At 42.4% G+C, this 288,358-nt stretch overlaps 7 protein-coding genes, 3 non-coding genes and 2 pseudogenes across 17 annotated transcripts; 5 read left to right on the plus strand and 7 right to left on the minus strand.

Moving 5' to 3' along the window:
- Positions 1-1,528: 1,528 nt before the first annotated feature.
- On the plus strand, positions 1,529-16,321 carry COL9A2 (collagen type IX alpha 2 chain). The gene is made up of 32 exons (XM_055342075.1): positions 1,529-1,617; positions 2,480-2,554; positions 3,812-3,847; positions 3,932-3,994; positions 4,990-5,043; positions 5,161-5,196; positions 5,296-5,319; positions 5,656-5,709; positions 5,940-5,993; positions 6,099-6,146; positions 6,330-6,386; positions 6,469-6,522; positions 6,771-6,824; positions 7,221-7,274; positions 7,356-7,409; positions 7,511-7,564; positions 9,420-9,473; positions 9,888-9,941; positions 10,169-10,222; positions 11,117-11,161; positions 11,544-11,597; positions 12,172-12,225; positions 12,505-12,558; positions 12,643-12,714; positions 12,924-12,959; positions 13,250-13,294; positions 13,386-13,418; positions 13,540-13,686; positions 13,797-13,851; positions 14,102-14,290; positions 15,211-15,288; positions 15,537-16,321. Exons 1-32 carry the CDS (start codon positions 1,555-1,557, stop codon positions 15,734-15,736), a joined length of 2,058 nt encoding a protein of 685 aa, XP_055198050.1. The 5' UTR covers positions 1,529-1,554; the 3' UTR covers positions 15,737-16,321.
- A 7,614-nt stretch (positions 16,322-23,935) lies between these two features.
- On the minus strand, positions 23,936-63,243 carry ZMPSTE24 (zinc metallopeptidase STE24). Its single transcript, XM_055341926.1, has 10 exons — positions 63,005-63,243; positions 60,361-60,507; positions 55,310-55,396; positions 53,227-53,343; positions 52,450-52,602; positions 51,060-51,201; positions 45,082-45,266; positions 32,883-32,987; positions 29,543-29,686; positions 23,936-25,666 (listed from the first exon to the last, which is right to left on the minus strand). Exons 1-10 carry the CDS (start codon positions 63,119-63,121, stop codon positions 25,442-25,444), a joined length of 1,422 nt encoding a protein of 473 aa, XP_055197901.1. The 5' UTR covers positions 63,122-63,243; the 3' UTR covers positions 23,936-25,441.
- Positions 31,947-32,050, plus strand: LOC129520983 (small nucleolar RNA U13). The gene has a single exon (XR_008666742.1). It is a non-coding gene; the product is annotated as a small nucleolar RNA U13 (small nucleolar RNA).
- Positions 63,244-63,286: 43 nt separating the features above from the next.
- On the minus strand, positions 63,287-69,571 carry LOC129520464 (basic salivary proline-rich protein 4-like). The gene is made up of 2 exons (XM_055341469.1): positions 69,488-69,571; positions 63,287-63,808 (listed from the first exon to the last, which is right to left on the minus strand). The coding sequence occupies exons 1-2, from the start codon at positions 69,569-69,571 to the stop codon at positions 63,287-63,289; spliced, it is 606 nt and encodes a 201-aa protein (XP_055197444.1).
- A 189-nt stretch (positions 69,572-69,760) lies between these two features.
- Positions 69,761-72,381, minus strand: TMCO2 (transmembrane and coiled-coil domains 2). Its single transcript, XM_055341470.1, has 2 exons — positions 72,136-72,381; positions 69,761-70,075 (listed from the first exon to the last, which is right to left on the minus strand). The coding sequence occupies exons 1-2, from the start codon at positions 72,379-72,381 to the stop codon at positions 69,761-69,763; spliced, it is 561 nt and encodes a 186-aa protein (XP_055197445.1).
- A 5,845-nt stretch (positions 72,382-78,226) lies between these two features.
- RLF (RLF zinc finger) lies at positions 78,227-170,713 on the minus strand. 2 transcript variants are annotated; one of them, XM_055342016.1, is made up of 8 exons: positions 170,477-170,713; positions 138,233-138,387; positions 137,083-137,164; positions 133,173-133,305; positions 125,038-125,240; positions 100,171-100,307; positions 88,064-88,205; positions 78,227-83,352 (listed from the first exon to the last, which is right to left on the minus strand). In XM_055342016.1, exons 1-8 carry the CDS (start codon positions 170,711-170,713, stop codon positions 78,706-78,708), a joined length of 5,736 nt encoding a protein of 1,911 aa, XP_055197991.1. In that variant the 3' UTR covers positions 78,227-78,705. The 2 variants fall into 2 exon arrangements, with proteins under 2 accessions (XP_055197991.1, XP_055197992.1); XM_055342017.1 differs by lacking the exons at positions 133,173-133,305; positions 138,233-138,387; positions 170,477-170,713 and having other exon boundaries at positions 137,083-137,155.
- A 6,955-nt stretch (positions 170,714-177,668) lies between these two features.
- On the minus strand, positions 177,669-177,805 carry LOC129520947 (U4 spliceosomal RNA). The gene has a single exon (XR_008666714.1). It is a non-coding gene; the product is annotated as a U4 spliceosomal RNA (small nuclear RNA).
- A 29,114-nt stretch (positions 177,806-206,919) lies between these two features.
- LOC129520960 (U6 spliceosomal RNA) lies at positions 206,920-207,025 on the plus strand. The gene has a single exon (XR_008666723.1). It is a non-coding gene; the product is annotated as a U6 spliceosomal RNA (small nuclear RNA).
- Positions 207,026-216,888: 9,863 nt separating this feature from the next.
- LOC129520971 (U6 spliceosomal RNA) lies at positions 216,889-216,986 on the plus strand (annotated as a pseudogene).
- Positions 216,987-218,799: 1,813 nt separating this feature from the next.
- Positions 218,800-247,594, plus strand: PPT1 (palmitoyl-protein thioesterase 1). Of its 2 annotated transcripts, XM_055341557.1 has the most exons (9): positions 218,800-218,936; positions 223,312-223,421; positions 223,859-223,986; positions 224,512-224,582; positions 226,875-226,977; positions 241,708-241,798; positions 242,991-243,089; positions 244,552-244,623; positions 246,073-247,594. In XM_055341557.1, exons 1-9 carry the CDS (start codon positions 218,813-218,815, stop codon positions 246,193-246,195), a joined length of 921 nt encoding a protein of 306 aa, XP_055197532.1. In that variant the 5' UTR covers positions 218,800-218,812; the 3' UTR covers positions 246,196-247,594. The 2 variants fall into 2 exon arrangements, with proteins under 2 accessions (XP_055197532.1, XP_055197533.1); XM_055341558.1 differs by lacking the exon at positions 242,991-243,089.
- On the minus strand, positions 236,684-239,302 carry LOC129520527 (grpE protein homolog 1, mitochondrial-like; annotated as a pseudogene).
- Positions 247,595-247,781: 187 nt separating the features above from the next.
- CAP1 (cyclase associated actin cytoskeleton regulatory protein 1) lies at positions 247,782-275,150 on the minus strand. 6 transcript variants are annotated; one of them, XM_055341548.1, is made up of 13 exons: positions 275,013-275,150; positions 260,264-260,388; positions 259,559-259,662; positions 257,635-257,712; positions 255,767-255,910; positions 255,574-255,659; positions 253,551-253,656; positions 252,202-252,379; positions 250,581-250,765; positions 250,278-250,401; positions 249,950-250,032; positions 249,485-249,628; positions 247,782-248,947 (listed from the first exon to the last, which is right to left on the minus strand). In XM_055341548.1, the coding sequence occupies exons 2-13, from the start codon at positions 260,373-260,375 to the stop codon at positions 248,864-248,866; spliced, it is 1,428 nt and encodes a 475-aa protein (XP_055197523.1). In that variant the 5' UTR covers positions 260,376-260,388; positions 275,013-275,150; the 3' UTR covers positions 247,782-248,863. The 6 variants fall into 6 exon arrangements, with proteins under 6 accessions (XP_055197523.1, XP_055197524.1, XP_055197526.1 ...); XM_055341549.1 differs by having other exon boundaries at positions 260,264-260,385; positions 275,013-275,133; XM_055341551.1 differs by having other exon boundaries at positions 259,559-259,659; positions 274,995-275,092.
- Between the last annotated feature and the right edge of the window lie 13,208 nt (positions 275,151-288,358).

Consider the following 288,358-nt stretch of genomic DNA (forward strand, 5'->3'; position numbering starts at 1 on the left):
ACAGATTCCAAAGCACTTCACCAACATTGCTTAAGGGAAGGAAAAGGGAGCTAAGAGACTGGGAGAGGGGTGATGCTGGACAAACAGGGGGGAGGGGGGGTGCTTCATGGAGGAGATCACCCCGAGGGATACAGGAGGCCCACACCTAGAGACTCTGGTGCTTCAAGAAGCTGCAGTGAAGAAAAGGCAACGGGAGGAGAAGGGGGAGGAGGAGGAGGAGGAAGAGGAGGAGGTGGTGGAGGAGGAGGAGGACCCTGGACGGCGGGGCCTGGGCAGGGAGGCTTCAAGGAGAGCATGGCCAAGGGCGGCTCCAGGAGCAACAGGAGCTTCAGTGCTTCCGGGGGCACTGAGAGGGCCTGGGGCTCGCTGGTGGCCTCCAAGAGCCTGACCTCCTAGCTGCGGCGGGAGCAGGGAGGTGAGAGGGAGATGAGGGGGTCTGGAGGTGGGGCGCGGGGTGCATGGGGGGGGTCCTGGGACCGCCGACCCAGAAGGCCTGTGGTAGGCTTTCCTTCGGAAGAGGCCTGCCAGTCTGTGCCGCTAAGCCAGGTGGGTGGGGGCCTCTGTGACCGGGGGTGCAGGACCCGGTCGGGTGGGGGCCTCTGCTACCAGGGGTGCAGGACCCGGGCGGTGGGGGCCTCTGTGACCAGGGGTGCAGGACCCGGGCGGGTGGGGGTCTCTGCTACCAGGGGTAGCAGGACCCGGGAGGTGGGGGCCTCTGCTACCAGGGGTGCAGGACCCGGGAGGTGGGGGCCTCTGCGACCAGGGGTGCAGGACTCGGGCGGGTGGGGGTCTCTGCTACCAGGGGTGCAGGACCCGGGCGGTGGGGGCCTCTGTGACCAGGGGTGCAGGACCCGGGCGGGTGGGGGTCTCTGCTACCAGGGGTAGCAGGACCCGGGAGGTGGGGGCCTCTGCTACCAGGGGTGCAGGACCGGGAGGTGGGGCCTCTGCGACCAGGGGTGCAGGACTCGGGCGGGTGGGGGTCTCTGCTACCAGGGGTGCAGGACCCGGGCGGTGGGGGCCTCTGTGACCAGGGGTGCAGGACCCGGGCGGGTGGGGGTCTCTGCTACCAGGGGTAGCAGGACCCGGGAGGTGGGGGCCTCTGCTACCAGGGGTGCAGGACTCGGGCGGGTGGGGGTCTCTGTGACCAGGGGTAGCAGGACCCGGGAGGTGGGGGTCTCTGCGACCAGGGGTGCAGGACCCGGGCGGTGGGGGCCTCTGCTACCTGGGGTGCAGGACCCACGGCTCGCTCTCGGCCTGCGCCCTGGAGGAGAGGAGCGACGGGCCAGGGCTCGGCCCGGGGTCAGGCTGCAGGGGCCCCCCCGACGGCCGGCGCCTCCCCTCGGGGGCAGAGGGTGGGCGCTGGCTGCGGCGCCGGGCGGGGCGGAGCTGCGCGCGGGCTTCGGCCCCTCGGCCGCCCTCTCGGGTGACGGGCCCGCGGCCCCCGCCCCGCCCCGCCGCATATTCAGGCGCCCGCCCGCCCCGTCCGAGAGCAGCCCGCGCCGCCCGCCCGAGCCTCCGCCGCCCGCCGCCCGCCGCCCGCCGCCCGCCGCCCGCATGGCCGCCGCCCGCCGCCTCCTGCTGCTGCTCCAGGGGCTCGCGCTCGCCCTGGCGCAGGTCGTAAGTGCCGCGGCCGCCGCGCGGGGGCCGGGGTGCGGGGTGCGGGGGGCGGGGGCGGGGCCGGTCGGGGTGCGGGCCTCGGCGCTTCCCCTCGGCGGGGCGCACAGCGGGCGCGTCCGGGCGCCGCGGAGGGAGGCGGAGGGGCCCGGGGAGCCAGGGGGACCCTGTCCGGAGGCGCGCGGCCCGGCCCGGGACAGGCGGCGTGGCCGGGAGCCCCGAGAGCCCAGGTGAAGGGCGAGACAATGGTGCCCATTCACGGGGCTCCGGTGCCCCGGCGCCGCCTCCCCCCGGGGGGCTCCAGCCAGACGCCGCGCGGCCCCGCTGCCGGGGGCCACCGGGGCGCGGGGACCCACCGGGACCGGCCCGGGCGCCAGCCTGGCACCTCGCTGCGCGGAGGGCGCGGGGCCCTGCCGGGGGGGGGGGGCTGCCCCGCGGAGGGCAAGCCAACGGGAAACGGAGGGGCTCCGGGGAGGGGCTCCCCCGCGCCCCCGCATGCTCCTTTCGGGTTACGCGCGCCAGGCGCAGAGGGCAGGGCACCCGCTCTCCGTCTGTACCTGTCGTGCGAGCGAGCGGCCCCGGAGCCGCTGTCGCCTGCCCGCTGGGACCCGCGGCGCCCGGCGTCTCCCCCCCGTCCCCCGCCCTCCGCGGGTCAGCGCACCGGGCTGCGCTCCGCGCTCGCTCTCCGAGAGCCGGGTCCCCCCGCGGCTAACCCGGGGCCCCGCCTCCGGTCCTGAGCGCCGGGAGGGGCACCCAGGGCGCCGCACAGTCGGTTCCCGTGAGCGCGCCGCGCCCCCGGGGGGCTCTCCGCAGGGACCCCCGCCCCCTGCACCGTCTGAGGGCCTCCCCCTGTGTGTGTTTTCAGAGAGGTCCGCCCGGAGAACCGGGGCCCCCGGGCCCCCCGGGGCCGCCGGGAGTGCCTGGATCCGACGGCATCGACGTGAGTCTCTAACCTGGGACGGGCGGGGGTGGGGGTGGGGGGGAGGGAGCTGCGGACAAAGGGGGACTTTGTGAGCCTCGGGAGGCGGGGGGTGGGGGTGGGGGTGGGGTGCAGCGCCCCCTGCGGTCAGTAGGCGGCGCCGGCCTCCCCACAAGGAGCCCGTTTGTTCCTGGAAAACCCCGAAGCAGCCGGAGAGCCGAGCGGGTGGCCGCCGCCCGCCGACAAGGGGCCGCTGTCCCGTGGCCGCCGAGCTCACAGCCGCAGCCCCCACCCCCGATCCTTCCCTACGGGGCGGGAGCCGCCCTAACCTCCGGCCCTGCCCCCGGCACGTCTGGATGCTTCTTGGGGTGGCTCGAAGCCTCGGTCAGACCAGCCCGCTGCCCCGCCGAGGCCAGACCCCCGCTCCTCCTTTGCCTCCTCCTCCCCGATTTAGAAGCACAGAAGCACGGGGCTGTCGCCGCCCTCCTAGCTCCCTAGCGGGCGGAGGGGTAAATGCCCCATTCAGGAGGCCCCCCCAGGAGGTCAGCTCCGTGTTTACCCATCTGGACAGACTTCTATTCAACCTGGTGCCCCCCCCAACCCCGGGCCGCTGGGTCCCTGCCAGGCTCCCTGGCTGCCGCAGGCCCTGAGCTGCCTGAAGGCCGCTCTGGGGCTAAATATGACTCCACTGGCCCTGTCTGTTCTTTGTCACTATGAGTCCTTTGTCATGGGGGGGGGGGGGTTCCTGCCTTGGGAACGGATTGGATCGGAGCCCTTCGTAGTCCCTCTTGGCCCTTGTCCTTGTCCCAGTCTCTTCTCTTCCTGACCCCAATCCAAAAATAGCTGCTGCCCACCCAGTTCATGTCCCCTTTCATGTGTTTCTGAAAGTCCCACGTTTCTGCCACACTTGCCCAAATCCAAGAGGCGCCCACGCTCAGGTAACTTGGAACCCACAACCCTCTCTGTGGGTCCTGTAACTGGCACCTTAGCAACAGCGGTGTGTCTATAGCCTGCTTGCGTGTTGACAGCACCCTCTCCAGCCTGGCTGGGGTTGATCACAATCCACCCATGATTTTTTTTTGGGGGGGGGGGAGGGAGCTATTTTCATAAAAAATAAAAAATTAATAAAAATATAAAAATGCCAGGCTGAGGGGAACCCAGAGCAGAAGAGAAGAAAGTGAGGAGAGGGCATGTGGGACCAGCCAGCCAGGGCCTGTGTGTGGCCATTTGGGGTAGCGTGAGCCACAGGGTGCTATTTGACGGACTTGTATCTTGCAGGGTGACAAGGGGCCCCCTGGGAAAGCTGGCCCTCCGGTGAGTGCTTTTTCCACTTTGACCTTTGCCCTTTCTGGGTCTTGCCCTCCTCTGGCTAATATTTGCCCCACCTCTGTTTTTAAGGGACCGAAGGGAGAGCCTGGCAAACCCGGGCCAGATGGGCCTGATGGGAAGCCTGGGATTGATGTGAGTACCTGAGTGTCAGCTAAAGCAGGTTAGGGCTGTACTCCCTGACTTTCAGAGCCCAGTTCTGGCATCTTCCCTGCTTTTCTGTTCAGAGCAGGGCAGCAGGATGGAGACTGTACAGCCATGAGTTCCCTTCACCTTCATGTGGCTCATGACCTCACAGCCACCCGGAAGCATGGATCGCAGGCACATGGGGTCCCAAAGAGGGGTTCTGTTCCTCTGCAGCAGCTAATGGGTTTACTCTCACGTTTCTGGCCTCCGAGTACAGATCGAATGCTGTGGATGGAGCTGTCCCTTCCTTCCCTGCCGTACCCTACCCCTTTGCAGCCCCAGGAGAACTCAGGAGAGGAATATTATTGACTGATACACAAAATTCCCAGGGACGCCAGGGTCACAGGCTCCTGGACACAGCCAGGACTACTGGGACAATCATCTGATTGGGGAATACACTTGGGTTAATCACTAAAGATGGAGGACAAAGAGGTCCCATGAGTTGTCTTTGTCCTGCTGGCTCAAGAGGTGTCATCAGAGCTATGAGCGGCCCCCAGGGCCCCTCCAAAATTTTCCACACCCTGCAAAGATTAAAAATCACATGCCTTCCACTAGCGCTTTGGTTCTCACATCTATGCAGAGAGCTGAACGTGATTAACCCATTTTCCAGATGTGAACACTAAGGATCAGAAGAAGTTGCTAAGGGCAGGCCTACCTCTAGGTCTCCCAGGCTCCTAACCTGGCAGGTGTGAGGCCTGTGCAGACAAATCCTTGGGCCTTGGTTTCTCATCTTTCAAAAGAGGGGAATCACTCTGCCTGCTTGCCTCCCACGGTTGCTGTGGGAACTGGGGGAAGAGAAAGCAAGGTGCTGAGGCCCCTTGGCCTTCCTGGAGCGGGTAAAGGGCAGCTTGGGCCCACCCAGGAGAGACCTCAGGCCCTGGCTTGTCTCATGGTTCAGGGAACAGGTTTGCCCTTCCCTGATCTACCTTCTCATTCTTCCCCAGGGTCTAACTGGAGCCAAGGGGGAGCCTGGCCCCATGGGGATCCCTGGAGTCAAGGTAAGTGGCCTGCTGAGGACTCAGCTTGGGTATTCCAGGGGTGAGGGTGGGCTGTAGTAGACAGGAGCAGGGACATAGGAGACCCCAACCTCTGAACCTGTCCCATTGCTCCTTCAGGGCCAGCCTGGGCTCCCTGGTCCCCCTGGCCTGCCGGTGAGTGACATCTGGGCTCCAAGGGATGCTTTTATGGGGGGGCGGGGGAGGAACTTGGAGAAGGAGCCATGAACCCGAACTCCTTTCCTTCTGTTCCAGGGCCCTGGCTTTGCTGGACCTCCTGTAAGTCTTCCCAGATGGAACAGGGTCCCTGAGACTCTTGGGGAAGGAGGACACAGAAGGGCTTCCAGGGGACTGGCCATGAAGGGGAGGGGCCAGCACACTGGGATGGTATCAAGCACAGGCACACTTGCTGGGAGGACTCTGGGCCAGCTCACGCTGGGCCTGTCTGCCGGCTCTGGGATTCTCCGGCCCCTAAAACCCTAAGCTTCCAGTGTCCCTGGGCTTGGCTGCAAAGTAAAAGTGGGGAAGGGGCCTCTGGGTAGCAGAGTCCCTACCTTTGTGTCAGGGTGAGCTAACCCTCCGAGGCATCCTGGCCAGTGACGGCTCTGCTCCTAGGGACCACCTGGACCTGTTGGCCTCCCCGGTGAGATTGGAATCACAGGCCCCAAGGTGAGCCCCAGCCCCGCCTCCGCACTCTCTGCCTCCTGCCCTTTACCTCCAAGCTAGCCTACTTCTGGGTCTGAGGCAGAAACCCCTCCTGCTGAGCCCACCCTGCCGTAGAACTTTCAGGCAAAAAGAAGCCGACTTGGAGGACGGAGTGGGCAGGGCAGTAGCAGGAGGGGGGCAGAGTGACCCTGGCAGTGCCAGGCAGAATAAACTTTGGCCCCTTTTGCTTCCAGGGGGATCCCGGACCAGATGGGCCATCGGGGCCCCCGGGGCCACCTGGCAAACCGGTAAGTGTCCTCGGACCTCCCACATGGGTCAGGATGAGGGCCTCTGGCACAAGCCTGGGGTGGGAAAGGTTGGGGTCGGGCTCCTTCTTCATACATCTCCCTCAGGGCCGACCTGGAACCATCCAGGGCCTGGAAGGCAGCGCGGATTTCTTGGTGAGATGCGGGCCTGGGGCAGATGGGCTCTGGAGGTGGAGTCAGTCACGGGGAGGGGGAGAGGCTGCGGCTTCAACCTAGAGGGGTGAGAGGAGGGTTCGGGAGTTGGCAAGATGGGGAGCATGGCCCTGCTGGCCTGAGGCAAGCCAGTGACCCCAGAACCCGGCGGGATTTTCTTTTCAGTGTCCGACCAACTGTCCGGCGGGGGTGAAAGGCCCCCCAGGGCTGCAGGGGGTGAAGGTAAGCCACTGGCGCAAGGCTTTGGGGGGCAGAGCAGGTGTTTGGGGGTGGACCTCACACCGAGCTCCCTCCTTCCCTTCAGGGGCATCCTGGCAAACGCGGGATTCTGGGCGATTCTGGCCGCCAGGGGAAGCCGGTGAGTGTGAGGGCAGAGGCCTGGCAGGTGGTAGGAAGAGGGCTCACAGGGGCCTCCCCTCCTCATCCCCCCTCCTTCCCCTGTGGGTCTCTGGGGCCCGAGCCTTGAGCTGAGAAGCAGGAGGCCCAGTGTGTCCCTGGGCAAGTCCCTTCTCCTCCTGGGTGTCCATTTCTCCTCTGTCTGTCACACATGGGACTGTCTGGGCTCTAGGGTCCTGCCTGTCTGATCACTCATTCCTGCCCCCCTAGGGTCCCAAGGGAGATGTGGGTGCCTCTGGAGAGCAAGGCATCCCTGGACCACCGGTAAGGAACACTCGGCGCCCCCCACCCCAGGGCCCTCCCCTCCTCATCCTAGGGCATCTTAGTGGAGCCACCCCCTGGGTCTGGCCTCCAACCTGAAAAAGAAACAGCCGCGTGCAGGTGGCATGTCTCTGGGTGGGGGAGGGAGTCCGAGGCGGTCAGAAATCGGGGGACAGGAGCCAAGGCTGTCAGCCAGCAGACCCAACCGAGGCCCAGGTTTGGCAGTGTCCCCCGAGTGACCCTGGTGAGTCCCTCCCGGTCCCTGAGCCTCCTTGTCCCCTCTCTGAGGTCGGGACTATGCCCCCTGCCTCAGAGGGGCGTGGTGAACAGCAGGGGTGGGGGTCAGAGAAGCTGCAATGAAGTGGAATTGCCATTGCTGTCATTCTTCTGTCTTGACAGGGTCCCCAGGGCATCAGGGGCTACCCGGGCATGGAGGGACCCAAAGGAGAGATGGTAAGTCATGCAAGAGTTGTCATGACCCGCCCTCTGGCCTCTGCGCTCTGGCAGCACTGACTGTCCCTCTCCTGTCCCCAGGGTCCTCGTGGATACAAAGGCATGGTGGGCTCCATTGGCGCTGCCGGGACACCCGTAAGTGTCCTCTTGCTCCCGCTGGAGCTCCTGGGGCTACAAGGGGAGGTTGGCTCCCCCCGAGCCCGGTGACCTGGATTCCCCTTTGTTCTTCTTGCCAGGGTGAGGAAGGTCCACGGGGGCCACCGGGCCGAGTGGGGGAGAAGGGCGATGTGGTGAGTCCTCAGCCACCGCATGTCGGGTCGGGGCCCCTGGACAGCACTGGGCGGGACTCAGCTCCCCCTGGGGCTCAAGTGTGAGCGGGTGTGTGTGTGCTCTGGGTGTCTGCGCAGGTGAGTGTGTGTGCGCAAGTGTGTGTTACTCTGTGTCTGTGCGGATGCATGGAGGGGTGTGCGGACTCCGTGCTGTGCTGTGCAGGTGTGCACACACATGGGTCACTCTGTGCGTCTGCACGTGCGTGTGTGCATGCGTGTGCGTTACTCTGTGTCAGTGCGCGTGAGCGACTGGTGTGGGGCAGGAGCCTTTGTGCTGGGAGCCCCGCACCCCAGCAGCCCCACTCCTGCAAGCCCAGCCTGCGCTGAGCAAATTCAGTTTGAGAGAAGCCGCAGGATCTGGTCCCAGGCCCGCAGCGGCCAGACAATGACATTCCAGCGGATCAGCCACGGGGCTAATGGGATTTGGGCCACGTCCCAAACCTCTGAACCTCCTTTTTGTTTTTTGTTTTTAATTAATTGACTTCATTTTTGAGCAGTTTTGAGTTTAGAGAGAAGTTGAGCAGAAAGTAAACGTTTTTTGGCCGTGCCAGTCTTTAAACGTACCTAAAAGTAGAGAGAATTCTAGAACGACCTCCATATACCTGTCTCCCCAAGGTGACATTCTGTCGCAGTCAATCCACCACTTTGTGGCTCATTTTTCCAAGCAAATCTCCTCATATGTCATTTCACCCCTAAATACTTCTTTTTTAAAGATTTTATTTATTTATTCGTGAGAGACACACACACACAGAGAGAGAGGCAGAGACACAGGCAGAGGGAGAAGCAGGCTCCGTGCAGGGAGCCTGACCTGGGACTCGATCCCGGGAACCCAGGGTCACGCCCTGGGCTGAAGGCAGATGCTCAACCGCTGAGCCACCCGGGCATCCCACCCTTAAATACTTCTGCATGTCTCTACATACAAGGAGTTTTACAAGGAAAAATAAGGACTTTTCCTCCCCCAAATCACACTATCCTTCATTATCATACCAACAAAATGATCAATTATTCCTTAATGTCCGCAAAATAACCAGTCTGTGTTCCGTGTTTCCTAATTATCTCAATAATGTCTCTTCAGAGGGCACCTGGGTGGCTCGGTTGGTACGTGGCTGCCTTGGGCTCACGTCATGATCCCAGGGTCCTGGGATGGAGACCACCCCCTGCCCCCCACCCCCGCATCTGGGCTCCCTGCTCATTGGGGAGCCTGCTTTTCCTCCAACTCCCTGGCTCTGTCGCCATCTCTGTCTTTCTCTCAAATAAATAAATGCAATCTTAAAAAAAAAAAGTGGGAACCCTGGGTGGCTCAGCGGTTTAGCACCTGCCTTTGGCCCAGGGTGTGATCCTCAAGTCCCGGGATCGAGTCCCACATCGGGCTCCCTGCATGGAGCCTGCTTCTCCCTCTGCCTGTGTCTCTGCCTCTCTCTCTCTCTCTCTCTCTATGTCTATCGTGAATAAATAAATAAAATCTTTAAAAAAAAAAAAGTCCCTTCAAGGTTCTTGTTCAAATCAAGACCCAAAGTCCACACATTGTATTGAGTTGTTGTGTTTCTTCAGTAAGTGGAGCTCAGAGCCCAGGTGGGGGAGGTCCCGGTGAGTACCAGCTCCTTCCCCTGGACGTGCCCCGTCCAGTCCCATCGGTGCGGGGCTGACTTCTGCTCCCGCCCCCCCCCCCCCAGTTCCCAGGCCCCCTCCCTCAGCTTCTGCTCGGTGTTCCTGTGCCAAGAGGGATCCTGGGCCCCACACCTTCTCATCACCTCTCTGAACAGCCAGGTGGGGGTTCGGCACCCTGAAGGTGACCTCATTTCTGTCTACTTTGCAGGGCGGCCAAGGTCTCCGAGGACCTCAGGGCATAACAGGCCCGAAGGGAGCAACCGTAAGTGGCCCAGGGCTACCCCGACAGAGAGCGGGTCAGTCTGTCCCAGCTCCTAGAGGACCAGGAGCCTGGGATTTTAGGAGGACAGAGGGCGGGCTGCTCTGTGACCTGGGAAAAGCCCTCTTGCTGGGCTGCAGTTCCTTCACCTGCAAATAGGGTGATGGTGGAGCAGAGGGTGGGGGGATCTTGCGGCAATCTGGGACACTTGTCCCCCACTCAGAGGAAGGACTGCGGTCTGTCCCCCCAGACCCTTCTCCCATTTCTGCTCCCCTCCCAGTTGGCTGGTGGGGGTTCTCGAGATAACCAGACCCACTTCCCACCCGCACGCTGCGGCGGTCACACAGGGACGTGTGGGTGGCCTGACCCCAGGCGTCTCCCCACTGTGAGTCTCCCTTCAACTTTCCTTCTGAGCAGGGGCCCCCAGGCATCGACGGCAAGGACGGGACCCCAGGCACGCCAGGCATGAAGGTAGGAGTGGGGACTGCCGGTGGGTTTGGGAGGGTCGGGGTCCCTCCTGTCTCAGGCCAGTCTCATCACACTGATCCCGGAGGCCTAGGAGCCTGGGATCTTCAGGTGTGTCACGGACACAGCCCTGCTTGCCTCTGGGCCTCAGTTTCCCTACTGGCACTTGGGTGGAAGCCATGGATCCTCTTGCTGGGGCTTTCACTTGTGCCTCTGTTCTCCGTGTCTCCCAGGGCAGCGCGGGACAGGCAGGGCGGCCGGGAAACCAAGGCCACCAAGGCCTAGCGGTGAGTGGGGGGGGGGGGTCCCAGGGGCTGCCCCACGGGCACACTGCTTCTCCTCCTCAGGGCTGCCCACTCCCTCATGGCGGCATGGGTGGCTGATGAGGCTGGGTGTGAACACACACCCAGGGTTCTCGCTCTAGTCCTTGTCCCCACGCAGCCCAGGCCCCATCACCATCTCTGTGGCCACTCAGATTCCCCGTGTTGGCTCCTCCCCACTGAAGTGCTCTCCGTGGCCCCCGTTGCTTCCAGGAAAGCCATTCCATCCAGTGCTCCAAGACAGACAGAGTCCCCGGGGCACACTGAGTGGCAGGGAGAGTTGTGAACAGGACAGCCACAGTGCTTGTCCTCACAGCCCACCCTAATCTGACACCACCCTACCCTTCCATCCTCATCAGCCACTGCCCCCGGGTCCTCTCCTTTCTCGGCTGTTGGCTGTTCTAACCCCACACCTTCAGGCCCTTGCAGGTGCTGCTGCTTGGACCGCCCTTCCCCATCTCTCTGGGCCTTGTCACCGTTCAGGGCCACCTCCATCCCACGCCTTCTGGGAGCCCAGTCCATGGGTGCCTCGCCTCCCTCCCTGCTGGGGGGTACTGAGGCCAAAGCCTGATAACACGCCCAGGTGCAGAGCACTTTCCTACATGCGTTCACGTGTGCCTGTGAGCGCAGGGCCTCCTCTCCTCCCTGCAGGCTGCAGGCCCCTGTGGCCACCCCTCTACACACTCCCACACACACCCCCACACCCCCACTCCCACCAGGGCTCAGGGCTCAGTCGGGTTTGTGAGGCCAGGACTGGGCCTCCCAAAGGAGGGGCTCTGGATTGGGGATGGGAGGTAAAGCCGGAGATGCCTGGGGTTCCCCAAAGCCAGGGTAGAAACTGATACCAACTTCTTTCTACAGGGCGTGCCGGGCCAGCCTGGGACAAAAGGAGGCCCGGGAGACAAGGTATGGTGACTCCAGGCTGGGGACAGAACTGGCTTCATCTGAGCAAGGGAGCCTGCGGGCAGGGTCCAGGGGCATGGCTCAAAGACTGCAAGGCCAGGCCTCACCCCAGGCTCAAGGACATGGCCTGGACACAAGTCCCCTTGGGCCTCACCACCTCCTGCTTGCCCCCTCTCCCTGCCGTCCCTGGGGACAAGAGACACGGCTCCCAATCCAGAGGAGGAAACAAACACGGGAAAATCTGTGGACTCCAGAAGACCTGACCAAAAACACCGTATCCCCAATTCATGTGGTTCTAGATTCTGTTTAGGGTTCACCAGGCTCCCCAAGGTCAAGGGCTCACCTGGGCCCCCCAGACTCACCTTAAAACTGTGTTTTCCTACAGGGTGAACCAGGCCAGCAGGGCCTCCCTGGATTCTCTGGTCCCCCTGGGAAGGAGGTAAGTGCTCTCCCCAGAACACAGGGCTCTTGCACCAGCCCCCCTCCCAGGCCTGAAGACCCTGCACCCAGCATATGCGGCCTGGGTGAGGTGTGGGGTGAAGCCCTAGTGTGGGGGGTGCCCTGGATCCCAGTCTGGGCTGCCACTGACCCCACTGACCCAGGGGTGCTCCCTTTTCCTCTCTGGGTGGTCGTTTCTCTATGTACAATGCAGTGATGGTGGGGATCGGTTCTGTCCTGTATGGGTGTCCCCTCCTCCGATGGCCACACTGACCCGAGCTAAGAATCCAGCAGACAGTCATTCATTCATTCAATCATTCATTCCATAAACATTCACCAAATCCCTGTAGCTGTGTTGGACGAGACAGTCTCTCACTCAGAGCTAAAGTGTAGTGGAAAAGGCGGATCTTGAACCTACGATCACAGGATAGTAACTACAGCTGTGGGTCCTATTGGAGGAGGAGTACAGGGACCCGAAGGACAGAGCACAAGGAAAGGCTTCCCTGATGAAGTGACTCAGCTGAGGCCCAGGGCGGCCAGGGGCCAACGGCTCACTCCCAATTTCTGTCCCCCAGGGAGAGCCAGGACCTCAAGGAGAAATCGGACCCCGAGGTATCATGGGGCAGAAGGTGAGGGCCTGGCACAGCGGTTTCTGCCACCTGCCCGCTCCCCGGGCACTCGGGGACCCAGATGTGGGTCCTACCAAGGCTCCAGCACCCGCCTAGTCCTGCCCAGGCTGCGTGGGGCCTTCCCAGCAAGGGCCCGATCGCTGGTGTGTGACGCGGAGCAAGGGGCTCCAAGCTGGGACAGCAGGGGAGGGCACCCTGACCAGCAGGATCAGGTCGGAGAGGGGGCTGGGGGGGTGCCCCTGCTGACCCCGTGCTCCTCATCCTCTCTTTCTGTTTCAGGGTGACCAGGGTGAGAGGGGGCCGGTGGGGCAGCCAGGCCCTCAGGGACGGCAGGTAAGTGGAGGCAGCTGGGAGGGGCAGTGGGGAGCAGCCTGGGTGCCCCCTGCCATTTACTGCACTGGATTCTTGTCTCCTCAGGGCCCCAAGGGGGAGCAGGGCCCCCCCGGAATTCCAGGGCCCCAAGGCTTGCCAGGCATCAAGGGAGACAAGGTACCGAAGGGGCGGGAAAATACCTGGGAGCAAGGCCCCAAGACCTGCGGGGTGCGGGGGATGGAGCGGGCTGGAGGGGCGAGGCGGGCTGCAGGGGGGTGTGGCCAGAACGCGGGGTGTGTGGCCAGAGGGGGCGGGGGCGGGGGGGGCGTGACCCCACTGGGACGGAGAGGGGACCTCACCAAGCCCTGCCTCCCTGCTTGCTGCAGGGCTCCCCGGGGAAGACTGGCCCCCGCGGCAGCGTGGTGAGTAGCAGCGTCCTGGGCAGCGGCGGGGTGGGGGTGATGGGTGATAGGGGGTGGAGGTGGGGGTGATGGGGGGTGGAGGTGTGGGTGATGGGTGATGGGGTGGAGGTGGGGGTGATGGGTCGGGGTGATGTGGGTGGAGGTGGGGCTGATGAGTGGGGTGATGGGGGGTGGAGGTGGGGGTGACGGGGGGTGGAGGTGGGGGTGATGGGGGGTGGAGGTGGGGGTGACGGGGGGTGGAGGTGGCTGGGCGGCCGCCGCTGCTCTGACCCGCGGTGCTTAACCTGCAGGGCGACCCGGGGGTGGCCGGCCTCCGGGGAGAGAAAGGCGAGAAGGTGAGCGGGCGGGGGCGGCGCGGGGCGGCGCGGGGGCGCGCGGGGCGGGCGGGGCTTCAGCGCCCGGTGACCGAGCTGCCTGTACCTGCAGGGCGAGTCCGGCGAGCCGGGGCCCAAGGGACAGGTGAGTCCAGCCGCTGCGACGCCGCCTTCCCCCTACCCGGGGCGCTGCCCCCCTCCCCCCTCCCCTCCTCCCCCCGTCTCCCCGGCACGTGCGAAGTCTCACCCGCGCTCCGCCCCGGCAGCAAGGAGTCCGCGGAGAAGCCGGCTACCCGGGCCCCAGCGGGGATGCGGGCGCCCCGGGGGTGCAGGGCTACCCCGGGCCCCCCGGCCCTCGAGGACTGGCGGGAGACCGAGGCGTGCCCGGACTGCCCGGGAGACAGGGCGTGGCGGTGAGTCTGCCGGGCCGGGGCGGGGGCCGGGGCGGGGGCCGGAGGGGCGGGCGGGCCGCGGCGGGGCCGGAGGGGCGGGGCTTCTCCCTGGAGGCCTCCTCTGCCCGCAGGGCCGGGACGCCAGCGACCAGCACATCGTGACCGTGATGATGAAGATGATGCAAGGTGAGGGCGGGCGGCCCCTCCTCCCCCAGCTCTGCTCCCGCAGGGCCCGCGGCTGCCCCGCCTCCGCCCTCGCTGGTCTTCGGTTTCCGCGAAGGCAGAGGAGGAGGAGGGGGCAGGACGCTAGTGGCTCACGCGTCTCCACACCTGGGGGCCTTCACACCTGGGGCCCCGGGCCCTGCGCCCGCGCCGCCTTCCGGGCTGGACTGAGCTGACCCCCATCTCACTGACCGACCTCCCTCCCTCCCTCCAGAGCAACTGGCAGAGGTCGCTGTGAGTGCGAAGCGGGAGGCCCTGGGTGCCGTGGGGATGGTGGGTCCGCCAGGACCCCCCGGGCCTCCCGGGTACCCAGGCAAGCAGGGACCCCATGGGCACCCTGGCCCTCGGGGCGTTCCTGGCATCGTGGGAGCCGTGGGTCAGATTGGCAACACCGGCCCCAAGGGTGAGTGCTGATCTGGGTGCAGGTGGGGTCATGGGCTCTGGGCTGATGGCTCAGCCTCTTGGTTTCCCTGCTCAGCCTCTTGGTTTCCCTCCTCATCCCCCCTCAGGATCCCCTGATCCCTCCGCCAAGGGTTCATATGTGACTCCTGGGCTTTCTCAGTAGCAAATTGATGGAAATGAATGTACTATTTTATAACTTGGGGTTTGGGGGAGGAGGGGTTGTTGTAAATTTGCTTAGTGGTGCCCCGTAAACATCTGTGTCTCTGGAAGCCGCGTAGCAAAGTCGTAAAGCACGCAAACTCGAGTCACAAGCCAGGTGTCTGTCCAGACTCTGCTACTTTCCCCTTGTGGACCTGGACAAGTTCCCTGATAATCTCCCTGGGCCCTAGATTTCTCATCTGTAAACGGGGGGTTAGTAGGCACCGTCTCATACAGTCCTGAGGATTACACGTGGAGGTAATTTCGGTAGCGTCGGCACATGGTAAGGGCTGGCTGGATGCTCATTAGACGCTCTCCGTAATGAACCTGACCGGCTGTACCTTCCATGCTGCCTGGACTTTCCTTTATTTAGTTTTCAAAGATTTTATTTATTCATGAGACACACACACACACACACACACACAGAGGCAGAGACACAGGCAGAGGGAGAAGCAGGCTCCATGCAGGGAGCCCGACGTGGGACTCATCCCAGGTCCCCAGGATCACACCCTGGGCTGAAGGCGGCGCTAAACCGCCGAGCCACCTGCCCTGGACTCTCCTCTGTGTAACCAGTTCTACCGACATTTCCAACTTCTTTTTAGTATAAAACTAGCACAAAACAGGAATAACAGCTGCGTGGGAAATAGACATGAAATAGCAACCAAAGTCGCAAACTTTGAATTTCCAGTTCTGCAAAACGACAGCTCCTTTCTTTATCCGCAGGAAAACGTGGAGAGAAGGGTGACCGGGGAGAGATGGGACGCGGGCACCCCGGGATGCCTGGGCCCCCCGGGATCCCAGGTAAGACCTTGGCCCTGCCCCTGGGGCCCTGGGACTCATGACCCGCGGACACCGGGTCTCTGCCGTGGAGGCCTCTCCTGCTCGCCCGCGCCCCATTCCTCCAGCTTCGGCGTCCCTCTGGAGCACCCAGGAGCACTGGGTGGGCTCCGTCCTGCCCCCCGCCCCGCCACCTCCTGAAAAACAGCACTTGCCCCCCTGGCGCTGGGACAGGCGGTGCCCCTGACGGCGGGGTCTTCTCCCTTCCGCAGGGCTCCCCGGCCGGCCCGGGCAGGCAATCAACGGCAAGGACGGGGCCCGCGGCGCCCCAGGGGCCCCAGGGGAAGCAGGCCGACCAGGTCCGCCGGGCCCCGTGGGGCTGCCCGGCTTCTGCGAGCCCGCGGCCTGCCTGGCAGCTTCGGCCTACGCCTCTGCGCGCCTCACGGAGCCCGGATCCATCAAAGGGCCATGAGCAGGAGGCCAGGACAGAGCCTGGCGGGCATCCTGGGGGGGGGTGGGTGGGACTAGATTCCCGCGGGGTGGACACGCATCCCATCCCTTAGACCAGGAAGCCAGCTTTCCAGGCCCTTCCATCCGGGACCCTGGAGTCCTAAGGAAAAGGAAATTCTAAGATTCGGGGGAAGCGATGGGAGGGCATTGGGATGAAAAGGTGAGGCCAACAGACGGCAAGGGTCCCTGGAGAGTCCCAGCTCCAAAGAGGTGGCTTTCCTCCCAGAGCACGACTCACAAGGTACCAAAGCAAAGGTCTCCGTAATCTGTGCTGTCCTCCAGCGGCCACCTCTTTGGGGCAGGTGGACTGAGGTCTCTGCCGGTCCCTGAGCCCACCTTCCTTCCCTGGACTTGCTGGGTGACTGCTGGTGGGTGACCCACCCCAAGGTGGCTGTCTGAAGCGGCCCCACTACTTCCTCCCTGCGTCCCTCCCATCTGAGTATTTAAGCACCCCTCCCCCTTCTCTTCCTGGCCTTACCCCCACCCACCCTGAGATCCACCCCAGCCTTTCTGTAAATAAAACCCCCCCGACTTGGGTACAAACTAGGATGGGAGTTGGAGTTCATTTCTGGTGGAATGGGGGTGGGAGGTTGTTGCCCATCACCCCCCCACCCCCTGTCTGGGCAGGAGGGTCAGGGGCCCTGGAGGGGCGGCATGCGCTTTCCTCGGGGCACCCTGAATGTGAGCATGAGGACACAGGGGACATTCGGGGAACATCTGTGGGAAGGACCTGGGGCGGAGTTGGGACGGTGACCTGCTGTGTAACTTTGGGCAAATCCCTTCACAGCCTCTGTACGGCTGTAGCAGGGACCCAGCCAAGTCCCAGGAGGACACACCCAGCGTCTTGCCGGGCCCAGCGCACGGAAGGTCCTCTGGAGACCCACTGTGCTGGCCCTGGTGCGGGAGCTCATAGGGAAAGACCCAAAGACTTGGTTCTTGCCTTCAGGGGTTCCCAGATCTGTGGCACCGGATGAGAGCAGAAGGGACATTCATGCCACTTTCCCTCGAGAGATGTCCAGGGGAGACTGGCTCACATCTGATCTGTGCCCCTGGGCACTTCCAGCCTTAGAGCTATGTAGGCCAGGAAGGCTGCTCCGGGCAGCAGGGGCAGCAAAGTGGGGGTGGGGGTGTGTGTGGGGTGGTGGTGGTGGGGGGGTCATGACAGGTACCTTGGACCCTGCAAGGATGAGAGATTTTAGGGTACTTGGGTGACTCACTGGTTTAGCGTCTGCCTTCAGCCCAGGGTATGATCCCAGGGTCCTGGGATCGAGTCCCTGCATCAGGCCCCCCACAGGAAGCCTGCTTCTCCCTCTGCCTTTGTTTCTGCTTCTGTCTCATGAATAAATAAAAATCTTAAAAAAAAAAAAAGGATGGAAGCTTTTGCTATCCAGGGAGTGACCATCCCCATGCTCCATTACTGATTTGGGCATTTGTTCCCAAACGAAGCATTCTGCTGTCCTCAGCCCCCCGTGAAGGCATAGGCCTCCAGTGTGAGACCCAAGCATTTGCTGAAGTCTGGGTCCTCCTACACCTCACCCTAATGTTGGCACTAGGTCCCCAACCAAGCCGGGGCTCCCTTCCCCTCCGACCAGCAGGGCAGAGAACTCTCACTAATGCACTCCCAGGCCTCCCTCCCCTGCCCCATCACACACACACACCAGTGAGGTCTGTCTCCTTACCCCAGGTAAGGGACAAAAGGAAAGATAAGGTGACATAGCCCCTAGCTCCAAGGGCCACAGAGGTGGCTTCACCCTCAATGCTTTGACAAATCCTGTATCACAGCATCCCAGCCCCCCACCCCTCTCCCCCAGGAGGCCCCACTTCTGCTGCAGCTGCTGGAGCAGGCTGGGGGGGGGTAGGGGAGGAGGGTGGGAGCAGCAGGTGGGGAGGGGGGGCTCCCTTTCCCTAGTCACAGTGCTTGTCCTAGCGTGTGAAGACATGGCTTCGCCAGGGTGCACCTTGAGGTTTCCCCGTGTGCTCTGGGCTCTCTCCGTGGCCCTCTCTGCAACTTTTCAGAGACCATGTCCACTGGGGGATTGTTGCCACGGGAGGAGGGGTTTGAATCCTAAAGTTACACCTCTTTCCTTCTGACTCCGGCATCTGAAAGGGCTGGAGGGGAGCTGTGGATTCCTCAGCACCGGTGCCCCAAGACTTCCCGGAGGCTGAATCTCACTAAGGAAAACCCCATCTACGAGACTCTCCTAAGCGTCTCTGACCTCATGTCTCCACTGGGACCCTGGTACATCCCACTCCAGCCATGCCAGCCCCTGTGCTGCTCCTCAAACATGCTGTGCCACACATGTGTCGGCCCCCTGTTGGGAGTGCTCTTCCCCAAAATACCATCACTGCCAGTGCCCTCACTTCGGGTCTTTACTCCAAAGTGGCCTTCACATCCCCACCTAATATTCCAGATTCCCCTCACATGCTTTATGTCTTTGCACTTGTCACTATTCGACAATATCCTATAAACTCTGCAGGGCAGCAACTTTGGTCTCTCGTTTGCTGCTCCATTCTGGAACCTGCACATAGAACAGTGCCCGGTGTCAGGATCTAATAACATGGTGACTGCAGTTGGGAACAGCATACTGTATAATTAAAACTTGCTAAGAACAGAACTTAAGTGTCCACACACACACACACACACACACACACACACACGAAAAAAGCATTTGAAAAGAGAAAAAGTCTCAAAACCAGAAACATGCCTGGCACATAGCAAGTGCTCCATAAGTAGTTATTAAGTAGATGAGTATGTTCGGGATGCTGAAAGGAAGACCCCACCAAGCCTCACACCGGGAAGGAAGGGATTTGGTCTCCGCTTGTGTGGGGCTGAGGCGTGTTCCAAGAGGGCCCACAGCGTCCAGGCTCCTGCCTTCACCAGCAAGAATGAACCTCCCCCAACTGAACCAAGAGACAAAAGTCTTAGTGTAACAGAAACAAAGTAGGAACTCAACTCTCCTGTTAGTAATTAGGAAAAGGGGGATTCGGGTGGCCTAACGGAGCACTGCATCAAGTGGGCCCGGCTCCTTCATGGAGGAGGAACCTCCTTCCCGAAGGCTCAGCAGCTTCTCCTCCATCACGTAGCCTGTGAGGACTCAGGGTCCCAAACCTGCCCCTGGCAGAGGTCCCGGAGTCTGGATGATGGGCTTTTGTTGCAAGTAATTTAGTAAGTCACTAATCTTCCAGCCCAGATGGCCAGCGTCCAAGCCACGCTGCTAAAGTCAACAGTGACAGGGCTTTCGGCCAGAGCTCGGGCGTCTTACTGACAATTAGGATCTCTAGTTGACTGCCAGGTATTTTGGCAATTTTCGGAGTGGGCGTCGCTATGGTGGCACTAGGTGGGCACAGAAGCTGACGAGGTCCTCTGCCAGGTGAGCACTGCCCACAAACAAGCAGTCCAGAGGCTGCTGTAAAGGAGCCGGGGAAGGGCAGAAAAAGTCTCAGGATAAATGGGGAGCCTGTCCTTATCCCCAGAACAAGGCTTTGACTGGTGGTAGGACCCACTGCCAGTTGCTTTGGTTACTGGGCCTGTCATGCTGCTATGAGGTCACAGTCAACCGAAGTCTAGTGGCTCTAGCTCTAGGTGGGTGAGGAGCACTGTGTCCTCTGCCCCTTTGCCTATCCTGCCCCCAAACTGCTTCTTCAGCACTGATACCTTATCTCAGTGACCAGTTACACCACCTACCAGGGGCCCAGGCCTGAAACCTGCACCATCTTTTAACTCCTTTGGCTTTCACCCCCATCGCTAATTCGTCTCCAACCCTGTCGATCTCTCCTTTTCACTCATTCGTTCAGCAAATATTCATTCATTCCGCTACGTAAGCTCCATGAAGGAAGGGGACTTTACCTGTTTTGTTCCCTGCTGTGTCCTCCGAGTTTTCAACAATACCTAGTACTTAGCAGGAGCTTTGTACATACTGGCCAAATGAATATTACTTGGGGGTAATATCCACAGGCGTTATTATGGCACACAAGTCCTTGGGCCTGACCCTTCTTCCTCTTCAGTCATTTGTCACTCCTAACTTCTTGCAATTCCTAAAATGCCCCATGTACTGGGCACCTGGGTGGCTCAGTGGGTTAAGCGTCTCTGCCTTTGGCTGAGGTCGAGATCCCAGCAGCCTGGGATCGAGCTCACCTCGGGCTCCCTGCTCAGTGGAGGGCTTGCTTCTCTCTCCCACTCTGCTGCTCTCCCAGCTTGTGCTCTTTCTCCCTCTGTCAAATAAATAAAATATGTGAAAAAAAAAAAAAGCCCCATGTTCTGATGTTTTTGTACCTGCTGTTCCCTGGAATACCACTCTCACCCTTCCTTAGCTGATTCCTATTCCTCGTTCAAAACTTGATCCTGTCCTCTGGTCTCCAGTGATCCTCTCCTCCCCGCAGCTGCCAGCTGGGTTAGGCACTTGTCTCTCGTGCTTATTTATATCATAGCAATTATTGTAAATTATTAACTATTATTGCTATTTTTTTTAAAGATTTTATTCATTTATTCATGACAGAGAGAGAGAGAGAGAGAGAGAGAGAGAGAGAGAGAGAGAGAGGCAGAGACACAGGCAGGAGAAGTAGGCTTCCTGCAGGGAGCCCGACACGGGACTCGATCCCGGGACTCCAGAATCACATCCCGGGCTGCAGGCAGTGCTAAACCACTGGGCCATCAGGGCTGCCCCTATTATTGCTATTAACCAGTTACTGAGCTTTTATTATCAGATACCATGCTAAGCACCCTACAAACACGATCTTATTCTACCCTTACAGCAACCCTGACACAGGTATTATCCCTATTCATCCTGTTAAATATAATAACCCTCCTGACTTGACTTCTACCTACTGCTACCATCCCATAGTTTTGCTCCCCTTTATGGGAATAGAACGTTGCCTGATTTGGCTTCCAGCTCACCACACGGTCCTTCTCAGACTCCGCTGCTGACTTCTCATCTCCCAGTACATAAAGGTCATGAAGGTCGGAGTGCCACGTGACTTGTCCTTGGAGCATTTGTTCTCTCACTCCTCTTGCAACCTCCCTTGGTTTCATGGCTTTAAATTCCATCCCCACATCCCTAACCCAGGCTTCTCCCCTTAAATCAATCCATTTCTCCAACTGCCTCAACATCTTCACTAAGAAGTCTGGTGGGCATCTCAAGTTTAGGCTGCCCACTGTGCAAGTCCCAACCTGCCCCTCTGGAATGCCCTTTTCCTTCCTCCTTCCCCATCTCAGTTACTGGCAACTCCATGCTTTCAGTATACACTGGAATCATCCTCTACTCCTTTTCTCATACCTCAAATCTTCTCCATCAGCAAATCCTGTTCTTCCAGTCTTGAAAATACATCTAGAATCCAATCACTTCTCACCACCTTCTTGACCACCACCCAGGCACCATTTTTAGTTCTTGCCAGAAGTATTGTGATCAACTAATCCACTCAACTAGTCCACTGATGGCACCCCTGTTCCTCAATTGAGCAAGCAGAGTGATTCTGCTAAAACTGAGATTAGATCATGTCTCTTTTTGGCCCAAAACCCTCTGATGGCTTCCTCTGTACTCTAGGAAAAGCCTGAATTCTTCAACAGCCTACAAGACTCTGTAAAAGCTATCTTATCCCTACCTTTCTGACTGTACCTCCCACTATTTCCTTTTGGTATATCCCATCCCAGACACTCTAGCCTTATGGGGTTTCTCAAATACACTACTCACTCCCACATCAAGGTCTTCATACTTGTGGTTCTCTTCTCCTGCAACATTCTTCCCCAGAACACCCACTTCCCACAAATCACCTACTCACTTCCATCAGGTTTTTGTGTGGACATTACCTCTAGCAACACCTTATGATCACCGTATGTTAAATTCCACCTCCTGGTGCACCTGGGTGGCTCAGCTGTCAAGCATCCCACTCTTAATTTCAGCTCAGGGTTCTGAGATCAAATTCCACATTGGGCTCTACAGTTAGCATGGAATCTGCCTGAGATTCTCTCTCTCCCTCTGTCCCTCCCCATTTGCGTGCATGCAAAAACTTTCTCTAATAAATAAAAATAAATAACTCTTGGGGCACCTGGGTGGCTCAATCAGTTAAACATCTGCCTTTTGCTCAGGTCATGGTCTTGGAGTCCTAAGATGGAACCCCACGTCTGGCTCCCTGCTCAGTGGGGAGTCTGCTTCTCCCTCTCCCTCTGCTCCTCCCCCAGATCATGCACTTTCACTCTCTCACTTGTTCTCTAAAAAAATAAATAAAATCTTTAAAAATAAGTCTTTAAAAAAAAACTTTAAAATATAAATCTTTAAAAAAATAATAAATTGCAACTCCCACTCCCCATACACATATATACAGCTCTCCTTTTTCACCAAGACATGTATCACTGCTTAATATCTATTATATGTATTTTTTTTTAATTTTTATTTATTTACGATAGTCATAGAGAGAGAGAGAGAGAGAGAGAGAGAGAGGCAGAGACACAGGCAGAGGGAGAAGCAGGATCCATACACCGGGAGCCCGATATGGGATTCTATCCCGGGTCTCCAGGATCGCGCCCTGAGCCAAAGGCAGGCGCCAAACCGCTGTGCCACCCAGGGATCCCCTATATGTATTTTTATTGTCTACCTCCCTCCACACTAGAATGTGAACTCCATGAGGGGGTGATTTTTCTATCACCTATTTACTAACATATCTCCCAGAGCCTGGAGCACAGTTTGGTAGAGTGAGGACTTGGTATTTCCTAAGTAACAGATGGAGAAATGAAGGCTCAGTCATGTTTCTTACCCAAAATTTTCCTAGTAAGTGGTATATGGTACACTGGATTCTAGAACCCTGGATCTTAACCCTGAAGTTACACCCTTCCTGTTTATCACCATCCTCCAGAGAGCCAGAGAAGAGCTCTGATCTGAAGGTGCAGGCTGGTATCTGAGATGCTGGCTTCATCCTGCTACTGGGTGTAGGAAATTCTGGTTTCACAGATTTTTAGAAAACATGGGGGTGTGTGTCATCCTATCTGTCTCTGGTCAAATTGTTTGGAAAATCCTCCTTCCTGGAATCCATCCTGGATGAGAAGACCCAGAGTTTTTCCTATCCATAGTCTGAACAGGACTATATCATCCCACTACGGGTTATTTCTGCCTCCCACCAAACTATATGTATAGCTCCATATACAAGTTACTTGCTCACTCATTGAGGTCTTGAAACAAGTTTTTGAATATAAGTTCCCTGTAATTTTCTTTGTATAAAGCAACTAGAACAGAACTTAGAGCCCTCAGGTAGTACTTAGTAAACTTTCTGCTAATGATGATAAAACACTCAAAACAGTCAAAGCAACACAGAGCATATATGTGCAGAAGAATCCAAAGGACTGATGAAGAAGACCAAACAGAAGAATGCTTCCTCAGGGAGGGGAATACCACACAAGGGATTAAGGATGACAGTGAGAATATAAAGACCAAGGGCAAGCTGGCACCATCAATGGAACTAAAATTACTGAATTAATCCTAGGAACCCTGCTCCTATCCTAAACAGAGACAAAATTTACTAGTAGCTCTCAGGCTTCCACAAAGGGCTATGTTAGATAAAGGCAGTGTATACTCTACATTCATGGAGACTCTACCTTAGATTTAGAGATCAATACTGCTGAGGTCATGCCATTTTACCTGAGGCCCGGATCTGCTTCATCCTGCCCCCTGCATATCCCCCGAGTATTAGGGTCCAGAGTGCCACCTCTTTCCTTGGCTGGCCTCTCTATTCCAGCCCCTGATTGGTCAATACCTTGAGAACCTACTGGTACGGTCCAGCCATCCCTATGCCTCTGCCATCAATAAACTGGAGGACTAGGTCAAAACAATTACATATTAAAAAGCAAGTTACTGCTGCCACAGGTAAAGGAGCCCAAAGAGGCAGCTGGAGCAGACCAGACAGGCCCAAGACCATCGGAGCGGATGGAAGTGGAAGAGTGGTTCCAAATGAAGCTTCTGATGAAACATCAAGAACCAGTGGCGTTCTGGAGTGGAACAGGAGGGAGGCACGGAAGAGGACCGTGTGGGTCAGGCACAGCGCAGCATTGACATCAGTCAACGGTAAGGCTGCTTCTTTCTACTCTTCATGACTAGCCCCCAAGTCCTCTTAGGAAATAAACATACCTCTAGGTAACAAATGACACACAATTTTGTCAAATCAAAGACAAAGTCCATTAATCTGCATTGGCAATTTTTAATGTTTCACTTGTGCAGAAATGAAATTTGTATTGAAAGGCACAGAAGGAAGGAAAGGCAGTTATCACAGCGTGAATTCACAGATAAAGGATGCTGGATAAAAGCAAAAGACTGCTCCTCTTTAGCCTTAGGAAAATAAATAATGCAGTACTAAACTAGATCTTTATTTTTGTTATACTTCCATGTAAAGACATTACCCAAATATGAGCTGAGTAAAAGACTTTCTGGCCAGATACCAAAGGTACACAGTTGATTCCACTTTGGAATAAATGCCCAGAAGGGAAACATTACCAGAGGGTGGGAGCTCTAGGCACAAAGTAAGTTCTCGTTCAGAAAATGGACAGAGATCTGAAGCAGTCAAACACACAGCTTTGAAAACCGGAAATCTTTCATGACATCTGTTTTGAAAATAAAAATTAGCTGCACATCAAGAATTGTAATTTTCAAAAATGGAAACCAGGCCTGATTGAGTAGTACTTATGACTTCCTGATAAAAATTACAAAAATAAAAACTGAGACTCTTCTGTCCTTGAAAGAGATATAAAACTATATTTTTTCCTGAAACACCATAAGAGAATCATCGTTTCACCCTTACATCTCTTAACACTTCCTTTCTCCTTCTTTCCACATTCTGCCACTTTAAAAATAGCAAAACCTGTTCAATAGGGCAATTTCTGCTAAGTGAAGGATGCACTATTTACTGAATAAAAGAGTATAAATGAGGAAAAAGCTGAGTGTTCTGAAATATACTAGTTTACCTCTAATGGAGTCGTATCCATCAGGTAGAAAGAAAGGTAAAGACTGATATTTTCCTAAAAACAAAAACAAAACCCAGTGATTTAAAACATTCTAAACATAATTTCAAATTTCAGAGCACTATTAGAGGCTCCTGATCAGTGTGAAGCAAGACGGGCAACAGAGAAATTTGGTAGAACAGTAGAACATATCTCTAACTGCTTTCATTTAAATAACATTAGCCTTACTGATTATTTTCTTCCTTACTTAAAACAATGATTGGCCAGGTTAGGTCACAATAGCATGAAAATAACAACAAATCTCAATTTAGGTATGAGCACAATGATTTGGGACCATTGTCTCTGCCTCACAGAAAGGACTCTGAGGTGGTGTTCCTCTATTAAATATATGCCCCCAAACACATTATATGCAGATTCGATATAAGTGTGTGAATACACCAAGTTTTGTATTTCTCAAATAATTTTAAAAGATGATGGTAAATTAGATGTGAAAGATAAAACCATGCCTTTAAAAACATTAAGCCTCAAAATGTGTTTTGAGTGTTTTTTTTTTTAAGAAATGGATTATTAAAATCATTTCTGACATGAGATATTAAGTGTATTTAAATCTGGGTTTTCTGTACTTAATAATTTCCCTTTAAAAAAAAAAGTTTAAAAACATCAAGAGCTGGAACATGCTGCCAGGACAAAAATAATCAGAAATGTCTTGAGTCGCAGACCCTGGGCACATCAGTCTTGTTTTGAGCTTTCCAAAGCTTGAAGCCTCTCCAGTAGTGGAGGGTGAGAATAATGCCACATTGAAAACAGCCAGTCCGAAACAGGGAATCCCAAGTTATCTTTGTTTAGTTTGATTAAAGCAGAATATAAGTCTTTAGCTTTCCCAAGTTTCTTGGCAAATGCATCAGCTTGAAACTCAAATCTGCGGCTTAGGACTGTTAGGCAGAAAGAGAGAACCTGAAAAAGTAAACAGAAGAGTTTTAACCACTACCCCCTCTTTGCTGCCACTGCCAGCTGCATGAGCAAGGCCTACAGGGGAAGTTCAGCTCAGGATAAGAAACAGCAGGGATCCCTGGGTGGCGCAGCGGTTTGGCGCCTGCCTTTGGCCCAGGGCACGATCCTGGAGACCCAGGATCGAATCCCACATCGGGCTCCCAGTGCATGGAGCCTGCTTCTCCCTCTGCCTATGTCTCTGCCTCTCTCTCTCTCTCTCTCTGTGTGTGTGTAACTATCATAAATAAATAAATAAATAAATAAATAAATAAATAAATAAATAAATAAATAAATAAATAAAATTTAAAAAAAAAGGAATACTACCTGGCTATAAGTTATATAAGTTACAAATATTAAAAAAAAAAAAAAGGATAAGAAACAGCAGACACAAAGAAAGACCACTAGTATTTAGGGAACCTAGGTGGGAAATTATAATTGAGCTTTTTTCTTCCCCAAGCAAACAGACCAGAAAAAGATATATATCCAAATCTATATGTTATTCTGACCAAAAAAATACTAATTTTTAAGAATCTGCCATGTGCCAGCCACTGAGGGAGGCACTGTACGTATTCCCCAACAATCCTAACAATTACCATGGTAGTTACTCTTACTGCTGTTTCACAGGTGAGGAAGGTGATGTTCAGAAAGCTGAAATAACTAGGTGGAAGTCACACAGCTAGAAGGTGGTGGCACTGAGAGTCTCGGTGCCTCCACAGATCACGCACACCACCTTCCTCAGGATCAGAGGTTAAGTTGTCATTTCTGCTCAGACTCTTTCTCTTGTTCACTAATTACACATAAGAGGCTATGGCCTCTAATGAAAACCTCAAAATTGAATTTTCTAAAGTGTTCTGAGCTACGGCAGCATTGCCAAAATAAATATCCAGTTACTGATGATGACCATTACAAAGGAGTCCAATTTCATTTGAAAATTTACATTTCGGGATCCCTGGGTGGCGCAGCGGTTTAGCACCTGCCTTTGGCCCGGGGCGCGATCCTGGAGAACCGGGATCGAATCCCACGTTGGGCTCCCGGTGCATGGAGCCTGCTTCTCCCTCTGCCTAGGTCTCTGTCTCTCTCTCTCTCTCTGTGTGTGACTATCATAAATAAATAAAAATTAAAAAAAAAAAAGAAAATATACATTTCAAGGGGAAAACAATTTCTTTGCACACTGGAGTACTTCAGATTGAATGGCACAAATTCTAGTTCTTACCTTAAAGTACTTCAGCATCAAAACAAAAAATAATTTTTTAAAAAATTTATTTATTTATGATAGTGACAGAGAGAGAGAGAGAGAGGCAGAGACACAGGCAGAGGGAGAAGCAGGCTCCATGCACCGGGAGCCCGATATGGGATTCGATCCCGGGTCTCCAGGATCGCGCCCTGGGCCAAAGGCAGGCGCCAAACCGCTGCGCCACCCAGGGATCCCCCAAAACAAAAAATAAGTTTTAAAAAGGCTCTCATTTGTACCTCTCACTGTTACTAGCAAATAAGAGAGTTGCAAAATAACGCCTGGGAGTTCCTAATACCTTCTTAGACATATTCAAAGCTACCACCTGAATGAATTCTGCCAGAAATTTCTTTCTACATCTTTAATATACTTTTCAGGATAGAATCATTAAGTGGGGGCGCCTGGGTGCCTCAGTTGGTTAAGCCCCTGCCTTCAGCTCAGGCCATGATCCCAGTGTTCTGGGATACAGTAAGGCTCCCTGCTCAGCGGGGCATCTGCTTCTTCTTCTCCCTCTGCTCCTCCCCCCACTCATGCTCCCTCTCTTTCTCTCTAATAAATAAATAAAATCCTTAAAAAAAAATGGTTAGTCTCTATCAACCTATCTGATTTTAAGTGTTCTTTGAATCTCATATTAAACATATAAGTAAAAACATAAGCAGATACTAACCTGCACCTGCCTGCTCTGCTGTAGGTTTCCAAACTCTTCTTAAGGGGGAATTTTCCCAACTTTCCGAGGAAAATAGCTCTTTTTTATCATGCCTTCTCAAACACTGACACTAAGCATAAATTTTTTTGTTTAAATATCTAGTCCTTTTGAAACAAATCTGGGTTCTCCAAGATTTTTTAAACAGTTGCTAGTATCTCTGCAGATTAATCACACTTCAAATTACTCTAATACCCCTCATTTATTTAGGTGGTTTTTGAACTGAACTCAACCACTCAATAAAAGGAAGCAAATAAGCAAAACAAAAACTCTCTGAGCAGCCAAATTAACTGCCACAAAGGAGAACACTATTAAATACTGTGTATGCTTGTACTTAGAATGGGACCCTTCAAATCAGAATCTGGTAACTGCTACTTAATGAGTTTGATGATCTAATTTCCCCATCTAGGGTAGGTTAAGGATGAAAACTAGAAAGGGGGCAGCCTGGGTGACTCAGCAGTTTAGCGCGGCCTGCAGCCCAAGGTGTGGTCCTGGAGACCCGGTATCGAGTCCCATGTGGGGCTCCCTGCACAGAGCCTACTTCTCCCTCTGCCTGTGTCCCTGCCTCTCTCCCTCTCTCTCTCTCTCTGTGTCTCTCATGAATAAATAAATAAAATCTTAAAAAAAAAAAAAAACTAGAAAGGGATAACGATGTAAGTGAGTCACACTGACTATAGTAAGCATTATCAGCTTGACAGGAAAAGACCCCCAAAAATTAGTTAAATAAGTAGGATAACTGCTTAAAAAGCAGTGGAGGTCATTTAGTATACATAGCTCACTGTCCTTAAAGGCATGGCTGAACTGCGACAGAAGACAGAAATGGCAAAATCATTAAAAAGTGTTCCCTATGGGCACCTGGTTGGCTCAGTCGGTGGTGCATGAGACTCTTGATCTCAGGGTTGTGAGTTCAAGCCCCATGTTGGGTGTAGAAGTTACTTAAAAATAAAATCTTAAAAACAAAAGGTGTCTCTAATCTATTTAACCAGTAACAAAATGCATAAGGCATTTTAGAAAATACTTTCAGTTAAAAAAAAAAAAAGAATGTAAAGGTAGTAATTAAATCTCAGTGCTTTGGGAAACTTTTAGTTTATATGGACAATGCTATGTAAATATGATCTATTCTTTTCTATTTTTCTTTTCCAACCCTTTCCCCCTTTGTAATGGAGAAACAGGATTCATTTAGTTTATCTTAAAATCTTTACAACCTGTCTCCAGGAAAGAATCTTTCTGTATGGAGAGACATCTCAAAATCCCCAATATTATTTCTTGGCTTAATTTGACTTAATTTAGACATGTTTCCATCATCAGATTTGTTAATATACAGTCTCATTAACTCATGCCTTACCACCTGCACGGAGTCCCGCTACTGAGCAATCTGAACAGCGGTTCTTAGACTTCACTTACCGTAACACACCAAAAGGGCCTGAGGTGGGACCCTTAAGGCTATTCAGAAGTGGGTAGTCAGAACACAATCAGAGGAACAGTGTCATACTGTCTCCCATATTTAGCCATACATATACTCAATTATCATTGTTTCATTCCCTCACATACACAAAATTTTCAGCCAAGCACTGGGGAATATGTGATCTAGAACATAGCATTCCAATAGTTAACTTCCATCTACCAAGTCTCTGAGGTACAGGTTAGATCAAGGTTTCCATCACTAAAGTCTAGTCCTCTACTCACCCCCCCCACCCCCACCCCCGCTGGCAGCATGCAAGCATTTGTTCATTTGGGCTTGGGTTTTCTGCTACTTTCTTAGACTGGCCAGCAAATCAAAGGATTAAAAAACTTTGTTTCATCTACTTGTTAAAAATATAGTTTTATTTCTTTTTTCACTATCCTAAAGGTTCTAGATTTGAAATGCAAGGGCATATGTGAGATAACTTTAACGATTATACATTACCTCATTGTAAGGTGAAAAAATAAACTGGAAGATGATCAATAATCCAATTAGAGTGGGTTGGCTGTTATAAAAACCAAACGCAGCAAAAAGTTCCTTTTGACCAATTAATACAGCAAACAAGAAGAAACACAGGAAAGAATTCATCTAGAAAGAAAGACACAAAATTCCTAAGTTATTACTAAGGTGATTTCACAATGGGATCAGAAGCACCAAAAAACTAGAATCAGACACCACGGTGTGATTCTAACTACGAATAGTTTTAGTGTAATCATAGAAAAAGTTATTTGGATAATTTTACAGTTTTATTCTAGAAAGAAAAATAAAATTTCCCCAAATGTCTAAACTGTAGGTTTCTATATGGATAGGCAAGCTTAAGTGGAGCCTATGACTGAGAGTCTGAAGAGGCCAATAGCAATGGAGTATTTTCTTTCTGTAAAAAGTTAAAAGGCTAAAAAAAGTTAAAAGTTAAAGTTAAATGGATTCTGGCTCTGTTTGCACTAAATTGTAATCAGACACAAGGCCTTCCACTCACCTTGATGTGGAAGCTCCAAAAAAACAAGACTCCCTACTTTTTAGAACCACTGGAGCTGTACTGAGTACTAAGGTCCAAGAAAAAAGTAGATGTACCTTTAACAATAAATGAGGGGAGGGAAAATAAAAAAATCAAAAATCTGTACCAAAATATGAGTAAAAGGGGTACTGGGTGGTCAGGATCTTGGAGGCCAGAGGTACCCTATTCAAATGTACTGCTCTAAACCATTTGCCAGATGACTCAAAAGCTACCAGCCTAGAGTGGGGCTCAGCATAAGGTTCGCCAGCTGGCCTGGGTTGAAGCACAACCAGCTCTATCATTTAGTCCTTATAATTCAGTAGATTCAACATGACAAGCTCCAACAGGAAACTTCACTCACAGTGAAGGCTCCTAGAGTTAAAATAAGCTATGCATGCCATTTTTGTCAAGTAACTACTTGCCTTTTGAAAAACAACTTTTAGTTTGCTATTGGGCCCTACCAGAGACTGATTCCTGATTGTGGGACACTACAAACCTGCAATCTGAGCTGCCCTTCCTAAACTGACTGCTATGTTGATCCACCTAGCCAGAAAACTGGTAGGCCCTGAAGCACTCCAAATTAGGTATAAGCGGCACATATGCAAGTGGGAATGAAGGATGTCATGGAGAAGGGAGAAGTACATTAAATGAGCAAGTGGATCATACTCCTAGTATGTCAACTCCTGCCACGCTACCACCCCTCAATCAACCCTTACTCATGGGGAGCTCCCTATAATCATTTAATTGAGGAGGAAAAATGTGAACCTGTTTTACAATTAACTTAGTACAACTATGCTGGCACTGGCTCAAAGTAGACTGTTGTGGCATTACAGAACCACTCGGGGCTGTTCTTGGAAGACAACAGTAAAGGAAATACTCTAAGTGAGGGAAACTTTAGGTAGTATATTTCATTGCTCACTCAGCTTGGAAGGACAGAAGGCCTGAGCTAAGAATATATAATCACTGGCAGTGGGCAAATAATGGTTTGGCTGGATGATCAGGGCCTTGGAATGAACTTAAGAATGGCTAACAAGATGTGGAAAATAGGGTATGTGGAAAAGTTTCCAAAATTAGCCCAGAGTATGATAATATTTTAGTCCAATGTGAATGTTCACTAAAAGAGGCCACAGCAAAGGAAGCTGTCAGTAAGGTGAAGATACCTACTCTGCGGATGTTAGCTTCTCTCCCCAGCTATTCTAGGACTTGGTCAAGGGGCTCTTTTTTTTTTTTTTAATTTTTATTTATTTATGATAGTCACACGCACAGAGAGAGAAAGAGAGAGAGGCAGAGACATAGGCAGAGGGAGAAGCAGGCTCCATGCACCGGGAGCCCGACGTGGGATTCGATCCCAGGTCTCCAGGATCGTGCCCTGGGCCAAAGGCAGGCGCTAAACCGCTGCGCCACCCAGGGATCCCGGTCAAGGGGCTCTTGAACAAAGTGGCCAAGGTGCCAGGGATGGAGTCAGTGCATTAACCAACAACCCAGATATTCCCCCCCCACTGGCTTTTGCTGAGCACACAGTCTATTAGAAGGGGCAGTCAATCCCACCATCAATCAGGTACCACACCACAGGGACTAGCCCACTACCTCGTGGTAGCCTGATTCCACTGCACGCCTGCTTCCTTCACGAAAGCAGCAGTGAGTTTCCTCTTTAGACTAAATACTTTGAACTTGGATTTGGACTTCTTTATTGTCTTACTCACTGCCATCTATCCAAATAACTTCAAGCCAAGAAATTCATTTTTTACTGAAAGATGCAAAGCAGGAAGGACCCCCAGAGGCTCACAAGTCTTCCCTTGTAGGCCATCATCCAGAACCAGTGGGCCTTTAGAAAGGCACAAAGACCCACTTCAGATCCTTTTATAGTTCATAAGTATGATGACTGGGTGTTTACACCATTGTAGGACATGTGCCTCCCTCAAACCTTGTTATGACCTTAGCACATTACCCATCTGACATGAAAACAAAACAAAACAAAACACCCACTTCAGACTCAGCTAAGGCCACATCTGCTCAGAATCAGTCAACAGAATATAGTGCTATTTCACGTGGAGCCTAACAACTGTGGTAACTGTTGGTTTAGAGAGCTGATTTAGACCCAGAGGAGGAATGTTACAGGAATTGTTATTTTCTTGTTTAGTTACTACAGTCCTCTTCAATAGATGTATAATGACTTGTAAATGAGAAAAAAAAGTTTAAAAAGAAAGCATTTTAGGGGCGCCTGATTGGCTCACTCATTAAGCGTCTGCCTTAGGCTCAGGTCATGATCCCAGGGTCCTGGGATTGAGGCCTGCGTTGGGCTTCCCTCCTCTGCAGGGAGTCTGTTTCTCCCTCTGCTCTGCGTGCTCTTGTTCTCTCTCTCTCTCAAATAAAATCTTAAAAAAAGAAAAAAGAAAGCATTTTAATGTCTAGCTTATCAAGGCTCATGCCTTTTGATTTTCACAGTTCCTATAACTGAGGGACACTGGAGCTGGCCACAATGGTGGTAATAGCAATAAACACTGTCACGGTACTTATTGATTCCACATACTACTCCAAACTCTACATGCATTAACTCATTTATTCTTACATCAGTCCTAGGGGGTAATATCATTCAACAAGGGATGGAGGCAGAGAGAGCTTAAGGAACTTACCTAAAGCCACAGATATTAAGTCAGGGAGCCGTGAGGTGAAGCCAGGTAGCCCAGCTACAGTCTGTCTTAGCCTCTCTAACTAGACTACTTCTCCTGCCTGCTGTACTTCTCCTTTGACTACCATGCCATACAAAGAGAACTGTCACTTCCAACTTACCTGGCTGATAATGATATTTTTGACTGTGTGTCCCAACTTCCAGTGCCCCAGTTCATGGCCTAGTACAGCAAGCACCTCCTCATTTTTACATCCTTGTTTCTTATTCTAAATCAAAGAACACATTGAAAATAAATTATTAACAACCTTCAGAAACTTTATGCCTTTTAACTCAGTAAGAGTCCTTCTTAGATTCTAACTAATTTAAGAAAACAATCAGTCTTTTGTGCAAAATTTCTCATCTACCTAACAAAATATTCTCTGATATCATTCCATGGTAGACATTGGGTTAAGCATTGGAGAAAGAATCATGAACAAGACATTCTCTAACTTCATGAAGCTCAGTCTAATTTGGATTAGGAAAAAAATATATATTAAAAATATAAATCTTTATCAATAGAACAATATTTAAATAAATCACGACAAAGCTGTATGACAGCCATATTGTAAACCCGTTAGAAATGTTTCCAAAGTTATGCTCTGACATGGGAAAATGGCTTATTAGGTGAAAAAAGCATGATACAAAAGTAAAAGTAATGATTCCGATTATGAAAAAATATGAATGTGTATTATAAAAACACACAAATACAGAAAACAAACTAGATGTATATCAAATGTTAATTACAGTTTTCTCTATGATACAATTATAGTAATGTTTAACCGTCTTCTATTTTTTCTATTTTTCAAATTATCTACAAATAAGCACATATCACTTATGATCCCCCCCCAATACACTATCAATTGCCATTTAAAAAATCGAGACTTGCAAGGTAAGATGGCAAAAAGAACATTCACAATGCACAACTAATGTTACTCCTTCCAAAATCCCCCAAAAAACTATAGTCCAAGGGACTTTAAAAAAAAAAAAAGATAGAAACCCACAAGGATAGGGAAAACAGAAGAGGTGACAATAGTAACATCTGGGAAGCAGGAAAGCAGATGGGCAAATGAACAGGCTTAGTAGACTAGAGAAAGCTGACTCACAAGCCAGCAGTGGAGCAAACAGAACAAGCCGGATTTAACACAGTCTTCAAAGGGCTTGGGAACAACACTAGGAACTTTTGGAACTGGGAGAGAAGGGGAAGTCACTAGAGTAAGAAATGGGTAAGAGTGGTTTCAGGAGTAGTTAAGGCTCCAGATTCCTTCTCCAACGCTACACCAAAAGGCAACTAACTGCTCTTCCCTCACTGCAGCAGGAGCCTGAACGGTTGTTCTCTCTGGATAGGGCAAAAGAAGAGAACGTTTCAAAGGAGGGCTCCACAAAGCGGAGGGTAGAGTACACCAGCAGCAGACTACGTACCTGGTTAGCTGCTGGGAAGGGATGCTGAATACTGAGGACTCTTTCCTGACCGAGCCCTACCCATACCCAGCTCCTAGAACACTACCCTCCAGGCAGAAGATCAAAAGAGTACTTGCCTGGGAACTCTCACCACTCCAGGAAAGACTGGAGGATACTAACACCAGGTGTTCTGTGGCAAGAAGACTACACGGGGTACAGGGAACCTATAGGAAACCTACAGTGAACACCTCTTATCAATAGGCTCAGAGATTCCAATCAAGTTTTTAGTCCCATTCTCTTGCTAAGGAGTAGACAACCAAGAATTACCAAATATATGAAAGAAGCTGTTAAGATGGAAGACTAGATGCAGGAAAGTAAAGCAGTATGGAAGAAATAGACATTATATAAGGAGAAAATTTTAATTTTTTCCCCTTCAACACACATAAAGACTGGGCCAGGAAAGATGAAAAAATAACCACAGAAATTGCTAATGTTTATTAAACAATAACTACAAACATAGGCCCTCTGTGCTAAATACTTAACTATCTCATTTATACATCATTATCACCATAGGATATATTTTATAATTACCACTTTACAGATGAGAAAATCTAGGCACAGAGAAGTTCACTAATTTTCCTTTGGCCACACAGCCAAAGTCTGGCATTTGAAGCCAAGTAGTAGTCTGATGCCAGAGACCTGTGCTTTCACCTTTTACACAATTATGAATGTAAAAGCTTCATCAATCAAATAAAATAATTTTAGTTAAAACATGTGTAACCCTTTGCATATTATTACAGTACTGCCAAATAATTAAACATAAATGCCAGGTGGTCATATCAATGATGAAATATGTTTACTAAGCCAAATAGAATTGTTTATAAACTTCCCAGATTCAATGTAAATAGTGCCAAGACACAATGAACAATTTAATCTTAATACACACACACATGTGCACATACATATTCATTCACCAATAAAAACACACATACACACCCGCCACCAGACACCTTCTTCTGGCAATGTTAATTACTAGATAGTCTAAAAAAATCCCAGACATCTAAAAATGCTTAAGAAGTTATAAATATCCTTTTAGACATACAATTTATAGGGAAAAGCCAAAGGTGGGGAGTTGAAATTGATATCCCTTGCACAAGCTTAGAAAAAAAATACAGTGGCAAAATTACCCAATTGTGTCAAGTCTTACCTAAAGTGGAAAAAAAAGTCTCTGATTAAAATTCAAAATCATTATCTGTATGGTCCAGAAAAATCCCAACCTGACAGGTTAAAGTACTTCTGGTTTGGTAGCACTGGGGACAGATAACAGGAGCAAATGCAAATCCTCTAATTGAGAATTGTACCTTAAACCCAGACCCCTCAGGATTCCTAAAGATTAAAATCAGGGACGCATTATAAGCTCACAATAAAAATTGCCAAAGACTTCAGAAGATGATGGAATAATAAGTAAGAGCAGAAAAAATAAAGAGCATGATTAGCTCCGTAAGACTTTAGACAATGGAAATGTTAGATACAAAATATTTTAAAAGCGGGATCCCTGGGTGGCGCAGCGGTTTAGCGCCTGCCTTTGGCCCAGGGCATGATCCTGGAGACCCCGGATCGAATCCCACATCGGGCTCCCGGTGCATGGAGCCTGCTTCTCCCTCTGCCTGTGTCTCTGCCTCTCTCTCTCTCTCTCTGTGTGACTATCATAAATAAATAAAAATTAAAAAAAAAAAAAAACACGAAAAAAAAAAAAACAAAATATTTTAAAAGCAAGCTTTATACAAAGAAGAGATCTAAGAACATGGAAGAAGGAAGAGGAGACCCCTAGAAACAACTAAACGGATTTGAAAAAGAAACAAATAGAGCTTTAAAAGTAAAACACAATGGCCTACTTAAAGAATAGAGTAAATATATCTAGAAAGAGAATCAGTGAACTGGAACACAGAGACAAAGAGACAGAAAATATCAAAGGGTGATTATCACTTGTGAAAGGCAGAATGCGATAGTGTAACATTCATCTAGTTGGAATTCCCGAAAGATAGACTGGAGAGAATGGGAGAGAGGCAACACTCAGAGATACCAATGACTAAGATTCTCAAAACTTCAGGAAAGATCTAAGTTATTAGATTTAGGAACAATGCTATATCTCAAGTAGGACTGAGATAAAGTCCATACTGTTGAACATAAAAATCAAAAAGAAATCTTAAGAACAACCAGAGAGAACTATAAAGAAGTGACAATAAGCTGAGAGTAGACTTTTTCATAGGAACAAGGTAAGCTACAACACAATGGAATGGCATCTTTTTTTTTTCTTAAATATTTTATTTGAGAGAGAGACAGAGCACAAGCGGGGGAAGGGAAAAGGGAGAAGCAGAGCACGAGCAGGGAGCCAGATTTGGGACATGGGGCTCGATCCCAGGACTCAGGGATGATGACCTGAGCTGAAGGCAGACATTTAACCGACTAAGCCACCCAGGTACCCCAGAATAGCGTCTTTAAAGTGCTAAGAAAAACAGTTCAAAAAAAGAAAAAAGAAAAAGAAAAACAGTTCAATAAGATAATCAGTCTTGAGCTGACATCCAAGAATGAGAATGAAATAAAAACAAAACCCAGAAATTTTCCAAAGAAGGTGCTAAAACATATACTTCTGGAAGAAAGAAAGTTATGTCTGAAAGGAAGGTGTAAAATGAATAAGGAATGGTAAGCAAAGAAACAGGTAAGTACAGGAATAAATCTAAATAATGACTGTATAAAATAATAATAATGCTAATTTGGGGGGGTAAAAATTAAACAAAGCTAAAACACAAGATGAAAGGAGTGATTGGATTAAAGTGTGTATGGTCCCTGGATTGCTCAGCAGTGGAGATACTGCATTTTAAGAATTTTTTTAAAGATTTTATTTATTTATGAGAGACACAGGGAGAGAGGTAGAGACACAGGCAGAGGGAGAAGCAGGCTCCACGCAGGAAGCCTGATGCGGATCTCGATCCCAGGTCCCTAAGATCATGCCCTGAGCCGGAGGCAAACGCTCAACCACTGAACCACCAAGGCGCCCCATATTTTAAGATTTTAAATTATATGGGCAAGCTTAATTTTTAACAGTGGTCTCTGAGAGAATACTCATACAAGAACCTTCCAAACTGAACAGCAACTCAAATAGAATTTTTTTTTAAAGATTATATATTTATTTATTCATGAGAGGCACAGAGAGAGAGAGAGGTAGAGACATAGGCAGAGGGAGAAGCAGACTCCATGCAGGAAGCCTGATGTGGGACTTGATCCCAGGACTCCAGGATCACACCCTGGGTCAAGGCAGGCGCTAAACCACTGAGCCACCCAGGGGTCCTCCTCAAATAGAATTTTTAAAAAGCCCTCCAAAAAAAAAAAGAAAGAAAGGTGTGCATATATATGTTTTGGGGTACAGTGCATGTATGGAAAGGACAGAAGAGGGCATAAAATAATATGGTAGAAATAATTCCAAATATATCCATAATCAAAACAGACTTAATAAAAAAATTTAAAAAAAGATAGTGACTCTCAATTTGGACTTAAAAACAACAATAGGGCACCTGGGTGACTTAGTCGGTTAAGCATCTGACTTGGGCTCTAGTCATGATCTTGAGGTCCTAGTATCAAACCTGCTTGCCACTTTCTCTCTGCCCTGCCTGTGCTTTCTCTGTCTCTCTCTTTCAAATAAATAAAATTTAAGAACTAGGGATGCCTGGGTGGCTCAGCGGTTGAGTGTCTGCCCTTGGCTCAGGGCGTCTCACATCAGGCTCCCCACAGGAAGTCTGCTGCTCCCTCTGCCTGTGTCTGCCTTTCTCTGTGTGTCTCTCCTCAATAAATAAAGAAAATCTTAAAAAAAATTTTTTAAGAAATAAATAACAAAACAATCGTTAACAACAAAACCTATCTACATACTCTGTATACAGCATTTAAGACAGAGGATGGTAAGGTGGGAAGCAAAAGGATGAATGAGACAGTAGTAGCTGGGGGGTAACTCAGTGGTTGAGCCTCTGCCTTTGGCTCAGGGCATGATCCCAGGGGCCAGAGGTCGAGTCCCACACTGGGCTCCCCACAGGGATCCTGCTTCTCCCTCTGCCTATGTTTCTGCCTCTCTCTCTAGGTCTCTCATGAATAAATAAATAAAATCTTTAAAAAAAAAAGAGAGAGATAGTGGTGGCTGGTTGCACATGATGAATATACTAAAAATCACTGAATTGTACACTTAAAAATGGTTGAAATGGTGAGTTTTAGCTCAATAATTATTTTAAAAAGTAAATGGATCACATCTAGCATATATTAACTGAAGAAAATTGGTGTAGCTATATTAAGATCAAACAAAATCAACTTAAGGGCAACTCAAGGGAAACCTGGCTGGCTCTGTTGGTGAAGCATGGGACTCTTTTTCTTTTTCTTTTTTTTTTTTTTAAGATTTTATTTATTTATTAAGAGACACAGAGAGAGGCAGAGACACAGGCAGAGGGAGAAGCAGGCTCCATGCAGGAAGCACGATGTGGGACTCGATCCCAGGACTCCAGGCCCATGCCCTGGGCCAAAGGCAGGCGCTAAACCACTGATCCATCCAGGGATCCCCGAGCATGGGACTCTTGATGGAGCCCCACGTTGGGCATAGAGATTACTTAAAGATAAAATCTTAAAAAAAAAAAAAAAAAGAGAGAGAAGATGACTTAACAGCGTTAAAGAAGGTCACTACAGAATGTTCAAAGGTTCAAATTACCAGGAGGATGCATTAATTCTTGAATTTACATGTACCTAATACTATTCCCTTGGAATATATCAATTCTGACAAATCTATCATAATAGAGGATATTAACATACCTCTCTCAATAACTGAAACATCAAGCAAACAAAGTATCAAAGACATACAGAAATCTGAACCAAAGAATAAACAAGCTTGATCCGCTGACACACACAGTATCCTGCAACAGTTAGAGAATATATATCCTAGAAAGTGAAGGCTAAGGGTTTTGAAATAAACTGCAGCTACTTAAAAGGATGAAGTACAAACAAAACAAATGAATGTGGAATTGATTTTGTTGTACGCAGGTTAGAAAAATGCAACCTAATGGGAACACAAACAGCCAGATTTATTAGAATCTAGATATTGTACCACTTTTCCCCTCCTTCCCCAATTCCTCTGGGTAGATATGTAAGAAAGAAGATAAAGAGATTTTGCAAGATAGTATTGACATATATTATCTCTTTTCCTTTCAAATATTAGAATTCAGGTCAGAGCACATTTGGTAGGGGAAGAAAAGAATGAGAAAACTGACCTAGTTCTTTAAAAGGCAGAGAGACACGTGTGCACCTATACCTTGAGGGCCATTAAGGAAGAGTAACAATTTAAAGCACCAATTAATAGACATCTATTCTAAGCGGGAAATGAAGAGTAAAGATCCACATATGAAGATATATTCACTGCAAGAATATTTTTAACAGCAAAAAACTGGAAACAATCCATGTATGTACTAGGAGAATGATGAAAAAAATGATGGTTTATAAAGATCAGAAATACATTATGGTAAGATATTTATGGTCAGCTGGATTATTCATGTATTCTAACTTTTCTATTGCTTCCAAAATAAGCAAAAATATGGCTTTTGTGTTTAATACTTAGAATAATGGTAACAGCCTCTCACAGTAACAGCCTATGCAGCAGCCACCAAATATATTACACCAACTTACACACAGTCTGCTACTCTCCACTGCTATAAAGTAACACGATCCTCAGGCTTCTGTTTTCACTAGTCGCCAGCTTCCTGATATGAACTATGAATTCTTTCATAGAACAACCAGCTGTCTACTGAACAGCACAGGCACTGTTGTCTGGCGTGTGGCTGGGTTTACAACACTATTTGGAAGCACATAGAGTCACATTCAAAGATTTGGAATGATCAGAGCTTAAATGAGGGTCACTTTCCACACAAAGGCGGCTTGCTTCTTGTGATAGATTCTTGAACAAAACTGGATTTCCTTTACTTCTCACACTCACTTCACATAAAGGAAGATAGAGAAGTACCACACATCTTTTACTTTTCTATAGCACTTACTTTTCTTTTTCCAGATTTTATTTATTCATGAAAGACACAGAGAAAAAGGCAGAGACACAGGCAGAGGGAGAGGCAGGCTCCCTATGGAGAGCCCAATGCAGAAACTTGATCCTAGGACCCCGAGATCACACCCCGAGGTGAAGGTAGACGGTTAACCACTGACCCACCAAGGCATCCCAGCATGTTCTTTTTCATGGGATTCATCTACTGACTTGTTTGATCCCAAGACTACCAAACTAGGCAGGAGGGGAGTATTATCTTCATTTTAGAAATGAAGAAAAGGAAGCTGAGAAATTAAAAATGCCTTTCTTCAGATTGTCTTGTTAGTGAGTAGTAGGTAAACCCTGAACCCAAATCTCTGGAGCCTGTGCCCTATTACTCTTATTAACTGGGAAGACTTACACACAACCCTAGCACTTGCAGGGACATATTTACTTTCTTCTGTAAAGGGACAGCTTTTCTATAGTTTTACTTTTCCTTTTAATTAAACTACTTTCAAGACAAGTTGTTCCAAATATTGTTTGTCTCCAGAAGGGTAAAATCCCAGAATTAATTTTCCTTGACACCTTTTAAAATGTTAATAACTAGTACTGAGCCATGCACCAAAATGTTACTAGTTCTCTCTGAGAGGAAGGATTTCTGATCACTTAGTTTTCTTCTGTAAACTTCTTTAAAAATTAAATGCTTTGGGGAACCTGGGTGGTTCAGTTAGCTGTCTGTTTGGCTCAGATCATGATCCCAGAGAGTCCTGGGACTGAGCCCTGCATTGGGGTCCCTGCTCAGCAGGGAGCCTGCTTCTCCCTCTCCTGCTCCTCCTGCTTGTGCTCTCTGTCAAATAAATAAACAAAATATTTTTTTTAAAATGAAATGCTTCATTTTCTCTACCTCAGATTGACAACCATTTTCGTAACCCTCACTGCTTTATATACAGGTGTTCAGTAGCAAGTGAATAAACCTGTTTCCTAAACTTCTGCTGTATATCTGTGTACTCTGTGTGATTATTTACTCAATAGCTTTTTCTAAACCAATTCACTTTTAAAAACTTAGGTTTGTCATAAATGGCAATATTCATGAAGTCACTGTATGCTAGTTCTATCTTTGTTCTAATATACCTTAATTAATATAAATATATAGCTATTCAAATTTTTAATTATTTATTTATTGGTATTCCAATTTAAAATAATGATATGCTACCTAAAATAGTATGGCACATGCACTGGAAGGCACTACATTTAATGAGTGTTTAGTCAATCTGTTATTTTTTTTATTAACTTTTTAATCATAATTACAATATAGTGAACATACTGTGTTATATTAGGTTCAGGTGCTCAATATAGTGATTCAACACATCCATACAACACTCAGTACTCATCACAAGCACCCTCCTTAACCCCCATCACCTATTTCCCCCCTGCCCACCGCCCCTCCGGCAACCATCAGTTTGTTCTCTATAGTTAAGAGTCTGTTTCTTGGTTTGCCTCTCTTATTTTTTCCCCCCTTCTTGTTTGTTTTGTTTGTTAAATGCCACATATGAGATCGTATGGTATCTGTCTTCCTCTGTGTTGGCTGAGTCAATCTTTGACTTCCTTCACTTCCCACAATAGCAATCACTGGGTACTTTAAATCATTTTTTACTGTGACTCTTGAACATACTGACTTTCAGTCTAGTGCAGACCCTCACTGTCTTGGTTATCTTGATGCAACAGGCCTCTAGAAGTGTCCTTGCCTCCAGTCAGCTTCATCCTATATGCTGCCCCCGAACTGTAATTTTCCTAAAGCAAGCTCTGGCTTCTACCCAAATCAATCTAAATCTTCCAGGCCACTGGAAACAACCACTTGATGTTTTCAGGAAGAACTTTACAAACTGGCCCCAGCCTACCTTTCTATCCTCATAGAATAAGAATCCACATAATCGTTAGTCTTAGAATAGCTAGCATGTAGTTTTTTTTATCTCTATAGCTTTATTCATTCCATAACTTCAATCTGAAAAGCCCAATTCCCCAGTCATAATTCTTAGTTCAAGTATCTTTTTTTAAACATTTATTTATTCATTCATTCATTCATGAAGGACACACAGAAAGAGAGGCAGAAAGAGAGGCAGAAAGACAGGTAGAGAGGGAGAAGCAGGCTCCATGCCAGGAGCCCGATGTGGGACTCGATCCTGGGTCTCCAGGATCACGCCCTGAAAGGCAGGTGCTAAACCGCTGAGCCACCCAGCGATCAATACCTTCTCTTTTAAGAAAACTATTAGAATTCTCAATTAATTTCTTAATTTCTACAAGTCAAACTATCCCAGCCACTATTCACTGCACTCCACTTTAATTTATGGGCTATGTGTAAACATGGCTAGTCTCCTCTACTATAGGTTCTTCAGGGCAAGACTATGTCTAGTGTACCTTCATCATATAGTCTATACATAGATGCTAAAATATTTGTAGTTGTCAATGAATTTAAGTGGGCTCTTCAAGAAGTCAGCAAAAATAACTCAAACTCCACTCAACACACTTCTAAAGACTAATCTTTTGTATGATTTAAGCCAAAGAATACTGTTCTCCTAGATACTAAAGGTCAGTAATTTCATTACTGTTTGAAATCAATAGACCACTATCTAACACCATGATTTGGCTATGATTTTGTCCACCCCCACCCACATCCCCCTCTATGTGGATACCTCTTTTTTTTAATATATATAATTTTTTTTATTTAAATTTTTTTTAATTTATTTATTTATGATAGTCACAGAGAGAGAGAGAGGCAGAGACATAGGCAGAGGGAGAAGCAGGCTCCATGCACTGGGAGCCCGATATGGGATTCGATCCCAGGTCTCCAGGATCGCGCCCTGGGCCAAAGGCAGGCGCCAAACCGCTGCACCACCCAGGGATCCCCTATGTGGATACCTCTTAAGCAGGCTGACTTGCTGAATGTGCATGATTCCCCAGTGCCATTCCTGGGTTACCCTTTCTGGACTTCAGTATTCCTACTGATGATTTTTTTTAAAGATTTTATTTATTTATTCATGAGAGACACAGAGACAGAGAGGCAGAGACATAGGCAGAGGGAGAAGCAGGCTCCACGTACGGAGACCAACGTGGGACCTGAGCCACCCAGGCACCTCTGATAAGATGATCTTAGAACCTCTTCCTAGCTTAAAATCCTGACATTTGATCAGACCAAAGTGATTTTTATGCCAATAACCTAACTGGAAGGATAACCCTACTTCAAAAATAAGCAGAATCAAAGCAGTTAGCCCTTTCCCAATGCTACTTAATCCCTTCACAGAATCTTGCTCCATGTACACATTTATAACGGGCTAGGCACATTACTCGGCTATCCTTTTAGGATCAAAATGGATGTTCAAAAGATAATATTTTCTGGTAGTTAGAATGTATAAAATGGAGTATAAGGTATTCCCCCTGTATTATTTTATTTAATCCTTCCAACCCTGGTGCTCAGTCAGTCAAGTGTCTGCCTTCGGCTCGGGTCATGATCCCAGGGTGCTGGGATCAAGCCCTACGTTGGACTCCCTGTTCGGCAGGGAGCCTGCTTCTCCCTCTCCCTCTGCCACTGCCATTTCCCCTTGCTTGTGTTCTCTGGTTCTCTCTCTCTCTGTCAAATAAATAAATAAATAAAATCTTAAAAAAAAAAAATCCTCCCAACCCTAAAAGGCAGGCATCTTTAGCCCAGTGTTTCCCAATCAGAAATGATTTTGCCTTGCCCCCCAGGGCTGTCTGGTAATGTCTGGAGATATTTTCAGTTGTAACAGTTGTTAGGGATAGGGGAGGTTGATACTGGCATGTAGTGGGGAAAGGCCAGGGATACTGCTAAACAAGATACCCTCCCACAACAAGAACTACCTGGCCCCAAATGTCAATAGTGCCAAGTTGAGAAACCCTGCTAGCATCATCTTTTAGCTAAGAAATCTATGATATAGAGAACTTACTTGCCCAGAGTTACACAGATCCAAAATGAAACCAAAGCCAATAGCACATTCCCATACATATACAAATACTGGCAGCTGTTTCTGATTAAATTTGTTTTGTTTCTTATCATTGTCCCTTCTCCCCCTTTTAGTTTTCAGTACTTGAGATCTTGCTAATCAGCCTCAGTTGATCTCATCCAGGAAAGAATTCAGAAAAAGCTTGAGACTCAAGTCAGATTTAAGAAATGTCTTCTCTTGTGCTCCCCACTGTATCCAGTACATATAACTTCACTGTTGTAATTATCATATTGTACTGTGCTTCGATGACTTTTTCCCCTTAGACCATAAACTGCTTGAGAGCAAAATTTCCCTTTTATTTTTGCATTTCTAGTGCCAGGCAAAGTATCTCAGCACAGAATATATGTTTCATAAATACGTGTCAAACAAACAAAAGAAAACAAAACTGACCACACTGTATAGTGTACACACAGCTACTAAATGACAGAACCAGGATTCAAATCCAAGTCTCTCCATTGTCAAAGCCTATCATTACTGTGTCTCAATGAGCTAAAAATCAGATGTTTATCTTCTCTTTATCCTGCTGTGGGAATTCTCTGAACATAAACATATAGGGAATATATACAACACCCCTGTTTTAAAGATAGCTTATAATCATAAGAATTTTCCTATCTTACGCCTCCAATTTTCATGTGTACATTCTATAAAAGCTCGTGAGGCAGTTAGCATGTAATAATAGTGATAATCTCTCCCAAATACCAGAATTATAAAGGGGCCATGGGGTTCTTATTTGATGGCCTCCTTGAATTTACCACTCACTCACTACATAGAAACTGATGTTATTTTGAGTTGTCATAGGAACTGTTTATAAAAACTAAGCCAGAGTCTCTTAGGAAAAGAAGAACTCACTTTAACTTTAGCTTTTATTTCTTCACTGTCCCCTTCTCCATCTTTGCGGGGTTCCATGCCAGACTCCTCCAGGATGTCTTTGTTTAGTACAGAATACTCTTCTAGTAGAGTGTCAAACAAAACTATTCGCTTGTTCTTGAAGAAGCCATAAAAATAAGCATTGCTGTGGGAAGAGCGTTTAGATCCTAAGGAAAAGACAGTTCAAAGCATGGAAAATAATTAAAAAGTTTTGGGTCCTCTGGAGAGACTCCTAGAAATTGCATTACTGGAAAGGACATTAACATTTTCAAACTGTTTAATACCTGAAGAAAACTGTATCAACATAAATGACCACCTGCAGTGGAGAGTGTCTACTTTCCTACAGGCTTGACAACAAATGTTTGTGCTCATCGCAGCTTTATAGCAATTAGAAAACAAGTAAAGTCTAAATACCTAACAGTAGTGGAATGATTAAAGTATGACAGCGCTGTGAAATGGAATTTTAAACAGCCAGAAAAAAAGCAATATTTTTCGAAGAACCTTAACAAGATAGGAAAAAGCTCACCAATATACTGTAAAGGATATAAAACTTCATGTATATAAGGTTCCATTATTGTCATGAAAAAAAGTACATGTAAATAGAAAAGCATAACACAAGCCTATGAAGACATATTTCAAAACACTGAGGTGTTTACCACTGGCTTCTAGGACTATGGATTTTAGTTCCCTCCTGTATACTTTTCCAGGCTTTTTAAAATAAGTATACTTACTTCTATAATGAGAAAAAAGTTAAAGCTATTTTTAAAAAGACTGGGGGAAAAAAAAACATACCTATGGTTTGTGGCTAACAGGAGCTCAACTATGGTTGATTTTTTATTTGCTTCTTTATATTTTTCTTTATTTTCTAAATGTTCTACCTGTGTGGTTAAGAACAGACTTGGGGTTTAAATCTTGGCTCTGCCATGTAGTAGTTGGGTAAATGTAAAAAACTTCCTTAATTTCTTTAAGATTTACCTGTTTATCACATGAAGCTAATGTCCACTTCACTGAGCTGGATTAAGGATTACATGAGAAATTCTAAGCAAATAAATTCATATACTGCCTGACCCATAAACTTACTACTATAACTTATAAACCTTTTTTAAAAGAAAGGACAAAACATGTTTCACTTGAGAAGTTGAGATACAAATACAAAATGTAATAGCATGTTATTAGCATGTAACCACTCATACTTCTAATATGAAGTATGTTCAGCAATATATTTAGGATGCAGTATATTCTGCATATAGAGTAGTATGTGTGGCAGTACGTTTAGAATGTAGGAAGACTTTGATAAATAGTAGCTTATTTATTGTTTTTTCCTTTCTTTGATTTCATGACCTAGAAATGCCAAACATGTGGTCCAATTCTGTCAGTCGTATAATATAGGACCTCAGCATCTGGAAAGCTATGTATCATTTGGAGGTCTCATACTTCTCTCTCATGTCTGTCTTCTCTGATTCTAATTTTTAAATGCAAATATTTCTTAAAAGCTGCCTTATGGCAGCTTGGAAGTAGGCAGACTGTAAGCTTATAAACAAAATAAAATTAATGTCTTAATACCTGCCACGGTCCACATTTCTCAAAGTATAGCCCAAGGAATACCTACACCAAAATCACCTGGGGGTGCTTGTTAAAGGTAGACACTAAAATACCTCAGCAGGGAGCCCAAGAATCTGTCTTCTAGTAAACCCTCCTGAAAATTCTTACACTCACTAAAGCTTAAAGGTCCCTGCCCTAGACCATCAGTTTTTTGTATCACTGGGCTGACATGTAATATATATTCAATAATGCATGTTTACTGAATAGGTTGATGATTCCACTTGAGGTATGAAGTAATATACTTGAGAACTCTGAAAACCAATGTAAGGCATTGCCCTCTGTGTCTTTTATGTGTTTTATGTCGTCTTACCTTCACCTCTCAGCAACATCTGACACAGCTGACCACTTCTTCCATGAAAGACTTCCTTCTCCTGTCTCAAAAGAATTACCACTTTCCCCTGGCTTTCTTCCTACCTCAATGGTCTCTCCTCCTCAGCCTCTGCTACTGGCTCTTCCTCCCCCTTGCTGAATCCAACCTGATCCCCCTTCTCTTCTCTAAATGATCCCCATCCATGGCATTAAACACCATCTATGTGCCAGATGCTTTCCTATCAATATTCTGGCCCTGACCTCTCCCTAGAACTCCAGACATATATTCAGCTACCTATCTGATATCTCTACATCTTCACAAGGATATCTATATGGCAGATTTGTTGTTTATATTCTTACGTTGTTGGTTTTTTTCCTGCCCAGTGCTGAATCCTCCTTTCAGAGTTCTCATCATGTAAGTACTGTAGTAGACTGCTTCCCATCTGAGAAATCTAGAAGGCCAGATACTTGTGCCCCCAGCACTCCTGAAACCCAGCCCATGCCCTGGCTCAGTTAATCAGCTATACCCACTGGGGACTCAGAAGATCTAGCTAATTATGCAAAGAAGCAGGCAGTGATGAATCAATGCTAAGAGTGCTAGTAGGGTGGAGGGGATGTCAAGAGAACTGCCAAATTCAACAGCAGGAGGCAACAGCAGGGTCCTCACCAGACTGGTTCTATGGTGAGATTCTCAGCTCGTCTCCCTGAGAACAGCCCATTTCCAAGCTTGTAAACTTAACTTTCAAGGTGATCTTATGAATCAAAGATTGTCAAATAAGGAATTTTCCAGCTTCAATCAGCCAGAGTTGGTTCTACTGCATACTTGGAGCTAACCACTGTTTGAGGAACTCTAATATGGTGTTCAATAGATACCTCAAAATGTAACATCCAACAGAACTTAATTCCCCACAAACCTGCTCTTCGCTCAGTTTTCCTATATCAGTAAACTACCATTTATCCAGCTGCTCAGGCCAAAAATCCAGGTCATTACCCTCAATGTCTCCCTTTCCCCAATTCCTCACAGGTAACCTGTGAGTAAATTTCATCAACTCTACCTGTAAAACAATATCCCTAATGCATCGACTTCTCTCCATAAATTACTACTGTCCTAGTCTAAGCTGCCCTATCTCCTTCCTGACCACTGCCACAGTCTCCTAACTTTTCACCCTGCTGCTACTCTTGCCCTCCCACTACAATCTCATCTCCATACAGCAACCCACAAACTACAAACCAGACCATGTCACTAAAATTCTCAACAGCTTTTTCCCCCAAACTACAATAAAACCTAAACTCTCATCCTGATTTGCAAAGGCCTATGTGGTCTAATTCTTGTCTGTGTCATACTTCATGTCATAACACCCTCCTACTAGGCTACAGCCACACTGGAACTTGTTTCTTACAGACACAAAGCTCTAGAAGGTCTTTCCACTGATCTTGGCATGGATGGCTTCTTCCTTCAGGTATCAGCTCAAATTCATTTGCTCAGAGAGCTGTTGCCTAATGACCCAATCTAAAATATCTACCCAGGGCAGCCCGGGTGGCTCAGCAGTTTAGCACCGCCTTCAGCCCAGGGTGTGATCCTGGAGACGCGGGATCCGGTCCCACGTCAGGCTCCCTGCATGGAGCCTGCTTCTCCCTCTGCCTATGTCTCTGCCTCTCTCTGTGTCTCTCATGAATAAATAAATAAAATCTTTAAAAAAATAAAATAAAATATCTACCCAGCCGTCCTTGATCACATCACATTAGTTTCATTCTCTGCACAACACTTGTTATCTGATATTTTCTCAGAGCAGAATGTTGGCTTTTCATTACAACATCCCTATTAATTTACAAATCCATAATGTACGTTGTTATTCTTAGTAACAACACTTAAGCATTCAAAATACTTCTGAGGATTGTTACCATTATTAACAAAAACTTATATTACGGATCAGTAAACTTCTGATTAGTAAAGGCAAGTTGCCAAACTCATAGGTAATTTGTGATAAACTGGGATTCAAACCCAAACCTACTGACCTCACAGCCTGACCTCTGAAATGCTACCCTGTACCTACTCAAATCTTTTTTTTTTTTTTAAAGCAATCTCTGGTCAGTTTTATTAAATAAAAAAATCTTTTATTAAATAAAAAATGACTCAAAATAAATAAATAAATAAATAGATAGATAGATAGATAGATAGATAGATAGATAGATAAATAAAGGCTCACTTTTCACTGGCCTTTTCTGGCATGCTTCTAATAATATCAGAATCACCTGGATCAATGAGAGCCAGTGTGCATACTCCACAGTACTTTCCATTTTCTATGCCAACTCAATACTATTGCCATTATGCTACTGTAGTGATGGACACAGTTTTGGCCAACACAGCACAATACTCTATCTCAGATTCCCTCAAGGCTGGCAGTTGCTGGCAAGGATGATTAGCTTCACTTTGTCATGTCTAATCATTTTCAGAGTTTGCTTATACCCCAGCACGTACTTCCCACTTTTCGTACTGATTTGGAGCCCAAAGTAGATCAACTCCAGTGGCTTTTTCATCTTCTTTGCAGACACTATCTTCCTGCCTTAGGTGCAGGCCGGCCCCACAAGATGGCTGGGAGTGAGGAAAAAAAGGCCAAATCGTGATATTCCAAAAAGTACTAGCTCATGTTATAATTCTCCATAAAGCCTTCCCTATTTCATCTAAAACCACGTGGCAATGACAGTACATATTACACACCTTACCAATTAACTCCATTGTGATATCGTTAGCTGTCATTTCATATTATCTGATTATAACTTGAGTGATAAGCAACTTAGTAAAAGTTGCTTAAAAGACGCTAAAAGATGGTCCTACTGTACTGATTAGTGTGTCTCTAGTTTACTAAGAGTAGAGATCACAGAGCCTAAAAAGTAGCAGCAATTGTCATTCTTCTACCATTTCCCCTAGAGAAATGTCCCAACTATCCCATTAGTTGGGCAATACAGCCTCAGAACCCACTGGTTGCCTAAGACTTCTATACTCTTCTAGTTGCTGTTAATTCGTTCTTTTCCATTGTAGCCATCTCTGTTCTCCCTGACCCCACAATTACTTCTGTTTCTACTCCTTCATCCAATACAGCTGTTTCTCACTGGTGATTTTTTTTTTTTTTTAATTTAGAGGAGGGATGGACAAAGTATGGTTTGCAGGCCAAATCTAATCTGCCACTTTTTTTTTTTTTAAGTTATATTAGAACATAGCCATAGTCATTTGTTTGTGTATTATCTATGACTGCTTCTGTACTCTAACTTGCCAACTATAATGGCAAGGTTGAAGAGTTGTGACAGAGACAGACCATGTGGACCACAAAGCCTAAAATATTGACTGACTAGCCTTTTACAGAAAATGTTTGCCCAACTATGGTTTAGGGGAAGCAAAACAAACCTAGAGGGGTGAAGGGATTCATCCAAGATCCTACAGCTGCTAAGTGGCAGAGGCAAAACCAGTTTCAGGCATTCACATGGATTTTAATTTATAGATTCCGAAAGTCATGGTATCATATGACAGTTTTACTCTACATCTTTTTGGGCTTGAGATTTTAGTAGTCTTATGTAAGTTAACACATAGCTTAACTCTCAAAAGCAATTATCAAAACAGCAGAGAATAACTGATCTGAAATATTCAAAGGTACTACTGTTTTTGGGAATGTACAAGTGAAATCAGACTCCTCCAGAACACTGGAAGTTTTACTGGATGAGACAAAGCCAGTAATACTGGTTTTATTTATGAGGCCCCAAACTAGTGCCTGATTAGGCAAAAGTCCAACTCAGTTACCTGAGGGAGCCAGGCAGATAACAGAAATACATAAGTCAGCCTAATATATATGATGTAACAAGGAGTGAAAAAAGCCTTGGCCAAACAACACTATAAAGCCAACCACACACAGCTGCAGGTAAGAACAAGTATCAGGCAACCAGTTTCTGTCCCTGGACTATGTCATCAATTCCTAGGAACCTTAAAAAACCAAAATGCAAAATCCTAACAAATAAAAACACTTGAATAAAACTTCCTCACCTCTCAGTAGCCTTACCTTCAACAACATACACCTTAGTCAAAGGAAAGTCAATACTCTTTGCCATTACTTCAATTTCTTGTTTAAGCTTTCCCTCAGGCAGAGGTGTAAATTTGTCAAATAAAGGGGCAATATAATCAGCATAGATCGTGACAAGCACCTGAAAAATAAATTCAGAACCTATAAATTTGTCCTCAAAAACTGCAATTTATATAGACTATATTGAGACAACTATGTGATCCAGCCTTGAGAACATGGGCCTTATTTGCTCTGGTATTCCCAGCCCCAAATAGTACCAGATAGTAAATGCTCAATATTTGTTTGTTAAATTAAATCAAAGTGAGTAGTGTCAGTGCAGTAATAACCGAAAAGTCAAATGGCCCACTCAAAATTATCTTGGGAATTTCTGACACTTCACATGCCCATAATAACTTGGAATCCTGCCTTTCAGAGTAATCCTGAGAGACCTGCAGTCTTTGCTAGAAAATAATTACTAGAGCTTGACTATGTGATGTTATTTGGGTGGTCTGCTAAAATTAACTATCTGCAGTGCATAACTATTCTGTGGTTGAAATGGCACTTCCTTAAGCATTTCTGCATTTCCTCTGTTCTTTCCCCTTACTTCATTTGCCACACACAGATGTGTGTAAATCCAACTAGTACCTATTTTCAGAGCTTAATCCCACCAATGGAAAGTGAAGCAGTGAGCATCATGGCAATTCAGACTAAAGTAAACTTTATCATCAGAGGAGCTGAAGAGGTGATAGATGCTACTTTCTGGGGCCTGTGAACAGGTTGTTTTCATTGTATTGTAGTGTATGTGTTGTGAGGTGGTTTAGAATATGGTAGAAAGAAGAAGCAAAGCACGTGAGGAAGGAAGAGGGTGGTGGTGGTGAGGGGACAAAGGAGGGAGAGGGGAGAGGAAAAAGGGGAGAAAAACAGAAGAGAGAAGAAGGGGTAAAGAAGGGAGAAAGGAGGAGGGGAAGGAGGGCAGAAAAAAAAATCAGGTAAGGTTATGCTTTCTTTTTCTTGTCCCTCTTAAATGTAGTCTCTCTTCAAAACATCAATGATGTTTTTTTAGGCACTGGAGCTCAGTAGAGTCACTAATCAATCAAACTTTGTCATCCATTCTGGTGACAACTCACAAATGCACAGCCCAAAACTACCTGACAACTGGATCATTAACAAAGAGTTTCTAGAATCTGAGTCAGCATAAAAAGAAAATCTATGGTCAGAGTCAGCTCTCCTGTTTCTGTACCCAAATACAGAAACCAAGAGGGAAATTTATAAGCCCACTTATTTATATTGCATTTGCTTCTTAAGAACTGTCCACATGTTAATGAAGATTAAATCAGTTATCTTGCCAAGGAAATTTTATAAAAGAAAATGAAAAAAAGATTCTACTCACCAGAGAAACAACTAATGTGAACAGCCAGGCATATATAAAAAAATAATCACCCCCAATTTTAATAATGTAAAGTAGAAGTGAAGACACAGGCAATAAAATGCACTGAGTCACAATAAATTTCTTGACTGCATCTTTCATGAAGAATCCCAAAGTCTGAAAAAAAAGATCACAAGAAACTGAGAAATTGCTTTTAAAATAACTAATACATGAATACAAAGGATACACTATTAAAGCAATTTAAAAAAAATAAAAATTTAAATTTAAAAAAAAAAAAGCAATTTTAAGTTAAAAGGCAGTGGGTCTATATTATATGATAGCCTAAGACAATTAGTTAATGTCTGGCATTTTACAGTTCAAAATATACCATTTAAATGTTAGCAGAAAAACACTAGACTTTAGTACTAGAAGAATTTACGGCAAGACTTTAAGCTATGATCCTTATTGTATCTGTAGTTCCTTTTCCCTCAATTAATTCATGCTCTAAAATAGCAAATTATGGAGGCGCCTGGATGGCTCAGTCAGTTAAGTGTCTGACTCTTGATTTCAGCTCAGGTCATCATCAAGATCGTGGATACAGTCTCCAGTCAGGCTCTGGCATTCAGTGACGGTCTGCTTAGGATTCTCTCCCTCTTCCTCTGCCCCTTCCCCCTGCTCTCTCAAATAAATAAATAAATCTTAAAAAAATAGTAAATTACGTTTCAATTATTACCAGCAGAGGGGAAAAAAAGCACAAAAGTCTTTATATTTAAAAGAGAACATGTGTATTCTCTAGTTTACCTGTTGATTGAAACCATGTTTTTCTTCTATCACGAAAGTATTATAAAGACTCCATGGCAAACCAGTTAATGCACTGAAAAGTGTAGCTAACAAGAGAAACACCAAGGACTGAGTGATCTAAACACAAGAAGAAAAAAATAGCAGTTTTTATAGTGTAATATTAATTCATTTTTCAAATGAATGATTAGTAAACAAATGAACAAGCAGGCGTTGAGTACATACTACATCTCCAGCAATGTACTTGATTCTATGGGTAAAACAACATCATCTCTACCTTCAGAGTTTACTTGCAAGGAGGCGGCAATAAAACAATCTCTCTTTTATTACACAGGCACTATGTGAAAGTTATCTGAAGCCATATAGACAAAAAAGAACTAAAAAATGAGGGACAATCTTGTATGCTCCAGAATTCAAACAAGGCTTAAAAGGCTGAGACTCGGGATGCCACTCTGAAGAAAGAGGTAAATTAATGGGACAGGAGAGACAAGGAAGGAAGGAATTCCTTGCAATTTGTGAAAGCATGGAGTACCCTGTAAAAGGAAGAGTAAAAGATGAGAGGCCTTGGGACAAGGCAGAGATATTGATCCCAGAGCATCAAAAAAGCTGGGCTAGGACAGGTGGGGTGGAGTGTGCTAAAGTTTTCACAAGAAGCCAAACACCAACGAAGAAAATTACTCTCAAGAACTACTTTAAGTGGGACAACACCTGGGTGGCTCAACGGTTTAGCGCCTGCCTTCAACTCAGGGCATGATCCTGGAGTCCCGGGACTTGAGTCCCACATCGGGCTCCCTGCATGGAGCCTGCTTCTCTCTCTGCCTCTGTCTCTGCCTCTCTCTGTGTCTCTCAGGAATAAATAAATAAAATCTTTTTTTAAAAAAAATAACTACTTTAAGTGCCTTCACTATAGATTGTTGGGAAATCAAAAGCCAAGAACTGCTTCATTTCTCTTCCAAATTTTCCCTAGGACAGTGGAGGAAAAGGGCACCTGAGTGCGGAGGGAGGTGGGGGACAGAGAAAGAGTGATGCGGCAAACAGAATCTCTGCTCTCTCCTTCTCACCCTCTTACCCCATAGTATAAAATGTAATGCTTTTAAGGTAAGTGTGAATATGCCACACATCACCAAAACACATTTGATTTGGTAACAAGATTCAGCCAATGTAAGTTTCTAAACACAGAAAGAGGGAAGAAGGGAGAGTGAAGGAGAAAGGAAGATTTGTCTGGCTATAACATGCAGGGTGGTTTATTTTGGCACTGTTCCCAAACAGGAAATGGGAAAAAAATTAAAAACAGATTCTAGGACCTTCCTCAAAACTAATGAATCAGAATCCCATCTTCCAAAAATGCAATTGTATTGTACTGATTGTGTGAATACTTGCTTTTTCACTAAACATCTTATAAAAATCCTTCCATATCTATATCTATTTTTCATCATTAAAGACTCTAGAATATTCCACTGTATAGCTAGACACAGCAGCTCCATGGAGATTCTAGAAGATATACTCTCTGTCCATGTTTGAAGTATCTGCTACGTGCATATGACACAAGACTATCTGTTTAGTGAGTTTAGCAAAATTCATGCTTCCCCTTTCACTGCAAGGGGTTGTCCCTGAGAAATAGTTGCCTAATCAGAGACTACCATTTCCCAGTTCCTTTATACCTGAGATTAAATGACCAGTGTGCCAACAAAATGTGAATCCAAAGGACACTTCATCAGAGACAAAGGAGTTAAGAAGAGAGTGTACTTTCTCCACCTTCTCATTCCCTCTGGCTGTTGGATGCAGGGAACTCTGGGGCACTTGGGGGATGGCAGAGCCAATTAGATGAAAAGAGACCAGGTCCCTGGCTTCCTACATAGAAGAATGTCACCTGCTGACCAAAAATCCTCACACTAGGCTATTATGTAATTGAGAAATGAACTATTGTGATAAGCCATTGGAATTCTGGAGTTTGCTACAATAACTAGCATTATCCTAACAGAGCATACGTGGACAAGGACTGTACAGAGAAGCCTAAAGACAGAGTCAAAAAATTAACTTTCATATAAAGCTGGCCAAGCCAAAAGACTCTCGATGAATAACATACCTCATATTCTGTTCCAAAGCCAGCATAGCCACAGAACCGTCCAGAAAGTCTCCAGAGATAAGGAATTCCTCCAAAAAGAAGAATAAGCTATAAAATAAGACATATTTTGGTTACATTTGAACAACTAGAAACTATCAAGTGAGAGCATTTTATAAAGAAAAAAAGGACAAAATAATTATCTCTAAAGAAAAAAAGAGGGGCACCTGGGTGGCTCAGTGGGTTAACCGTCTGCCTTCAGCTCAGGTTATGATCTCAAGAGTCCTGGGATCAAGCCCCACATCAGACTTCCTGCTCAGCAGGCAGTCTGCTTCTTCCCTTCTTCCTCTGCCCCTCACCCCACTCCTGCTCTTTCTCTCTCTCTCCCTCTCAAATACATAAATAAATCTTTTTTAAAAAAGAAAGATAAAAAAGAGACCTATCTTATTTAAGGTAAACTATGCATTTAGATGAATACAAACCACCTGAGATACTAAGTTTAGACCAGTAAAGATTTTTACCTATCCATTTCATTCAGATAAACTAATATGGTATGTAAATTATATCTCTATAGAGCTGTAAGGGGAAAAAAAATGCCAAAGACCACAACAAGGGTTTTATGAATCAAGAACTTAAAGCTGGGGGATCCCTGGGTGGCTCAGCGGTTAAGCGTCTGCCTTCAGCCCAGGGCCTGATCCTGGAGACCCGGGATCGAGTCTCACATCGGGCTCCCTGCATGGAGCCTGCTTCTCCCTCTGACTGTGTCTCTGCCTCTCTCTCTCTCTCTGTCTCTCATGAATAAATAAATAAAATATATTAAAAAAAAAAAAGAACTTAAAGCTAAGAGAAAAGGTAACCAATTTGTCCAGAATCCCACACCTGATGAGTGACATAAATGGGATTTGAACCAGGCTATGTGGCTTCCTAAGTGGCTTTCCTTGAAGTTTCCCCCTTCAATCAGAACAAAGTATTAGTATCTGCTTAAGTGGAGAGTCAGGTCCACTTTCCAAGCTAAGGGACAGAATGGGATATCTGTGCTTTCCCCAGGTAAGGAATCCTGAGGTAGGAGTCAGGGTTTCGTAGGAGGCACCCTTCTCGGCACTACCCTTTGTCTTGGGCAGATAAAGTGAATAAAGATATTCACCAAATCACCATGACAGTTGAATGAGTGAGCTGGTCTTAAAATCTAAAAAGAATAAGTTTGTGCTTACAAAACACAACTTCCCACAACAGATATTAAGTTTATGGAACTTGGGACGCCTGGGGGGCCAGTGGTTGAGCGCTTGCGTTTTGCCCAGGGCGTGATCCTGGAGTCCTGGATGGAGTTCCACATCAGGCTCCTTGCACGGAGCCTGCTTCTCCCTCTGCCTGTGTATCTGCCTCTCTCTCTCTCTCGAGTGAATAAATAAAATCTTTTTTTTTTTAATAAATAAAATCTTAAAAAAAAAAAGTTTATGGAACTCAAGAGGAATCAATTTATTTTTCTTTTTTCTTTTCTGTGGAGGCTCAAGAACACAACAATCCATCACACTCCTTGGTTAGAAGCACAGTATTTTCATTGGTTCACATACAGTTCCTTGGGGTTGTGAGGAGTTTTGGCACTGTATTTCATGGGTAGACTTCCAATCTACTTTCCATTTTTATGTATCTACCCATAAATTCTGTAGTGATTTACATATGCTTTTTAAGACTATATATAAATGATATATCATATTGTACTTATCATTCTACAAGTTGGCTTTTTACACTCTACATATTTTTAGATCCATCCATGGTGATTTGATGGTGATTTGTAACTTTATTTGGTATTATTATCAGCTTGTTGCCTACAGTGTTTTAAGATTTTATTTATTTATTCATGAGAGACACACAGAGAGAGAAGCAGAGACACAGGCAGAGGGAAAAATGGGTTCCCCACAGGGGTCCCACAGCATAGTCCTGATAAGGACTCGATCCTAGGACTCCAGGAATAAATAAATAAAGAGAAAAAAAGAGAAATGTTTCAAATAAATTAACCAAAGCCAAATATAATCTATAATAAAGCTACCTTTCCTGGCTTGGTTGAAAAACATCAGGTTTCAATACTAATCTTTAATGTCTCAATAACTAAACCAGGCTTTGATTAGTAAAAATATAATTAAAAAATCAACATTGAAAAGAATAATTACTAGAAATCATTAAGTATCCCAAAACAAAAGCAATTTTTTCTTTTTTTTAAGATTTTATTCATTAATTCATAAGAGACACAGAGAGCGCGAGGCAGAGACACAGGCAGAGGGAGAAGCAGGCTCCATGCAGGCGATGTGGGACTTGATCCTGAGACCCCAGGATCACACCCTGAGCCGAAGGTAGACGCTCAACCTCTGAGCCACGCAGGTGTCCTGCAATTTTGTTTTTCAGACCGTTTACTAATTTTTCTAAAATACCAAGATTTAATTTTTCTTAACTCTCTGCTACTTTTCCATCATCCTGAGGCAATGGGAAATATTTGGTTCCAACCACACTAGTCCATAACTGTCAAGGAAAATTTTATGACTAGCTAGACATCACTTAAAGCAACGAACAGCTAGTTTCTTCTCTTTAACTGATAAAATAGTTGTGGTAGCTAATCTCATCTATTTTCAATTTAGAAATATTTCTCAAAAAAAAAAAATAGAAATCTTTCTCTTAATGGTACCAGGAGATCTAAGAGAGTTCTGGAGGAAAAGTGATGATAATCATGATCATGATGATAAAAATAATAACAGCCAACACTTATAGAGCACTTAAAATGATCAAGCACTGTTCTAATCATCTTACATATATTAACTCATTTAATCCTCTCAACAACACTATGAATGAGGAAATATTATTACCACACAATTTTAACAGATGAGAAAACTGAGGCATGGAATCGGTGACATGCTCGAGGTCCCATACCTGGTATGATAGAGCTGAGACTCAAACTCAAGCCACCTGAGTTCAGAGTCGGCTCTTAACCTCTGTACCGTGCACTTTCAATTGTTCATGGAGGTGGAAAACCAAGAACTGGTTTTTGGGAAAGGAAAAAAATCTTCATTTATAAAGCACAGATACACATACATATAGTACAGACACAGATATACAATCTATCTGTGGTACTAAAATTTCATGGAAGGGTGATTAAGGAAAAAATGTCTAGGGGTACCCGGTTGGCTCAGTTGGTGGAGCATGCAACTCTTAATCTCAGGGTCATGAGTTCAAGCCCCATGTTGGGCACAGAGCCCACTTAAAAAAAAAAAAAAAGTCTAAAAATATACAGGGCCGGTGGCCAGAGGGGATCATGAAAAAAAGACTAAGAAACACTGCTCTACACTATACAGCCTTTCTTCTTTTAGCATGGGGGTTAGCCTGGGTCTGTTTTACTAGGTAAAAATGATCTGCCACTTGTTTCATTCAATTAATATGAATAATGTGGGATCCCTGGGTGGCGCAGCGGTTTAGCGCCTGCCTTTGGCCCAGGGCGCGATCCTGGAGACCCGGGATCGAGTCCCATGTCGGGCTCCCGGTGCATGGAGCCTGCTTCTCCCTCTGCCTGTCTCTGCCTCTCTCTCTCTCTGTGTGTGTGTGTGTGTGACTATCATAAATAAATAAATAAATAAAATTTTAAAGAAATATGAATAATGTGCTTATTTTTATACCAGGCATTAGGTACCAAAAGACTACAAAACCTTAAAGTATCCTTTCTTTAAGGAACTCGTAAGTCTGTCAACTAAACAGGAAAATTCAATACAATGTGGTAAGTACTCTGATAGGAATAATGATAAGATGCTACCCTGTCCAGTCCTGAGGGACAGGGGAAGTTTCAAACTGATTCTTAGGAAACATGACGTCTCAGCTGGAACCTAATGGGAGGAGTTGGGATTAATCAGCTTCTAGCGAGAGTGGACTTGAAGAGGTGGGCGCCCCTGGAAGATACCAGCATATGAAAAGACCCGAAGTCACAGGAAACCAAGCTGGGTATGAGGTGGGCAAAAAGAAGGGGAAAGAATTTGGGGAAAGGGAAAAAAAGATGAAGCTGAAGTAAGTAATGGCCAGGTTAAAAAGGACCTCAAAAAGCCCAAGAAATATGGGCTTCACCCTGAAGGAAACAGTGAGCCAATCATAGCTTTTATATAGGAGTATTAATAACATGATCTGAATTGTCCTTCAGGATTCCTTTGACTGCAATGTGGAAGACAGGGTTAAGCTAGAGGCAGGAAGGGGCACCTGGGTGGCTCAATCAGTTAAGTGTCTGCTTTTGGCTCAGGTCCTGACACTGAGGTCCTGGGATTGAGCCCGCATCAGGCTCCCTGCTTGGTGGGAAGTCTGCTTCTACAATCTTTTTTTAAAAAGATTTATTTATTTGAGAGAGAGAGAGAGAGAGAGAGAGAAAGAGAGAGCGCATGATCAGGGGGAGGAACAGAAAAAGGGGGAGAGAGAGAAGCAGGCCCCTGCTGGGCAGGGAGCCCTATGCAGGGCTCAATCGGAGGACCATGAGATCATGACCCCACTGAAAGGCAGATGCTTAAGTGATTAGGCCATCCAGGGGCCCCTCAAATAAATACACCTTAAAAAAAAGAGGCAAGAAGGAGGGACTGCTATAATAATAACTTAACAATATAAGGTTGTTTTTCACACCTGATCTATGACAGTTATAGCACAGTTTTCAACTCACTAACAATTATATTTCAGCCTCTTTTGCTCTACATCCATTACTATTGACAACAAAGGTTAAGAAAGCATTCTGGGATTTGTAGATAAGGTACCTTCTTTTGTGTAACAAAAATACAAGATGAAAACAAATATTACAAAGTATTAAACTTTTTTTTTTAATCTTTTTTTTTTAATTTTTATTTATTTATGATAGTCACAGAGAGAGAGAGAGAGAGAGGCAGAGACATAGGCAGAGGGAGAAGCAGGCTCCATGCACCGGGAGCCCGACGTGGGATTCGATCCCGGGTCTCCAGGATCGCACCCTGGGCCAAAGGCAAGCGCCAAACCGCTGTGCCACCCAGGGATCCCACAAAGTATTAAACAATTTGATGGATTGTGTTTCCAAGAAGTAAATTACTCACAGTGCCTTCAATCTCTGAATAGAGTCCTGACCAGAAGCTGAAAGTACTTTTATCCAGCTGATACAGTCGGGACTTCTCAAAGGTTTCTGAATCCATGATCTGTCCTAACTCCGGTGGCACACGAGTTGTTGTTTTATAGATCCGTCTCTGAAATATTTTGAAGAAAACACTCTGAGACAGTCAAACCAAGTAATTTTTTTTATTACAGTAGTTATTTATGTTCAGATATTGAGTAGTTTATAGCATTTATTGTCACTTAAGCCTACTGAATTTGCTTTATAGATACACAAATATTGCATCTGATCAAGTGCATTGACCACTAAAACAATTGATTCAGCGAAGTAAAAGCAGAACAAGAGAAACCGAGGCTGGCTGACTAGGTAAAATTAAAATCAGGGTTGTTATCATACTTCAGTCTGCATATGTAAACCAAAACTGTACATCACAAAGGGCACCACTCACTCCAAGTAAAACATACGTCCTGTAAAATTTAGAAAACAAATTCATGGAAAGGAGAAGGAAGCAAATATGCTAGCTGTAAGTATTGTGGCTCATTATTAAACCTGGTCCTAGAAACCAAATTACAGGAAATTTGAGGACTGACAAATAGAAACCGATCAGGTCTTCAAGAAAGACAAACTTTATTATTACCCCAAATTCTAAATGGTAATTTCACCCCATGGAACCTAATACAGGGCACAGAAACTAATATAATGGACGGCATCTCCTATAATGGTTTTATGACACATGGCTTCTCTATATATTGTTGGGCACCTTACCAAATCCTCAACAAAAGGCATTATATTAAACCATCACTGAGTAAAGGAGACATTATTGAAAAGTAGTTACTGTAATGGGGTTTATCATTAAAGACAGATAGGTGTTCAATACCCCATCCCCCATTTAGACAGGATATACCTGTTTCTTTTATGCAAAGGATCTTCTCTACTGAACTAATGAAGCTAGCCAAAGAGATCTGTCAAAGAACCTAGTGCTCTGCACCTGGGCTAGAGGCACCTGGCTGGCTCAGTTGGGAGGGCATGCGACTTTTGATCCTGGGGTCCTGAGTTCCAGCCCCATGTTGGACATAAAGATTACTTAAAAAAAAAAAAAAAAAAAAAGACAAGATGACTCAAATGATTATTTAAAAATAAGTAAATAAATAAAGACTCTGGACTAAAAGAAGAGATCGAGGGCAGCCCCAGTGGCTCAGCGGTTTAGCACCGTCTTTGGTCTGGGGATGTGATCCTGGAGACCCGGGATCGAGTCCCACGATGGGCTCCATGCATGAAGCCTGCTTTTCCCCCTGCCTGTGTCTCTGCCCCCCCCCGCCCTTTTTGTATTTCTAATTAATAAATAAAATCTGAAAAAAAATAAAAGAGATCGAGATGCCACTCTGACACTGACGAAGTAATAAAAATTTCCATTTAAAGATTCATGCAGGATGTAATCTGAGAAGAAATTTGCAGAGGAAAATGGCTGTAATGCTCAAGAAAAAGAGTTCCAGCAGTTAAATTTTTTTTTTTTATTTATGATAGTCACAGAGAGAGAGAGAGAGAGAGAGAGAGAGAGAGAGGCAGAGACACAGGCAGAGGGAGAAGCAGGCTCCATGCACCGGGAGCCCGACGTGGGACTCGATCCCGGGTCTCCAGGATCGCGCCCTGGGCCAAAGGCAGGCGCCAAATCGCTGCGCCACCCAGGGATCCCAGTTCCAGCAGTTAAAAAGAGAATGGTTCTCATAAATAACCATCATGGTTGACACAATTCAACGACAAGATACAAGAGTGTAGGTAAAGCGAATCAGCAGTGAGAGACAGCAACCAGGAGACAAAACTTAAAATCTCTCATTTAAAAGTTCAGCTCTCGGGAGGGCCGGGTGGCTCCGTGGTTGAACACCTGCCTTCGGCCCAGGGCGTGACCCCGGGGTCCCGGGATGAGTCCCACCATCGGGCTGCCTGCACGGAGCCTGCTTCTCCCTCTGCCTGTGTCTCTGCCTCTCTCTCTCTCTCTGCCTCATGACTAAATAAAATCTTACAAAACAGAAAAAAGGTCAGCTCTCTAATCCACGGGGGCTGTTCATTACGATCACCTCCAATAAGAACTGTTAGTCACTTTCACTTCCTACTTTCTACAATTGTAATCGTCTAAACAACAATATAAAGACGTTTTTAAGAAAAAAAAAATGAGGCTATTGCTCTTTGGGCAAAATACCATACTGTATACGGTTTAAAAAAAAAAAAATCCAGGAAGGGCTGTGAAGTCTCTATTTTCAGAAAATGGTTTCCTAAGCCCGTGGTGGAGCGTGATGACACAAAGGTCATAGGGAAGTTGGGATTCTAAAAATTGTGCTTCTGGAGGCACACGGGCCGCGGCCACAGACGGGAGGTAGGTCCGGGCCCGAGGATCCCGGGGGCGCTGCGGGCCAGGCCGGGCGCGTCCGACCCAGCGGCGGCCCTGCCTTCCCCTTCACCGGGCCCCAAGCGGCCGGGGTCCCAGGCTCGCGGCGCCGAGGAGCTCCCAGCTGCCCCACACGCCCTCCGGGGCGCGGCCGGCTCACGAGGCCTCGCGGGGGGAGCCCCCGGGGGCGCGGCGGGGGCCGGGGCTGACCAGGTGTCGGGCCCAGGTGGGCCCCGCCTAGGCTCACCTGCCGCTGGGCCAGGAAGGTCTCCCAAAGGTACACGGTCCAGGAGAAGAGCAGCACCGCCCCGAAGATACGCTTCTCCGCCGGCATCTCCCACACCGCGCCCAGCGACGCCCACATCCCCGCGGCCGCCCGGTTCCGCCGGCTCCCTCGGCGTGCAGCCGTGCCTCCGCGACACGCGTCGCCTCACGCCGTGCCCGCAGTGCCACCGCGATATCCGTCCCTTCCGAGCGCCCCCACACCGGCCCCCGCCTCCATCCCACCCCCTCCGCACAGCCCGCAGTGCTACACCAACAGTCTTCCCCAAGGCGACGCCCCCGGGGCCGCCTCCTTGCTGCCGGAAAAGGACGATCGCGCCTTCCCCACTTCCGGTCGGAGGCGCGCGGGCGGCTTCCGCCGAGTTCCGGCTTCCGGCGGCGCCCGCTCGGCTCTCGCTGGGCTGCGCGGCGCCCGCGGTCCTTCCGCTTCCCGCCGGGGTGCCGGGCTCCCGCCGAGGGTTCCAGTCTTCGTCCCGGCTGCGGCAGCGCGGCGGAGCCCCGAGGGCTTCCTCCCTCCGTCGGGGTGCGACGGGTGCCCAGGCTGCGCCGCGGCCGCAGCCCGCGGGGGGAGGGGCTCGGCTCCTGGGAACGGCCCGGGGCCCGGAGGGCGGGCCCGGGGAGAGGGCGCGGCACGTGCCGGTGCGGGTGCTCTGAGCGCAGGCCTGCCGGAGTCTCCTGCGGCTCTGCCCTGCCCCCAGAGCCTGGGGTCGAGCCCCAGCTCGGGCTCTCCGCCCTGCGGGGACCCTGCTTCTCCCCCTGCCTGTGCACTCTGCCAAATAAATCCATAGAATCTTAAAAAAAAAAAAAAAAGGCTTTGCCTCTTCCACCCCGTGTGAAGGCAGATGTGAGATTTTTGCCCCACAGTCTGTTCTAGAGCAAAGCAAGGAAAGCATAGATTAAGAACACCTGGCTCAGCAGCTGAGCGTCTGTCTTCGGCCCAGGGTGTGACCCCGGGGTCACGGGATTGAGCCCCACGTCGGGCTTCCTGCATGCAGCCTGCTTCTCCCTCTGCCTCTCTCTGTGTGTCTGTCATGAATAAATAAATAAAATCTTTATACATACATATATATACACACATCTGGGCAGCCCAGGTGGCTCTGCGGTTGAGCATCCTTAGGCCCAGGGCCTGATCCTGGAGACTCAGGATCGAGTCCCACGTCGGGCTCCCTGCATGGAACCTGCTTCTCCCTCTGCCTGTGTCTCTGCCTCTCTCTCTGTGTGTGTCTCATGAATAAATAAGAAAAATATTTATGAATAAATAATACATTGATACATATATACATACAAACACCTGGGCAGCCCAGGTGGCTCAGCGGTTGAGCATCTGCGTTAGGCCCAGGACATGATCCTGGAGACCGGGGATCGAGTCCCCCCACTGGGCTCCCCGCAGGGAGCCTGCTTCTCCCTCTGCCTGTGTCTCTGCCTCTGTGTCTCTCATGAATAATTAAATAAAATCTTTAAAAAAGTAAAAACACCTGAGCTGAAAGGGCCTTCCTTTCTCCAAGGACAAACTCCTGTCAAAGCTCAGTGCCCTGTGTATCTTGGAATGGAGAAGTGAAATGGAGTCACCTTGGAATGGCTGTTAAGGCGTTCACTTGACTTGAAAAGGGAAATTTCTTTTCTCACCACAGAAAAGTCTAATTTGGTTAATTGGTTTGTCAGAGAGACTGGCTTTGCTAATTTGCATAATTATTATTTACAATAAATTGAGCTAAATATGCAGCTGCAACTAAAATATATTTAAATTACAGTAATATTGTAATGCTAAAGATGTGTTGAAATTAATGTCTCCAAGTCCCCAACTCTTCCTAAATGCCTCTAAGAGAAAGTAATCAGTATAATTTTAAAAATCACTTGAGAAAAGTGAAGGACTCAAATGACAGGATAACAAATTCTTTTGCTAGACAGATTGTTTCCATTTTGTTTTTTGGTTTTTTTGCCTTCAGTAGAATTAGTAATAGACCTAATTGAAATGTCAGCTGAGGAAGGAGCACTATTTGACTTTTGGCATATCACTCAGAAGGAAACCAAAAAATTGATTGACATTTCTAAACAAAATTACCAGCATACCCATCTATCTATGTGAGTAGTATTTCTTGGCACTGTATCTATGAAAAGAGAGAATTGAAACTGAACCCTGTTAATGTAGCTGCAAGAAATAGTCATTTAGATACATGCATTAATTAGTGGGGAAACCCCATCCATCTCACTGAGAGATGCATTTCCAGTAGAATTTTACCTTTTATATTTATGTATCATCAAAATTTATAATCATGCCATTTTGAGTGGCTGTATATTAAAGATAATTGTAATGATTACTCAACTTGGAAGAATTCTAATACATAGAGCTATACAATTACAGGGAAAAAAATTTAATTCCCTTAACCTATATTTTATCTCGAGTAAGTGATCAACAAAAGGTTTTTGAAACATAAAAATTATTACCTTTGGATACCATTTTATGGGGGAGTAGAACACAAATATAATTTAGGGATGATAAAATATTCAATTCACCGAATATTGTTCACCGAAATTCATTCGGTGAATGTTAAAGAGCTCATTTGTGTAATTTTATTTTATTTTTTTTCACTTGTGTAATTTTAAATGGATGATGATGGTCGGTCATTGTTATGTAGAATCTGTTCGATATGTTATAAAAAGTGATTTAATAGTTTTATCTTACATTGTCCTTATTTACAGCTTGTCAGAGTTTACATTGATTGCAACTACTTAAATTTATGATGAAAACTTTTTATTTTTACAGAAAGAGCGCCCATACATACAAGAGTGTGCAGGAGTTGGAGGGGGGCGGAGAAGAGGGAGAGGGAGAGAGAGAGAATCCCAAGCAGGTTCACACCCAGCAGGGCACTATCTCACAACCCTGAGGTCCTGCCCTGAGCTGAAATGGAGAGTTGGAGGCTTAACAGACTCAGCTACTCTCAGATGCCCCTATGATGAAGACTTTTAGGTATCAACTTTAAAATATGAGGGGATAAACACTTTTTCAAAATGCTTTCTCCCTTGGGCTGTCATTGCCATACCCTCTTTGGTTTTTTTGTCTTCATCTGTCTGGATTCATTCAGCTCCATCCTGCTGCAGTTTGTCCAAAAGCCTCAGAGAAACTCCTGCCAACCAAACTTTGTGGCTAAGAGCACAGATTTAGATTAAGCTGGTTGAGTGCCAGTCACGGTTGCACCACATATTAGCAAATTACCTAATCTCTCTGCATCAGTTTCTCATCAGCAAACTGAGAATAATAGTACTTACCACCTCCTATGGTGAGGAACAAACTACACAAAATTCGTGTAGTTTTTAGTTACGTATCTGGCTCTAAACAAGTGCCCTATGAAGACTAGCTACTAACTCCCCATACTTGGGAGAACCACATCGTAGTGTTGATCTGTCACCATGTGTCTGAAGACATAGGGGAACAGGAAGCTGATAAAGGGTTTCTAAGAGTGAAGACTGGAATTCACTCATCCATTCGGTGAAGATGGAATATCTGCTAAGTGCCAGGCTAAGTGCCTGGGATATAGCAGCGAATTAGACAAAACCTCTTTCTCCCCTAAAGCTTACATTCTTAGTAGGCAGAGGTAAAGGGAGGGGAAGATAGATAATAGGAAGATAGGTGCTGTCAGAAAAAGCAGGGAGAGGGGGGATACAGCATGTTGGCATGAGGGGCACCTTCCTTATATAGTCAAGGAAGGGGCACCTGGATGGCTCAGTCTGCTGGGCATCCAACTCTTGATTTCAGCTTGGGTTGTGGTCTCAGGGTCGTGTATGGAGCCCTGTATTGGGCTCCAGGCTTAGCGACGAGTTGGCTTGGGATTCTCTTTCCTTCTGCCTTTCCCTCCGCTCTTGCTCTCTTGCACTCTCTCTCTCTCTCTCAAATAAATGAATAAATAAAACCTTTTTTAAAAGTTTAAAATAGTCAAGGAAGACCTCTCAGATTGACGTTTGAGCATAAACTCAAAGAAAGTAAGAGAAGAAGCTACATGGGTATCTGGGGAAAGTGTGAGGAAGTGAATGGCAAATGTAAAGGCCCTAAGGCCAGTCTATGGTTAGCACATTTGAGGAATAAGAAGGTGTGGGATGAAGAGTGTAAGAAAGAAGGAAGACAGATCATGTCATCATACACAGTCCTTTAGTTAATAACTTTTTTACTCAGAGTGAAATAAGAAGTCCTTGGAAATTTTGAGCAGAGAAGTAACATCTCTTTGCTAACTGTGGGGAGAATAAATTGAATGGGGACACAGATGGGGGCAGGGAGTCCAGTTAGGATGCCATTTTGAGAATCAAGGTAAGAAATGATGGGGGCTAAGACTAGGGTGGGATCAGCAGAGGCAGAAGCAAAATCTGGAAAGTTAATTATTTTTTCCCCTGTACAGAAAGCTAGTGTTTATAAATAGAGGGGCTCATGTGTGTGAAGACCTAAATGAGAGCCTCAAAGGAGGCTATTGTTAGGGTTTTGCCAAAGGAGAGAAATTGTATTTGGAAGATAAGGATTCTCATCTCTAAAGTGGTGGACACTGGGGTAGTGTAGTTCATCTACCCCATCTAACCTGAATGGTAAAGTAGCTCTCAAGCCCTTTTTCCATTTTGCCTTGAATCTCTGCTTGCTACACATCGGTTTTCTTAACTGATGCCCTGGACATAAGTGCTCTGGTCTCAAGAATGGCTTACTCTCCACACTGGGAATGTGACTGTGGTGTAAATTACACACCCTTCCTGGGGAGCTGAGAGCCAGAAACAAGGTGACTCCCTCAGTTTCTACCACACTGTGCATCCTCATAGAAGTAACCAGCTGTTTTATCTTTAACATCTATCTCATTCTATTCTGTCTCCCAGATTACCTTATCTCTGTTACTCCCCTATCTAAAAACCTACAATGAGGGACGCCTGGGTGGCTCAATGGTTGAGTGTCTGCCTTTGGCTCAGGGTGTGACCCCGGGATCCTGGGATCGAGTCCCACGTCGGGTTCCCCGCAGGGAGCCTGCTTCTCCCTCTGCCTGTGTCTCTGCCTCTCTCTGTGCGTCTCTCATGAATAAATAAATAAAATCTTAAAAAAAAAAAAAGTAACCTCTGTACCCAGTGTGGGACTCAAACTCATGTCCCCAAAATCAAGAGTCCCATGAGCCAGGTGCTCTGAGACATTGATTATAAAAGATTGCATGGCACTCCTTCAGCAGCATAGTTAACAAACTTCTCACCTACACTGTCAGATAATGCACATCATGAATTAAAGCTGATCTGAAGATGAGATTAGTGTGTTTTACCCTGAAGCCAAAATTCTTCATTGTAGCATAGGAAATAGCCAGTGCTCCAGCCACCCTGAAATTGTCCTTGTTTTCCAGCCAAGCCACCCTCTTTTATTTGGCTCCATACTAATTCCACAGGCATGAATACCTTCCAATTCATTGTCTGCCTATGTAACCCCTTATGGGACTACTCTGTGTCACTTCCTCGGGAAAGCCTTTCCTGGCCCTTCCTTGTATTCACTGACCTGTTTTTACGCTGAGGACACTACACTACACAGAGGTTGCATTTTAATGCCAGTGCACTGGAAAAAAAATTATGATCAAAATTGCCCTCGTTGATCCCTTAGGAAGATGCCACTAGGGAGATTATTTTTTCTTCCTGTTGAATAACACAGCCAGTTTTTGCTCCAGCATGGCAATCACTGCTTCTTTGCAGAGTTTCATTTGGGTGTCAGATGGTTACGAAGTATTTCAATGACTGTTTAATCACCTTTATTGTGGCAAGAATGCACACACTAGGCTTGTGGGATCTGAGACCCATCCACTGAGGGGATCATCTGCTACCATGTGTCCTCCCGCTTCCCATCAGAGCACACACTCATCAAGTGAAATGACAGGTGGGTACCTCCTTCCCTCCCTGCCCACCTGGGATTCACATAGGAGAATTCAGCTAAGTTCAAGATGATGGGATCCCACTGTATTTTATATTACTCCTTGTTCTAAAATTACCTGCCCAACCAGCCGAACTGGCTGCTCCTAAAGCACTCAGGACAGATTCCCAAGGATTGTCATAATGCTTTAGCCTGGAGTATCAGTAAAAGTTGGATAAAATTAAGTATCCTTGTCCATCTCTGAGTAATTAATGCAGACAAACTCATGGGCTACATATTTACCTTTAGATTGAAGACCAGCACAAGAGCCAGCCCACCTCTACAGGACAGTCCACAGCACTTTCTGGGATGTCTGGGTGGCTCAGTGGCTGAGTGTCTGCCTTTGGCTCAGGGCGTGATCCCGGGGTCCTGGGATCAAGTCCCGCATGGGGCTCCCTGCATGGAGCCTGCTTCTCTCTCTGTGTGTCTCTCATGAATAAATAAAATCTTTATTAAAAAACCCCAGCACTTTCTTGCTGTTTTTATTATATCTAATCCAACCTGTTCAGCATGGAGCTCAAGGCCGTATCACTGACCCACTTTCCCTTCTTTCCCATGGATTCCAGTTGGGCTCTCCTTTTCTATATGGCTGTTTAGGGTCTCCAGCCTACCAAGTGGCATCATTATCTCGGAAACATTTTTGACACTACTACACCCCACATAACCCTACCACATACATAAGTAGAAGCTGGGCCCTACCAAAGAGAGGGCCAGTCCTTACAGGGTCATTTCAATATAGTTTTCTATCTTTATTGTTACAGCATCACACACATGAGGGGAAAACAGTGCTTTTCTGGAAAAGATTGGAGTCCATCACATTTCAGATGTGGAAGTAAACCCTGATGTGGGTAAGGGACTCTGGCAGTCAGAGCAGCTGCAGTAGGGCTCAGAGGAGCACTCCCTCTTTGAGGCAGGTTTGTGGGAAATGATCATCCCCTCCAGGTCCTTCACTTTGTTTTCCACCGTCTGAAGTTTTTTCAAAATTCTCTCTTGCAGACCCAAGGACAGGAAGAGATTATTGTCTTGAATTGGGAGAAGATTCCCATCTGGGCTGACCAGCAAAGCCTGAAAAAAATCTGAGCCCTTCTTGTAAAGTTTGTAGAGTGTGATTATAAACAACAATATTTTCTAAAATAAAACAACAGAAGTTGAACGTTACTAGTTTATTCATGTGACTGCCTCAGATTCAAAACAAAACAAAAACCTAATAGTAACAATAATCCCTTATTACTATGCCAAAGCTTCTGTTTAACAAAACATCTTCACATCTATTTTGTCTTTTGATCTTCATCACAAAACAGAGTGATAGGCAGGTCAGGGATTATTATTTGTGTTTAATTAATAAAGATGATAATAATAGATACCATTTGCTAAAAATTTGCCACATGCAAGGGTCTGTGCTAGGAGGCTGTTTTCCCTATGAATGAACTATTCATGTAGAAAAACCTCAGAACTAGGTAGCATTTAAATAACTTCCAGTTTGGATCCTGACATTGTCCAAGGTCATATACTTGGAAATGATAGAGCCAAGACTGAAATCCAGGAATACTGACTTTCATGTAAGTTCCCTCAGGACACAGTGGTCTGAAAAACTAGATTTTCTGGTCATGGGGAAAAAAATTTTTTTTTAATGATGTAGGACAGATTCCTGTCAGGATAAAAATTAGAAACCAATCATCTTTCTTCCTTATTATGATCATTGGCACTGTTTATTAAGTATTCATTGTGTGCTGAGCTTTATACACACAATATTTCCTTTACCCTCATGACCACCCTAAGGGAGATGCTGTTGGCAAACCCATCTTACAGATGGGCAAACCCATCTTACAGATAAGGAAAGTGGGGTTTTGGAGGCTGGTTGCTCTCAGCTCACACAGCAAGTGATGGGACCAAGGTTTGAGCCCCAGCAGTCCAATTCCAGAGCCCATGCTATTAACTTGTTATACTACCTCTTTCTTGGCTGAGGTGTCTGGAGGTCTGCAAATTTATCTAATTGAGCTGAACATTAACCAAACAAGAGCAGAACCCAGAATTATAGATAATAGTTTGGGTTTTTTCTTTTTATATTCTTCTACTAGCTAATTGAAATGCATGTATGCCCACATATCCCTGTTGGGGATTTAGGTTAGTTGGATTATATTAAATGAGACTTTGGAGAAGATTTGATTTTGGAATTCTAAAAATTGGGTTCGAATCTCAGATTTGCAAGTTTTTACAATCTATGTCAACTTGACTCAGTGATAACCAAGTTACCTTGCCCACAAGATGGACATGATAATCCCTGCCATGACTACCATGCAGGGTTTTGAAAAGTTAAGAGAATGCATGTGACCATGATTCCTTGACAGTAGTGATATATGAAAAAAGTGAAAGCTACAAAATGATCTGGTTATAACTTCTCTCAGCATTTACCAAGTAAACCTTAAGAATGACCTTTTAGAATCCTACCCCCTTAGATTTCCACTGAACCTCAATGCACCTCAGTTTCCTTGTTTGTCATATGAAAATAACCTCTATCCATTTCATGGAACTGTTGGGATTCTAAAAGCATTTTGACTATATTGTAAATAGAACTATTTTTTGGTGATTAAACTATGAAGTTATAATCATTGGTAATTAGATGAAAAACCCTATGTTTCTTACAATCCCAGCCAATTATACTTCTATTCCCCCAAAAGAACCCCTGTATATTTATTGAGCCTGATATTTGTTAAAACAAGTAAATAATGAGAATATTGTGATGCCTAAATGAATATATATGCGTTGGCATCAGTTACAGAACAATGTCATAGTAGGGACAGAAAGGCCAAACCCAAGATCCCAATTATATTTGCAATGCATATACTTTTAAAAGGTATCCCCTCACTGTGTCTGGCACATAGCAGGAAATGAAAGATGAATATGTGATCAAATAAACTTGGGGTTAGGCTGCCTTCTCAGTTTATGAACTTGTTTGATCTATTTTATTCTAAAACAAGCCAAAGACCGCTGTGAGAAAGAGCATTTTATGCTAAAAACCTAACTGGCAAAAGTTTTTAAGGTTAATCTAGTTTCAACTGATTTCAGAGACTAGGGTTCATCTTTGCTCATCTGCAGGGTCTTAAAACTGGGTAGCAGGAATACAGGAGAGGACTAACCAAATTTCAATTTAGAATTATTTAAATTCCTCTGTAACAAAAGAGTATAACCTGAATTGACTGAACACTTCGTTTCCACATGACATACACTCCTATTCCCAACAAAAGCAAAAAGGAAATCCCCAGGATAACTTGCACAGTTGGACCAAGATTATCTAGTAGACCCAAATTTGTTTGCTGAGGTGGACTAGTCTCTCCCAGAAGAGTTGCTTGTAGCCAATTCCATATTGAGCTCAGAGAAAGGTAATCTACGACGTTGTCCCAGACAGATGAAGATGAAGAAAAATATGTTGACATTTTAATAAGACAGCAGCTCCAGGAACTACATGTACAGAGGCTTCAGGAACCTAGATATGCGTTAGGGAGAGTGGCCTGGGAGCCAGGTGTTCTGGAGCCACTGTGAACTGTGCATTGTGATGTCACTGTTCTAAAGGTCTAAAGGTCAGCTTGCTTCCCACTCACCCAGTGCTTCCCACTCAAATCAGTGTCTGATTTCTCACTCAATCAGACACTTGCCTAGATTTTCAGTTCAGTAATATTGCTTTCTTCGATTTTTGGCAAGTTTTAGCTGTAGCACAGCACTGTCCAAATAGAACTTTCTGCAATAATGGGAATATGCTATATCTGCTCTGTCCAATATAGTAGCCAGTCGTCACTTGGAATGTGAATAGTGTGGCCAAGACATTGAATTTTACATTCTATTTAATTGTAATTACATTTAAGTTAGCCAATATGGCTTGGAGAGTGTAGATACAGAACATTTCCAATGACACATGGAAGGGACAGCAATTATTTTTACATGGCAAATGAGAAAACTGAGGTTAAGTGGAGACTTGAGAGGATTTAAAGAAAGCTTTCCTAAAGAGTGAATAGTTTACTTGGTAAATGTGGAAGGAGATTATTACTGGATTATTTTGCAGCATTCGTTTTTTTCACATGTCACTATTATGTAGAAATCGTGATCTTTGGGAAGACTATTTAAACATATTTGAGCCTCATTTTGCTCATCTGTTTACAGATGGGGATTCCACATCCTTTACAAAGTTTATATTAGAAATAGATGGTATAATTTTCTAAACACTTTGTAAACTGTAGCGTATTGTGCAGTAACTTATATGACATGTTATCAAATCAATTATTTGCTGACTAGTACCTATCTACATTCAGCGTGGAGGTATGAAAATATGTACCATCTGTATGCAAAAACCTTATGAGAAGAGTTCACACACGTATATTCTAAACAGTGAGGTCAATTGTGAAGACAGCAAGAATCCAAAAGAGGGTTTGCACCAATAGGAGGGGAGAGGCACAAAAAAGAAGGGGCGAAAGGGTTGGTTATGACAATTTTTAGAAAAGTACTGTCTGATTGTATTTCAATTTGTTCATTCAGGTTGAAAGAACAGTAATAGGGAGGTTTGTAATAGGAGGAATAATTGTTTTGTTCTTGCAGGAAGGGGAGGTATGGCAGGTAGCTTCAGGTATCAGAGACACATCCAGAAAATGGAGTCTCGAGTGCTGTTGGAAATGTAGTACTGGGACGCCTGGGTGGCTCAGCAGTTGAGCGTCTGCCTTGGGCTCAGGGCATGGTCCCAGGCCCTGGGATCGAGTCCCACATCGGACTCCCTGCATGGAGCCTGCTTCTCCCTCTGCCTGTGTCTCTGCCTCTCTCTCTCTCTCTCTCTGTCTCTCTCTCTCTGTCTCTCATGAATAAATAAATAAATCTTAAAAAAAAGAAAAAGGAAATGTAGTACTTATGTCAGGGTGAAATGACCTACCGATTTACGAGTGACTGCTATTGATGTTAAATCCACAGTCGGCTACTGGCTGACAACACTGAGAATTCTTTCTAGCAAGGAATAAAAGTGACTCAGATAAGACTTTGGATTTGGCTATTAGATTAGAGATAGGTCAGAGACCATTAAAGAATGGTAACCAGAAACTTTTTGGAGAAAGATAGGGCTGTGACAACTAAATCATTACTTGAGACTCTCCTTACTACATTAGAGCCCCCTGTTAAACGGCACCTTACCCCTTACTTTCAAAGCACTTGACATAATTATAGTTATTTGTGCAATTTATGGTTTAACATTGGTCTTCCCTGTTGTAAACTTTAAAAATTTTTAAAATTTACTTATTCATGAGAGACAGAGACACAGGCAGAGGGAGAAGCAGGCTCCATGCAGGAGCCTGAAGTGGGCTCGATCCCCAGGCCCAGGATCACGCCCTGAGCCGAAGGCAGAGGATCAACCACTGAGCCACCCAGGCGTTTCCGTGACTGTTGTAAACTTAAGGAAGACAGGGACCATGCCCCTTTTATTGACTACTGTATCCTTAGGGCTTGGCACATAACAGGCATTAAACAAAATATTAGGTGAATGCAAAATCCCCGGAAAGAATCCTAAATATCCTTATGGTCTAAACTGTTCATTCATCAAGTGCCTATTACCGTATTTGTGTACTTGTTTGGACAGAATCTTTATAGGGTAGCTGTTAAGAGGGTAGGCTTTTGGGAGTACAATGAATCTGGGTTAAAAGTTTTGGCTCTCCCATTCACTGACCTTGTTCCCTTGAGCAAATTACTAAACCTGAGCCCTAATGTCTATCTTCATTTGTGAAGTGGGAGTAATTCCTTACCTTGTAGGCCTGTAATGGGAATTTGATAATTTGTATAAAAGAAGAAGCTAGGGTGCCTGGGTGGCTCAGTGATTGAGCATCTGCCTTTGGCTCAGGTCGTGATCCCAAGGTCCTAGGACTGAGTCACACATTGGGCTCCCTGCAGGGAGCCTGCTTCTCCCTCTGCCTATGTCTCTGCCTCTCTCTGTCTCTCATGAATAAATACAAATCTTAAAAAAAAAAAAAAAACCAAGCTACCCATAAAGGTAAGTGCAACTATTATTTGTAGTAACATTTATGACAAAATACACAGTATTGTAAATCTCAATAGTGTAAGGTGACTTAAAAGAATCTAGTCCAAAAAAAAAACCCCATTTATAGTTTGACTCCCTTCTTAGACACCGGAAAACGTCCAACAACGAAGAATTATCAATATGCAAGGCATCTCAGCCTACCTTTAGATAGTCATCAATCCATCTATCCAGCCAGTCCACCCAGTAATCTTCCACATCGGACCCTATTAGGATGGAACTTCGGACTCATGCAATGCTTACTTTATGCCTTATACGTTCTTCATTGCCTTTCAAACAAAATCAAAAATCTAGAAGCTGGTTACATAGCCCTAAAATACCTGGTTGCTGTTTACCTATCCAGCCTTCTCTCATTTCCTTTTCCCATTTTTACTCTCAGCACCAGCTATACCAGACTCATCAATGTCATGAACACACCACAAAGCCTTTCCACACAATACGATTATACTCTTTGGCTAATTCCTACTGGTTCTTTGGGTTTCACTTCAAACGTCCCTTCCTCAAAGCAGCTTTTCCTGGCCTTTTTTGGGGGTCCTGTCACAGCCACAGCTCTCATGTAGCACTTCATTTGTATTGTTTTGTTTATTGTGTATCTTCTTTACTAGACTCTCATCTCCACGATGCAGGAAACTGTGAAGTTCTACACCCAGGAGTTGGCAGATAGTGTTGCTTCGTGAATATTTGGCTGTAGCTTTCCTGTGCCTTCAGGCGCCTGGAATACAGGTGAAACCTGTCAAATACAGGTTGACAGGTTAAGTCTGACTATCCTGGTTCCTGTTCTCAAAGTGGTTCCGACTTCCAAATGCAGTCTATCACAGAATCTATTCCTGCAGGTGTAGACCAAGCAAGTCAGATTAGAGCGGGTCCCCCTTTCCAGTCTCAGCTCTACATAACAGAAGGCTTTGCCCCTGAGTCAGCAGGATAAAGTGAGAGGCATCACAGTCTATCGTGAGGGTGAGAGGTGGGGAGAAGGGACTGAGAAACCTTTCTTTTATAAATTCCTCTCAGAAAGAGAAACAGACTCACAGAAACAGTATGAGCCAGTTTTCCTCTTTCCTCAAATGAGAAAACGTCAATAGATGTAGAATTAGAATTGGATCTGCATGACCTGGCTTATACTTACACTTCAAACTTTATATCCCATTATTCACTCCCACAAACAATATACTGTTTCATTACAGAACTATGTTTTTTTTGGCACTAATTTAAACACCACTTGCAACTTTTTGATGTACTTTCTTCACATGAAGTTCCCCTCCCTGATATCCTTCCAGTCAGAAGAAACTGGAAACGAGGCTCCACCTATCCCCAGCTTCTAACAGCTAGGGAAAACACTCCATCCTTAAGTCTGTATGTCAAATGAAGGGAAAAGTACCTACTTCCTGAAGTTATGAAAATTCAACAAGATAATTTTATGTAAAGTGCTTTTAAGAAAGTGTAGCTATCCTGAATTCTCACAGTACTTTCCACTATGTTCTAGGCCATTGCTTCAGGAATTTTTCTGTGCCTATGAATCATCTAGAGATCTTACTAAAATGTAGATTTTGGGCCAGAAGTTCTGGAGTGGGGCCTGGCCTGACATTCTACATTTCTAACAAGCTCCAAGGTGATGCCCATGCTGCAGGTCCACTGCCACACTATGATTAACAATGTTTAAGCTACCCTAGCCCTCACATGAAGGCTCCACACTGGCAGATGCCTTGACAAATTTATTTTGGGATTTTTATCTCCCTAAGCATCTGAAACTGCCTCTAAATATGTGTACACTTGAATATTTGGTTAATGACTAATTCCATCTTCCAATGACTATGTTCTTGGCAATGCAGGTCAGAAGTAGGCAACCCAGGACAAATAGAGGATAGATTTGGGATTAATAAAAGGTTTCTTCTCCATCATTCCCCACCCTCTCTTTCACACATGTTCATGAACAAGGGGAAACACTGAAACAAGTGAATTCTGGGTAAAAGGATAGAATGAAAGTGGCACTCTCAACTTCTACCTGTCAGTTACAGGGCAGATCTTGAATTTAAAAAGACTCTGAGGGGCACCTGGGTGGCTCACGGAGTTAAGCGTCCAACTCTTGGGTTTCAGTTCAGGTTGTGATCTCAGGGTCATAGGATAGAACCCTTTGTGGGGCTCTATGCTCAGTGTGTGGTCTGCCTGTTTCTTTCCCTCTGTTCCTCCACCCACTCTCTCTCAAATAAATAAAATCTTTAAAAGTAAAAATAAAAATAAATAAAAAATAAAAGGGCTTTGAAAACAAAGTCATTGCTTCCAGGTTTGTACCAGCATTGGGGATAAATGCTAAAGACACATCAAATAAAAACGATAGTACTAAAAGCTACAAAACTCTGACCTTCTATATTGTCATGTAACTTCACATGCTGGGTTTGACATAAAACATGGTCGTTAGTTAAGTCCACAAAATGAAACAAGATCTCCAACTGGAATAGAAAGTGATTTAGGATAAATCATTTAGGCTTGTACTTGAAGCAAACTTTCAATAGGGTTCTGAAATTTAGGGTTTGGCTCCCCTACAAATGGACTAACTATATCCTTTCAGAGGGTATAAGTCAGGAGTGGATGAATGGATGTAGTTCAGTCTTAAGACAATTAGCAACTTTTTCTTGTTCTGGGCCAAAAAGTCTCTAATATAAGGAGTCTTAAGAATGAATCCCCCAGGTGTCTCAAATCATACTAAAGTGACCTACAAATTGTTACTGACTTAACATTATTACAATGAACTTCATCATGTTATTTTGTTCAAATCCTTCAAAGGGTCTCAGCTGCCTGTGGCTTCAAGTCCAAACTCCTTCTTAGCATTCATGGTTGGGTTCCTGCCACCTATCTCTACAATAATCTCATCCACCTCAGTGCTTCTCTTTCATTGCAGCCTACCAAATTACTTGTAGTTCCCTGGAAACATGACTACACACATCTATGCCCTTCATGTTCTGCTTGGTATTTTCTCCTTCTACCCAGGCAACTCCTGGACATCCTTTTTTGGGAGCTATCTTGACTCTTTGGACTAATTATTCAATTTTAGATTTTTCTTTGCACAAAAATTTTAAGACAATATATTGTCATTCAGAAAGAAGCTGTATCGAAATGGTTTGGTTAACAAGAAAAACTATTGGGGCAAATACAAGTGCACATTCCAGAAAATATTAAGTGCAGTTTATGTATGGTATGAAAACTCATTATGAGTAAACAAGAAATGGGTGAAAAATTGTAATTTATTGAAACTCAACTCAAAAAATATAAGATGCTGTAGTGTACAATATATTACACAAAGCACCCTCAGGTGCACATTCAAGTCAAGTAAGAACTCCATATCCCTTTCCCTAGCCCTCCCACCCTGGGATCTTAGTATTTGTTCCATATACAATCATGCACACTTAATTTGAAAAAGGAAGCCCCAATATATTTTGATGTATTAATTAGCACCAAACAAGAGTACAGTTCCATTTTTTTAATAAACAAACAAACAAAAAAAAAACAAACCCAATCAATAAACCAACTGGAGAGCTAATGGACTCAGCCAATACTGCTGACATAGATATTATACATTCATGTAAATACACAGCCTATTCTACCCTAAACAACAGTGTGGCTGGTTCTCAGCCTTTGTTCAAGTTGGCAATTGTCCCCATGTTGCAGTGTTGGAGCCAGTCTGTTTCTAAAACAAAATTGCTATTTAGGAACTTCCTACACAAAGCTCATCGGTCTTTTTTGTTGGAAACAAGTCTAAAATTGGTGTGGAAAACTTAGATCTTTCAAGGACAACCACTGGCCGTAGATAATGAAGCTGTTTTAAGGCAAGCTCTCCACAGTCTGTTAATGCTTTGTCCAATACAACCCTCAGGTTCTCCAAGGAAGGAACTGCTGCTGTCTCAGCTACTATCAAAGGTGGGATTGCAGTCAGGTTCTCATGAATTGCAGAGTCATTGGAAGAATGAGGTATGTCAACTTCAGGGTCATTGTCATTCACCATATTATTTGCCATAACACTCCCTGTTAAGTCATTACTGGGTTGTGAAGAACTACTTAATGTTAAGTGCTCCGAAGGCTCCCAATCATCAAAATCGTCTTCTTTTTCTTCACTTTCCTGAATAAATTTCAGAAATGAAGATTCAAATCCCATAGGTTTGTAAGTCTTCAAATCAAATGACCTAGGCTGTGGATGCTTCCTAAAATTCTCTTTTGGGACATGGGTTGAATTTTTTACAGTGTTTTCTTGCCCTGAACTTTGCTGCCCAGTTTCTGAGTCTTTGATCCTTGGTAAAGGCAGCTGGAAACTTGTGAAGTAAGTCCCACTTTCAGTCCCACTAGGATTAGGTATGGAATTTTCTATTTTACAAGGAGGAGGCTGAACTATATTACATTGTTCCAAAGAAGTGGTTTCCGAACTATGGTTACATTTCAAAGTTCCTCTGTAGAGCAGAGTATCTGCATCAAACACTGGTTTGCTTTCTGTACATCCTTTCTGACCTCCCTCCCTTTCGCCTGGATGAAGGGAATCAGTGCTCTGGGCAGGGACGCTACTGTCACCTGGGGAATGGCTGTGCTTCGTGCGCTCTGATTCACAGCTATTTTCTTCTTTCTTTATATAGGGGTCTGCTTCAGAAGGGGGTTCTTCCTTAATTTTGGTACCATACTTAACACAGACGACAAGATTTTCCATCTGTTGCTCTAAATAGGCACTACTCATCTGATGGGTGCGTTTATAATGCCTCACTATGCTGCTCTCCAACTTCACCACAGATAAGCATCCTTGAACCATGCAGGGATACTGTGTGTGCTCAGACTGCTCCACACACATATGGAGGGCTTCAGCTCTTGTTTTAAAACTAATCGGAGCCTTCTTTTCTTTGATTAAACTACATTTTTTAGCTTTAGCATTAAATGATCTCCTGGTAGTCTGATGTTCATGCCCCTGAGTGAGCGCTGTAGGACACACCTTTTCACTCCTTAGTAGCCTTTCATTTGCCACTTTCTGGCTTCTAAACAGATCATCGTAATAGTCTTTATGTCGGTAATATACATGTTGAGAATAATTACTGCGATGGGTGAAAATCTGGCCACAGCCATTAAGATCGCAATGAATTTCATAATCTGAATGTATTTCTCCTTCAATATTATGCTGTTCCATCAAGTGGTGCTTCAACTTGCTGAATGTATAAAAAACAGCAGGGCACTGAGGCTGGTTACAGGAAAACCTTGCTGCAGATTCAGCTTCAGAAAGCACTTTAGGCTCTTCAATATGGTCTAGGTTATGAGAGTCACTACAGTGCTTAGCAAGAGCTTTGGAACACAGGAAGCGTTTGTTACATTCCTTATATTTGCAAGCAAATATCTTTTTACATTTGACAAGTTCCCTTTTGGTTCTTGCTTTGTCTTTCTCTAAACATAATTGTTCTTTGTTGTACTGATGTACAGTTCTGTAATGACGAATCAAGCCTTTTAGATTGGTGAATGAGGAGTTGCAAGTTTTATGGATACAATGGAATGGTTTGTGGTATTTATTCAAAATATAGCAGAGATTTCCTTTAGCAACAGTTCTCCTGCTACCTCGTCCCTCTCTTCCTTCTCCTTCTTCTCTATGGCTACCTATTGGTGATGAAATATCAGATGTTTTACTTTCTGTTTCTTCGCAGGATGACTCCAAATCTGTTTCTGAACTGCATTCATCCTTTTTAGAGTGACAGTGTGGCTTCTCAGAGTTACTGCTGGGATCACGGCCAAGTTCTGTAGGGCAATCACCTTTCAATCTGTCTACTGAGCACGGGCCTTCATGCTCACATTTTTCATTATCTAACAGTTTGTGAGTTACTCTGTCACTGCCAATCTGATGTTTATTTTTATAATGAATCCTAAGATGTGTTTTTCTTGTAAACGACCTTTGGCAAATATGACACTGGAATGGGGAATACCGATGTTGAAACATGGTTAACTGAAGGACTTTTTCTTTTGAATAATTATGTTTTTTAAGATAATGCATTAACAAAGCCTCTCTGGTCACAAATTCATATTTGCATCCTTGAAGCTCACAGAAAAAAGGCTTAGCTGCCAACTGTGCAAGGTACTGACTTGGCATATTCTCATCTTGATTCTGAAAATTAAGGTCTGATATAGGTGAAACTGATTGAAGAGACTTAGCACCACTGGATGGGTACCCCTGCAACGACCCTGAGAAAGATCCATGTGTCATTGAGTTTTTCAAGCTTAAATGTTTCAAGCGTAACAAAAGTTCCAACATGGTATCCTCTGTACACGGCCTTTTAGAAGCACAAATGGAAGCTTCTGTGGAATAACCTTGATATTCTCGTTTGCATTTAGTATGAATATTGTGATCTAGACCTTCATCGGGGGAGTCACTGTTTGTATCTGAGGTGGGTTTAGGTTCTGCATCAAACTTTTCAGTTGTTTGATTATGTTCATTACCCAAACAGGGAAAGAGATCTTTTGTCTTTATCTTTTTGGGTTTGAAATGGTATGGGTGAACCTTCCGTAAATGCTTTTGCATCCCTCTTGCATTTTTGTATGTGGAACCACAGCCATCAAAACCACAGGTAAACTTAGTCCCATCAAAACAAACTGCCACACTGGAACATTTTTCTTTTAAACTGGAGGGCACAAAGACCTTCTCATGAGATAATAATATATCCTGCATGGTTTCGGAGTGATCCAGCGTATCAATTAACTCTTCATTCAAGGAAGCTGAAGAGCTATGACTTAACTGATCACTAGAATTACTGTCACTGTTTTCTTTCAGATTTTCTGCAGTTTCTATTTGAGAATTAGCTGATCCTGCACAGAAAAGAAGATCCTCAGGTAAATGTGATTTATCAGTTTGGTCAAGTAGATGGGGCTGATTGATACAATCTTGCTTTTCACCTGGTGTAGCCTCCTCAAGTTTCACTGATTTTTTCACATCTCCATTTGAACTTTCAACATTATGCATTGAGAGGTGATCCTGGTATTCAATTTTGGAATAATAGAACTTTTTACAGCCAACAAAGTTGCATGTGTAAGATGCATCCCTAAAGTGTTGTGCTTCATGGTGGTAAAGCTGTCCCAAGTCACTGAAAACAATATTACAGCCATTTAATTCACATTTATAACGCAGATCATCATGTTTTTGTTTATGGTTAAGTAGTTCATTCACTGATCCAAACCTTGCATAGCAATCTATAGATACACACATATAAGGTTGAGGACCACAATGCACTTGTTCATGCTCCCGCAGGTGAAAAGCAGACATGAAATGTCGTCGACAATAAGTACACTTCTCTCTTCTGTTTTTCATATCCAAGTAGTGCTTGGCATTTTCATCATTATTTTGGTGTTCAGCTTTAAGATGCACACTTAAGTATTTAAATTGTTTAAATACACGGGAACAGTCTGTGCCAGGACATGGGTACAGATCTCTGTCTTGCAGGTGGCAATCTTCTAGTTTGCTGAATGTGACATATTCATGAGACTCTCCTTTGGCTTGTTCATCCAAGGACTGGTTTTGCTCCAGGGTTGCAGAGGGGCTCTTGGGACAAATTCCCTTTTGAGAGCCTTTCAACAGTAATTTCTTTCTAGAGCGGTCCCTTCTGCTTGGTGGCATTTTAACATGTTCCATCACATGAGGAACAAATATTTCTTTTCTCTTGAATTTTTTAATACAAACTGGACAGGTGTAAATTCCATCTTCCATATGCATCTTAGAATGATGAAGAATCCTGGCCTCTATACATTCCCGCTTACATAACAAACAGAAAAATTTATACTGAAGCCACCTCTGGTATCTTTCAGAAGAACCAATAGGTTTTTTGTCTCTTTTCTCTTTATGCTGATCTGTTAAGTCTCTTCTTCTGTATTGTTTATCTTCTTTACCTTCTTCATAATCACTGAGAAATGATTCTAAAACATCTGTGTCATTAATAGACATTTCATAGCCACTTAGATCATCATCAGAATCGGAGGCTTCTTGTCCTAGCAGTTGGTGACAGTGTCGTTTTAAAGTTTTCCAGTCCCAAAATTCAGGATCAAAAGGCCAGTGGGCCTTTAAAGCTAGTAAGAGCTCACATCGGAGAGAATTTGGAACTGGTGCATTTTCTTCATCAAATTTTTGATCTGGCTGCAAATACAGTTCTTCCAACATATTAAATCCATCCAAACTGGGTTCAATTAAGAATTCTGTAAGCTGACAGGCTCGTCTGACCTCTAAATCTTCTGGTAAAAGACAAGCAATTGTTTTACAAACTGATGCCTTCATTTCTTCATCTTCGCTTGATCTGAGTTGAAGAGCTCTGACACATAGTAAAATTGACACCCCAAGACCAGCATCTTGAGCCTATAAGAAAAATAGGGGGGAAAGTCATTATTCTTTTTCATATTAAATATTACATAACTTTCATTGGTAAGATATATACGTCTCAGAACTTTTAGAGTTCTTAAATTTATGTTTACTCTCTCCTCCTGCAACTGACATTTAGATCCTGCTTAGATGTTACAACCATGAATAACAATGAACATTTATAGAGTGTCCAACTTTATAAGGCACTACATATTAAAGCAATCTCTAACCCTCAAAGAATTTGCTTATATGCCAAATGTATATAAGCAATAAAGGTATATGAATTCAAAGGGATTCAGGATAAAGAAGATCACTAAAGTTGATTCAAAAAAGAATTGTCTTAAGCTGGTTAGAAGGACAGGGCTTAAATAAATGGATATAAGAGGAAACACCTGTATAAAAGTGAGTCTAGGATTGAATTCAATTGAAGAAACACATGGGTCATGAGAAGCTGGGTGTTTTCAAAATCTTAAGGCTAAAATAAATGATGCCACATTGCCCCCAACCCCTTTTTTTAGAGGTGGGAGGGGCAGAAGGAGAGAATCTCAAGCAAGCCTGAACCAAAGCTGGATCTCACAACCCTGAAATCATAACCTGAGCTGAAATCAGGAGTCTGATACTTAACTGACTGAGCCACCCAAGTGCCCTGCCCTATTTTCTCATAAAATAATTAGTACTTTATGGGAAAGTACTTCCCATGGGAAAAACAACAGAGTCTTTAAAACTCTATATAGCAAGAGGTTCTCGGAAACTAGTCAAAAATCAGGAAAAAGATCTGGTCATTATGTGATAAAAGGCTAGTGCATACAAAATGATTTATGTGAGAGACTGAAATGGAATGTGAAAATATGAACAAAGTAAAGTGGGATTGATTATATGGCAGAGTGGCTTAAAATTCGGTACTTAAGAGCATAAAGGTTTTTTAAAAGTTTTACCTCTGCCCAACATGGGGCTCTATTCATGACTCTGAGACAAGAGTCACATGGTCTACAAACTGAGCCAGCCAGGTCCCCAAGAGCATAGAATTTTGAATCAGATTTTGACTACCTTTGAATACCAGCTTCACTACAGTGACAAGTTCTTAAATCCTAAGTTGTTGCTGCCTCATCTATAAAATGGTAACAGTAGTGGTAATGTTAGATTTTCCTCCTAGTATTGTTATGAAAATGAAGATAATATAAAGTGATTACTATGTTGCTGGCACATCATAAGTATTCAACAGAATACCATGTAAAATAACAGGATAAATTCTGTTGTTCACATTGGTAATCAATTTGTTAAGCAATTCTTCTGTGTTGGGCACCATTCTAATTCTAGGAACACAAAGAAACAACTACCATCAATTTACAGAACCCTTACTACATTCTAGGCACTACTCCAAATACTCTTTTCATACATTATCCTCATTTTATAGATGAAGAAACCACAGCTCAGTAGGTTAATTGCCCAAAGTCACCAGCTAATAAGCAGAGGAACAAGGATTTAAACTTAAAGCAATCTTTGTACATAACCCGAGTTCTTAACCACTTTACACAGCCAATAAAAATTCCAAAGCTTATCTGACATGGCTATATCCCATGTGCCCTGGATATAATGTATCTCACCACTCTCGTTCCTTCAGCTACCTGGTTTAAAATCAATTTAGTTTTATCTATCAATGTCTTCAAAATTTATTTCCATATTCCATATCCTAATTCTAATATATTCACCATCTTTTAACAAGTAACTTCTTGGTATACTTGTTTAGAATGTATAATGGTATTTTCAGTCTGTTTTTTGAAAAGTGCTTAGTGATTTCATCAGTTTTACCCTTTTAACCAGATTTGACTACTTAAGAAAGAATGGACATTCTCTGCTGTTTATCTCAGTCTTCCAAAATGGAGTTTAAGTAATCATAATTTGTTGAGAACAAATTATTTGTGACTTATTTTAAATTTTTTTTTAAATTTTTATTTATTTATGATAGTCACAGAGAGAGAGAGGCAAGAGACACAGGCAGAGAGAGAAGCAGGCTCCATGCACCGGGAGTCTGACGTGGGATTCAATCCCGGGTCTCCAGGATCGCGCCCTGGGCCAAAGGCAGGCGCCAAACCGCTGCACCACCCAGGGATCCCCTTGTGACTTATTTTAAAACTTAACAGATCCTCCAAGTTCTCTGTGCTCTAATTTATAAATGATAATCACATTATGCAATTTGTCAAGATACCCATGGTCTAGTCCTGACTCTGCTGCAAAACATGTTTATGATCCTTACAAGTCACATAACTTTATGTGACTTCTATGATGATCTACTCTGGCTTAAGCTATTTATATAAAATGGAAGCCCAGAAGATAAAAGGTACTGTTATAAGGCCCTCTCCATTATATAATCATTGTTGCCTTTTTTTTTTTTAAAGATTTTATTTATTTATTTATTCATGAGAGACACACAGAGAGAGGCAGAGACACAGGCAGAGGGAGAAGCAGGCTCCATGTAGGGAGCCCAATGTGGAACTTGATCCCAGAACTCCAGGATCACGCCCTGAGCCACAGGCAGACTCTCAACCAGTGGGCCACCCAGATGTCCCCACTATTGCCATGAGAGGCCTAAAGCCCACACAAGCTTTTCAGCATCATTAACCTGTTCCATCCCAAGGTCTATGTCACTTTTTACTAGTTGCCTCCCAATATCCTTTCCCCTCTTTTACTCTAAGAACAGAATACCTGATTTCTAACCGTTCTAAAGTAACCTGAAATAATGAATATATCTCGTCTCCCTTGCAGCTAGATATGGATGGCCCTGTGTCTGTCTGTCTGTCTCTGTGTGTGTGTGTTTGTGCGTATATATGCTGGAGGGAGTGAGGAAAAGGTGTATCATAGTGTGGTTCCTGTGGTTTTTCCACTCCCCTCGCCCCCGCCACCTTGCTATCTGGAATGGAGACATGATACCTAGGATTGGAATAGTTAGGTTTTAGAATATGAGAAACTATATATTGACTGTAGACAGACAAAAGGTACCTGGGTTTCCATTAAGTGGAGCCACTATAAGCCACCTTCGCCTGTCTGCCTGGATTATTTATCTGTATGAAAGAGGGAGAAACTTCCATCTTCTTTAGACCACTAATATTGCAGGATATCTACCATTCATAGCAGAACTAGATCCTAACTGAAATAGGTTAGATCATCTCTCTTTAAAAACCTAGAAGTGAGGGGATCCCTGGGTGGCGCAGCGGTTTGGCGCCTGCCTTTGGCCCAGGGCGCGATCCTGGAGACCCGGGATCGAATCCCACGTTGGGCTCCCGGTGCATGGAGCCTGCTTCTCCCTCTGCCTATGTCTCTGCTTCTCTCTCTCTCTCTCTCTATCATAAATAAATTAAAAAAAATTAAAAAAAAAAAAAAAACAAAACCTAGAAGTGAGTCTCTCAGTTTGAAAGGAATTTTACCTCACTTCCCTTCCACCCACCAGTCTTTTCTACCCTTCAGGCCAATTATCATGAATGATTATAGTAGAAAGTACCCTAGACTAGGCTTAAAGAGAAATGGGTCTGGTTATGCAAATGGACAGAAATTCCTTAGTCTGTGTCAGAAACCCATTTTCCCTAGTCCTCTAGCAGCTTTCTCATTTTCTGTGGTTTCTCATGGTAAGTAGAATTCTAAAGTGACCCCCCCCCCAGTTACTCTCACCTTTGTATAATCTCCTCCCCTCAAGTGTAAAGGTATCCTGTAAATACAGTATCATTCCTATGATTATGTCATATAGCAAAAAGTAATTTTTAAAAAATGAAGTAAGGTTTAACTAAATAAGTTAAATATAACTTATATTTATAAAATTATATTTAACTTATTTAGTTAGATGACTAAATAATTATCACCTAAGTTATCTGACCATGAATTCACATTTATTTATTTATTTATTGAATTTACTTTTAATAAAATGTTTTGCTTCTTCCTGTCTTCACTAGAAAAGACCAGACTAACATATTTCAAAAAAAAGTATAGGATATAGACGGTTACAACATTAAAAGAGACAGGATGTATCAAAGATACAACTGTGCCTTGACTTTGGTATAAACAATTCTTGGATGTTGTCAAAAAAGTAACCCATAAAACATACCCATTTGCCATTATAGATACGGATATACTAAGAGCTCACTCATGAGCAGATACTAAAAACAACACAAAAATAGAGTTAAGATTCATCCTGAATCTCTAGGCTGGTAGGCTTAGCATATATATAGGGCTGAACTCAAAACACAAGGCTTTATATATGGTGCTTCCTCTCATTTTAGCAAATATTTATTTCCTAAAAATATCTAACTTGCTTCCAATTGGTTTTCACAGAGGTTTACAATTTATATACAGTTAATTCTGGAACTGTTCTACTCTTTCAACACTTAGAAAATGTATCATTCCATTCTTAAGGAAAATATAAAAACAGAAAATTATTCTAGTAAAAGTAGATATAGAGTAGTTGAAGTGACAGCTCAGAAACATAATTGTTCTTTACTCCAGTGGCCTGTCCCTTCAAATTACTATTTTTTCCATTAAGAAAAGCTATGGATTCCAGAAGGTCAATGCGTAGAAACTGCTAGATATGTCCAGTTCCATAATCTTATTAAAGCCCATTATTTCTCATTTTCCCTCATCTAAGAGGAGTTGCCTGAGAAGTTATCTCCCCACTCATTCCTCCATTTCAGGACAATTATCATAAAAAAGCAAAATTACTCACTTCAGTTTGTATAACTCTAATCAGGCAAAATAAATGCTGCTGTGTTTTAGCTATGACACCAAACTGACGACAGCGCTCCAAAAAAGTGTCTAAAGAAGGGTCAATTCTTCTTTGTAGTTTACTCCAAAAGAGAGTCAATTCCCTATAAAAAGAGAGATTAAGGTAAAACATTTAAAGCAACTGGTATTTGCTATCCACCTCCCCACCCCATTTTGGTGTTTTGTTTGATTGTATTTAATAGTAAGCAAAAACTAGAGAAAAAAAAAGCTATCTATATTCCTTATTGTGTCCTTTCAAACTGGTAATATTGTTAAGAATCCTCTCTGAAAATTCCACCACTTTTCTTCTTTGTGGAGAAAAGTTAAAAACAACAGACTACTTCCTTTATACTGACTTTTTTTTTTTAATGCTCGGATCTAATGAAGGACCCGAATTCACAACCCTGAGATCAAGACCTGAGCTGAGACCAAGAGTTAGACACTCAACACTCCCATCGTGTTCCAAAAGGTTTTACCCCTTACACTGGTAATTATATTGACTGAATTAAACCTGATCCTAGTAGGCAGGGATCATCTGACATTCCTACACTGCTAGCAAAATGTACACAACTAATAAATATTCTAACAGCATACTTCTCCACACTAAATCTGCTCTTTTCCAGCTCTATTAAATTTGATGATGCTACTTAGGCATGTATTTTGGAATGTTTAAATATTACTAATAAAACTAGTAAAATGGCACTCTTGGAAATGGCTAAAATACGAGAATCCTATAAATATTCATTATGGAAACAAAGAAAAGTTTGGAAATAAGTTAATTAAAAGCATTGAATGGGTTAAGAGAAAACTCTTAAGGAAAAGCACTAGAAAAGCACTAAAAAATACCTAGGATAAAAATGCTAATATGAACGTGAAATGTGAATGCAAGGTAAGTCACTGAGTAAAACTAAAGAGAGAATGTTATCACTTAAAAGTGACTTGGGGGATCCCTGGGTGGCGCAGCGGTTTGGCGCCTGCCTTTGGCCCAGGGCACGATCCTGGAGACCCGGGATCGAATCCCACGTCGGGCTCCCGGTGCATGGAGCCTGCTTCTCCCTCTGCCTGTGTCTCTGCCTCTCTCTCTCTCTCTGTGACTATCATAAATTAAAAAAAAAAAAAAAAAGTGACTTGGGATCAAGTCCCGAGTCGGGCTGCCTGAGTGGAGCCTGCTTCTCCCTCTGCCTGTGTCTCTGCCTCTTGCTCTGTGTCTCTCATGAATAAATAAGTAAAATCTTTAAAAACAAAAAAAAGTGACTTTTTTCTGTACATTCCAACACATTGTAATATTTGTTAAATAACTTTCATAAAGAAGTACTATTTCACAAGCCAGTTTTAGAACATTAATATCTATTGCTATTAACAGACTGTTATAAGGAAGATATGCACAAATACAAGGCTTAATGAATGAACCTATCTTTTTATAATAGAAAATATTTTTAACAGAACTTATTTTATTATACTTTTAAAAGCTTATAATCATTTTGTGATGGAAAATTTGAGCTATAATAAATAAAATGAACTTAAAATGCCTTTAAATATTTGTCTTGGTGACTAGGGTTGCTTTCCTAACCAGAAAAAGTAAAAATTGAGACAGGTCACCTTTCAGAATAGCTAGTGGCCAGGCAAGTAATTGGGACCACCGTTAGTTTTTAAACTCACAAGACTGCTTCTTATAGATGTTAAGATCTTAGTAATAAAAAATTTTGAGAATAGTGCAAAATTCAGAATAACAAAGAAAGTGGAGACTTCTATACGCTCAGAGATAAAAAGGAGTTCTACCAAAATATATGTGCAAAAAAAAAAAATCTATCCTATTTGAAAAGAACAAAATTATCCTATTTGAAAAGAAAACCAGTAAAACCTCATTATGAAGAGAAAAGGGTAAGGAATATCTACTATCTAAAATTCATCAACTAGAGGTGCCTGGGTGGCTCAGTCAGTTAAGTGTCTGCCTTTGGCTCATTCGGTTCTCTGCTGAATAGGGAGCCTGCTTCATCCACTCTCTCTGCCTGCCGTTACCCTGCTTGTGCTCTCTGTCAAAAAAATAAAATGAAATAAAATAAAATTCATCAACTGGCTAGAAGTTCAGAGTCAGGCAAATCTGATAAAGTGATAAGTTGAGAATTAAAGTCTCTCAAATAATTTTTTTATAGATTTATTTATTTTAGAGGGAGAGGTGCAGAGAGAGACGGAGAGAGAGAATCTCAAGCAGAGTAAAGATTTCTGCTAAGCAAGAAGCCCACCTCGGGGGGGGGGGGGCTCAACCTCATGGCCCCAATATCATAACCTGAGTCAAAATCACGAGTTAAGTGCTTAACCAACTGAGCCACTTGGGCACCCCTTAAATAATTTTTAAAAAATAAACTAGAATGTTTAGGGCTTGATTTATTCCAAACTAAATATTTCAAGCTATAGTTATTTTAAATCCAAATAATCATGACCAAAAAAGGGTCATTTTTATCATGTATTTTTTGTTTTTATACATACTTACACAATTACAATTCAATAATTTAAAACTGCCATTACCCACCCAAACATATAAACTTGCCTAAATGAAACTAAAACAGTATATTACTTATGACAATGCCATGATGTCATCCATTCAAATCTGCACACTGGAAAACTGAAACCACCAATAAATAGTAACTCAGAGCCTGCTGGATCATATATATAGTGCTAGGAAGGACAAATGCTTCTTCATTACTACAATGATGATTTTATTTTTTTATTTTTTTTTTTTTTAAATTTTTTTTTTAATTTATTTATTTATGATAGTCACAGAGAGAGAGAAAGAGAGGCAGAGACATAGGCAGAGGGAGAAGCAGGCTCCATGCACCGGGAGCCTGATGTGGGATTCGATCCCGGGTCTCCAGGATCACGCCCTGGGCCAAAGGCAGGCGCCAAACCGCTGCGCCACCCAGGGATCCCTACAATGATGATTTTAAAAGATGAATAGCCATTAATTTTAAAAGATGAATAGCCGTTAAAAGATATATTGAAAATGATTCTATTGTACAGATGCTTCCAGTATTCAGATAATTTATTGCACCCTCAAACTAGCCCGATCCATACCTCAAGTCAAAAAATTACATACAAATTCAAACAGTCTGGAAAGGACATTTAGTTCTATTAATAGTGGGAAACACAGGGCACCTGGATGGTTCAATTGGTTACATATCTGCTATGGGCTCAGGTCATGGTCCCAGGGTCCGGAGATAGAGACTCCACACACCCTTCCCCCAGCCTCCCCTTGCCCCACATCCCAGCTCCCTGCTCAGTGGTGAGTCTCCTCCTCCCTCTTCCTCCTTGTGCTCCTTCTCTTGCTCATTCTCTCTCTCAAAGTCTTAAAAAAAAAAAAAAGTGGGAAACATACTTTGGTAGAGATCTAGCTACCAAGCAGGAACTTTAAATTACACTGTGTTATGGCATTGCAGAAAGCTTGTGGAGTCTAGCTAGTATGTCACACTGATATCCGGAATTTAGGCATTTTGGAAATGAGGCAAAGAAAATTTTGTGCAATTAAGGAGTGACCATCCTTAAAGATGGCTCCTACAAATATAGTAGTTGATTCTTATGACTACTTTTTTTTTTTTTAACTTTTTATTTCTGACAAAGTTGGGTTAAATAAAACACATATGGATATCTGGTCTTTGACAGGTACTGAGAATAACATTCACGTTGACCCTGAAAAATCACAGTCTAGGCTGAGAAAGAACAAGCAAGAAATTACATCTGAGGAAACACAAATGTACAATATACAAGATTTAAATTCAGATCTAAGAAAGCAACAATCATCTAGCAAATACTTGTTGAAAGCTCTGTGTGGAAGTTTAAGTTTCACCTGTATTAACTCTAATTTTAAAAGTAGTAAAAAAAATAAATAAAAGTAGTAAAAATAAGATAAAAACAGAGATGGAGGCAAACCATAAGAGACTCTAACTACAGGGAATAAACTGAGGGTTGCTGGAAGGGAGGCAGGTGACAGGATGGAATAATTCATGATGGACATTAAGGAAGGCACTTGATTTTTTTTTTTTTTTGGCACTTGATATGTTATACGCAACTGATGAATCACTAAATTCTACCCCTAAAACTGATAATATACTATATGTTAATTAACTTGAATTTAAGTAAAGCCAAAATATATAAAAAATAAAAGTAGCAATAGTAATTACACATCTATGTGTATACTGTGCCATTCAAAAATGGTTATCTTTCTCATTTGCCTGACTACTCTATTACCACTGCAGACTCATTCCTCCAGTACAACTTTGATTTTTGCAGAGAACCAAAACTCTTTTGGGGCCAGGATTAATGAATAAGTTAAGCAATATACCTTTTGTTGATAAAAAAAAAAAGTGGCGACTGCTATAAAGTATTATGACATGTTTTATTGTGGTTTGTAAATATCTCTGAAGATTTCTTTTTTTTTTTAATTTTATTTATTTATGATAGGCACACAGTGAGAGAGAGAGAGAGAGAGAGAGAGAGAGAGAGAGAGAGAGAGAGGGAGGCAGAGAGGCAGAGACATAGGCAGAGGGAGAAGCAGGCTCCATGCACCGAGAGCCCGACGTGGGATTCGATCCCGGGTCTTCAGGATCGCGCCCTGGGCCAAAGGCAGGCGCTAAACCGCTGCGCCACCCAGGGATCCCATCTCTGAAGATTTCTAAGAAAATAAACTGTTTTGGATGATAGTTACATAGTTTATATACTTCAAGTATTATCTTCTGTAGTGATCACATTCAAGAATGGGACTTCTGGGACACCTGGGTGGCTCCACGGTTGAGTGACTGCCTTTGGCCCAGGGCATGATCCTGGAGTCTTGGGATAGAGTCCCACGTTAGGCTCCCTGTAAGGAGCCTGCTTCTCCCTCTGTCTGTGTCTCTGCCTCTCTCTCTCTGTGTCTCTCATGAATAAATAAATAAAATCTTAAAAAAAAAAGTTTTTTTTCAGATTCCAACTCTGTCACAGTTTTACAAATATGTTACAAAAAATACCACTTAAAAATTTTTTTCTCTTCCCCACAAATACTCCATATAGCCCACTATTTTCAACACAGGAAATTTCTAGCACAACAAAAGAATCTATCCTACCTATTTGAAAAGAATTCCTGAGTTTCATTTTCCTTAAATTCACTGTTTTACATTATAGTTATTCTAATTTCAAAATCCAAATAGCAAAACAAGCAAACACCTATGAAAACAACAAAAGGGTAAAAAAAAAAAAAGTTTCCAAATTTGAAAATTGTAGATCCTGTTTCTCTATGAAGTAGCTCACTTTTAACAAAGTGTGATGTGACTTAATATTTTCTTTCGTCTACTCATTATAGCTCCTCAGGAGGCCAACAAGAGGGAAATCCCTCTTAATCCCTTCCTGTTGCAGGGGAGCAGCATTAATCCCAGAGCCACTAATATCCTTGGAAGGGCTATAATGTGGCTTGAGTGAAGAAAAGAAAGAAAAAAAAGTTATAGGTCATTCTAAAAGGGAAGCGTTATCAGGAATATTAAAAGAACTGTGTAACTATAGTTTTAAAATTACTTTGTAATCAAGAAAAATCTCAAACAACCTAAACTTATACCTAAAGGAGCTAGAAAAAGAAAAACAGAGCCCAAAGCCATAAGACAGAAGAAAATAAAAACGATTAGAGAAGAAATAAATGAAATAGAAACTAAAGAAAACAGATCAATGAAACCAGGAGCTGGTTCTTTAAAAAGATAACAAAACTGATAAACCTTTAGCCAGACTAAGAAAAAAAAAAGTGCAAATAAATAAATCCGAATTTAAAGAGGAGAAATAACTGACATCACAGATATACAAAGGATTATAAAAGAGTATTATGAAAAATTATATGCCAGTAAATTTGACAACCTGGAAGAAATGGATAAATTCCTAGAAACATATAACCTTCTAAAACTGAATCAGGAAGAAATAGAGAGTTTGAATAGACCAACATTAGTTGGTAGCAGTGAAACTGAATCAGTAATCAAAGGAGTCCCAAAAGTCCAAGACCAGATGATTTAACAAGTGAATTCTGACAAACATTTAGAGAATAGTTAATATCTATTCTTCTCAAACTATTCCAAAAAATAGAAGATGATGGAAAGATTATAAATCCATTGTACAAGGCCAGCATCACCCCAATGCCAAAACCAGGTAAAGACACTACACAAAAGGGAAAATTTAAGACAGTATCTCTTATGAACACGGATGCAAATATCCTCAATAAAATATTAGCAAACCAAATCTAACAATATATTAAAAAAATTACTCATCATGATCAAGTGGTATTTATTCCAGGGATGCAGTCACAAATCGATCAACATGGTATGTCATATAAACAAGTGGAAGGATAAACCATACAATCCTCTCAAAGCAGAAGCAGAAAAAGGATGTGACAAAGCAGAACATCCATTCATGATAAACATTCTCAAGGAAGTAGGTTTTATGGGAATATACCTCAACATAATAAAGACCATCTATGACAAACCCAGAGTGAACATCATACTCGATGGCGAAAAACAACTTTTCCTCTAAGATCAGGAGCAAGACAAGGATGTCCACTCTCACCACTTTTGAAGCAGGCTCCATGCCGGGAGCCTGACGCGGAACTCAATCCTGGGACTTCAGGATTGCGCCCTGGGCCAAAGGCAGGCGCCAAACCGCTGAGCCACCCAGGGATCCCCCCACTCTCACCACTTTTTTTTTTTTTTTTTTTTTACTCTCACCACTTTTATTCAACACAGTACTGGGAGTCCTAGCCACAGCAATCAGACAACAAAAGAAATAAAAAGCGTCAAATCATTAAGGAAGAAGTAAAACTTTCACTATTTACAGATGACATACTATATATAGAAAACCCTAAAGATGCCACTAAAAAACTACTAGAACTGAGCAATGAATTCAGTAAATTCACAGGACACAAAATTAATATACAGCAATCTGTTGCATTTCGATGCATTAATAAAGCAGTGGAAGGGGGGGTGCCTGGTTGGCTCAGTCAGTTAAGCATCCAACTCTTGGTTTCAGCTCAGGTCATGATCTCGCAGTTAAGAGATCAAGCCCCACATTGGGCTCTGTGCTCAGCATGGAGTCGGCTTCAGATTCTCTCTCCCTCTCTCCCCTACTTGTGCTCTCCTCTCAAAAAAATAAATAAAATCCTAAAAAAAAAAAAATAAAGTAGTGGAAAGAAAAATTAAGAAAACAATCCCATTTAACTCATGCACCAAACATAATAAAATAACTAGGAATAAACTTAACCAAGGAAGTGAAACACCATTACTCTTGTTAAAATATCTACACTACCTGGGGCACGTTGATGGCTCAGTCAATGCCTGACTCTTGATGTTGGCTCAGGTCAGGATCTCAGGGTTCTGAGATTGAGCTCTGTGTTGAGGTGAGCTCCATGCTTGGCGTGCAGCCTGTTTTGGATTCTCTTTGTCCTTCTCCCTCTGCACTCCCCATTCCCCTCCCACTCTCTTAAAAAAAAAAAAAAAAAAGTCCACACTACCCAAAGCAATCCACACATTCAATGCAATCCCTATCAAAATACCGACAGCATTTTTCACAGAACTAAAACAATCCTAAGATTTGCATGAAACCGCAAAAAGACCCCAGATAGCTAAAGCAGTCTTGAAAAAGAACAAAGCTAGAGGTATTACAATCTCAGATTTCAAGATCGTGTTACAAAACTATAGTAATCAAATCAAAACTGTATAATACTGGCACAAAAACCGACACACAGATCAATTCAATGAACACAATAAAGAATCCAGAAATAATCCCATACTTTTATGGTCAATTAATCTACAGTGAAGGAGACAAGAATATATACAATCGGAAAAAGACAATCTCTTCAACAAAGGGTGTTGAGAAAACCAGACAGGACCACTTTCTTGGACCATACACAAAAATAAACTCAGAATTATATTAAAAGATCTAAATATGAAACCTGAAACCATAAAATTCCTAGAAGCAAACAAAGGCAGTAATCTCTTTGATATCAGTCATAGAAACATTTTTCTAGATATGTCTCCTTTGGCAAGGAAAACAAAAGCAAAATTAAAACTATTCAAACTATACCAAAGTAAAAACCTTTTGCACAGTAAAGGAAACCATCAACAAAATGAAAAGACAAGCTACTGATGGGAGAGATATTTGTAAATGATGTATCTCACAAGGGGTTAATACCCAAAAACATATAAAAAAATTATACAATGGAATAGACACAAAAACAAACAATTCAATTTAAAAATGGGCAGAGGACACAAAAAGACATTTTTCCAAAGATATACAATGACCAACAGACATATGAAAAGATGTTCAACATCAATAATCATTAGGGAAATGCAAATCAAAACTGCAATGAGGGGATCCTCATTGGCTCAGTTGAGCTTTGGACTCTTTTTTTTTTTTTTTAATTTTTTTTTTTTTTTATTTTTTTATTTATGATAGTCACAGAGAGAGAGAGAGAGAGGGGGGCAGAGACACAGGCAGAGGGAGAAGCAGGCTCCATGCACCGGGAGCCCGATGTGGGATTCGATCCCGGGTCTCCAGGATCGCGCCCTGGGCCAAAGGCAGGCGCCAAACCGCTGCGCCACCCAGGGATCCCTCTTTTTTTTTTTTTTTTTTAAGATTTTATTTATTTATTGATGAGAGACACACACAGAGAGGCAGAGACACAGGCAGAGGGAGGAGAAGCAGGCTCCATGCAAGGAGCCGGATGTGGGACTCGATCCAGAGAATCCAGGATTAGGCCCTGAGCCAAAGGCAGATGCTCAACTGCTGAGCCACTCAGGCATCCGGAGCTTTGGACTCTTGATTTTGGCTCAGGTCCTGAGATGGAGCCCTCTATCAGGCAATGCACTGGGTGTGAGCCTGCTTAAGATTCTCTCTCTTTCCCCCCCTCTGCCCCTTCCCCAATTCATTCTCTCTAAAACAAACTTTCACAGATTTGATTTATTTATTTATTTATCTATTTATTTATTTATTTGTGGGTGGGGTGGGGTGGGGAGAGAGAGATAATAACAGGGCAGGGGCAGAAGGAGAGGAAGAAGCAGACTCCTTGCTAATCAGAGAGCCTGACGCAGGGCTGGATCCCAAGATCCTGGGATCATGACCTGAGCCGAGGCAGATGCTTGACCAACTGAGCCAGCCAGGTGCCCCCCCTTAAAAACAAAACAAAACCAGTAACAAAAAACCCAAAAAACCACAATAAGATACCACCTCACACTTGTCAGAATGGCAAATATAAAAAAATAAAAGAAATAACCAGCATGAGCCAGGATGTAGAGAAAAAGGAAACCTCATTCACTGTTGGTAGGAATGCAGGCTGGTGCAACCACTCTGGAAAACAATATGGAGGTTCCTCAAAAAATTAAAAATAGAATTACCATATGATCCAGTAGTTCCACTACTGGGAATTCACCCAAAAACCACAAAAACACTTCAAAAAGATATATGCACCCCTATGTTTTTTTTTTTTTAAAGATTTTATTTATTTATTCATGAGAGACACAGAGAAAGAGAGGCAGAGACACAGGCAGAGGGAGAAGCAGGCTCCACGCAGGGTGCCCGATGTGGGACTGGATCCTGGGACTCCAGGATCTCGCCCTGGGCCAAATGCAGGTGCTAAACTGCTGAGCCACCCAGGGATCCCCCCTATGTTTATTACAGCATTATTTACAAGAGCCAAGATATGGAGGCAGCCCAAGTATCAACATAATCAACAGATGAATGGATAAAAAGATACTACACACACACCCCTTAGTCATAAAAAGAGATTTTGCCATTTGTAACAAACATGGATGGATCTAGAGGGTACCATATTAAGTGAAATAAGTCAGGCAGAGAAAGACAAATACCATATGATTTAATTCATTTGTGGAATTTAAGAAACAAAGCAAATTAAAAAAAAGAGACAAATGAAAAAACTCTTAAAAAGAGGACAAACAACAAACTGGTGGTTACTAGAGGGGAGGTGGGTGGGGAGATACATGAAATAGGTGAAGGGGATTAAAAGCACACTTATTGTGATGAGCACTGAGTAATGTACAGAAATGTTGAATCATATGTTGTATATCTGAAACAAAACAAAAAACCTACCTCTGTAATCTACACACATCCCATATGTGATTTAATACATTTCTTAGTCCTGAAAATCTAGCTATCACTAGCAGATACTTTTTCATTATAAGCAAAGAAATTAACGGTCACAAGAAAAATTTAAATTGGGGTTTGCTTCTCAAGAAACACATCTGTTTTCTAAAGCTAAAATCTCTAATCTGTAATGTATGAAAAAACCCCTCAATTTAATGATCAAAACCCTCATTGCTACATAATTCTTTTTATTTATATCACCTATTTTTTATTTTCCTTACAAAACTCCAATAATGAGTATTACAAAATATATTTAACTCTCTATTCCACTATCTACTTTCTTTTTTTTAAAAAATTTATTTATTTATGATAGAGAGAGAGAGAGAGAGAGAGAGAGGGAGAGAGAGGCAGAGACACAGGCAGAGGGAGAAGCAGGCTCCATGCACTGGGAGCCCGACATGGGATTCGATCCCGGGTCTCCAGGATCGCGCCCTGGGCCAAAGGCAGGCGCCAAACCGCTGCGCAACCCAGGGATCCCCACTATCTACTTTCTTGTAGGAGATATAACTCTGGACTAGTGGACCCAGTGGTAGAAGGCTACAATCTGAATTCTGGTGCCTGTGCCAAGAAAACCACCACAGGAGAAGAAAAGCACTGGATTAGCAGTCCAAAATCCTGGATGTGAATCCAGTTCTATCACTTTAGCCTTAAGATCCTGGGCAATCACAAAACTTCCTCTGGACCTCCACTGCCTCATCTGCACAATGACAATTATGAGAGTTGTGTGAGATGATTGATAGTACATAAATAATATTTCTATATAATATAAAAAGAAATACAGTGGTATATAATGCTAATAATAATAAAATTGTACTAATACACACAGATCCTCCAAAAAGAGATTGATGAAGGTTAAAGTAAACAAAGGGCTTTACTGGGTTTTAAAATGCTCATTTTCGGGGATCCCTGGGTGGCGCAGCGGTTTGGCGCCTGCCTTTGGCCCAGGGCGTGATCCTGGAGACCCCGGATCGAATCCCACATCGGGCTCCCAGTGCATGGAGCCTGCTTCTCCCTCTGCCTGTGTCTCTGCCTCTCTCTCTCTCTCTGTGACTATCATAAATAAATAAAAATTAAAAAAAAAATGCTCATTTTCAACTTTAAACCATCCTAAGGTTCTAAAATGCTCAAGGTTCCTCTTATCAAGATCATGCAAATCCAACTTTTTCTTTGAATTAAAGCTCATCAGAGATTTACCTCCTCCTTTAAACTTTTCTTAAACATATAGTGAGAGCACCTTTCTTTAATATCCTATAGCATTATCCGTATTACTAATCTGATACTCATTTACACTCTTACATTCTGGGTTTCCTGTGTACCAAGTCTGCCTCTTTGTACTAAATAGATTCCATACAGTTAGAATGAAAGAACAGTGGGTTACACTTATTGTTTCCTTTTTTAGCAACTAAGTACTCTGTAGGCTAACAAGATATAAACTGAATTAAAACCAAATTGTGTAATTCTGCTATATAGTACCAAAGTTGCAAGAGATTCTTATTCAAATGGATATCCTTCTCTAGGGCAAAGTTGACCTAGAAACCTATATAATTAGTGGGTTTCCAAACAAGAGGGGGAAAAAACTATCAGAGGATACATTAAGTGTAAAAGAAAACGACCTAACACTAATTTGTTTCATGTTGCTATAATTTTATCCTCAAAGATATATCTTAAATTTAACAGACAATCCTCTATAGGATGATCAAGAAGAGCTCAAACTTTTTACCTTCTCTTTATTTCTGGACTCTTCTGGAAAATATCAAACCAATAATATTTTTAATTAAATGGTTTAGCTTCTAAGCAAGATTTAATTCACATGTCATCAGGCTTTAAATTTGAAACAAACCAATGTTTACATAAACTCTAAATGCCATACTCTGTACTAAACAAATAAGGAGAATAAAAAGTAAATATACTTACCAAGAACAATATACACTTGCAGTTTGGAGTTGCTGGGTAAGGTAAGTCGTACAAAGAACAAATGCTGTATTATCCTGACCCTCGGATTCCAGATTACATATGATGTCTAGTATTTCCTTGCAGTCGACCTTTGCAATCTATCAAAAATGAGAAGATGGAGTCAAAAAGAAAATGGTGACTTTCCTACATATTTTGTTATGTAATATGAAGCTTCTTTTAACTTTTTAAGTATTTATTCATTCATTCATGCATTCATGGGGGGGGGCAGAGACATAGGCAGAGAAGGAGGCCTCCCACGGGGAGCCCAATGTGGGACTCAATCCTGGAACTCCAGGATCACACTCAACCGGTGAGCCACCCAGGTGTCCCTAACATTTTCTATTTTGATAACTGATGAAGCAATTAGAAGGATTTAATTTTTTTCTATTAACTCATGGCCAAGTGTTCTGGAATGTTTCATATAAGAAAATATTAAAGAGAAGAGAGTAGACACTGTAAGGAAGTCCCCCTCTAGTCCCAAGGCAGATAAAAACATTTTTGTACAGTTAAAAAAAAAATTATTCATGGGGCACCTGGCTGGCTCAGTCGGTACAGCATTCCAACTTGATCTCAGCGTTGTGAGTTCAAGCCCCACACTGGGCATGGAATCTAATTTAAAAAAATTATTCATGAATACCGCCACCATATAAATGAAATAACTTCAGATTATTTTCACCTGAAGCACCATCTTTTTTTTTTTTTTTTTAAGATTTTGTTTTTAAGTAATCTCCACATTCAACATAGGGCTCAAACTCATGATCCCAAAATCAAGAGTTGCATACTCCTCCAACTGAGCCAACAGGTACTCCTATTTCTTTTTTTTATTATTTATTTATTTTTTTAATTAATTAATTAATTAATTAATGATAGTCACACACACAGAGAGAGAGAAAGGCAGAGACACAGGCAGAGGGAGAAGCAGGCTCCATGCACCGGGAGCCCGATGTGGGATTCGATCCGGGGTCTCCAGGATCGCGCCCTGGGCCAAAGGCAGGCGCTAAACCGCTGCGCTACCCAGGGATCCCGGTACTCCTATTTCTTTTTCAATTTTATTCAAGTCACTCTAGTTACAGATAGAAAAACACAAAGTTTATCCTCACTGCCAGTAAAGGTAAAGGAGGCGGGATGAGAAACTGTTAAATTCAAATACTGTAGTAACTTATCACTTTTTCATAGAGTTAAGGGAAAAAAAATCTTTGGTATAAGTGAGTTTTCAAACAACTAAAACACTTAGATATATATCTTTTTCATTTATACTATTTATAGAAATCTTAAAACTACCTCTGGGCAAATCAAGAATTTTCTGGGGCTTAGTTATTTTACTTACTATTAAAACGGGGAAAAGACCTCAAAAGATCCTTTCTCAACTGTGTTTTTATCATTCCTTATCTTAATAAAGAAGATGAAGAATAATCTTTGTCATTTGTCTATGTGTTAGCATTATAAATCTTAATTATGCCAGACACTAAAGGTATAAAACAATGTTAAATTTCAGGATAAATGAAGCATATGTCAGGGCAAATAAGGTATATAAGAGCTCATCTCTTCCAAAGTGCTATTCAGTTCCAATAGGTGGTTTCTAAGTCTCTAATTTTAGTCAGACCCTCAGAAAGGCTTCTTTCAAAGTTTAGATCAAATACCATTTTCTCATAGAACCATTTTACTTCTAAGATCATGTCAGAATATCCATCAAAAACTCTATTCCCATCAATTAAAAAACTAAAAAACAACTCCTCCAAAAGTCAACTATACTTCAATTTTAAAAAAGGACAAACCCACATACAAAAACTGTACTCTTAATTCTTCCTTTGTAACATCCATCACAATTGCTATTCAATCATTAGATGAAGAACTTACTAGGATCTGTCTTCTCTACTAGAATGTAAAATGAATGAGGTCGGGCTACGTATATACCTTGTTCAAAACTCAGCACCTAACAGTGTCTGCAACACATAAAAAAAAGTAAATGCTGATGAATGGAGTAAATAAATCCAATTTAATCAGGGTAAAATGTTCGTGTTTACAAAGTGAAACACACACAATTGTGTTTTCTAATGTTTTCAAAGACAATGCAATGAAATAATAAGCAGTGTGGTACAGTGATTAAAAGTAAGTATTTTATTTTTTAAAAGATTTTATTTGGGATCCCTGGGTGGCGCAGCGGTTTGGCGCCTGCCTTTGGCCCAGGGCGCGATCCTGGAGACCCGGGATCGAATCCCACATCGGGCTCCCGGTGCATGGAGCCTGCTTCTCCCTCTGCCTGTGTCTCTGCCTCTCTCTCTCTCTCACTGTGTGCCTATCATGAATAAAAATAAATAAATAAATAAAAATAAATAAATAAATATACATTGCATTTAAAAAAAATAAAATAAAAGATTTTATTTATTTATTCATGAGAGATGGGGGGGCGAGAGAGAGAGAGTGAGAGAGAGGCAGAGACACAACACAGGCAGAGGGAGAAGCAGACCCCATGCAGAGGGCCCGATGTGGGACTCGATCCACATTCTGGGATCATGCCCTGAGCAGAAGGCAGACACCCAACCACTGAGCCACCCAGGAGTCCCTAAAAGTAATTATTTTATTTTATTTTTTTATTTTTTATTTTTTAAATTTTATTTTATTTATTTATGATGGGCACACAGTGAGAGAGAGAGAGAGGCAGAGACATAGGCAGAGGGAGAAGCAGGCTCCATGCACCGGGAGCCCGACGTGGGATTCGATCCCGGGTCTCCAGGATCGCGCCCTGGGCCAAAGGCAGGCGCTAAACCGCTGCGCCACCCAGGGATCCCTTATTTTATTTTTTAAGTAATTATTTTAAAACCAGATTGTATATATTCTCTTCCCAGCTCTATAGCTGCTAGCTGTGTGACCCTGGATACATCACATAACTTCTCAGTAACTCAATGTATCAGTTTCCTATCTATAAAATGGAAATAATAGAACCCCCCTCATGGAGTTATTATAAGAAGTTACTATATTTTAGTACATCATGGTGACTCTAGTTAGTAATCTGAAAGCTGTTACAAGAGTACATCATAAAACTTCTCATGAAAAGAAAAAAAATTTGTGACCATGTAGATGACAGACATCAACTAGAATTATTTTCGTTACCATTAGACAACATATAAAAAATCAAATTTTATGTTGTACACCTGAAATAATATAATGTTAATATGTCAATTATACATCAATAAAAAATGTGGTTATCTGTGCCTATTAGAGTTAAGTCTTAAAAAATAAGTTCTAACAGGGATTGGCTAATAGGGATCAAGTTAGAAGAGCTATTAAAAACTGTTTTCAGGACCCCCACGTGTCTCAGTGGTTTAGCACCGCCTTTGGCCCAGGGCCTGATCCAGGGGACCTGGGGTTGAGTCCCGCGTCGGGCTCCCTGTGTGAAGCCTGCTTCTCCCTCTGCCTATGTCTCTGCCTCTCTCTCTCTCTCTCTCTCCCTGTCTTTCATTAATAAATAAATAAATAAAATCTTTAAAAAAGAAAAAAACTGTTCATGGGGACACCGGGGTGACTCAGCGGTTGAGCATCTTCCTTTGGCTCAGGGCACGATCCTGGTGCGGGGATCGAGTCCCATATCAAGCTCCTCGCAGGGAGCCTCTTCTCCCTCTGCCTAGGTTTCTGCCTCTCTCTGTGTCCCTCATGAATAAATAAATAAAATCTTTAAAGAAAACTGTTTTTATGAAATATGTGAATTTTAAAAATAGGAAATAGGAAAAGTCATTCCAAAAGATCACTCTCAGATGCGAGACCACACTTGATGCAAATTTATATTTAAGGAGTACTGGGAGGTAAAGTTAAGTTGGAAAAACCTAAAACATAATTAAAATCAATTTTCAGCTAAGAGAAAAAAGACCTCATCATATTTAATGAAGATGGAATTTTACTGATGCCCTAAACAATCATGTCCTCATTCATAGCTCAATGAATCAGAAGGGTCATCCAGAGACAAAAGCCATAGGGTGTTTAAAATCTAAGTGACTAAGGGACCAAAACGAGAATTCTACAGCAAGTGAAAACAGCTGTTCCAGAGCAGCTACTATCCAGGTGTGTTCAAGCTCCTGTCTAAAACCAAGAATTATTCACGAGAGACACACAGAGACAGAAAGAGAGAGGCAGAGACACAGGCAGAGAAGCAGGCTCCACGCAGGAAGCCCAATGTGGGACTCGATCCTGGGACTCCAGGATCACGCCCTGGGCCAAAGGCAGGCGCTAAACAGCTGAGCCACCCAGGGTTCCCTGTCAACTTGCATTTCTAGAACATTTTTTATCTGTTTCAAATAACTTGAATGAGATAATTGTACTATCTCATTTTATCAGCATGATAAATAGTAAGATCGACAAGGCAGGCAATATTTCTATTCACAAGTAAAAGATGAGCCTAAGAAGAGACTGTTTCTCGTCTCTAGTCAACTGTGGCTAATAATCAGAAGTAACAGTAAACTAAATGAAAACTGAATCTCACTTCATTTTATTCCTACAGGGAAGCCCTTACATTTTAAAGGGGTATAATTCAGAGGTATAGGAGCTTTCACCTTGGAACCAGTGTCAAGAAAAACTGGACAAAAGTGAAGTAAACTAGAAATAGAGATTTCAAATCAAAATTTCCTAACCTAAAATGATGGGGGGAGGAGGAAATGATATGAAAAATCCAGATTAGTAGTTTATAAGGCATATATATATATTATTTCCATTTATTACAAATATTCTACAGATGAACACTGCTAGTGTATTATAAATCTAAACAAACAGCCCTCCTCCCCTTGCATGCTGAGCCGATCCTCCCCATCCTTCAACATTCAGTGGAAACTTCTTTCATCATGAAGTCTTCTTTATAGATTATTCTAATGTCCAAGATCTCCTGTCTTGCTGTGAATTCACAGCATCTTAACATTTTTTTTAAAGATTTATTTATTTATTCAGAGAAAGAAAGAGAGGCAGAGACACAGGCAGAGGGAGAAGCAGGCTCCATGCTGGGAGCCCTCGATCCCTGGTCTCCAGGATCACACCCCGGGCTGCAGGCGGCGCTAAACCACTGCGCCACTGGGGCTGCCCTCTTATCAACATTTTTAATTGGGCTTTTATTTCACCTTGGGTCATCTTCTGAACTAGTAACTCATATTGGCCTTTTTATTACTTTCCTGTTTTGAGGTTTTAACTTATGCTCTTCAACTAGACTATGAATTCTTTGAAGACAAGAGCACAGTCTTATAAATGATATCCAAAATCCTCTGTGCAAAAAATCCACAGGAAAAAAAAGCCACGTTAAAATTAAAATGTACGTATCTTTCAAAATCAGTGGCGGGTATACAAGCCAACCTGATTTTCGCCTTCATGGAACTCATAGTTGAGTTACAGATAATAAATGAGGAAGCAGGTAATTGCTGAGAATTACAATGTATGTTAACTGCTACAATGGGGATGTAAGGAGTATTTTAAAACTACCTTTGGGGGCACCCGGGTGGTTTAGTCAATTAAGCATCTGCCTTTGGCTCAGGTCATGATCTCAGGGTCCTGGGATGGAGCTCTGCATCAGTCTCCCTGTTCAGTAGGGAGTCTGCTTGGCCCTCTCCCTCTGCCCCCACCCCCACCCTTGCTCATGCTCCCTCTCTCAAATAAATAAAATCCTAAAAGTAAAACAAACTACCTTTGGCAAGAAAAATCTAACCCAAACCTGGGAGCTCAAAAACAACTTCCTCGATGAAGTCACAAATAAGATGAGAATTAAAGAATGAGTAGAAATAAGCTATGGGAAAGGGTAAAATGAAATAAAATTGTCCCAGGAAGGAAGAAAAACACATTGCAAGAGCCAAAGGGTAAAAAATGAGCATGATATTGGAGAAATAGAAATAAATTATTTCTGTATAGCTAAAGGTAATACAGCACTAGTGTTGGAGCATCATATCTAGTGAGTTCTTAAAAAGTAGACACTTTCTGCTCTTCTGGTATCTCAGTGTCTTCTGACACTACCACGGTGAATGCTGGTAACCATGCATGCTCCTGCACCAACCTAACCTCTACCAACTTCTATCCTCAACTCTCTCCAATGTTATACATTTTCTAGCAAATTTCAAATACTAGCATCCTTTTAGTTCGTGTTTAATATTACGGTTTACCTGACATTTTAGAACTCAATTATATGTCTGATCATGAAGTTTCTGAGAGGTCCGTAACATCTAAGCATGGTAACATACATACATTTTTATTATCCATTACCTTGACTGTTTTACTTCTAAGTTACTATTGAGAAAACAGGACTAGCATACAGTGGGGTTTTTGTACAACCTTCCAGTTCAAGAACTCATTTGCCTCACACATACTTACTGATGCTACTAATACAGGGGCATCGTTCAATACTTTTTCACTTTCCTTTAAGTAATGAAAAAAATCTGATCATTCTTACAAACGAAGAAACTGGGGATGCCTGGGTGGCTCAGTGGTTGAGTGTCTGCCTTTGGCTCAGGGCTTGATCCCGGAGTTCTGGGATCAAGTCCCACATCGAGCTCCCTGCATGGAGCCTGCTTCTCCCTCTGCATGTGTCTCTGCCTCTCTGTGTGTCTCTCTTGAATAAATAAATAAAATCTTTAAAAATATAATAAAATTTATTTAAAAAAAAAAACGAAGAAACAGAATTCTTCAATATGTTACCTACTCTCCCTGATTCTAAATCCTTTAAAAGCTGATACCAATCTCATTTCATGCTTTTATCTCACTTAGTGCCTACTTTAGGATCTGTATGTGACAAGTAAGCATTCAGTTAACATTTTTAGTCAAAAAAATTATCAGTATTTTGCCCCCAAACACCTGTATTTTCTTGAAACAGAGGAAAAAAGAATTATGATAAAGAAATAAAATAAATAAAAAAATAGAAAAATCCAGGTAAATTAAAATGATATACTTTTAAAATGCTTCATTAATAAGTATGGTATACTATTGGTCCCCAACCTTTTCTAAAAAATACCTTAAGACCACACACTAAAAACCATATATGCCATAAAATACTTTTCAGTTACCATAAATTAAAATGAGATTACTAACAAGTTTCTGAGAATTTTTTTTTAAGATTTTATTTATTTGACAGAGAGTGAGTGAACCTGAGAGCACAAGCAGGGGGAACTACAGGCAGAGGGAGAGGGAGAAGCAGGCCCCTACTCAGCAGGGAGCCTGATGTGGGGCTCAATCTGAGGACCCCAGGATCATGACCTGAGCTGAAGGCTGATGCTTAACCGACTAAGCTATGCAGGTGCCCCGCTTCTGAGAATTTCAATCAGTATCCAGGAAATACCTGCATTAGGTACTGAAAGAATTTTTTTGTTCTTAAATATGATTCATATCCCTGTGGTTTACATTCTATAATTAAGATGAGTCGGATAACATGCATCAAATGATTCTTTGTTTACTTTCCATCTTGCCTAGTAGAATATATGTTCCATCAGGGCAAGAATTTGTTTTTATTCACCACTGTATCTTCAGTGCCTACAATGGTACCAGGCACCTGAGGGAATATCAATAAATATTTGTTGGAATAAAAGATAACCACAAGATAAATAACATAGTGGCCACAGGATAAATAAGTGGAACAGACTTAAGACAAAAATAACATGGACTAGAGTAAGCAAAGGCGGCTTTAAGGAAAATAGGTCTTGGGGGGAGTATCAGGGTCTAGATACATTTGGGTGGGGATGGCTTAAAAAAAAACGATGCTGAGTGAAATAAGTCAATCAGAGAAGGACAAACATTATATGGTCTCATTCATTTGGGGAATATAAAAAATAGTGAAAGGGAATAAAGGGGAAAGGAGAAAAAATAAGTGGGAAATATCAGAAAGAGAGACAGAACATTAAAGACTCCTAACTCTGGGAAATGAACTAGGGGTGGTGGAAGGGGAGGTGGGTGAGGGGTGGGGTGACTGGGTGACGGGCATTGAGGTGGGCACTTGACGGGATGAGCACTGGGTGTTATTCTATATGTTGGCAAATTGAACACCAATAAAAAAATAAATTTATAAAAAAATAATAAAAATATTATGCAAATAAAAAAATGGAAAAAAATGATGCCAGAATGAGGAAGTTGATAAATGTGAGAGTAACTATGGCTTAGGAGGAGGGGAAAGGTTACAAGATAGAACTGTAAAGAATGATATCTACCACTAAAGCTAGCATTCAGTGAATGAAAGGTTGGATTTAAAAAAGAGACTTTGGACAGAGCTCAATCTGACATCAGAAGACATCCTAAATAAGGCCATACCCTAGAGTTGTGTAGTTTCATACTACACAAAGCTAAGGAAATTAACAGAGGCTGAAATTCAGTCAGCTTGCCAAGCCCTAAGTTTTGGCATGAGGCTCTTCCTTACAGAAGGGAGACCTATGGAAGGCAACCATGTGAAAGAGAAGGTACTTTCTGCCAATTCCCATAAAGGTACCATATAGGCTAACAATAGCGGGAGACTGGAGGACATGTGATTGTTTTGTTTCTAAGGGTAGTCAATAAACATTTACTGAACTGAAAGAACAGTAAGCAGAGCCAGTCAAGAACTTAAAAGCACCTGAAAGACTAGTTAGGAACCTTCATTCTACACATTAAGCCTCCTCAAGATCGTTAACTAGCTCCTCATATTCTTCCTTATCAGAATCTACTCCCTAACAAAGTCTGATAAACTTAATGATACAAAAACATAAATCATGCTTAAGCATTGTTAATTGCATTTGTAATTGGAAGTATCAAAACTTTCAGCATAAGGAATAAAGTGGCTAATGCTGGAAAACTCTGGGGGCAAAGATGAAAATGTACCACCTTACCCCATGAATTTTATATCTAAAAAACCATAAATATATATATATATATATATATATATATATATATATATATATGGTTTATCTCTGAAAATTCTAATAGGCCTTAGCATTGTGTCTCTATAAATCAGTTTTATGTTTGCTTCAGCCAGGGGATTCAGAGGTTACTAGCCAGGACCTTCTTTTTATTGCTTTTTTCTCAGTTTTATATGTATAAAAACCAAATATATATTTACATACCTTCCTGCCAGTCCTGGTGCTGAATAAGGAATAAAGAGTCAGACCTGACAAGAGTAAAGCCTGAAAGTTCTCTGGGTGGCAAAATACTTAGAAATCCGGGTAAAATAGAAATGCTTTTTATTTTTTTATTTTTTTAAAGATTTTATTTATTTATTCATGAGAATACACAGAGAGGAGAGAGAGAGAGAGAGGTAGAGACACAGGCAGAGGAAGAAGCAGGCTCCATGCACGGAGCCTGATATGGGACTCGATCCCGGGTCTCCAGGATCACGTCCCCGGCCGTAGGCGGCACTAAACCGCTGAGCCACCGGGGCTGCGCTAGAAATGCTTTTTATAGAATGCACAGCCAAACATTCAAGAAATAAAATAAATTGCTAAAGGGAAAAAGTGTTTATTAAATGTGACTGGACAACTGCCCTAACTTGCTGGATCATTGTTAATTTTGCTAAGAAGCTTACGTTTTACAACTCCTGGATGGGAGATGGTAAAGCTTGGATTGAGGCAAAGGAAGTTGGCAGTGAGACCTTCTGCATAAAGTTATAACTCCTAAAGAACTAAAAACTCAGAGAAAGGGAGATGGCAATCTCAACCTGGATTCTGCTGGGATAAAAAAGTATTTGAGAATTTATAACCTGTCCTTGGCTATAACACTACTCTGTTGTCTAAAATCTCCAAACTGAGAAAAAAGAAGAAAATAAAAATAAGGTCCTGGCTGGTAACCTCTGAATCACCTGGTAGAAGCAAACATAAAACAGATTTATAGAGACACATGCTAAGGCCTATTAGAATTCTTAGATATAAAGCATTCCTTATTCCTACCCACCCACCCGAAACTGAGTTCACAATCCCAAACTATAAAAAGTATGAATATGCCAGTCATTCCAGAAAGTGCAACATACACAATAAGCAGCAGAACCAGACTCCCAAGAACTTGAGATAATAGAATTACAACACAACTCGAAGACTGAACCCTAAACGTGGAATTAAAAAAAAAAAAAAAGGCAGAGGGGCGGCGCCTGGGTGGCTCTGTCGGTTAAACATCAGACAGCTTAATTTCAGCTCGGTTCAGGATTTCAGGATCATGGGATCAAGCCTAGCTTCGAGCTCTGCATGAGCATAGAGCCTGCTTGGGATTCTCTCTCCCTCTCCTTCTGCCTGTCCCTTCAGTGCATACTCACTCTCTCTTTTTGAGAGAGAGAGAAAAAAAAGAAAAAAGAAAGGCAGAGAGCAACATGAGTAATGAAGGGAGGGAGAGAGGAAAGGGAGGAAAGGGAAGGAGGAAGGAGGCATAAAATCACAAAATGATGCGGAGGAACCTGAAGTGCATATTGCTAAATGAAAGAAGTCAATCTGGAAAGGCTACATAGTACATAATTCCAACCCTACGACATTCTGGAAAAGGCGAAACTGTAGAGGCAGTAAAAAGATTAGAGAATGCCAAGGGCTTGAGGGCAGAGGGTAAACGATGAAGAGGTGGAGCACAAGACATTTTTAGGGCAGTAAAACTATTCGGTATGATACTGTGATGCTAGACACATGTCATTATACGTTTGTCAAAACCCACAGAATGTTTAACATAACCAAGACTGAACCTTAATGGAAACTATAGATTTTATAGCTCACCAATTATAACAAATATAACACACTAATGGCAAGATGTTAATAGATAAAACTGGGAATTCTATATTTTCCACTCAATTTTTCTTAAACTGCTTCTGCTTTTTATTTATTTTTTATTTTTGGTTTACCTAATGCCATTTTTTAAAACAAATTTTGTTTATTTATGATAATCACACACACACACACACACACACACACACACACACACACACACACACAGAGGCAGAGACATAAGCAGAGGGAGAAGCAGGCTCCATGCACCAGGAGCCCGACGTGGGATTCGATCCCGGGTCTCCAGGATCGCGCCCTGGGCCAAAGGCAGGCGCTAAACCGCTGCGCCACCCAGGGATCCCCCTAATGCCATTTTTTAATTGGAGTTTGATTTGCCAACATATAGCATAACACCCAGTGGTCATCCCGTCAAGTGCCCCCCTCGGTGCCTGTCCAGTCAGTGCCCCACCCAGTCACCTCATCCCCTCGCCCACCTCCCCTTCCACCACCCCTTATTCGTTTCCCAGAGTTAGGAGTCTCTGAGGTTCTGTCTCCCTCTCTGATATTTCCCACTCATTTTCTCTCCTTTCCCCTTTATTCTCTTTCACTATTTTTTATATTCCCCAAATGAATGAAACCATATAATGTTTGTCCTTCTCTGCTGTTTCTGCTTTTTTATAAAAAAAAAAGTCTATTCATTTAACAAAAAAACCTTTAAACATTTTTAAAACTGGATTCTTTTTTTAAGATTTTATTTATTTATTCATGAGAGACACACAGAGAGAGGCAGAGACAGGGAGAGGGAGAAGCAGGCGTCATGCAGGGAGCCCGACGCAGGACTTGATCCCAGGTCTCCAGGATCACACCCTGGGCAGCAGGCGGCGCTAAATCACTGCACCACCAGGGCTGCCCTAAAACTGGATTCTTTTTATTGTTGATTTGTAAGAGTTCTTCATATATTCTAGACGAAAGCCTTTATAAAAAGCCTTAGAAGTTTACAAATATTTTCTCCCACTCCGTGCATTAATTTTTCAGTTTCTTGATGTTCTTTCACAAAGCTGGATGAAATTTTATTTTTCTTTTGTCACTTGTGTTTCGGTGTCAAATATAAAAAAAAACAATTATTTAATCCAAGGCCTTAAATACTTGTTCCTGTATTTCCTCCTAAGAGATTACATTTTTAGCTATTATATTTATAAAGTCTATGATTCATTTAGAGTTAATTTTTATATATAGTATTAGAGGTCAAACTTTATTCTTTTGCAAGTGGATATCCAGTTGTCCAAGACTCCTTAATTGAAAAGATTATTCTTCCCCCCAATGAATTATCTTGGAATTCATATAAATGTATCATTTGACCATAAGTGTAATGGCTTATTTCCGGATTCTAGTTCATTGATCTTTCTGCCTATTTTTTGCCAGTACCACACTGACTTGATTACTGTTACCTTTTAATGAAGTGTGAGTCCTTCAACTAACTTTCTTTTCTTTCTTTCTTCTTTCTTTCTTTCTTTCTTTCTTTCTTTCTTTCTTTCTTTCTTTCTTTCTTTCTTTTTTTGAGAGAGAGAGAGAAAAGGGGCATGAGTGGGGTAGGGGTGGGGGGCAAAGGGAGAAGGAAAAAGAATCTTAAGCAGGATCCAGTGTGGAGCCCAATGTGGGGCTTGATCTCACCATCCTAAAATCATGACCTGAGCCAAAAGCAAGAGTTGGATGCTTAACCAACTGAGCCATTCAAGTGCCCTTCCAATTCAGTTCTTTTACAAGATTGTTTTTGTTATCCTGGGTCCCTTAAATTTCCACAGCAATTTTAGGATCAGTCTCTCAATTATTCCAAAAGAGGAAGGTAGGATTTTGACAGAGATAGCATTGAATCTGTAGATCAATTTAGAGAATATTTCTATCTTAACAATACTAAGTCTTTTAATCCAAGAACACAGGATGTTGATCCATTTATTTACTTTCTTTCAACAACATTTTATGTCTTCAGTGGATACGTCTTACACTTTCTAAAAACTTGTTCCTAAACATTTTATTCTTTATAATGCTATTGTCCATGAAATTGTTTCCTTAACTTCATTTTCATGTTGTTTACTGAACATGTATATGTATATACATGAACATGTCATACGTATATAAATAAGTAACTTTTGTATACTGGTCTTACTAGGATTATTTACATACATGATAGTATGTTCGTGAAAACAGAGACAGTTCCAATCTGGATACTTTTTTTCCCCCCCTTTTCTTGCCTAATTGTCCTGGCTAAAACTTCCAGTACAATAGTGAATAGAAGTGGCAAAAGCACACATTCTTGTCTTGTCTCTCCTCTTAGGGGAAAACCACTGAATTTTTTATCATTAAATATGTCACCCATGGATTTCCAGATACCCTTTATCAGGCTGAGGAAGTTCCTTGCTATTCCTAATTTGTTTAGTGTTTTTAACGTGAATGGTGTAGGACCTTGTTAAATGCTTTTTCTGCCTCTTTCATGAACATGTGGCTTTTGTCCTTTATTCTATTAACGTGGTGTATTACATTGACGGATTTAAGCCAACTTTGCATTCCTGTGATAAAACCTACTTGATCTGTGGCTTATTTGGGAAGATGTTTAATTTTTACATGTTTGTGAATTTCCCAAAATTTTTTTAAAGATTTTTTATTTTATTTATTCATGAGAGGCACAGAGAGGGAGACAGAGACACAGGCAGAGGGAGAAGCAGGCTCCATGCAGGGAGCCCGACATGGGACTTGATCCCAGGTCTCCAGGATCACGCCCCAGGCTGAACCTAAACCACTGGGCCACTGAGGCTGTCCTCCCAAATTTCCTTTTTTTTTTCTTTTAATAATAAATTTATTTTCTATTGGTGTTCAATTTGCCAACATACAGAATAACACACCCAGTGCTCATCCCGTCAAGTGCCCCCCTCAGTGCCCGTCACCCATTCACCCCCACCCTCCGCCCTCCTCCCTGATTTCTGATTTCATTCCACTGTGACTGAAGAACATAGTGTATTATTTCATTTCTTTTAAATTTTTCAAGATTTTCTATGTGGTGTAATATATAGTCTTTTCCAGAAAATCATCCCTGTGATTTGAGAAAAACGTATAATCTGCTGCTGTTGGGTATTCTATAGATGTCTGCTAGGCCTAGTTGGTTTACAGTGCTGTTCAAGCCTCCATTTCTTTGTTGTCTAGTTGGTTTGCCCATTAATTAAAAGTAGGGTATTAAAGTCTCCAACTATTATATTTGAATTGTCTATTTCCCCTTTCAATTTTTTCAGCTCATATATATTTTTGGGCTTGGTTGTTCCTCAGATTGGATAATCTCAATTAACCTCTTTCACTCAAAGTTTGTGGATTCCTTCTTCTGCTAATTCAAATGTGATGTTGAACCTCTTTAACAAATTAATCTCTCTAGCAATTATTGTACTTTCCCCACTCTAGATCTTTTTTTGGTTTTTATAATTTGAATTTATTTCTTTATTCACCTCTTGTTGAGACACTGTTCTCATATTCTCCCTTAATTCTCTATTTTTAAAAATATTTTATTTATTTGAGAGAGAGAGAGCAAGAACAACGGCAGAGAGAGAAGCAGACTCTCTGCTGAGCAGGGAGCCCACTTTTGGGCTTGATCCCAGGACCCTGGAATCATGACCTGAGCTGAAGGCAGATGGTTAACTGACTGAGCCACTTGGGTACCCTTCTCTTAATTTTTTAGACATGGTTCCTTTGGTTTTTTGAATACATAGTTGATCTTCATTATTCACAGATTCTACAATCACAAATTTGACTATGTGCTTAAATTTATTTTTGACTCTCACAAGTCATGATGCTTTCATAGTCATTCATAAACATGCAAAGAGTGGTGAAAAATTTGAGTCCTCTGGTGTACACACTATATAGTGGCACTTTTTTACATTTTTGTGCTTTTCATTGGGATTTTGCTGTTTAAAATAGCCCACCAGTGTCGTGAAGTGCTGTTTAGTGCTAAGTGCAAGAGGCTTTGATGTACCTCATGGAGAAAATGCATGTGTTAGATAAGCTTCATTCAGGCTTGAGTTACCAGCTGCTGGTTGTGAGTTCAATGTTAAGAAATCAACAATATATCCTAAAATAAGGTGTCTAACAGAAGCACACATAGAATAAAGTTATGCATTGTTCAGTTGACAAAAATGTCATGACCAGAGCCTTGCAGGAACCTAACCACATATTTCCCCTTATAGGAATGGTTTCAGTATTTGGTAATTTGGTGTTTGCAATCACTATACAGAACATAACTACCACAAGTGACAAAATTGACTATATTTGTAATAGCTGATTTATAATTTTTTGTCTAGTAAATCCAATACCTGGGTGTACTTAGGAAAAGTTTCTACTGGCTACTACTATTTTCCCTTTGTATGGCCTATCATGTTTCTTTACATGGTAAGTGGATATTTTAAGTAATATGTTGTGGCAACTATGGATATCAGATTCCTCCACCTTTTTAGGGCTTGTTATTAATACTATTTGGCTATTGACTTTCTGAGAATAATTCTGTAAATAAAATCTGTATTCTTTGTCATGTGTGGCCACTGGAGTCTCGGCTTGGTTAGCTTAATGGTCAGCTTACAAGTTCAACATATTCAAGAGATTTACTTAAATGCCTGAATAATTCTCTGCTTTTGCCAAGTGGCTCTGTGTGTTAGGGCATACTTTCACTATTTCAGGAAGCAGCTTAAAATTCTCCCTTGCTTTTCATTTCCTACTTGTGCAGAGCCTAAAGGTATATAAAAAGTGAGGGATTAGGGCTATCCTGGGTCAATCCTCATCAGACACACAGCCCTGTACATGCATGTTACTTTACAGAATTCTAGGAATGTATCAGAGCTTTTCAAAATCCCCTATGGACATCCCATATCCCAGTTTTTCTCTTTTTTAATCTTTTTGGCCAATTTCTTATTAGCCTGACTGGTAATGCCTCAATTGTCACGTTAAATAATTACCACTGATCGTTTCTGACAAATACACTGAGGACAGAGCTTTTGGCATTGTGAGCTGTGAGTCAAATAAAGACAAGTCTTGAGGGGGACGCCTGGGCAGTTCAGCAGTTGAGTGTCTGCCTTTGGCTCAGGGTGCAATCCCAGAGTCCCAGGATCGAGTCCCACATTGGGTCTCCTGCATGGAGCCTCCTTCACCCCCTGCCTGTGTCTGCCTGTCTCTGTGTCTCTCATGAATGAATAAATAAAATCTTAAAGAAGAAGAAGACGATGACAAATCTTGGGAATGGAGCTTTTCAGAAAAGTTGCCAGAAGAATCAAATAGTGACAATTCTCTGGGGATAGGCTTTTGCAGAATTCCAAAATCCATTCTGCTTCCTCAGTTGGCTGCTAGGCTGCTGGTTTTCATGACTGTAGTTTTGTTTTAATTTTTTTTTTTAATTTATGATAGTCACAGAGAGAGAGAGAGAGAGAGAGAGAGAGAGAGAGGCAGAGACATAGGCAGAGGGAGAAGCAGGCTCCATGCACCGGGAGCCCGACGTGGGATTCGATCCCGGGTCTCCAGGATCGTGCCCTGGGCCAAAGGCAGGCACCAAACCGCTGCGCCACGCAGGGATCCACGACTGTAGTTTTTAGGCTGTTTTCAAGGTTACTGTGAAGTCGGGGAGAAGCTGGGAAGTAGTGCAAGCTGAATGCCACCGACTTCACTGTTCTTAGTGAGACTCATCTGTTTTGCTTGAATAAAACCTTCTTGAGTTGTACTAAGCCTTTATTAACTTCTGGGTTCTTTTTTTTTTTTTTAATTAATTTTTATTGGTGTTCAATTTACCAACATACAGAATAACACCCAGTGCTCATCCCGTCAAGCGTCCCCCTCAGTGCCCGTCACCCATTCACCCCCACCCCCCGCCCTCCTCCCCCTCCACCACCCCTAGTTCATTTCCCAGAGTTAGAAGTCTTTATGTTCTGTCTCCCTTTCTGATATTTCTCACACACTTCTTCTCCCTTCCCTTATATTCCCCTTCACTATTATTCATATTCCCCAAATGAATGAGAACATACACTGTTTGTCCTTCTCCGATTGACTCACCCCAACTTCTGGGGTTCTGAAAAATTTAATCTTACTCACTCTCTGGTTATAAATGCTGATAACTTGGATCTCTAAATTTCCATCTCAGATCTCTCTCCTTCAGTCTCACAGTGTGTGAATTCTGTTTGCTGTTCCTCTCCCTTGTGTCTTGTTCATCTTTGTATCCCTAGTGCCTAACAGAGTCTTCCAATGAAAACATGTTAAATGACTGGAAAATATGCCTATATTATTTCTTACAATAATACGCAAATCTAAAATGATCTTAAAACAAAATGTCGGGATGCCTGAGTAGCTCAGTGGTTGAGCATCTGCTTTCAGCTCAGGGCGTGATCCTGGGTCCTGGGATCAAGTGCCGCATTGGGCTCCCTGTGGGGAGTCAGCTTCTCCCTCTGCCTATGTCTCTGCCTGTGTGTGTCTCTCATGAATAAATAAATACAATCTTTAAAAAAAAAAAAAAAGCCTACTTTTTTTTTTTTTTTAAAGATTTACTTATTTGAGAGAGTGAGTGTGAGCATGCACAAGCATGGGTGGGGAGGGGCAGAGGGAGAAAGAATCTTAAACAAACTCTGTGCTGAGCATGGACCCAGACTCAGGGCTCAATCTCGTGACCCTGATATCACGACCTGAGCCGAAACCAAGAGTTGGGTGTTTAATCAACTGTGCCACCCAGGTGCCCCAATACCTACTTGTATCTTAAAAAGAAAAGAAAAAAAGATAACCTTGGATATTGTAGGAAATGAACTGTGGGGACAAGAGCGGATGGAATTAGAAGACTTTCATAATAAACAGCCAATTAAACACCAACGGTATATATAACCGGTAGCCAAATGGCATAAGAGAAGGTGAGCAGAGGCAGCGTATGTGGCTCATTTTCACAATTAGGCTACCAAGGTGAACTAGTATTCTGGTCAGTGCCATTGTTGAAATATTTTATCATTTTTTTCCTCTAGACTAGCAGTTTTCAATCTAGTATTTTCCTGATCAGTTCTGAGGCATAATGCAAATAATCTGTTCCTCATAACAGACTTTTAAAACTGGGGCACCTGGAAAGATATCTTTTCAAAGCTACTTACAAGAACTCTGCCTCAAGAGAGAAAATATTTATTAGGCAAATCCTCAGTTCTTCATACAGCCTTTTGAACTTAATCTATTTTTTCTGAGTGTACCATTCATTTCCCATATAATGCAGTAAAATTATTTAGATTTTAATTTTTTAATCTAATCATGCACTCTGTTATTATTCCTTGTTCAGGATCCATCTTAATCTTGATTTTTATTTAAACTACACCTGAAATTTCTATGCTCCTGTTTACTTTTTCTTCTACTCCCAAACAGAATTCCCAATGGATCCTGTTTAAATGTATCTGCTCTGTTTATCATCTACACCTAGTGACTATGTCAATTCCCACCAGTGTTAGACTAGTGAGTAAATTAAGTCCTGTTTGTCTTTTCATTTCCCCATCAAGAGAAGAAACAAGCCTCTCCTGCTGTATCTATTAACATTGGACACCAAAGATATAGTTCATTCAGGGATTAAAACTGAAATGGACTCCTATCTTAACTGTGCCAAGAATTCTACTGACAGATTCCTTGCCTCTTCATAACAATAGAAATGTTTTGTGTTTAAAACATCATTATCCTCATATGTGTGGAAAACTTGATCTTTGCAAAGATTTCCTCTTTCAATAATAAAAAAATAGAGGAGACATCCACTTGGGACACTAGGACATGGCTGAATCTGTAACTTTCATTAAAAACCTTTCATATGCTGTGAGGGGGCATTTGACGGGATGAGCACTAGGTGATATGCTATATGTTGGCAAATTGAACTCCAAAAAAAATTTTTTTAAAGCCCTTATTTAAAATTAATAGCAATATTATCTCATTCAATTGTAAATGAAACTAGAACTTAAGGATCCACTGAGTTCTGAATGTGGGGTTCTGAATTTTGACTTTCAAGATGATCCCCTCAATTAATCTTAATTGTATGTGTCTGGCTAAATCTTCCCCAGCAGAGGTATCCTGTTACACACATCCATTATGGTGATACCCACAGGAGCCAACATACAAGTAGTTTTATTCCCAGCTGTTGCTCAAGTTAATTTGACTCTTCTCCTGAATTCTGCTCAAGTAGATGGCAAATGTGTATAGAGCCCTGTTACCTTACAACATATGCTGATTTTAAACTCCAATTAATGAACATCTAGTGATTCATTAGTACTTTTCCAAAGTTAAATTCAAAGATTCTCTTTAATTCTGTTGTCAGCTGCAAAAGAAGGCATCACTGGAGAAGAGACTAATTATGGTGGTTAGCAGTGTTCCTTTCAAAATAATTTTATGATGTGTGTTACATGTTTTTGCATAGATTTATTTAATTCCAATAATCATAAAACTGCTTTAAATCACACCTATACATAAGTATATAAATATGAACAAAATGAATTACCACTAAGATGTTTCCTATTTTAACATGGCTCATCATGTTTACCAACTGGAGATAAGTTATACTGCACTGCCAGGAAGCAAGATCTGTGTTCAAGCCTGAGCTTGAACTCTCTAATTTAATGCAGGCTGGACCTTGGAAACATTATGATCTTGGCCTTAGTTTCATCACTGGTAAAACATGGAGGGTTAGACTAAATGATATTTAATGTTTGCTATACACTGGAATATCTGATTCTTGTAAAGCAAAGGCTAGCCAACACTCTTTTATAAAGTGCCAGATATAAAATATTGTCAACTTCTACGGCCAGGTAGTTTCTCTTACAGCTATTCAACTCCTATTGTAAAGTAAAAACAGCCATAAACATAAACAAATGAGTATGACTGTGTTCCAGTTAAACTTTACTTACAAAAACATGCAGTTGGGTGGATTTGGTCCACAGGCCATGGTTTGATAACCGCTGTTGTAGAGAATCAAATCATATTTCCTCTAATTCCGTTCCTTACAAACTCAACAAATTTGTTGAAAGGAATTAATTATGTAACTTTAGGAAAAAATTCTGTTTTGTTGCCTTGTTACTAGTAAACCAGAGAAGGTCATGAATACAAACAAGGCCAATTATTCTCCCAATCTCTCTCTGTTGTCCATACCTTCTCCAACAGTCTAGTCAGTTAGCAGAACGCCGCCATTCTTCTGGTCTCCCAGGCCTTAGGAGTCTCTTGACAGCATCTCTGCACATTATCCTCTATTTCTGTCCTGTCAGCAAGTCCTGTTCTTTCTCCTCTTGCTAACTCTAACCTCTTCTAAACCTAATACATTCTCCTTCTGTCTAAGCTTCCTAAAACAGTTTCAGTCATTTCCCTTTCTACCTTTAAAACCTTTCTAATTTCTACTGCATCTACTCTGCCACAGCAAGGTGTGCTCTAGTGGGCCCCTATAACATACACGTTCATTTTTCTGCCTTTACTATCATAGGCAGTTATCCCAAAACCATTTCTTTCTACCCATCCAAACACTACCATCGTTTCAAGGTCCAACTCAAGGATCAATTTTTTTTTCAAGGATCAATTTTTATAAAGCTTTATATTATAGTTTAGGGGCAGCAGTATACACCTTAGTATTTATCTCCCTATAATTGTTTCTAGCAACCAAACTAGGCAATATATACTCTTCTGTTTTTGCCGATGCTTCATACAATGCTACAAACAAAATAAGTTTTAAATAAACAAAGACTGAGACATTAAAGGAAAAACTGCTAACTTATAGAATGAAAAGGAATCAAATTCATAGTCTAGCTTTTCTGCTTCTTCTGAATGAATTCTTCTGGTATATATCAGGTGCTGAATATAACCATTACTGTAATTTAAAAACTCTAATCAGGGATCCCTGGGTGGCGCAGCGGTTTGGCGCCTGCCTTTGGCCCAGGGCGCGATCCTGGAGACCCGGGATCGAATCCCATGTCGGGCTCCCGGTGCATGGAGCCTGCTTCTCCCTCTGCCTGTTTTCTCTGCCTCTCTCTCTCTCTCATTCTATGTGACTATCATAAATAAATAAAAATTAAAAAAAAAATAAATAAAAAATAAAAACTCTAATCAATTTTCCCAAACACAGTTCCCAGCTGTTACTAGAGGTATGCACTCTCCTGTCTCCTTACCCTTCCCAATAATGCAAATAAATTAGCATACAGGCTTACAAATAAATAAATTAGCATACAGGCTTAAAGTCGGTCCCTCATGAATGACTATTATGCTGCTAAGTATTCTAGAATGTAGAGATACACCTAAACAAACCTGTCCTCATCCTTCCAAAATTTTCAATCTAGTGGGTGGAAGGAGAAGCAGCAAATATGATGTCTAGTGGAAGGAGTAATATAAACATAAAGAAAAAACAGATAGGTAAGGGGACGGAATATGAAGGGGACCATTTTAGATGTATCTGTATTTGTTTATAATAATGACAACAGGTATTACTTGAAAAATCGGGCAGAGTAGAGGGATGGGATTTTTTTTTTAATATTTTATTCATTTATTCACGAGAGACAGAGAAAGAGGTAGTGACACAGGTAGAGGAAGAAGCAGGCTCCCTGCAGTGAGCCTGATGCAGAACTTGATCCCAGGACCCCAGGATCACGACATGAGCTGAAGGCAGATGCTCCACTGCTGAGCCACCCCGGTATTCCGGGATACTATTTTAGATGGGACAAGGAGGAAGGTCTCTCTGATATGGCAATATTGAGGAAGGTTGTGAATGATGTTAAGGGGAACAAGCCATCCAGAAGATCTTGCAGAAGGGCATTCCATGCAGAGGAAATGGCAATTACAAAGCTCTAAGTTAGGAATATAATTAGTTTGTTCAAACAACAGCAAAGACAAGGCAGCTAGAGAGCAGTGACCATTAAGTTGTATAAGATACTATCAGAGATATTTATAGAAATAGCCAGGGGCCATAACACACAGAATAAAGACTTCTGATTTATTCTGAAGAAGACAGAAAGCTATTGAATGGTTTTGATCGAAGGGATGTAATGGCTCCATTTAAGTTTTAAAGAGATTATTCTAGTTACTTTTGGGAAGAATGTAGAGGGCAAGAGTGAAAACAAGTAGGCCAGTTCAGAGGCTTATAGATTCATCTTTGCAACCCCAATGCCTAAGGCAGCATTTGTCATATAAACCCTATATATCCCATATATATCACCTAGGATATTTATTATCCTGTATCTTTAATACAGTATTAGTGATAGTATACCAAACTCAGGTTTGTTTGTTTTTAAGGTATTTATTTATTTGTTTGTTTATTTACGAGAGAGAGAGAGAGAGAGAGAGAGAGAGAGAGAGAGAGAGAGAGAGAGAGACGCACAGGCAGAGGGAGAAGCAGGCTCTATGCAGGGAGTCCAACGTGGGACTCGATCCTGGGTCTCCAAGATCAGGCCCTGGGACGAAGGCAGTGCTAAATCGTCGACCACCTGGGCTGCCCCCAAACTCAGGTTTGAATCTCAGCTTAACCACTTTCATGTAAGCATGAACATATTATTTGATCTGAGCCTCAGTTTCCTCACCAAAAAAATGGAGCTACTCATGAGTCGTTGTGAGAAGTGAATGTGACAATCTGTATAAAGCATTTGGCATAGTGCTTAACATATAGTAAGGACTCAAACATTGAGTCTGGACAGCAACAGACTTCATTCAGAAGAAAGCTCATAAAAACAAAGCCCTAATGCCAGGAAGATCAGGAGCTTAGTTATGGACGTGTGAAGTCTAAGCTGCTATTAGCCATACCAGTAGAGACAGTGATCAAGCAGTTGGATCAAGCCCTACCAGAGGAGAGGTTTGGGCTGGAGATAAAATATTTCGGATTCAGATTACAGTTGGTATTTAAAGCCATGAATCAAAAAGAGGTCACTGAGCGGATATGTATAGGTAGAAAATAAAGGACGCTCAAGGAAGGAGAGAGTCCTAGGGTACTGAGGAGGAAGAGCAAGGTAGAACTAAGAAAGACTAATCAGTCAAGTGCATAGAAAACCAAGAGAGCGTGATACCTAGAATCCAAGTGGGAAAACTGTTAAAGTTGGGATCCCTGGGTGGCGCAGCGGTTTGGCGCCTGCCTTTGGCCTGGGGCGCGATCCTGGAGACCCAGGATCGAATCCCACATCGGGCTCCAGGTGCATGGAGCCTGCTTCTCCCTCTGCCTGTGTCTCTGCCTCTCTCTCTCTCTCTCTCTGTAACTATCATAAATAAATAAAAATTAAAAAAAAAAAAAGAAAACTGTTAAAGTTTAAAAGACAACGTCAGATTGAGTTAGATGAAAACTGAGAAATCATCGTTGGATTTAGTGATGTGGTGGACTGGCAGGGGTGAATGCCATATTGCAATGTACAATGTGCTCAGGAAAAGGGGGGACACCTGGGTGGCTCAGAAGCTGAGTGTCTACGCCTTTGGCTCAGGTCATGATCCTGGGGTCCTCGGATTGAGTCTTTAGTCAGGATCCCTGCCTATGCCTACATCTCTGCCTCTCTTTCTGTGTCTCTCATGAATAAATAAGACCTTTAAAAAAACAATCTTTAAAACAATGTGTTTAAAGAGAAAAATGTTAGAACAGTAAATTCACACAATTCATTTAAGAAATTAGGCTGAAAGGCCAGGAGAAAAATGAGGGGAGGGGGAGGAATCACTGGAAGGGAAGTGGAATCTAAAAATTTCCTTTTTAAAGATGAAAGAAATAACAGCATAAATAAATGCTGACAGGATGGTTACAGCAGAGGGGCAACTTATGATGCAGTAGAAAAAAGAAGTACTGTAGCATGATCTCTGAGAGGGCGAGAGCAGATGGGATGTGATAGTGAAGTCAAGAGGATTGCTTAGGTGGGAGAACAGATACCATTATCCTTAGTAATGGAAGCAAAGGAGTGCATGTACTGATACAAATAGATGAACGATGTCATGGAAGCAGCTTACAGAAATTCTCTCCTAACTGCCTGAATTTCCTCAGAGAAATAGGGAGAAAGTTCATCAGTAGATAGGGCGATAGGGCACAAGACGTTGTAAGTTTGAAGAGAAAGGACAAACTATGAAATAGTAATCTACAAAAGTGGAAAGTGAAAGGCCTAAAAAAAATTTAGTGTGACTGATTTCAAGTGAAATCGGTAGGCTGGTTTCCTCCATCCAAGTTTGACCCTACTGGTGCAGGTAAAGATATGGAGTAGGTAAAGATTCAGGGATAATCAGGATGCTGGTTAGTCAAGTAAGTACAATTAAGGGAGAGACAGTAGAGAAACTAAAGAAGTGATAATATTAATTATGGAAAAGCAAAGTAAGGAGGGAAATGAATACATGAGAAGGATGAGGGAGAGTGAAAAGGTGATAGGATCAACAGATTCTTGGTCCTGCAGTGAGAGAGGCAGAAAGACAGAGTTGCATTTGGAGTAGGAAACTATAAATAAAACTGTAAATTGAAATTGTCATTAAAGTTTAAGAATTATTACAGCATAAAACCAAATCCTTGGGATTCTTACCTTCATAAGAAAAGGTCAGTGTAGAGGTAAAATGAAAATCCATGTACCAGATCTTAGAGATTACAGGTAGATGATGGAATATACTAGGAATTCCTCATCTTTCTCTGTATAATTTATCAAAAACTATTAGAGAAAGCAAGCTCCAACTTTTTTAAAGAAAAAACACATTTTTGACTCAAAATAGTTTTTAAAAAAGACTCAACTGCTTTATTATTTTCCAGGGTGTCCAGCTTATCCACTTAATAAGAGTTCAAAATGTATTTCTGGGTTCTAAAGCTCTGTACTTCTCTGCTTACAGTTACATATATGAAGTAACTTAAGCTAAGTGCCATTCTCTTTAGTTTATCTCTTGATGTCAGTATTAATAATTTCTGCATTTCCCAAATACAAGAAAGCATTACTTAAAAACAAAAACTTTCACATTTGAAGATTTCAAAGCAAACCATTGCCCAAACACATAAATACCCATCTGTATATTTTTTAATTATCTACTTTTCAAATCCACCTACAGGACAACTTTATACTCAATCTGTTGAACAGCTATATGCAATTAAAATGGTACTTTTCAGTAGTCAGAAAAAAAAAGTCTTGGTTTTCATCCTGCCATATGACATTTATAAAAATCTATTAAATTCATAGTAATTTGCTTTACCCACCTCCTTAATAGCATCTTCATTAGGGAGAATGGAACATAAGCATGTGATGTAGGCTTGCTGAAAAGATGACACATTTGAAATTTCTTTAGATTCTGCACATAGTTTTGATAAAGCAGTGGCCTGAGGAATGCAGTTAGATTTCAACAAATGTTTTATTCGCATTTGTAGAAAGGAAGGTCCTTCTTGTGCAATCAATTTATTGACTAGAAAAGAGGAAAAATAAAAATCTGGTAACATACCTCATAACATGTCAAGGTTAAGATGCAAGTTTGGTATCTTTTGTTGTTGGTTTGTTTTTAGTGAATAAACATTCAGTTGATATAACTTGGGAAGTTTATTCTGATCTCAATATTCATCTAATAGAGCAGAGAGCAAAATAAACTAAATTTGCTAATGATTCCCACATTACTTAGTAGTTTTATTCTGAACACCAAACCTCTTCATAAAACTACTAACATTTTATCAAAATTAATTATTTGACTTTCTCTTCCCTCACTTTCTGATAAGGATATTAAGGAATACAGAAATGAACCGTAAGCGTAAGTGCAAGAAAAAGACGTAACCTATGTAATATTAACAACTACCACTTGAACACTTTTATGAGGTACCAAGCTTTAGGCTGAGTGTTTCTAATATACCTTTCATTTATTCTTCACACCACCACCAAGGCAAGTATTATTATCCCCACTTTAAGGTTAGGAAAATTAATATTCAGAGAAATTAGGTAACTTGCCAAGGATTCCAAAGCCAGTGGTGTTCTTTCCTCTAAACCAGGAATTTCTCAAAGTGTGTTCCACCGACCAAAAGACCTGAGAGATAGTCCTAGAAAAAAAAAGGATTCCTTGGTCAAATCTCTGAACAGTCCTGCAATAAAGAAAACTGTTCACTTTTATTTAACCCAATGTCTCCCAAACTGATTTGACCAGAGAACCCTTTTACACATATTATTAGTACAATGTAAAATATATGTTCCTGGTTCAGTACACACTTTGGAAAATGCTGCTCTGAACACTACTGAATATTAAGCACCCAAGCACTGACTTTTACAGTGTTCCAGACAATCCCTAGATTTATGAATAACAGATACTCAACAAATATGTGACATCATTATATACCATTATTTAAAAAACAGAGGTGAGAATACTGTATGCTAAGATAAGTCATGAGCAAACAAACTGCTTTAAGTGTTTCATCTAAAAGAGTGTTTCTCAAACTTGAAAGTGCCTTCTAAATAACCGCGAGTATCCTTTTAAAATGCAGGTTCTAATTCAGTAGGTCTGAAATGGGACCTGAGATTTTGCTTTTCTAACAAGCCTCTCAGATGATGCCCACGCTGCTATGTCTACAGGCTATACATGAGTAGAAATCATTAATATTAATAATAAACCACTGAACTCAGGGAGGATAAACCATTGGCTCAGTCTTAATTACAGAACTGTACAGTTTTTCATTTTTTCAAAAAATTTAAATTCTAGCTAGTTAACATACAGTGCAATATTGATTTCAAGAGAATTCAGTGGTTCATCACTTACATACAACACCCAGTGCTCTTCATAAGTGCCCTCCTTAAAACTCATCACCCATTTAGCCCATCTTCCACCCACCTCCCTCCATCAACCCTCATTTTGTTCTCTATGGTTAAGTCTCTTATGGTTTGCTAGCCCCCTTTACCCCCCAACCCCAGATTTATATGTTTTGTTTCTTAAATTTCACACATGAATGAATGGTATTTGTCTTCTCTGACTTATTTTGCTTAGCAGAGTACACTAGTTCCATCCACATTGTTGCAAATGGCAAGATTTCAATCTTTTTGATGGCTGAGTAATATTTCATTTTACACACATACACACAATCTCCTTTATCCATTCTTCAGTCGGTGGACAGCTGGGCTCATTCCATAGTTTGGCTATTGTTTATAAAGCTTTTAAAATTTTTTTCAAAAACAGGTAATACTGCATATGCTCATGACACAAAACGCAAAAAGCCCAAAAAGGTGTACAATTACATTGTCTCCTTTCTGCCCTAACTCCATTCTTCCAGTCTTCCTCTTAAAAAACAGTAACTTTCCAATTTCTTATTTATCATTCCAGAAATATTTTGAGTACAGAGGACCTATTTTTTCCCCCACTAAATATAATTCATTCTATATAGGCAAGAAGGTGCTCATTTCCTGTGGTACTTCAAAAGGTCTAGATTCTAGAGCTCCAACGCTGCAGATTTTGGTTTAGCAGGTGAAGCCTGGAGCTGGAATGGGGGGAGGGAGTGAATGTGTGTGTTGGTTTTAAGTTCCATAGATACTCTAGGGGTGCCTGGGTAGCTCAGATGGTTAAGTGTCTGCCTTAGGCTTAGGTCGGATCTCCACGTCCTGGAATCAATCCCCATGTTGGGCTCCTGGCTCAGCAGGGAGTCTGCTTCTCTCTCTGCCTCTCTTCCCTGCTAATGCTGTGTTGTGTGTGTGCGCGCATGTATCTCAAATGAATAAATAAAATCTTTTAAAAAATAAAATAAATTCCATAGGTACTCTAATATCTAGTCAAGGTCAAAAAGTATGTACAGAAAACAGATCACTTTCACTTAGATTTTTCTATTTTAGTCCCACAGACACTAAATTCCACAAAATGAACTCATAATCATATCTCCCACTCAAATAGCTCCTTATTCCTTACTTCTATTTTCAGTAATGGCATTCTCTTAATCATACAGAAACGAAATTTTGGCATTATACTTCCTTGCCAACTCTGTCCCTCAATTATTATTATATCCTTATTGTATCCTAGCAATTCTTTAAACTCTCCAATCTAATTCTTCCATCCTACTTCCTGCCACATCTGTCACTCCAATATCCTATCCTACCCAACATCAGATTCTGCTCTGTTTATCTGTCCTACCAGGTTAAGCAGAGTCACAAATCCCACCATAAGTACAGGTATGTATCTATACAAGCCACTCTCTTCTAAATTTTCACAGCATTTTACTTCTTTCACCACACTTATTTTTCTCTTTAACCATAGGAATAAAGGATTACAGTTTAAAGAGGTTAAGATCTCAAGTTTTGGAATCACTAATATGAGGCTGAATTATGACTGGCATATACTAGCTGTGAGACCCTTGGGCAAATTAACTGACCTCTCTGAGCCTCAAGTTTATCTATAAAAAAAAAGTTAGTAATATCCACCTCACAGAGCTGAAGGAATCATAAATGAAATACCAGTAATGCAGATAAGATACTTAGTACAGAGCCAGGCACAGAGTAAATGCTCAATATTAGCTGCTGCTATTGGTTTCTGTCATCTCCCTTACAAATTTACATCAACAATTTGTAAACAAATACCACATCTTGTTAACTTCTGTGTTCCCTACAGCAGTACGCACGATGCCTTACGTATTAGAAGGGTTTAATAAAACCATATATTTAGCAACTGAGTGGTTATCACTCTTCAGTCAAAAATTTTTAGTATCTCAGGACACTTAGGTGGCTCAGCAGTTGAGCTCTGCCTTCAGCTCAGGGCATAATCCTGGAGTCCCAGGATTGGGTCCCACATCGGGCTCCCTGCATGGAGCCTGCTTCTCCCTCTGCCTCTTTCTCTGTCTCTCTCATGAATAAACAAATAAAAGCTTAAAAAAAAAAACTTTTAATACCTCTTCACCTGGGCTCAAATTCTGCCTTCCTATTTTAACTATGTGGTCTTGGGCATGTGTAATCTCTTCCTGGTTTATGGACTAAATGAGATATGAAAAGCATTAACATGGTTACAACCATGGTTATGTGGTTACAACATAATAAACTCTAAATTGTAGCTATTATTTCTACTTTACCCAATATACTAGAACAAGTTACACAACTCTATTAACTTTTATTTTTTTAATTACTATTATTTTTTAAAATATTTATTTATTTAGGGATCCCTGGGTGGCACAGCGGTTTAGCGCCTGCCTTTGGCCCAGGGCGCGATCCTGGAGACCCGGGATCGAATCCCACGTCGGGCTCCCTGCATGGAGCCTGCTTCTCCCTCTGCCTATGTCTCTGCCTCTCTCTTTCTCTCTGTGTGACTATCATGGAATAAATAAATAAAATCTTTGAAAAAAATAAAATAAATATATTTATTTATTTATTCATGAGACACAGACTGAGAGAGATGCAGAGACACAGGCAGAGGGAGAAGCAGGCTCCTTGCAGGGAGCCCGATATGGGACTCGATCCTGGATCCCAGGATCACGACCTGAGCCAAAGGCAGGTGCCCAACCACTGAGCTACCCAGGTATCCCTGTATCAACTTTTAACACACAAACCAATCTTGCATTTCATTTATTTTTTAAGATTTATTTGAGAGAGGACGAGAAAGACTGCACATAGAGGGAGGGGCAGGGGAAGAAAGAGTCTCAAGCAGACTCCTCGCTGAGCACAGAGCCCAATGCAGGGTTCAGTATCATGACCCTGAGGTCAAGACCTCAGCTAAAACAAGAGTTGGACAATTAACTAACTGTGCCACCAGGCGCCCCAATCTTGCATTTTATTTTATTTTATTATAGATTTTATTTATTTATTCATGAGAGACACAGAAGCAGAGAGAGAGAGGCAGAGACACAGGCAGAGGGAGAAGTAGGCTCCACTCAGGAAGCCTGACATGGGAATTGATTCTGGGTCTCCAGGATCACACCCTGGGCTGAAGGAGGCACTAAACCACTGAGCCACCCGGGCTGCCCCCAATCTTGAATTTTAAAATTCATTTCAAGTTATGTATCTTAACTTTGTTTTTTATTTATTCAATTTTTGAAAGATTTATTTTATTTATTTTAGAGAGAAATAAAGAAGCGCAAGCAGAAGGGGCAGAGGAAGAGGGAGAGAAAAATCTCAAGTAGACTCTGCACTAAGCATGGAACTCAATGTGGGTTCATCTCACAACTCTGAGACCACAACCTGAGTTGAAACCAAGAGTGAGATGCTTAACTGACTGTGACACTCAGGTGCCCCTCAACTTTGTTTTTAAAAAGGAAATCCTGAGCAGGAAATCCTGTATCCTTTCTGTCATTTTAGTACTTTAAAAATTTTTTTCATTTATTCATTTTAGAAAGAAAGAGTGTGTACAAGTGGGAGGGGCAGAGGGAGAGAGAGAGAAGCCCAAGCCCATGCTGCTAAGCATGGGGCCCTATGCAGGGCTCAATTCCATGACCCCAAGATCACCACCTGAGCCAAAACCAAGAGTCAGATACTCAGCTGACTGTGCCACCCAGGCATCCCACTACAAAATAATTTTTAATTATATATTCTTTCTTCCATCTAGATTCAACAATTGAACCGTTTTTGCCCTTTTACTTAGCTTTTCTTTTCCTGAGCTTTTTTTTTTTAATTTTTATTTATTTATGATAGAGAGAGAGAGAGAGAGAGAGAGAGAGAGAGAGAGAGAGAGAGAGAGAGAAAGAGAGGCAGAGACACAGGCAGAGGGAGAAGCAGGCTCCATGCACCAGCAGCCCGACGTGGGATTCGATCCCGGGTCTCCAGGATCGCGCCCTGGGCCAAAGGCAGGCGCTAAACCGCTGTGCCACCCAGGGATCCCTTTTCCTGAGCTATTTAAAAATAAATTGCAAACATCATGACAGTTTACCTTGTGTATGCTACATTGTGTAAAAATGGTAACATTTAAGGTCCAGTTAAAAACAGCCCTTTTGGGGATCCCTGGTGGCTCAGCGGTTTGGTGCCCACCTTTGGCCCGGGGCATGATCCTGGAGACCCGGGATCGAGTCCCACACTGGGCTCCCTCCATGGGGCCTGCTTCTCCCTCTGTCTGTGTCTCTGCCTCTCTCTCTCTCCATGTCTCTCTTGAATAAATAAATAAAATCTTTATATTAAAAAAAAAGCCCTTTTTCTTTCTTTTTTAATAGGAAAGCCCATTTTTGTTTTTACTAGAGGGTCAAGTGGCACATGACAATCCACAAAATGGCTTCAGAGGTAAATGGTTTAAGGGACACAAAAAATAAACTGGAGTGGGAAATAAAAACAACTGGGAGGAGGTATAGGAGCTGGTTCCTTGTCAGCCTCATTTAGGGAAAGGAGTTAGTGACTCTAAACAAGGATGGAACTCTCTTACAACCACTGGTAGGGGAGAGAGGGAGAAAAAAAAAAGGCTATGGTTTTGGCCCTGCTGAGTCTCAAGGAAAAGGGGGAAAAGCCATTGTTTTTATGTCACAAGTTATGGCAAAGTAAGGGGAGAAGGGTGCTGGAAGGGGTAGAGGTCAATTGGAAAAACTAGCAGATACCAAATGGTAGCTCTGGGTGGTTTTGAGTTGGAGTTAGAATCACTCTATTATGGCATGTGGGGAGGGTCCCCACTGTTGTCAGTGGGCTGAAGTCTCCTGGTCTGTGAGCTGCCTGGATCCAGGTGGCTACTGCCCTCACTACTGTGGGGAGGAGTGGTTCCGTGAGTCATGGGGGTCAGGATGGGAACCACCAGTGTAGCCTTAGCTGGGCTTGGTCTCACCATCCCCATCTTCTGTGATAGGATGCTGGGGTGGCCTGAGGTGGAAAGGCCTTCAGTATCTGGGCTAAAACCTGGGTGGGAGAACCTACTATTTCCCTGCTGACTATGCCCAGCAGAAATGCCCCAAAACACTCATCAATAAGACGATGGTCACTGCTTTCTAGTTTCAAATATATGTTAAAACCTGGGCTATAAGGGCAGTGGAGCCATAAAGGAAGTTTCCTAATCTCCTGACCTGAAATTAGGGTAAGAGTAACTGAGAAAGTAGGCAGACTATATAGGCTACCCATCACTTACATGACAGTTCACAGAATAATCCCTTAGATATGTAGGTGTTCTGTACCCATTCAGAATCTTATAGATAGTGGGGCCTTAATTAATCTTTGAATAGACAGAATAACACAAGGTTATCAGGTGAAGGGTGCTTCTCCTCATCTCTTGATATTTTTCTATATAAAAAGAAATTGCGATTTACTCCTGAGGTAGGGTGATGTATTTGATTAGTACATCATGAGAAAATAAAGTGGGGACCTTTCATGCCACTCTATCCTTTTTTGTCTTGAGTTTAGGCCTGCCTCTAGAAAGTATGAGAGTTAAGTGTTCTTCTCGGCCCTAGTCAAGCCCTATCTGGACTGGGATCTGCCTAATTCTGGGATTCTTCTGAAACTATTTGGCTCTATCCTCTAAGCAACTTTTATTAATAAGAAAGGTGGTTTTAGCCTCCATCTGCTTATATCTACGAAGGGATGACATTTACTGGAACCTCAACAGAACACAATAAAATCAATCGTTTTCTATTAAATAGCTCTTTCTCTTATTCTTTTTTCCTTTGTCAATGTGACTAATAAGCAGTAGATAGCAGAGAGAAGGAACCAAGAATAAGTACTCTTATTGCCAATCTTCTCACTATACAGAAAAACCAAACAGTGTGAATACAGTAGGCTGTCAAACCTGATGAATGAATAAGCTAACTGGGGTATTTTAAGGCATCAATATTCAAATGGTCTGTTTAAGACCTAAATTAAAGACATACCAAAAGTATAAAAACTCTTCTCAATCTCATTTTTATTCCAAAAATATATATTTAACAGAATGTGATCCTTTTAATTTTCTACTACCTTAAAGCAAATGAAATCATAATTGGTGGTATCAAATAAGATAATTTTTTGTGTCTAAAATGCAAGTATCAATTCAAACCCACAAATCTTCTGGTCTTTAACTGACAATTTTGCAAATAAAAGTTTCCATTCTTTGCATTTCTTTACAAAATGCTAAATTCCAATATTTCATAAGTTTAAATCAAAAAGCAATTTTTTTTCATGGTCCTTAGTTGTAGTAACCAGTGAACAACATATGGGCAGTAAAGTTCTACCATATAAGGAAGACTAGAAACAGATTACTCATTTGTATCTCAGGAACTTTGAACATTGTTACTCAATGCAACATTTTAAAGTAAGTACAAGGGATATTTAAAACACTACCTAAAAATGCAAGAATCCTTAGGCAAAACATTAAATGCTTAAGGTTAGTTTTTACTATTTAAAGGAGAGGGGTATAGATACACAGGTGATATTCACAAATTTTTATTCCATTAATCAATTCTAACTCTCTAAGAGCTAAACCTTCCTTCAATATAGTCAGTCAAGTTTTGAGGCTTACCTTCTTCTGTTTCTACTGGCTGTTGAGACAGAATTTTAAGAAGAACTGGGTTTTTCCACACCCCTTCCTTGGTAACGTGAACCAATATTTGTAGGTTATTATTCCCAAATTCCAATAATGCATCATGTGACTCCTAAAACAAAAATAGCACATCCACAAACAGGCTAGTAAGCAATATATAAAATAGTTTTGCCTTTTCAATGTATCTGAACGTCCACAAAAAGGACCATTACCTTGGATTTTCTAAGAAGAAATAAGGGTTTAAAAAAAACTAACCTCAAAGCTTTGTGAATTGTTAGTTTTTTCTTAAAAAAAATGAAACTAGAGTGATTCCACTAAATTAAAGGGCACCTTTAAAATGTTTTCCTAAATTCTCCTTAGGTAAAATTATCACAATTCAATTTACAATTTCACATTACTAGACTATTTTAAGCCCACCGTTCAACTTTCTTTGAAAGGATTCTGAAGTATTCACAAAGGCAAGCTATTCCTTCTAATAGGAATATTATGTAATGATGCCAATTGATATATTTTTTGTTTAAATTCTTCTAACAAAGGACTTTTTTTTAAAAAGATTTCATTTATTTATGAGAGAGAGAGAGAGAGAGAGAGAGAGAGAGAGAGAGATGGGCAGAGGGAGAAGCAGGCTCCATGCAGGGCGCCCAATGTGAACTCCGGGATCATGCCCTGGGCCAAAGGCAGATACTCAAACCACTGAGCTACCCAGGCGTCCCACAAATGACTTTTTAAGTGAAAAGTGGCTATACATAAAATATCATGGAAAGTCTAGGTTAGTAGCTATCATTCTATCTCCTCAGAAAACAAAATATATTGCCAATAATTTGTTCTTTAAAATATTTATGTACACAAAGGATCAGGAGAAAGGGGTCAGAAATACAACTTGACATAAATGATTTAAGTATATGTCACTGTCCTCTATTACTAGTGAATGTTATTGGTTATTCCCATATTCTAAAATTTTAATGTTTTCTCTATTTTAGACTGCCGAAATTCTCAAAAAACATAAGCTTCCATTTATAGCAATATTCTTTGGAAATATAAGTTAATGATGTTCACAGACCTAAGTATATAATCTTATATTCACGTAAGTGAAATATAAGAAATAAAATTAATTTGTCTCCTAATGTCAAAATGATAGGTTTTTAACACATGCATTCCCAATATGCTGAGTTACTTTCTGTAGAGAAAGGGTTAAAAATTTAGAGTTGACACAGAAAGTGGTATTTCTAATTAACAGTTTACTACTAATAGCAATATTTAATCAAAGCTGCAATTTTTCCTTTAAGGGCTTGAACTGTACTCAGGCTTCTTTCTCCTTAACTTAGGATAAGAGACATTTATCCTACAGTGAAGAATAAGATTCCATATACAAATTTCAGAATTTGCAGGGTCTGGTCACCTTATATACAATATCTAACAAACCTGTATCATCACACTTTGGCAGAAAATAATACCATCTACCATGATACACAGCAACTAAAATAAAACGCCACAGTCTGGGTTAAAAAAATAAAAACAGCTTTCTATTTTTCATCTGTTCAAACTACAATGTATTCTGCATAAAGATGATGTGTATAATCCTGTTACCAAAAGGTACATATTATAGCAAAGTTACTTTTAAAAAGTAATATTAGGGGGCAGCCCGGGTGACTCAGCGGTTTAGCACCGCCTTCAGCCCAGGGCGTGATCCTGGAGACCCAGGATCGAGTCCCACACTGAGCTCCCTGCATGGAGCCTGCTTCTCCCTCTGCCTGTGTCTCTGTGCCTCTCTCTCTCTCTCTCTCTCTGTGACTATCATAAATAAATAAAAATTAAAAAAAAAAGATCTAAAAAAGTAATATTAAAGTCTTTAAAAACTATGACAGAATTTAAAAATCATTTTAAAACTTAAATTTGTTAAGGTAAAAAATATACTAGTCCACAGTTTAAAATCTACAATACAGAAGTACTAGCTAGCACAAGAAGTTCACTCTAGCATGATTTATAATAACAGAGATGTGGCCAAATAATTTATGGTGTAATCACCTAACAGAATCACAGGCAATCATAAAATAAGGGAGACCTATATATACAAACCTAGACATACAACCATGATAAAATTAGGTTTAAAAAAGTTGCAAAAAATGAGATCTCATTTTTATTAGAAGACTTATTTCAGGGTATATTTTCATATCCATAGGCAAAACATCTGGAAGGGTTCTACAAGCTAAAGAAAGTGAAATGAGTGTGTTATGTTTGTGGCCTGCTCTGATAAAACTATTCTTTTACCAAAACTTTCTTCAAAACTATCTGCTGCCTTGTCCATTTAACACTGAAATAAGGAAACTTCAGGGGTTTTTACCTTTCAGATTTTAATAAGGACCACGTCTTATCTGTACCTCTACTGCATTGATTTTATTGAACACATATTCAAAAATATGTCCTGTGGAAAAAGTTATGCAGGTAGAGGGAAAAGGCAATGATTTTATGCAGGCATACACTCTAAGAAAATAATAAAGAAATAGGACAGTATTCTCTCTACAAAGGATACTACTATAAATAACAGTAACAGTTCTAAGAAGAGTAATGAGATTTGCCCTTCTAGACTGTCATATGCCGGGACAAAACTACTAGCAAGCCTCAAAACATAGTATGACAAAATCAGTGTGTTATGTATGAAAGATGATTTTAGCAGCTGTATGAATATGTGAAATGAGGATTGCATTGCAGGGATTAAAATAGGCCAAGGACATGACCCAAAAAATCCTCTTCTCCCCCAAAAGAGAAAGATTAACATTATTATCATCTCATTTTGGGTTATATATCCCAAAGGAAAGAAATTTCCAGATAATGAAGTATGTCTCTTAATATGCAGATCTTTACTTGTGCCTACATGAAACACATCCAGGCTACCACAGAGTTTGTGTTCTTGAGGAGCAGCTAGCAAAAAGCAAGCTGTGGTTATAAATCTAAGTATAACTTTGGGCAGCTAATTAACACTCTATGCCTGTCTCCCCATTTGTAGATGGAAATTCAAATGATCCCTACATTGTAAAGTTTGTAACTTGATTAAAAGACACAAAACATGGACGTCTGGGGGGCTCAGTGGTTGAGCGTCTGCCTTTGGCTCAGGGCGTGATCCTGGGATCGAGTCCTGCATTAGGATCCCTGCAGAGAGCCTGCTTCCCCCTCTGCCTTTCTCTTTGTGTCTCTCATGAATAAATAAATAAAATCTTAAAAAAAAAAAGATATAAAACAGTAGAGCAGTATTTAGTATACAGTGGTAACAAATGATGATAGTTATTACTATTGCGTCTATTTTTTGGAATAGTTTTACTGTCTCTATCAGTAACAAGCAAATCTTCCTCCTATCCTATTCTACCCTCCGTAACTTGCTACTTTCTGATGTGCTCACCTATAAGCAAGCTGATAATCAAGTCAATATGAGAGCCAATGTAGCTCTCCTGCAAGTAAAATGCATGAACAGAATCTATGATGACTATTCTGGTTGTCTGAGAGACTTAAAATGCTAGACATAATCCCTGAAATGTTAGGGGAAATTACTAGACAAGTATACTAAGAATGATCCAAATATGGCTACTTTGTAACCAAATATAATTTTACATTTTTAATAGCTTTATTCTGTCTAAAACTTTGTTTTTGAATAATGAAAACATGTGCTGATTTCTAAGCTATATAAAGGCTAACAAAACCAAATGAAAGACAAAAACAATTTTTTAACACGCCTCTTTCATTTGGAAGACCTCTTTCTCAAAATCTCATGAACTTAATACAAATATACAATACACTTGTTTTTCTTCCAAGCTTTCAATTTCAGTTTGCTAGGAGAAATTAACCAGGTATCTTGGGTATCTAAACAGAGATCTTTTTTGAGTCCAAATCAACTCACCTGTAGAGACTGAAGGAAGAGTACCCAGACTTCACATGGCAGTTCACTTTCAGACACTGAAAGCAGTAATTCAAAACAACTCCTATAATGTAAAATAATGAAGTCAGTATATAAATGTGGTTATAAGCATAATAAAATATAGTACGACAGGAATACTGAATACACATTTTATATTTGTTTAGACTATTTGAAATTTGTTTCTTATTCTTTAAATTTTTCCTCAACATTGTTATATTGGCTTTTCAACTTTAAAAAAGAGAAAAAAGAAAAACCAGGAGGCTTTATAATTACATTGGGCTTTAAAACATCTGGTAATATATTCTTTTTAGAAATCACATTCCAAGCAGTTTTATTTAGTTTATTAGGATGTAGGAGGGTACCCAAATAGGAACCATTCTGAGTCCAGAAGACAAAATCAGGAGCTCATGCTATTGTTAATTCAGCTAATAAAGATAAATATATGTAACTGTCATCTATGTAGGTTCTTGTCACTTGCAGAGGAAACAGAAAGACTAGCAAGGCCAAATCTTTACCTCTAACAAATCAAGACCACCTAGACTAGAAGTTACCCTCCCAATCTGTAAGCTAACCCAATCTAAAAGCTGAATAGCTGTTGTACCTTTTCAGTTTGCAGATGAAAATTAAATGAAAGCTATAATTTTATCTGTCACTAGGCCGTCAAATATTAAAACAGCAGCTAGATTATCATGGACTCAGGGTGGTAATCTTATATATACCCTGTTATTTTCTGCTAGTAAAATTATTCTTAGTTCAAATAATATAACTGAATGGCACAATGTCACAATGTCACAGTATCTCCCCCCCAAAATGATCCTTAAAGACCACCACAGTTTCCAGGCACTCTGTCACTCATATTGATGAGGACAGGAAGAAAATGTATCAATCTTGGATGCTAAGCCTGAGGAAGAGATTCTGGAGGCAATTAAAGATTATGTTGTTTGGCTGGAACTTCACTTGCACTTTATCTCCTGGGAACCAGAGTATGAAGGCTCAAAGCAAAGGAAATTTCATTCAAAGGTATGACTTTAATGGTGCACTGAATAACGTGATATCACAGTAAAGAGAAGTCAGGCAAACATCGCAACCAAAAGTACTCAACTTTATCAGCGACTTAAGTACTTAAACTTACAGTACTAATCTGCCAAGCACTAACAGGACATCTTCACATTCAGTAGTTAAATATGGGCGTGCACTGGCAAAGCTTTGGATGGCAAGTCGATACACCTCCAGAAGATACACCATATGTTCTGAGGCATTCTTGTTGTTTGCATATTGCAATAATGTCTAAAAAAAATAAAATTAAAGTATCAATTAAAAAATAAAAATAATGAAGCAGATTTCGTTCTCAAATGCATGGTCCCTCTTCTTTTTTTGAATAAATGCATACACCTTTTATTTGCCTTTTTAGGCTCTGGTTTATTTAGAGGATTCTATTTTCATCACTTACTGAATTGTTTCTGCTGAGTTACAGAAAAGCCAGAACTGCTCTTTTGACATGAGAATAAATCTAAGAGTAGAGCCATAAAATGTCTGTAGTTGTTCTCACAGACAGTTGGTCTGGAGTTTTGATCTCTGAAATTCAATAATGAGTTTCATTAATACGTTAAACTAAGCACTAACCATGTGCCAAGCACTGGGTATCCAAGAATAAGACTATGATCCCCGCCTTCTACAAAAAGAGACTTATTCCTGAGTATGGATCCTCAGCTCTATAGCTCCATCAAATTCACTTTTTCCTGCACCCATAGAACTGATTAGGCTTGATTTACACTCACTAACCAATTTGTGAAAGAATGATGTTATATATTTTTAACTAAGTTTGTTTTTAAAAATTAACATATAGACCAAATACTAATTTATGTTTATAATAGAGTATAGTCATACTACCACCCAGAGTACCCTGTTACCCATACTATGATTTTCTAAGAGGGTATCTGGTGAGTATGAAATCTAAAACAAAGGAAAATGAAATACAATCAAGCCTGATAAACTACATGTGTTCAACACAATAATGTGTTTAAATGATGGTGGAAAGCTGGCTTATGTTCTCTTTGGACAATTCTACAAAATGACTACTAAATTCTTGTTTGGGGACACTCTAGGTTCCTCAGAGTTGTACTCTCTGCTATTATATAGAGATACCTTCTTCTAACAATTGATTAGGTTTTGCTTATGGTCAATTGATATTATCAAGTTAGGTTACCACTTGAATTATGCATAGGCAGGATACAAGTTTTTTCCTCTAGAATACATATTCTGACTGATCTAGTCCTAATTCCTTGGTTGGGGCTACTTCTATAGTAAAGTCATATTTTCAGAGGGTAGCTTTATCCTGAGTGAATTACATATGATTTGAATTTATTACCCCTCCAATAATTTCTTCAAAAAGTTGTGACTTCCTGTCTTTTATTTTTCTGCCTGAAGAACCACAAGTAGCTGTGGAGGCACAGCAGGATTCCACTGGATTTTCTGCAGTTTTAGTTCCCAAAGTAACAGTCCCTATCTATATCTATTCTGATAATTAAGAACTGAATAATCTGGATTACTTTAAAAAAATACCTTAAAGGAAATACATGATAAACAATCATACCATATACAGTAAAAACTCTCTTAGCTAACACATTAGATTATCTGGTCTTTGCATATCTGAATGATCAAGCCATTTATTTTAGTATATCAATTCAAATAAGTGTCTTGCTGCTGTACCACACTTTAGAAATGTGAGTTCCTTCTGTATTTTCGGAAGAGTATTTTGTCCTTATTTAATCAAGTCCCAAATTTTAATAAAAGAAAAAACTTAGTAACAGAGGATCAAGGGCGCCTGGGTGGCTCAGTCCATTGAGCACCTTGAGCTCAGGTCATGTTCCCAAAGTCCTGGGATAGAGCCCTGCATCTGGGCTCCCTGGTCAGCAGGGTGTCCACCTCTCCCTCCCCATCTGCCTCTCCCTCTGTTCATTCTCTCTCTTGCTCTCTCCCTCTCTCTCTCAAATAAATAAATAAAATCTTAAAAAAGAAAAACCCAAAACCCAGAGGATCATAAAACCAACCCCATAACAATCCTTTTCCTGCAGCTGAATGAGTACAGAGAAGGAATGCAGAATATGTACTTCTGTTATGTAAATAAGAGTTCACACAATCTCTCAAGAAATTTATTAAAATCTTTGTTACAAAGTCTGTTTCAGGTCAGCAAATTAATTATTGTCTGCACTGGTTAATCTAAATCCAGAGAGCTTGACAAATTTATACTCAATACCAGATTTTATGCTTCCTGAGGTCAGATATTATGTTATCAATCTTTACAGGCCTAACAATTTACTCACTTCCACTGCCACAGGACATTCTCAAGTCTCACTAAATGTTTGCTGATTAATTCACCATTTTATCCACTGGACAAATATTTACGGATAGCTTACTCTAACCTACACTGCAAGGTGCTGGGGAAAAAGACATGGGGGGGGGGGCCTATCCTCATGGAGCTTTCAGAATGAGTCAACACAGTGTGACAGTTGAAACCACACATGCAAATTAACCAACTGCTGCCTGAAGTATATACAAAGAGAAGGGCAGAGTGCATATAGATGAGGTAGGTCTTTTCAGTCCACCTTCCCACTCAGAATGCTCCTGACACCAATCTAGTACTTTCTGACACTGACATTCCATTAAGACTTCCACAAGTAACACAATTTCAAATATTAAATACCCCATGGGTATTTATGTTTACAGCGTGCCCTATACTGATTTATACATTTTTATATTCCCAAATCTTCACCCTCATGTGTTAGTCCAATTAAATAGGTCTCTTTAGGACAGCCTGGGTGGCTCAGCAGTTTAGCGCCGCCATCAGCTCAGGGCGTGATCCTGGAGAACCGGGATGGAGTCCCACGTCGGGCTCCCTGCATGAAGCCTGCTTCTCCCTCTGCCTGTGTCTCTGCGCACCCCCCCCCATCTCTCATGAATAAATAAAATTTTAAAAAATAAAAATTAAATTACATTAAATTAAAAAATAAATAGGTCTCTTTAACATATCCATTATGACATACCCTGAGCATTTGAACAATCACTGGAACAATCTTCCTCACTATCACCTGTTTTTAAAAAATCCAAGAATGGGGTGCCTAAGTGGCTCAGTCAGTTGAGCATCTGCCTTCAGCTCAGTTCATAATCCCAGGGTCCTGGGATTTAGCCCCACATCAGGCTCAGCAGGGAGCCTACTTTTCCCTCTGCTCCTCCCCCTGCTCATGCTTTCTCTAAATAAATAAAATCTTTTTAAAAATTCAAGATTAAGTTGAATGAATTATAGCCATCCAAATAACATTTTAAGTATCTCATGTAAACAAAATTCCATCAGAAGCAGTAAAGAAAAATAGAGTTCTTACTTCTCCTTAGAAATTTAAATTTTAGACACCAACAAAACTGAAAGAGAAAGGGAAGATAAATAATAAATATGACTCCCTCAAGTTCATTAGGATTCGACAGAGACCAAATTAATGGCCCCTCTCTTTGTTTCAGTTAACTCCTTTATTCCACAAACGCCTACTATGTGGGCAATACTATGGCTAACTACCTGCCCTTAAAAAGCAAGGTATACTGAAAGATCAAATACATCTGTATCTCTATACGCGCTTTGATAATTTTCAACATTTTAATGGCATTTTTATGGCATGCCTGGGTGCTCTCATTTGCATCCCAGACAGATTACTTCTCAAGTCTTTGTTATATTAGACAACTGCCTATTAGACATTTCCATCTGAATGTCCTACTCAATTCTCAAACTCAACATGTCCAAAACATCTTCCCAAGCAAATATGCTCTTCCTCCCATGTTCCATCTGCCTCTTTTTTCAAGAGCTAGAGCTAAAAAAAAACCTATCTTTGACACCATTGCCCCAAAGTTTGTTGATTCAAATTTTTCAACCTCAGAAATACCTGTTTCCTGCCCCTACACTTTACTTTCCATAGACCGTGACCCTAACCAGGCCTCCAACATAGTTTACTATGGACTCACCTGGATTTTAATTTTTTTTTTATTTATTTATGATAGTCACAGAGAGAGAAAGAGAGGCAGAGACATAGGCAGAGGGAGAAGCAGGCTCCATGCACCGGGAGCCCGATGTGGGATTCGATCCCGGGTCTCCAGGATCGTGCCCTGGGCCAAAGGCAGGCGCCAAATGGCTGCGCCACCCAGGGATCCCCTCACCTGGATTTCTACAATAGTTTCTTCTCTAGGCTAAATACTCTCCAGTTCTATATATGTGGTATAATCACAATGTATTTGTAAATAAAAAAAGGCAATGTACAGAGAAAAAAAAAAAACAGAAGGAACTCAACTAAAATGCTAATGTGGCTAGCACAGGGACAGTAGTAGCATTATGAACAAGTTTGTGTTGTCTTTATATTTTTCTAAACTTCTCCAATTTTTTTTAAAGATTTTATTTATTCATGAGAGACAGAGACAGAGACAGAGACATAGGTAGAGGGAGAAGCAAGCTCCCTGGGGGAGCCCAATGCAGGACTCAATCCCATGACCAGAGCCAAAAGGCAGACGCTCAACCACTGAGCCACCCAGGTGCCCCTAAACTTCCCAAATTTTAATGAACATTACCATGTTTTTGATGAAGGAGAGAAAAAATATCTACCCTCATCTGAATTCTACCTACACTCCTCACTACATGGTTCCAAAGAGATTGGAAGCATCCTATTTTCTGAAATTACCAAAGAGGGATTTTTTCTCTCTTTTTTTTTAAGTTTATTTATTTAAAGTAACTTCTACACCCAACATGCTCGAACTCACGACCTCAAGAACAAGAGTTGTGTGTTCTTCCAACTGAGCCAGCCAGGTAACCCAAAAAGGGAGCATTTCTTACAGAATGGCCATATTTTATGCAGAGATGTATTACAATTTAAAACTCAAATGATGGGGTGCTTGGGTGGCTCAGTAGGTTAAGCAAAGTGTCCAACTCTTGATTTCTATTCAGATCATGATCTCGAGGTTGTGGGATTCTTCAGGCTCCATACTCAGCAGGGAATCTGTATGAGATTCTCTCTCCCTTTCCCTCTGCTCCTCCCCTGCTCTCATGGCTGTGTGTGCATGCACTCTCTCTCAAATAAATAAATCTTTGGGGCGTCTAGGTGGCTCAGTCAGTAAGTGTCTGCCTTTGGTTCAGGTCCTGATCTCAGAGTCCTAAGATCAAGCCCTGCATTGGGTTCCCTGCTCTGAGGGGAGCCTGCTTCTTCCTTTCCTTCTGCCCACCGCTCCCTCTGTCAGATAAATAAATAAAATCTTAATCAATCAATTTCAAATGGTTATAGACTAGGGGATCCCTGGGTGGCGCAGCGGTTTGGCGCCTGCCTTTGGCCCAGGGCGCGATCCTGGAGACCTGTGATCGAATCCCACGTCGGGCTCCCAGTGCATGGAGCCTGCTTCTCCCTCTGCCTATGTCTCTGCCTCTCTCTCTCTCTCTCTCTCTATCATAAATAAATAAAAAATTAAAAATAAAAAACAAATGGTTCTAGACTAATAATATTCCCAAAGGAATACTCATAGTATTTTTGAACACATAGTATAAGCTAGGCATTCTCCTAGGAGTTTTACATGCTACTAACACAATTTACAACAACCCTGTGAAGTAGGTGATTTATCATTAGCCCATTTTAAAACAGAGGAAACAGAGGGGTGCCTTGCTAGCTCAGTTGGTAGAGCATGCAAGTCTTGATCTCGGGGTTATAAATTCAAGCCCCACATTGAGTGTAGACAATACTTAATAAAATCTTTTCTTTTTTTTTTTTTAAATGAGGAAACAGACACAGAGAGATTAAGTTATTTGCCCTAAGCCATCCAGTAGGTAAGGATTCAGGATTTAAATTTGAATTCAGGGTCATCAGGCTCCAGAGCCCACACTTCATTGCTTTGCTTCATGTCTTCTCAGAATGAACAATTCTACAACTATTTTAAGCGTACTTTTAAATTCTGCTTTTTTCACCTATACACTATCTTTAATATTTTGTTGCAAGTAGTGTCATTAAAAGACTGCTTCTGGGAAGGTTTTTGAGGCAATGGTGCTGCCAACCCACACTTTAGAATGCTGGTGGTTCACAAAGACATGATAAAAGGTATCTGGTAGTTATCATTAAATCTGCATGTCCTATGGCAAAAGGAAATTATGTCACTTTTAATAATAGAAGGGGATTTGCATTATTTCAGATTTTGCACATAAAGTGAGAAACCTTATTGACTTGTATATCTCGACACATGGAATTCCCAGAATTAAATAAATTTGAGTAAAATGTGATTGCACTATGACAAAAAGGCTTCTAGCAAGTCTAAGTCTGATTTCTGAAGTACAGGTCAAGTTTGAAAAAGCAAAAGTGAGAGGAACAGGAGGACTCCAAATAGACAGCAACGTTGAACAAAGTCAGAAATGACTAAAACAAATGGGGGCAAATGGTGACAAGACTGAATATCACTCAGTGAGAAACACTGGAGGTTTCCCATAAAGAGACTAAGCTGGGTGTGCAATGAAATAGAAGAGTAGGAAAACTGCTGGCTGCTCACATAGAGAAGGTGTTTAGCATCCATTAAAACCTTTAAGTTTTTTATATATGCTGCTATTAGGACCCACCTCACACTTTGCATACTTGTTATAGTTGGTTTTTTAAACTCAGAAATATGAGTTGCTTATTACTCTATCTCATCTAATTCACCCATCCTGATTAAATTTCACTGGACTCAGTCCATCATCCCAGCCTACCAAGATTATTTTTAGATACTGATTCTGCCATAAGATTTAACTATGCTTTCTTGCATCATTTCATTTTCAATTCTAATAGAATACCTTTTCCTATTTTATCATAAAAGTAGTACCATTTACTGTTTAAAAAACAGAGAGAGAGAAGTAGTAGAAATAAAAATGTCAAAAATCCACACTACCACTATCCAGAAAGAGACCACTGTTAACAGGTAATAATGAGAGGTTTTCGTAATGCATCAATAGAAGTATATTAATGGGATTATACTACACAATGTTTTGTAAAATTTTCTCCAACATCAGTATGTTATAGCTGTACAGCTGTGTGTGTACACCACAATTTATTACTGAATTCTGTTTCTGGATATTACGGTTTTTAACTTTGCATTATTGTAATGATGAAAGCACTGCTAACTTCTTTCATGTATCCATGACAATTTTCTCAGGATAATATACTATAAATGGAATTGCTGGGTCAAAGGATGCATTATTTTTAAGGCTTTACATAGACTCAAATTCTGCTCCAGAAAATGTGTTCCAATTTACATTCCTATTATTAGTGTTAAGACAGTGACAGATTGGGAGCTGTCAAAGTTATTGTATATTACAACCTAAATACAATTTTTTTTCCTAAATACAATTATTGAGGGTCAACTGGATAGGGGAAATATAATTATCATGTTTATTCAATTTATAATCCTTTCATTACTGGTGAAGTTGAATAAAAAATCATATAATGTAATAACTACAATAACAATAAAGGGAAACACCCTCACAAGAACATATCAACTAATGCAGAAAGGGCATTTAAAAAATTTAACAACTTTTCACGATAAACAGTCAACAAACAGGAATAGAAGAAAACTATCTTGGGGCACCTGGGTGGCTCAGTGGTTGATCACCTGCCTTTGGTTCAGGCCATGATCCCAGGATCGAGTCCTGCATAGGGCTTCCTGCAGGGAAGCCTGCTTCCCCTCTGCCTAGGTCTCTGCCTCTCTGTGTGTCTCTCATAAACAAATAAATAAAAGCTATTAAAGAAGAAAACTATCTCAACATAATATAGATTCATGGATGAAAACCCCATAACTAATATTATACTCAATGGTAAGACTGAAAGCTTTTCCTTTACCATCAGAAAAAAGATGCCAACTTTCACCACTTCTATTCAACACAATACTGGAAGTCCTAGTGAGAGCAATTAGGCAAGAAAAAGAAATAGAAGCTATCCAAATTTGAAGGAAAATAAAAATATCACTGTTTGCAAATAATATGATTGTGTATGTAGAAAATGATAAAGACTCCACATTTAAAATAAACAAGCAGAATTAAACAAATTCACTGAACATGCAGGACACAAAATTAACACACAAAATCAGCTGATTTTATATACTAACAAATGAATAATCTGAAAAGGAAGTTAACTATTCCATTTGTAGTAACATCAGAAATATAGTTGGGAATAAACTTAATCAGAGGTGCTGGGTGGCTCAGTTAAGTGTCTGCCTTCAGCTCAGGTCAGGATTTCAGGGTCCTGGGATGGAGTCCCACACAGTGCTCCCTGCTCAGCAGAATCTGCTTCTTCTCCCTGCCCCCGCCTGTGCTTTCTCTTCTCTTTCTCTCTCAAATAAATAAAATCTTAAAAAAAAAAAAAAAAAGGGAGTGAAAGACCAGACTTACACACTGAAAACTACAGACCTTTGCTGAAAGAAATGAAAGAAGACACAAATCAAAGACATGACACGGAAATGTTCACAGACTGGAAGACTTCTATTGTTAAGATGTCAATACTATCCAAAGCAGTCTAAAGATACAATGCAATCCCCAGCAAAATCCCAATTACTTATTTTGCAGAATTAGAAAAATTCATCCTAAAATTGTTAGGGAATCTCAAGGGACCCTGAATTGCCAAAAACAGTCTTGAAAAGAAGAACAAAGCTGTAGATCTCACATTTCCTGATTTCAAAATTTACTACAGAGGCACAATAATCAAACTGGCATGAAGGCAGACATACAGACCAATGGAATAAAGCCCAGAAATAAACCTTACATGTATGGTCATTGAATTTCCACAAGAGTGGAAAGAGTGGATCCAATGAAGAGTGGATCATTCAGTGAGAGAAAGAGCAGTCTTCTCAATAAACAGTGCTGGGAAAACTAGGTATCCATGTGCAAAAGAATTAGACTCTTACCCTATACCATAGACAAAAATGAACTCAATACAGATATAAGTGTTAAAACTTCTTAGAAGAAAACACAGGGGAAAAGCTGGATTTAACAATGATATTCTTGAATAAGATCCAAAACCATGGGTGACAAAAGTAAAAATAGACAAACTGAACTATATCAAAATTTAAAACTTTTGCACACCAAAGGACACAATCAGCATGGTAAAAAGACATCCAAAGAACAGGAGAAAATATTTGTACATCATATATCTGTTAAGGAACTGACAGCCAGAATATATAAAGAAGTCTTGAAATTCATCAACAAAAACCAAAACCACCCAACTAAAAATTGGCAAAGGACTTAAATAGGCATTTCTCCAAAGAAGATACACAAACAGCAAAAAAGCACATTAAAAACATGCTTAACATCATTAATCAAGAAACACCAATTGGGGAAGGAGGGCACCTGGGTGGCTCAGTTGGTTAACACCTGACTCATGATTTTTTTTTAAATTTTTTATTTTATTTTATTTATTTATTTATGATAGTCACAGCGAGAGAGAGAGAGAGAGAGAGAGAGGCAGAGACACAGGCAGAGGGAGAAGCAGGCTCCATGCACTGGGAGCCCGACGTGGGATTCAATCCCGGGTCTCCAGCATTGCGCCCTGGGCCAAAGGCAGGCGCCAAACCGCTGCGCCACCCAGGGATCCCCCTGACTCATGATTTTGATTCAGGTCATCATCTCAATTTTTGAGACCAAGCCCCACATCGGGATTCACACTCAGTGGAAGAATCTGCTTGAGATTCTTTCCCTCTCCCTCTCTGCCCTTCTCTCTCTCTCTCAAATAATTTTTTTTTCCAAAAAAAGAAGAAATGCAAATCAGAGGCATCTGGGTGGCTCAGTTGGTTAGGCACCTGCTCTTGGTTTTGGCTCAGGTCATGATCTCAGGGTCATGAGACTGAGCTCTGCATCAGGAGCTCCATGTTCAATGCCAAGTCTCCTTGAGATGCTCTTTCTCCCTCTGCTCTTCCCCCTACTTGAGCTCTCTAAATAAAATCTTTAAAAAAATGCAAATCAAAATCACAATGAGATAATCACTTCATACCCATTAGGATGGCTATTCTCAAGCAACAAAACAAACCAAAATCAGAAAATAACAAGCACTGACAAGGATATGGAGATGTGGAACCCCTGCGTATAGGTGGTGGAAATGTAAAAATGGTGCAGCCACTGTGGAAAATGTCACGGTGGTTCCTCCAAAAATTAAACACTACCACTTCTGGACATACACCCAAAACAATCAAAAGCAGGACCTAATAAGGTATTTGTGCTTTGCACCCATGTTCATGGCAGCATTATTTACAATAGCCAAAAGGTTGAAGCAACCCAAGAACCCATCAATGTATGAATGAACAAATTGTAATATGAACACACAATTGAATATTATTCCACCTTAAAAGAGAACAGAAATTTCGGGGGCCTGGTTGGCTCAGTCAGTTAAGCGTCCAACTCTTGGTTTAGGCTCAGGTTATGATCTCACAGTTGTGAGATCTGAGCTCCGCATGTCAGGCTCTGTGCTCAGTGTGAAATCTGCTTAAGCTCCCCTCCCTTTGCCCCTCCCCCAACTTACATGTTCGCACATTCATGCTCTCTTGCTCTCTCTCTCAAATAAATAAATAAATCTTTAAGAAAAAGGATATTTGACACATGCTACATGGATCAATCTTGGAGCCATTATGCTAAGTAAAATTAACAAATCCCAAAGAGACAAATAATGTTATGTTTCCACTCACATGTGGTACCATGGTCAAATTCTTAGAGACCAAAAGTAGAAGTGTAGTTGTCAGAGACTGGAGAGAGGGAGGAATGGGGAATTAGTGTCTAATGGGTTCAGAGTTTTGGCTTGAGATGAAAATGTTCTGAATATCAATAGTGGTGGTGATTTCATATCAATGGAATATACTTAACACTAGCAAATGTATACTTAAAAATGCTTGAAATGGGGCAGCCCCGGTGGCTCAGCGGTTTAGTGCTGCCTTCAGCCCAGGGCCTGATCCTGGAAACCCGGGATCAAGTCCCACGTCGGGCTTCCTGCATGGAGCCTGCTTCTCCCTCTGCCTGTGTCTCTGCCTCTCTCTCTGTATCTCTCTCTCTCAGTATCTCTCATTAATAAATAAATTTTTTAAAATGCTTAATATGGTAAATTTTATATTATGCATACGTCACTACAATTTTAGAAACACCTCAAAAAGAGAGTCAACTTTATGCCTTGATATTTTAGATTACCAATTTTCAAGAAGCATAGGTGGGTGAGTGTGCAACAGGAAGATGGGGAGAAGATGAATTCAAATATCCCCCATTTCTGCTTTAGTGAGTCATTATTACTAAAAGGATTGATCTAGAATACTAAGTTTAGAGACTTTAAAATCCAAGCTTTATCACACTGGGGAAAAGTATTAAAATTCAAGTGTAGCTGTGTAATAGAGTGAAATAATATGCCTTGTGGCTGTGGATTCAAACGTCTTACCCTCATCATTTGTTAACCTCTCTGGGTTTTGTTTTTTGTGGTTTTTTTTTTTTTAAACAATCAACTGAAACTGAGTATTCATTTTGCCCCATTGTACAATATAACTCTTAATAAAAGAATATAATAAAAAAAACCCACACAACAAAATTTATCATCTTAACCATTTTTAAAAGTACAGTTCCGTGGCATTAAGTATATTTATTAAGTTATTGTGCTACCATCACCAACATCCATCCATAGAATTCTCACCTTGCAAAACTGAAACTGAGCCTATTAAACAATAACTCCCTATTACTCCCTCATTTCAATCCCCTGGCAACCACTATTCTACTTCCTGCCTCTATGTGCGATATTGCTTTCAAACTATATTTTGTTTGAAAAAGCAACACAAGAGTATGATAATGGCATCAGAGGAGACAAATAGCTCAATGAACAGAAAAAAGTCCAGAAATACACCTACATACATATGGCTAATTGATTTTCAACAAGGTGCAAAGGCAATTTCTTAATTCAGTGAGAAAGCAGTCTTTTCAACAAATGATGTGGAACATTTAGCTATTCATTTTAAAAAACACAAAAAATTAAAAACAAAAAACAAAAAATTTCCATCCACCCTTACTCATATAATACAAAAATTAACTCCAAATGGATCACAGATCTCAATGTAAAACCTCAAACAAATTTCTAGAAGGGAACCCTGCAGAAAATCTTTGTGGTCTTGAATTAAGCAGATTTCTTACATATGAAAACATAATCCATAAAAGAGAAAGTTGATAAACTGAACTTTATCAAAATTAAGAACTTGTGTGCTTCAGGAGATACTGTTAAGAGAATAAAAAGAAAAGCCACAGCCTAGGAGATGATCTTTGCGGAGAATATATTTGATTCAGTTTTTTTTCCCCTGACTCCCATCAACTCTGTGGTTATAGAAGGGATAAATTTAATGAAATAAACCATGTGCTTGCTGCTCATGTGCCCATCTAGTTATGTAGGACTTTCTTTCCTGTCTTACCCAGTATTTTCTAGTAGTTCTTAATGGTATCTCACGAGTTCACCAACAGTTCTTTCCAGAATGTGTGACGTCACCATACTGTTCTGCCTAAGTTCATCCTTGTAATTTGCTCCCTATAAACAGCAGAAGCACCTCAGGCTTTCCCCATGGCCATATCACCACAATGGAATCTGTGTCATGACCAAGAGTGTTCCCTCCAGAGAGTCCCAAGTGAACCAGAGTCAGAACATGTATAACCTTAGAAGTGATACAAATCACCATTGCCATTCTGCCCATTCTTTGCCAACTAAGCCTCAAAAGAAAGAAAAGAGAAGGAAAGGAAAGGAAAGGAAAGGAAAGGAAAGGAAAGGAAAAGGAAAAGGAAAGGAAAAGGAAAAGGAAAAGGAAAAGGAAAAGGAAAAGGAAAAGGAAAAGGAAAAGGAAAAGGAAAAGGAAAAGGAAAAGGAAAAGGAAAAGGAAAAGGAAAAGGAAAAGGAAAGGAAAAGGAAAAGGAAAAGGAAAAGGAAAAGGAAAAGGAAAGGAAAGGAAAGGAAGAAAAAAGAAAAGAAAGAAAAGAAAGAAAAGAAAAGAAAAGAAAAGAAAAGAAAAGAAAAGAAAAGAAAAGAGGGGATCCCTGGGTGGCGCAGTGGTTTGGCGCCTGCCTTTGGCCCAGGGCGCGATCCTGGAGACCCGGGATCGAATCCGACGTCAGGCTCCCGGTGCATGGAGCCTGCTTCTCCCTCTGCCTATGTGTGTGACTCTGCCTCTGCCTCTCTCTGTGTGTGACTATCATAAATAAATTTTAAAAAAATTAAAAAAAAAAAGGAAAAAAGAAAACCTACCTGATGAAAGGCTTATGTCCAGAATCAGGCAAAGACACAGACACACAATCCCTCTCAAAATTCAACGATAAAAAGACAATCCGTTTTCTCTTATGGGCAAAAGATCTGATAAGACATTTCACCAAAAAAGATGTAAGGATGGCAAACAAGCACATGAAAAGGTATTCAACATAGTTAAGTCATTAGTGGGGCATCTGGCTGGCTCAGTTGGTGAAGCATCCAACTCTTGATTTCAGTTCAGGTCACAATCTCGGGGTCGTGAGATCAAGCCGTATCAGATTCCACATTCAGCAGGGAGTCTGATGAAAGATTCTCTCTCCCATTCCCTCTCCCTCTCTCCCCACTCATGCATGCACACATGCACACGCTCTCTCACTCTCTCATAAATAGATAAAACTTTTTTAAAAAAATAAATAAAGGGCACACTTAGTTAAGCATCCAGCTTTGGTTCTGGCTCAAGTCAAAGTCTTGGGGTAATGAGATCAGCCTTGAGTTGGGCTTTGCCAAGCTCAGCAGAAATCTGCTTGAGATTCTCTCCCTCTGCCCTTCCTGCCACCCTACTCAGTCCCTCTCTCAAATGAATAAATAAATCTTTAAATAAAATAAACTGCAAATTAGAGCCACAAAGAACTACCACTAATTTTAAAATGGCTAAGATGAAAAAGAATAGCCATACCTAGTGTTGATCAGGAGGTGGAAAACTAGAACTCTCATACATTGTTAGTAGTAATGTAAAATGATACAACTATTGTGAAAAGCCTGTCATGTGACCCAGCCATTCTACCTAGGTATTTACCCAAGAGAGCATCTGTCCATACAAAGACTTATACACAAATGTTCAAAGCAACTTTACTTGCAATAGTCAAAAACTAGAAATAAGCCAAATGTCTATCAATAGGTGAATGAGCAAATCATGATAGAACCATACAACGAATAACCAGCAACAAAGCATATTAACTAGTAATATATACAACATGAATTTCAAAATAATTATACTGAGTGAAAGAAGCCAAAGACACTGCAGAGTTTTATTTATATAAAATTATTTAAAACGCAATCTCATCTATATAGACAACAAGTAAATCAATAGTTGAGTGAAGGTGGAAAGATGGCAGGGAAAGAAAGAGGAAACGCAATGAAGTGAGAAGGAACTTCATGGAGTGATGGATATATTCATTATCTTGATTATGGTGATGATTTCATGGGTGTTTGGATATGCCAAAGCTTATCAAATCTCACATTTTAACTAGAAACAGTTTACTATAAGTCAATTATACTTCAATAAAGCTGTTTTTTTTTTTTAATAAAGATGTTTTTAAAAAATATATCAGCCTTGGGGCACCTGGCTGGCTCAGTCAGTGGAATGTGTGACTTTAGATCTAGGGTTGGGAATTCAAGCCCCACGTTGGGCGCTTTTTTTTAAAGGAATCTTAAGTGGGGCTTTGAACTCACAACCCTGAGATCAAGAGTGGAACGCTCAATCAACTGAGGCAATCAGGCACACCAAAAAAAAAAAAAAAAAGACACATGGGTCAAAAGTACACATCATGTTTCAATTGCCAGATTTATAATTTACATTGCAAAAAATAAAACTTCTGTGCAGAAACACAAAAAATGAAAGATAAGCTGGAGAGAAAAAAATTCTACGATACATGACCTGCAAAGATTCATGTCTAGCATACATAATTTCATAAAAAACTGTAAAGAAAAAGTTGCAGAGCCTGGGTGGCTCAGTTGGTTAAGTGTCTGACTGATTTCAGCTTAGATCATGATCTCAGGGTTGTGAGATCAAGCCCTGCATTGGGCTGTGTGCTCAGCATGGAGTCTGCTTGACCGTCTCCTTCTGGTGCTCATGTGTGTTCTCTCTCTCAAATAAATAAATAAAATCTAAAAAAAAAACCAAGAAAACAAGACAAACAAAAAAAAAAAACTATAAAGAAAAAGACAGGGGATCCCTGGGTGGCTCAGCAGTTTAGTGCCTGCCTTTGGCCCAGGGCGCAATCCTAGGGTCCTGGGATCGAGTCCCATGTCAGGCTCCCGGGATGGAGCCTGCTTCTCCCTCTGCCTGTGTCTCTGCCCCTTAGTCTCTGTGTCTATCAAAAATAAATAAATAAAATCTTAGGAAAAAAAAGAAAAAGACAAATAAGGGGTGCCTGGTCAGTTCAGTCAGTAGAGTATGCAAAACTTGATCATAGAGTTGTGAGTTCAAGATCCATGTTGGGTGTGGAGATTACTTAAAAATAAAATCCAAAATAAAAATAAATAATAATCTAAATCTAAATTAAAAATAAAATGAAATGACAACCCAACTAAAAAATGAGCAAAAAATAAGAAAAAGCAATTCACAGAAGAGGAAATATGAAAACAAAAACAAATTAAAACCAAAATGAGATACCATGTCCAATGAGAATAGCTAAAATTTAAGTACATGGAGTATTGGCAAGAATGTGCGACAACATTAACTTCCATACACTGAAAACTGACATAAACTGCTACAGATACTTTGGAGAGTAACCTGGCAGTATTTATTATAGTTGAAGGCAGGCCTATATATGAACCCAGCAGCTCCACTTTAAGTATACATCCTCAAGAAATTCTTGTACCCATGTATCAAGATATACTGGAAAGATGTCTATTCCAACAGTTAATATATGCTTCTAAGCATATATATTAATAATTTAACTGTTAATAAATATTAATATATTAATATACATTAACTATTAAACTTCTAAACAGTTAATAAATGCTTCTAAATCCATTAACAATAACAAATGAATTATAACATATGCACATAAAACACTACATGTCACTGAAAATGAATGTACCAAAGCTATTCATAGCAATATAGACAAATCTTAGAAATGTTATGTTGAATTTATTTTTCCATTACATTGAATTTAAAAAGCTTCAGAAGAATACATATAGTACACTATTTAAGTAAAGCTGAAAACACATAAAATAATACTATAGACTGTATTAAAATGCACAAATATTAAGTAAAGTGATGCAGGAGAATGATTAAATACCAAAATCAGGATGGTGGTGGGAGGTAAAAGAATTTGTGAAAGGGTACATTCAATCATCTTATTTGTTAGGTCATGTTTTTTTTTTTTTTTTTTAAGATTTATTTGTTTATTTATTCCTGATAGAGAGAGAGGCAGAGACACAGGAGGAGGGAGAAGCAGGCTCCATGCCGGGAGCCCGACATGGGACTCGATCCCAGGACTCCTGGATCGCGCCCTGGGCCAAAGGCAGGCGCTACACCGCTGAGCCACCCAGGGATCCCCAGGTCATGTTTATTTTATACATTCCTTACTGCTTTGTATGTTGGAGATATCTGACTTGTAACATATGCTTCAAAGTTCTGAGCAAAACTGATTGTAAACCTAGATTCTTACACCCAGCCTAACACAAACAAGAGACAGGAAAGATCTCAGGAAGCTACCAGAGGGTATTCCTTCAGATCTCAAGTAAGGGAGTAAAAGGAAAAAAAGACACAAGGGGGCTAGGACACAGAGAGAATGGAGAGAAGCAAAGACAAGTACTGAAACAACAGCTGATAAAATGAAAACTAATTTAAAAGGGTAACAGGTGGAGCACCTGGCTGGCTCAGTTGGTGGAGAATGCAACTCTTGATCTTGGGTTCTTAAGTCTGCGCCCCATGGTGGATGTAGAGATTACTTAAAAAGGAAATATTTTTTTAATATATTTTTTTTAAATTTTTATTTATTTATGATAGTCACAGAGAGAGAGAGGCAGAGACATAGGCAGAGGGAGAAGCAGGCTCCATGCACCGGGAGCCCGACGTGGGATTCGATCCTGGGTCTCCAGGATCGCGCCCTGGGCCAAAGGCAGGCGCTAAACTGCTGCGCCACCCAGGGATCCCAAAAAATGAAATATTTTTAAAAATAAAATAAAAATAAAAGGGTAACAGATTAAGTACAAACCATATAAAAACACAAGAAACAAAGTGAATGTCCCACTAATTCATGCAACACATAACATTTTAGTAATTCTTTCAAAACTTCTTCATACATCACTTCTTTATAAAAGAGGATAATATGATTTTTTTCTTAGGAAAAAAAAACATCTTGGATATCGTTTCATACTAATACATATAGCCCTAACTTATCATCTGCTTAAGTTTTATTCCAAAAACTACTAAAACACAACAAAAAAGTAAAATTCACCTATAATCCCACCACTTTAAAATTTTGCATGCAATAAAGGGAAAAATCATACTTGTATTCCATCTAATTCCAGTCCCATTCCCCACCTCCAAATAATTCCTATAAATAATTTCATACAAACTTTCTAATTCTTTGTAATAATCTCCAGGGCTCAAATGTCTTATGATTTTGGGATGTTCAAAGGGGTACTTATTTTTGGCATTTCCAAACCTAAAATATAGATTTCTGCCAATCCTACTCTCCCTCATATTAGTAAGGTCTTCCCTTCTTAACCATACACTTGCCTCAATTTTTTAGTTTGACAACCAATATCAATGAAGCTGACTACAGATAAGTGGCATGGAAAATAATTTATTGGGGCACCTGGTTGGCTCAATGGTTGAGTGTCTACCTTTGGCTCAGGTCATGATCTCAGGGTCCTGGGATCGAGTCCCACATCAGGCTCCCCTGTGGGAGAATGGTTCTCCCTCTGCCTGTGTCTCTGCCTGTCTATCTCTCATGAATAATTAAAAATCTCAATAATGAAAAGAAAATCATTCCTTATAACCTACACAAGTTGGAAAAAAACAATAATGTTTATTCAAAACCATTCATATTAGACCTAAAAATAATTATGTAATAATTAAGCATGGAATTGTTTCTCTTACACTCCTCTTGCCTAAGGACAAACTAATTGGAAGGTGGATAAAAACAGAAGATCGTCAAATACTGACTACTATTCTATTGTATCAATAAGCAAACTAACATAAAAATTGTTTAATATTTACCTTTTCCACTAGACAATAAACAAGGAGGGCAAGAATCAAATCTGTTTTTTTCATCACTATAGACCAGAACCCTGCATAATACACAGAATGTAGCAGGTATTCTGTAATTACTTATTTTTGATGCTTTGTACTATTATTAAAGGATTCACTAACTTATTTTTGAAGTTTAAGATAGTTTTTCAGGGAGATCCCTGGGTGGCTCAGCGGTTTAGTGCCTGCCTTTGGCCCAGGGCGCGATCCTGGAGACCAGGGATCGAATCCCACGTCGGGCTCCTGGTGCATGGAGCATGGTTCTCCCTCTGCCTGTGTCTCTGCCTCTCTCTCTCTCTCACTGTGTGCCTATCATAAATAAATAAAAATTAAAAAATAAAATAAAATAAAATAAAATAAAAAAATAAAATAAAATCTAAAAAAAAATAAAACCTTTATATAGAATGATCGGTTAGTTGGGACAGGTCAAATTTAGTGTATCTACCATATATGGATCCCAAAGAACATCTATATTGTTTCAATGTAAAAAAAAATTTACTGTAAATTACACTTCCAATCTATATAGTTCATCATAGGCTCTCTGAATCTAAAACCATAATACAAATCCTCTATAAAGATCTAGGAAACTTTTCTCTTAATGGGCTGTACATACTGATAGGAAAATGGTGGAAAGCTGCTCTACATGACATACTTCTTTAAAACAGTATTCAGAATGGAGAGGAAATAAAGAAACGGACACACTGCATAGTATCTGATACCAAAAGCTATACTAATGGCAATGTTATACTGTCCCACTTGATATTCACAACCACCTACTGGGGAGCTATTATCCCCAATTTTATAGACAAGAATAGAGATCCAAGGCAGAATGTAAGGTCCCAAGAATGCTTGAATGAGGATTTAGAGTAAAATCTCCTAACGTCAAATCTACTTCCTATTGGATATGTTATCCATTTCAAAAGACAATAAAACACAAGACTGACCGAATTTGATGCGGTATTCACATTTACTGTGAGAACTTTATGGGATAATTTGTTCTAGATTTAACATTTTCATTTACAAAATCCCTTAAACACTGAAATAAAGATTTCACTCTTAAGGAAAAAGTCAAATAAGGATAATAAACATAACTAATGTAACAAATAACTTCAGTTCAAAATAGTAGAGTGGTTTCCACTGGGATGGGCATTTACCCTAGAGGGGTAAGTAATAACCCATTATAGGCAGAACTATAACATCAACACTTTTATTTAAATGATTTTCAAAAATTTCACTCACTTATATATTTTTCTGTGATTGCTTATGACATAGGTACTGCATAAATAAAACATTTATTATTCATTTATTTCAATAAGGATACACAAATGTTTGGGGACTTAGAAAATAATCCTTAGCAAATGCTTTTCAATGTAATTATATAATTTTGAAGGAGAATCACACTTAAAGCCCCTAAAACAAACTGATCTGGCTCAAGGTCATACATCCATTCAGTAGCACCTTATTTGAAAACATATAAAAATAACAATATAAGAAGACGTTATCTAGGGTCTTTCCAGTTATGACTTAGTCTTCCTAAGGTCTAGTAGCACTGATATGCAAAACATCATGAATGTGTGTTGGAATTGAGTACACTGACATTTCTCACAGCAACAATCAATCATGAATTTGTATCATATATTCCAATGGCTTCAGGTTAGGCTGCAACTAACTATGCTTCATGAGAACCTCAAAGCAGCATGCAGTCTTAGGATTAAATGATCATACTCCATGATCAGACACAATCGAGTTTTAATGACCTTCAAGTAATAACATTTTAAAATATAGGTGTTGGGGATCCCTGGGTGGTGCAGCGGTTTAGCGCCTGCCTTTGGCCCAGGGCGCGATCCTGGAGACCCGGGATCGAATCCCACGTCGGGCTCCCGGTGCATGGAGCCTGCTTCTCCCTCTGCCTGTGTCTCTGCCTCTCTCTCTCTCTCTGTGTGTGTGTGACTATCATAAATAAATAAAAATTTAAAAAAATATATAGGTATGTTAAAAATTAATTAATTAATTAATAATAAAATATAGGTATGTTAAAGAAAAAGTAAAGACAAACCTCACAGGAAAAAAATCAAATATCTAATATGCATGAAAAAAACATGCAAATGCTGTTAAAATGAAAATTAGTAAAAATGGTATAAGAGTAATTATTTGCCACTATCAGACTGGCCAATATTAAAAAGCTTAATAACATCAAGGTTAGCAAAAATATAGGCAAACAGGAACTCCCAGGGATGCCTGGGTGGCTTAGCGGTTAATTGCCTGCCTTCGGCCCAGGGCGTGATCCCACGGTCCCCAGACCGAGTCCCACATCAGGCTCCCTGCATGGAGCCAGTTTCTCTGCTTGTGTCTCTGCCTCTCTCCATGTGTCTTTCATGAATAAATAAATAAAATCTTTAAAAAAACAACCCAACAAACAAACAGGAACTACTAAACACTACTGAAGGAAGTACATATTAAACTTTTTATAGGGGATCCCTGGGTGGCTCAGCGGTTTAGCGCCTGCCTTTGGCCCAGGGCGTGATCCTGGAGTCCCAGGATCGAATCCCACGTCGGGCTCCCAGCATGGAGCCTGCTTCTCCCTCCTCCTGTGTCTCTGCCCCTCTCTATGTCTATCATAAATAAATAAATAAATAGATAGATAAATAAATAAATAAATATTTTTTAAAAACAAACTTTTTATAGGCCAGTATCCAGCAAAATTTAAAATAAACATTCTCTTTAATACAGTAACTTCAATTCCAAGAATTTATGCTATAGGTATAAATAACCAGTTCTTAATGTTTAAGGACACTCACTACAACTTTACTTATGATAATGAAGACAGTGGTTTAATTATGGTACATGCTCAACATGTTTTCATATAGAAAACTGTTCTCAATAAATTAAAATCAAATTGCAGAATTGAGTTTTTAAAAATACACAAAAGATTTAATTAACCCTTCTGGGGACTGACTGGAGGGACTGAGGGCAAAAGAGAGCTTTTACTTTTTTCCGTAGGCCTTCCTGTAACATTATACATATTAGCACGGCTTTTACAACAAGTTAAAAATTTTCAGTTCAGTGTTGAAGGTTGTGCTACCTGCAGAATTTAAAATCAAAGCAATTTTCAATGAAATACTATGCAGTTATTTTTTCAAAGTAGTAAACATGTGTTTTCTACAAGAAAGATACCTTTGGTATATTAAGCTTTAATATATAAGTGACCCTATTTTTCTAAAAACATGTACATACATAGAAAAATTCTGTAAGTATACATTCCCAAACTGTTAACCTAAGAAAACCATTAACCTAAAAAAACACAGAACTGAAGTATAAGGGTATATGTGACAGTTTTCATCTTTTATTCTCTCTTCTTTTACATTGTTCTAATTTTTTAAATTAGAATGTATTCATGAATTGCTTGGACTATTAAAAATTCCAATATTTAAGCAATCTTGAGAAAGAAAAACAAAGCTGGAGATACTGTAATTCCAGATTTCAAGATATACTACAAAGCTGTAGTAATCAAAACAGTGTGATGCTGGCACAAATATAGACATGTAGATGAATGGAACAGAATAAAGAGCCCAGAAATAAACCCACATTTACGTGGCCAAGTAATCTATGATGAAGGGGGGCAGGAATATGCAATAGGGAAAAGACAGTCTCTTCTTTTTTTTTTTTTTTAAGATTGATTGATTGATTGATGATAGAGAGTGAGAGAGAGGCAGAGACACAGGAGGAGGGAGAAGCAGGCTCCATGCCGGGAGCCTGACGTAGGACTCGATCCCGGGACTCCAGGATCGCGCCCTGGGCCAAAGGCAGGTGCTAAACCGCTGAGCCACCCAGGGATCCCCAGACAGTCTCTTCAATAAACGGTGCTGGGAAAACTGGACAGCTGTATATAAAAGAAGGAAAACGGATCACTCTTCAACATTATACACAAAAATAAACTCAAAATGGATATGAGGCCTGAAACCATAACAATCCTAGAAAAAAACACAGGCGTTAATTTCTCTAACACCTGCCATACCAACATTTTTCTACATATATCTCTCACGGCAAGGGAAATGAAAGCAAAAATCAACTACTGTGACTACATCCTTTTACACTGCAAAGGAAACAATCAACAAAATAAAAAGACAACCTACTGAATGGGAGAAGATATTTGCAAATGATGATCTGATACGGGGTTAATACTCCAAATATATAAAGAACTTATACAACTCAACATCAAAAAAACAAACGATGTAATTAAAAAATGGGTAGAGGACCTGAAGAGACATTTCTCCAAAGAAAACATACAGATGGTCAGACACATGAAAAATTGCTCAACAGCTCTAATCAAGGAAAACAAATCGAAATCACAAGGAGGTATCACCTTACATCTATTAGAATGGCTAAAATAAAAAAGACAAGAAATAACAAGTGTTGGTGAGGATGTGGAAAAACAGAAACACTTGTACACAGTGATAATGTAAATTGGCACAACCAATTTTTTCCATACTGTGGAAAACAGTATGGAGGCTCCTCAAAAAGTAAAAATAGGGAAAAAAAAGTAAAAAGAGAAATACGTAACACCCAATAATTCCACTTCTGGGTATTTACCCAAAGAGAACAAAAACACAAACTCAAAAAGATAAATACACCCCTATGCTTATTGCAGCATTATTTACAATAACCAATATATGGAAGCCACTTAAGTGTCCATTAACAGGGACGCTTGGGTGGCTCAGCAGTTGAGTGTCTGCCTTTGGCTCAGAGTGTGATCCTGGAGTTCCGGGATCCAGTCCCACATTGGGCTCCCTGCATGGACCCTGCTTCTCCCTCTGCCTGTGTCTCTGCTTCTCTGTGTGTCTCTCATGAATAAATAAATAAAATCTTAAAAAAAAAGATTTTATATAAAAGTGTCCATTAACAGACAAATGCAGATCTATCCATATAATGAAATATTACACAGGTATAAAAAGAGATAAGCTCTTGCTATCTCAACAACATGGTTGGACCTAGAAGGTACTATGCTAATAAGTGAAATAGAGACTGAGAAACACAAATACCATAGGATTTCACTCATATGTGGATTTTTTTTTAATTTATTTATTTATGATAGTCACAGAGAGAGAGAGAGAGAGAGAGAGAGAGAGAGAGAGAGAGGCAGAGACACAGGCAGAGGGGGAAGCAGGCTCCATGCACCGGGAGCCCGATATGGGATTCGATCCCAGGTCTCCAGGATCGCGCCCTGAGCCAAAGGCAGGCGCCAAACCGCTGCGCCACCCAGGGATCCCTCATATGTGGATTCTAAAAAACAAAACAAATAAAAAGCAGAATCAGATCCATAAATACAGAGAACAAGCAGATGGCTGCCAGAGGGAAGGGGGATAGCATGATGGAAAAAAAGGGTGAGGGTGAGTAGAAGATACAGGCTTCCAGTTACAGAACGGTAAGTCACAAGAATAAAAGGCACAACACAGGGAATATAGTCAGTGACACTGTAATAGCTTGTATAGTGACAGATGGTAGCTACAATTGTGGTGAGCATAGCATAACATACAGAGAAACTGAATCACTATGTTGTACATCTGAAACTAACGTAACATTTTGTGTCAACTATACTCAAATTTTAAAATTTTAAAATTTATGTAATACTTATACACACATACTGTATACATATTTTTCCAAAAAATCACAGTTATACACCAAGCTATTAACAGTGGGAATATGTGGTGGTTTCATTTTCTGCATCTATACATCTTGTTGTAAGCTTTTAGAATGAGTACATATTAGGTAAGAGTCACAAAAATTTTTAAATGTATATATTTAGTTTTATTATTTTAAGATACCTTATGTATTTCAAGTACATATATTAAAAAAGCAATTAAAGAAAATGAAACCAAAATTAAAAATACGCCTATTTTATACAAACATATATCAAAAAAAAATGCAATTTCCAAGCTAGGCCATTTGATCTATCATATCTGGTAATAATTCCTACATGTGTCCATATCAAAGAGGCACTATTGGTTGGCTAATGTGACAGACTCAGTCTATTTCTTTGGGAGTAAAAATACTATGTAATCAAATGTCAGCACAATAAGCTGATAAGAGTTCCCCAAAAAGGACAAAGCATTAAAAAATATTAAAGAATTGAGACAGCCCAAAAGTGAGAAGAAATAGACAAATATTCGTAGTTCCCAAGCTAGCTATATTGCAAAAATAAAGGTAAAACTAAGTGAATAACCTTGAACTCAAGATATGTCTGAAATAGAATTCAATCTCAATTTCCAAAAAAATCACAATACATTGAAATATTTTTCATATGGGACAGTAAGTATAATTCAAAACCTGCAAAAACTTTGGAGGGGAATTCTTTTCATAAAAAGCTCACAGTCAAAAAAAAAAAAAAAAAGCTCACAGTCATGTTTTAGGCTGAAACTGGGGAATCAAAATTCAGTAGTATGCAGACACAAAGCAATCCACTCTTCCCCAGTGATTCGCTTTACTAGAATGAAAAAAAAAAAAAACATGTGATTTGGGGGTGATATCAGGTTTAGAACATGGCGAAACGTTCTGGACCTGCTGTTTAGCAAATGCTGCACAACAGTTAATGTCTCTCTAGGAGACTCACAATGCATCTCAAAGTATACAAGAAGACACATTTTAAAAAAATTTATCCCAACATTATCCCAATTTACAGGAGCATAGAATCCTTAGTTCAAGAAGTACTTACTAATACATATAACTCATGGAACAAAACAGTTTAGGAATGCTGATATAGGAAAAAGAGCATGGACTTAGGAGTCTGAAGACTGCCACAGCTTGCTAGTTGTGTGACCCTGGGAAAGTTACTTAATTTCCCTGAGCCTCAGTTTTCTAGCTGTTAAATGAAAATAACACCATCTACCTGAGTGCTTGGCACATAAAAAAGGATTGATAAGTAAATAAATAGTCCCTCTAATTTTCATATAACAGTTTATGTTGGCTTTAGTGAGCAATGAAAATTTTAGGAATCTATATTTTACACCATCTTGCTCAATCCCTTATCTATGTTCAAGTTTTCCAGTTTGATGTCAATCATATCCAAAATAAATGTTTCAATCTGGCTAAGCAAGCCCTGTTATAAAAAAAAAAATCTTTACTTTAAATATTGTGGAATATGGACAACCAAAGAAATTCTTAAAACGCATAAATAAAATTAAGTTCTACTCTTTAGTAATCAAGATACAAAGAAAAATAAGACCGGATCCCTGCTGGGAAGCAGCATAAACTCACTGACCAAAAAATGTCCCTATTTCTTAATAAACATAGGTAAGAATGGCTACTCTCAAGGTCTAGTCTGTGATTTAAGGAAGGGAGGAGATAAAAGATCAACAAATATTGACTGAGTACCCATTAAGTGACAGGGACATTTCTAGGCACTGGGTAAACAAAATAGTCAACACTCTCATGATACATTACAGATGCAGAGAGAGACAAATAGATACATTTCTCATAGATATCAGATAATAGTCGGAGACTTAAAGAAATGGAAAGCAGTGTTAAGGAGATGGAAGATGAAGAAGCGTTGTTTTTTATTTTTTTTATTTTTTATTTATGATAGTCACAGAGAGAGAGAGAGAGAGAGAGGCAGAGACATGGGCAGAGGGAGAAGCAGGCTCCATGCACCGGGAGCTCGACGTGGGACTCGATCCCAGGTCTCCAGGATCGCGCCCTGGGCCAAAGGCAGGCGCTAAACCGCTGCGCCACCCAGGGATCCCAGAAGCGTTGTTTTAAATAAAGACAGTCAAGGGAAGGCCTCCTGGAGAGGTAACAGGTGTTTAGAACTAAGTGAAAACAAAAGCACACTTTAGTTTACCAATGCCTCTGTAGGCCTGAAATAAATGTTTTCTATTAGACTTATTAACATTGTTGGGAAGAGTGTGATCCATAGGTAGACACAGAAACTACTAATATAGGGCAGCCCGGGTGGCTCAGCGGTTTAGCACCGCCTTCAGCTCAGGGCCTGATCCTGGAGACCCGGGATCAAGTCCCCCACGTCAGGCTCCCTGCGTGGAGCCTGCTTCTCCCTCTGCCTGTGTCTCTGCCTCTCTCTCTCTCTCTCTCATGAATAAATAAATAATATCTTAAAAAAAAAAAAGAAACTACTAATATAAAAGAGACATTGCTGGTACCAACTAAATGACAGCATCCAAAGTTCCCATTGCTTCACAAGTCACATTTATAATTACATTTTGGTCATATGTAGTGCAATGCTAACTTTTGCCATTATAATTGCCTGTCATCTAGTTTCTATTTAGATATCTCCCAAGAGAAGGAAGCACAAAAAATAAAAGATAAAGTATTAAAAATCCTTTAAAATAAAGAATTCAAAAAAAATAAAATAAAGAATTCAAGAGCTCAAGAGGTTTCATGGCCACCAATCTCAAGGAGTCAGGAAGACCGATCCTCTCCATCTCAACATCTTCAAACTACTGTCTTTTTTTTTTAAGATTTTATTTATTTATTCCTCAGAGACATAGAGGCAGAGACATAAGCAAAGGGAGAAGTAGGCTCTCCTCAGGGAGCCCGATGCAGGAGTCGATCCCTGGACCTGAGGACCACATCCTGAGCCGAAGGCAGATACTCAATCGCTGAGACATCCAGGCATCCCCAAACTGTCGTCTTATTAAGCTGCTAACTCTTCCTCAATAATATAATGCCTCCAATTTTCTCCCTTCAACATTACTCCTCATTCCACACATGTAAATCTGTACAATATTATATTAATTTAGGCTAAGTTGACATGTTATGTCTCTAAAAAATTAGCAGTGTCCTATCCTATTCCTTTAGTTATTTCTTATGATAAAGTTGCTTTTTAACATATCAGATTTTACAACAAGTATTCCTTTTGAAGTACTCACCTCTTGAGTGTATCATGAAGTTCTACAATATAATTCATTCAACAAATTAGTTTTGTTTGCCAGGCATTATATTAATTGCTAGGTACCAAGCATTCAAAAAATACTAAACAAGACCCCTGCTCATGTTGGTTTACTAGTCAATACAAGAGACAAACATAGAAACAACTCTTCAAGTACCACACTTGCGTAAAAGATGCTACTAGAGGACGTTAAGTGAAAGAATCACCTCATTCTGTCTGCTAAGATCAGAAAACACTTCTGAAAGACTTTAATATGTGAACCTGGTCTTAAAGGGTAAACAGGCAGATGGAGAAGGAAGGACCCTGAGGTTAATCAGGCAGACTGAGATGGATACTGTAATGAAGGTAGACCCCCACACACTCACCTATCAAAAAAGAAGCTGGAAAGCTGGGAGCTAGGAGCTGGGAAAAGGGGAGGCAGTATCCAGATTCTAAGAGGCTTTGTCTGCCAGGCTAGGCTAATAAGTCTGAATTTTATCTTGTCTTTGGGGTAAGAAATCATTTAAGAATTTTAAGAAATAAAATGACTAATGAGATTATATTTATAATTTAGAATACCAAAATGGACTGTAGATAAATCCAGTCAGAGAGCAAAAGATTAGTGAAGACATTGCTGCAATAGGACATTATGAAGCCTGAACTAAAACAGTGACAGCAAGAAAAACAAGAATTAAAAGCATAGGTATGTACAAAGTGTCAAAAGAATTCAAACATTTAAGAGGAAATCTATCTAGTGAATTCAGAGAAGGCTTCACAGGGGAGGCGGTGTTTGCAGTGGGCCCTAGACAAGGAAAATTTGCCATAGAGAAATTGAGAGGGGAGCCTAGGTAACCCAGTCAGTTGAGTGTCTGCCTTCAGCTCAGGTCTGGTCATGACCCCAAGATCCTGAGATTGAACCCTTGCATCAGGCTCTCTGCTCAGCAGGGAGTCTGCTTCTCCCTCTCACTCTGTGCTTGTGCACCGGCGACTCTGTGCTTGTGTGCTCCCTCGCTTGCTCTCTCTCACATATATACAAGCATACTACGTACATACATAAATGAAAATGAGAGAAAAGGACAATGAAAGGGAAGATAATGCTTAATGACCTGAGATCTTGTAAAAGTAGGAATTCTATCCTTTTGGAGATCAATCATTTGGTAAATATTTACTGATAGCTTAATATGTGTCTTGGATCTTGAAGAATTAAGTGAAAATTAAGATCACCTTACCCAAAATAATGCGCTTGGAAATGTACAGGCAAAATTTTAATCACAGGGGTAACTGAGATCACATTTGGTTCAAGAACTCCAAGTATAGTACTCCTAAATAAGAGTAGGATTATGTGACAGGATTGGCTAAGGTAGGAGCTAAGTAAACTAGGGGTAAGGTGGTGAAGACTTTTTATTCTAAAGCTAAGAAATCTGGGTAACTCAGACAATTCTGGGGACACTTTTTTTTACAGATTATTTAGTCCATACAATAATACATTCACATGGAAATAGTAAGCTATTAGTATTCCATTTGCCAATGAGAAAACTAAGGGTTAAAGGAAAGTACATTCCAGTTATATTTCTAGTTTAAATGATGAAGCCAGTATGCCCATCTGCTTAGATCCTTTGTATTCAATCACTAATCTAGGAGAAACTTAAATATATGCCATAATTACTTATTTTACCATTGAAAAATCTAAAGGCACTATTAGTCTAGAACCTAAAAGTGTTTCATATAAACAAGGTTTACTCATAAAACTACTTTGGTATTCTCAAAGTATAATCATTACCCAATAATTTAAAGTTTGTTAACGTTACTTTAAAAGCCTTCAAAAAAATAAAAATAAAATAAAAGCATTCAAAATTTGTATTGCAAAGAAAACTACCAGTTGTAAAACTTCAGAAATCATGATTCCCAAAATATAGCAAAAACTTGAGAGGATACCATCAATTTTTCAATAAAACAAAGAAGAAATGTCTTCTGGAGTTAATCTTATCCACACGGTTTGGAAGACAATGTTTTCAGAAGAGGAATTGAGGGAAAGAAGGGAAAAGCCACATCCCATAGTCACTGAATACTGAATACAAATGTTCACTGAATACAAGTTGATCTAAGTATCATTTTCTTAGTAACTATTACTTCTGAAGTTTCATTTTTATCATCTTCACAAACTTCTCAAAATTGAAAACATGCCCAGAATGAGACAAGCTTCTCTATCCTTTCATATGTTAGTTTATTTCTTGACTTGGTGCAATTCCAAAGATAGAGCCATACTGCAAGAGCTGGAGAGAATATGGTCCCAGCCTGTCTACTTGGTATAATCTAAGTCTCTAGAACAACACTTCTTAACTAAATACCTGTTGGGGCGCCTGGGTGGCTCAGTTGGTTAAGCATCTGCCTTTGGCTCAGGGCATGATCCTTGGGTTCTGGGATGGAGCCCCAAGTCAGGCTCCCTGCTCAGCAGGGAGTCTGTTTATCACTCTCTCTTTGCCCCTCCACCTGCTTGTGCTCGCACTCCCTCTCTCTTTCAAATAAATAAACAAAATCTAAAAACAAAAAAACTAAATACCTGATAAAAACACTTCCGTGGCAGTTCAATATCCCAGAGAGCACAAGTCAGGTTACCTATCTTTACATATTAAGTGTTCCTAGAGGGCATGTTCCATCACCAGCGCTTAGTGCAATGTCAGGCATACAGTGAGTGGATGAATAAATCTTATTCTGCCTTTCAAATGTGAAACCAAAAGCTATTCAACCAAATTTGAATGGCGAAATTGTTCCTCCTTCATCATAAAATTAGGAATTTTTTTCTGTATTTGGTGAACAGGATACCCTGATTTTATCTGGGCTACTGGAAAAAAAGTGACAAAAATACTGTGAAGAATTGTATATAAACTTTCTATTCTACTGTTTATATAAAGCATTATAAGGAAATAAAAGCCAGAAAACAAAATAAATTCTACAAGCACAATTTACCCAAGGTTATTAGCTAATAAGTAGTAGAGTCACAACTGGGGCAACTCGCTCCCAATCCAATGTGCTTCCTATTATATTGTCATCACAGGAACATCTTATTTCATTTACTAGTCCAAAAAGATATTTTTGAAAAAAATTTAGGCTAAAAGAAAATCTCATAGAAAAGACAAATTACAAAAAGTACTTTCCTTTTTAAATTCTTCTTTGTCCTTACATTTCTAGGTGTCACCAAGACTCAAGACATTAAAACATTCAGTTAAAATGAGAAGTGCAAGCACTAGGCATAAAGAAAAATAAAAAAAATATATATGGTACCCTCTAAGAAGCTTCAATTTGACTAGTTACATCCATTCTTTATCTAAGATGAAAACACAAGCTTAGAAGGCTTCCACCGAACCCACATTTCTTCTCCTGTCCTCCTCCTCACTCCTCCTCCTCGTCCAATTAGCTCCCCATTCTCCCAAAGCTTGAATCCTTCTCATCATCTCTACCTTCAGCACTGAAATGCTCCCCTCCCCTCCCCCAACATTCCCATGACTCATTTTTAACCTTCCAGCCATAGGGCCTTGCTAAACCACCCTATCTAAAGTAGCCTCTCCTAGTTACTTCTAGGTACAATCCACAGTTAAAGTTTTAATTTATTTTTACTAGTAATTGTTGTTCCCATTAGGATGTCCCATGATGGCTTTCCCCTCCCCAATGTCTCTACAACACCTCCATCTCAGTCATTACCAAAACTGTTTTTGGAGATACTGTTATGTCTATCATGTCCTCCAAACTGTAAGCTCATCACAGGTAAGGGCTGTCTTATTTCCTCAGCACTTGGTAAAGTGCCTGGCACCATCCAATGCAGTCAATAGAAGTTTGTAGGATAAACGTGTGCAGTACGTACAAATGTTCGTTAAGAGCCAAGAAGCAAAGGATAATTACACCTCAACGCTTCCTAGTAGGGAAATGCTGCGGGGTGTAGACACAAAAACTGTAATAATACATTGTGTAGAAAAGATTAGCACGGACAAAATTCCATTTGAAGAGATGAGGTGTCTCTGGCTCAGCAGGGAGAGGAAAAAAAGCAATCAAGCAGGTCTACTTTTTTATTTTCCACTGGACCAACAGAGCAAATTGTCCCCTAAAATTACAACTTTGGAACACTGCAATTTTTTCGGCACACTCAACTACTCATCAAGAGTCCAAGTACCAACATACTACTATTATTTTGCATTCTCTAAGATACACCAGGTAAGGAGCAGAGGGTTGGCCCTGAAACCTGATAGAACGAACAGCCGAAGTATAAGCAATAATGGCATACCTTTAAATTCAGAGAGAGAAAAAAAATCTCGAGGTAACCATGGAGACTAAACTAAACATACCAATAAATATGTAACCACAGGTTAGGACCCACCGTAACATGGAAATGGTGATACCACTGCCAAGAGGGACCACTGAGACCACACTCCACATCTTCCTCAATCCTCTTCTACTCAAAGACCGTTAATAGCCACTACAAGGCTCGCTAGCCTCATTCCTGGTAGCACAATCCTCAGAGGAATACAAAAGAGGCGAAAAGAACAGCTTAACAGTCTCCCCCCCGCCCTCGAAAAAAAAATAAAATAAGAAAAAAGACAAAACCAAACAACCAATGGGCTCCACAATCCCTAGTGAGAAAGCCCTAGACGCCTTTCAAAGCCAACTGTCAGACCTTTTAGGGGCCCAGATGACGTTGACTCCAAAGAGAAGTCTCTGGCCCCAACACATATCTCCGGATTTTTTCAGGAAAACCCAGGTTTTCCAGTTTGGAGATCTGCACTCAAAAAAAAAAGAAAAAGAAAAGACAGAAAAGAAAAGAAAGAAATAAAGAAAGAAAGAAAAGAAAAGAAAAGAAAAAGATAAAGATAAGAAAAAGAAAAAGAAAAAAAAAAAGGCTCTCCCAGCAGGAACGAGCAATCAATCTCTCAGGAGGCAATGGCGATCCAGCCACCCGGCAGGGGGACAGGCAACGGCGACAGGGCACGGCCCTTCCCGGGAGCCGCCGGCGCCCTCCAGGCTCTCAGTCTGGCCCAGCGCAACCCGCCCAGGCGGTGGCCAAAGTCGGGCAGTGGAGAAGGGGGGCCAGCGGTCGAGCTTCCCGAGCTGGGCCTGCCCGGCCCCGGGGGCGCGGCGAGACACGGAGGTGGCGCCTTTCAGTCCGGCCCTGGCTGCGGCAACGGATCCGGGGCCTCTCCCCCTGGCCTCCCCGCCCCGCCGCCCTCAGCCCCCCAGTCAGCCCCTCACCTGGCAGAAGCTCCGGCAGTAGTTCAAAGATGAGACCTCCGACACCTCCTGCTCCCTCAGCTCTGTCTCCAGCTGCCATAGACACGGTCGCAGTCCCGGGGCTCCCGGCGCCGGAGAAGCAGGGCGATGACCCCGAGCCATGGACTCAGTCTCGGGTCCGTCTCCGGCTCCCGTTCCCGCCGGAGCCTCAGCCCCGGCCCCGGCGGCGACGGCGGCGTCTCCCTTTCCGTCCGCCATCTTCCCACGGCCCAGCAGCGCGTAGGCAACCAAGCCACGTGATTCAGCCCTGGCCCCGCCCCCGGCCGACCGCACGTGGTGACGCAGTCCTTGGCGACGCGGGCGCCGGCCCGATTGCGTCACTGAGACTCAGGGCGCTCCTCCTCTCGGCGGCCTTCCCGACGGCCGCCCTGGCAACAGCCTGGAGGTTACCTGCCCCTGCGCTCCTACCTGGCTCAGCCTCCCGGACTCTGGAGTCGCGGAGGCACAGAGCCTGACGTACCTGTAGACAAAACCTAGGTATGAGGGGGCTGGCGCTTGAGCTGCGGTCGGAAGCGCGACAGGAACGCATCCCCCAGTAGAAAGAACAGAAGCACCGGTTGGGAAGCGGAAATGAAGACCTGCTCCGTGGGAAGGTGCTTTATAAGTGGGCATTACGAATCGGTAGGGCAAGGATGAACTCTTCAAGAAGTGGTGCTGAATTTTTTTTTCTCCCGATAGGAAACATAAAAATTTGATTTCTACTTTAAACCATATCCCAAGATAAATCCCAGATGGATGAAAGGCCTCGAAAATTTTTTTTTTCGGGGAAGATATGTTTCTGGTACTAGAATAAGGAAGAATTTCTTAAGTAGGATCCAGAAAGCACAAACCATGTGGGAAAATACTGTTAGATTTGACTGCACCAAAATGTGTTGATTGTCTACCAAGATATATTTAAAATGGTGCAACACAAAGACCAGCCAAAAACTAGATGGTATTCAGATAAAACCATCAAAAGATATGTTTCCGAACACATTCCGAACCAAAATCGAAAGGATAAAAGCGCTCAATACAGTAGAAAAGCAAATAAAGGATATGCAGAGCTAGCTCACCAAAAAAAAAAAAAAAAAAAAAAATCACCAACAACAACCAACTCCACAAAAAAAACACGAACGGCCAATAAACCCATGAAAAGATGTTTAGCTTCGCGTAACTATCAAAGTACAAATTAAAACAATGGGGCACCTGGCTGGCTTAGTCAGAAAAGCATGTGGTGCTTGATCTCCGGGGTGGCCACTTCCAGCCCCATGTTGGGTGTAGAAATTAAATAAGTAAACTTGAGATATATGTAGATATAATTTCATACTCATTTGATTGGCAGAAGTTTTAAATTAGTGCCATGTTTTAGGATTTAGGAATATGGAATTTATATATTGCCGGCGGAGGCGTTTATTGGTACATCACCTAGAAGAATGTATAATATTTAATAAAATTGAAGATACTCATGTCCTGTGACTCAGCAATTCCTAATAATAAGAGTTGATATTTGTTGAAATTTGATATGTGTCAGGCACTTTTTAAGGTTCCTTACATATTTCAACTCATTTAATCCTACTAACAATACTATGGAAAGCTACTGTTATTACTTTCATTTTATAATTCAGGAAACAGACACAGAGAATTTAAATAACTTGACCGAAGTAACAGAACTAATAAATTATGGTGCCCAGAATTCAATCCCAAGTAGTCTACTCCAAAATCTGACCTCTTTTTTTTTTTTTTTTTTTTTTTTATAGATTGGGGCAGGGTCAGAGGAAGAGAGAGAATCTCTCTGGCGCTAAGCCAGACTAGATTGATCTCACAACCATGAGATCATGATCTGAACTGAAATCAAGAGTCTAACATTAAACGGACTAAGTCACCCAGACACCCCCAAAATCCGACCTCTTGGGTATCACTGGGTGGCTCAGTAGTTTAGCTCCTGACTTCGGCTCAGGGTGTGATCCCGGAGTCCCGGAATCGAGTTCCGCATCGGACTCCCTACATGCAGCCTGCTTCTCCCTCTACTTGTGTCTCTGCCTCTCTCTGTCTCCATGAATAAATAAATAAATAAATAAAATCTTTAAAAAAAAGTATCTGACCTCTTAACCACTATGTTGCTGATGTTCATTGCAATACTATTATAAGGATAAAATATCAGAAACAGCCTAAATGTTCAAAAGTGGAGAGATGGATAAATAAATTATGGTATATTCACACACAGAAGTATATAGCCAGTAAATGAATGAATGAAAATTTCAGATATTAGCATAGTGAACATTGATTAGCATAGTGAACATCGACATTGATTGCTTAGCACCTATTTTGTGCTGAGCATTTTCCCAGGTAATAGAGATTAAGAGAACAATGGTATTTTATTTTTTTTAAGATTTATTTATTTATTTATTTATTTATTTATTTATTTATTTATTTATTATAGAGAGACAGAGAGAGAGGCAGAGACACAGGGGGAGGGAGAAGCAGGCTCCATGCCGGGAGCCTGACATGGGACTCGATCCCGGAACTCCAGGATCGCGCCCTGGGCCAAAGGCAGGCGCCAAACTGCTGAGCCACCCAGGGATCCCCGAGAACAATGGTATTTTAATGGACAAATGTGGCTAGATATTAATGTGTTAGATCTAAGTAGTGGACACATGATTTTCTATAATATTCTCTGTATCTTTTTTTGTATCTTTAGAATACAAATAATTAGGTTTTAAAAAAGGCAGGATTGAGTAGGCTGGGGAGAGGGTCAATGTATCTGTAATGTAATAAGAGACAGGGAAGGTGGTAGAGATGAGGTTGGAGGAGAAAGGGACAAGATAATATAGGATTTTATAGTTCAAGGTAGGCAGTGGGGATTTTAGGGGTGATAGGATAGGTAGGGGTGCCTCAGTGGCTCAGTCAGTTAAGCATCTGACTCTAGATTTTGGTTCAGGTCATGATCTCAGGTTGTGAGATCTAGCGTCACCTCTGGCCCCACGCTCAGCAGGAAATCTGCTGGAGGTTCTCTCTCTCCCTCTCTCTCTGCCCTACCCCCAACGCATGCTCTCTTTCTCTCAAATAAGTAAATCTTTTAAAGTGTGACAGGTAACCCCTGGAAAGTGTTAAGTGGTCGTATGATATCATCTGATTTACACTCTTGCTGCCACCACACGCAGAATTAGGTGGTAGGAGGCAAGAATGAAGCTATTGTAGCAGTCCCAATAGTAAATAGATTAAGGATATATTTTGGGGGCAGAACCAACAGGCTGGTGCACTGGTTATGAGGAGTGAGGGAAAGAGAGGAATCTGAAATCACTGCATGGCTTTTGGGCTGAATGGTTGACAATGATGCTTACTGAGAAAAATGAAGACTTAGGAAAGAACAGATTGGGAAGAAGGGGAGAGAGAACCAAGAGTTCTGCTTGGGACAGGTTAATTTTAATTTTCCTATGAGACATCCAAATGGATGCACTTGGAAGTATGTCTTTGAACTTCAGGGAGGGCAGGGCTCTAGATGCAGAGCCATCAGTTGTGATATCCCTGCTGTAAGACAACAACAAGGGAGAAAAACCACAACACTTCTTTGACTCCCCACATCCTCCTCTAGTTTCCGCCCCGTTTCTCTGCTCTTTCTTATAGAAAAACTCCTATAAGAGCTGGCCAAACCCTCTGTTTGCACTTTCTTCTCATTCTGTCTTGAACACTTTTCAGCCAGGCTTTCATCCTCGCTTCTAACTGAAACTGCTTTTTTTTTTTAATGTTGTCAGTAATTTCCACTTTTGTTGTATCAAATGTCAAATTATCAGTCCTTTATCTAGTCCCTTGACAGTGTTCTAGCTTGTGGATCATTCCTCAACATTGGATATCACTTGGCTTCCAAGTCTCCATACTCTCCTGGTGTTTCTTCTTGGTTTCTTTTCTTGCTCTCCCTTCTTTTTCTGACTTCTAAACGTCTCAAGCACAGCCCTTCAACCTTTCTTTTTTTTAAGATTTTATTTATTTATTTGTGAGAGAGAGAGAACATGAGCAGGGAGAAGAGCAGAGGGACAGGGACAAGCAGACTCCATGCTGAGCACAGAGCTCAACTCGGGGCTCGATCCCACAACCCTGAGATCATGATCTGAGCTGAAATTGAGTCGCACACTAACTGACTGAGCCCCCCAGATGCCCCAACCTCTTTTCTATCTACACTTACTGCTATACTCACCCAGTTCTAATACCATTTAGGTACTTAAGCCCATTAATCCCATTAATACAATGCGAAGATACCCTGTCCTGGCAAAAATCTCTCTCTGTACACACACACACACACACACACACACACACACACACACACACTATAGCTATATTAAATAACACAAGTTTCTTTCAAGATCTAGCACTCACCACAAAGAACAACCCTAAATATTTGCTTTTGTAACTACCACTATTCAAGCTCAGGAACCTCTTTCCCATATCTTTTGCTCTATGTCCTCCTTCACTAAAAGGCATCAAAAGAATTGAAAGCAAGGACTTGAGCAGATATTTGTATACCCATGTTTACAACAGTATTATTTAGGGACGCCTGGGTGGCTCAGCAGTTGAGTGTCTGCCTTCGGCTCAGGGCCTGATCCTGGAGTCCTGGGATCGAGTCCCACATCGGGCTCCCTGCATGGTGCCTGCTTCTCCCTCTGCCTATGTCTTTGCCTCTCTCTTTCTGTGTCTTTCATGAATAAATAAATAAAATCTTAAAAAAAACAGTATTATTTATAATCACCAAAAGGTGGAAGCAACACAAGCATTAGTTGAGCGATGAATGGATCAGCAAAATGTGGCATATACATATAATGGAAGATTACTTTGCCTTAAAAAGGAAAAAAATTAGGACACATGCTACACAATAGATGAATCTCGAATACATTATACTAAGTGAAATATGTAAATCACAGAGACAACTACACTGTGCTACTACCTGTGTGAGGTACCTAAAGGATTTAAAATCAGAGACACACACACAAAAAAAAGAAAATCAGAGACAAAAAGAACAGTGGTTGCAAGGGGCTGGGGAAATAACAGTAGGGAGTTGGTATTTAATAGGTACTGAGTTTCAATTTAGGAAGATAAAAAAGTTCTGGAGATGGATGGTGGTGATGGTGGCACAACAATGTAAGTATACTTTTCTTTTTAAGATGTATTTATTTATTCATGAGAGACATAGGCAGAGGGAGAAGCAGGCTCCCCATCGAGGAGCTCAATGTGGAACTTGATCCCAGGCCCCCAGAACCACACCTGAGCTGAAGACAGATGCTCAACCCCTGAGCCACCGAGGCATCCCCAATGTGAGTATACTTAATGCCACAGAACCATATATTTAAAATGATTGAATGGTGGGTGCCTGGGTGGTATAGTCCATTAAGCATCTGACTCTTGGTTTCCTCTCAGGTCCTGAGATCAGGGTCATGAGATCAAGCCCTGCATCCGGCTCAGTGCTCAGTGTGGAGTTGGGTTGGGTTTCTCTCTCCCTCTGCCCCTCCCCCCATCAAATAAAGAAATAGATCTTTTTAAAAAATGGTTAAATAGGGCAGCCCGGAGGCTCAGCGGTTTAGTGCTGACTTCGGCCCAGGGCCTGATCCTGGAGACCCAGGATCAAGTCCTATGTCGGGCTCCTTGCATGGAGCCTGCTTCTCCCTCTGCCTGTGTCTGCCTCTCTCTCTGTATGTCTCTCATGAATAAATAAAATCTTTAAAAAAAAAGGTTAAATAGTGAATTTTATGTGTATTTTTTCATGATATAAAAAACTGAGGAGCTCCTCAGTGACTCAGTAGGTTAAGCGTTTGCCTTCGACTCAGGTCATAAGCCCAGGGTCCTAAGGTTGGGCTCCTTGCTCAGCAGTGAGTTGGCTTCTCCCTCTCCCTCTGCTCCTCCCTCCACTCGTGCTCTCTCCCTCTCTCCCTCTCAAATAAATACAATCTTAAAAAAACAAAACTGAAAGGCAACTGCATCCTAAGGCCTTTACAGTTTTAGGTGGAGTCACTTAAGAGAAACAGGCACTGCTTTGCAGTGCTAAGAGAATTTGAACAGCAGAAGTACTTAGATAAGAAAACACAGATTAATTTGTCATAGTCTTCCTCTTAGATAGCACAAATGCAACATATTCTTGCATAACCAAGTATTATTTCCCAGTAGCAGTGAATGTCCCTTTTTTAAAATTGCCTTTCACATTCTAATTCATAGTTTGGAAACAATTAATGAATTAGCACAATTTCCCATAGTGACTGAAGAAAATTCTTGCAATACTAAACAATTCTTTTGACCCCTAAATTTTATGGTCATATGTATATCTGTCTACTCATACATGGGTTGAGAGATTGATTCTTTACATCATCAATAGATATCAATAAATCTATTGACCCTACAAATAATAAGAATGAACCTAACTATCACCACTGTCCTGACATCCAGACTCTGCCTCCTGCCTCCTCTGCATATCTAGCAGGCATGTCACACAAAATATGCCCCCCAAACTTTTCCTTTCCCAGTAAACCACCGTGTATTCATTCTACTTACTTTGCCAAAAGTACTTAAGCCAAAGACTTTGGAGTCATGCTCATCTCCATTCTCTATCTCACACTCCATGTTTAATCCAAGCTCTAAACTGAAAATATGGGCAGCCCAGGTGGCTCAGCAGTTCAACGCTGCCTTCAGCCTAGGGCCTGATCCTGGAGACCTGGGATCGAGTCCCACGTCGGGCTCCCCTCCCTGCACGGAGCCTGCTTCTCCCTCTGCCTGTGTCTCTGCCTCTGTGTGTGTGTGTCTCTCTCATGAATAAATAAAATCTTTAAAAAAAATAAACTGAAAATATATTCTCAAATCTAATCCATTCTTACCTCCTCAGCAATACCCCCTAGGCCGCTTCACTAATATTGTGTCCCCCCCGCGCCATCTAAATATAGGTAATAAACCTTCTGGTAAGCTAGCTGTTTCTATTCTTGTCCTTCTACAGTCAATTCTCTATATCATAGCCACATTAATACTTGTAAGACATAATTCATATTGCATCCCTGTGCTCAAAATATTCCAGGGGCTTCCCATCATCCTTACCAGAGCCCACAAAGTCCTACTTTATTGGGCCCTGCTACCTCTCCACATTCACTTCCCTATCACTTCATCTCATTTGCTCCATTGTGTCTCTAAACACAGTGGCCTTAGCATGCTTAAACAAGGCCCATGACTTTCATACCTACTGTTTCCTTTTTCTGATGTACTTTTACTTTTCTCATTTTCAATTAGCAATAATCGCGCCTCGGATAAATCTCATTGGCTACGATACTGCCACTGCGCAAAGCTTGCTTTTCTCATTTTATTCAAGTTCAAGTATCACCTCAGAGACATTTTCTCATGACCCTATCTGAAATAGCTTTCTCTATCCCCTTGCTCTTCTGTAATATTTTCATATTAATTGGCTTTATCTTATTATTTTTCTTTTCTTTTTTCAAGATTATTATTTATTTATTTGACAGAGAGAGAGAGAGAGAGAGAGAGAGAACAAGCAGACAGAGTGGCAGGCTGAGGGAGAGGGAGAAGCAGGCTCCCTGATGAGCAGAAAGCCCAAGATGGGGCTCTATCCCAGGACCCTGAGACCCTGACCTGAGCCAAAGGCAGATGCTCAAACGCTGAGCCACCCAGATGCCCCAAGTTTTTTTTTTTTTTTCTGATTGAAATAAAACTGATGTATAACAGTAGGTAGGGTCTTTGAAAGTAGGATGACTTGCTTTATCAATGCTGTAACCCTAGTGTCTCTGGTACAACAGGTCCTGGCATATTGTGGGCAATCAACTTGTTAAATGAAAGAAGAAACTTTAAAAGCTTATAGTGTTTAAATGGAATTGAAGGAGGGACACTTGGGTGGCTCAGCATTTGAGCACCTGCCTTTGGCTCAGGGCCTGATCCAAGGGTCCCAGGATCAAGTCCTGCATTGGGATCCCTTCAGGGAGCCTGCTTTTCCCTCTGCCTATGTCTCTGCCTCTCTCTGTGTTTCTTTCATGAATAAATAAATAAAATCTTAAAAAAAATAAATGGAATTGGAGGAGCTCTCCTAGGGAAAGTGAGAATCAAGGGTCACAAAACTCATATTCCTATAAACCTTTGGCAAATAACCTAAATGAGTGAAACAGGCTGGATATCAGATGTTTGAAATAGCAAACTGATTAAGAAATTACCCAGGCAGGGCAGCCCGGGTGGCTCAGAGGTTTAGTGCCACCTTCAGCCCAGGGCATGATCCTGGAGACCTGGGATCGAGTCCCACGTCAGGCTCCCTGCATGGAGCCTGCTTCTCCCTCTGCCTGTGTCTCTGCGCCTCTCTCTCTCTCTCCTCTCTGTGTATTCTCATGAATAAATAAATAAAATCTTAAAAAAAAAAAGAAATGACCCAGGCAGCAGGTACTCAGCTCCAGCCAGTTATTGCTATGGGGGAATGTAGATCCTATTTTGTTAGATCTTCTAATCCTCAAACATAAAAAAGGAGGAGGGTCCAGGATCACCCAATATTGACACACAAGACTAGTATCTAACTAGTAAAAATGTTGAGAACGAGCTACCAAAGACGTGGAGGGCAAATCAGAAGGGTGGAATATTCCTGAAGACAAAAGAAGAAAGTGGCAGGAAGAGAGCAGTTAGTTATGTAGACTGCTAACAAGAGTTTGGGTAAGATGAGGACAGAAAAGTGACCATTTGTTTTTGTTTTTGTTTTTAAAATTTTTTTTTAATTTTTATTTATGATAGTTACAGAGAGAGAGAGAGAGAGGCAGAGACACAGGCAGAGGGAGAAGCAGGCTCCATGCACCGGGAGCCCAATGTGGGATTCGATCCCGGGTCTCCAGGATCACGCCCTGGGCCAAAGGCAGGCGCCAAACCGCTGCGCCACCCAGGGATCCCCAAAAAGTGACCATTTGATATGATGTCATAGGTATTGTCAATAGCCTTGACTAGAGAAGTTTCTGTGGATCTCTGGTATGGAAGCCTGTTGGAGAGAGTTGAAGAATTAACTGGAGGTAAGGAAGTAAAAAAGGTAGGATGGGAAGGGGAGGAAGTTTATACTTTGGAGAAGTTTTTTTTTTGTTTTTTTTTTGGGGGGGGTTGTGAAAGAACATAAAAATGGGGCTGTGCTATAAGGGGATGTGAGATTTTGGAAGGAATTCTTGAAGATAAGGATATTCTTATCTTACTTCAAAGCAGAATGGTTGTATGCATATGGAAATGGTACAAGAAAACAGGAAAAAAGTGTGATGTAGAAAAGAGGACAAACTGCAAGAGAAAAGTCCTTGAGAAGGCAAGAAGAGATGGCATCCAGATAACAGGGAAAGGTTTGGTCTAGGGTAGAAATTAGAGACACATTTCTACTTTGACAGGAGGGAAGCTGCTGAATATGGGTGTCGATGCGGGGAAGTGTGTAAATGTGGCAACGAGAGACTCTGGAGTCGCTTCCTGAGTGCTTCTTCCTCCATGAAGTATGAGATAAAGTGTTGAGCTGACATGACAGTAAGGAAGGAGGTGGGGAGAGGCAGTGTTGAACATTGGAAGAGAGAAGAAACTTTAGAGATAGAGTTGTTTCAGAGTGAGAAAGAAAAGAATACTTACCATATGTGTCTGCGAAGACTGAAGGGCAGTGTTGAGTGGCATTCTTCATTTGTTTAACAAATACTCGTGGCCAGTCTGCTATGTTTCAGGTACTGTTCTAAGTGCAGAAATAGGTCATTAAATGGGGGTGCCTGGCTGGCTCAGCCAGTAAAGCATGTGACTCCTGATCTCAGGGTCATGAGCTCAAGGCCCATATTGGGTGTGGAGCCTACTGAAAACAAAACAAAACAAAAAGTCATGAATAAAGGATGCCCCTGTGTTTTGTATTGTTTTCTTCCCAGAAGTTACACTACAGTTAACTTACCTGCAACTTTCGGGAGTCATATTCTAGTTCTACAGATACTCCCAGTTCTCCTTGATCAAGCTGGTATTTCTCTCTCTCTTTTTTTTTTTAAGATTTTATTAATTTATTCATGAGAGACACAGAGAAAGGCAGACACAGGCAGAGGGAGAAGCAGGTTCCCTGCGGGGAGCCTAATGTGGGACTTGATCCAATTTTGGAACTCCAGGATCACGCCCTGAGCCAAAGGCAGAGGCTCAAGTGCTGAGCCACCCAGGCATCCTTAATGCTTTTTTATTTTTTTTTAAGATTTTGAAGCTGGGTATTTCTCAATACACCATCAGCAATACATTTACAAGTGATGATTAAGGGTAGTTTCATTTTGCAGATTCATCTTTTCAGATTCAAAAAACATGTGGACATCTACCACAGTAGTGGTAACTTCTTTTCCAAATAGGTGAAAAGCAGAGGGTTCTGGAGTTAAGTTTGCCGAGTTTGGATCCCAGCCCCACTGCATATTAGTTGTATGCCTTTGGATCATTTAATTTATTTGAGCCTCAGGTTCTTTATCTTAGGATAGACATAATATTAGAATGTATCTAAAGAGATACCATTAAAAAAAACGGGGGGGGGGATGCCTGAGTGGCTCAGTGGTCGAGCATCTGCCTTCAGCTCGGGTCATGATCCCAGGGTCCTGGGATCGAGTCCCACATCGGGCTCCTCATAGGGAGCCTGCTTCTCCTTCTGCCTGTGTCTCTGCCTCTCTCTGTGTCTCTCATGAATAAATAAATAAATTCTTAAAAAAATAAATAAAGACCTATCATTAGGGGTACCTGAGTGGCTCAGGTGGTTAAGCATCCAACTCTTGATTTTGGCTCAGGTCATGATCTCAGGGTTGTGATATTGAACCCGTGTTGGGCTCTGCACTGGGTGTGGAGCCTTCTTAAGATTCTCCTTCACCCTCCCCTCCCCACCTCTTAAAGGATAAAAATAAAACAAAATTTAAAAAGAGAGAGGGGGATTGTTAAAGTGCCCAGAAGAGGGCTGGGCACATACTAAGTGCTCAATAAATGTTATTACTGTTTCTATGAGGTTGAGTCTCAGAGAATAACTTTAGCTTCCCTTATTGTAGACTCCCACACGTAGTGACTATGGAAACAGTCTATTTTCATGACTATTGTGTGAGACACAAAATGATCAGAGGACAGACCCATATTGTGGATCATTAAAGGTGTTGATTAGGCTAGAATTTCCAATTCGCAAGTTCAAGAACTCAACTCTATCATTTCACCGAGGTGGTGATTAAGTCACAAGAGCCCAATTTATTAATTCACCCTGAGAAATATAATGGCATCCCTACAGAAAAGTCGACTTGGGAAACAAAATTAGCATCAGAAGGTTGCTTAGGGCAGGTGGGATCAGTGTAAAGGGAGCTAGAGGATCTTAAATCACTCCATTCCACACTCAGCCTTCTTTATATTATCTTCTATTCTCTCTTTCATTTCCTCAAGATCTAATCAGGTTTGATTCCAAATCCTATCCATTTGTCCTCAGGAAACTTTCTTCCATCTGTCTTTTCTGTGGCCGATTCCCACTTATCCATGCCCTGGGATTGGGAACATGTATAGAACACAGCGTAATGTCCTCTAAAAGTCTGAGAAGAGCAGGGAGGGGAAGAGTAGCTGCAATGTGAGGAAGCAAGGTCTATACTCCACAACCTCCTTTAAATGCTGAGCTCCCAGGACTGTCACCACATCTTCCCAATCTCTCTCCTTTGGACTCATCACTGCCCTGGGCTCCCAGGAGCCTAGTGTTCCATTCTAGGAGGCTTTGTTGCTGTGTTTTGATGAAGGGTCGGGGGTCCCAAAGGCAGAGAACCCTCAGAGGAGATGCAAACTAGAAAACCTCACAGATGCTGCTTCAGTCTTCCTGCCAGAGGTTCTCCCAGGGAGAGAACCTTTGCTCTTTGCAAGAGAATTCTTTGCTCTTCCTTTTGGAGGATTTTACATTGGATTTATGGAAGGTTGGTTCCTTTTCTGTACCACCACCATTAGACAAAGTCCTACTTTTCTCTTGCTTGGGCTATTGCAAGAGGGTCTGAACAGTAATCCCTGCTTCTAGGTCATCCCCCTTGCTCCCTGAAATTCATCTCCCTAAATTCACCAACATTGCTGAAACATGCTCAGCCCCTTCTTGCTTCAAATAGAATAAAAATCCAACCACTTGGGCAGCCCCGGTGGCTCAGTGGTTTAGCGCCACCTTCAGCCCAGGGTGTGATCCTAGAGACCCGGGATTGAGTCCTTGTCGCGCTCCCCGAAATGGAGCCTGTTTCTCCCTCTGCCTGTGTCTCTGCCTCTCTATGTGTCTTTCATGAATAAATAAATAAAAATCTTTAAAAAAATTTTTAAAAATAAAATAAATCCAACCACTTACCACCTGCAGTTCCTAAGAGCACGGAGTTCTTTGCCAGCTCCCCAAACATGTCACTACCACCACCCTCCCTTATACAGTTTTCCTACCTTTGTGTCTTTGCCCAATTTGTCACCTCTTCCTGGAATTCCCAGCCATTTATACTAAACGGCATGAAGAGGAATGTCTGGGTGGCTCAGTGGTTGAGCTTCTCTGCCTTTGGCCCAGGGCATGATCCTGGGGTCCTGGGATCAAGTCCCATATCGGGCTTCCTGCATGGAGCCTTCTTCTCCCTCTGCTGTGTCTCTGCCTCTCTGTGTGTCTCTCATGAATAAATAAATAAAATCTTTAAAAAAAAAAAACCTAAATGGCATGAAGAGATAGTATTACCCATTCATGGAGGACTGGCCCTTGCTTCAGCCCTTCAAATCCTAATCTTTTTCTTACCTCAAGGGCTTTGTTTTCTACCTATCCAGCTCCTCAATCCTCAAGGTTCTTCTCTTAAAGTAGGTCCCTTGCTTTTCTCTCTTCTAGCAGCCTGTTCTTTTTTTCTTCCTAGTACTTAGCAAAATCTGTGATTATGTATATAAGTATTAGCGTATTTGTTTAACATCCCCTACCACCACCTCACTAGATCATAAACACGCAGGCCTGTTTGTTCTCCACTCTATTTCAGTGCCTAACTCAGAGGCCACAGCAAGCATGAACATTTGCTGGATGCCTGAGTGACTGAATAGGTTACAATGCACAGAACTCATGGTCTATCATCAGCAAAACCACCTAGATTCGCAGTCTCTTCTCTGCTTTAACTTACACCTGGCTCTCCCCAAAGAACATTTCTTCCCTCACCTGCTGTCCTTCCTCTTTTGCTCACTTCATGGGTTGGGGCCTGGCACGGAGTGGTTGCCACACACATATTTATTTAATTGCTTATTGCTGTGTGCTTTTGTCTTCAGTCTGATGGATGGTCAGGAAAGATAGTCCAACAAGAGGGGAGAGCCTTTACTGTCTTGAAGTCAGAAGGGCTAAGATCGAATCCCAGTCTTGCTGCTGACTGATCAGGCAAGCTTGACCATTTTACTTCTCTGAGTCTCAAGCTTTGTCCTTCATACAGAACAGAATTTTAAGCTGTCAGAGGTTACCTTGGTTAGGTTGGGCCAAGGTGTTAATCTACACTGCCCCCTAGAGGGCTTTTGTTTCTGGACTACTGGACTCAAGCTCAGGAACGTTTGAAGGTCTTTGCCAGCTACTCTAACCCCCTGGAGAGGAGGGCGGGCTGGCAACAGACAGTGAGCCACAGATGAAAAGTTCAGCAGCCTGGAAGAGGGCAGCAGTCCTTGGGCAGCAGAGTAAGAGTGGTCATTCTAGTTATTCTTGAGAACTGGGCAGGGGACCTGGTTGAAAGACCAGATTTACTGCCAGTTAAGCATTGGGTGGGTTGCTTAGAGCTTAGAAATTTGGGTTATTGCTAAATGTGTGGTACATTTGTGTTTTTTGTGTTTTTTAAATATTTTTTTAATTTTTATTTATTTATGATAGTCACAGAGAGAGAGAGAGAGAGAGAGAGGCAGAGACACAGGCAGAGGGAGAAGCAGGCTCCATGCGCTGGGAGCCCGACGTGGGATTCGATCCCGAGTCTCCAGGATCGCGCCCTGGGCCAAAGGCAGGCGCCAAACCGCTGCGCCACCCAGGGATCCCTGTGGTACATTTGTTAACCACGATTGGGTGAGGTTAGGGATATTTATGAGCTATACATTAAATGAGGATATTAATAAATACCCACCTTTCAGGGTTGTTGTGAGGATCAAATGAGAAGATGGATTTGTGTGAAGTGTGAATATGGTGCCTGGTACACAATAGATGCTCAATAATTGGCAACTGGTACTATTGTTTTTGAAAATTAGGCAGCCTTTCCACTTTTCTTTTTTATGCCAAATGACAAATTTATTCTCTAAAAATAAAGAGAAAATCAGAAAAAAAATTAAAACAAGAATATGGTCAAACTAGGTACTTTTTTTGTAGGTAGTACTTTGCTTTTTAGTTTAATAAGGAAACAGGCATTCTGTTAATTATGTGTAACTGAATATACTTAAAATCCATTGGGGATCCCTGGGTGGCGCCGCGGTTTAGCGCCTGTCTTTGGCCCAAGGCGCGATCCTGGAGACCCGGGATCGAATCCCACATCAGGCTTCTGGTGCATGGAGCCTGCTTCTCCCTCTGCCTGTGTCTCTGCTTCTCTCTCTGTGTGTGACTATCATATAAATAAATAAAAAGAAAGTATTTTTTAAAAATCCATTAATAAATATAATATAATTATTAAGTTGTTGTCAGTGGCCAGGGATAGGGAATAGAAATTTATTGAAAGCGACAAACAGAACCTTTTGGGATAACAAAAATGTTTTATATCTTGATTGTGATCATTGTTACATGTGTATATACATTTGTCAAGGTTCATTGAACTGTACATTTATGTGGGTATTTTACTGTATGTTATACCTCAATAGAGCTAATTTTTTTAAGATTTTATTTATTTATTTGAGAGAGACAGAGATAGCAAGAGAAAGCATGAGCAGCGAGGAGAGGGAGAAGTAGGGAGGAGAGGGAGAATCAGACTCCCCGCTGAATAGGGAGCCCAATGCTGGACTTGATCCCAGGACTCTGGGATCTTGACCTGAGCCATAGGCAGATGCCTAACTGACTGAGCCACCAGGTGCCCCAAGCTAATTCTTTTTAAAAGGAATTTCTAAAAATCTAATCTTTTCATAGGTTTTATTATTTTAATACTTCTTTTATTTAAATTCAAGTAGCAATTGAATTTGAAATTATTTTTATTATTCACTAACCTACACTTGACATTAAATAATTTAATAAATATTAATTTATCTTAATATCACGATAATATGCTGTCAGTGATAGTAATGGAAATGAATCAGTGAGAAGAAACGCTGTTTTTATTATACATATGAACAGCCCAGATAATGACCCTGCCCTGGAGACAATGTTGGGCTCTTGGCCTTCAAACTGAAATAGACAGGATCCCTCACCTCAAGCAGCAGCTTACTGTGTAGTGAGGGACCCACACATAAACAGATCATTTCTCTTTTAAAAAAGTGAATATTTTTGAAGAATTAAAATATACTTTTGATTTTTTAAAAAATCTGCACAGAAGAATACATAGTAAAAATAAGTCTCCCTGTGATCCCTATCTCCATCCCCCCTTTCAATATGGTATTTGTATACAGTAGCTTTGTATATAGTAGCTTTGCCCTTTCTTTATTCTGGTTCTTCTCCTTGCCTTTTCTTTCTTTCTTTCTTTCTTTCTTTCTTTCTTTCTTTCTTTCTTTCTTTCTTTCTTTTTTTAACTTAACACTTCTACTCTGGAGATAATTCCATAACAAAACATATCAAACAGATACTTTTTCCCCCCTCTCCCACCCACTGTAAACAGTTAGTTTTCAATATATAAGGAGGTAAAAATCACGGTAGAGGGATAAAAAGAATGCAATGGATTGGGTGCCTGGGTGACTCAGTCGGCTAAGCCTCTGCCTTCATGTCAGGTTATGATCCCAGGATCCTGGGACCCAGTCCCGCAGGGAGTCTGCTTCTCCCTCTGCCCCTCCCCCACTCATTCTCTCTCTCATTTGTGGTCTCTCTCTCAAATAAATAGATGAAATCTTAAAAAAAAAAAAAAAAGAATGCGGGATCCCTGGGTGGCGCAGTGGTTTGGCGCCTGCCTTTGGCCCAGGGCGCTATCCTGGCGACCCGGGATCGAATCCCACGTCGGGCTCCCAGTGCATGGAGCCTGCTTCTCCCTCTGCCTGTGTCTCTGCCTCTCTCTCTCTCTCCCTGTGTGTCTATCATAAATAAATAAAAATTAAAAAAAAAAGAATGCAGTGGGTTCCGTGGAATACTACAGACTTCTAGCTAGCTTAGGTAAAGCTTCCTGGAGATTAATGGGGCAGCCTCATCTCTTTTATGTGTATTCCAGAATAAAAAAACACAAACTAATTAGTAAACCAAACCCTCTAGTTGTGTACTAAACTGTGTGCTTCTGTCTGCAACTCTGATATTTGTTTGGCAGGGAGCAAAAGCAGTATGTGCAGACCAAGGATGGAGAAAAGATGCTGTTCAGAAAGTGAGACTGGGGAGGGGGGACTTACCTGTGCCCTTCAAGCAGGGGTATGAGTTGGATGGTACTTGGTACAGGAAAAGCTAGAAGCCCAGTGTGTGCAGGGACACACTGGAGTTACAGATCATGTTCAGTTGACCCAGGGGCTGATTAGGATTAAAGGACGTTTATTTGTAGTTCTCTCTAACTAGGATTGCCAGATTCAGCAAATTAAAATGCAGTACATCTAGTTGAATTTCCAATTTAGATAAATAACAAATACTTTTTTAGTATAAGTATGTCCCAGATTCAAACATAACTGGGCTTCCTGTATTTTATCTGGCAACCCTTACGAATGAATTAAATTAACTACTCAAAACCATGAGCTCAAAAACAATAGGGAAACAAGCATGTTTAATGGAAAGGGATACCCCAAAAAAAGAAAATGTGAAAAGCTAAAGTCAAGATTTAGCTGATGAGTTTAGGGCTGACGGGCCCAGGCTAAGAAAGCAACTCTGGTGGTCTGGGCTGGCAGGGCTAGGGCTGAGGTGCGGCTTGGAAACATCAGGACTAGGAGGCCCTCAAGGCAAAGGATCCAGCTCTCTCCGTCAGAATCAGTGGGAATGGGGCCAAGCAGATGGCTCCTGGGGTTAGGAGGTTGAGTAAAAAGTGAATATATCAAGAATAATGGGAGCCAAGTTTCTCACTGTTGAAGAAGACAGTTACAAATATGGAAATGGAAAAAACTAGAACAAACTCTGATGTTAATATAGAATTAAAGATAGAAGCATGAGCCATGGAGTGTGTGTGTGTGTGTGTGTGTGTGTGTGTAGGTAGAGTTAATATTAACTATCATATATAAAGAAAGAGAAGAGAAGATGCATGTGTGTGATATATATGTAGTGGTGTGCTGGTAAAGTGGCTTTCTGATTTAAAAAAACCACACTGATATTTAGCATTTGCTGATTTCCATGGTATAAATACTCCTACTATGGCCAATTTCAAACCACCACCAGTGTAACAGCTGCTTGCAGAATTCCTGAATATTCAACATTGGGCTTTTGCAAGCCCATATGAGCTGACTGCAGCCCAACACTTCAGAATCCACATAATATCTATGTTTGTGTGGATATGTGTCCATAAGTCTACTTCCTAGCTGATGTCCTATTTTCTAGTTCTACTGAAAGGACCTGCAAGAATATGTGACATCTAAAAACTAAAAAAAAATGAACAAGCAAAATAAACAGAAACAGACCCATAAACACAAACTGGTGGTTGCCAGTTTGGGAGGGAAGGGATTGTGGAGATGTGGGCAAAATAGGTGAAGGGGATTCAGAAGTACAGGCTTCCAGTTATCAAATAAATAAGTCATAGGGATGAAAGTACAGCACAGGGACTATAGTCAATGATATTGTAACAACTTTGTATGGTGACAAATGGTAACTACGCTTATTATTGGTAATGTATATAAACACTGGTACACCTGAAAGTAATTTGTGTCAATTATATTTCAATTAAAACAAAGGTCAAAAAAATAATTTGATTGTATATGCAAGAGTTTTTTTTTTTTTCCAGGCTTTAGGGCTATGTCTGTGCTTGTGCCAGGACCAAACTGTTTTGACTTCTGCAGGGTAGGATTAAGTTTTGAAATTAGCTGGGATGCCTGGGTGGCTCAGCAATTGAGTGTCCACCTTTGGCTTAGGTTGTGATCCTGGGATCTGGGATCAAGTCTTGCATCTGGCTCCCTGTGGGAGCCTGCTTCTCCCTCTGCTTATGTCTCTGTCTCTCTCTCTGTGTGTGTCTCATTAATAAATAAATAAATCTTGAAAAAAAAAGTTTTGAGGGATCCCTGGGTGGCGCAGCGGTTTGGCGCCTGCCTTTGGCCCAGGGCGCAATCCTGGAGACCTGGGATCGAATCCCACATCGGGCTCCTGGTGCATGGAGCCTGCTTCTCCCTCTGCCTGTGTCTCTGCCTCTCTCTCTCTCTCTCTCTCTGTGTGTGTGTGTGACTATCATAAATAAATAAAAATTAAAAAAAAAGAAAAAAAAAGTTTTGAAATTAGGAATCATGAGACATACAATATTGTTCTTTTTAAAATTGTTTTGGCTATTTGGGGTCCCTTGCGATTCAATATGAATTTTAGGATGGATTTTTCTATAAAACCGAATAGGTTGAAAAATATTTTTCTTTTTTTTTGTTAAGATTTTATTTACTTATTCATGAGACACACACACAGGAGAGAGAGGGAGAGAGAGAGAGAGAGAGAGAGAGAGAGAGAGAGAGAGAAACACAGGCAGAGGGAGAAGCAGGCTCCACGCAGGGAGCCGAACAGGGGACTCAATCCCAGGTCTCCAGGATCATGCCCTGGGCTGAAGGCGGCGCTAAACCTCTGACCCACCCAGGCTGCCCGAAAAATATTTTTCTATGGAAGAAATGCTACACATTCTTATAATTCAAAGTTTTCCCTAAAATGGTCATGACTCGCTGGCTCAGTCAGTAGAGCATGTGACTCTTGATCTAGGGGTGGTAAGTTTGAGCTCCACACCGGATGTAGAGATTACACAAAAATAAAATCTTTAAAAAAAAGTATTATGAACTGACCACAGATGTGAAATTAGGTACATTTTCACAGTTTGGACATATGAGGAATTTGTTATCATAACAAGCATTGGGGATCCCTGGGTGGTGCCGCGGTTTGGCACCTGCCTTTGGCCCAGGGCACGATCCTGGAGACCCGGGATCGAATCCCACGTCAGGCTCCTGGTGCATGGAGCCTGCTTCTCCTTCTGCCTATGTCTCTGCCTCTCTCTCTCTCTGTATGACTATCATAAATAAATAAAAGTTAAAAAAAATAATAACAAGCATTGTTTTTTTTAAATAACTTTTTAAAAAAGATTCTCTTTATTTACTCATGAGAGACACAGAGAGAAAGAGAGAGAGAGGCAGAGACACAGGCAGAGGAAGAAGCAGGCTCCATGAAGGGAGTCCTACGTGGGACTTGATCCTGGGTCTCCAGGATCACACCCTGGACTGAAGGCGGCACTAAACAGCTGAGCCACCTGGGCTGTCCCAAGCATTGTTTGTTTGTTTGTTTTTTCACAGTTATTCTTCAGTCAAGCAATTTGGTTTTTTGGCCTATGGCTGTGTTGTTCAATATATTGCCTATTGAGCACTTGAAATGTGGCTAGTACAAATTGAGATGAACTCTTACAGAATACACTCCAGATTTCAAAGTCTTAGCATGAAAAAAAAAGAATGAAAGAAAATCTCAATGATTTTACATTGATCATGTGTAAATTATAATATTTTGAGTATGCTGGATTAAATAAAAATATTACTTAAGTTAATTTTACCTGTTTCTTTTTACTTTTTAAATGGGACTTCTATAAAATTTAAGGTTACATATGTGGCTCACATTTTATTTCTATTGGGCAGTGCTGTCTTGTAGGGTATTAATTTGTGATTATTTACTCAAGTCATGACCACAGCTTTAATGTAGACTTCTCATAACTTGGCTTAATCAGTAAACACTATTAACCAAATGTTCATAAACATATATCAATCATTTACCTCTACATTGCAATTCTATTTTAAACCTACTTCGTGTTAAAAAAACATTGAAATAAAAAAACACACCTACTATATGTTAACATCTCTTTTCTCCATATTATCCTAGATTTAAGGCATTATTATAGATTTCACTGACTTCATTTGATCACAGTCATTGATTTCAATATTCAGCTTGTCAGGGGGTAACTCTCCCTGAGTGTGAACATTTTCTCAAACTGCCCTCTTTGCCTCCTCCAACGCCATACATGCAATCCCCAAAGAATTGCTGTTTCCCATCAGTAACAAAATGTACCAGGAGTTTTTCTGCCTGGAGATTTGGCATTGGCTGAGCTCCAAGAAGCCCTGGTTTCTTTTCGCTAAGGAGAGTGTGAGAGATTTAGGACCTAACGCTGCATTTGTATCATTCTCAGTAATTGTTGGGTGTCAGTTGGCCCAGAACAAAGCAAACATTAACCATCTTATTAACTGAGTGGAAGGCTTTCATTCATGAGTTCCCTTTAACCCTCACCTCATTATTTTTATCTTAGTTTATTTTTTTTAATTTTTATTTATTTTTATGATAGTCACAGAGAGAGAAAGAGAGAGAGGCAGAGACATAGGCAGAGGGAGAAGCAGGCTCCATGCACCGGGAGCCCGATGTGGGATTCGGGCCCGATGTGGGATTTGATCCCAGGTCTCCAGGATCGCGCCCTGGGCCAAAGGCAGGCGCCAAACCGCTGCGCCACCCAGGGATCCCTTTATCTTAGTTTAATACAAACAGCTTAAATAGAGGTTAAGGGGCACCTGGATGGCTCAGTGGTTGAGCATCTGCCTTTGGCTCAGGTCATGATCCTGGGGTCCCTGGATCAAGTTCCACATCCAGCTCCCTTCAGGGAGCCTGCTTCTCCCTCTGCCTATGTCTCTGCCTCTCTCTGTGTGTCTCTCATAAGTAAATCAATAAAATCTTTTTAAATAAATAAATAAATAAATAAATAAATAAATAAATAAATGTTAAAATTCTATACAAAAATTTGGATCATTTAACAGGGCAATTCCACTCTCTAACATTCCTTTTTTTCCTGCTCTATTTTTACCATGGTAGTTAGAAGTTTCAATATACTTCTCTCAATTTTCATTTATTTTCTTATCTGAACTGTTAGCTGTTTAATTTTTAATACATGATATATTCATACCATATACGTTTTTTAAAGTATTTATTTATTTAGCTAATCTTTACACCCAGAGTGGGACTCTAACTCACAACCCCGAGATCAAGAGTATTTCTGACTGAGCCAGCCAGACACTGCCATACCATATACATTCTTAATATCAGGAGAAAGAGAAATGTAGCCCCTTTCATCTGGACTGTCCTGGTGCTCACAGCTGGGCCTTGGCCTAGCTGGGAGCTGGCCTGGTACTCATAGCTCACCATGGTGTTCTCCGGCAGAACATGAAACATTTTGCAGAACACAAACATCAGATAAGGCCACTGTATGATAGAGGCAGACAGAACAAGACCACTCCCTGATCAAGTCTGAGAAGAAAAAAACAATAATGTCCTCTAAATCACAAAAGCCACTGAAGACATGCCCTTTTCCTGAATAATATGACTGACTACTGCTCGTTTGCCAATACAGCCTTAACTTTACATTGATCTTTCTGACTTCTGGATAAAAATTATTAAGCTACTCTATCATAGAATTTGTCCTGCTTCTTGAAAGTATCCAATACAAACCAGAGCCACACTTCCTTAAACCCTTTCCCAAATCATCCAGCCCAAGCGCACATTTTGTAAGTCCTTTATGACATCTTCTTAAGGAGACACCCCATGGCTTACTATCTCTCAGACTGCAATGAACCAATAAACCCTACTTTGAGGGCAGCCTGGGTGGCTCAGTGGTTTAGCACCACCTTCAGCCCAGGGTGTGATCCTGGAGCCCTGGGATTGAGTCCCACGTTGGGCTCCCTGCATGGAGCCTGCTCCTCCCTCTGCCTGTGTCTCTGCCTCTCTCTCTCTCTCTCTCTCTCTCTCTCCCTCTGTCTCTCATGAATAAATAAAATCTTTAAAAAATATATTAAAAAACCCTACTTTGATTGGCTATAGGTGTGTTCCTTCTGGTCTCCCACTGACAGACATTGACCCATGCCATATATGGTCACACCAGATCATATATTTAATTTACAATGCAACCCAAAACTTTAGAAACATTTATATTCCATTTTCAATATGGCAGCTTATTCCCATTAAATTTATGCTATGACTATTAATTTCCTTTGGCCAGAGGCCTACTATCATAAGACTTCTAATTTAACTTTTCTAATTTACTCAGCTCATTTACTCAATATATTCATAGGTAATGGGTTTAAGATACTAATACCAATATCAAATTCACTGAAATTGATCTTATCTAAGGACATTATAAAAAACATTCAAGGGCAGGTACATAGGTTTCAATAGGATAATTTTTATTTTTTTTTAATTTTTTTAAAGATTTTATTTATTTATTCATGAGAGACACAGAGAGAGAGAGTCAGAGACACAGGCAGAGGGAGAAGCAGGCTTCATGCAGGGAGCCCAATGTGGGACTCAATCCCAGGTCTCCAAGATCACACCTTGGGCCAAAGGCGGTGCTAAACTGCTGAGCCACCCAGGCTGCCCAGCATAATTTTTCGACATTTGAACTGTGGCATAGGGTCTCTTGACAAACAATATATACTCAGTTCAAAAAGATTACCACGTAGAAAAGGAAACATTGAAACATTGCAGGGATCCCTGGGTGGCGCAGCGGTTTGGCGCCTGCCTTTGGCCCAGGGCGCTATCCTGGAGACCCGGGATCGAATCCCACGTCGGGCTCCCGGTGCATGGAGCCTGCTTCTCCCTCTGCCTGTGTCTCTGCCTCTCTCTCTCTCTGTATGACTATTGTAAATTAAAAAAAAAAAAAGAAACATTGCATAAAATCTATATCACAACAAATAGCTGCCTATAAACTAGACTAGGTCACTACCATGGTGTTAAAACACAAATTGAGATGTCCCATAATTTACCATATACCTTAATTGTTATTTTTACTATGTGAATAAAATCTTTCATTTATTTTCATCTCTTTTTTTGAATTTTCACATCAAAGAGATCATGTCAAAAAAAAAAAAAGAACAACCCAATGTGGCTATTTCCTGTCAATGGAGGAAAATGAGTTCCTTTGCTCATCATAAACAGCTTTGTAAATAATTTAATTTGAAAAAAACACAAAAGAAAAAATAAGGGAAATACAATTAAGTTATATAAATTACAAGTTATGATTTGGCTTTGCTATGAATGAAAAATACACAGTTAAAACAGTAGAAATATGTAGTTGACTGACTTTGGGAGTTAACTTCTAGACAAGCCACAGAAGATTGAATATAAACATTTTCTTTTTTTTAAGATTTTATTTATTTATTCAAGAGAGAGAGAGGCAGAGACACAGGCAGAGGAAGAAGCAGGCTCCATGCAGGGAGCCCGACGTGGGACTCGATCCCGGGTCTCCAGGATCACACCCTGGGCCAAAGGTGGCACCAAACCACTGGGCCACTGGGACTGCCCGAATATAAACATTTTCCATCTTGGTCACATAAAAGTAGACATACAAATGATAGAAGTTGGGAGATGAATGTGGAGAAGAACACTGAAGGAAAGGGAAGATAGCTGATATTTGTGTTTTACAAAAATGTGGAGTCTAGAGATGTTTCTATTGTTGCCTATACATAAAACAAATATGTAAAATATTAATTAGAATTACTAATTAAGAAGATAGCAGGAGATGGGATGTGTTTAAGTAAGCTAAACCCCTATCTATCATAGCAGGAAGCCAAAAATAGATAATAAATCAAGAAATAGTGACACAGGGGTACCTGGGTGGTTTAGTGGTTGAGTGTTTGCCTTTAGCTCAGGTCGTGATCCTAGGGTCCTGGGATGGAGTCCCACATGGGGCTCCCCACAGAGAGCTTGCTTCTCCCTCTGCCGGTGTCTCTGCCTCTCTCTGTGTGTCTTTCATGAATAAATAAAATCCTTAAAAAAAATCTCAGCCAGAGTCTTTGCAGAAATTGATGAACTCATCTTAAAATTTATATGAAAATGCAAGAGATTTCAGAGCACCTGGGTGGCTCAGTCATTTGAGTATCTGACTCTTGGTTTTGGCTCAGGTCATGATCATTATGAGATCAAGCCCCCATCAGGCTCTGCACTCAGTGAGGAATCTGCTTGAGATTCTCTCCCTCTCCTTCTGCCCCTCCCCCACTCACACTTTTTCTCTCAAATAAATAAATAAATAAATATTTTTTTAAAATGCAAGCAATCTAGAATAGCCAAGATAATCTTGAAAAGGGAGAACAAAGTTAGAAGACTCACACTTTTTGATTTCAAAACTTTTTTTTAATTTTTAAAAGATTTTATTTATTTATTCATGAGAGACACACAGAGAGAGGCAGAGTGAGAAGCAGGCTCCATGCAGGGAGCCCGATGTGGGACTTGATCCTGGGACTCCGGGATCATGCTCTAAGCTGAAGGCAGAAGCTCAACCACTGAGCCACCAGGCCTCCCTCTGATTTCAAAACTTACTACAAAGCTACAGTAATGAAAACACTGTGGTAGTGACATGAGGATGGACATGGAGATCAATGGAATTGAAGTGAGAGCTCAGAAATAACCTCTTACATTTATAATCAATTGATTTCAACAAGGGTGTGAAAACAAATCAGAAAGAATGGTCTCTTCGAGAAGTGGTTTGACTATATAACTATATACTAAAGTGTTGAAATGTACATTTTAAATAGGTGAATTTTATGATATGTAACTATATGACAATAAAGCTATTTAAAAATATGTAAGGGATCCCTGGGTGTCGCAGCAGTTTGGCGCCTGCCTTTGGCCCGGGGCGCGATCCTGGAGACCCGGGATCAAATCCCACGTCGGGCTTCCAGTGCCTGGAGCCTGCTTCTCCCTCTGCCTGTGTCTCTGCCTCTCTCTCTCTCTCTCTGTGACTATCATAAATAAAAAAAAATATATGTAAGACGTCAACTCCTTTGCTTACAATCCTCCAGTGGCTTCCCATAGCATCTACAATAGTGGTTCTTGACCAGGCCAGGAAGAGAAAGAAAGTTTTGTTCCAGGGGACATTTGACATTGTCTGAAGACCTTTTTGGTTGTCTCATTGTCAGGGTACTGCTGGCATCTAGTGGGGAGAAGCCAAGGGTGCTGCTTAATATCTTAGAATGCACAGGCTAGTCCTCCACAACAAAGAATTGTCCAGCCCAAAGTGTCAACAGTGCTAAGACTGAGCCACTTGGATCTAGAGCAAAAAAGGCGAAGTCCTTACAATGGCCTATGAAGCTCTCCTTGATCTGGTCCTGGATGCCCCTACTGTCAGCTCCCTGTTCCTTCAGACACACTTGGCCTATTCACTGTTTCTCAAACTCTAGTGGGCACACTTCTGCCTTGCAGGCTTCACACAAATTAGTTCTTTTGCTTAAGAGACTGTTCCCCTGAGAATCATATGGTTAAATTCCCCTCCTTATAAAGTCTTTGAAAAAATGTCCCTTCTTAACAAGACCTACCTTGACCATCCTATTTAAAATTATGACACTCAGGGAACCTGGGTGGCTCTGGGTTTAGCATTGCCTTCAGCCTGGGGTGTGATCCTGGAGACCCGGGATCAGGTCCCGTGTCGGGCTTCCTGCATGGAGCCTGCTTCTGTCTCTGCCTCTCTCTCTCTCTCTCTCTCTCTGTCTCTGTCTCTGTCTCTTATGAGTGAATAAATAAAATCTTACCAAAAAAAAGATAAAATTATGACACCCTTGCAGGGCCTAGCAATCTTTACTGCCCTTTTCTATTTTATATTTATTTATCTTAAAGATTTTATTTATTGATTTGAGAGAGAGAGCAAGCAAGCAGGGTGAGCGGCAGAGGGAGAGGGTAAAGCAGACTCCCCGCTGAGCAGGGGGCCCAATGTAGGGCTTGATTCAGGACCCTGAGACCATGATCTGAGCTGAAGATAGACGCTTACCCAACTGAGTCACCCAGGCGCCCCTCTCCCATTCTATTTTTTAAAATTCCATTTTACTTATCAGCCTCCAACATACTATTGAATTTGCTTATTTATTATATTGATTGCTGTTGTCCATTTCCCCTACTAGAAGCACCACAAGAATCTTTGTCCTTTGTGCTCACTGACCTATTCCAAGTTCCTGGAATAATGCCTGACATATAATAGCTGTCAATAAATATTGAATATTAGTGGAATGGATTACAAGGACGAACTGGATAATTTCCAAAGCCCACCCCCCCTTTTTTTGAGAAAGAGAAAGAACAAGAGGAGGGCGGGCCGAAGGAGAGAAAGAGAATCTTTTTTTTAAATATTTTATTTATTTATTTATTTATTTATTTATTTATTTATTTATTTATGAGAGAAAGTGTGTGTCCATGTGCACACACAGAAGCAGCAGGAGAGGGGCAGAGGGAGAGAGAGGATCTCAAGCTGACTCCTGTGCTGATGGCTGAACCACCACTGGGCTGGATCTCATGACCCTGAGATCATGACTCGACTGGAAACCAAGAGTCCAATGCTTAACTGACTGAACCACCCAGGTACCCCAAGAGGGAACCTTAAGCAAACTTCACACCCAGAGGGGAGCCCTTGGCAGGGCTTGATCTTACAACCCTGAGATCATGACCTGAGCCAAAATCAAAAGTTGGACATTTAACTGACTGAGCCACCCAGGTGCCCTGAAAGCCTTTTAAAACTGATACTTTCTTTTTTAAAAAAATTTTTACTTATTTATTCGTGAAAGACACACACAGAGAGAGGCAGAGATACAGGTAGGGGGAGAAGCAGGCTCCATGCAGGGAGCCCGATGTGGGACTCAATCCCTGGACTCCAGGATCACGCCCTGGGCTGAAGGCAGGCATTCAACCACTGAGCCACCCAGGCATCCCTAAAACAGATATTTTCTACTCATTACCCAACCCCAATTTCCAAAAGACTTTTAAAACTCAAGAATTGTTCTAAAAATCCAGTTACATATCACAAATTATATGCAACAATAAACTTTCACCTGCAGACAAAATTTTCTAAAAGTCCATAGACTATTCTCTTACTTCACTATGCTGGTCTGCAGGAAATAAAAACTACATAAATTAAACTTTTACTGTGTTCCCAGAATCTCATTGCCTCCATATTGAGGATTCAAGACAAAATTACATTCTGGGCCAGCCTATTTACCTAAGTTCTGTCCATTGCATTCTAACAACATGTTGCATTTAAGATATTAAGAAAATTAGTTAAATCAATCTCTGTTCATTTTTTGTTTTGCCCCCAAATTTTCCAAATAACTGCAGACACAGAAAACACTCCCCCCGTACAAACATACATACCCATGTGCACAAATTACAGCAATAATTTATCTAAAAACAATATTTTTGTTAAATGTTAAATGTTCATTTTGTAAAATGTCTGAGATTAGAATTTAGAAAAACTCCAAATTATTCCCGTGAGTCAGGCAGCTCTTATTTGGCAATCAACAACCCCGCCACATACAATCAGGCAATTCTTAATCTTTAACCATAGTAACTTAAAAATTGGTCAAGAAGTCAACTTTTATTTATTTTTCACTTTGTAGTATCTTTGGTCCACAAACATAACATATCATTCTAAAATTTATGTTGAAAATTATGAATTTTTTTAACCACTTAAGTTGTCAAATTGGAAAAAGTCTAAATTTATCTTTCCATATTATAAATGTTACCAAGGATTGCATTAAAAATGAACTTTATAAAACAAAAAAAAAATGAACTTTATAATAGCATATTTAGAAATACCCTTAGCTGGGGTACCTAGCTGGGCAAGTTGGTACAGTATGTCTGACTCTCCATCTCAGGGTTATAAATTTGAGCCCCACATCGGGTATAGAGATTACTTAAAAACAAAATCTTAGGGCAGCCCGGGTGGCTCAGTGGTTTAGCGCCACCTTCAGCCCAGGTTGTGATCCTGGAGACCCAGGATCAAGTCCCATGTCAGGCTCCCTGCATGGAGCCTGCTCCTCTCTCTCTGCCTGTGTCTCTGCCTCTCTGTGTGTGTGTCTCTCATGAATAAATAAATAAAAATTCTAAAAAGAAAAAGAAATATTGAATAAATTTTTGAAAAAATAAAATCTTAAAAAAATACACTTACCTAAAATAAAACATGCTTTACTAAAACTCACTTTATTACCATATGTACAAAGTTGATGAATTGATTACTCAGGTGGTTCACAAGAGTATGGATTACATTGAAAGAGATTAAAGAATTTTAAAAATGTGCTAAATATTGATCTTTAGCATGGGTATTTTAAAATATTTAAGATTATTTTATTCTACTGCTTTGCTTAGTACATGGCTCGTAACCTAGCTTAATACAGTTGTATTGTGTTGAACTTATATTTAAGAGTATTTTATTTTCAGTATCTAAATATGGAGCTGTTGCTTACAACAGAATTTGACTTCAATTCTTAGATGCGGTACAATTTTCTTTGCCTTCCTCTTTATCGGTTCTCCTTAAAAAAATGAAATAGGGAACTATTAAATTAAGCTTTACTGATAAATCTAACACCATAGAAGCACAGAATCTTGGGGTTGAAAGAATTAAAGATAACTTAGTCCAGTTTTATAATGAAAACAGTCTGATAATGGTCTGGCTCCTGCTCTTGCTCTCATGGTACCATGTTTATTTCTCATAAGTGATCAGAAATTTCTGTATCAACAGTGAATGGCTTATTAAACAGATTTGTGTCCAAACTCATAAAAAATAAAAATATTTGAAGCAACTTACAGCAAGAACTCATGAAATAAACTAGAAATTGAAATGGAGCACCATATTCACCCTACCAAGCACCCAACTTTGGGTGTAGAGGCCTGCAGTTCTTGGACACCCTGAACCTGATATCTCTTCCTTTTGTTTGTTTCTCTTTCAATAGTGTATTTTACAAATATCTTTGTATGGAGAATAGTTAGAAAATGTTCTCAGAATTTACCTTTTCTTGGTGTATTGCTGGACACTGGGGAAGGAATAGACCTGTTGCAAAAGTATCAGACATTTAAAAAAAGATTTTACTTATTTATTTGAGAGAGAGAGAGAGAATGAGCAGGGGGGAGGGAGAAGGGAGAGGGAGAAGCAGACTCCCTGCTGAGCAGGAAGTCCAAGGCTGGACTTGATCTTAGCACCCTGGGATCATGACCTGACCCTAAGGCAGAGTCTAACCAACTGAGCCACCCAGGCACCCAGTATCAGGCATTCTTAGGGGGTACATGTGAGAACTTTACTAAGGCTTATATGGGAAGGAGCTATATGTTACAATATTCCAAGATACCACAAGAAAAACCAGATATCTCCCCAGGAAAACATTTCTTAATCTGGGACAAATGGCTTCTTTTTTCTATCTCTCCTGGTCAAAAATATCTTCCACCCACCACTGTTTATATGCTACTGGTATATAGGGCTTGCTGGTGACTGCGGATGGGAGCTGGACTACAGAGAATGGTTTAGCATGTGTAGAGTTAGATCATACAACTCTTCGTAAAACTTGGTTCCTTAGAACTGACTCCAGGATGCCACTGTGCCTTGCGAGTTCTTTTTTTATTTTATTTTTTTATTTATTCATGAGACACACACACACACACACACACACACACACAGACATACAGACAGACACAGAGGGAGAAGCAGGCTCCAAGCAGGGAGCCCGATGTGGGACTCAATCCTGGGTCTCCAGGATCACTCCCTGGGCGGAAGGTGGCGCTAAACAACTGAGCCACCTGGGCTGCCCTTCGGGGGTTTTGTTTTGTTTTTTTAAGATTTTATTTATTCATGAGAGACACAGAGAGAGGCTCAGACATAGGCAGATGTAGGAGTCAATCCCAGGATTCCAGGATCACGCCCTAAAGTGAAGGTCGATGCTCAACCCCTGAGCCATCCAGGCGTCCCTGCCTTGTGAGTTCATAAATCTCCTGAGAATTTGCAAATTCTAGGTGGCAGTGAGGTTAAATATTAGGGCTCTGCAGTTAGAATTGCTAGCTTCAAATTCTATTTCTTACATGCTGTCTCACGTTGGCCCTAACTTCATGTCTCAGTTTCTTCATCTGCAAGTTGGGGTTGATTGAGCTCACTTCATTGGGTTGTTGTTGTTGGCTTAAATGAGGTCATTTTTTTATTCTGGTCCCTAACACAGAGCTCCTAAATCTCTTAGAACTCCCCCAGGCAGAAGGAATGCCTTTTGTTCTAAGGAGGTGACTTTTGGTAGATTCCTAGACAGCTTCAGGATGGGGCTGGTCACCAGAAAGACCAAGCCATTATTAGGTACTTGGAAGTTCCAGCTCCATGCCACATCCTTTGGGAAGGCTAAAGGGGCTGGAAATTGAGCTAATGATTGATCATGTCTTGGGGGCACCTGAGTGGCTCAGTCAGTGAAGTAACTGCCTTCAGCTCACGTCATGATCTCAGGGTCCTGGGATTGAGCCCCAAGTAGGGCTCCCTGCTGAGTGAAGGGAGCCTTCTCCCTCTGCTGCTCCTCTTGCTTGTGCTTTCTCTCTGTCAAATAAATAAATAAATAAATAAATAAATAAATAAATAAATAAATAATAAAATATTTTTAAAAATCATGTCTCTGCAATGAAGCCTCCTAAAAATCCTAAAAGTATAGGGTTCAGAAAGCTTCTGGGTTAGTGAACACATTTATGAACCAGAATGGTGATGCATCCCAAATCCATGGACCTTGCCCTATGTCTCTCTATCTGGCTGGTGATTCTTTATTATGTAACTTTAGTAAACCTTTATAATCAACCATTAAACATAAGTGCTTCCCTGAGGGCACCTGGGTGGCTCAGTGGTTAAGCGTCTGCCTTTGGTTCAGGTCGAGATCCTGAGATCAGTCCTGAGTCAGTCTCACCACAGGGAGCCTGCTTCTCCCTCTGCCTGTGTCTCTGCCTCTCTCATGAATAAATAAATCTTAAAAAAAAAAAAATGTTTCCCTGAATTCTGTGAGTCATTCTCGGAAATTACTGAACCCAAGCAAGGGATCATGAGAACCTAGACTTGTACTGGGTTGTCAGAGCATAGGTGACAACCTGGAATTTATGATTAGCATCTGAAGGTGGAGACAGTGTGTGGGACCAAGCCCTTATCTTGTGGGATCTGATGCTACAGGGTCAGAATTGAGTTAAATTGTAGGGCATCCAGCTAGTGTCAGAGAATTGCTTGATGTGTGGAAACCCATACATCTGGTGTCAGAAGTAAAGTTGCTGTGTGAGAGGAAAGGAGAGTCTATTTTCCTTTACGGTGTCTGGCAAAGTTCATGGCTCATGGTTAAGTGCTCAATAAATGTCAGTGATAATCACTGGGCTTTATCTTACCCCTGGGCCTCAGGGGAGCCATGGCTATTAACAAATAGAGAGCTGGGATGCCTGGGATGCCTGGCTCTGTGGTTGAGCACCTGCCTTTGGCTCAAGTTGTGATCCCCGGGTCCTGGGATGAGTCCCCACATTGGGTTCCCTGCATGGAGCCTGTTTCTTCCTCTGCCTGTGTCTCTGCCTCTCTCTGTGTGTCTCTCATGAATAAATAAATAAAATCTTTAAAAACAAAGAAGACAAAACAAAACAAAAAAACCCCAAATATATAGCCTTCAGATAGTTTTGATGTGCCTTATAGATGGTGTTAAAATACAAACAATGAGGGGTAGATACTACACTTCCTCCTTCCACAGGGCTTCCTCCTGTCTAAGATGCTCCCTTGTTTATCTCCAGCTCAAGTTTTGCAAAGTAAGCATATCTGAGATCACAGTTCAAGGGTGACTTTGGTAAGAAAAGTCATTGATTTCCCAATCTAGGTCAAATCTCCTTCCTACATCTTTTCTTTATAGAACTGGCCAGAGTGTAATTTTATAATTTTTTGCATAGTTATTTCGTTTGAATCTGCTTTCCCACAAAATTGCGGGTCCCAAGAGGGGAAGGCCCTACTACTTTTTTTTTGCTCACCTTTGTGTCTCCAGGACCTAGCATAGTGCTTCACATATAGTAGGAATTTAAAAAATGTTTTGAAGATAAATATCACTCCTGGAATTATCTATAAATATAAGTTCTTTTTGTTAGACTTTAATATTTAAAAAAAAATTGTAGTTGAAAAATATGCTTGGGATCCCTGGGTGGCTCAGCGGTTTAGCACCTGCCTTCACACAGGGCATGATCCTGGAGTCCCGGGATCAAGTCCCGCATCAGGCTCCCTGCGTGAAGCCTGCTTCTCCCTCTGCCTGTGTCTCTGCCTCTCACTCTCTCTTTCTGTCTCTCATGAATAAATACAAAATCTTAAAAAAAAAAGAAAAATATGCTTTACACTTATTACAATAGAGTTAATGTGTGTTGGCAGCCTAGAGTTGAAGCTTGGTAAAATCCTAGTACTCTGACCTTCTGATTTGTTGGTAGCACTGACCTTAAAAATAATGAGTCCCAAATAGAAATTATATTTGAGACAAGCTACATTCTCCACGCTTCCTGCCGGGATAACTCTGAGGGCAACCAGTAGGCAATCAGGGATTGCTGACCTCTGTATAGTCTGTGAAATTTTGGTAACTGCTCTTAAGATAAAATAATCTTGTGTGTATTTTCTATTTCACTTAAAATAACAACTTTTTAAAAAGACGTTATTTATTTATTTATTTATTTATGAGAGAAACACACACACACACAGAGAGAGAGAGAGAGAGAGAGAGAGAGAGAGAGAGAGAGAGGGGCAGGGACACAGGCAGAGGGAGAAGCAGGCCCCATGCAGGGAGCCTGACATGGGACTCGATCCCAGGTCTCTAGGGTCACGCCCTGGGCTGAAGGCGGCGCTAAACCACCGAGCCACCCGGACTGCCCAGAAATAACAATTTTAATCTGTTCTCAGGAAAGCGCTATGTCCACTCCAGTAGACTCGGTTTACTCTGATGGCCTAGCGCTCCTGGCTGATCTCCAATACAGCTGAGCCTGCAGCATCCTGGTGCTTTTCAGGACTAAGTGGCTAGTCTTTTATTTTGCTTCTCAGCAGACAAGATTATCTCATCAAAGAGAATATTTATTAATAAATTGGCATTTGTATTGTTCTAAATGGCTCCCGACTGAGCCGAGAGAATTAAAGATAGAACTTCCTATTCTTTCTGATTCACCACAAGGGATAATAGAATGGATCCCTCCCAACATGAGGTTATTAATACGAGGGGGTAGGGTGCTTATTTACTGGGTACCAGTAGACAAAGGAATAAGGAAGAGCATCAATTCCTCATTCTCCCTAATTGCTTATGCTTCGCCCAGCAGTGTTCTCCCTCGGGAGGGGAGAGGGGGTGGTGACTAGAAGTACTGACAGGAGTCCCTCCTGAACTACAGACTATTCCTGGCCTATTTTTAAAAGGAACAAAGCCACTGAGTTATCTGTGGTTTCAGGATATCATCTAACAAGCAGGATGCACCAACAGGAGCCCACCCCCGGAGCACCCAGTCTCCTCTGCCACTGAACCATCTCCCTTTTCCATATAAATAAGCTAACACCTGTCTTCCCCTTCTCATCTCTGAGGGCATGACTGTCACAAACAAGAACTTTCAGAATTCCTTTATGAAGGCTTAGACTCTTGTGAATTTGGTTATTTTGAGTCAACTCTCTGATCCTGATCCTCTTGGGTACACTGACCAAGCTCAGAGTCTGGACTAGGAGGCCCCTGTTGGGGCATGTAACCAACTCCTCTGCATGTCACCCTCAGTTTACTTAGATGCAACCATGACAATTACAACAACATTCCATATATTTTAATAAACACTGTCCTGCTAGGAAGAGGTGGTAATGGTTTCCTTCCAGTTGGAGCTTTATTGTCTCTAAAGTGGGGGTCATGTCAACCCGAAACTCTCCGGGGAGCATGCTGTTGGAACTGTTACCTGGAGTAGGCCCCTCAAAGATGGTTAAGAACCTTGCTCTTAAAAACAAACAAACAAAAAAAAATAAAAACAAACAAGCAAACAAAAACAAAAACAAAAACAACCTTGCTCTTCCCTGAAAGGAGGAGATGTTTGCTTTTACATACAGAATTCCCAGGCCCAATCAGCAGTTGCAAAGATCAAGAAGAAAGGGTGTATTCAAAGAATTTTCTTGTTCTGTCTTTAGAGTAGATGCCCCAGATAAAATGCTGTGGGCCATTCATGATAGTAGGACTATGCTGGGAGAAGCTCTCGTTAATAGGAAGATCCTTGGTTAACGAGGAAAATGGGTACAGGGGAGCACTGAGGCGTCCTCTGCAGAGAAACAATGGGCCTCTTTGAAGCGCCCCTTGTTAGAGACCAACCCACTCCTGGGACTGAATTAGAGGTATTAAGGAATAGATTGTTTAAAAAAAAAGGATTCAGTTGCAGTAATTACATGGGCAAAGAGTTTGAAGAAGAAGAACAAACAGGAAACAATATGTATGACAATATTCCTCCTTGCTAGAAATCAGGGGGAAAAAATTCCAAAGAAAGTGCCTTCAGGATTCTGTTTGACCCTTCTCAAAAAAAGCAAGCAAAAAATAATATCCTCTATTACTGATGTGATTGTGATAAAATTGAAGTGAGAATACAGATGAAAACAAGAATACCATTTGGAGGGGCACCTGGGTAGTTTAGTCGGTTGAGTGTCTGACTCTTGATTTCAGTTCAGGTCATGATCTCTGGGTTGTGGGATTGAGCTCCACATTGGGTTCTGTGCTGAGCTTGAAGCCTGCTTGGGATTTTCTCTCTTGTTCTCCCTCTGCCCCTCCCCTCTCACTCTCCCCTCAAAATAAATAAATCTTTAAAAAAAATACCATTTGGAAAAGCAGAATGGTCATAACTAGCCATAATCTTTCCTTTAGTATACAATTCAATGGCTTTTAATATATTTACTGTGTATTTAACATATTTATTTTGTATAACCATTGCAATAATCTTGAAAGTCTGGAAGATATTAATATCCTTGAAGTTATTCCTGTGTCAATAACTAATAGTACTAGTAGTTATAACTCTTGAGTTCTAACTCAGGACCAAGCATTTTTCTTTTTTTAAAGATTTTATTTATTTATTCATTCGACAGAGAGAGAGAGACAGTGCACAAGCAGGGAGAGCAGCAGAGGGAAAGGGAGAAAAGCGGACTTCCTGCTCAGCAGGGAACCTGATGTGGGGCTGGATTCCAGGATCCCAGGATCATGACCTGAGCCAAGGCAGACACTCAGGCGCCCTGGACCAAGCATTTTTCAAGTGAAGTATCTCACAATTCTCTTAACAATCCTATGAGGAAGATAGTATTAGTGACCTTATTTTATAAAGGAAATATTGAGACAGAGAAGAAATTTGCCCAACGTACCACAGACAGTCATAAAACTAGTGTTAAAAAACGACATTCTCTTTCCAGAACCTGCACTTTTAACTACAACACTATTTTTTACAATTAATGTAAAAAAGCTCCATGTAGGAAGAATCAACTGCAAAGTTCTGTAAGGTCCAAAAAGGAATACATAAGTTTAATAAATTGTGGTAGGTCTACTAGCCAGGCACAATAAGGAAAAAAAGTAGAGCCCGTAGAATCAAAGAAAATAGGAGATTCTTATAGTGGCTATTGGATGAATGAATAAACCAGCCCCTGCCGTAGTCCATTTCTGGCCCCAAATGATCATCAGTTGTTGTATACCCAGGGCCAAGCCCCATGTCTCCACTCACAGGGCTTGCCCAATGCCTGTGGGAAGTGAAGGCTCCTCCTCCCTGGGTGAGCCATAGGCAAGTGACTCTGGAATCAGGCTCCATCTGAGCCGGGAGCCTTGGCCGTGGAGTTGGTCCCCACGACAAAATTTTGATGGCGTCTTCTGTGTATGCAAAAGATTGAAAAGACACCTGCATGAAGACAAAACTTGGCAGATGGGATGCAAAAATATAAATAGTTGCAATGTTTGTTGGGAGAATTATAGTTAATTGTTTAAAAAAATTTTTTTTCCATATTGTTATACTGACTTTTCAGCAACATTTTGTTTTTAAGAAAGGGGATCTTGACCTTCGTCTTGATGTTCTTAAGACAAAAATCCAATCAGGGACGCTTGGTTTGAGCGTCTACCTTCAGCTCAGGACATGATCCCGGGGTCCAGATTCAAGTCCCACATCGGGCTCCCTGCGGGGAGCCTGCTTCTCCCTCTGCCTCTGTGTTTCTCATGGATAAATAAATAAAATCTTTTTATTATTTATTATTTTTTAAAGATTATTTATTTATTTATTTCTTCATTAGAGAGAGAGAGAGAGGTGGAGACACAGGCAGAGGGAGAAGCAGGCTCCAATGTGGGACTCAATCCTGGGACTCCAGGACCATGTCCTGGGCCAAAGGCAGGCGTTAAACTGCTAAGCCACCCAGGGATCCCCAAATCTTTTTTTTTCTTTTTTTTTTTTTTTTAAGAATTCAATGCTCGCTTTGGTAGCACATATACTAAAATTGAAATGATACAGAGAAGATTAGCATGCCCCTGCACAAGAATGACACGCAAATCCGTGAAGTATTCCATATTTAAAAAGAAAATAAAAAATAAAAAGAATTCATTTTCTAAGGAATATCTTAGTCAGGACTATTTAACTGTTCTTATTTCTGGGGTTATACCTGCTTAGTTCCACCTTACGGAAAAAACCTTTTGGATGTTAAAGGGTCTGAGGATGGTTCAGGTGAGCACAGAAGCTGGGAGTGGGGAAGGGAAGAGTCACATCCCCTCAACCTGGAGCATCCAAATGCAGGGCTATCTTCTACCCTTATCTGAGACCCGTTCATCCAATCATCTATTCTCTCAACAAATTACTTACACTACTTGTGCTATTAATTATTTTGGGTATTAGGGTTATAGCAGTAAACAAGACAAAGTTCTTGTTCTTACCTAGTTTACAAAGCAAGTGACTAATGGATATATAAAATAATAGGAAAATCAAACAGGAAGGGAGATAGACAGTGAAAGCAGCATTTGTTTTACATAAATTGAGGAAAGCTCTACCTAAGTTAATGACTGATTGGAGCTTGGAATGAAGAGAGAGTTTAAGCCAGGCAAATGCTTGGGGGAAAAGCATTCCAGGCAGAAGGAACAGCAGGTCTCTGGAGGTGAGAGTCTGCTTCTTGCGCTCATGAAACAGCAGGAGGCCAGTTCACTAGACTGTAGTAAAGACAGAGAGAGCAGGAGAGCCTCAACCCTGGACGTGAGTGAGGCTGGAGGCTGGGTATATCAATAGAAAGGATGGTAACACGGAAGGTAGTGAATTGTCAGAAACTGAGTGTGTTTTGGCAATGGGATTGGATGTGGATTATAAGTGAAAGAGAGGAGGGAAGGATGACTCCAAAGTTTTTGGTCTGAACAATTGGGTAAATGTAATGTCATTTACAGAGACAGGAAACCCTGGGAGATGCAGTTTTTTTTTTGTGGGGCAAGGAGGGTTTGGTAGGTGGTTCATTTTAGACATGTTAAATTTGCAATGACTGTTGAACAATCGAGTAGAAATGTTGAGGAGGCAGTTGCAAATACATGTTTGGAGTTTAGGAAAAAAAGGCTTGAAAGCCTTTTTAATAATATATATATATTTTATATAAATATAGAAGTGTTCAGTATACAGATTTTATTTATTATATTATGGAAAAATTTTAAGCATATACAAAAGTAGAGAGAATAATATGACGGATATCTGTGTACCCATCACTTAGCTTTATCAATGATTAATATTTTATTAGTCTTGTCCCATCTTTCCTCATTCCTCCCTAGGCTGGAGTATTTTATTTTATTTTATTTTATTTTATTTATTTTATTTTTATTTATTTAAGTAATCTCTAACCCCAGTGTTGGGCTCTAATTCATGACCCTGAGATCAAGAGTCACACACACCCTCCTAACAAGCCAGCCAGGTGCCCCCAAGCCTGGAATATTTTAAAGCAAATTCTGGATATTTACTGTTCTTCCCGTAAATACTTCAGTAGGTAATAGACCATTTTTGAAGTCATGGGGCCAGATGATATTACACAGGGAATATGCATAGAAAAGAGTTATGAAGACCAACTCATGACACTCTGCCTTTAGAAGTTAGAAAGAACAAGCTAAGGGAACTGAGGAGCAGCAGGCGAGGTGCAGGGAAAGTGTTAGGAGTGTGAGGCCTAGTGAAAAATGGGTTTTAAGAAGGAGGGTCTGATCAGTTGTGCCAAATGCTGTTGAAAAGCAGAGAGACATGAGGACTAAGAGGTAACCCTTGGATTTCAGCAAAGTGGCAATTATCAGTGACCTTGATGAGAGCACTCTAGGGAGTTCTAGGAATATGAGCTTGATTAAAATGTGTTCAGGAGCAAATGAGAGGAGAGGCAACAGAGACTTGAAGTAAATACAACTTTACAAGGGATCTTTTTTCTGCAAAGAGGAGCTGGGAAATAGGGCAATCATCAGAGGAAGGTACAAAGTGCCAAGGAGGTATGTTTTTATGATAGGGGAAATTACAGCATTATTTATATGCTCATGGAAACACTCAAGTAGGGAGGGACATTCTGATGATAAGCAAGTGAGAGGGAATAAATTAATGAGCTAAGTCATGAAGTAGATAAGAGAAGTGGGATCTAGGGTTTTAGACCACTCAATTCAATAGCTAAAGGAAATTCTAAAGACCCCAGGCCTTGACTCTTGTGGCCGGGTCCTAGACAGAGGCATACTTTCTTTCTTATCAACACTGGTTCTGAGGAATGAACATCTTCACCCAGAAAATGTCTGGGGCTTATTGTTGAGATAGACAGGCTCTTCTCCCACTAACTGGAGTCATTTGGCTATGTCTTATCCATTGTAGAATCTACATCTATCTAGTGACTCCTTGTGTAAATAGTTCCTGTGCCCAGCCTCAGCTAGCCAGAGATGAAGGTCTCCCCAAGAATTGGCAATACAGTAGATCACATATTAAGAATAGAAAGTATTTTTGTCTCCCTTTATAGCATTCATTTTGTCCAAGGAAGCTGACTGTAAATCACAGGTTATTTGGCCACAGTGATAGTCCAGGGGTGGGCATGCAATCTAATACAACCCCATCATATGATTTTTAGGAATGCTAGGATCAAAGACTCCCTGTTTTCTGTAAGACGTGAAAGATAAAGTGTGTAACCCTGAAAGTATGGACATCAATCTTGGGATAACAAAAGAAATTGCGGGTTTTGTTGTTGTTGTTTTTAAAGATTCTTTTTTTTTTTAAAGATTTTATTTATTCATGAGAGACAGAAAGAGAGAGAGAGAGAGAGAGAGAGAGAGAGAGAGAGAGAGAGGACAGACACAGGCAGAGGGAAAAGCAGGCTCCATGTAGGGAGCCTGATATGGGATTTGATCCCGGGTGTCCAGGATCACGCCATGGGCTGAAGGCGGCACTAAACCACTGAGCCACCCAGGCTGCCCAAAATTATTATTATTATTATTATTCTTTTTCTTCTTCTTCTTCTTCTTCTTCTTCTTCTTCTTCTTCTTCTTCTTTTCTTCTCCTTCTCCTTCTTCTTTTTTTAAAGTAATCTCTACACCCAACATGGGGCATGAAGTCATGACCCTGAGATCAAGAATTGCATGCTCTGCTGAGGGAGCCAGCCAGGCGCCCCCAAAAGAAGGTAGTTTTAATGAAGTCGGCATTTTAGAAGGCAGGGACTAAGGGATTAAATGAAATTAGATCCTCGTTGAGTTGTTGCAAAAAGCTGTCAGCATAGCTCTAAAAATCTAGATATGTGGAATAATAAATTTCCTTTACTGCTCAAGCCAATTCAAGTTGGATTTTTCATTACTTGCAACCAAAAGCATTCCAACTGAAGCACAAAGAAAGGCACAGTTCCTTAACTGGGTTATTCACTTATTAAACATGTTCAGTTTTAGTATATGTGCTGCTGAAGCAAGCACAAACATGTTCATATTACAATTTTGTGTGCCATGCACTAGGGATACAGTAGTAAACAAAGAAAATTGTGTCCTCACAGTCTGAAAACCCTAACCCTCCCAGCTACCTTTTCCTTGAAGAGCTTTGGCCCTTAGTTCTTAGTGTGAGCTTTAGTGATCAGCTCTTGTCTCTTCCTACAGCTACCACCTCCTGCCTTCACCACATGGGACTTTTTCCAGCCAATTTTGTCTCAAAGTAGGCTTATCTTCCCAGCGTTCCTTGTTCTTGTTACTGTGTCAGTTGGGGATCAATCAGAGTAACAGAAACTACTCTAGATATTTTAAGCAGGAAGGAGTTTATTTCAGGAAAAAGCTGTTTTACCAAACCATTAGAAGAGCTGGAGGATTGAAGTTAGGAAAAGTCATCCTTTGCTCTCAGATTCCCCACTAGATTCCAGAGTAAGAAGTGGGCAGTTTGTGGGAAAATACCTGGAAGCCACTGCAAAACCTCTTACCTTCTTGTTGCTGCCTGAGCAACAATAATGTATGGCTGCTGCTTCTTGGCTTTTTTTTTTTTTTTTTTTTTTTTTTTTTTTGCTTCTATCCATATCTTCTGAATGATTGGCTGGCACTAACCTGAACTTCACTGGGAAGGGATTTTGGAAAATATAGATCCCAAATTTCCAGTCCTTGTGATATGGGATAGCACAGAGGAGGGTGAATTTCCTATAGACAATCTGGCAAAAGAAGACAATCCACAAAAGGAGGAACCTAACTGCTTCCTTTTAAAGGTCTATCTGCTAATCACAGCTTAGATGTTTTCTGAAGACATTGAGGATTTGCCTGGAGCAGGCTCCTGGAGGGAATATTTAGCCTCAAAAAAAAAAAAAAAAAAAAGCAGATCAGATCTGCATAAAAGGTAATGTGGGTGGGGGAACAACAGCTTTATTCTGGGATGATTCATGTTGTGTACTCCACCTTCATGATGGAGTTAGTTATAGAGGTCCTTGGACGGCCTGCCTACTCCCCAGGAAACTTCTGAGGAAGCCTGCCTGATGATAATGATGCATACCTCCTGTTCACATAGAACTCAAGGTTAAGGGATAGGTCTATTGAAAAAACACACAGGCAGAGGAAACTCGGGCTAGCTCTCCCTATAGGAATATGAGTGGGCAACCAGGCATCCACAAAATAAAAAAAGCAAGCAAACAAAGCAATTTCTCCATAAAGGAATGAGACTTGTCATCGTTAGTAATGAATGTCTTCAAAGTTTTGAGGGAATAATTATTTGAACCCAGAATTGTTAAGGAGCAATAGAGCCAGACATTAGTTAAAATCAGTAAAGGCAAAAAAAAAAAAAAAAAATCAGTAAAGGCAGATTTCATTCAGTACTATTGCAATAGAGCAGAAAGGCTTCAGTAAAACTGAGCTGAACTCCAAATACAGGAAAGACAGCTGGTGATTTAAAAGCAATGAGCAAAGTGGGGGTGGGGGAAAGTGGGAACAGAGTCAATGGAGTGAATATTATTAAGAGAACTCAGGAATAAGGAGATTATTCTTTTTATTTTCTTAAGATTTTATTTTTGAGGGATGCCTAAGTGGCTCAGCAGTTGAGCACCTGCTTTTGGCTCAGGGTGTGAACCCAGGGTCCTAGGATCGAGTCCCACGTTGGGCTTCCTGCATGGAGTCTGCTTCTCCTTCTGCCTGTATCTCTGCCTCTCTCTCTGTCTCTCATGAATAAGTAAATAAAATCTTTAAAAAATTTTTATTTTTGAGTAATCTCTATATCCAACATGGGGCTCAAACTTTATCCTGAGATCAAGAGTCTCTGACTGAGCCAGCCATAGCACCTGGGGCTCCTTTATAAACTTGTCTAACAGGATTCTAGCTAAAAGTAGGTCAAGAATTTAGACATCAAGGGTGTGGAATGAGGAGCTTGATTAAATATCAATGGTGATCAGATATCAATGGAATTTTTTTTAAAGATATCAATGGAATTCTTGCCAAACGGATTTATCAGGATTCTTGCTAAAACTGGACTGTACAGGCTGAGGACAGATCCTAAGAATGAGGCAAATAATTGCATAGGTTGTATTTCCAAAGATGTGTTAAAACACGTGCATTTGGGCCCTAGTACTCGTCCTAGGTGGGACTGTCATGTTCAAAAACAGTGATAAAAATGGCCATTCAGAACTCAGTAGGGTGTCAGAAACCCCTTAAAAATTACAGATAGGGGACTCCTGGGTGGCTCAGTGGTTGAGTGTCTGCCTTTGGCTCAGGTCATAATCCCAGGGCCCTGAGATTGAGTCCCGCATCCGGTTCCCCACAGGGAGCCTGCTTCTCCCTCTGCCTGTGTCTCTGCCTATCTCTGTGTCTCTAATGAGTAAATAAATAAAATCTTAAAACAACAAACAAATTCCTTAGAGACTTAGGCTATCCCTAAGGCACTCCCAACTTAAAAGGACATAATCAGTCACTCTTCATAAATCCCAGTGCAACTCTCTTCTGCCCAGAGGTCCTGTCCCCATGCTTCAATAAAACTACCTTTTTTGCACTGAAGATGTCTCAAGAATTTTTTCTTAACCATTTACTCCTGAACCCACCAACACTTCACATCAATAGATATACCCCTTTGTTAGATACCATCTAACAAAGAGGACCATGTAGGATTTAAGTAATAGAAGTGTAAGACCAGACAAAATTTAAAAAGCTTGGGAGGAAAAAAAAACTTGGAGAAAAAATAAAAGATCCATAAGGTCCTGATACATGGAAGGCTCCCTTGTGAGTTGCAAAGTTTTAATGACCTGGGAATATATTTTCATCACTAAAGGTCTAATCACACTACTTGGTTCTCCTGTTAATATTTGTAGAATTATAATATGGTAAGTGTTGGGTTTTGGTGTTTTATTTTTAGTCAATCTATATATAAATTAATTTAGTATTTAATTTAGTAACAAAAATAATATAAATGTTATATTTATAATAAGTAATAAAAATTTAGAGTGGAGAGAAGTAAAAGAAGGGGAAATTTGTTAATTTCTTTATCTTTTACTGTGGAGAGATACAGTTTAAAATCAACAAACCAATAAATTAAACTGATTGAAGAAATCATAATAAATATCAGGAAAATGAAACAGCAGAAAATACTAATAGAATTGCCTCTAGGGAGTAAAATCTAATAAATGGGGAGGAAGAAAGGCCTTATTTTCTTTTTCATGCCTTTCTTAGAATTTCAACATTGAAAAAAAAAAGAATTTCAACATTGTGTGTGTGTCTGTATCTGATAAGAAATATCAAAAGCTTTAAAAGTTGTCTCAATGTTACAAAGAAAAAAAAAGGGATGATATTCCTTTCCACTGGGCAAGAAGAAAGCATTTTTCTCAAAAGTTTTCTAACGTAGACAGCATGTCTAATAAAACTTTTTCATTTTTGTGAATCATTTTTGTAGCTCCCAATAGTTAATAGACCAATAATTTTTTTTTAAGATTTCATTTATTCACCTGAGAGAGAGAACAAACACAAGGGGTGAGGAGGGGCAAAGGGCAAGGGAGAGCCAGACTCCCCACTGAGCAGGGAGCCTGAGCCAAAGGCAGATGCCCAACTGAGCCACCCAGGTGCCCTTCTTTTTTTTTTTTTTTTTTAAGTAATCTCTTCACCCGACATGGGGCTTGAATTCACAACTCCAAGATCCCTCAAGAGTTGCATGCTTTATGGGCTGAGCCAGGCAGGTGTCCCCAAACCAAGAAATCTCGGTATTACTTTTATCCATTGCTGCCATCAGGTAATGGTATCGTGATCTTTTTTCATGGCTCAGATAATGGAAATAGGTTATTTCTCAGTCTGAGAGAATTCACTGTAAGTGGCCACTTGGTAAATTCTCTGTTCATTTTATTGAAAAGCCAGTACATTCTAAATCTGGATTATTAATACGTATGATGTGTTTTTAATAGCAGGCAACTTGGGGTGCCTTGAGTGGCTCATTCAGCTAGATGCTTTGAGTCCTTTGGCTCAAGTCATGACCCAGGGGACTCCTGGGTGGCTCAGTGGTTGAGTGTCTGCCTTTGGCTCAGGTCATAATCCCAGGGGCCTGGGATCGAGCCCCGCATCGGGCTCCCTGATTTGTGGGGAGCCTGCTTCTCCATCTCCCTCTGCCTGCCGCTCCCCCTTCTTGTGCTCTTTCTCTTTCTGTGTCAGGTAAATAAGTAAAATCTTTAAGATAATAGCAAGGAACCTAATTAAAAATTTTTCATTTACATAAAGCAGTTTTATTTCTTGTGTGCAATAATAATAATAACAACACACAACTGAAACCTATGAGCAATTCAGGTTCTACTGCATGTTCCCACTGTTCCTTGTCTGTTCAGGGAATGGATATGTATCTTACTAACTTTCAGTACTCTTTGAAGTCACACTGAATTTCAGGCTCTATAAGTTCTCACTTACTGTTACAATATTAATAAGCTGCAGAGGCTGTTTATTAAAATAACAATCTGGTGTTGACTTAAATTGGAAGAACTCTACTTGTCTCTTACTGAATGGTTCCTCCTAAAACCAAATCCAGAGGAAGTAAGCCTTTCTACATGGATACTTTGAACTATTTGATTAAAAAGTGTTTGGGTCGGGGATGATCGTTTTAATCTCTTTGTGGTTTTCATTTGCCTTTATTGTGATTATTTCAAGCCATCTTTCCACATTAATAATTCCATTTCCAGCCATGTCTACTCTACTCCTTGCTTTTTTGATGTATTTATTAGCTCTATAATGATATTGTTTTGGTCTTGGCTTTGTTGGATGTGCAATTTCTCTATTCATCTCTTTCAGTTGTTTAATTATCTCATTTTTGAGTTTTTAAAATTATTTATTTATTATTATTATTATTTTCATTTTTGAGTTTTTAATCGAGCTCATTTTCTTTGTAGGTTTTCCTAGAATTCAAAGCACTTGGGGTGAACGCGTTTGATTTCTCTCCTTGCCTCCTAAATTCCTTGCCACTTTATCTGAAACCAACTTGGTTTTCCTAATGAACTGCAGCTTGAAGGCTGTTATTTTATGCCGTATGCACTTTTTCTTTCTTTTTTTTAAATTTATTTATTCATAGAGATAGAGATAGATAGAGAGAGAGAGAGAGAGAGAGGCAGAGACACAGGCAGAGGGAGAAGCAGGCTCCATGCAGGGAGCCCGACGTGGGACTCAATCCCGGGGCTTCAGGATCACGCCCTGGGCTGCAGGCGGTGCTAAACCGCTGCACCACTGGGGCTGCCCTGCACTTTTTCTATGATTTATAAGCTTGTCTGAAAGAGAGGGCAGAACTCAGGGGCAACGGTAGGCACCCTTTATTAGAATACCTACATTCCTCTATGTCTTCCATGTTTTCTGAAATTTTAGGAGTCTGTTTCAGAGTTCACTCTACTAGGAGTTGTTGTATCCCATTCCAACATGAAAGAGCCTCAGTCCTTGGAATCCTCTCTCTCAATTACGTATTAGCTCTCCTGGGCTCATCACAGCCACCTAAAAACCTAGCCTGCTCTCCACTTCTCATTGCACCTTCTCCCGGATAGTCATTTTCACTTCTCTGGAGAGAAGAGGTTGAAGATAAAGACACTACTTAATTCTCTTCTCTCTTGGAATAGACGTGCATATGTATGTATTGATTCCGAAGATTTTGTGAACCTAGCAATATGGATTTTGATGGAATGGAGGCAGGACTGGGAGCCTTAATTTACTCCAGACCAGAATATTCTATTTCTTTCTTTCACTGTTGACATTTAAGATACTGAGTTGTGGCCCTTTGTTCCCTGTGGATGAAATTTTAACTTTCTTAGGTATTGGCGGAAACAGAGCCTATGAGAAAGCTTTATTTCGTTATCTTAATAAAAAAGTATAATAATTTTTAAAGAGATTTTATTTATTTATTTATTCATGAGAGACACAGGGAGAGAGGCAGAGACATAGAGGGAGAAGCAGGCTCCATGCAGGGAGCTCAATGTGGGACTTGATCCTGGGACCATGTCCTGACCCAAAGGCAGACACTCAACCGCTGAGCCACCCAGGCGTCTCAAACAGTATAATAATTTTTGATGTATATATACATTATACACTTTTTCATTATATCTTTGATGTATGTACATCTTAATTTTTTTCTGACTATAAAAGTTAAGGTATCTCTATCAAACCATTATGATGTACACCTTAAGCTAATACTGTGTCGTATGTCAATCATATCAATAAAACCGGGGCGGGGGGGGGAGAAAATAAAAGTAATGTATCTTTTGTTGTAAAAATTCAAGCCATACTTATGTATAAAAAGTAAAAAGTGGTGGGGCACCTGGATAGCTCAGTGAAGCGGCTGACTCTTGGTTTCAGCTCAGGTCATGATCTCGATTGTGAGATCAAGTCCCGAGTCAGGTTCCATGCTCAGCACAGAGTCTGCTTCTCTCCTTCCTCTTCCCTGCTAGCATGCATGTGTGTTCTCTCTCTCTCTCTCAAATAAATAAATACACATTAAAAAAAAAAGGTAAAACGTGGTGCTTACTTCTGTAGCACATATGCTAAAATTGGAATATGGAGATTAGCATGGCCCCTGCACAATGACTCACGAATTGGTGAAGCGTTCCTCCCCTCCCAAAAGTGAATAGTGAAAACTCTGTTGCCTTGCCAGCGCTTTAGCAATTCAGTGAAAATTAGAAATTCAGTGAAAAATCTAGAAATACGTGAATAGATGTTTTAAGAACCGCTTTATTATGGTAGGTTTTACGTACAATAAAATTCACCCATTTCATGTGTATGATCCAATGATTTTTAAAAAAATTTTATTTATTTATTCATGGGAGACACATAGAGAGAAGCATTGACATAGGCAGAGGAAGAAGCAGGCACCTCGAAGGGAGCCCAATGTGGGACTCAATCCTCAGACCCGGGATCAGGACCTGAGTGGAAGGTAGACGCTCAATCGCTGAGCCACTCAGGCGTCACTGATCCAATGATTTTTAATAAATATAGAGTGGTACAAATGCAACCATCACTGTAACATATATACTTTTTGCAAAAATAAATAATAACTTTCTTTGTTCCTAATCTATTCTCCCAATCTAATAAAGGGGCACCTGGTTGGCTCAGTTGGTGAAGCATTTGACTCTTGATCTCAGGGTCATGAGTTCAAGCCCCACATTGGGTGCAGATTACTTAAGAAAAAACAAAAACAAAACAAAAAACTTTAAAATGTACTTACCAATGCCCCCAGGATGCTAAACAGGGTTAGGAGGCTACTTTTTTATGTTTTTATTTTTTATTTATTTTTTTTTAGGAGGCTCAGCGCTTGAGCGTCTGTCTGCCTTTGGCCCAGGGCATGATCCTGGGGTCCTGGGATCGAGTCCCACGTCGGGCTCCCTGCATGAAGCCTGCTTCTCTCTCTGCCTGTGTCTCTGCCCCTCTCTCTTTCTGTGTCTCATGAATAAATAAATAAAACTTAAAAAATAATAAAAATCCAACAGATATTCGTGTCAGTCTAGAAGCCCTGCCCTTTCTTACAAAACACCCCATACACCCCATTCCTGTCCATGTCCACCTCTCCGTCTTGGCGCATTCCAGTCCTCCTGCATTTCATCTCTGCCTGTTGAAATCCCACATTTCCTTCACGATCCAAGACAAATACCCCACACCAGGTCATTCGTAGTGCTGGCCGGAAATGACCTCTCTCCTTCCATTTTCTTTTCTTTTTAAAGATTTTATTTATTTATTCATGATAGACACGGCGGGGGGGGGGGGCAGAGACACAGGCAGAGGGAGAAGCGGCTCCAAGCAGGGAGCCCGAAGTGGGACTCGATCCCAGGACCCTGGGGTCATGCCCTGAGCCAAAGACATGCTCACTTACTGAGCCACCCAGGTGCCCCACGTGTGTCTAGGCATTTATTTATTTTTTGTCTTTTTAAAGATTTTATTTATTCATGAGACACACAGAGAATCAGAGACACAGGCAGAGGGAGAAGCAGGCTCCATGCAGGGAGCCCGATGGGGGACTCGACCCCGGGTCCCCAGGATCACGCCCTGGGCCAGAAGCAGGCGCTAACCCGCTGCCCCACTCGGGCTGCCCCCTTCATTTTCTAATAGGGAGCCAGATGCCCCCTTCCTACCTTCCTTGCACGGAGCATGTTTCTCTCCAAGGCGCTCCAGCGCAGGGGCTGAGCAACACCTGCCAGCAACTTGCTAGCCCTGCCAACTTTGCACCTGTCTCACATTCTCGGCTGCCTCAGTGTCCAGACCTGTAAAGTGGGGAGAAGGGCGTCCAGCGCTGTCAGGAGGCCGGAGGCCCGCGGCGGAGGATGCGCCGACGCAACCCGCGCCTCCGTGGGGCGGGAGCGCGGCGGGAGGCGAGGCGCGGAAGGGCCGCCCCAGCGGGCGCCGAGGCCAGGCCAGGCCGGGGGGGGGGGGCGGTCACGTGATCGGACCAAGATGGCGTCGCCCAGCTGCCTGTGGCTCCTGGCCGTCGCCCTCCTGCCGGGGTCCGGCGCTGCCCGGGCGCCCTGGCGTCTGGACTCGGCCGCGCCGCTGCCGCTGGTGATCTGGCATGGGATGGGTGAGCGAGAGCGGCGGGGTCGGAGGGGCCTGGCGCCTGCCCCGCTCGCCCCGACCTGGGTTCGCGTCTGCAGGGCGCGGGCGTGCCGGGTGAGGGCCGTGGTCGCGCGGCCCCCGGCTGGCCCGACGTCTGCAGGATTTGGGGGGGCTGCTCTGCGGTGGAAGGGGGAGACGGGAGCGGGGACTGGCTTTCCGGGAGGGCTCGCCGGGAGCCGTGCGTCGCGCTGGGGGGTTCGGGCTGTTCGCGGGGAATCCTCAGGGCCGGGGGGGTCCGGGTGCGGCGGCGGAGGCTGCGGGACCCGGACGGACATCCTCCCATTCAGTCACACCTTGAACGGAGATTTGTTAGGCACCTAGGGTTCATTTTTTTTTTTTTTTTTTTTTTTTTTTTTTACATTTAACGCGTCGTTATTGAGCGCCTACGGGATGGTACGACAACCAACAGAGCAAATTTTTTGCTCTTGCGGAACTTACTCCCCCCGGGGGGTGGAGGCCGGGGAGGGGGTAGAGGGGGGCGGGGGGGGAGACAGACTATTAAAAAATGGCGGGTCTCTGGTTTTTTTTTTTTTTTAAGACTTTATTGGTTTATTCTTGAAAGACACAGAGGGAGAAGCAGGCTCCATGCAGGGAGCCGGATGTGGGACTCGATCCCGGGACTCCAGGATCACGCCCTGGGCCGAAGGCGGCGCTCAACCGCTGAGCCACCCAGGGATCCCCAAAAATGACAGGTCTTAAAGTAAAATGGTGATAAGTGCAATGGAGAAAAATAAAGCAGGGAGGGGGCTACATATGGGAGGTGGGGGCTTGCAGTTTTATAAGCAAGGTCAGGAAAGGATTCATTGAGAAAGTGACATCTGTGCGGAGATGTGAAGTGGGTGAGGGAAGATGCCATGTGGATAGTTGGTAGAAGGAACAGTAAATGCAAAGGCCGGGAGGTGGAAATATGTCTGATATGTTGAAGGACAACATTTAGGTCCGTGGGCCTGGAACTGAATGAGCAAGGAGAAGAAAATAGGGGTTTAGGTTAGGGGGGTGCCAACGTTGGGCCTGCCAAGGGAGTTGGCTACAAAGAGATGGGTGGGTAGTCCTTGAGGCGTTTTGAGCACATGAGTGACCTGATATAACTTACATTTTAAAAGCACCAGTCTGGTTGCTATATATTTTTTAAAGATTTTATTTATTTATTCATGATAGACACAGAGAGAAAGGCAGAGGGAGAAGCAGGCTCCATGCCAGGAGCCCGATGCGGGACTAGATCCGGGGACTCCAGGATCATGCCCTGGACCAAAGGCAGGCCCAAACCACTGAGCCACCCAGGGAATCCCCGTCTTGTTGCTATATTAAGAATGGATTGGGGAAACCTGGGTGGCTCAGTCCCTTAAGCATCTGACTCTTGATATCAGCTCTGGTCTTCATCTCAGGGTAGTGAGATCAAGCCCCGCGTTGGGCTCCAAGCCCAGTGTGGAGCCTACTTAAAAAAAAAAAAAAAGACTATAGTGGGTTATAGACATTTGCAGGGAAACAAGTTAGGAAGCTATTCCAGCAATTTAAACAAGAGATGGTGGTGGCATGAAATAGTATAGTAACAGAGGAGATGCTGAGAAGTGGTCAAAGTGTGAGTTTCTTCTGAAGGCAGAACAAACGGAATTTGTTAATGCATTAGATTCAGGAGGAGAGAGAGAGAAAGGAGCCAAGGGTGATTCCCATGGGTTTAGGGCTGGACAAGTAGAAGGTTGAAGTTGTCATTATACCCAAATGGGGAAGCCTGCAGGGTCAGCAAATTTGGGGTGGGGAGATCAAGAGTCTGCTTTGGGACTTTCTAGATGTGAGATGCCTGTTAAGACATCCAGGAGACATTGGAGGGGCGTTTGGAGTTCAGAGTCCAGGACAGATAAACAGGTTGGAGATTTAGGTTGGGGGCCTTCAGCATATGGCTGGAGTTTAAAGCCCCAAGACTGGGCAGGATCATGGGCTTGAGTGTACACAGGAGGGAAGAGATCTGAAGATTGAGCCCTTCAACATGTGGAGGTTGAGGAGATGAGGTGGAGCTAGCTGAGGAGACAGTGATGGTGGAGGGACATCCGGAGAGTGTAACGTCCAGGAAGGCCAGTCCATACAGAAGGAGTAATCAGTTATATAGAGTTTTATCAGCGGGTCAGCTGAGAATGGGTCATTGGGTTTAGCAATGTGAAGACCACTAATGACCCTAATAAAGGCAGTTTGCGGAGCATGAAGAGGATGACAGTTTTGTTAAAGAACACTGTTCAAAGAGAAATTAGAAAAAAAAAAAAGAGAGAGAGAGAAATTTGAGTCCACAAATCTAGACAGAGCTCTGTGCTCACCCTGGGGCTATTGCAGCAGAGTTAAGTCACTACAGGAGAAATAAGAAGATGCTCTAAGCCTTAGCTTTTCTTTCAAAAATGAATTCTTCAGGTTCCCCTTAGGTTCGAAATGTGATGATTAAGCTCAGAATGGGAAATGACTTCAGCCTATTTCTCTTTGCTTCCCGTTTTTTTTTTTTTTTTTAATTTTTTTATTCATGATAGGCACACAGTGAGAGAGAGAGAGAGGCAGAGACACAGGCAGAGGGAGAAGCAGGCTCCATGCACCGGGAGCCCGATGTGGGATTCGATCCCGGGTCTCCAGGATCGCGCCCTGGGCCAAAGGCAGGCGCCAAACCGCTGCGCCACCCAGGGATCCCTGCTTCCCGTTTTTAAGTTTGGTTCCATGGAACAGGAAGCAGGGCTGGGAGTGGGATGAGGCAAGGAGGCCCCCATGGCGCAAAATTTAAGACGGCATTCACTCTCCAGTTTGTAGAAGTTTAGGGTCAGCGCTTGCACGGACCTCAATTTTGGTGTCCCGGGTGCTTCACTTGCCTTCCTTTCTCTGGTCCTAGCCTTGAGTCTGACTCTTTTTTTTTTTTTTTTTTTTTTTTTTGAGTCTTACTCTTAAGTGCTTTTGAGTCTGTTAACCCCAAGTGTTCCAGATGATAAGGGAGCATAATGTGCACCTCTGCTTATTTTTCAATTGTGAATCTGGTGTCCCAATTATATTGTGTGGGGTTTTGAAGTTTGTTATTACTTGATAAACATGAGCCAAGCAAAAAGTGTTCTTTTTTTAAATTGGGGTGGAACTCAACATATGATTGGTTAACCATATTAAAATATATAATTAGTGGGATTTAGTGTATTCACAGTGTTGTACAACCACCAATTCTCTCCAATTTCAGAACTTTTTCATTACCCCAGGAAACACCTGGGATACTCCTTAAGTAATCACTCTATTCCGCACTCCCAATACCCTGTAGAAATGTACAATCTGCTTTCTGCCTCTATAGGTTTGCCTATTCTGGATAAGGTAATCATACGTTATGTGATTTTTGTGTGTGTTTGGCATATTTCGCTTACAATAATGTTTCTTAAGTTCATCCATATTATAGCACCTGAGTGTTTCATTCTTTTTTATGGCTGAATAATATTCCACTATGTATATACCACAGTTTATCCACTTACTCTTTGATGGACATTTGGGTCATTTCCACCCTTTAGCTCTTATGAATAATGCTGCCATAAACATTAATGTACAAGTTTCTGTTGGGCATGTTTTAATTTATGTGGGGTAGGTATCTAGAGGTGAAATTGCTGTCATATGGTAATTGTTAGGTTTACCTTTTTTTGAGGAACCACCAAACTTTTCACAATGGTTGCATCATATTACACTCCCACCAGCAATGTACAAGGGTTCCTGTTTCTGTACATCCTTACTAATACATGTTACTTTCCATTTTTTAATTAAAAAAATTTTTTTATTAAAGCCATCCTAGTAAGTATGAAATAGTCTCTCATTTAAGTTTTGATTTTCATTTTCTTAATGACCAGCAATGTTGGGCATGTTTTCATGTGCTTGTTGGCCATCTGTATCTTTTCTGGAGAGAGGTCTGTTGAAATTCTTTTTCCATTTTTTAATTAGATTAACTTCTTATCGAGTTGTAAGAGTTCTTTATATATCCCTGGTATTAATATGGGTTTACCCATATTGGATATGTATTTTGCAAATATTTTTTTCCCATTATGTATGTTTCATGTTCTTAATAATGCCCTTTGGAACATAGAACTTTCACTTTATTTTTAAAGATTTTATTTATTTATTCATGAGAGACACAGGAAGAGAGAGAGGCAGAAACATAGGCAGAGGGAGATGCAGGCTCTCTGTGTGGAGTCTGGTGCAGGACTTGATCCCAGGGCTCCGGGATCACGACCTGAGCCAAAGGCAGATGCTCAACCATTGAGCCACCCGGGTGCCCCTGAAGCATAGAACTTTAAAAAAATGTGTAATATTTTGGTTCACGAGTATCCACTGTTGTCTTTGTTGTCTAGGAGACAGCTGTTGTAATCCCTTAAGCATGGGAGCTATTAAAAAAATGGTTGAGGAGAAAATACCTGGAATTTACGTCTTATCTTTAGAGATTGGGAAGACCCTGATGGAGGTAAGGCCTTTTACACTTTTGACCCTTTGAATGTTTGCTGACTGATTTCATACAATGTACTATTTTTTTAAAAGATTTTATTTATTTATTTATTTATTTATTTATTTATTTATTTATTTATTTAAGAGAGAGACAGAGAGCGTGTGCATGCATAAATAGTGGGAGGGGCAGAGGGAGAAGGAGAAGCAGACTGCCCGCTGAGCAGGGAGCCCAGCACCTGAGATCATGGCCTGAGCTGAAGGCAAGACACTTAACCACCCAGGCGCCCCATAGAATGTACTATTCAAATGCTTTGCCTTGCATTTTTAGCAGCAGATCATACAATGATACTTTAGCTCTTGAGTAGTTCATGTGGGAATTCCAACCTAACCAGGTTTGGCCTCTTAGAGAAGATGCATGGTTTTCATCCCGTCCTTTCTCTGTGGCTTCTCTTTTAGGATGTGGAGAACAGCTTCTTCTTGAATGTCAATTCCCAAGTAACAACTGTGTGTCAGATTCTTGCTAAGGATCCTAAATTGCAGCAAGGCTACAATGCTATGGGATTCTCTCAGGGAGGCCAATTTCTGTAAGTCCCTTTCTTGTTGTATCACTTACATGGAATTCATTTTTTTTTCTTTTATTCAGATAGATCCACTCCTCGAATTCTTTTGAGCTCTTCATCTATCTTGGAAGGAAAACTATTCTAAAATGTCTCCATGTGAAAAGCTTTATGGACCTTAATTTCTTTCTTTCTTTTTTTTTTTTTTAAGATTTTATTTATTCATGAGAGACACAGAGAGAGAGAGAGGCAGAGACACAGGCAGAGGGAGAAGCAGGCTCCATGTAGGGAGCCCAGTGTGGGACTCGATCCTGGATCTCCAGGATCAGGCCCTGGGCTGAAGGCGGCGCTAAACCACTGAGCCACCTCGGCTGCCCAGAACTTAATTTATTTTCTATGAAAGAAGAAGGATTTGTGTTTGGCCATATTGGGGGAAATCCTGACATCCCATGGCTTTGGGGAATCACAGAGGATGAAGTAGCTTAATCTGGGAAGTTGGTTGTTGATGATACATTTTTATCTGACAGTCAGCTGATAATTTTTTTCCCACAGGAGGGCAGTGGCTCAGAGATGCCCATCACCTCCCATGATCAATCTGATCTCAATTGGGGGACAACATCAAGGTAACTTTGGCCTCCTTGCCTCCTTTTTTCTCTGTTCTAATCCACGTAACTTGATTTAAAAACATTCCAGTAGCTCTATTTGTACAAAAAGCCAGTGATCCTTGGAAAATCCTGTTTTCCCAGCTTATAACAAAGTAGCCAGAATTAAAGAAATAGGAAGAGACTCCGGATTCTAGAGTCTCTAGACTAGAAGACTATCTAGTTCTTGGCTGCTGCCAAGAACACAGGTGAAATCAGTAGGTTGCTATCTGTTTCTCTCCAGCTTGATGTGGAGGTGAGGTGAGATGGTTGCAGCTTCGTGGCAGGTAGGGGTTGAGTCAGGGAAGGCCAACAGCCTTTCCTGTTCTCTTTCTTTTCTTTTTTCTTTTAAGATTTTTATTTATTTATTTGAAAGAGAGAGAAAGAAAGCGTGCATGAGTGGGGGCGGGGCAGAGGGAGGAGGAGAGGCATAGTCCCCGCTCAGCAGGGAGCCCCACACAGGCCTTGATCCCAGGACTCTGGGATCATGACCTGAGCTGAAGGCAGATGCTTAACTGTGTGAGCCACCCAGGTGCCCTGCCTTTCCTGTTTTCTGACATTGGTGATGTCCTATTGAATCTATGCTCAGGCAAATGATAGCATGTAAGCTTTTTTGTTTGTAAAGTAAAAGTGGAAATTAAATCCTTTGAAAAATAGTAGGTCTTCTCTTTAGGCAGAATAATACACTTTTGGGGAAGGATGTGTCTTTGGGATAGAACTTTATCTCTGTTTTCATGGATATAGCTATCAGCTGGCATGGGGTAGGGGCAGAAGGGTTCTCCTGATAATCAAGAAATTGATCCACTCAGCTAACTGTTGCTGATGGGCAAGTAATTTAGGACCTTCGGTCCTTTTTATTTTATTTTTCTTTTTTTAAAAAGATTTTATTTATTCTTGAGAGACACACAGAGAGAGAGGCAGAGACATAGGCAGAGGGAGAAGCAGGCTTCCCACGGGGAGCCCAATGTGGGACTCCATTCCAGACCCTGGGATCACGACCTGAGCCGAAGGCAGACACTCAACCACTGAGCCACCCAGGTGTCCCCCTTAGGTCCCTTTTGCAGCTAAGGGAAAGTGATAGAAGCCCCTGCCCATCTTGTGGGAATTTTTCAGAGGATGAAGTGAGATAATAAGTAGAAAAATACTTTTTTAAAAACACAAGTATTATTCAAATGCAAGTTGATAAAAAGAACTTTATCATTCACTCATTCAATCAACAAATATTTACTGAAAATCTATAAATAAGACAGACAAGATCCCTATCTTCAGGAAACTTCCATTCTAGTGAGGGGATTTAGGAAATAGACGATGAAGCAAGTTAATAAATACAGATAGTGGGAACTATGATCAAGAAAAAAATAGGGTATGAGGCACCTGGGGGGTTCAGTTGGATAAGCATCCGACTCTTGATCTCAGCTCAAGATGAACTCAGGGTGGTGAGTTTAAGCCCTGCATTGGGCTCCACGCTGGGCCTGGAGCATATTTAAAGAAAAAAACAGGATAATACTTGAAGGACAGAATAGATATGGACTCTGGGGGTGCCTTAGTGGCTCAGTTGGTTGAGCATCTGACTCTTGTTCTCTCTCAGGATCTTGATCTTAGGGTTGTGAGTTCAAGTCCCCTGTTGGGCTCCACACTGGGAGTGGAGCCTACTTTAAAAAAAAAAGACAAAGAAAGATGTGGGCTCTGGAGCCAAGCTACCTATGTTCATATCTTGGCTCTATACTTACTGTTGAATCTTGGACAAAGTATTTAACCTCTCTGTTTTGAAGTTTCTTATCTGCAATATGGAGCAAATACTGATTTCTACTCCACTTGGTGGCTGTGAGGATTAAATGAATTACTGCCAATATATGCTTTGAACTATGCCTGGTACCCCTGAAAATATTGCTGAGGATGATGAGGATAGGATGGAAGGTGTAACTGAGGGAGGAGAGGGAAGGGGGGTGGATACCACTTGAATTAGGGTTGTCAGATGTGACCTCCCTACGCTAAGACCTGAGAGCTGAAATGAGTGCAACCACTGAAGCAGTGAGAGAAGCACATCTCCCAGGGAAGAGCTGGTGCCAAGGCCTTGGGCAGAAAAGAGTGTAGGAGCACCAGGGGGAAACCGGGCATGGTGTGGCTTCTCAGCTCATTATTTTCTTGAAGAATAAATGAATGAGACCAGAGGCAGCTCTGGTGTGTTTTGTTCCTCACAGTGCCTTGTACTTAGTAGGTATTTGATACACAACTATTGAAGGGATGAATGGATTTTGTTTTCTGCTGCTCTAGGTGTTTATGGACTCCCTCGGTGCCCAGGGGAGAGCTCTCACATCTGTGACTTGATCAGAAAAACACTGAATGCTGGGGCTTACAACAAAGCTATTCAAGAACGGTACGTATGGTTGGCTGAAAAGGATGCAGAACTGTCACTGTGTGAAAATATGCTGACTTTCTCTCCAGCAGTGATTCCAGGAGTAGTGGCCACGGATACTCACATGAGAGGCTTTTTGTAAATACCTATGTGCTGTCTAGAGAAGCCTAGAACTGTTCTAATACTAATTTTAAAAAGACAGGGAGGGTTTTTTTTTTTAAGATTTTATTTATTTATGAGAGAGAGAGAATGTGAGAGAGAGAGAGCATGAGCAGGGGGAGGGGCTGAGGGAGAAGGAGAAGCAGGCTCCCCGCTGATCTGAGAACCTGATGTGGGGCTCCGCTGTCCCAGGACCATGAGATTATGACCTGAGCCAAAGGCAGATGCATAACTGACTAAGCCACCCAGGTGCCCCTAGATGGTTTTGTTTTGGTTTTGAGGGTACTTAAAAAAAAATACAGAATATAATTACAGCAGAATAAATTTCCATCTTTAAAAAAAAACAAACAGGGATCCCTGGGTGGCGCAGCGGTTTGGCGCCTGCCTTTGGCCCAGGGCGCGATCCTGGGGACTCGGGATCGAATCCCACGTCAGGCTCCCGGTGCATGGAGCCTGCTTCTCCCTCTGCCTGTGTCTCTTCTCTGCCTCTCTCTCTCTCTCCCTGTGTGACTATCATGAATAAATAAAAATTAAAAAACAAAACAAAAAAACAAACAAACAAAAGAGCCTTTAGAAAGTACCAAGCCTAAGGAATTACTGTGCATATTTGGAGGACAGATTCTTTGGGTTGTTACCAGCGAGAGGTTACCCTCCTACATCATTAGTCCCAACATTCAGATGTGTTCAGATATTTAAAAATATACAGAATCACAGGGCGCTTTGGTGGCTCAGTTGGTTAAAGCATCCGACTTTTGATTTTGGCTCAGGTCATGAGATTGAGCCCCTCATTGGAATCTCTGGGTTTAAGATTCTCTCTCTCCCTTTGCCCCTCTTGACCTTCCTCTAAAAATATCCAAACACACACATGTACAGTATTACTTTTGGCGTGTGTACTTTTCAGTTGTTTCCAAACTTAAATTCTACATCAGAAGCTCTGGGAAATTCATTGGAAATGGATCCTGCTGCTCTATCGCTGGGCTCAGAGATTTTATTTGGATTCCGTGGGTCTGGAGTAGATGATTACTGAGATTTGGGATCCACTAGTATGGCTACAGCAGCTAGCCTATGGGTTTTCCAAGCATATCGTTCCTGTCTAATAACAGTTCTTCATCACAGCACTTCCTTGAAGCCATCTTCCTAGGTTCAGTCTTGCCAGTGATTCATACATGGAAGCAACCTGCAGCTGGAACTTTCTTCCTTTCTTACCCATTGGCCATGCGCAGGGCCACAAAGCTGTGTTAGGTCAGTAGAGCCACTTGATCGTCAGTGAAGGAAACTAAGAATTTTATTTTTTTTAAGTAAGCTCTATACCTAGTGTGGGGTTTGAACTTAGGACCCCAAGATCAAAATTTGCATGCTCTACTGACTGAGACACCCAGGCGCCTCCATTTTTCTTTATTCTTTACTCAGTATTCTTATCTTTCCAGATGCTTCAGAAAAATTCATCCTTTTCTTTCTTTGTGTTTCTTTTGTGAACCAAACACAGCCCCTGGCCCTCAGAATTATTAGTGACTATAAATGAGCAGTCGTGGGTGGGAAGGAGACGGTAACATCTAAGTACTGATTAAAAGTGGTAGGTTGACGTGTTTATCTTCACTTCCTCCTTAAACTGTAGCAATAACCTGGTAGCAAAAGAATAAGAAGTGATAAACCCACAAGGGCCAAGAGAACAGTAGAGAGAGGAGACGATAAAAGACGTCAACATGTCTTTGAAAGATAGAAAGTGGATGAATAAGTGATAACTTTCAGCAGAGCAGAAAAAGCTGAAACCTTTATGTCTGTAGAAGGATGCACTGACAAGAAGGAAGCAGATTCACTTTTTATAGCTCCAGAGAGGGTCAGGAATTAGATGCATAAGATCCTTTGGAAGGTAGAGATAAGTGCATGGAGCTAAAAACAGGACTTTTTGTTGGAAAAAAAAAAAGAATCATTTCTATATAAGGAATGATCAAACTCCCAGTTCCCGTAAGTGCAAATGACTGCTCCTCACTGTGACAGGAGAAGCAAAATTTATTCTCCGGAGCAATTTAGAGAAGTAGCAGACTCTGAGATACCAAGCACAGGATGGTGGTGAGACACCACTTTGAAACCCCGTTCCCTCCCACTCTGCTTTCCTCCCACTCAGCTTCCAGAATGAGAGCAATGAGGCCTAGTACCTGCTAGGCTGATATTTAGTGGACCCGTCTCTGGAAAACCTGACTGGCCCCAGAGAAAAGATCTACAGGTTGATGTTTCAGAGTCCTCCAAGAAATCAGGATTCCTGTGGACCACTGTGAGGTGACGCCCCCAGGAGGTAAGCTCTGTTGTCGCATGAGGAGGTTCCAGTCAGCTTTGTAGCGCCTCGCTTCCATATGAACTATGGGCCAGGCATGCCCAGCCAGACGTCTGAGGGAAGCTTCTAGCATGAAAAACAGACTGAAACCAATAAAAAGTCAAAAGCCACTTGGAAGGAAAGGACGGCAATTCAAGGAGCCAAAGAAAACCTTAAAAAAAGAAAAAAAAGAAAAAGCCTACATTTAAATTATCTTTAGAGATGAGCAATTGCATCTGTCACACCAGAAAAGAATGTGAATAAAACCAACAATCGGAGAGTAAGAGAGCTCCTGGCAATTAAAAATAAGATGACCAAAGTAAAAAACTGGTGAGCGATATGGGAATATAAACTTGAAGAAATCTCCTACTAGAAATTAGAACAAAAACTCAAAGAGGGTTATAAAAGGGGAGAGAACTGATAAAATTAAAGGAGCCCCTGTGGAAGCCCCAGATCTGCTGGAGAGGAGCTCCGAAAAGAGCCTGGAGGAGAAGATTGGATTGGAGTTGGCTGAGAAGCCAACGCAAGGAAGTTTCTCAGAACGACAGGACAGGACGTGTTTCCAGATTGAAAGGGCTCATTGAGTGGTCAGGGCAGGGAATGAGAAAAGCCTCACCCTGGGGCACACTCCTGGGAGCCTTCGGAGCAGCACCCTAGAGAATAGACCCCAGGGAGGCCGCCCACAGGTCTGTTCCTAACAGCCACGGAAGGAGGGAAAGTGATTTCTATCCTAGAGTTCTGCGCCAAACCTATAAGTAGCAGCCACACGTGAAGGCAAAATAAAGGCCTCTTCAGGCGCGTGAACACACACACACACGCACGCACACACGCACGCAGAGAATGACCCTCTTTCTGGACGGGTGTGGGCTGTGGGCCCACCGTGTGGCCCGATGTGGCTTTGAGCCTCGTCCTCACCCCCAGCATCCTCAGTTCCTACTAAGTAGGCAGGTCGGGCTGTCAGCCACTAGTGGTGCTGTGTTTAAAATATTTATTCAACTTGAGTTTCCTGTTTCCTTTGTTTATAAGCATTGCAGGGTTTATTTTTAGTTGCAGCTCTAAAGTATTTCATTCATAATTTTTAAAAAGATTTTATTTATTTATTCATGAGAGACACACAGAGAGGCAGGCTCCCTGTGGGGAGCTCAACGTGGGACTCGATCCCGGGACCCCAGGATCACGCCCTGAGCCCAAGGCAGGCACTTAACCACTGAGCCACCCAGGCACCCCTTCATTCATAATTTCATCATGTGTTACGGATGCAGCGGAGAAGAAGACAGGCTCCCTGCGCTCCTGAAGGAACGTAGCAGTGGGGAAAGAGGAGTGCCGAGTAAACAGAGGCCCTGGGTCACCTCATGGTGCTAGACCGTAGTGGGAGTGAGCAGCACGCTGAGGAGAGGAGGAGGTGCCTCTTCTGGACAGAATGGCCTTCGGAGAAGTGGTCTTCACACAGGGGTCTGAAGGATGAAGAGGTGGGAGGACTAAGGAGAGAGCCATCAGGCCGAGGGAACAGTAGGCCCCAAGGCCTGATCCTCAGTCACGTTTGGCTTGTTCTAGGCTCTGATGACAGGTTGAGTGATAAATAGGAGTTGACAGGGGCCACCCGCAAGGACGTGCAGGTCACATCGGTAGTTCGGGAGGTTTGAAGCCAGGGAATAATATGGCCTGATTTCTGTGTTTGGAAGGTCTCCACTGCCTTGTGGAGAGGGATTGGAAAGCGGGTCGAGGAAAAGCACAGGCTGCTGCAGTGTCTTGGTAAGAGGTGATGATGGCGTGGACACCGGGGCGGCCACAGTGAAGTGGAAGGAACTGGAAGGACCTGAGATACTTTTTTTTCCCTTTTTTAAAGATTTTATTTATTTGAGAGACAGAGATAGTGAGAACGTGAGCAGGGAAGAGGGAGAGGGAGAGGCAGGCTCCCCGCAGAGCAGGGGGCCCGTTGCGGGGCTCGATCCCAGGACCTCAGGATCATGACCTGAGCCGAAGGCAGACGCTTGGCGCCCCGAGATACTTTTCAGAACATCGTAGCTGAACGAGCCAGGATACAGCTCAGCATTGATACCACGGTTTCCCTGGGAAATGCTGTCTGAGTTCCCAGTGGCTCAATTACAGATTGATACTTTTCTAATTTCATGGAGTTCCTTTTTCTTTTTTGAAATTTCTTTGTATTTCTATGTATATCTCTTTTTAGCAGATGGCCAACATGAGACTTAAAGAGGCAGGTGGCCCCAGCAGAGGCGAGAAGGGGGTGGTGAGGGCGGAAAGGGACAGAAGGAGACCGCGTTCCGGCAGGATGGTCCTCCGCTGTCCTTTTTACCAGGGAGGTTCTGGCTGCAGGACAATAACCAAAGCAAACCAAAGTAAAATTTTATTTTATTTTATTTTTCTAAATATTTTATTTATTTATTCATGAGAGACACAGAGAGAGATAGAGAGAGAGAGAGAGGCAGAGACACAGGCAGAGGGAGAAGCAGGCTCCATGCAGGGAGCCCAACATGGGACTCAATCCTGGGTCTCCAGGATGATGCCCTGGACTGAAGGCGGTGTTAAACTGCTGAGCCACCGGGGCTGTCCCCTGAGTAAAATTTTAAAGAAATTCATAGTCTTTTGGTGCGCAAGGTTTCAGAGGGAATCAAGAAATGGGAGCCACCGAGAGCTGGGTCCTTCTCTCCAGCTGGCTCTGCTGCTGCCTCTGTGTCTATGCACACCAGCCTCTCCAGCCACCCACGTGGTGAAAGGTGGCTTTGCCCAGCTTCCAAATTTGTTTTTTTTTGTTGTTGTTGTTCTGTTTTTAAAGATTTATTTATTTATTTATTTATTTTTTAATTTTTTAAAAAATTTTTATTTATTTATGACAGTCACACAGATAGAGAGAGAGAGGCAGAGACACAGGCAGAGGGAGAAGCAGGCTCCATGCACCGGGAGCCTGACGTGGGATTCGATCCTGGGTCTCCAGGATCGCGCCCTGGGCCAAAGGCAGACGCTAAACCGCTGCACCACCCAGGGATCCCTATTTATTTATTTTGAAGAGAAAGAGAGTGCACGCACCTGCAAGAGCAGAGGAGGGGCAGAGGGAGAGAGACTCCTCAAGCAGACTCCCTGCTGAGCATAGAGCCCACCTTGGGGTCCATCCCATGACCCCCGAGATCATGACCTGAACTGAAACCTAGAGTCTGACACTCAACCAACTGAGCCACCCAGGTACCCCCAGCTTCCAAGTTTTTCATGATCTCTGCTTAGGATATTATCTGGGGGGCGGGGTGCTGGAATCTCTAAGGCCCGATCCAGATTCTTGGGGGAGGGACCGTGTCCCAGCTCAGGTCAGATCTCCATCACTGGCTGCGGCCAGAAAAGTGAGACCACATGGTACAACTGTGCCCGCCCCTGTGACCAGAAGGGGGGCCCCGGAAGGGTGTGGTTTCCAGCCAGGGGAGAGTTAATTTTGATTTCAGCAGAGACCGCCGAAGTCTTCTGCCCTGTTCAGATCATTCAACCTTAACAAAGCAAGTTTGATCTAGTCCCTGGGAAGCCTGTGAAGAGGGTCTCCTCGAGCCCCCACCCCTGGCTCGGTGGGGCCAGCAGTGAGGATGGTGAGTGGGACCGTTCTCTCTCGCTTCGTGGATGTGAAATCTGCCCTCTGGTTCCGCTTTGAGCTGCTGGTGGCCCTTCCTGGGCTTCTCCTCCCTTCGATTTCCTCCTTCATAACCCTGCCCATGGCACCCATGCCGGCCGCGGCGGGTGCTGCAGCGTCGCTCTGGCCTTGGCCTCTCCTCTTCCCCTGTGCCAGCCCTGCCCTCCCAGGTGGCCCTCAGCCTGGTGGCCCCGGGGCTCCCACCGTGTGCTTATCCACAGGTGTCCCACTCTCATCACACCTCCACCCTCAACTTGCCACTTCCCTTTCTGGAAATACTGAGGCATCCACTTAGGCACGTTTCAGCGGTTCAGAAAAGTCTAGAGAGTGACATCATCTAAGACCTGAAATTAATATTTTGCCATATTTGCCTCCAATATTTTAAGAACAGAAACATTTCAGATAATACTGAATTCTACATATCTCTGCCAGGTTCCATTCCCTGCCCCCCCCCCCATAGTGACAACCACTGTCAAGAAATTAGAGTATTAGATCCTTTCTGCCCGTTAAGAAAAAAAAATTATATTTAAATACATATATATCCTTCATACATAGCCTTATTTTGTATATTTAAAATGTTATATAATAGGGGCACCTGGGTGGCTAAGTGGTTGAGCATCTGCCTTGGGCTCAGGACGTGACCCTGGGGCTCTAGGGTTGAGTCCCCCGCAGGGAGCCTGCTTTTCCCTCTGCCTGTTTGTGTCTCTGCCTCTGTGTGTCTCTCATGAATAAATAAATAAAATCTTTTTTTAAATGTTATGTAACAGATATTGTGGGCACTTCATTCTGCACATGAGTTTTTCACTCAATATTTGTTTAATAATATATATACATCTAGTTCATTCCTCTTGACTGCTACGTGGCATTCTGTATTCTGACTTCATCACAGTGTATTGATTTCAATATTGCAAACATTTTGGCATTTCTAGTTTCTCATTGTAACAAACAACTTTGAGGGAACATCCTTTTCTTTTTAAGATTTTATTTATTTATTAGAAGGATCCCTGGGTGGCGCAGCGGTTTGGCGCCTGCCTTTGGCCCGGGGCGCGATCCTGGAGACCCGGGATCAAATCCCACATCGGGCTCCCGGTGCATGGAGCCTGCTTCTCCCTCTGCCTATGTCTCTGCCTCTCTCTCTCTCTCTCTCTAACTATCATAAACAAATAAAAAAATTATATAAAAAAAGATTTTATTTATTTATTAGAGAGCGTGCAAGTGCATGAGCAGGGGGGAGGAGCAGAGGGAGAAGCCGGCTCCCTGCCAGGCAGGGAGCTTGATGTGGGGCTCCATCCCAGGACCCTGGGATCATGACCTGAGCCGAAGGCGGATGCCTGACTGAGCCCCCCAGGTGCCCCGAGGGAGCATCCTTGTGTTGGAAAGCCTAGTCTGTGTTCCCGCATGTCAGCTTTACTCTTACGCTGCTACCGTACTCACACAGGACACTCCAAATGTGTGGAGGTTTTCCCCACACCAAGGAATCCTCTGTGACACCTGCTGGGTGTCCTACAATTTCTCAGTCTGACACTGCGTACCTGGAGAGGGCGTCAGATCCCACAGATTAAGTGCTCAGTCCTGCAAGCCTGCCCTCTCCCCACATTCCTGTCGCCAGTGGTGTGTGTCCAGGTTACCCCACAACCTCTGATGACTGATTTGCTGGAGAGGCTCACCGAACTCAAGGAAACATGTTTACCAGTTTGTTGAAGGGTGTGATAAAGGACACAGATGAAGGGCACCTCCTCCGTGGTTTAGCCCATTAAGCATCGGCTCAGGTCATGATCTCAGAGTCCTGGGATGGAGCCCCCGCATCAGGCTCTGCTCAGCGGGGAACCTGCTTCTCCCTCTCCCTCTGCTCCTCCCCCTCTCACTGTTGCTGTTTCTCTCAAGTAAATAAATAATTTTTTTTTTAAAAAAAAAGACACAGACAAACAGCCAGATTGAAGAGATAACATTGGTGAGGTCTGGGAGGGTCCCGAGTGCAGGAGGTGGGGTGCAGACCCTTCTGATGTGGGTGTGTCTGCCAACCTGGAAGCTCTCTGAACCCCTACTATTGGGATTTTATGGAGGCTTCTTCATGTAACCATGATCAGTCACTAACTCCACTTCTAGCCCCCCTCTGCTCTCTGGAGCATAGGAAGCAGGGCAGAAAATTCCGAGCTTCAGGTGGAGGCTTGGTCTTTCTGGTGAGCAGCTCCATTCAGGAGCCACCCAGGAGCCCACCCGCGGCCACCTCCACAGAACAAAAGATGTTCCTCGTATTCTTTTTTTTTTTTTTAACATTTTATTTATGTATTAGAGACACAGAAAGAGAGACACAGGCAGAGGGAGGAGCAGGCTCCACGCAGGGAGCCCGACGTGGGACTCAATCCAGGGTCTCCAGGATCAGGCCCTGGGCTGGAGGCGGCACTAAACCGCTGAGCCACCTGGGCTGCCCTGTTCCTCATATTCTTACCACTTAGGAAATTACAAGGGTTTTAGGAGCTCTGTGCCAGGAACCAGGGCTGGAGACCATTCATTATATGTATTTTCTTTTCTCTTTAAAAGATCTTATTTATTCATGAGAGACACAGAAGCAGAGATACAGGCAGAGGGAGAAGCAGGCTCCCTGCAAGGAGCCTGATGCAAGACTCGATCCCGGGACCCCGGGATCACGCCCTGAGCCAAAGGCAGACACTCAACCGCTGAGACCCCCAGGCACCCCTCATAATACATATTTTCTATTACCTAACAATCCCAACGAACAAGAATTTATCTACTAGTGGAATTCACGACTGTGGACTCGCAGTTATTTATGGGGTAATTTGGGGAATGCTCCTTAACTTCAGTGCCTTAGTTTCATCATCTGTAAAATAGGACAAATTTTACATCCTGGCTTGTAGAGAAGGTTAAATGAGTCAATAAGTGTAGAGCGCTGAGAACGGTACTTCAGAGTCGGTGCGTGTTAACTGCTGTGATTACAGTGATGAGCGTGTGCACTTTAGACTTGACTCCGGATTGCCAAGGTGGATGTGCTGGTTTCTGTTCCCACCAACAGAGTGCGAGCGTTCCTGTTTTCCCCAGTCTTTTAATCCTGTGCCTGTGGCACGTCTGCCAGTCAGAGATACATGTGGGAAGGTTCCACATTCCAACCCGCACGTCCTCTTAGGCAGCTTGAACATCTGTTCCTGTTTGTTGGCTACTCAGGTCTCTCTTCTCTGTGAATTGCCTATTCTAGTCTTCGCCTGTTTTTCTGCTGGGTGCTGTCTTTTTCTTACTGATTTTTTTTTAAGATTTTATTTATTCATGGGAGACATAGAGAGAGAGGCAGAGACACAGGCAGAGGGAGAAGCAGGCTCCATGCAGGGAGCCCGATGGGGGACTCGATCCCAGGATTCCAGGATCACACCCTGGGCCAAAGGCAGGCGCTAAACCACTGAGCCACCCACTGAGCAACCACTGAACCACTGAGTCTCCTCCTTTCTTACTGATTTTAAGTATTGTATACACACACATGCATATATATTATTATTAAGCCTTTTCTTTGTTACATATGTTACACTTCTCTTAGCCTGTGGCTTATCTTTTAGTTTTATTTTTTTTAATTTTTTAAAATTTATTTATGATAGTCACAGAGAGAGAGAGAGAGAGAGAGAGGCAGAGACACAGGCAGAGGGAGAAGCAGGCTCCATGCACCGGGAGCCCGATATGGGATTCGATCCCGGGTCTCCAGGATCGCGCCCTGGGCCAAAGGCAGGCGCCAAACCGCTGCGCCACCCAGGGATCCCATCTTTTAGTTTTATTTATGGTGTCGTCTTTTTTTTTTTTCCTGAAGATTTTATTTATTCATGAGACACAGAGAGAGAAGCAGAGACACAGGCAGATGGAGAAGCAGGCTCCCTGTGGGGAGCCCGATGCAGGACTTGATCCCAGGACTCCGGGATCACACCCTGAGCCAAAGGCAGACCCTCAACCACTGAGCCACCAAGATGCCCTATGGTGTCTTCATTTGGTACAGCAGATTTTTTTTTTTTAGATGGTTCTATTGAGATCTAATTCATATGCCATATAGTTCTGTCACTTAGAGCATATAATTCATTGGTTTGGGCATTCTACATTATTAATTTTTTTATGTTGCGGTAAAACATATATATGTTATATATAAAACAAAATTTGCCATTTTGTTTTAAGTGTGCAGTTCAGGGGCCTTAAGTACATTCACAGTGTCTTACCACCAGCATCAGATACAGCAGCTTCTAATTTGGATTCAGGCCACTTCATCATCCTTAGGACTGAAGCACAAAGCTATTCCTATCCCATATTTTTGTCTGATTTTTTTTTTTTTAAGGTTTTGTTTTGATTCTCATGTTTTCATCTACCTGGGGTTTTCTATGCTTGAATCTCTTTCTGGGCTGCTCTTCTGTTCCACTCATTTATCTGTTCTATCTCCACCCTGCACGCACACTGCTTTAGTTACTATAGCAACTTGTACCCAGCTCTTCTTTAAGTCTTGGCTGGTCTTGGACTTTTATTGTTTCTTTTTTTTTTTTTTAAACATAGTAGGGCTTTAATCCTCTTAAATAAAATTTAAAAATTAAACATTAACATTTAAAATATACCAAGCAAGCAGTCCTCGGATTTTGAGAAAGTCCATCTTATAAGGGAAAATATCTTCAGGTCTCCAGTGAGTAGCTAATAGAGATCTGAAAATTTCTACAAATGGATGAACAACAGGGCAAAAAAGATTTTCTCAAATTCAGTAACCAGCAAAATAAGGCGGTTGAGACCTGTTGAGATGCATGTGCTCACTTCCGGTCTCCTGGGGGAGCCAGGGCTTGGGCATTTCAGCAGCTGAACAGTAATGAACTATAACTGAACTAACACGTGTTCTTCAGCAGGGGCATCAAGAAGCTTTTCTGGGCGGGAAGGAACGTGCTTAGAGTCTCACCTTCCCTTCAATGAACGAAGGTATGGGCTGAGCACCCAGGACCCTGTGTGCCAGGGTGCCGGAGGGCCTGGTGAGGCTGGGTGGCCAGCCAGCCAAACAGCAGGGTTCCCGAAGGTGTTTTATTTGTTCATGGGATTTGGACACCACCAGGCTTTAAGCAGCTGGAGCTTTATCCTTGACACCCCACAGTCCAGTAGTGACCCGCCGGCCTGTTCTCAAAGCGTGCGCAGCTATTAACGGTGTATTAGAAATCAATGAACAGACTCCCAAATTAAAGTTCATGAACACATCTGCGCAACCGGCTTAATTTTCTGTTTAGCCACTGGTTACTAAAGCTTTCCAACAAGGTTTGGGAAAGGGTCAAAAGTACTCATAGAGAAAACGAGCCAGGTTTTCAAGAGTGACAGCAAGTGATTACAAAAACCCCATGGAAGCCCTTCAGAGGCAGCTAAGCCTCCTTCACCACCCCCACCAGGGCAGGTCTCAGAGTGCGCCCATGCAGCTTGCACCCCACTTTGCTGACCAGTGCCACTGTGCCTGGCTCCTTCCCTTCCACCGGCGTGTGGAACAGGGCCTCGTGCTTGTAGGGATCGAACCTGGCCCCTACGGGGTTCAGCCAGAGTAAGCCATGCTTTGTGAACACCTTCTGGATCTGGACCTCGGTCATTACGAGCCCCTCGTAGAGGTCCTTCAGGTGAGGATTGTCGTCTTTGACCTTCTTCCTTTGGGACACTCTGTGTTGCTTTCTCCAAGATGTCTGCGACCTCCAGCAAGTCCTTGCAGAAGCCCTGGATGCCATATAATTTTGCCTCCTCCACTAATTTTTGGCTCCTCTGCCTCAGGTTTTCAGTGTCTGCCAAAGCTCACTTGTATTTCTCCACGGTCTCCTTCAGCTGCTCTTCTAGCTTGACCTTCTCGTCCATGAGTGTCTTCTCTGTAGAGGGAGTATCTGTCTTCTGTTCGTTTTGACCCACATCCTCTTCCAAGTTCCGGCCAATGTTCTTCTGTTTTGTAGCTGTGCACAACAGCCGAGGAGATGGCCTGAGACACAGCGCCAAAGCCGGGAGGCTGTGCCGCGCCAGCCTCACGCACCGAGCCGCCATGACTCGGACTTTTATTGTTTCATCTGGAGTTTAAAATTAGTTTGTCAAATAAAATGAAATAAAATAAAATCAGGTTGTCAGATTCTACCAAAAATCATCTTGTGATTTAGATTAGAATTCCTTAGGGCTTGGCCATCTCCTCAACACCTCTGCTTCTGCTTTCCTTTCCTCTGCTTCAGGCTCTTGTTCCTCTGGTGTCAGGACTTGGACCAGCATCTCCCCGTGCAGACGGTCCTGGCTGCTGGACTTAGAGCGGGGGTGGGGGTGGGGGGCACTGAATAGAGCAGGTGGCAGGTCTGAGAGCACCACCTTTTGTGGAATTTGTGCCATGAGTGGACACCTTAGTGAGCTTTACAGTTCTGTGTTGTTTTTTTTTTTTTTAAGATTTTATTTATTTGACAGCATGAGCAGGGGAGGCAGAGGGAGAGGCGGACTCCTCGCTGAGCAGGGAGCCCCACACGAGGCTCCATCCCAGGACCCTGGGACCATGACCTGAGCTGAAGGCAGACGCTTAACCAGCTGAGCCGCCCAGGCACCCAAGCTTTACTGTTATTTAATTTTCATGACAACCCTGTAAAGAGTCCGGCTCCAAGAGGCGAAGACCGGTGATTGGAAGCCAGGTCTGTGCAGTACCAAGTGGTGTTGTCTGCATCTCCAGGCTGCATGGGTGTGGGCTGCATGCAGGCCCTTCTGGCTCCGTTACCTCCCCACCGTAGACCCAGGGCAAGCTGCATAAGCACTCTGGGTATCACTGCCTCGTTTGTAAACCGGAGGCTGGTAATAGTGCCGCCCCATGGAATTCTTGTCAGGATTAAATAGGCTACTGTATGTCAGTGCATAGGATAGACCCAGGGTCTGGTAAGTGCCCCTCTCCACCCCACAGTGGCTAGAGCAGGCCTCGGGCAACGGCTCCGTGTCTGGGGGGTGACTGCCTCTTGAGTGGGCTGCGTTGGAAAGAGTGTGGACTTGGGCAGATTTAGGCTCCCATCCCACCTTGTCGATGACTATGTAGGTTTTTTTTAAAAAGATATTTTAAAGTTATTTAGAGAGCGCATGCGCACGTGAGCGAGCGGGGTGGGGGGTCCGAGAGAGCATCCTCAGGCTGACTCTGCTGAGCCTGGAGCCCGACGCGGGGCTCGATCCCACGACCCTGAGATCACCGCCTGAGCCGAAGCCAAGAGCCTGCCGCTTAACCAGCTGAGCCCCCCAAGACTCCCCCCCCCCAATAGGCCTATGTGGTTTTGCTAGGGTCACTTGACCTCTGACCTTGGCCCTTCCCAGGGTGACTAGGAGAGAAGAACAGCCCAGGCCCAGGATTGCTCTCTGGGTCTCTCTGGGTCTCCCTGGCTCCTCCTCCTCGTGCAGCACGTGCGGCTACTGCTCATCCCCAGGTCCCTTGGCCGCCCTGTGCCCCGGGCTTCTGCCCGGTGCCCCTTCTCAGCTGGTTCCCTTTCACGCAGAAGAGTGACCGGTGACGACTGCCTGCCTTTGTCAGCCCCCGGGCTCTGGAACCCAGGCAAGCAACATCCAGAGAACTTTGTATTTATTCACTTAACATTTTTTTTTTCCTCCAGGTATTTTACTTACTCATGAGAGACACAGAGAGAGAGAGAGAGAGAGAGAGAGAGAGAGAGGCAGAGACACAGGCAGAGGGAGAAGCAGGCTCCACACAGGGAGCCCAATGCGGGACTCAATCCCAGGACCCCAGGATCACGCCCTGGGCCGAAGGCAGGTGCTAAACCACTGAGCCACCCGGGCTGCCCGCACTTAACATTTTTTGAAGGAACTTCGATGGGCCTCCCGTGTGAGCGCATGGATGCCCCGAGCTCCCTGCTTCTGAGCAGGTGACACCGTTGGCCACCCACTCCCGAAGTGTCTTCCTGCGGTTGCCTAACCGTGCTGCCCTCCCTTCTGCTCACAGCTGAAGTCCCGCCCCTCCCTCAGTGCCCACCGACTTCCCAGCTTGCCCGACATCCCCGGCTTGGCCCCTGGCACCCGGCAGAGGCCTCCCGCCGCGCATCTGCCGTGTGCGGGCAGGTCCTGCGGGTTGCTGCTGAGGGAGACCGGGGAGCCGCAGCGCCATGACGCAAGGACCAGAGCAGGGCCGCTGTCAGTATTTTATAAATGGGCAGTTCAGGGGCACCTGGCTGACTCAGCCGGTTAACACCCGTGTTCTTCGGCTCAGGTCATGATCCTGGGGTCCTGGGATCGAGCCCCACATCGGGCCCCTGCCCCGGAGGGGTGGGGTGTGGGGTGTGTGTGCTTCTGCCTCTGCCCCTCCCCCTGCCCCTGTGCACATGCCCTCTCTCTCTCTCTCAAATAAATAGATAAAATCTTTAAAAAAAAAAAAAAGGGTTCATCACATTTAAAAAAAATCAGTCCTTTTCCCAAACCGGTGGGCCCGGGTCTGGAGCTAAGTAGCACTTCCACGCCTCGGGTGTGTGTTACTGAACCGCTTCATGAGTGGAAGTCCCCTCTGCTGTATTTCGGGGCAGGGCCTGCGCCCCGGCGGCCCTGCTCTCGGTCCTTCTGAAGTCACCGGGTACTCAGTCGGCCGTGCACCCCCCACCCCTGTGTCCTGCCTGCCACGGGCTGGGCTGCCTTCACTCGTTCCTCCTCCTCCCCGCAGCCTGGTGCAAGCAGAGTACTGGCACGACCCCATAAAGGAGGACACGTACCGCAACCACAGCATCTTCCTGGCCGATATTAATCAGGAGCGGGTAAGCACCCAGCCCCAGCGCCTCGGCGCTGCATTCGGTTCGCTTTGGGGGCATTAGACAGGTGGGCCATGAGCGTTCGCCCAGACGCCCTGGACAGACCCTGGGAGGCGCAAGGTCTGCTCTCGGGAGGCCGTGCTTCTGAGCGGCAGTTCTTTCTGGAAGGCTGCCATTCATCTGGCTCTCCCCCCTCGGGTCCTTTTCCTTTCCTTGTGAAGCAGCAGGGAAGCTCAGTCGGGTGCCGCTGGCCTCGGTGGACCAGCACTGCTGCTGTCCTCACTGAGGGAGGGAGGCCTTCCTAGTGGGTCCCTTGGGGGTCTGATTTTCTCAGAAGTGAGATTTACTTAGAAGAGAGACTGCAGAGGGCACCGAATATGGCCCAGGCACGAGCTTGGTTTGGGAGATTCTGGTAAACTCCGTGGCTCAGTTTGTATTGTGCCTGCCTAGAGGTTTTTGTTTTTTATTTTTTTAATTAATTAATTTATTTTAAATTATTTATTAGAGACAGAGAGAGAGAGAGACAGGCAGAGGGAGAATCAGGCTCCATGCAGGGAGCCCGACGTGGGACTCGATCCCGGGTCTCCAGGATCACACCCTGGGCAGAAGGCAGCACTAAACCGCTAAGCCATCGGGGCTGCCCAGGTTTTTGTTTTTTATTTTTTATTTTTATTTTTTTTAATTTTTTTTTAAATTTATTTATGATAGTCACACAGAGAGGGAGAGAGAGGCAGAGACACAGGCAGAGGGAGAAGCAGGCTCCATGCACCGGGAGCCCGACGTGGGATTCGATCCCGGGTCTCCAGGATCGTGCCCTGGGCCAAAGGCAGGCGCCAAACCGCTGCGCCACCCAGGGATCCCGGTTTTTTTTTTTTAAAACAAAATTTGAGGGCTAGCGGGGAAGAAACAGAACAGCCTCGCAGAACCACCAAGAATGTGTAGTTTCTCCTCGTGCCTTGGCTTTCACGGTGGCCTTCAACCTTTGTGGCGGATACCCAGGGAGTGCGGTGATGAACTCATGGTGGCATCTGAGTGCTGTGGTAGGTGGGGGCATTGCCAGTCAGCTAGGATGGTGAGAAAGGCCTGTACAAGGTATATTCTGGGCCGGAAGCTGGAAGAGCGGCCCTTGATCACGGGGAGGAAATCTGGTGGCCCAGGGCTGGGGAGGCCAGAGTGCTGGAACCTGGCCTTTCCCCAGGGCATCAATGAGTCCTACAAGAGAAACCTGATGGCCTTGAAGAAGTTTGTGATGGTGAAATTTCTCAACGATTCCATTGTGGATCCTGTGGACTCTGAGGTGAGATGCTGCGTCAGCGAGCCACGCCCAGAGACCCAAGGAGTAGATGGCATTAAGATAGAGCCACCTGCTGGGGAAAATCCTTCAGTCCCTTCCACCACCTTTGTGTAGAGCAGGGCTTCTTCACCTGAGGTCTACAAATGAGACACTGGGGGGTATTATTCCCCCACCACCCGAAATTATTTGCAAGAGTATGTAGTTGCATTCTCTGAGGAAGGGTCTGTAACTTTTACCACATTTTCCAAGGGGACCTGGGACCCAGACCAGGAGCCCAAAGTCTAGAAATCCCTGAGGTTGGCATTCAAGGCCTGCCTTGACCTGTCTTTCCAACCTAAGCTTCCTTCATTACCAACACCATACACTGCGCCCAAAGCCATGTTATACTTGTTGAAATGCCCTGGGCTTAGCACAAATTTTTTCTTACGTGTCTTTGTTCATGCTTCTCAGCCTCTGGAGTGCCCTTCCATGGGCTCCACCTGACAAGCTCCTGCTCATCTTGCAAGGCCAAGTGCCACAGTCACTTCTTCCATCCAGGATGCCATCCCTGTTCCAAGCAGAGTTTGCTCCCTCTTTTATGTCCGGCCACCAGGGACTAGCAAACTGCAGCCTGCCGGCCAGATCCACCCTGCCATCTGCCTTTGCATGGCCTGTGAACCATTTTTTTCATGGTTAGGAAAAAAAATCAGAAGAATATCTGATGACATAAAAATTATATAAATCCAAATTTCAATGTCCATAAACAGAATTTCTTGGCAAGACAGCCATATTCATTTTTACTTTTTTTTTAAGCCATGTCCATTTTTTTTTAATTTTTATTTTTATTTATGATAGTCACACAGAGAGGGGCAGAGACATAGGCAGAGGGAGAAGCAGGCTCCATGCACCGGGAGCCCGACGTGGGATTCGATCCCGGGTCTCCAGGATCACGCCCTGGGCCAAAGGCAGGCACCAAACTGCTGCGCCACCCAGGGATCCCGCCATGTCCATTTTTAAAATCTTGTTCCATGGCTGCTTTTGTTTGGAATGGCGGCACTGGGTAATTGCACCCATGTGGCCCTTAAAGGCTAAAATATTTTGTATCTGGCCTTTACAGAAAAGTTGGCTGATCCCTGTGCCCAACGGTTGTTTCCGTGCCTCACTAGACTAGAGCTGTAGAAAACAGGGACCCATATATATATTCACCTTCAAATGTCAAATTTAGCACAAGGGTTTTCACAGCGTAGGTGCTCGATAATTGTAGGAAACCGGAATTCTGGGGAATTGGAAAGCTCTTTGGAAAGATTAACTCATCCCATCAGGATCCACCCTTCAAAAGACATGACTCAAGACCTAACTCTATTTTTACTCTTTGCTGCAGCTTTGTGATACTTTGGGTGGTAGTCTTAGGTGCCGGCCGGTCCTAGCTTAACACTGCGTGCGTGCGGTGTGTGTGATCATCTTCCTTCTTGCTCCTCTCCTGCAGTGGTTCGGATTCTACAGAAGTGGCCAAGCCAAGGAAACCATTCCCTTGCAGGAGACCGCTCTGTACACACAGGTAACCGGAGGGGAGCGAGGTGCTGTCTTACTCAACTCCTGGTTCCTGCAGCTGTCCGTCCTGTGCACCCCCGAGCAGTAGGTGCACAGAGGCGTCTGGCTTGTGCCTGCGACGGGTGAGGCTGGTGAGGGTGCTGTTAGGCCAGCGCTGGTTTACAGAAACGTACACCCTGAAGGACGCAGGAGCTGTACCTCATGGTTTCCAAGTATGTACAAAGGTCTCATCATCTCCAGTTTCCTCCTCCTGATAGAAAGGATTCGAACTGGCTTCCTTTGCTGATGTGCAGACTGCAAGTCCAAGCAGCCCCCGCGCATCGTGAGAACATGGGAGAGGTGTTAACTTTATTATTATTACTATTATTATTATTATTATTATTATTATTATTATATTTATTTTATTCATTTATCCATGAGAGACAGAGAGAAGAGGCAGAGACACGGGCAGAGGGAGAAGCGGGCTCCATGCAGGGAGCCCGATGCTGGACTCAATCCCAAGTTTCCAGGATCACACCTCGGGCCGCAGGTGGTGCTAAACCGCTGCGCCACCGGGGCTGCCCAAGGTGTTAACTTTAAAACACGAGTGGACGTGAGGTCCTGTTTTTAAATCCGAGCACTGAGGAGGAGAGGTCCCCCTGCAGGAGCCTGAAGAGGAAGCACAGCAGGCTCTGTTTCTCAAGCAGAGGGTGCACCATTCCCCTACCTCTAGTTCTGGGGCTTTCCACACGCTAAGGAATATATACTGGAGGTGGACCCTGGACCCCAAGGGCGCGAGTGCTCTCTGCACCACTTGCCTTCTGCTGGAATTCCTCCGATTAACTTTGCAGGCCGAGTTGTCTCCTCTCTTGGTGCCCCAGCTTGGGTGAGATCAAAGGATAGGGAAGCTGGGGGGCGGGTCTTTTGAGTTTGGGAAATTACAACTAAGAACGTCCCTATCGTGAAAGTCAAACCATCAGTAGCTGCAGCAGAAGTAGCACTCCGGGGCCGTCACTGCACGTCCTCCCAGCTGTATTTGTTGTGTGGCACTGCCCGGAAGGCCTTTTTGAACTGCAGGACGCGAAAAGCGTCTGAGTTACCGAAGGGCTGGGTACATTTTAAGCTAACGCTTTCCTGTCTTTGGGTCTGTCTCACTTGACTGACATTTTGAGCCAGTTTTGTTGGTGGCTGGCCCACCCACATAAGTGGTCCTCCAGAAGCTTTAGGAAACTTTCCAGAAAGCAGAATATAGAACTCTGTAGACAACAATCTCAATTAAATATATGTTTTGAATGCTCAGGAAGCAAACTGGGAGGCATCCTTTTTGGTACTTTCAACAATACACCTCAATTTTACTACTGAGGGAAAGACTATACTTTTGAGCACGTACCCCAAATGAACATCCTGTTTCTTTACTTTTTTAACTGTGAAACTTTTCATTAAGGCTCTTGATTAATTATGGTCTTTGTTTCTGCAGGACCGCCTGGGGCTAAAGGAAATGGATAATGCAGGACAGCTAGTGTTCCTGGCTGTAGAAGGGGACCATCTTCAACTGTCTCAGGAATGGTTTTATACCCACATCATACCCTTCCTTGAGTGAAACCCTTGTAGTCTACACCAGAGCTCAGGGAGCCCCGAGCCCTTCTAAACCAGAAGACCATTCCCCTCATGCCTAAGCCTGAGCTCCCATCCAGCTTGCAACTAATCCTTCCCTCTAGTTATCACCTAACATGCCCTGCTCAGAAAGATCTAAGATTCAAATCTTATCCTTTGCTTCATCCTATCAGCATATGGTGTTGAATGCAAGTTTAATTAGTTAATAACCATGCATGGAGATTATTTTACAACCCCTTGATGTGGTCAGGCTGTCTTAGGAAACCGAGTCTGCTGCAGATCAGTGTCAGAACTGTGCCCAGATGAGGCTGAAACTGAAGCAGTTAGAGTCTAGGGGCAGACACCTTTTCCAGGAAAGCCTTGCCACATTTCAAACCCAAGAGGCGGCCAGTATCCAGGGTTGTGACCATAAATGCTTTCTCGGTTTTGCTGGTAGAGATAGAACCAGTGCTTGTGAAAGTATTGCTTAGAGAGTGTTTCTGCAGTATTTGACGTTGCCCTTTGCACAATACGTGGTCTTCTGTGGTGTGCAGCGTTTGGCCCGTCCTGCTGGGCCATCGTCTTTGTCTCAGCAGCACTCTTTTGGTCTCTTCAGGTAGTGATGACTTAGTTGCTCTGTCACAAAAGAGGGGAAGTAGTGCCCAATTGGATTACTTAAAGTAGGGGCACAGGGGTGGGGGGTACATCTTGCTTAACTTAGGGGAGTGAAGAAAAATATACAACTGTATGTCAGCTATACTTCAGTTGAGCAAACAGTGTACAAGCAGAAATGGAAAGTGAGGACACAGCTGGTCCCTTCCACTCCATCCTTGATTAACCTGTCCCCTTCTCAGTGTGGCCAGTGGTCTGCATTCTAGAATCACTCCGCTGCTGGTTTTAGCAGACGATGGGAAGAGATCAGGCTTTCTAACTCCCATCTCCAAAGACTGTATTTACAGTACACTCTAAACTATTTCTGATGTATTTAATGAAAAAAAAAAAGATTATTTGTTCAAAAAGTTTCAGAGTATTGCACATTCCTTTTCTCCTGTTGGAGATCAGTTCACATTAGGATACTAAAGATTGAGAATTCCAGTTACAATAAAGAAAACTAACCTTTATCTATTGTTTGCTGACACTATTAGAGCATGGAAATCTTAGCCTCTACTCCCCCACCTGAGAAAACCTATGAACACTTTCTGGAAGACTGTTCTGCGGAATGCCAGTGTGGGCCCACTGCTGTGCTGGAGGGAAGCATCTTGTTAGTGCTGCTAAGTTTACCCTTTATGATTTTCCCTCACCTCCTCAAGCTTTATTTCTCAACGAAAAGATGAGGATTAAGGCTAATAAGTGGGGGGATGTGAAAAAAATTTTATGATGTCTAAAATAAAGAATAGTTTCTTATCCCTGGTGGCCTTTTTCTTTTCAATCAATACACCTCTCGTCACCGGGCTGGCTCGATCGGTAGAGCATGCGACTCTTGATCCCGGGGTTGGCTGTAAGTTCTGAGCCCCAAGTTAGAGGTAGAGTTTACTTTAAAAAGAAAAAATTCTTAACATCTCTATATAGTAAACATCATAGGTAAATACTAAGCAAGTTTGGTATTAATTTTATTCTATTTTCTGTATAACTTTAAGTACATAAAGGTTTATTTCCACAGGCCTCAGGAAATGGGTAGAAGTCAACAGGACAATCTCTCTTCCCACCAAGAGTTGCATATTTTGGTAAGTGTCCTAGAGAGAAAAACTGTAATTTACATCAGCAGTGCTGTGCAAGATTCTTACGTAAGACCTAAGACCAGGCTGCAGTGGAGACTTTAGTCCTTTGATCAGGTGCCCGGACAGAAACCAAAAGCAGTTGAGCATGACAGGGCAAAGGAGGCAGTGAAGGTGGAGAGGCATCTAGCACGGAAGGAGGAAGGAATTCCAGATTCCTCAGAATGGTGGGTTTTCCTCTTTTTTTTTTTAAGTTGTCTCTATAGGAAGGTGCTGGGCAGGGACCCCAGTGAAAGGAAAGGGCCAAGATTCCTTTAACTGGCCTGGGTGCAGGGCACTGCCAGCAGCTGATACAGGAGAACCTGCACTCTCAGGTTCAGGCCCACCCAGGGTGGAATGCAGAATAAAAGGAATGCTTAGAGGAAACCATGTTGCTTGGAATGCTAGATGGCCAAGCTTCAGCCTTTGGTCCAGTGCAACCCCTGCCTCACTGGTCAGCAGTGAAAAATTAGTTTGGTTAGAAGAACTGGCTAGAATCACACCAGCCTCTGCTACCTTCATGCTCAGTGTTAGAAAAAGATGAAGTTCTGTGAACATTCTGATCTGTTAATCCCTGGGGACTGCTTTATTCTTCCGGAAAGACTGTTTGTTGGTCAAATAACCCCAAAGGCTGAAAGCTAAAACACACCAGTCCTGGTGTGCGGTTCCCTAAGAATGGACTGGCGGTGTGGTTGGGGTGATAGGGAAAAGCCGTACCTTCCTACAGAAGATCAGCTGACCTGCTCTCCCGCCCCAAATCTCAGCCTGAGGTATATTTCAGTGAAGGCAGGTAGCTGGGCTTCTCAGAGCAGAGAAGCAGTTTAAGAGCAGAAAGGTAAAGGAAATCTAGAAAAGAACCGTCCTGATACAGATTTATCCCATGTTGTAAGGGGGAGGGCAAAGAACCCAGTGGCACTTCGCTTATCCAGCAATTTCTGTCACTGTGGTGACCAACTTCTGCCCATTCCATAGGGTCTTGAACTGCTCAGGGACTGGGAATTCATTCTGCAAATAAAAAAACACATTTAAATCGAAGGTACAAAAACAAGTCGGGGTTCAATCTTACACTTTCCTCCCAATGCCTGCTTCCACTAAACTCTTAGAGCAAGGAGGATAGTGAGAGCAAAACCCAACATCTCGTACTACCCACCTCCCCTGCCACTGACCTAACAAAGGAGCAGTGTGGTGTAGGAATGAGAACAAAGGCCCCAAAGCCAGAGGGACAGGTTTGAGTCTGTTTCCTATTGTTCCAGGATCAGTGATCTTGGACAAACCTGTGAGGCACAGATGAGAATGATATGGCTTCACGGCACCAGTCCAACAGGGGGCTATGACTCAACCCCAGTCTTTTTTACTACCCTGAGCATCTGCTCAACCTAAGAAAGGAAAAGCTTCCTTTGGAGCGCTCCTTCATGAGGCTGTCTCACGTTCATGGGTGCGTGAGATGTGAGGCTGGACCGACTCAGTGCAGAATGGCCATAACGAGAAATCTTAGTCCCTCCTGTTTTTAGATCACACCACCAAAGAGATCAAGGGACTTACATAGTCACCGCCTTCAGTAGGAATGAGGACATTCATCTCAGAAGATTTGGCACTGACTATCTCGCAATCCAGGGAATTCTTGCTCAGGTAAACATGGCAGCCATCTGTTTTGTTGATGGAAATGGTTGGCACTTTACCCATTACCTGCAGAGAAAACAAGCACCTGAGTCCCAGCAGCAGAGGAGAGCAACAGTAAGCTTCAGGAACAAGCTTTCACTGTTTCATGTGATTCAGCAACTACATGAAAAGCTCACAGGTATACGGCAGATACTAGATACTAGAGGTGAGCTGGGATGGGTGCTGGAAAGGCCTCAATGTAAGAGCCAACTCCTTTCCTGCCACCAAAGCAGCTCAGCTTACAGACTCAGTAGAATCAGATTCCCACCACAGCAACATCTGTGGGTCAGCCGTGTCTTTCAATTGATTCCTCAGGGACCAAAGGAAGGCGCCAAGATATCAAGTTACCTGAACTTTGACATCCCTACTATTGATGATCTCCACAATGCCCACCACGTCATCGAACACCAGACCGAGTTTCTTACAGTTATCTAGGAGAAAGGGAGCAGATCAACAGTATAACTTTTTCACGAGGCTTGAACTCGCCACCCCGAGATCAGGTCCTAGCTGAAATCAAGAGTCAGATGTTTAAATGAGCCACCCAGGCGCCCTATCAACAGTGTAACTTTAAAGGAAACTACTATAATAAATTTAAGAATCTTTAGGAATAGGTAGGTAAGTTCCAGCCCTCTCAGACTCTAGGACAAAGCCTGCCAAGACAGTGATAAAAACTCACCTACTGTAATGGAGTTTATTTTGCCCTTGATTTGCAATGTTGTGTTGACACATTTGTATATGTAAGCCACCTGCTTCAGCTCTGTGTCATCAATCACGAGGTTGGAAACATTTTCCTGATTTTCCTGTTAAAGAGATACCCCTTTTAAGGAATCTCATGGAATCTACACACTATCCCCCAACACAAATTGTCCCAATCTTTCGTTCCTATAATCTAAGTCAGAACCCTGCACTCATTTGGCTGTGCTGTTTAAAGCCCCTGTCCCCACTTCTTGTTCCCTCAGTCCTGGTATTTTTAACTCACCACTCTCCACTTCTTGCCCTCTAGTTCAAGTACAGCCGGCTCCTTCTTTGCGGTTGGCTTGGGGGATGGGCTGACTCCTGGTTTAGGTGCAGAGAACGGTTTGGGGCCACTTCGTACTGGACCACTCTGGGCCTTCAGGGCGGGGTTCTTGTGAGTCTTCATGTCATCAGATACATGTTTCAGGGCTGTAGGAACAACAGCTACCTTGTGCCTCTCCTTCATACCACAGCTTTAGGCTGAAGCAGTAACTAACTTGTGCTCTCAGAAGTTAAACTGCCTTAAAACTTTCAAGCCAAAAGCTAAGTTAACTGCCTTAAAACTTTCAAGCCTTTTAATAAGGTGTTCTTTCATGAGCAGTTTTTGGAGAAAGTCTAAGAATTTCCCCTCCAACTCAAGGTTCATTTAAACAGTTCCATTAAAAAAAAAAATGGAATGTGTGTGTATGAAAGGAATGGTATGTGAATGCACAAAAAAAGATCTTGAAAAACACATACCAAATATATATTCACAAAATATGTAGTTTTTAAAGCAACAGAAGAAAAAGTAATACGTGATAGTAAAGAAAATTTGGTAAAAGGAAAGAAACCTCACCCACAGCTGACCTACCATGCCCCCTACAGTGGTTTGCATTTGAAATCGCATTCCATGAGTTTTCCTACTGATAGAGTTTTGTATTTGGTTTAACCATACACACTGTTAACAAGTTTGGTATAAACCAGTTAATATTTTATTATTTTCTCATGTTAATCTACAGTTTCTAAAAAGTTTTTTTTTTTTCCTTTTTAAGGAAAAGATTCCATAATCACCCGCTGCAGGCTGATACACTTCTTGCTTTTGATTATGGCCCAATCTGTATAACCAATACTGACTGGCCCTTTCAGCTCCACCACTCCTTATGGCTGTAGTATAAATACTAGATTTCTTCTTAAACACCGCATGATTCACTGTAGAAAGATTTCATGACTGCATAGTATATCTCACTAGGAGGATATACCACAGTTAGCCATTTCTCTTACTGGGTATCTAGGCTGCTGGATATATATAGGTTGTTACACCATTTTTTAGCTACCACAAGTAATACTATGTAACACTTGGTCTTTATTTTAGATGTGTTTACAGGTAGATTCCTAGAAGAGAGCTGTATCACTTAAATGTCCTACTTGCTGTGTACAAGGATGTCTACTTTCTATAAGCCAACATTGGTGAATCTTATGCAAAATGTCCACGACTAACAGACATCCTCTGAGGTAGTGAACCGTCCCCACCCCCCCAACCCTCCACACCAAAAAGACTTCCCAAAGAGACCATGTGGTAACAGAAAAGGCTATAGGGTAAACTGCCGGCATCATGCCTTGGTTCAACAGGGTACTCTACATATGCCACTTAATACTAAATAACTTTCCTATGGGGCAGAGGGCTTCCCCCGACTATAATCACCCATTTCAATTTCCATTTAAGCCAGCTTTGATGTCCCTTTGGGCAAACCTGAAGGACAGAGACCCCAAATGAATTCTCCCATATACATACCAGGGTTCTGGTTCAGACCGTCAGGTCTCTAGTTGATAAGATCTGGCCCAAACAACTTTTTGTACCAACTATTTTTGCCAAAGTATTCACTTACCATGTGTGATGCTCTCCCCCTGATTAATCTGCGCAAACAGTGCTGAGCGGGAAGCAGACTCATCTGAGCCTGAACTGGTGGGGACTGGTGGGGGAGGGGGGCCTGGTGGGGGAGGAGGAGGACCCGATCCAGCAGAGGGTCCAGATGGCAATCCACTCAATTCTTGTGCCACAGGCCCCTGGAACAATAAAACGCAGGTAACAGCCATCCTCTTCTCCCCTCTGTACCATTCCCAATAGAGCCCTACATGTATTCAGGGACATGGGGTATCCATTGTACCCTTTGATGCTATGATTCATGCTCCCTACCCACATCCAACTTGGCTTTATTCCCTCTCATCCTTTCCCAAGGATCCTACCCAGTTCCATTTTTCGGCTTTTGTATCATTCCTATGGCCTCTACCCAACTACAGCTCTAACCCACAGTTCTGTAAATTGACTTAGTGTGCCATCAGTACCTCAGCCTCAACGAGTCCAAGACTGATGTCCTCTCCTGCCTGCTTGTCTACCTGTACAATCACCCCCCCCCTTCTTCCTATTTCAGTAAAAGATGTCGCCATCCCAGCTTGACTGTTCAATCTTGTCTTCCAACCCCCTCAATTTCATCAAACTCCTTGCTTCTGCAAATTCTTTTGTACCAGCCCCCAGCACAAGAGCACTTCCATTGTCTGACCATGAGCCCTTATCCCTAACCTATAAACTGAGAACTCTCTTAAGGACAAGTCTGATCATTATCACTCTTGCTCAAATACCTATGACTGGTTTTTATCACTTATCATTGTCTAAAAGTCGCAATCAATCTTCCCTTCCAGCCTTTTCTCCAAAAAATCTGACTTTCTCCTTACTGAAGCCAGAGCTGACCAATCTCTACATTTATTCTACACATTACACGTACTCTGTTTAAGCTTTGCTGTTTGCTAGCATCCCTATTTCTCTCACTTCTCACTGTTCTATTCTTGAAAAAAGTCTCAGAGCAGAGTACAACTGTTAAAAGTACAATCTCTTCCAGTGAGACTCACTCTCCCTTTTACTCTGTAATCTATATCTTAAGCATAGCATTTAGTTTGGTGATTTGTACTCAGGGGTCTTATATTCCTATTTTTAATTTTCCAGAGGGTTGGGATAATGTAACTCATTCTTCTGACTCCCCTCCAGCCCAATCATGGTCTTTGACCCATGTGTACTAAAACTGAATATTTCTCTGACCCTTGCTTTCTATATACTCTCTCCTCTTTCTACTCTTCACTGAAAAGACAAGCATTCTTTCTTGGACCTTGGTAGCAATGAAGTCTAAGAAACTTGTGGACCCTGTCTTGGAGGGATAGAAAGAGGGAGGGAAGACTTACTAACCATTTTGCTCCAGGCCAGTCCGGTGGTATGGAACTCCTTAATGTAAGCCTGTAGCTCTGTCCATATACTCAAGTAAGCTTTGACCCAATCCACATGCTTCTTATCGCTGGGAGAATTAAAGAAGAACGCATCACAGACAGCCAGGGTATATTACAATAGGGATTTCAGAACCCCTCCTATCTGTGAGCTTGTACCCTCCTGGCTGTGGTATGGCTCTGCTCAATGCTAGCTTTCCTATCATAATTGTGCTTTACTATTCTTTTTAACCTATTCTGTTAACCTAATTAGACTAAAATACATTAGGACAAGGACTGCAGATTATATCTCTTTCTTAAAAAAAGACTTTATTTGACAGAGAGAGTATGCACAAGTAGGCAGATGAAGAGGGAGAAACAGGCTCCCCACTGAGCAGAGAGCCCAATGCGAGGCTCGATCCCAGGACCTTGGGATCAGGACCTGAGCTGAAGGCAGATGCTTAAATGACTGAACCACCCAGGCACTCCTCTTTCTATTTCTTATAGCAGTATTACTCAAACTTTTTGTGGTATAGCAAAATCATTTTTTCTACGTAGACCTTAGGCAGAACATAATATACAAAACTAATAAAATTAAAACTAATAAAACTAAAACTAATAAAACTCTGTGCATGAAGCTGTGCTGGAGAAGGTCCCTCGAACATCACTGTGGAACTCCAGGACTTTACGAAACTCAACTGCCTTATAGCACAATGCCTTATGTCAAAATATGCCCCTCCCACCAAAAATTTAAAACTTCTGTGGAAGAAATAATCATTATTTGGTTATAGAGAGAGTACTGCACTATGGTTCAAGTCTCTCCTCTTACATATTTTTTTTTAATTTATTCATGAGACGGATCCCTGGGTGGCGCAGCGGTTTGGCGCCTGCCTTTGGCCCAGGGCGCGATCCTGGAGACCCGGGATCGAATCCCACGTCGGGCTCCCGGTGCATGGAGCCTGCTTCTCCCTCTGCCTATGTCTCTGCCTCTCTCTCTTTCTCTCTCTGTGACTATCATAAATAAATTAAAATTAAAAAAAAATTTATTCATGAGAATACACAGAGAGGAGAGAGAGAAGTAGAGACACAGGCAGAGGGAGAAGCAGGAACCATGCAGGGGGCCTGATGTGGGACTCGATCCCGGGTCTCCAGGATCACACCCTGGGCTGCGGGCAGCGCTAAACCGGTGAGCCACCAGGGCTGCCCTCCTCTTACATATTAGCTGGAAGACTTTATGGCTATTTAGGATAAGACCTCATTTGCTCAACTCTAAGGTGTGGAGTTTAATAGTGGGGTAAATCAAAACACTGCAATGCTTAACTCTAGGTTGCAGGAAAGATCAAGGAAATGCCTGGTGTTCCGAGACATATATCACTGAAGGCTATTCCTTCAAAGTAGTTACTCAACAAATGTTGGTTGACTACTGATTGATGGAAGAAAGGAAGGGTGTGGGTAATTATGCAGCTGAGTGATAGCTGCCTACAGTCATTCCAGCTCAAAACTAACAATGGAGAAGTCAGTTAGGACTGGCCAACATATGTAGTTAGACAATGACCCCCCCCCCCCGTGTCCCCCTGCTTACTTGATACCTGTGCTTTGCCAACATAGCCTTCCTCTCACTTTACCTGACTATATGAATAGTCAGGGTAATTTCCTAGTAAATATTACTGAACCTTTTGTCAAGGAGCCACTTAGAAATTCTCAACAAAGGAACAAAATCCACCGTGTTCAAACAGGCAAATTAAAGGGCATTTGTAAAACCTCCTCAACCAGCAAGGGTAAGGATTAGAAGACTAAAAGGGACTCTACAAACCCTGGAGAAAAAGCAGAAGTGAAAGCTGAAACACTTCCTGCTTACAAATGCAGCCTCTATGCACCAGTATCTATCAAACTTTCCAGAAAGCAGCCCTAGGGTATAGAACCAATGCAACAGCCTTAACCCCAAAGTGCTACTCCAGCAAGTAACCAGCTGGCTTGTCCTTTACCCCTTGAGAAAAAGCTGGACTTACACATCTTTGTACTCCTTGAGGACTCGGTTTGTATAAAACATGGCAGCATCATTCATTTCTTTCACATAGGGACCAGGCTTGGGAGCCTAGAGAAAAGAGAAACCTTTAGTGACTCAGAGCCTCTCCAGCCTTATCTCCTGACCTCTTTCATTCCATTCCATCCCTTCCCTTCCATAGAAGCTGCACTGCTCACCATAGCTACCCAACCCAGGGCCTGGATACTTTCGCTGACAGCTGACAGGTGATTGAACAACTTGCTGCCTCGGTTCTTCTCCCGGAAGGTTATCACTTCTTGGATCTGCTCTGAGATGGGTGCCAACAAGTCAGAAAGTTTATTCTAGGAAAAGATGCAGGAAAGGATTCAGGTTAGTCTTTCTCCAAAAACTTTATGTGTTGGTCAATTCTGATCCTATGGGCAAGAATTCTTTATGGGCTATAATGAACACCCAAATAAACTCTGTATTCAATCCTGCACAGATTCCTATGGCTAAACTATTATTCATCATCTCACTCTCCTCAGGGTAGATTTAGTGGCTCTTCATGATCAGGACCCACGCTCCAGCTACACCATAAAATTCTACCATTTCAGCCACTTGTCTCTTTTCTGTCCCACTAATAAGAGATACTAGCTCATTTCTGAGCCTTAACTCAGGATGGTCTCTTCTCTTCCCATGAGGAACAGCCCTCCAGCTCCAGCCCCACTGGCCTCTTACAGTGTCTACTGTCTGCATAACCAATTCTGGCAGCTTATCACACATTAGCACAAACTATTAATGGACCCATGTGAGTAGGTTTTTTAAAATTTCTCATTAATTTTTCAAAGACAAGAGCTTTGTCTCAGCCCTCTTTTATAATCCTTATAGCCCTCAATACATTGCTAGTATGTAGCAGCTGCTGAGTAGAGATCTGCTGAATCAAATGCAATTAGGGGGCTTGGCATTTGAACAGGCAGCTCAGCAAAATGGACAAATCTTGTGTTTCCATGCTTTGTCCTTCCGGCTCAGTTTCCTGAACATCTCAATTCTCAGACCTTAGCATGAACAGTCTAAAGCAGGAGTTGGCAAACTTTCTTTAAAGAGCCACACAGTAAATATTTCAGTCTGCTGCAATTTCTCAGCTCTGCCATTATAGTTCATGAAGCAGCAGTAGACAATACTTGAAAGAATGGGCATGGCCATGTTCCAAAAATCTTTCATTGACAAAATAGATGGCAGACCAGATCTGGCCTGGAGACTGTAGTTTATCAACCCTTAGTCTAAAGCACAGGAAATATTAACAGTGTCTCAGCTGCCTGATTTTTATGGAAAGTGTGGGTTTGGAGAAAAGATTTAGATAAAATGCTCTAACCATTCAAGACCGATTAAGAATTAGAGTCTAATATATTTAACATTATATTATTTTTATATTATTTAGGCATGCTGAGGGTCCAGAGGTTTTAAAACAGCATTCACAGCATTTTATTAACTCTGCCTAGGAAAACCAAATGCAGAAAGAACAAACAGAACAAAACTAAAATCTCCAGGAGAAACCTGTTTTCTCTAATTGATTTCCATACCTATACAGCATAAAATTTTTAAGTAGAAGTAAACATAAAAGGGAGATCCCAACCACAGAAGGACAAGGGGAGAAGCAATACCTTAGGGGTTTTAGGATCTCCACAGCTGCACTACTAAAGCCCAGTCACAATGAAGCAAGAGAACCATTCTCTATGACCTAAAGGGCCATGATGAATTTGGCCTCAGCCAAGAGATTAAAAAAGGCTGTCTACTGAGAGAAGCACCAAGTCCAGGAGTAACCATGGTCCTAAGTAAAATGACAGAAAAAAAAAAAGCAAAAAACAAAACAAAACAAACAAAAAACCCCAAACCAGCAGAGTCCAATAAATACTCACTGGCACGTTCTCATGCACTTTATGTCTATTTCTGGGACTTGGTGTGAACGTACATGAGCCTGGAAGGTCTGTTTTAGTATGTTGTGATACTTAGCATAAACCTCTCAACTTGTCCTGAGCAGAAACCTCTCAATTCAAACCACAAGGAAACCAATTAGTGGTGAACTTACGCCTGCTGGCTGCTGACACTGAGATGCTGTAACCAAGAGAGCTCGCTCCAACTTCAGACCTGTGTGGACCATCTCCGCCTGCCAGAAAGGAGAAGAATCGCTTATCAGCAACACATTACAGTGGGAGAGGGTCCTGATAAGATTAACCTGAAACCTCCACTTCCACGTACTCTGGTAGCAACCCAGGCATTTCATGCTGCTTTCCTCAGGTACTCCAGATTCCAGGGAATGACAGCAGAATGACATATACCACTGTTCCTGTTGCAACTAATCAGGGATATATATCCAGGAAATGAAGATAATCAGGGTTAGCCTTAGGTGAAATCAGTTAGCAAATGTACATGCAGTGTCATACAAAGTGCACTAAAAAACCTCCCATCTCTCATTACCAAAAAAGCTTTTTTTCCTCCCAAAAAAACCTGAGGCAGAAGTAAAGGCAAAGGCTAAATTTATGCCTAAATTCTCAAGGTATTTACTCCTTTAGGTTAAAGCTATTTCTCAAAGTTTGGGTCATAACCCATTCACAGATTTAAAAAAAAAAAGAGTGCAGTGCAAGTAGGTTAAGCATTGCTTTGTGAAACTTATGACAGTTACAAATACATATTTTTTACTGACAGTCATAGTCAACAGAGTTTAAGAAACATAAGGCTATAAGTACTCTCTAATACAAAAATTCAAATAAGGTAACCTATTTTTTCTAGATTTGCATTTTGAGAACATACAAAGTGATACATGTTTTTAAATCTTTGCAAATGTTACACCCTGTATATAGTAAAAATGCAAGCCCTCACTCTTGTATCTAAGTCCCAGTCCCACTCACTAGAGCTAACACCACTGCCAACAGATGGCATATGAAAGCTCAAAATAGATCTTCCAAAAATTAAGCAACCAGTCTTGCTGAAGGGTCAAGAAGATCCTAAACATGGTTACTGCTTACAGAGGACCACTCAGAGAACCAGCAGGAAGATTTTGGATCCTAAAGAGAGATTCAGAATATATATTTGAGTGTGGGGGTGGTGACAATGTAGGTGGCAGCACATGAAGCGAGGTGGGTGGAGAGGCACCTGTCACTGCCTACTTCACATTCTTGCTGTGAGCTAAGTGTGAAAATAACTCATATTAGCATAACTAATAACTATCATGCCTAGTTTTATAAATGCTAAGTCATGACTATGACTCCTTTGAATAAGCCACCTTAGGCTTGGTTATATAATATGTTGGGATCAGAAAGGTAGAATGTTCTCACTATAAAGATGAACCAAGCCATATATATATATACATATATATATATATATATATATATAATTTTTTTAAGTTGATTATTTATTTAGAGTGTGCATACAGGGGGCGGGGGAGAGGAAGACTCTCCAACAGACTCCTTGCTGAACATGGAGCCTGCTGCAGGGCTTGATCACGAGACCCTGAGATCATGACCTGAGCCAAAATCAAGAGTTGGATGCTTAGGGGGATCCCTGGGTGGCTCAGTGGTTTGGCGCCTGCCTTTGGCCCAGGGCACGATCGTGGAGTCCTGGGATCGAGTCCCACATCAGGCTCCCAGCATGGAGCCTGCTTCTCCCTCCTCCTGTGTCTCTGCCTTTCTTTCTCTCTCTATCATAAATAAATAAATCTTAAAAAAAAAAAAAAAAAGAGTTGGATGCTTAACCGAACCTTCCAGATGACCTCCAAGCCATAGTTTATGCACCAAACAGTTATCAGTATAAAAGTCCACACAGAAAATATGATAAAAAGCAGAGGGCCTGGAAAAATTTGAGGAATTGCTCCAGTGCCTGGAGTGAGCCCCTCAGTTAAGGTAACAGAGAAGGAGCCAGGAGCCTCTCAAGGGGCTCTTAAATCAGAAGGAGTAGGATTTGAAGACAGCCACCAGTCCTTAAAAGAGGGGGAAAAAGGGCCAAAACATCCTTACATGTTTTTGCACATCTCCCCCAATCTCTTTACTGATCTTCAGGTACTCTGCCACAGGACCAGCAAGGAGTGAGTCAAATGCTTGCACATATGGAGCTGCTCCTGCTAAAGAAAGACATACCACAGAGAATCAGTCATGCACCAGTAAGATGATCTGTTAAAAAGCACTTCCACATGAAAGCAGAAAAGAAAGGTAATACAGTAAACAGAATACTGGAACATGAGTCCAGAAAGCTGGGTGCTAGTTCCAGTACCACCATTAACTGGTTGTGTGACCCTGACTAGGTTCCTTTTCCTCTCTGAGCTTAATTTCCTTTAATCTATAAAATGAAAATGGAAAAAAAAAAAAATCCCGAGCTCCCTTTTAGCTCTAACATCCTACAATTCATTTAGTGCATATGCAAAATGGCTAATTTGCCAATCATTTGGCCAGAGGAAATTTTAGTATCACTTGTCACTCAACTTATGCTAGAGTCATTTTGCTAAAGAACAGGAAGTATCACACAAGCAGGAAGTTCTTATGTTAAAATAACCACAGGCCTCCCTGCTTAAGTCACTTCCTCCCTGATCTGTTCACAGGCGATGAACTTAGCAGATTAAGCATTTTGGGAAGTTAACTCCAAAGGAGAGAATACACTGTGGTAGAACGATTTCAGGCCAAGACACTGAGTCTTCAAAGTATTCTGCTGTGCTAGATACTGCTTACCTTTTGGAGCACTGTCTCCATACCCACAGTGCATGTCAGAAGCATGGGATACTGCCTCCAGGCGGCCCACTGCCCTCTCCAATCTTTCCACCAGCTTTTGCATGTCGGCCATAATGTACCACCTGCTGAAAGAGATTGTATGTCACTTGTTATTTTAATAGTACATAGCACTTAAGAAATAACAGAATACTCACGGGGCGAGGAGGATGCTAATTTTGAGGAACAGAATCAGTTAACAAAACAAGATGAAAAACAGACTAACATATTTGCAAAATCATGAAGACCTCATTAAACAAGAGAGCTACCCAGAAAAAAGTGTTCACTGAAAGCAAACTTTTACTCATTCAAATTCTTACTGGATATCTACTATGACATCACCAAATATCTGTGCCAGAATTTAGAATTTACAAAGTACAGTCACATATATGATCTCAATTTGTGCCTCCCAACAACTATTCAGGAATGGAAGGTTAATTACTACAGTCTGCAGAGAGAGGAAACTTAATTACAGTGAAGTTAAATGACTTGCCTACAGTCACACAGCTAATTAATTAACAAGAAAGCCAGCACTCAAGTTCAATCTTCTGGCTCTAAGTTCAGTGTTTTTTCCTACAACATCCTGCTGCCTACATATGGAATGCTCCAAACCAAGATGAACAGGATATTCTTTTTTTTTTTAAGATTTTATTTATTTATTCATAAGAGGCAGAGACACAGAGGGAGAAGCAGACTCCCTGCGGGGAGAGCCCGATGTGGAACTCGATCCCAGGACCCCAGGGATCATGCCCTGGGCTGACCCTCAACCTCTGAGCTACCCAGGCGTCCCTAGGATATTTATTCTGCCCTCAAAAACTTAGTCTAATAGTGGGTACTGGACATGTACACCAACAACTACAAACAGAAAAAAAATGTTAAGGTAATAAAGTTGCAGACAGAGTAACAATTTCAGGAAGAAGAGTGTATCAGCTGAAAGAGTCAGATAAGGATAGCATGGACATGCTGCCATTTGAACCAGGCTTCACAAATGAGGATGGGTATGATCTGGACTTATAGTACGGAAGATAGATGCATCCAGAAGAGCTTTCTTTCAGATCTTTTACAAGTATTAATTTATCTCAAATTAGTCTCACTCACTGTCTAAATCCTAAAGAAAGCAAGCTCTACCAGAGAAAGGAACTTCTCTGGCTTGCTCCCTATTATACTCTACCATTTAGACCACTACTTGGCAAGAAGGTATTCAGTAAATATTTATGAAGTTAATGAACCTGAAGCACACCATCCCAAAACTCCAAAGAAAAAGTGTTCTGAAAGTTGTCTATACTATACATGTAAATAATCATGTTTTCAATATACATCCACATGAAATGTTTGAGACCACAAGTGATTAAAAAAAAAAAAATCACTCAATGAGGGACGTCTGGGTGGCTCAGTGGTTGAGTGTCTGCCTTCGGCTCTGGGCATGATCCCGGATCGAGTCTGGGACCCCAGGATCATGCCCTGAGCTGAAGGCAGACGCTTAACCACTGAGCCACCCAGGTGTCCCTGAAAATATATATTTTAAAAAACATTTATTTATTTGAGAAAGAGAGCATGAGAGGGGATAGGGGGAGGGGCAGAGGGAGATTTTTAAGATTATTTATTTATTTGAGAGAGCACAGCAGGGGGAGTAGCAGAAGGAGAGCGAGAAGCAGATTCCCCGCTCAGCAGGGAGACCGATGTGGAACTTGATCCTAGGAACTTGAGATCATGACCCAAGCCTAAGGCAGTTGTTTAACTGACTGAGCCGCCCAGGTGCCCTCCCTGTTCATGCTTTTCTGTGTATAGGCTCTGGTCTCTCTGGGCCCAGTGACTTACAAGAGATTTCTTTTTAAAGTTATTTAAGTAATCTCTACACCTAATGTGGGGCTCAAACTCACAACCCTGAGGATCAAGAATCGGATACTCTTCTGACTGAGTCAGCTAGGCACCCCAAGAATGTCATTTAAAAGAGAATCAGAGAAAAAGGTGAAAATGTGAACCAAATAAACCTTTTCATTGCCTGGCCTGGTGAAGTAGCAGAAGCCTCCAAGTCTCTGCTCTGCTCACAAATGGAGCAGACTAGAAGCAACCAATATATTCTCCCTTACATTATACCATCATCACCCAAGTACCCAAATTACTGACCATTCTGGAAACTGCCCAGGAAGATACTCATATACAATTCACCACAGTCTATAAATCCCAGGGGAAAAGACAAGAAATGCAATAAACTCCTAAACTATCTTCCATTAATAGATACCACCCATTCCAGGGTGTACAACTCTTAATTCAGGGTTGTGAGTTCAAGCTCTACACTGGGTATAGAGATTACTTAAAAATAAAATCTTTTTTCCCCCTTCCTTTAAAGAGAGAGAGAGGGTAGCCCTGGTGGCTCAGCGGTTTAGCGCCGCCTGCAGCCCAGGGTGTGATCCTGGAGACCCTGGATCAAGTCCCACGTCAGGCTCTCTGTATGATGCCTGCTTCTCCCTCTGCCTGTGTCTCTGCCTCTCTCTCTCTGCCTCTATGAATAAATAAATAAAATCTTTTAAAAAAAATAGAGAGAGAGAGAGAGAGAGAGAGAGAGAGAATGTTCCCAAGCAGCAGGGGGTGGGGTAGGAGCAGGAAGCAGAGGGACACAGAGAATCCCAGGTAGGCTCCATGCTCAGTGTAGAGCCTGATACAGGGTTTGATCTCATGACCCTGAGCCAAAATCAAGAGTCAGACATTTAAACAACTAAGGCACCTAGGTGCCTTTATTTAAAAATAAAATCTTAAAAAAAAGAAAAGATACCACCCATTCTGTTATAAAACACATTCCTTCATATGCAATGGATACTATAGGTTGGCCAGTGTTAACATGGAAAATATGAGTACAAGTGTCTCTAATGGCTGCTAGGGTTGGTGAATACTTACCTATCTTAAAAGCTTAGTAATAGAGGTTATGAGATTTTGCATCCTTCCCCCCTGTATTTCACTTGTACTTGTAAGCTTTAAATTGCTAAGCAAGCTACAGTTCTGCTGTCTAACTTAAACAGAATATAAAAGGATAATATGGCTATCATTTACAGTAATCTCAATCTACCATTAACCAAACAGGAGAACAGTACTTAGTTTTTTGGTTTTTAAGTAGAGGCAGGGTGACACTTGAGATGTTCTGGAAAAGAATATCCAGAACTGAAGGGACCAAAAGACACACCTTGTCTTATTCTCCATCCCTATACACATATTCCCGTTCTCCAGGTGGTCGTGTCCACTCCCGAGCCTTCAGCTACCATTATCGCCATACCATCCTGCCTGCTTCTGGAGTGGCACAATCACCTAGAGACCAATGACTCCCAGAGTAGCATATCCAACTCAAGCCATGCTTCTGGAATTTATAATTTTAGAACCAGCTTCCTCCTAGACATCCCTACCTGGATATTCCAAAAGCATCTCAAACTAAAGTGTCCAAAACAGAACTCATCTTCCCACTCCTCCCTTGGTGTCTCAGTAATCCAGCACTATCAATCACCTGATAGACCAAGATAGTAACCCAGGAACTATTAGGCAGCAAAGGATAGTGGTTAAGGCCACCTGGGTGGCTCAGTGGTTGAGCATCTACCTTTGGCTCAGGGCATGATCCTGGGGTCCCAGGATCGAGTCCCCTATCGAGCTCTCCAGGGGAAGCCTGCCTCTCCTTCTGCCTATAAATAACATCTTTAAAAAAAGTATAGTGGTTAAGAGCATGGTCTTAAGAGAAGTCAGGGAGTTTAGGGGTTTGAATAACAGTACTCATTGGCACTGTGACTATGAGCATTATCGAACTTTCTGAGCCTCAGCTTCCTTATCGGTATAATGGAAACAACAGTACAAAATCCAAAGGGCCTAAGTCAGAATTAAGGGGAAATACATTCGACCCTTGAACACAAGTTTGAACTGTGCAGATCCATTTACATATGAATTTTGTACAATACAGTATTATAAATGTGTTTTCTCTTTTGATTTTTTTAAAGATTTTATTCATTTCTTTGAGAGAGAGAGAGAGACAGAGAGAACAAGCAGGGGGAGTGGCAGGCAGAGGGAGAAGCAGGCTCCCCACTGAGCAAGGAGCCTGAAGTGGGACTTGAACCCAGGACCCTGAGATCATGACCCAAGCCAAGGGCAGACGCTTAAGCAACTGAGCAATGCAGGTGTCCCTTCCTTTGATTTTCTTAATAACATCTTCTTTTCTCTAGCTTATTTTAAGAATACAGTATATAATACATATACAAAATATGTGTTAATCAACTGTTTGTTATCAGTAAGTTTTCAGTCAATAGTACATTATTAGTAAATTTGGGGGGAGTCAAAAGTAAAATGCAGATTTTCAACTGCATTGGAGGGCTTAGCACTCCTGACCCCCATGTTGTTCAAGGGTCAACTATACATGTAGCAGTACCAGACTCGGTAGTGAAAAACAGCAAGGATTCCGTAAGCGTTAACTAAACTATCTTCTTCCTTACTCCCCCAAATCTAGCCAGTCATCAAAATATATAGGCTCTACCTGCTTATCTCATGAATAGATGCCCCCTTGCTTCATCCTGATTGTCAAAAATCAGGTCTTCATGACTTTGCCTAGATTACTGCAATAACTTCCTTGCTAGTCTCCCCTAATTATAGTAATACACCTTGTTTATTCATTCTCCTATTACCACCACAATCTTTTTCAAATGCAAATGTAATTATGATAGTCTTTTATTAAATATCATTCAGTACTCCCCCACCCCAGGGTACTCAGGGTAAAGTCCAAAGGAGGGTTTCTGTAATCTGGTGCTGCGTTATCTCCTATCACTCTGCTCCAGTTTTACCTATTGCCACACCCTTGCTAAACACACTACAGCAACCCAGGACTACCTGCATTTTCCAGAAAGAATCACATTTTCTCTCACTTCTGAGCCTTCATGCTATCTATTCCGCTTGGTGGTTGTTCTGTCTCATAACTCCTACTTTTTAAGACTCAGCTAAAGTGTTACCTTCTATAGGAAGCTTGTCCAGTTTGGTATGCGTTTCCTTCCCAACCTGCTCCCTCTCTAACTCTTACTGCCTTTTAAGGCTCAGCTAGGGTACCACCTCCCCAAGAAGCATTTCCAGTTTGTGCTCCCACAACACTGTGCACTTATCTCTACCACACATTTAATATAACGGCTTAAAATCATTTATTTAATAGTTAATAGGCAACCAGACATCCTAAGGGACAGACTCTTTCTTGTCTTTGAATTTCTAGTACTATAAATGTAGTAGGTACTATAAATACAGTAGGCTAGTAAGAGTCTATTGCCCTCTCTCTCCTCAAGTCTGGCTGTCTCCTCTCCCTGACAAATCTGGGGAGATTTTTTTTCCTTTCTTTCTTTTTTTCCTCTTTGCCCATCTGCAGGATCTTACAAATATCCCCACCCGTCAAATAAATGCTACCTTCTTGGGCACAACACACACTGATATAGAGATCTTCAAACCAAGTACCATAAAGAAAATAGCCTTGGCTTACTAGATTATATATAATAATTCTATGGGATCTATGAAGATATCGATCCCCATCTTAAAATGAAGAAACTCACAGAAGTTAAAAAGCCTGCCAGATATGAAACAACCACTGAGTGGAGAACCTAGTCTACAGGCACAAATTTTCTGAATCCTGGACTGAGGCTCTTCCCACCACTCCACATGTCTTAGTTTTAAGCTTACAATTAAGTGACTATGTGGTTCATCACAGCATCTAGCCCTGACTACTTGCTGAGCATAGTGCTGTGGGTTCAAGGCCTCTTCATGGTGTCTTTAGTTACATTTTTAGCAGCTTTTAATTTCCCTGCTTTCAATTTCCTCCTTGGAGGCCAATATTTTTTCATAGGCTAGATGATACATATTTGGAAGGCAAATGTTTAAAGTAAGGCTTTTCCACAAGAATTTAGAATGCCGGAGTAGAAAACTGTAACTCTGCTTGAACTTGTTCTTTGTCATTTCTGATTGACAATAACCAAGAACCAAGGGTAAGCCTTCATAAATGTATGTACAGATTCCTAACTATTTAAGCATTCATCATAAACCTTTCAGAAAGAGAGGCAGTCCTAACTACAGAAGTCTAAGGAAAAAACAAGGATTTAGGAGGCCACACTTTGAGTCTCAACTCTGCCATGTATTCACTGTTATTAACTCAGGACCTTTAAAAAGCCTCTCCTTCTAGCACACAGAGGTGGAAGGATCAAAGGAGATGAATTACTCTGGGTGCCTTAACATGCAGTTCAAACGTAAAATGTTATCACTGCCTGTGATGTGCTAGAAGACAGGCTCCAAGAGGATGGGAATTTATCCATTCTTCTCCCCACATCCAGCCCCACCAATTCACAGCACCTAGAACAAGCTGGCACACAGAAGATGCTCATAAAATCAAAGTGCTTACCATTATACTTAGCAGCTACTGAAGACATAGAAGACACATGGCCCCTGCCCTCCAGAAATTTTCATTCTTATTGGGAAGGCCAACACAAATGAAAATGTCAATGGAGTAAAAACATCAATGACTACATTTTTTAAAAGTTCTGTTAGAGATTCGGAAGAGAACTTTTCCTAATTCCACTTAGATTAGGAAAAGTTATAGTGTCAGCCTATATCCTGGAGCCTTTTCTTTGCAGAATGTTGTATGGTTCTGAATGATACAATATAAATGACTATATGCTCTGAGGGTTGAAAAGAAATCAGTTGAGACAGTCTGGTTTTAGGAGGAACGTGGGGCATCTTGATGGGAAAGTAAAGAAAAAAGGGAAGATACTCCAGAGCAATCAGAAGCAAGGAGGAGAGAATAAGGAGGCTACGTACATAAACTGTAAACTCATCTGCAGAGAGCATCGAGTATCATGAAAATAAGGTTGGATAAGCCAGACTAGGTTATTAAAGGCACTGAAGGCCAGGCAGTATTAGAATCTGATGTTATGATAAATGTGAAGCCATTTAAGCATTCTGAGTAAACGAATAATATGATGAAAGCAAAATTTTTACAGGTACTATCTGATAAACAGAACATGAAGTAGGAAGCTATTAGGGTCTAAGGCTGAAATGCTGCTGTTCAGCTGTAAAATAAGAGGGCTGCTGAAAAAATATTTTTTATATTTCAAAGGAAAAAAATCCACAACACTTAGTGTCCAGCCAGATGAAGAAACCAAAGGAAAAGAATCAATTAACCTACAAATAATCAGTTTTAAGTAACTAAGTGACCAGCACCTGAATTAAGTAGGAATATAAAAGAATGGTAAAATAATTTTCCTGTCCCAGGGGAATCTAGTAGGAAAATCTAGTAGGAAAAACAAAGCTACTTTTCATCGAATCACTGGCTCTCAGGATTAAGAGGATTCTAGAAATCACCTTGTAAAAACACCATCTGATGCCAGAACAATCTTTTCAACATTCTCAGCAATTAGTCAGGTAACCGCTGTTCAAACACCTTCAGTGTAGAGAACCAGAGACTTCTGAAGGCTGCCCATTCCATTCAGACAGCTCTAAGTATTTAAAAGTTCTTCCTTATATGGAGGCAAAATCTGCTTCCCTGCAACTTCCACCCACTGATCCTGGTACTGCCCTTGGAGGTCATACAAAACAAGTGTGCATTAAACACAGAACAAGTACTAACTGTGTGGTACTGACTATTGAGTACTGTGGCACTCAGAGAAGGGAGTCAAAGATGACTCGAAATGCAAACCCAGGGGCGTTACAGAATGATGACACTATAGGCAGAAACAGGTTTCTGGCACGTATTAAGACAAGAAGATGAGGTCAGTTTTGGATAAGCAGAGTCTGAAGAGGAGATGAAACTTCTAAGTGTAAGTATTTAGAAATAAAGCTTGGGGAAAGAGCAAGGCTGGAGGAGCTCAATGTCTGCAAGTTATTGGCAAAGAAATATATCAAGTCATAAGAATGGATAGGCTTCTTGGAGGGGTATCACACAGAGCAAAAAAAACTATGAGGTGATTCCCCAGCAATTTTTTTGTGGTCTGAAACCAAGAAAAATCAAGAAATGGCTAGTGATTCCTGCCAAAGTTGCATCAAAGTCTCATCATTCTAACAATTCATACAATCCAATTCCTTCTGCTTATTCAAGGAAGTTGTTCAGAAGTAAATGGAACCAGGTTACTCCTGCAGTTCTTGTCTCATCTCACCAGGCACTGAAGCCAGGAGTATGAGTGTCTACTTGAGTTGGAAGTTGCTATGCTTAAAATGTTTTCTACTTTGGTAGTTTTTCCTCTAAGTCATACACTTAACTAAAACTGAAAAGCAGCTATACAAGTCAGCTCATACACTATGATAGTGAAACTATGATAGCCCAACTGGTCTGCTTCAGAATACTTTATTTGGCCTTGACTTTGTAATTCAGTTCCTGAGATGTTATCCTAAGAAAATAATAAAATGTGGGGAAAGTGATAGGCAGAGGTTCACTGCAATGTTAACTTAGACTTCTTCTGGGGCTCCTGGGTGGCTCAGTTAAGCGTCCGACTCCTGATTTCAGCTGAGGTCTTGAGTTCAAGTCCTGTGTTGTTGGGCTCCATGCTGGGTGTGGAGCCTACTTTATTTATTTTTAAAAATATTTTATTTATTTACTTATTTGAGAACACACACTGGACGAGGGGCAGAGGGAATCTTAAGCAGACTCTGCTGAGTGTGGAACCCGACATAGGGCTCCATCTCATTAGCTAGAGATCATGACCTGAGCTGAAATCAAGAGTCAGATAGATGCCCAACTGACTGAGCCACGCAGGTGCCCAGTGGAGCCTACTTAACAAACAACAAAACAAACTTTGATATCTACGTATAGGGGAATAGCTAAATGCACCATGGAAAAAGACTCGAAGAGAACACAAAATTTACAGTATTTGTCACATGGGGTTTTGGACAATTGATCCATTTTCCAAATTTTCTTTAACATAGTTTCTTTCTAATAAAACAAAACAAAAAACAGCTTGACTTGGATCTCTCTCCTAAGACACTACTAAGTTATAAGGTATTGGTTAGTTCTACTCCTAACAATATAGAATTAGAGCCAAGTTCTCATCACGAGGCTCTAATATGCCACAAAACAAAACCTAGGCATGCTAACAGGAGACACGAATTGGCTGTTTTAACCCAGAAACCAAAGAATAGATACCACTTTGCCTCAGTAAAGATGTCATCTAAATCTAACCCAAATCAGGAGCCACTGTTCTTCCCCAAGCATTTGGTTTCACTGAGGGAACCAATGACATTTAGTGTCTGAGTCACTGCCATCTGAGGTTTAGATTAAAAGAGAAAGGCCTATCTTGTAGAGAGAATCCAATCCAATATCAGCACTTGTCTCCGGTTCTGTCTCCTATCTGAAATTCCAGGAGTGAGTAAAGCTAGTTAGGGTTTGTAAACTAAAGTCAGACTCAGGAACTAGCTGTTTCAATGGTCGGGGCAAGTAAACAACTTTGCATGACCATGAGTTCTCCTCTCATATTTAAGTAATGTTATGAAGATTAACTGCATAAAAGAGGCACCTTTTACATTGTATAAGGAAAAAGTGCACTGGCTGATTTCAGCTGGGTAGCTGCATAAAGATAGATCCAAGGATGCTGGTTGTCCCTATCCATGATTCAGCTACAGCTAGAGATATGAAAAGATATGTGGCTGTGGGTCTATAATTAAACTTAAGTATAGGAATTTTAAATGACCTCTGCAGGAAAAAAACCAAAAAACCAAACAAAATAAACAAAATCCAAAAAAACCCAAGAACAAACAAACAAAAAACAAAACAAGCTCACTCCTTCCATGAAACCTCTCAACTATAGTTTCCAGTCAAATGGAAAAGTTTAACGCTACAGGTCTGGTAATACAGGCAAACAAAGCTTTATTATAGCTAAGAAATATTTTGAGAGTTCGGATTCTCTTTAAGTTTACATAATGGTATATCAAAAAAAATAATTTCATGGTGAATGTTGTAGTTGCATTAATTTAAAGACGATTCAACTCTAACAACTTAATAAAAATGAACACTGAGTACCAAAATCATAAACTATAAGCAATTTGAAATAAATGGTAACTCCTATTCATTAAACCAAGCTGCCTAAATGCAGGCAACATGAACATAATAGGAATTTCTATATCCCCAGTATAAGGGATATATATCTGCTGACTTGCACTGTTAACTAACCCAAAGCTTTCTTGTAGTGAGTGCCTATCAGAGGCATTTCTCTACCAAGATCACATCCTCTGAGGAAAACCAAAAAGGCAAGTCCTTCAAGTACCACCCAGAAGTTCCTTGAATAAACGATCATTCATGATGCCTCAATAAAAAATGATTCACTCACTACAGGATACCCAGTGCTTATCATGTGCATACCGTATGCTAAGCATGGCCAAGAAGCCTCCCCTAAAAAATTTCATTGGCGAGAGAAGACACTGCACAATCATAGTTACAATACTTTCTAATGCAGTGGTTCTTAATCAGGGGCAATTCTGTCCTCCAGGAGACACACTGGGCAATGTCTGGAGACATTTTTGGTAGGTACAACTGAGCGAGTACTACTGACATCTGATGGGTAAGAGGCCAGAGATACTGCTAAAATCCCACAATGTACAGGTAGGACAACGCTACAGTGAAGAATCATCCAGCCTAAATGTTAGTTGTGCCAAGGTTAAGAAACTGTGTTCTAGGGGATCCCTAGGTGGTGCAGTGGTTTGGCGCCTGCCTTTGGCCCAGGGCGCGATCCTGGAGACCGGGGATCGAATCCCACGTCGGGCTCCCGGTGCATGGAGCCTGCTTCTCCCTCTGCCTGTGTCTCTGCCTCTCTCTCTCTCTCTCTCTCTCTCTCTGTGTGTGTGACTATCATAAAAAAAAAAAAAAAAGAAACCGTGTTCTAGTATAATACGGAAAAGGGAAGTGCATGAGGTATAAATAAAATGCTAATGTAATAGTTTAAGACTGTCTAAATTAGAATGTCACTCTGCATCATCTAATGAAAATTAAGGTTAAGAGTCCAATTGTGGAGTTTTGTAAACTGGACAATGGAATTTAGACTTGATTCTTTGGGAATACGAAGCCAGATTAGGATAAGAAGGCAAAAATGGTTCTCTTTAAAAGATTAGCCTGGTTATGGTAGAGAAAGTGAAGTTTAAGTATGAAAGCCAGGTTAATAGAAAGTTAAAAAAAAAAAAAAAAAAAAGGACCGGGTAAGACATGGCTTGAGGATCCTCCAATTTCAAATCTCAGGATTAAATTTCCAACCTGAGGGTTCAACCTCCAATAACACTTTGCATTTGCTCACTTAAGTAAAATGCATCTTTGACTCAAATTCTTCAGAGAAAACTGAAAGGAGAAAGTCCCTTTTGAAGGCTTAGTCCCTGGTTAAAAAAAATAATTGCAACTAAACATATGTATGTATAATGAAGAAAAGGGGTGAGAAAAAAAATCACTCCTCAAATTGGAAACAAAGCATTTTACAAATTAACAGCTAACCTTCCGGACACCTGGGTGGCTCAGCCAGCAGTTGAGCATCTGCCTTTGGCTCAGGGCGTGATCCTGGAGTCCCAGGATCAAGTCCCACATGGAGCTTCCAGCATGGAGCCTGCTTCTCCCTCTGCCCCACCCCTCATGAATAAATAAATACTTAAAACACACACACACACACACACACACACACACACAGCTAACTCTCTCAGAGCAAAAATACACTCACTGAAATTTAACAGTACCACCAGTTTTGGTTTGCATGACAGGCTGTACTTGACAAAGTACTTTCACTGCTACCGTTTTATTAAAACTTTTCTCAGACATAAATTATGTCCACCTGATTGATGAAGTATCTCTTGAGAAAAAAAAAAGGTGGGAAATTCCACAGAAATTTCTTTTTTTTTTTTTAAAGATTTTCTTTATTTATTCATGAGAGAGACAGAGAGAGAGAGAGAGAGGCAGAGACATAGGCAGAGGTAGAAGCAGGCTCCATGCAGGGAGCCCGAGGTGGGACTCGATCCAGGGACTCTGGGATCACGCCCTGAGCCAAAGGCAGATGCTCAACCGCTGAGCCACCCAGGCGTCCCCAGAAATTTCTTTGAGCTAGACCAACACAACTCAAACAATAAGCAAACTGCCAAACACAGAATAAAATCCAAACACATTCAAACAAGGTATCAAAAGCCCTTCCCAAGTTGGCAGCCATCTATCTTTTTTTCTGGTCTTAACTTCTTCTGCAAACTCCAGGCAAACTCTAATAATACTCCAGGTACTTCACTGAATATAAGCCCTTTCCGGCCTCCACACCTTTGCTCTTGCTGTTTCCTCTAGCTGGGATACCTTACCAGACATCTTCGCCTGGGTGTGCTGCAAACACCTCATATTAAATATGCCCCAAATTCATTTTCTTTCCATGCCACCTCCCCAACTTACCCCTCTCCTCTCACATTACCTACCTTAGTGAATGGTACCACCCAGTTCCCTAAGCCAGAAAACCAGGCATTCATCCTAGACTACTCCTATTTCTTCATTTCCACAAATAATTAGCCTCCCAATTCTATGGATTCCATCCTTTTTTTTTTTTTTTTTGATTCTATCTTTTAAAATACTGTTCAAATCTGATCCCTCCTCTCCTCCCTACTATCATGGTCTTAGTTCAAGTCACGACTGCGGCAAAAGCTTCCCAACCCTGGTCCACTTCACCATCACGTCGCTTCTCAATCGACAAACTGAACGTTCTAACACATACACATCTGACCACATCATGTTCCTACATAAAACCCTTCAAAGCGGGATCCCTGGGTGGCGCGGCGTTTTGGTGCCTGCCTTTGGCCCAGGGCGCAATCCTGGAGACCCGGGATCGAATCCCACGTCGGGCTCCCGGCGCATGGAGCTTGCTTCTCCCTCTGCCTGTGTCTCTGCCTCTCTCTCTCGCTCTCTCTCTGTGTGACTATCATAAATAAATAAAGAAAAAAAATATCAAAAAAAAAAAAACCCTTCAAAGCATCCTCATAGCGTTCCGCATAAGAGCCGCATTACTCAGCATGATTTACAAGGGCCTTCATATTTGACCCACCACTTGCCACTTCCTCCACTTCTCTAGCATTACTGGAATTTCAGTCACACGCTGAGCTAGCTAGCCATGGGCTTCCCCACCACCAGGTCCCCAGGCCCTTGCACTCTCTGCCTGTAAATACCTTTTCCAGATTCACCGTATGGTTAAGTCAGTCCTGCAAGACTTATCCTCCATTTCCTCCTCAAAGCTTAGACACCTGGCTCAGGTGCTCCTCCTCTCTTCTTACACAGCCCGAGGCTCACACAGGGCCTTATGACAGAGTTAGCTGTCCCTGATTCACTTGTCTACCCCCCACCCCCCGCCACGGTAACAACTGTATTCCTTGCCACCAGGGCCAAGTGCCTCATTCAATATGTGCCTCAAACATATGAAGGGCGCTGAGAACGAGTGGGTGAATGAGGAAAGAATGTGCTGAGCTGTCCCGTTTTTCACTTGAACAAGGAACCCTACAAAGAGCTTCCCTACTAAGTTCTGATACTAACCTCTGCCTTAAAAGCTTCTCCTCCTCTCATCAAGCTTATTGTTATTTATCCTTCAAAATCTATCTTAAATTCTGCTCCGCAGAAGGGATTTTCCTGAGGTTCCCCCCACCCCCACCCCCGGCCCCCGTCATATATTTCCATAGTACCCTGTTCTTCCGAACACTCATCACATTTATCATTACTTCTTAAACGGCCCTGCAACAACTGTTAGTTAGCTCCATGGGGGCAGGGGCTGGCCTGTTTGGTTTCAAAACTGCATTCCCTGGGTATGGCGGCGCCTGACGGAATAAACAGAATTTGTTACACTGAATATAATCCTGCGGGGGGTAAGCAGAGATCTCCGCTTAAAAGAGGAGGAAAAAAATGAGGCTCAAGGAAGCTAAATAATGCATCTAGGGCTACAGGTACTTAGCAGTGGGGCCAGTCCAAACCTGGGCCAGCGGATTTCAGGTCCAGAAGCACGCAGCAACACCTTCCAAAAAGTTAACTTAAGCCTTTCCGAACTGGAGCGACAGACCTGGAGGAAGGAGAGGCTACCTGGCTGCAAATACAAAGACCTGTCCCACTCTCCTTTGAAAAACTCCGCAGGGATCCCAAACAGGTTGCAGTAAACAAAAAACATAACAAACACCCCCCCCCCCAAACCACGCAGCGGGAGGTGCAGCTGCCGGCGAGACGACACCGACCGGAAGACCACTCAGAGGTGGAGAGAGAGGTTCCTGGGAAATAGTCGTGGGGAGGATCTGGAACTAATGATCTAAGGAATTGAGGTCTGGATTCCAACTGTGTCCCTCACTCGCTGTTAAGATCCCAGACCAGCTTCTACGCTCTGGGGGATCAATTTACCCCTCCGTGCAATGGGGACGAGATGGGGGGGGCAGGGAAGACTCTAAGGTATCGCCGGTTCCTCAGGAATGCCTACGTCTGGGCACGTTAGGAATCAGGCCCCGCCGAGGCTGACAGGATTTCACAGCGGAGGAGCCTCCCCAGAAGAGCCCGGCTCAGTTGGTCACCCCGGCCCCACCTCAAGAGACCGCGCCCAGGATTCCGGGTCGGCCCGAGGGCCTCCTCTCCGGCCCCTTCAGTAGGGCCCACCACACGCGCACAGGCCGGACGGGCCGTCAACAAAGCCACGGGCAGGTGGGCCGCGGAGCGGACCCCAGTCCCCACCCGGCCGAGTCCCCTCACCTCAGAGTTCCGCCTCACCTCCCGACTGCGAGCAGCCGCTCTCCACTTCCGGCAAGAACCGCCCAGCAATCTTCGCGCGACCCACTTCCGGGCCCTCACTGGGCGCGGCCCCCCCACCGGAAACGGACGGCCGCCGAGACGCCGAGGTGGAGGAGAGACCCAGGAGGAAGTCTGGCGGCCCCGTTCGCGGCTCCGCCCCCTATTCTCCACGCCCAGAAGGGAGAATCCTCGCCGGACCGGGGGCCCTCGGCGGAGAACCCCGCCCCCAGGGCGCGAGCGGCCGGGGAGCGCGCTCCAGGATAGGCCACGCCTCTCCGCCGCCTGGCGGGGCCCAGTCGCCCGGGCCAATGAAGGGCCGGAGTCGCCGGCGAGGCTCCACCTCCGCAGAGGGAGGACAGGTGAGTGGCTAATTAGCGCTCCTATCGGTGTGGTCGCGGTGGCCGTGGCCGAGTCGGGTGCCTTCGCCCAGCCGACTGGAAGGGGTGTTGGAGGGACGAGGAGGCCGATTCCCGGGGGGCGGGGATCCCGGGCAGTCGTCTACTCGCCGAGGAGATCGGGGCGCAGCTCCGCCTCTTTGGGCGTGCGTGCCTCAGTTTCCCGGTTGGGACCTGGGGCGGCCGTTGTTCCGGACCGTGTTCTGGCGGTACCTGCCGAGGCTGGCGTGGGGGCCCAGCCCTGGGTTTCCGGGCGTGGCCGCCTTCGCGCCGCGCGCCGGGCCCCCCGGGTCGGGAAGGTGGAGGCTCGCCCCACTTCCTGTTTGTTCCGTGCGCGCTGTGACCATAGATGGTCAGGTCTGGGGCCGCTCGGAAGCCTCCGCCCCGCGGTTTCGGAGCCCTTCCTCCCCGCGCGCTGGGTGTGGTCCCCGAGAATAAGATGAGCGGAATTAGAGAAGATCCCGCTCCACCTCCACTCCGCTAAAACCCAGTTTGTGGGGCCTCCTCGCCGAGGCGGGGGGCTGGGGTGGCGCGGGGAGGGGGGGTGCCCTGCCGCCTGGCACTCAGTCCGGCCCGCGGGGGAGAGAGACTTCGCTTCCGTGCCGCCCGGGCCTCGGATCAGAGCTTTGTTCCCTCAAGGCTCACACTTTCCAACCGGCGATTATCCTCCCACAAAGATTTATTTCCAGAAAAAAATTGGCGAGTGCCAGTGTTCCCACTCCTTCAGCTGAGCTTCTGTGACAGCTCCAAGCTTCTCGTTGAATGCAGGCGTTATGTGCCAAAGTCACTCGTTCAACAAATACGGTTCTTATAATGACAGCTACCATTTACTGCGTGTTGACAACGTGCCAGGCCTGTGCTGACGCTTCAAGAACATGTTCATGTGATCCTTAATAGGAACTCTCTGTGGTAGGTACCAGTGGGGCCTCCAGTTTTCAAACGAGGAAGCTGAATTACTTGCCAAAGTTACAGAGCAACTTGGGACTTTGAAGGGAACACACCTGCCTGATGAAACCCCATGAATTTAACCCCTGCTGTAAGCCATACCAAAATAACGTGTGCTACACTTTGCACGCAATGATGCCTCTGGATGGGGAGACATCCTGGGTTCCATTCCTGCCTTGGGCACTTTACTGGGGGTTAGACTGGCCAGGTTACCTGACTTGGCTGAACCTGGGCCACTTTTTAATTTTATGGCTTTCGTGTTAAAAGAAAAATGACCGCAATAAAATATGGTACAAAAAAATGTATATTTTAAATATTTACATTTAACAAAAACTCTGTGTCTCTCACACACATGTGCAGCACAAAAACTTTAACTTCGTTCACACATAACATCAAATGGTTATATTTGAGTGCTTCATGTATGTGAAGCCTATGGCAAAGTGTCCTTCTTGACCCTCACTGTAATCAGTTGTACATTTAGTCCTAAGTATCTTTTTGAATTTAGAGACAAGGGGGAATCTCTGGGTGGCTCAGCGGTTGAGCACCTGCCTTCAGCCCAGGGTGCGATCCTGGCGTTCTGGGATCGAGTTCCACATCAGACTCCCTGCATGGAGCCTGCTTCTCCCTCTGCCTGTGTCTCTGCTTCTCTCTCTCTCTCTGTGTGTCTCATGAATAAGTAAATAAAATCTTAAAAAAAAAAAGAATTTAGAGACAGGAAGTGCCTAGACATGTATCCCAGAGAAAGGGGAAAGAGAGGAGGAAATAGGAAAGAGAAGAAAGAAAGGAAGAAAATAGGGATAAGACTTGTGGGGTTAGGGGATCCCTGGGTGGCTCAGCAGTTTAATGCCTGCCTTTGGCCCAGGGCGTGATCCTGGAGACCTGGGACCGAGTCCCACATCAGGCTCCCTGCAGGGAGCCTGCTTCTCCCTCTGCCTGTGTCTCTGCCTGTCTCTTTCTGTGTCTTTCATGATTAAATAAATAAAATCTTTTTAAAAAAATAACTTGTGGGGTTGGACTGAGAAACAGAAGCAGTAACCTATATGAAACCACATTGTAAAGTGCTTCTTTATAGAGTGCACATATGAGTAAGTCACAGTCCCCACCCCTAAGGAACTTCTGACCTCTTAAGGAATCTAACTCCAGTGGGAGGCAGTTTAAGAGCCTTTTACTTATTCATTTTTATTTTTCATTCATTTATTTATACACTGAGAAAAAAATACTGAGTTCTTCCTCTGTGCTAGGCCCCATTCTACTTTGTACAAATAGTATATGAGTGGACAAGTCAAACTCTGTTACTGTCCTCATGGAGCTTACAATCTGTCATGGAAACAGGTGTTGCCATCTGGGGCAGTCATTGGAACTCTGACTCTTGGCTTCCACCCTTTTCCTCTGATCTTGCCCAGTTTCTCATCCGTGGTGGGCTCTATCAGACACATGCCCAATGAGTACCTTGAATTCAGAATAGTCATTTCCTGGGCTGTGATGGGTAGGGAGAACTTTGAAAGGCAAACATGAGTAAACAGTAGTGGAGGTACAATCTGTGACTAACTGCAGTGAGAGGATCCTATAGGAGAAGAATAGGAGATAAGGCTGAAGAGAAAGAGGTTGAGTAAGCAGTGCCAGACAAGAGATGTAAAACCTTAATGTGAAATCAAGGAGGAGCTGGTCAGATTACATTTTAGAAATATAACTCTAACTGCAGGGTAGAGCATGGGCTTGAGTGGGGTCGGGGGGAAAGAGGCAGGGGGCTCTCTAAGAAAACGGGTACAGAGGTAGCAAGGGTCTGAATCAAGTCTATAACATGAGGATGCAGCAGAGATGCCATTGTTATAAAGAGGAAGATGACGAGGAGAAAGACAAATGGCAGAGGGATGATCTGAATATGATCTTTCAGATTAGATCTAGTTCCCCAATTATACACTCCCACTGAATACTACTTTTCCCTTTGTGGCAGGTATCACAGTCCTAATTAAATAATCATCTGTACACTTGTCTTAATGTTTTCTTTCCCTGTAAGTAACTTGAGGTTAGAGTCTTTGCCTCTCTGGCACAAAATTGATCCTCAGTATATTTATGGGAAAATGTGACTAAATGAAAAGAGTAAGAGGGGCCAAGATGGCTCTGAGACTTGGAGCATGGGTCTGTGGAAGGTGGCAAGAAGACGGGGTCAGGGTTTGGGGATTTTGCACCTTGGACTTCAGAATCCAGCCCCGGAAGAGAAAGGAGTGCAGTGAATCACTTTGCAACCAGAATCGCCAACAGAGAGTTGATTGATTCTCACACAATTCCCTTCTTGTATTTTGCCACTTTTGTATTTTGCCTGGATTTCAGCACATTCTAAACCTGCAGAATCGCTTTGTCTCTGAGGGTGCCACCCAAAATTCTTCCTTATCTCTCTGAGTTTCAGACACAGAAGTCTGGCGATTCATCTGGAGCGTTTCCCAGCCTGGCTCAGAGGATCGCCTGTATCTGTGCAGCCTGGCTCAAAGCCTGTCTGCATTTGAGCAGATCCTGTATCCCCCTGCCAGAAGGGGCTGATGACACAACAATCTCTGTGAGCCCATATTTCTTCCTCTCCTACAGTAGGGCCGCAGGCTCCAGCCTGATCTAGGGTCTCAGTCCAAAAATTACAAGTCAGCAAAGGAAATATTGGCAATATAACGTAGTGGTTCACATCTGGTTTTGATGTCACTTGGACCTGAACTTGAGTCCCATTCTGCCACTTACTGTGTGATCGGAGTCAAGTCAGTTAACCTCAAAGAAGGATATTAACACCCATCTTGAAGATGCATATCCCATATGAAGATTAGGAGAGAATTTGTAAAACAGGTCATACAATTGAGTAGTAACAATTATTATTCAATACATAGAGTCTATTGTCTTTGTTACTGGTGAAGGCCACCAGAAAGCAAAATAAGGTCTGAAGTGTCATCATATTGGATGGTTCTACCAAGCCACTGCTGCTACTGCCCACAGTGTTTGCTTCTTTACGTTGCTACCTTTTGATTCAAAGTCTGGGTCTGTGCCCTTCAGTGCAAGTAAGACTAGATAGAGCATATTTTTCCCAAGAAGAATGGAGGTAGGCAGTTTTCCTGGATCAGTAAAATCAGCTGATATCTCTGTGATTCAGTTAGACTTATCTTTAGAGTTGCAAATTGGCTGTTGTAGTCCAAGCCATCATGTCATGTTTAAGGAAAGAGGAAGAGGAGGTACAGCATCTGAAATTGGAAATCTAGTTTTCTGAGGATACCCAGCTTTCTGTTTCATAGCCAGAACTAATGATCAACAAGTATTTCAGCCTCCTTGTCCCTCAAAGGGACATTTTCAAGGTGCACATTTCACAGTATTTCTGAGGGTCCCCAGAAGGGCCAAACCCCAGTTGCACACAGCAGTAACCCACTCATTAATGAACACTTTACTGGCTTTTCTCCCTACCCCAAGTCACCTATCTCAGGGAATCCAAACTAAAGAGAGTGGGATCGGCTGGATCTGCAACCCTAGGAAAATGATAGTGAGCATTGTCGGATTTGATGTAAGCTACTGTATGGTGCACTCTCTCTTTGTTTAGGATGTTACCCAAATATGTAAAGGGGTTGCAGATGCTGAGTGTCCAATAGGAATGATAGATAATAATCCATAATAATCCCTGGAATGGCTCAATATCAACATATACCCTTCTTTCTTTTTTTTTTTTTAAGATTTATTTATTCATGAGAGACACAGAGAGAGGCAGGGACACAGGCAGAGGGAGAAGCAGGCTCCATGCAGGGAGCCTGATGCAGGACTTGATCCAGGGACTCTGGGATCACGCTCTGAGCCAAAGGCAGGCCCTCAACCGATGAGCCACCTAGGCGTCCCTATACCCTTCTTTCTATGCTTACACTTCAAAAAATGAAACAAAACAAAAGTCCTCACTAAAACAAAACTAAAACCCCTCTAATAACCTAAATTGTCATCACTGTACTCACCCCCCTACCCAGAAAAAGGAATCGACAAAACTCTCATCAGTTACTTCATCCAAGTCCAAGATTTCCGAATAATGTCTCTACCAGTTCCATAATGATGCTTCCTCAGTATTCCTCAGCCTGGGCTGATCTTTAAAGCCAACCAACACAACATACCACATCCTGTATATGTTGCGGGGGAAGGAGAAGAAAATTAGATACAATATGTAACTATTGGTTTAGCACCTGCCTTTGGCCCAGGGCATGATCCTGGAGTCTCAGGATCAAGTCCCGGGATGGAGTCCCACATCCGGCTCCCTGCATTGATCCTGCTTCTCCCTCTGCCTGTGTCTCTGCCTCTCTCTCTCTGTGTGTCTCTCATGAATAAATAAATAAAATCTTTAAAAAACAAAACAAAACAAAAACAATGTGTAACTATTGAACTGACATGGCAAGGAATCTTCCTATACTAATCACAAGGCCTTAATTGATACTTTTGACTTCATGACTACATATCCATTACATATTATCTGTCTTCAACCAGCACCTCAGTTCATCAGGGTCACAGTGATTGGAAAAGAAAGAAGGCATGAAGGAAGCATGCTACTGTCTTAAAAGGATCTGATCAGGAATCCCTGGGTAGCTCAGCGGTTGAGTGACTGCCTTCGGCCCACATGCAGATGTGATGATAAAAAAGAAAAAAAAAAGGATCTGATCAAGAAGCGGTATGTATCACTTCCACTACATTGCATGAACTAGAATATAATTATATAGCTTGTAGTTGGGGCTGAATTTTTATTTCTTTTTTTTTAAGATTTTATTTATTTGTGACACACACACACAGAAACAGAGACACAAGCAGAGGGAGAAGCAGGCTTCATGCAGGGAGCCAGATATGGGACTCTATCCCAGATCCCAGGATCATGCCCTGAGCCAAAGGTAGATGGTCAACTGCTGAGCCACACAGGTGTCCCTTTCTTTCTTTTTTTTAAGTTAAACCCACTACAGGGGTTGAATTCATTACTCTGATATCAAGACCTGAGCTGCAATCAAGAGTCACATGCTTGGGATCCCTGGGTGGCACAGCGGTTTAGCGCCTGCCTTTGGCCCAGGGCACGATCCTGGAGACCTGAGATCAAATCCCATGTCGGGCTCCTGGTGCATGGAGCCTGCTTCTCCCTCTGCCTATGTCTCTGCCTCTGTCTCTGTCTCTCTCTCTCTGTGACTATCATAAATAAAAAAAATTAAAATTAAAAAAAAATACAATCTTTAAAAAAAAAAAAAGTCACATGCTTAACCAACTGAGCCAACCCGGTGCCCTAGGACTATGAGTTTTCTGTAAGTGACCAAAACTTTTCCCTTGAGGGATGGGAGATCTTACCTGTCCTGCTTGTAAAATATTACCATAACTTTCTGTGCTAAACATGGCAGGAGTAGGAGGACCTCTAAGTACTCCTTGGGTTATATCCATAATCCTGTCTTCCTATTGCGTAGTGACAGTTCTCTTTTGCCTTGATAATAGGCTCATTCACCCCAGCCAACCATCATAATCCAAGATCTGCAGATAAAGTTTAACAATAGACTCTCCAAGCCCTGATTTGTAGCATTTGCCAATTTCTGTAGTGTAAATACTCCCACTGTGGCCAATTTTAAACTAACAATGTCACTGAATGTAGAGTTGAGAAAAAGGCACTGTGGTATATGGAATAATGGCTGTCCAAAGATGACCACATCCTAATCTCTGAAATCTGTGAATATACTATCTTATATGACAAAGAGATTTGCAGATGTGATGAAATTAAGGATATTCAGATAGGGAGATTATCCTGGTAGGCCCAATACAATCAACATGGAACCTTATAAGGAAAGAAGGAAGCAGGATGTCAGCATTAGAAAAAGAGATGTGAATGAAATGAATGAAAGCAGTCTTAGTGATACAACCAAGGAATATAGGCAGCCTCTAGAAGCTGGAAAAGGTGTGCAATCAATTTTTCTCAGAGCTTCTGGTAGGAACACATCTGTGCTAATACCTTTATTTTAGCCCAAAAGACCCACTTCAGATTTTTGATCTTCAGAACTATGATAAATTTGTGTTAAGCCACTAAACTTGTGGTAATTTGTTATAGCAACAGGAGGAAACTAACACATATACACGGTCAACTCCTGCAAACCTGTATGAACTGGCTCTAGAACACTATTGAATTAACATTTTGGGGGTAATCTCTTACCTAGCCAAGCCCAAATTGGCAAATGGCAGCCTTAGTTTACAATCCAGTGGAACTATTTTTATGTCCTCTGGTGGAAGCATTCCTCCCTTGGGTAATAGAACTTGTGAAGAGCCATGCTCAAAATTACAGAGACATGAAGATCAACATTTAATAGTCAATTAGGTAGAACAGAATTACCACTCCATGTTTACCCTTTCTTCTTGGGTTCCATCTATTTTGGTTCTAAGTAAAATGCTATTGCATGCTTGCTTACCAGTTTACAATCTACAATGCTTCCTATAGAGCTTCAATCTCACAAGGTATTGTCTCTCACTTATGGCCATGCCATGTATTGGGCACCTTTTGTGTCCAATGTTGTATCTCTACTCCAGCCACTACTGTGGCTGCCAAGTGCTTGCAGGTGTGACCTGACAATCCACAGCTTCCACTGCTTGCTCCAGGTATCTCACTTTCTGCCCCAGGGCTTCTTTCATGGAATTGACCTCATGGGATGTCCATGGGAACTTGCACAGTTATTTAGATACATGCATCAACCTGAAAGTGCCAACTTGAGAGTGCAAAGGAGTTAACCAGGAGCTGGTGAATAAATATTCCCTCTTCCCTTCCTGGTTGGACAATTATGAGACGCGTTCTACAGTGCTTCAGAATATCTCTAGTAGAACCAAGCAACGACCTTCTGGAACAATCATCCTTGGCTTGGCTTTCCTGTTTTGCCTGTTTTACCCTTCCTAGTCTCTGACTCCTGTTCCTTGGGATCACCCTTGAAAATAAACTACCTGTTTGCAAGCCCTTGTCTCAGACTTCGCTTTTTTGGGGGAAATTAAATCTAAAAGATTTGGTAGTAGAAGTGACCCTAGAAAGCAGATTCTCAGCATAGGATTCTGGAACTGGATCAGGGCTCAAAGAGCACCACATTCCTGGTGATATGTGCAGTAGTGATAACCCCTAACAATGCAATAGCCTCATAATTTCTAAAAATTTTTTAAAACTTTTATTAGTGGGATCCCTGGGTGGCGCAGCGGTTTGGCGCCTGCCTTTGGCCCAGGGCGCGATCCTGGAGACCCAGGATCGAATCCCACATCGGGCTCCCGGTGCATGGAGCCTGCTTCTCTCTCTGCCTGTGTCTCTGCCTCTCTCTCTTTCTCTGTGACTATCATAAATAAATAAAAATTAAAAAAAAATAAAAAAAAATCAGGAAGTGGGAATCTTCCTATTTAAAAAAAATAAAATAAAACTTTTATTAGTAGCATACTGTAATAAGGTGTATAAGAAAAGTGAAGCATTGACTTAAGAGACAGAAGTAACATTTGTATGGCCTGCGGTAATGGTATTATAAAAACTACGGTGCCAAAAAAAATTATGGTGTCAGCTGGCTTTAGTTAATGGCTTTTGAAGTTTGGGGGAAAAAAGATAACAGGTTAGATATCAACATAAATATCTATATCTATAGATATATATCTATGTCTTTCAACCCTAGCTTGAGTGTTACACGGAACTAAACTTGTTTTCCTTCATCAGTCGTTTCTTTCTGTCCCTTTCTCTAACTTCTCTGCTGCGTGTGACAGTTCCTTAAAGTTCATTCTTAGGTTCTTTATTTCTTGTTCTTTCCACTGACAAGTTACCCTTGTCTCATGTCTTTAATTATTATCTTCATTTCAGTGTCTCTCTGGTGTGTCTGCCATCCTTTTATTTAGCTTTAGGTTCTTGAACATTTTGCTTCAAATGTGCTAAATAACATTGGACAGTGTGTCAGCAAATCGCCACAAGATGGCAGCCTTGCTAATTTAGGCTGCATTGAATAGTTATCCACTCCTTCAAGCTGGACAGAGTACGAGCAACTTCTAAAGACTTTAATCTTATTTATTTAACATTTGTTGAAAGTCTGCTCAACGAATGATCTTTTAATATATTAGTATTGGGTTTTAAAAACAATTTGCAAAAGTTAAATATACTCCCCTTTGCAGATGATAAAACTGAATTGAATATGGCTAACTTGCTCAAGGTCAGGACCTAGATTTGAAACGTTTATGACTCCAAATCCAATTCTTTCCATTACATAAAGTGAATCTCAAGCTGAAACAGTATTATTTAAGGGTTTTTATTTTTGTTTTTGTTTTAATTACAAGTAACTGAGAACCAACTTGAGCCAGCCTAACAACAACACAATAAAGCATTTGGGAGTGCCTCATGGAAGCCTAAAAGGAAACGATGTCTTGGCTTTAAAAGAGAATAGAACCAGGAATTGGAAACCCTTCAAGACTTAGGGGAGGAAGGACAAAAATGGGGGAGGGGAAGAGACAGGGAAAGCTAGGGTGGCCTAAGAGAGTAATTAAACTCTGCCCTGTTCCCCATTCAACTAGAATAGTCTCATTTTTAATGCATTTTACATATTGGGACCCCCCATGTCAGGTTCTATTTGAAAAATAAGGATTAGGTATATTAGGCAATACTTTGAAAACACTGGTGTAATGTACGAAGCCATTCCCATATATTTTTTTAAAGATTTCATTTATTTATGCATGAGAGACAGAGAGAGAGAGAGGCTCAGAGACAGACATAGGGAGAAGCAGGCTCCATGCAGGGAGCCTGATTTGGGATTCAATCCCTGTACTCCAGGATCACACACACCCTGGGCTGAAGGTGGCGCTATATCGCTGAGCCACCCGGGCTGCCGCATATTGTTGGATGTTTAGGGCTGTTGAATTTTTCCTAATTTTCCACTCTAGTAAGTAAAATTGTGATGCGTATCACAATTTCATATTTGTACTAGACAGTGCATGAAGCCACCTAGAACTTCATTTCTCTTAGCCCTTACAATTTCCTTTAAGAGAGGAAAGGGGTAGGGAGCGTAGCCTTAGGCAATATTAGCCTGTGCCCAAAGGTCAGTGCTACTTCGGCCTTCCTTGATTGTCAGCCAGTCCAGAGATATTTAGTGCACATCTAACTACGTGCCAGGTGCTACTGAGCACTGTGGACACAATGGTGAATAAAACAGGTACAGTCTGTCATCATGGAGCCTAGTAGGGAAGACCGACATGAAACAATCTACTAAATAATTACAAGAATCAGAAGCAAAGTGCTGCATAAGAGAAGTTCAGAAGGTTAAGGAAATGTACAAGACTGTGAGCTGACCTAATCTGGGCGTATTAGGGCAGGCTGCCCTGAGGAAATGTTGTTTAATCTGAGACTTGAAGGATGAGTAAGAGTTAGCCAGACAAAGAGAATAGAGAAGACCTGTTTGAGCAGAGAGAAAGTGTGAAGGCCCAAAGGTGGGATAATCTTGGCAGGTTCAAATAATGGAGAAAAGATCAGTGTGACCACAGAAAATAAAGGGAAGTGATATGAGATTGAGGTGAAAGAGATAGCAGGGTCCAGATCATGCAAAGTCATATGAGCTAAATTAAGGGTTTTGTAATATCTTCCAAGAGCACAGGAGATCATTGAAAGCCTTTAAACTACGGAAGTGTGTGGTCCTATTTGGTTTTGAACAGGAACATGCTGGCCATAGCATGGAGAGCCAAAGCAGATGCAAGGAGGCTAGTGAGATAGAGGTGGGGGACTGATACAGAAATCCAGGCAAGGGGATAATGATGACTTAGACCACGATGGCGGCAGTAGATGAAAAGAAACGGACAGGTGCACCTGGGTGGCTCAGTCGGTTAAGCGTCTGCCTTTGGCTCTGGTCATGATCACAGTCTTGGGATTGAGCTCCACGTTGGGCTCCCTGCTCAGCGGGGAGACTGCTTCTCCCTCTCCTCCCTGCTCATGCTCTCTCTCTCTCTTAAATAAAATCTTTAAAAAGGAAAGAAATGAACATATTTGAAAGTAAGTGATCTAAAAGGTAGAAATTACAGAAGCTACTGATTGATTGTCTATGGGAGTAAGAGAGAATGAGTAGCCAAGTAGGCTGTTGGTTTTCAAGCTTGAGCAGTTGAGTAGATGGTATTTCCCAATAGAGACTGGGAACACTGATGAAGAGTAAATTTGATGGGGAAAAGTGATGAATTCTGTTTTGGACATGCTTAGTTTGAGGGATCTTGGATTTCCTGAATATGCAACTAGACACACAGAACTAGAGTTTAGAAGACCCAATTCTGGCCAGAAGGTGTAGATTTAGGAATGTTAGGATTGAAGAAATATAGAATGAGACAAGAAAAGGGTTAGCCAGAGCTCCTGAGGAGCTACATTCTTAGTCAGTTGGAAGAGAAGCCAGGGAGCGCCTGGATAGCACAGTTGGTTAAGCAGCCAACTCATACTTTTGGCTCTGGTCATGATCTCAGGGTTGTGAGATTCAGTTCCATGTCCAGCTTCACACTGAGGGTGGAAACTGCTTAAGATTCTCTCTTTCCTTCTCCTTCTTCCCCTCCTTGCTCATGTGTGAGCACACACACACACACACACACTCTCAAAAAAAAAAAAAAGAGGGAAAATGGATTTCATCCAATAAGCATATGTTGATATATGTTGATTAGAGCTTAGTAGTCCAATTGCCTGAGACACATTCTTGTTCACTGTGGTTTTTGGCTCCAGTATCTGGGCTCTTGGTTCCACCCTCTGAATCATCCTTCTTTTCTCATAAGAAAATTTAGTTAGCAACCGGGTAGCCTCAAGGCCTTTCTAGCCCTCTGCCATGCAGTTCCAAAGCTAATGCCAATGTTTTAGGCTTTTGTTATGGCAACACCCATACCAAGCTGTTTCATTATCTATTGCTACATAGTGAATCACCCCCAAATTTAGGAGCAGTATAAATTTGAGTCCTCTCACAAGCCAAGGATGGAATCAGAAGTTCAAGGAGGCAATTCCTGTGAAAGATAAAGATGAGAGGAAGCAGGAATAGATAGGGAGAATATTCAGACCATGATAGAGGACTGAGAAGTATAACAGAAAGATTGGGAAGAAAATGCTTCAGAGTGTAGGGCAGCTCTGACAAAGACTTGTCCGGCTAATTTCCCATTACAGCCCCACACGAGGGAGAAATAGACCAGCTTCAGTATGCTCTCTGGGCATACTGGGCATAGTCATCAGCTGGGACTGATCCAGGGAGAGTGTGCCTTGGCATGAATGCTGTAGCAAATCCCAACAGTATGACAGTTGGCAGATGTCAGCACCTATACTCTTCACAGCAATTCTTTTCTGAAGGTAAATCTAAGAGATCATGCACACAGTCCATCCCTTGGACTGCTCAGGACCTTCCACACATCTTGGAAAGCAGCTCCTCTTCTATGGTTCTTCCAGGCCTCTCTTATTAAAGGAAAACTTTGAAGAGAAAGGTGAATGGGATGAACTATGCCCCCATTGCTGCAGATGGTTGAATTGTCTTTTTTAAAAGTTAGAGACTCTTGTTGTATATTACAGGTATTAATCTCTTTTCAATTCCATGCATTGCAAACATTTTTCCAATTCATTCTTTGAGTTCATTGTCTTTTTCCTTATAAAAAAATGGATTTTTATGAGGTCAAATAAACCTAACTTTTCCTTGATCTTCTGAGCTTTTCTCTTATTTAAAAGGTCTTTCTAAATCTTAAATTATATGTTTAGACTCCAAAATATTATTTTAAAATTTTAACTTTTTAACCTTTAAACTTTAATGCACCCAGAATTTATTTCTGACGGTAGAGAGTTTGGGAGTCCCATCTTATTTTCTTTCTGGTGGATAGTTAATTGTGTTAGTGCCATTTATTAAGTTTATTTTTTTCCTTTTTTTAATGTGAAGGTTTTTATTTGCCTTTTAATTTTTTCCAAAGTATTTGAGGTAGCTAGGTCAATTTCTCTTTTTTTTAATTTAAATTCAATTTGCCGACATATAGTGTAAC

Source organism: Nyctereutes procyonoides, unplaced genomic scaffold (genome assembly GCF_905146905.1).
Source record: "Nyctereutes procyonoides isolate TBG_1078 unplaced genomic scaffold, NYPRO_anot_genome, whole genome shotgun sequence".
Lineage (NCBI taxonomy): Eukaryota > Metazoa > Chordata > Mammalia > Carnivora > Canidae > Nyctereutes > Nyctereutes procyonoides.

What these genes read in the sequence shown, in the direction of transcription:
- COL9A2 (XM_055342075.1), top strand. Translation starts at nt 1,555, where the DNA reads ATGGCCGCCGCCCGCCGCCTCCTGCTGCTGCTCCAGGGGCTCGCGCTC. An exon ending in TGGGGATCCCTGGAGTCAAG is followed by an intron (nt 5,044 to 5,160) that starts GTAAGTGGCCTG and finishes TTGCTCCTTCAG; the next exon opens with GGCCAGCCTGGGCTCCCTGG. An exon ending in AGCCGGGGCCCAAGGGACAG is followed by an intron (nt 13,419 to 13,539) that starts GTGAGTCCAGCC and finishes CCGCCCCGGCAG; the next exon opens with CAAGGAGTCCGCGGAGAAGC.
- ZMPSTE24 (XM_055341926.1), bottom strand. Translation starts at nt 63,121, where the DNA reads ATGTGGGCGTCGCTGGGCGCGGTGTGGGAGATGCCGGCGGAGAAGCGT. An exon ending in TAAGGTGTATGTTGTTGAAG is followed by an intron (nt 45,267 to 51,059) that starts GTAAGGCTACTG and finishes TCTTTTCCTTAG; the next exon opens with GATCTAAACGCTCTTCCCAC. An exon ending in TTTTTTCACCTTACAATGAG is followed by an intron (nt 25,667 to 29,542) that starts GTAATGTATAAT and finishes TTACTTTTTCAG; the next exon opens with GTTCTCTCTTTCTGCCTAAC.
- LOC129520464 (XM_055341469.1), bottom strand. Translation starts at nt 69,571, where the DNA reads ATGATGCCACTTGGTAGGCTGGAGACCCTAAACAGCCATATAGAAAAG. An exon ending in TCCATGGGAAAGAAGGGAAA is followed by an intron (nt 63,809 to 69,487) that starts GTGGGTCAGTGA and finishes TTTATTTGGCAG; the next exon opens with AGTGCACAGGCAGGGGGAGA.
- TMCO2 (XM_055341470.1), bottom strand. Translation starts at nt 72,381, where the DNA reads ATGTCAACATATTTTTCTTCATCTTCATCTGTCTGGGACAACGTCGTA. An exon ending in GAAGTGTTCAGTCAATTCAG is followed by an intron (nt 70,076 to 72,135) that starts GTTATACTCTTT and finishes GTTTTATTTTAG; the next exon opens with AAAATATTGTTGTTTATAAT.
- RLF (XM_055342016.1), bottom strand. Translation starts at nt 170,713, where the DNA reads ATGGCGGACGGAAAGGGAGACGCCGCCGTCGCCGCCGGGGCCGGGGCT. An exon ending in GCCAGTAGAAACAGAAGAAG is followed by an intron (nt 125,241 to 133,172) that starts GTAAGCCTCAAA and finishes CCTCTTTTCTAG; the next exon opens with TCAATAAATTGATTGCACAA. An exon ending in TTAGAGTTATACAAACTGAA is followed by an intron (nt 83,353 to 88,063) that starts GTGAGTAATTTT and finishes TTTTTCTTATAG; the next exon opens with GCTCAAGATGCTGGTCTTGG.
- PPT1 (XM_055341557.1), top strand. Translation starts at nt 218,813, where the DNA reads ATGGCGTCGCCCAGCTGCCTGTGGCTCCTGGCCGTCGCCCTCCTGCCG. An exon ending in GGTGATCTGGCATGGGATGG is followed by an intron (nt 218,937 to 223,311) that starts GTGAGCGAGAGC and finishes TTTGTTGTCTAG; the next exon opens with GAGACAGCTGTTGTAATCCC. An exon ending in CCGATATTAATCAGGAGCGG is followed by an intron (nt 241,799 to 242,990) that starts GTAAGCACCCAG and finishes GCCTTTCCCCAG; the next exon opens with GGCATCAATGAGTCCTACAA.
- CAP1 (XM_055341548.1), bottom strand. Translation starts at nt 260,375, where the DNA reads ATGGCCGACATGCAAAAGCTGGTGGAAAGATTGGAGAGGGCAGTGGGC. An exon ending in TGGAGACAGTGCTCCAAAAG is followed by an intron (nt 259,663 to 260,263) that starts GTAAGCAGTATC and finishes GTCTTTCTTTAG; the next exon opens with CAGGAGCAGCTCCATATGTG. An exon ending in AGTGTCAGCAGCCAGCAGGC is followed by an intron (nt 255,911 to 257,634) that starts GTAAGTTCACCA and finishes ATCTTTTCCTAG; the next exon opens with AATAAACTTTCTGACTTGTT.